Genomic DNA, 271,435 nt, shown 5'->3' on the forward strand with positions numbered 1-271,435 from the left:
CTGAAAACCAGCACCATCTGCAAACAGCTGAACTAATGAGACATAGTTTGTTTCATAAAATGCTCAAAGTGAAAATGTATCCACTAAAGGACTGGCACCATGACTAATGATCTCCCTCTAGTTTCAGTGCAGCCTCAGTGAACTCAGAGCCAAGTTTTAAGCAAGTCAAGCACACAAGTGCAATGCAAAGCGTTGGACTGAACAGTTGAGTATGACTTAAAGCTTCATTTGTCTCAAAATCATCATATTTTACTCACTTATCCCTGAAGGTATTTGGCCGTGCACATAGTGTTGGGGACTATTTCTAATAAAAACTATGGACAGTAAAGTATGTGGGGGCATTGTTTCTGAAATGACATGTTGCACTTTTTTAAATGCTCTTTGTTGAGCAACAGAAATGAAATTCGGTTTGCGTCGATTGTACTCAGATACCGCAAGAGACAAGATTCTGTATGGGTTTTCTTGGGGTTTTGGCAGAACATATCCTTTAAATTAAACTTGCTTCGGAGTAGCAAAACACTGGCGTCTGACTGCCACCACCTGCCTGCTGAGAGGTGGGAAGTATGAGTTCAGAGTTCACGATTCAAAGCGTAGTATCAAAGCTGTTAAATATTACCACATAACAGCAATATATGCTGTACATTGCTCTGCAGTGTATTTCCTTACATAACTGGTTCTTACATAAGTGCCTTGGAAGCAATGACTGGTGTGACAAGGTAATATTATGGTTAGCATTGGATTTAAGCATGCAAAGCACTGACATAACATTTAAAAAGCTAATTTATTAGCTAAAAAGCCAGGTTATTCTCATTAGAAGAATAAACAGCAAGACATTCAAGAATTTTGAATATTACTTGAAGTTTCTTAAAACCCAGAATATTACTTGTTGCTTCCTAAGTGATTACTTAAAAATGTGGTATTTTGCGAGGCCACTGGAATTGCAAGATCAATATATCACTGAGAATCCATCTTGCTTCAAGTTACTTGCTTGTGGCCAAAACACAGTGGTTCAGACCAATCAATGTCCTATTAGAAACCACTGGCAGCTACAGCTGTGCTTAAGTTGTGAGGACAGTGAGAAGCCACTGTTCAGCAATGGTTCCTAAAGGGGTTAGCATAAATGTTGCTATAGCATCAGTTATGTCAGAACTAGTGTATCAACATGTATGTACACATATACCTGTGTATGTATCACAAAATAAACAATCCACTGGCTGAAAATTGTTTAAGTCAAAGCTATTGCAAGATCAACGTATATTACAATGCAGCACACAACCACACAGGCACAACACAAACACACAGACATACAAAACTCATGTACATCTGTTTTGTTTTTTCAGCACTGATCAATGACAAATGACGCACTTAAAGCTTTTGAAAAGTTTTCCCATAAGAGCTCAGTCCTGCCAGAAACACTCAACAACTAACTTGGCTTTATTGATCATACATCTTATGTCTGATTTATATGACAGTCGTGACATCAACACTCAGGAAGTTAGGAGCTGGAAAACAATAGATGCTCTGTTTGAAATCCAGACAACTTTTAAGATCAGCTAACATTTAATACAGTGACTGTCAAGAGCTAGAAAGAAGGTCTATGAATCATTCAGACTATTTTTTATCAGCTAAGGTAAAAAGAAGACAATTATACCTTAAGTTGAAGTTTAATCTTACTTTTGGATCGCTGAGCCTATTCTGAGAATGTATAGGCATTCCTTATATATAGGCATAATTGTAAATGTAAATTGCAGTAATTACTTTCTGGCTTGATAATCTGGGGACTTGAGAAGATGCCATCGCTGCATTCATATGACCCTCAAATGGCCCATTTTTCAAGTTAGGAAGTCAATTTTCAAAACATGAATACTACAAAGAAGATGTGTCGTTAAGAGCTTCGCGTACATTAAGTATGGGATCCCCTTCTCTTTAGTGTCTGGGCGATAAGTTGGCCGAGATTAGTGTCCAAGTGAAGATTCATGTCGTTAACATGTTAAAGCATTTTAAAGCTTTATACTACAAAGAGATTTTGTCCCAGACTTGTTGTTGCATCAGTATATTCCTTATATCCATTAAAATATTGCTTTACTTGATTTGTCATCAGTGTTAACGCCAATAAATAAAAAAAAAAAATTTCTAACTAAAATACAAGAAAGTTACAAGAGATACAAGAGATATGCAGACTTTAGTCATGCGTAATATCACATCATAATCTTTGCAGTCTTCACTGTGCACCAATCACTGTGCTAAAAGGTGGGGAAAAGCACTGGTGACAGGTTCACTCACTGTAAAAATAACTGTACTGATCTATAGTAACTACATCTGTGGCCTTGCCTTGTCTATTTGTCTTGTTTCAGCACCACACGCCCCCACGCCACCCCCACCCCAACTGATACGCTGTGTTAACTTTCACTCTATTAAAATTACAGCACCAGTTCAGAGGACCATAAATATGCAGGGACAGGGTAAAAATGTTTTGGGTTTAATCGGCGACTGCCCACGAGACCTGCAGGACGGACACAAACCTTTGGCACTGCGCCCACAGCTGCTGTGTTCACTGTTGCTGTTGACATGAACTCAATCAAGGCACAAGTCTTTTGTGACTGGTGCACATCCAAATACTTTTTTAAAATCACAATGGTGAATTGGGTCCAATTACAGTATGTGCATGTGATTATGTGCGTGTACATGTGATCAAGCTCACAATATCAAATGTAGCTCTGGCCAGTTAACTAAGGTAACTAGCTGAGCAGATAGCTGCTATCTCAGATTTTAATTGAGTGACATTTGATTTTTTGTGGTTTAGCTAGCTTAGCTTATCTTACTTTTAAATCACATATTTACAAATATTACATTAAATAACAATTTAAATAATATTAAATAATTTATTATATTGGTTTCAATAGTTATGTGAATTGTAGACAAACAACATTGCCTGACATCTGACTGTAACTTGAATAAAGAATTTAATTAGGATTATCTGCTTGCGCACTCACACAGACGAGGTCAGTTTCTTTAATACAGTTGTGACATTTTTCATTTAGCCACAGTGGGGTATTTTGTATAGATGTTCTGTTTGATTTGGTGGCTTCACTCTACTGTTCACCTTGATCATCAAATCAAGCATTAACGGGTGGATTATGCATGCTTCTCAGAGATCAGACAGTATTCACCTGCTGTGTGTGCACACTTACTGCTTCCAGTGTGTCTGTGCAAGAGGAAGTGTGTCTATTATTTGACTGTGTTCACATATTGCTGCCTGTTCTTCCTCATCACACAGAGCCTGCTAACTAGCAGGCTAATTAGTATTTGGCCTTTGGTTTTTATCTAACGACCCCATGGCGTTCTGTGTCCTGATTGGCTCTGACACTGCAGGTCAGCAGCTAATTGGATCAACACAATTACTTACATTCTCATCATGTTGAGGGTTTTTCTTCATGAAAACACACAAACACAGACATGCAGTCAAACACTTCAACACAACTTTACATATACACACATGCATGCTATTGTAATCCCCTACGGTAAATCTCATTCTCATCTATTTTGTTTGATGATAAAGTAGCCTACTGTAAACAGTTTGCAGAAAGTTGTTATTTCTAATGTTGAGCATGTAGAGATTCAAGGGAAGTTAAGATAAAGAATCAGCTAAGTGCCTTGTTGACAGCCAGAGTTTATAGGAAATCTCATTGCAACTTCAGTTTCATAACTGGGAAACCAACATGCCAGATATTTCATCACCTCTCTAATCTGACTGTTCTTAGAACCCCCTACTCATGTCCTGTATCGAGCAGTCTTTCCCCTTGCTTTTTTCTCTCCTCTACATTTTCTTTTTTGTTGTTTGTTTTGTTTTTACTCTTCTTTGTTTCCCTTCGCTGAAACAAATGTATAGATTATGATGAAAATCAAATCCAGTCATTGGGAGAAACATTTAAATGTCACTTCTTTTAACACATTTGGCAGCTAAGAGCCTGATATTTCCCTTAGGGAGTTAGTGTGGACCAAAACAGAGCTTAAAAGGAAGGTAATGCTGGACTATTTGTTGGGGTGCCAGCACTGGAAGTAGCAATGTTAATAGTTTAACTTAATATCTCAGTTGCATGGTAGTAGAGCTGAGTAGTAGCATTCACACAAGCTACATTTTCCCTGGCTTTTCTGAACCTCATGACCAAAGGAGCTTTCTGCTGAAATAAAGGTGCTAAGGATCAGTAAATGATGCCATGGCCATACATGAATGTGCATGTGTGGCCACTGGAAGCATTTCTCTGTGACATCACTCACCAAACTTGAGACTGATCCCTATGACGGCTCTGCCACAGGGCAGTAAAGACATGTGAGCTCCAGTTCACTTAATGTAAATATGATGCAGCTTAAGTTAGCTACGCTTCTCTGTTAAATAGCTTCGGTGTAAACAAATATAAATGAAACTTCATTTAATGTAGAGTACCTGGTTCTTGGTTCACTCCACTTTCTAAGCAATAAGTGCAACATTGACATATTATCAGTGTTGGGCAAGTTACTGGCCCTGTTCCCAAGTGGCCAAAGAAACAATGTGAGTTCTGTTTGTGTTCAGCCAAGTTAAAGTGAAGCCAAGTTGAAGCTCTTTGAATAAAAAAAAAGGAAATATAGATATAAACCATAAACTATTGTGGTAAGTTTAGGAAAAAAGACAGAGAGAAAAGGAGCAGTGAATGAATGAAACAGTGTGTAAGAGTGAGTGTCCGAGTCACATTCATCTGCTGCCCATTTGGCTCAAATTAACATGCAGCCCCCTCTAGCTCCAGCTTTTTTTCTCTAACTCCCTCCTTCCCGACCTCCTCTGTTCTCCCTTTGCCGCCTTGTTTGCTCTGCTTCCAACACCACACACCACTCTGTCAGAATTACCTCCAGTAGCCTTTCTGATCAGGCTCCCTGTGTATGAGAGAGAAAAGTAAGTGTATTGATGCACATGTATCTACTTCTGTTCTGAGGGACGTGTGTGTGTGTGTGTGTGTGTGTGTGTGTGTGTGTGTGTGTGTGTCTGTGTGTGTGTACCTAGCCTCCTGCTGCCTTTTTTCCATAACAGGCCACCACCAAGGCGGGCCCCCCCTGCCTGTTTTGAGACATAAGCACACACACTCACTGGCTGAACAAAGCTCCCACAGTTAGTCAGTCAGTCCACTGAGCTGCACAGGGGTCGGCGTTTGTAAATGGTTACATATTTCCTTTGCTGCATGAGCATAATGAAGACTTATGGGGATTTCAACATGTTAAATCAAAAGATGGCTCAATGGTGATCCATTTTCACATGAAAGAAACAGTGCCATACTTTGTTCCACTGTTCAGTTGTAGAATCTTACATAACATTCTCAAATATAAAGGTGTATCAGGGTAGTACTACTTGTCTTCATTTGACACTAGCATAGTTTTGGGTTAAGTTGAAATGTTTGCTGTTTCAGTGTAATAATGTCACGTGTTTAAGCACGTGATCAGATGTCATGTCATACTCAGCCAAAATGTAAAATACCTTTCTCCATGGGAGTGCGTGGGGATGTGTATTACAAAAAATTCACTGTAAGTGTGACGTTAATTGGTTGTTTTAACTGTGTGACCCTTCATACTGCACACACACGCACACACACACACACATACACATACACATGCACACATACAACATAACCAAGTTATTAATTCAGGTTCTCTCTAGGTTGCTGGTGTTTGCACTTACTCTGATTGGCCTGGGGTCCCCTCGGGATGAACTTTTATTGAGTCATTTTGAGTCCACCACCCAATGATGAATACTTCACATGACCCCTGACTCCTGCTGCACATCACGCCCTTTCTCCCTATCTTATATTTCTTTCCCAATCAACATTTAACATCAACAGAAAAGGTCATGGAATCAGTCTTAACGTGAAAAAAAATGTAATTGGAAATCTGAGGTGGGTGGCTGCTAAATATGTTTGCCATTTCATAGTGGTGCTTTATATGCTACATTCTAATGTCAGCATGCCAACATGTTTACAATGACAGTGCTAACATGTTATTAAACAGGTGTATTTATTTTTTTAGTATTTTTATTATCTTAGTTTAGTTAGGGTTAATGCCAATAGGGTTATTGGCATTAACATGCTAGCATTTGCTATTTAGCACTAAACAAACAGAAGCAAAACAAAAAATTGTCATGTTTGACTGACCTGGCAAGCTTTTACCTATAGCTGGTGCTAGATTAAAAGTTTAGATTTATTCTCTGGACATCATGAATATCTCCACCATTTTCCATTTCGTTCAAACCAATAGCTGTGGAGTAACCTCACTAAAAATTACAAAAATGTCAACCTCATGGTGGCACTATGGGACAAGTCAGGAAACCACAGAAATCAGTCAGACACATCATCTGACAAATATGAATGTTCGTCCAAAAGTTAATGGTAATCCTCCACCAGTCTCTGTATAGGTCAAGGTCAAATATATCACAGAGGGCTTTAAAAACAAACGAGATTTGTCCCAAAGTGCTAAATAAACACATTAATACATAATGCATATATACACACACACAGAGATATTCATTCTTGTCAATGTAGAATGCAAATCATGTGAAGAATCTTTGCAGGGACAGGCAGACTGAAAACAGTCAAGAAATTCTGATTTTCTCCTATGTTCTACTGTTACATGCAATTAACCTCATCTGTTTCATATCATAACAAGTTCAAAAGTGCAGTAAGCAATTTCGGACAAAGATACTTCATTTCGTTTTCATTCCCAGGCCATCAAATACTGACACTTTGAGTTAACCCAAGGCATCAAATACCTTTAATCAACTATCTTTCTCCGGAATTGCCTACTGCACCTTCAACCTTCTGAAGATAAGCTACAAGTGGTGTTAATACTATTATTTTACAATCATGTACACTGCAGGACTTTATTACAACTGTAGTTTTCCTTCAGTTCTAATGGTTTTAAATGTGTCATTATGTTTTATTGTCCAGAGTTACAGAGTGTTTATCTAGTGTGCCTGGTTTGGGGATTTGAGCCTAATAATGTCTTTACTTTTCTCTTGCTTGGGACAGAACAGCTGTGGAGGAAGTTAGGGAGGTCAGCAGTATCCAACTACAAGATGGACCGACACTAAACAAAACCCAGCTCTAGTCAATCTCAGGGCTGATACACAAAGACAGACAGACAGACATACACACACACACACACACACACACACACACACACACACACACACACACACCTAAGGCCAATGTAGAGTTGCCAATTAACATAGCTAATAGCTCATAAGCATGTTTTTGGGATTATGGGAGTAAGTCGGAGTACCTGGAGAAAAGACTTCGAACCTACTTTGGATTCAGTCTTGCTGTGAGGTGACAGTGCTTAACACTGCACCAATGTGCCACATATAACCATAACATATAGCTATATAATATAAGACCAGTCAAAGTTCTGCAATTATTCTGGTGAAAGTCATACAAAAGAAGTGTGATTAGGCTCACATGACTCTACACACAGTAATATTGTAAACTAACTTATTCTCTTCAATTTAATTAACTAGTAATATCTAATATATTACATTTTGAAAATAAACATACCAACACTGAAAATTTTGATCTACAAACAGTTAAACTTTCATTCTACATTCATTTTGCTATCCAGTGACATCATTTGGTTTGGACCAGAAATATGTCTGAGGTACATGTGTTTGGTGATGAGCACAATGCCTAGAAGACATCCACGTGCTGATCATAATAGGTTTTCACCAAACACGGATGTGAGTCACTCTTCATTATGATGCTCAGCCTCCGTTTCAGCATTCAGAAACTGCAAAATCCCCTGCAGACAAGGTTAACTCAATGTTGAGAAATCACTTTGGATCAAAGAAACCACCAAATGGCATAAAGTGCTCCCGCCTGCAAATGGTGAAGGTACAGCAGTGTGGGTCACCTTCTCAAAACTGGTACAGATGTCCAGTGGTTTTTATTTCGGGTTAGAGCGGGGACAGAGGCTAACCAACTGACAGTTAACAAATGGTCTCTCAGCTTTTATAGAGTTCGGGAAAGGAAACCAGAATGCCACTCGACTTCCTCTAGCTGCCATACACACACAGTGAATCACATACTACATGCCACTAAAAAGTGATGAAGAGGGGACTGACTGTGGTTACATTTACAAGAAAACTCAATTCAACAGCAGCCTACAGTTTCAGCATCCCAGGCCGATTTATGAGGGATTATGTTTCAGCTTTGGGTTAGTGAATATCCTGCCAAGTACAAATAATCTTATTTTATCTGCTCCCAACACAGATTTGTGATTTTGTTATCTAAGGAAACAGAAATGTAAGTCAAGGAATAGCCTGTGACAGTAATGTGTTTTAGTCAAGGGTGCTGTCGGAAGTGGTCTCCAAAGATTCAACCAGCCCAGAACTGGACAGGGGACCTGAAACATGTCAAGGATTAATTAGATGAATTATGTCGCAGGCTTTGTTGTGATGTTTTCAGGAGGCCCATGTTTCTAATATCCTCCCCGAGTTTGGCTGTTTACATCATAACAAATGAGCCAATCTAGAAACCACCCAGAGAGTAAACACTTCCACTTCCACCATCCTCTAAATGTGTATTATATGATGATAATAATAATAGAAAATGCTCATTCAGGTCTGCTTGGATAAAAATGCACATTTTTGAATCTCCTGGATTGTGGCTTTGCTCCCAGGATGAATTTGTGAGAAAATTTGTGTGAAACAATGTGTGCTGCTGATGTCCCACACATTGTTTCACACAAATTTTCTCACAGTCTTTGGGAATGTGTATATCTTTTGGCTGGAACTGCACAAGGCAGAGTTATGGCATTTATGACAAAATGTAATGATAAGAAGAATTTGCAAACAGTTACAAGAAATCATTAAAACAAGTGAAAAACAAACAAAACAGTCTCTACTCAATTACACTACTACTCTACACTTATTTACATGTTCTGGTGCTTTTGATTGTGATATCTATGCAATATCAATATTTTATCTGTACAGGACTATTTATTACAGTCAGCAAGTGCACACCTTTAAGCTCAACTCCAGTGCAACAGAGGAGTACAGTACAGACTATCCATCCCTCTAAGCATTATTGTGACCTTCTAAATGACCAGGCAAAATTGAACATGTTACAAAACACTAAGAGGAAACAGCATGAAATCAGGTAGTCCTCCAGATCCCATACTGGACATCAAACGATGTTCTCAGAGTTCAAACAATTTTCCCCTTCAGCGAGCACACATCCATTCAGTCCTGTTCCCGTCCATTCTGCAAGGAAGCTGTTTAACCCGTGTCCGTGACCATGGGTCAGTCATTCAATTAAACCAGTAAATCTGAGTGAATCAAGCTGGAATAAATCCTGCTTCCCAGGTGAGTCCAATTCAAGTTGACCGGCTCAGGCTGCGGTCACAGCAGTGCCCCCATTCGCTCGTTTGCTGGGTTTGGTTCACTTGGCTGTAAACGGACACCATTAGCTGGTAGGGTTGTTAAGCCACTTCAGGCCAATTAACTTGCCTTAACACGCAACACACCCAGCTGGAAGGCGCATGTTTGGCTTTTTGCAAAGAGAAACGGAGAAGAAGACAGAGAGGAGTACAAGATGTGGAAATATTTTTACATATACATCCTTTCATCTTGTATTCAGCACAGTTTATTGTGTGTAGTAATTAAAGGCCACCATGACCACCTTTTGGTGCAAAAGTTACCACAGTTATTGCAATGATGGGAATGAGAAAGACTGAAAAAAGATGCAAGGAGTGAAAGGAAGGATATGGAAATGAGAAGAAACAGAAAAGCAGAAAGGTCACTTGAGGTGACACTGAAAATGTTCAAGCAAGTTAGGGAGGAGTGGGAAAGGAAGAGGAGAGGAAGTGAGGCGGTGAAACGGAACTTGGTGTTGTTTTCATTCTGTATCCCATGGTAGTTTTATTATATTTTCAGTTTTACTGCAGACATTTTCAGCTTAAGCAGAATAAATGTTCACTGCCATTCCTTATTCAATATTTACCGGACAAAAAGATTACTGAAAACAAGATAAATCAGGTTTAGAAAATAAAAAGGCGACAGAGAGGTATATAGGTGGTATTTTCCGATAGACTGGGTGCAATATTCTCTTGCCTGTTGAACAATGATATCAGTGAAACAGGATGTGAAAGTAAAAACTGTAAAACAGAGGCGAGGTCTGTAATCAAGGACCAAAGTGTTACCACAGACAAATAGATAAAGGACTAAAAACTGATGTGGCTTTCAAATCACAACTGAGAGAGGAAGACAGAGAGAATGAATGAAGGAAACATTTAAATGACTCACTGACAAAGAACAGGCAGAAAGAGCCAGACAGCGAAGATGGAGTAATGGCTGTGAAGACGTAACATTCTTTGGGAGATTACAGCCTTACTCAAAAGCCTTGCAATAAAAACTTAATCTAAACTATTTACTACATGTATCTGCATCACTGTTTATAGCCCTGTCTTAATTCTACTGTTGAATGCATCTTAAATATCAGACAAGAAGAAAAGGCTTTCTAAAACTCTATTTACACAGAAATGACAGGGGAACCATGCCCTAAAATAGCCGGCATACTGCTACAGATAACATGCTGTTGGTCTTGTGTACTTTGATTACAGGCCAACAGCCCAAGCGCATTATGTATGTGTAAACCTGTTGGATAAACACTGAAACAAGAGAAAAGATGCATTTAGGCACATATAAATGACCGGGGGGCAGAAAACAAGTATAGGGACAAAGTGGATAGTTGCACAACAGAAAAATAGATTATGATTACAATTATGATTTGATATAACGCAGTGCTTTAATTAGTAACTGTTTTATTAGGCATGCTACAAGGAGAGGACCATGCTGCACTCGGAACCATACTGAGGTAAACCTCTCTTGGTTTTATGCTTTTGAATGCTCGTAAAATGTGTGTAGAAGTAACTTTGTGTTATATAATAATAACCAGAGCTTATCCAACATCTAGACGATAAACTTCAGGTGTTTTATTTAATGCCATCCTGTGTAGATTGAAGTGAGAGGAGTGCAAGAATAGGAGTGCACTGTGGCACTGGACAAGGTTTCATCCATCCATTCATCAATTTTTACATTTTAACATTTTTTGCATGTATGAGTCTGATTCATGGTGAACTGATTAACACTTATTATTAACATATTATTAACTATTAACATTTTGTCTTTCAACGTGGTGTGATGGCTAGTTTGTTATATAGAGGAATGATAATGGGTGTAGGCAAGCCTTTGTCCAACACAATATCCTGAAGATGTGTGGCTATACAGGACTACCATGGCAGTATTCTCTACACTATCACAAATAGAAGTGGTGACAAGTCACATCCATGGCAGAGCCCAACAAAACCCCTGAGGAGGCACTTCACTTCCTAAGAATACAGTCAACTTTTGTGCAAGTAACTAAAGCAGAAGCAATGGACAAAATCTTTAAATGTGCACAGACACACACACACACACACACACACACACACACACACACCACACAAGTGGCTCATAGTTAAAAGATAATGAGTAAATGGGGCAGATCTTTACAATTTGTTGCCCACATCTGAAAGCAAATAGAGCATTTGAAAGTTAAGGTGCCAAGGACAACTCTTTCACCCTGTTTTCTCTCCGAGTTCCTCATCCTTCTTATTTCTCCCTCAGCCTATTTCATTTTATCTTTCTCATCTCAGCGATGTTTTAATCTCTACCCCTTAATTTTTCTTTCTCTCTTTCCCTCTCTTCCTTCTCTTTTCCTCTCTCCACTTAGCTTTTTCTAACTTCACCTTATTTGTTTTGCCTCCATTCACTCTCTCTCTGCTCCCCTTTCTCTCTCCTTCTGTTACTTGAATCCATATGGTCGAATTGTAACCATGTGTGTATTTGATGATTACAGTGGTAGCTCTGTCAGGGTCTGAGTAACTTCACTGTAACACATAGAGGATACACATGTTCACATACATATGCTTGCATGACGCCAGAGAGGATGCAGTTTCAAAAAATCTAGTTTGTGTCATTATGACGAATATGTTCATATCATGATTTTTGCAAAAGACAATACCATAAACCACGGGGTAAATGCTTCACAGAAATGGAAATGTGATGAAATGTCTTGTAAATGGCCCTCTTCCTTTTTTGTGCCTTGGGAAAACATGATAGTGCAAAGCTTTGTGCTTTGTGATGCTGCCTTGCTCAAACAAAGAATGTTGTTTCGTCTTGCAAAACACAAGAACTTTATAAATTTGAAATCAAAGAACTAGTGAGTTAGACAAGGAATAGAAGTGGAGGGAATGGAAGAATATTAGGATCAGTGGTTTCCTTGTTTTAATGATTGTAGGAATTTACAGGCTAAACAGCACATTTTTATTCATCAAGTTAATGGAGGGATATGGGATGTTTCAGAAACTCTATGCAATAGTGCATTTGTATGTTCTTACGTTGCATGAAATCATTTTGCGATCCGAGGAAATCATCTGAGACCTGCTGCTCCTTTGAACAGTCTACAGTCGAGAGGTGAGCCAAAGAGTTTGACATGGATTCAACCTGAGCCAACAAGACGCTTTTCTCTATCGTTTAAAAAGCAGAACTCCACTATAAAACAGCTTAATTCAACACTAATCTTGGTCCTTTTCTATAGACTAAACTAGTCTTCTTCTTCTTAGATTATCTGTATTTACTAAATCTACTGGCTCAGTAATTGACCTCCAGAATCCATGGACTTAATTAAGTCCTTATTTGCTGTGACTGAGAGAGGGTTTGTGCAGCATTATTTTCCACAAATGTCAGTCTGCTGTATTCAACCCTTCATACTGTTTGGTGGCACATCAGCAAGTTTCTTTGCCAGGACATGCTGTGGGAGAACAGCTGTGGCAGGATGGCATTTCTAACCACAAGGCCATTCCACCTTCCTACCTGTAAACTTGTACAGCACATGAGTCATAATCATTTGAATCAGGGTCCTTAATGCTATCCGCTCCAACTGCTTCTTATCTCTTACTTTCCTGTCCCTCTTCTTCCCTTCCGTTTACTCACTCCTCATTACTCCTCCTCTTCATTTGCTCTGTCATGGTTGTATCAACAGCTGTGTCATGGTTGAACCTGAACGTGGGAAGGGAAGTCAGTTTGAGGTTGCACTGGTGATAACAGGATTTATGAACTCCCACTAGATGAGCTGTTTGTGAATGCATCATCACCAAACAGTTTTTTGACTACATTCCAACCGTCTACTGTCTGAATGGGCCAAAACTGGTCAATGGGGAAGTACATGAACAACCTGCAGACACACATAAGCATGTTCACAAATGCACGCTAACTCACCAAAACCCATTTGAACTACAGCATCTTCATTTCATACTGCAGTTCAACAATCGTAAGGAGTGACACAACAAAAAAACACTAGAAATGGCCAAATGTAATAAATATACAACCATACTATTACTAGTGTGTGTGTGTTGTAACCTGAACTTCTCTGACCTTCTTTGTTGTGGTAGCTGGGCTTGCAGCACACGTATGTAACCCTGCAATCCATTGTAATTCAGAAGTCCATGGTTTCAAGTTGTTATTCCTGACTCCCAAAGTAAATGCAACCCAATCAGGGCAGGAATGTCACTGGCAGCCACAGCAGGCCATGACTGACATTGCCCTTCCATCTGACATTGATGCACTTTGGTCAATGTGGCCTTGGTGCCCAACTCTCTGCCTCTGTGCCCCTGCAGCCAAGTATGCCTGGTAATGATTGGGCAACAGTAATGCAATTAACGCAATTCATTTTTGTGAAAATATTCATCTCCTGGAATGAATGAGAGAAAGTGTCAGCGTGTGCCCTCTTGACCGCTTACTAGATTTCCTCATTTCCACTTCTCTTCTTGTGCACTGATACTCTAGCTGACTAGATATCAGTTCCCAGAGAGTTTTTTCCGTCACTGATTTGACATGCTTAATTGGCCGAGAATGGCTGACAAGTGCCAACACCACAAAAACTTGAGTCACAGATGCTAATCTATGGTGCCGACAGTAGCTGACAACCACCCCTTGGCTCAGTGTGTCAGGGCCATTAAAGAGTAACCAATCCCCAGACTCTTGGCTTAATAAGACACAGGAGGAGTAGGCTTGCAGCACATGCTTGAAAATTCAACAAATCAAATGAATCGAAATGGAAACTACTTGTTAGAGCAAGCTTACCTGCACAAACACTACATGAATTAAAAAGAGTTCCAAGTTCAATGGAATGGAATTAGTGCATGTTGGTGCACACACAGGTTCAGATTCTCAGCCACATGATTTGTAGTCATCATTAAAACAACTGTAGTTCATTCAATAAAACACAAGATTCAGAATTAATCGTCTATGAAGTTTTACTGAAGCGTAAATGAGCACAAAGTAAATGAGCACAAATAAAACCAAGACAATTTTGGTCTTAAGGAGAAACTAAACTATACAAGAAAAGAGATTTATCTCCTCCCATTTGAAGGGACAAATTTCTATACAGCCTTAAAATACACATATAGTCAGTTATAATAGTATGAAGTCCTATATGAATCATTCCCTTGCTTACCACATTCTTTTCCAATTTGAGTCAATTGTGTCTGCCCCCATTTGACTCCATTATTTCCTCGCAGACCCATGTTTATCATAAAAACATAATATAACATTTGCTGATGTAGAACCAAAGGATACATCTGTCCACTTGTATCTTGAGTCTCAACACACATAGATAGAGTTCCTGACAAAAAGACCTTCACTGTTTCTTCCATATGATAAAAGGTACTTATCTACCCATTTCCCAGGCTCTGCACAACAAAATGACCTTGATTCCTGCCACGCTGATGTGTTGTTTTCTGACCATATTGCAACAGTGTTTTCTTTAATTAAATTTAACTCATCTGGTTATAGACTTTATGATTGCATTCCATCATTCAACAATAATTTCCCACCTGAATTTTGTTCTCTGAGAACTGTGCCTTATATTCCTTAGTAGCTGACATTATCCTGTACTCCAAGTACACCCGTCTACCACTCAGCTCTGTGCATCATCAGCAGATCAACATAACACACCAAACAACAACAAAAAAACGTTTAATGATTATTAAACTTGATTTCTTGTATACTAATGAATACAAATAAGTTAATTTCTTCCCACGTGACTGTACATGTAAACACATGTGAGTCTCAAAATGGCAGCCTTGTCACAAGTTTTCTCATCTATTATATGAGAATTATATTAATTATTATAATTATCATATATTATATATTCAGCTACACTGTACACTGAAATGTTTGTGAAACATTTGGGTTTGGAAATAGTCAAGGCAGTAACAGGATGTACCCCATATCTGATCAGCACTGCCATTTTTAAAGTTATTGAGTAAATGAAGCTCATAAATTTTTTTGTTCTGAGATGCTGGTGCTATAGAGCGACCTCTGATGGCTGAAAAAGTCACACTTTTCACCTTTAAATGAATGCTTGGAGATGGTTGAAAATTTTGTCTTTTTAGGCTTTTTAATCATTTGAGTCACTTGAAAATAAAAAAATTCTCAGAGACATTCTTAAAGATGCTTTTGTTAGCTACATATAGTCTGCTAACTCAGAAAATTCTTTATATACAGTGTGGTCCAGTGATCCTTGCAAATTCAAAGCTGGACAGAACTGCTGTGATGAGTTTGCCTTGCTATGGTTGACAAGAAGAGTTTAGCTAACAGTCAACTGCAAATCATTAGTGTCTGAATAAATCACATGATGGACAAACAAAAAAATCAGCACATGAACAGAAGGAAAAGTCTCTACTGATGTCATCCTGGGGACAAATAAATGGTGAAAATAGGAGAGGAGAGGAGAGGTCATCCAAGTTTGATATTCCCTGTGTGGGTTCACTTGCACATCTTCCATTATGGGCTGCGCCAGCTTCCTTTGGACCACACAGTTATACTTTAACTATTGGTCAACTATTGTGCAAAGCTTATCTAATTTAATCTGCCTTCTTTAACCATCCTCTCTCGGTCTCTCGCCCCCTCACTTCCAGTATTTATTCTCCAAGTCGTGTCAACTTTCTAGTCCTTTCAGTGATTCTAATTCTGCAAGAATCTAGCATGTTTGTGAGTAAAAGTTACTTTACAGTGCTTGCAAATGATATAAATTACCCTCAGTGACAGCTGCTATAAATGTGCACCAAGATGGTATAAGCCAAGTTATAAATAGAGGCACTAAAAGCTGGTAGCACTTCCATCAAATACGCACCTCAAATAACAAGCATAGAGTCCAGCCAGTCCAGTTCAGTCCTCTTACAGGAGGTTTAGGAATTTGTCAAAGGAGTGATTATACAGCCATTTAGCACCATCTAGTGACCTTTCATTTCAATCACATCACATATACCTTTAGATCTTGATACAGAATTTACTATGTTATAATAAGAGTACAAAACACATTTTTCTGTTGGCCTAAGCATAACTGTGGGACATGAGACCTTCACTTATTTTAAATTAGAAGGTTAGGTCTATGGTCCGTGAGTTCAGTTCATTTTTATACAGACTTCACTATACTTAGTGAAATACTTTTGATCAAGGAAATCTTAATCAATTTGTTATATGTTACAGTAGACTTACATCTTTGTTTAGTTAAAGTTAATAATATTTTGAACAGTCTGTTTGCTTTGCCCATGACATTCTAATCACTTGGTAGCAAATATTAAGTGATACTGAAATGCACCCAATGAATTATACAAAGAGAAAAATTGGACAGACATGTTTTTGATTTTATTTATAAGCTTGTGTTGCTGACTTTTTCTTTTACATCAAATAACCAGACATAGCACAGGTGCTCATCTTTTTTTTTCTTTTTTTTAAACAATAATTTAACCTTAAAAGTTTCATGCCCATCCAAACCCAAAATATCACCCAACATTGTATGCACAGAATACGAAGAGGACTTTAGGGGGACCTTGAGAAATGCTTTGAAGCACCTTATTTTTACACAAAGAAAAGAGAACAGAAATTCATGGCAACATGCCTGAATTTACATACATACATACAGGCACAGTAGAAAATATAAATAAAAATAAATATACCGGTAACATAAATAATTTTGATCCAAGTGAAATCAAAGGGTCACTCCACCAAACACAGAAAGGTCAGTTTGACAGACAATGTCATGCTAGTTGTCTGGATTTGGGGTTGAAATTTTTTTAACAAAAATCCTGTGCTATAAACCACCGTAAGGAGTCAGCACCAAGGACACTACTGATTTGCATCTTGGGAATTGTAGGATGCGGTGTCGTTGTAGTAACAAGAAGTCCTGCCATCCTACAAGCTTTAAACATTCACTAACACTTGGGATGAATTCTTTATTTATTCTCTTTTTTTACATAAATGTTCGTATAGTGAATTTTATTACATTGCTCACATTTCACTGGAGGCCTATGTACTGGCACAGATTAGGGATTAATAAATTACTACTATATACATACTATACAGCAGGGGCATATGCTCTGCCCTCCTCTTATTTGAGATAAGATAAGAACTTTATTGATCCCGCAGTAAACAGTTGTGCCAGGGTTGCAATACAAAGAAGCAAACAAAAGTAGCAAGTAATCACACACAATATAAAACAACAGAGTAACAAAGAAAAATAGCAGCGTACTACAAAAAATATATAAAAAAAATAACAGAGTATATACATGAGATATAGATAATGGCAGGTAAGGTGCAGAATGGAATATTTGTTCCTCTCATCCAATCTCCTCCTCTCCAGCCCTCTCTCCTCCTCCTCCTCCTCTCCTCTGGACGTCTCCCGTCCATTTCCTCTGCTTTCATCAACATTCCTCTCCTAACCATTCAAAAAATTATCAATTCATAACACCTTACAGGAATCATCAGTGATGTATTACACTCATATTAAATTTCTAGCTTTCCACTTCTTCATACACTTGAAAGAAATAGAGAGACAGTACAGTTTTTGACATTGATTGCACCTACCTGCAACAGTTGAGTAACAGTCTATGCTGGAATAGAGCAGATCACATGCAGAACTGCAGCAGTCAGTACCATAATCCTAAAACCAGTAATATTCATGCTAATTTGTTTATTGCATTATTGCATTACATTTGATATGTTGGGCATCATGCAGCACATGATAACCTGTATTTTTCTTATGTCAATATGTGGGCAAGGGCAATTTAAAATTGTTTTAAATATTTGCACAAAGCATAAAACAACATTAAAAACTGAGCTGAATCTGCCTGAATGAATTTGTCTTTTTGTTTGTTTTTAAGTGACACACAAAACAATACTGGTACATTTATTTATTCCTTAAGGCTTGAGAAAGACTGTGTTCAGACCACATGTCTGCAAACCTCCACCCTGTGCTAGTGTCTCTGAGCAATAAAGTAAATTCCTTTAAGGGTCACTGTGCTGTAGTTGAATACTTTCTATCAATAAACGGTGCATTCATTTTGGGAATGCCAGAGGCATCACTGGAGATTAAATGTTGTACATGACTCCTCCTGAGCTACATGAAGGCTATAATGCATGTGTGGGCCAAGGTCAGAATCACTTCTCAAGTGGATCCAGTGGAGGTCACTGTTGTGTGTGAGCTCTCTGCGCTGTCTGTGTCACGTCAGGGCAGCTTCTCACCCATTTAAATTCTGAGTATCAGTTGACCTCAGACTAACCTTTGTGGATCCAGATGTCGCTGTGTTTTCTGTGTGTGAATAAAGCTGAGGATGTATGCTGTGTCCCCACTGCAGACCAGGTTCCACTGTGGACCACTGCAGCAGCAACTCCCCACCTCACATGCATAGCGGGAGATGGGGGGGGGGATTGGAGGGTGGGACCTTTGGGTTAACAAACGCCCCCTCTAATACTATAATATTCAATTAGCTCTGAGGGGAGAAGCAGGCAGGCATCAGCACAGGGACAACTTGACGGCAACAACATGCAGTTCATTCATTTTTACACTAGCAGGCATGCTTCATGGAGCCACTAGCACTATTCCCGGAGTCTGGACAGAGACTTGGTTCACTTTCCTCGGCGTGTTTCTGAACTTCTCACCGCTAAAGCACTATGGACCCGCAATGGACGGACACCGGCGCTCCGGTACGGCATGCAAATACGTACTCTGACGTCGGCGATCATGTGGCTTTTGGCGTAGATCCTCCTTGTGATCGCCAATTTTTTCTTTCCTGTCGCCTGTTGTCTGTTCGGCTATTGGACCGCCGTGAGAGTGCTTAAAACAGATTGGGTTTATTCCTTCGTTCAGCAGTGGCTTTCGGGGTGTACCGCACTACCTGAGCATCGCGCTAAAACGGTGGGCAGGTAAGAAACGGATAAACTCTTCCTCTGTTTTTCAAACGGCTCGCCACGACTCCTTCTCCTTCAAAAGTACCCCAAGTTACAACTGCATGTAGTTGTTTTTTTGACCGCTCTCTCGTATTGCGTGCCTCCCAAACACCCACACGGCTCTGTAACGTTATAAATATTTTAACTTGTCTAGCCGCATGAACTTTGCCTGCCCCTGCCGTTTACACCTGCGTGCTCAGACAATGTGTCCTCCAAGTTGTTAATTGGATGTTTTCACCCCCGTGTTTTAAGTTTCACGCTGATACGTTGTGACTGTGGTGTGAGAAGGCACAGAGGAGAAACATCGTGTCTACTTTTCCTCCTCCCCGTGTCGACATAACCAGCAAAACATGGCCGTCCTTTGCCGACATGTTGTTACGTAGATGGCGAGAGGGGGAACATTTGGGGAGAGTGTTTTTCTGCGCCCCTCTGTCACATCTCGGGTTGGCCGTTGGAAATGGCTGTGAAACTCTGCACCTCCGCCGGTGTACCCGCTCACATTCAGCGGTACTGAGGTTTGAGTGCAACTTTTGGAGTCCGACGTTGTTTATAGACTTTGATTTGCGCGACTCTGTGATGTAGGCGTACCCCTGGTGATGCCTCCTCCCCTCCGAGACCACGGCTCTTACTGCATGCAGGCGCACACACACACACACACACACACACACACACTCACACTGTGCTGTTGCATAGGACTTGTGTTCTGTCGTTGCAGTAAGCCTGTAACTGCTGTAAAAAAATAAAAACGTCAGGCGTGGTTGTCCGTATTCATAATATTAACTTTGGTCTTGAATCCTGTGTCCGGGACTGCTGGCAGTCTGTGAGTCAACACGCACACTGCGTTAACCAGGGGAAACTGTGTCTCCAGTGCAGAGTGAAATCTCTAGGAGGCCAAGTGACTGTTGGATTTATATCTTTTGGTGGCATTCTTTATGTGGTCCTGCTCTGCATAAGATGGCATTATTAGTGAAGTCACTGAGGAGAGGTATGAACATAAACAGATATCAGCATGAGGATCAAACACAGCACACGCTGTAGTTATAAACACAAACAGTCAAATACTCCAGTGCCATTGTTTAGAAGGGAATTCTACTTGCTTTTAAAATGCACACCAGTGTATATAATCTCTAACACAGTTGTGTAACTTCATCCATCATTGTGTCGTACAACAAAACAGCCTCGAGCATATTACTGTGTCATGTAGATTTATTATTGGGAGATCATACCAAATAAATTCTTTTAACTCACTGTAAACTCACTAACTTTCCAAGTAAGTTGGGAGTCGTATGTCTCCATCAGGCCCGAGTTCCTTCTATTCATTGTGCATAATTTGAGCTATTGCTTTTTGGAAATTTTACATAATTGGTACACCTACAGTAGAACTAAACATGAGCAAGAGACAGTTATCCAGCATCCTGACTTAGTATTGGTGCTGATACTCACCTTAATAAGCCTCTGAGCTATGGCTGTGCTGTACTGATCCACATCAGATAATTTATTTGTCAGTGTTATCAACTCAGTTCATGGCTTCACATTAGGTGAATCACGTTGGATGAAAAATAGCCCAGTGAGTTATGTGAAGTGAGGATTGCCAGTATTAAATATTGGAAAAAGATGGCACTGTTTTCCCTTCAAACTGCCATACATTATTGGCCTGCAAGTCTACTCTGTGCTGCACATGGGCATAATGATAGTTTGATCTCAGTCTGTCATAAACAACATACACGGAAGTTTGCTGGTGACAGTATTACTAATAAAACTGATACGCAAGGAAAAGTAACATCTGACAGTGACATTTTAAAGAGTGGAGACAATCGCACACATTAGCATCTGCTGCCCTCCAGCACCAGTTCTGATCAGATATTGCCTCTGACAGCACATGTGATTAAAGCAGTATTTCGTATCTTGCATATCAGTGGTTATGATAAACAGACCCTGACACAGATTTACTATGCTGTAATTTGGTGCACCTGTTCACCAGTGTATAGTCTCAGACTTGTGACAGGTCTGCACACTCACTCCCTACAGGTGGGCCAGCTAATTGAAAAGCATTTTGTGCCTATTTATGTATGCTGATTTTCTAAGTAAAGCTGTCACCCAGTCATAGTCTGTATTCACATTCTCACTGTGTGTCTGATGAAATATCTTGTTCATGAGCCAACGTTCCCTTCATACTGGCGTGACCTGTTATGTTGTATTTCTAAACATTCCTTGATCAACAGCCGAGCCCAATTCGTAAAAGATGTAAGTGAGTTTGATCACAGTGCAGTTAACACCCCCCTCCCCTTCATACCCGTTACCAGCGATTCCTCTGGGTATAAACTTGGCTTTGCTCACTAAGCCACGCACTCTTGCTCCTTCCATGTGAATAAAAATGTGGCTCATGTTTGTTCTTCTCATGGGCTCCACTTGTGATCTGCCAAATCACAGATAATGTTATATAATTTGAAATGACAACCGGCTCATTTTTATTGGTGGCTGAACAATCAAAGGGGTTTGTGTTCATAAAAGTAAACGGTCACATATCAAATGACACACAGATAGCTTAGAGTATTGTTTAGCTGTGCTTTTCAGAAGAACGACGTAGGGAATAAAGCCAGAAATATTCATATGTAAGACGTTAATATAGGCAACTAACCTGCCTGAATAAAATGTAACATGTTTTACCATGTCAGTGTACTAATCACACTTTGTCACGTCTTTAATCATTTACATTCATCACTAAGAAATGCTGAAAATTTTTAACCCCTACTGTTGGTCAGTGTTAGGTATAGAGGGCATTACTGAATTGTTTTTATAGTTTTACAGATGCAAGATTAAGCCTGTGTTTAAATATTTTTTGGGGGAAATTGTTATTCTCGGTATTGCTCAAGGGATTAGAGAAATGCACAGATGTCTCCACCCTGACTCGTTGTCCATAACATCTGTGATTGTGCCATCATCACTACGCTGTGACGACAGCAGGGAGAGTGACAGAAACTAGGCAAAGAGGGATTATTTGTGAAGCCAAAATCATGTGACTTTTTTAAAGTCAGACAGTTTTAATTTTAAATTTTAAAGAAGTGGCATGAAAGAGAAATCTACCCTCGTTGTATCGCCTATTTTTCCGGTCTTGCTCAACCACGCCGCGTTCCTCAATCTATTGTGGCCTCTTAGAGTGTTAGAGTCAAAACATCCAGCTGTGAGGTGATTTGTTCCTAGGAGTGTTTATTCCGTTACCGTAGAGAGATGGTGGCAGATGAAAAAGATTCAGTCTGTCAAATTCATTTAAGTGGAAAACATGACAGCTGAGAAAGTGTAGTGTAGTCAGATATCATTTGTGTAAATGACAGGCAAGATCTGATTGTTGACAGTCGTTGTGCTGCCATATGTTGCATGTGTCAATCATGCTTGTCAGAGCTGTTGAAATGATCTGATTCACGTTCCGATTGCTACCTGGAAGTCACCTGCAGTAGGTTAAGAATTATTTTTAATAAATTAAAGTGGTGGTTTTAATGCTATGGGAGGAGGTCATGTTTGTGTTGCTAAAGTTATAGTGTCAGATGTTTGAGTCAAGATTGCCGTGAGGTGATCAGTGGACAGATTAGTACTTTCTTACAATAAACAGCATTGTGAAAGCAGTAGACCTAGGGAGTGCTAATTACCAATAACTCTACAAAACATGTATTAGATAAGTAGTTTTAGACATATAACTCACTTTGTGTTTACTCTAGAGAAATGAGAATTTCTATGACAGTATAAAATCTCCTATTAATAATGGAGTATTATTCTTTCATCTGGGCTTAACTGTGCCACTGCAGATACGTTTATCAGTATTTTACTTGTCGTCATTTTCAGCATCATTATGTGTTGAGGAAACCAGACCAATTCGCTGCAATCCGCATTTACTAATACCCAATAAAATTGCTGTTGAATTATTCTCACTGTTGTTAGTGTCGACTGTTATGTAGTTTTGCACATGTGGTGACAATGACAAACTATTAGTAAGTCTTGTCTGACGAAGCTGAAGGTGTCGAATCGCATTTTATTGATCTCTCAGCTCTCAGTCAGTTGGATGAAGTTAAAACATACTGACATAAGGATATGAAGACAAGTACGAGCAGTTTGCATTGAACTGAAAGGTTGAGTTTGGCTGGTGTTTATGACATGACATGTAAGAGCGACTGTGGTATGTAAACAAGAATGGCTGATGAGTAATGACAAATTGCTAAGTTATTAAATTGATGTAGTTGACAGCGCTGTCTTGTGTTTAGCTGCTGAGCTAATGTTATGTTAGGTAACATTACAGTTTTACAGCCTGACTGCTGCTCAGGGCTGAATGTCCTAAGGTGATGATTATAAACCAATGTAATTCACAGCTGAGTGATTTAACTTATTGTTTCCTCCTTGCTGCTGTTAACTGGTCAGCACGAACCAACTTCTGTGTAGCCAGAAGATAAGTGCAAGCAGCTAGTGTTGTGTTGTTTATGGACCCACGCACTTCTCTGTGTGCTCTTTGTGAATAGCATCAACAAGTACAGGTTTGCGATGCAGGTTTACCCGGTAAAAGCCAACTGGTTATTTCCTAGTTTGGCTAACTCACAAAAATGCATTTTCATATAGCTTATAAATTTGGGCACTTGCTGTCAGACTGGATCCTGCCCCTGATTTTTTTTTTATGGGGACAGCTGGACACAAGCAAGGTTGTTGGCATGGGATATATTTTATGTTTTAGGAGTCATTGCAATGACATGCTCTTGTATAAACCCTGGATGTTAACAATGGGCTCAAATTTGATTTTTTTTTTTCAGAGTAAACTGTTTATCTGTGAACTAGAAGCTTGTGTCTGTTTTTACTTTTACCACCTGTCAGGGGTTATTGACAAAAGATAACTGAGCTAAGACAGACACTGAAAAATTCAGGATGTTTATGAACTCGCACCTATTTATTATATGGCTGTTATTATTAGAGTTGTGTAGCCTGACCTATGGTGGGTTTCAACAAGTTGCTCTTCCACATTTGTCAAGAACGTCCAGCATTTCCTGACTGCACAACACATTTCCACATCCAATTCTGAGTTATAATGACTGTCCATTCTCTTGGTGAAACACTGGAATGAGTCATCACGGGTTGGAGGACGGAGGTTGTTGTCATCACGGCCTGTTCGTGTTCAGCCTGGCTCAGTGATGACATCACCAACATCAACGCTGTGCTTTGTTCCAGTGTTTTTCGGTTCAGGTCCCCTCCGCTGTGCCTCCGCCTCCACGGCTTCTCAGACATGTTGTTAGGTGACTAAGGCAACCACAGAGATGAGCTCATCACCTGTAGGTGGGGCTGAGAGGGAGATCGTGATGAAAGGAAGGAGAGAATTACGGAGGCAGGCCTGAAGAGTTACATAGGGACAGAAGGAGAGGGACCATGAAATCAACAATGTATGAGTGAGTATGTGTGATGTACAAGAGAGACGGAGCGATACTGAGGAGGAGACTATTGACTGACACTGCATGAGAGTGACGAGAGAGAAAGAGGGAGGTGATGAAAGCTAAAGCCCTGCATGTACCTTAACCTAGAAACACAATTTTCCATGCTGGTGTCATGTCAGCTTTTGGTGAAAAAGGATGCAATGTGACGACTTGGATGGGTTTTCGGAAATCTTCAAACTATGACCTTGGTGAAAAGCAACATTTTCAGGTAAAGCACACAAAAGGTCATGGCAGTCTTAACGTGTGATGATGTTACCACTAAGGCGGTTCCCCTCTCGTACTCTCACAGGTATTCCTGTGGAGATGGTGTCGCTCTTGAAAATTGCAGTATTTAGTCTGAAGAACTAAAGGTACTTCTGCGGCGCTTAACATGCCAAAAATCCAACTGGAACAACAGGTGTCGCAAAGAAAAGTGGTGACACTGAGAGAGCCATAGAGTGACAAGAAAAGAGGACACAGTGGACGGAATGTCCAAGCAATGTGAATGAGAAAATGAGACGCCCTTTGAGTGAGGGTTAAGTGCGTGTGTGCAGATGCTAATGGCGGGGTCCGTTGTACCCTCTCTTTCTACCAGTCAGTCATTTCATAAGCTGAGTATTTAATTAAAGACTCAGATGCTTCATTGGTGCATTGATTATTATTTAAGTCTGTGCACAGCAGTTTGTACAGTGGTGTGTTTCTGTATGTGGTGTACATTGTCCACCCTTTTTAGGGCTCAGTTCTTGTTGCCGTTTTAAAGAACTTGAAAGTACTTCTGAGGACAAATTAAATCCTCTAAACATAACCACTACATGCAGCCATCAGAAAAGTTTCACAACCTTGTGCACAATCTGTGTCTGTATCTCATGTAGGACGTTCATGTCTGTGTGAGCACATGTGTTTAGTAGCTCCCCATCTTCCATCATATTCTGTCCTCCAGATTTCAAGTCTGCAATAAGAAAAGAAAATGGAGTGAAAGGAAAGCGAGAGCAAGCTTGCTAAAAGGCCTTCTGCAGTGCACCACGTCAGCTGCTGGCAGAACACAGACACACCCCTTGTGCCAGCGTTAGACCAATGAGGAGAGGCTGGAGACAGGCCACACCCACTGCAGGGAAGGCAGAGATTGACAGGTTGGAAATCTGGTCACACAGGAGCACTTAATGCTCACTGAGTCTAACAAACACAAAGTTAATAGTGCTAAAGTCTCCAGGCTTTCTCATTTGGACTTTGTAGGACATAAATCCTTCCTCTCATGCATGCCTACATGTGAAGGACATGCTGTATACAATAACATAAATATTTTCACTGAACATTACACCACACTCCATTATAATATGTATAATTTGCAGTGATTAGAATGTGGTTAACATTGGAGCAGAACCTCTCCCATATCCCCTGCCATTGTTGACCTAATTTACAGGCTGCTGGCTGGGTGCAAGATGACCCTTCCCCTACTGCGCTTGTGTCTCACAGTGCATTTACTGTAACCCGTAACTCACATTTTTAGCCCCAACAGGGCTCTAATTTTACATTTTTTAACCCCCGTCCCAAACTGTCCCAAAATACTTTTTTTAAACTCTCCTTGAGTAAATGCTGGCTGTCCTAATTACACAGTGGTTTTAAAAAACTTTTTTCTGCAATAAAACTTAATTAATAATTTAATGATTAAAGTGATATGTGGCATAACTGAGTCTGACAGCAGTGTTTAAGGGTCTACTTTCTATCCCACAGCTGTGCCAAACTTATTCATTTATTTATTTTTGTTCCCGATCAATTTCTGTTTTTTTTTTCCTGTTAGAGACCCGGAGGCCTCATTCTCAAACTGGACTTATGGACAAAATCTTACTTTGACATGGAAATGATCATATATAGTTACTAGACTCCCTAGATTTTCCTGTTCATGTTGCGGTGTTGCTGACTGAGACTCAAATGTGTCCAATCCTGTGGTGAACCTTCCGTAAGCTTTATAAAAAATGTGATTGAAATGATCAATTAAATGTATGAGGAATTTGCAGAACTGCAGTCATCATTTTCGGGCTCACATCATTACTTCTTTTCATATTGAATTTTTCAGTTGATTTATAGGTCACAGGTACTTATGTTACAAATGGGATTCTGAGAACCTGCTTAGGCAAGGTTTTTGCCTTGTGACTTCCCCATAGCTATATAATGCCAGAATAAATGAGAGTTTGGTCGGGAATAACCACAGAACTAAAGAGAAAGTCAAACTTTTTGGAAGATGAGATCATGGCAAAGGCAGAGGCAGGGACTAAATAGTGGGTTGACAAACAAAGCCAAACAAACAGCTTGAGAGTGTGTTGCTGCAGCAGTGAATGAAGCAGGGAAGAGAGAGAGAGTACTGTGGATAATATTGAAAAGAAATGGGCTTACTTAAGAATTCAATATGAAAATATTGAGCTGTATTGAGTCCAAAAATAATGACTGCAGGTCTGCTGATTCCTGACACCATTCCTGTCACATAGTTCATAAAACTCGTGCAAAGTTCACTGCAGGCTTGGACGCCCATGCCTCCCAAACTGCAGTAACCCGACAAAGCCAGCAGGTAAATCACTGACGTCAAGTCTAGTCTTTGCTGAGAAATAATATCGTTTCCTTGTCAAAGTACAGTGATTAATTGTGCATGGTTTTCTGCATAAGTAATACCTAAGATGAATATTGATCATAATTTCGTTTTCTAAATTGAGGTCTCTGTGTGTGCCCCCCCACCACCACCACCACCAAAAAAAACAATATCAGGAGCATTTTTAACTGTGATTTAAGCTCTTAAAAAAGTTGGCACAGTCCAGTGTTTCCAGTGAATAATGAACCATTATCGGTGTCTGTCTGTGCACAAGGCCATTAGGAAGAATAAACGAGAGGAGCATGTAACCGGACAGGAGAGTGCAAATGGGACAGCAAAATCAAGCTAAATAAGAATGTTCAACAGGGATATTTTACCCCTGTATTACTAAGGTTTGCTCTAATGAAACTCTCCCCCGCACCCCATCTGCTTTTCATTCCTGCATACAGCCCTTGGATCAAGTGAATGCTTGCTGATGTGTTGGCTTTCATCATTGAGGTCACTTTGTGTACATTTACATGGGGATTGCAGCAACATATTTGAGACAGCTTTAGATGTTCTGTGACATACCTTTGCAAAGTCTGGGCACACAATAGTTTGGCTCTTGTGTTAGCTTCAAACCATGGAAAACTGCTTGTTTTGAGTCCGTTGCTGGACTCTAGCAGTGACTGTTGTTGTCGTCTGTGCGTTCAGATGATGATGCAGTCCCTAATGTTTCACATGTACACAAGGTTTCTGTTGGTACAGGTACTGGTCTCTGTGTCCTGGAAGATTTCTATGTCCTGAATAAATGTGAGAAATTCTGGTCAAATATTATCAGCATTTATTGAGTCACAGATTTTGGTGAAAGATGATTGTTGAGTCTCACTTCCAGGTTGTCGAATACTGACACTGGCTCAGACAGAGCCTTGAACCCAAACGGAGGACTGACGACATGGCAGTGAGACGCTACAACTGCTTATTCTACCTTGTTTTTTTATTCCTGAAGACATTTCCAAAACCTCAACCTGTATCTCTGACTCATTGACACCATTGTCATTAGAGCTGCTTGGTTTCATAAAATACTTGTTAGGGTTTGCTTGTCTGGCCATGCCAGATATCACCTTATGCCTGTTGTTTACCTGGTTGTTAGGTAGGCTAGCAGGCTAGAGCACTCAGTCGGAGCGGGTACTTTTTCTGAGAGAAACAATAACACCATGGTTGTTTTGTTCATAGCACAGGCTAGCCTATAACAGATAATGCTGAGAAGGAATTATTTTCAGCACTCGTGATGGCTGAAAAGATTTAAATATGTCCAACTGGATTTTCCTGGGTTGAAATTAAAAAAAAAGAAGCAAAAAACTAAATCCGTAATCAAGGAAACCCTGATTCACACTGTCTTACATGAGGTCTGTCGAAGGTTTCCCACCTGAATATATGTCATTCTGATATGCTAGTAACATAAAATATTACCATACCAAGTTTAGCTGGATATTGAACATAGCAGCCTATTGACCTCTGCTGCGTTTCTGCTCCTGGATGCGAGCACACACCCGCACGCGCTCTCTGTTGGTTACGGTGTTACCATAGTAACACAACCATCAGCCAGAGAGGGTGACACTTGGATATTTTTATAGCTTGCCCTTTGTGTGTGTGACAGTGCACCTGTGTGTGTTAAGTGAGGAGACAGGTCTGCCAGTGTGAGACCAGTGTATGTGTTCAGTGTTATGCGAACCAGAAAAAATGGAACACTGGATTTTTGACTGAATGTGTTGTATCCTGCTTGACAGTATTTCCATCTTTTGTAGATTCTTTTTGTAGATTGAATAAGGTCACAGGAGTGACAACCAGTCTAGTATTCTGTAAATTCCATGTGGAAGTTTTGCTGCTTCACACAAAACCATGGGTGTGTGATATTGCAGACAGCCCCTGCAACATTAGTAGATTAAATGAAATACTGCAGAGGAAAATCGATCTGAAAATGTGCAATATAATCAATTTACAGAAGTAAAAATTTGCTGATGTAACCAAATCTTGTAAAAATTGAGAGAGCTTGTAGTAATTTGCTTTGTCAGCAAATGTGTCAGCCAACAAGCAAAAAGAAATTGCAGTCCAGAAGTGCTAAATATTTGTTTTAGGTCATTTAGAAACACCATCACCATTAGTTTGTCCACCTGAGCAGCCTGGCAAGATTTTTTCTCAACTGTAAAATAAAAAGTCCCACTCATCTTGGCCAAACAATTTTTAATAACTAATTTAAGGGAGTGGAAGGAGATTTTGGGAAATACTCCTCTATTGTGAAGAACTTTTGAAGAGAAGATTGATACCTTAAATATATAGGTTACAATAAAGATTGAAAAGGGGGAAGAGGCAGGCCTGCCTCTATCTAAAAGTGACAAAATCTGTCCGTATGTCTATCTATAGATAGATATATAAAATATATTCAATATCAGTAAGTAACGAAACAGCCATTTACCCACATTGAATCTTTATCCCAACCCAGCACAAGTAGTGCTGCTCTGTTGCTATGCAGAACATACCAGGCTCTCAAACACAGTGCAGCACTGCTTTGCTCTGGAGGAGCCGTGTGATGAGATTTAAATTAATTCTGTGACGGTCCGAAATTCTGCCTCTACCACCCCTGCTGGGACATGTTGTATTAATGGTGGTGGTGCTTCTCCTCATCCACACAATTCAGACACACACATTGTCCTCCTCACTGCAGTGGCTGACTTGTGGAACCATCAGTCAGGAGGGAAAACACACTCAAAACAGACTGAGAGAAACACACCCCATGCAGCAATGCCAACAAGACCATGTGTGCACTCCCTCTGTGCAATATGTTTTTGCTCCTTGTGATAGAAAATGTGTTGTGGAGGTTCAAAGTTTTAGCTGTAACAGCAAAGTCATGTCAGCGTTACAGTCGGTGTTTCTGCAGCTTCTGGTTTCTGTGCTCCCTCCTTGTCTTGTTGTGCTTGTTATTTTAGAGCTCTGGTGTAACTGGCTGGTTTGTTCTTCATGCATGGTTTCAAGTGCGGGCGCTGCAGAGGTTGCCATCCATATGCCTTTGTGATTGTGATGACTGCGTGCCTGAAAACTCTGGCACTCGGTCAGCTGTGGCCCCACACTTATTTCTCCAGCCTCCTTCTTTCTTCAGCAGCAACAATGCATCCAGCCACAGCCTGTCAGTTGTAGAACTGGATCTTTGTTCATCCTGTTCATTTCAGACACTGCATGGCATGGCAAGAGTGCACCTGATCGGTCTAGCTGCATTATTTAATTTAATATTTACTGGGCGCAGTTAATTTAATGCTGAAATTAATATGGATTGATCGGAAATTTATTTATTTATTATTTTTTTATTTATCTATTACAAAACCACTTACAAAACTGCTCTTTTTTATCACAAGAGCAAGAGAAGAAGCTTTTTATAAATTTGTTTTAATAAACTTCCGTCAGCTGTGCAATATCAAATTTCCTGAACCTTTTTACTTGGATGATACTCAATATTTACTGAATACATCTGAGTACTTGCTCAATCCTTATTGTTTCCATAATAGTTTTATCAGTTTAAATGTAAGTTAAGTTTAGCCGGGGTCATATGTATTGACAGGTTGACATGGTGTTAATTTGGTTCAGATTGATGGTTTTAGTATCAGAGGGACCAACTGCTTTTCCAAAATTCTAGTCTCTGGGAGCACCGTGTGAGTTTTTTCCCTCTACTACACTTTGAAATTACATTAATGATACACATAAATAGAAGCTGAGTCTAGTGCGCTGGCGTGACTCATCTGCTCAGTGTCGTTCTCTTCTCACTGCTGTTTGGACAGATATCTTTCCTACAGCACCACTGTGTTTCTGCTGCATTAGATCATCTGCCTGTCTTCATACATTAGGCAGGCTTAGTGGTACGCAGGATTTGTATTGATTTTCACTGCATTCTCTCCAGTATGTATGCCAGCGTGTAACCTAAAATGATTACTGCCAAGGATGATAAATGTATTTGCTCCTTGGCAGCAATAAGGTGAGTCCTCAGAAAGATGGCTCCACTAATATAATGCACCAATCACACAGACAGCCAGACAACAGGCAAGTATAGACAGACAGGCTGACAGTCCCTTGACTGCCAGGCTGAGTATTCATACAAGTTTAATGAGCATCCAGACAGTAGGGAGTTTGTGGCTCCAACATAGAGCTCACTCTGCACATAGAGGCTAGCTGGCCGACTAGGTTAGACAAACTAACTAAAAGACAGCAGACTGACTTTTTGACCCAGGCTACAAAACCACACTACAGGAAATAAAGTGAAAGGCAGTGTGTGATCGTCCCTTCCCTCTTCCTCTGTAAATGATGGAGAAGAGAGAGGAAGAGGCTTTTGGTGGTGTATCCTCAGTGTTCAGCAGTCTTTACACAGACTTTGCTTTTTGTTTGAGGCAGTCAGTGCACATGAGTTTAACCTGCCTGCAACATCTCAGACTGCAGAGCCGGTTTGGTTTATGTTGTGTAAGATAATGCTCCTTTTTCTGAGTCAGCCTCTGCTCAAAGTCACGTTGTGAATCCTTTTTTTCATAAATGACTCAATAGGCACTTATTTAATATGCAAACCAGAGTCTGATGTCATCAAATTTTTGAAGAGCCACTGGCATTACAGAGTTATACAGCAATTGTGTTTACAGATTTCTAATATAGATGCTGTATAAATGGAACTGCTCATCCTCTCCCCGTTTGCTTGTGTGGGTTTAACAAGCCAGTGGGAACAGCGCAGTCCAGCTACAGCTTTGTGCCCTCTCTGCTCGTTCTGTTCACAGTCAGATCTTCATCCAGCCTGAACATCCAGAAAGCATTGAGGCTGTGTCAGCAGCGAGGCGGCAGAAGTTCATCAGGTTGCGTAAAGTGGCACTTCAGATGCAGCTGACAGATGCGTCTCCAACTCCTTCTTGCCAGATGTTGGCAGCTTCCCTGTATTTTGGGCAGACTCTGAGGGATAGAGTGATATTGAGTGGAAGACTGAGAATGTGCATATGCAGTGTGTCCATCATTAAGTGTTAGTAAGACGGGAAGATCAGAGCAGGGTGCTTTTCTGCTACATGATAAATATTTTCTGTGTAATGTTCATGACTGACTTTGGTTATTCTGGGAATTAAAGTCTTCTCCTTGAGACTGTACCTTGATCTCCTCCAACAGCTTTCATTGAGCGAAGCTGAAGAAGCCTCACAAATATACCACACCACTCTGTATCCTGCAGGAAAGGGCAAGATACGTGGCCTTTCCGTTTTTCAGAAGATTTCTGCTTTTTCTTTCTGGCTATAAAAACGCCAAACACCGCCCCACATGCAGGCAGGTCATCCCTGTATGTAAAGTCTCCATCGGTGACACCGATGTAGCAGCTACGTGACTACAGCTCTACGTCGGCGGTTGCTATAGCGACACCATGGTAATGAGCCTGCATCCTAATGATGCCTCAGTGGGTTGTTTGAGGAGTTGAGATATCTCGGGACAATGAGTAGACTAGCGAATGACAGCCTTCAAGCCTTGAAGGATGCAGTGCCCTGTGATTAATGCGTAGAGGCGTGATTACAAAGTCCAGTCCTAACCTGCTGAGCTGACAGAAGACCCTCAAGCCTTACTTTTTGCATCCTTACTGTTTCCCCACCCTCTTGCAATGTCATTGTGCAGGCTTAAATTTGACACTGTTCAACAGGATTTGTGTTTGGTTGAGTTAAACCTATTTCTTCTGTCAGTATTTATTTGTATTCATCCCTTATTTGAGTAATGTTGTGTACAGGAGATTTTAATTTACACTTTCCCTCCGTCCTGCCAAGTCCTCTATGCTGACTTGGTTTTATGCGACCTGGTTATGTCCTGATAGAAGAGCACCGCTGCTGCATCGACTCATTTGATTTTTACTCATGTGAATATGACTATGAAGCCTCTGCATGAGGCTTCCAGAATATCAATAGGCTTTTTCAGCCAGATAAGCTTCTCTCTCTCTTTTCTCATTATAATATTACCCTAGGAAAGTTTCCCTACTCACGCTCCCTCAGCATTTTTGCTTTTTCTTGATGGAGGTGTCATTTCACAAAACCCAAATAAAGCTGCTCTTGGCTTTGTAAGATCTGTATCTGAAGCCGCTTTGTCTCTGGTTTCTCACTCTGTTCACACTCCACAGCACGATATGATTTATGATTAGTCAGTATTTCTCAGGTCTTACTGACAGTCACAGACCTGTCAAGTGCATATTTTTGCATACCAGCTGTGTTACCAAACCACTGTTGTCAAACTGATGATAAAAGTTTGTACTCTACATAAATAGACACTACAGGAGTCATTCTGTAAGATTTGTTTAACACAAAAAGCTGGTTGTTCAGTGTGTGTTTTCATTTTCAGTCAAGGTCTTCTTGTCTAAGCCAAATAAAACTAACAAACTGTGATTACTGTATGACAGGTGTGTGTTGGAAGTGGCTAAAGTTCATATGGTCGTATTGCTGCTCCTGTCACTGCCTTGATTGTGCAATGTGCAAAAACAGATTAGAAAAACTGAAATAGCCTGTTTATGTCGAGCAGCCATAAGTAGCAGTGCATTACAGCAATGTGTTTCCTGATCAAGTTAGACCTAATTTATCCAAAATATATGTATAATGTTATCCATCAAAAAACATATACATTTACATGCTCAGATTGGCTCTTACTGTTGGTGGTTTTTCACAAAATATAAATGTAGATTTAAAAAAATCTCCCAAGAGCCATTGAACAATGACTGCAACTAATTTCTTCTTATCTGAAATGATATCGATGATTGACAATTAATAATTTTTTGGCATTTTTGCTTAATTAAATAGTAACCTATGACATTTTTTGACCTGCTCAAAGCAGCTTGTTTGGTTCTCTTTAAAAATATAAGTATAACCCAATGTTGGAGTTGTTGTTTTAACCAGTTTTTCCACATAAAGTAAATTTTTGTGGAGAAACACATTAAGGATCAAAACCTTTATAGTAATTTTGTATACATTGCATAAATAACACTGACTATTTGCTCTATCCTTACTTCCCTAATGAGTGACTATTACAATCCGGATGAGATCTGTGACTTAATTGCACTTCATAAACAGCAGGTAGAACAAATGAAGGACAATGGAACACAACTTTTAACATAAGTATCCCAAAATGAATGTAATGTTTAATATCTAATGTTTATAATATATCAGTTCTCTTTCTTAATATAGTGAGACATCTCACTCATATTAATCAGAGAACCGGGGTTATGCAAATAACCTAAAGTTTTCCTTCTCTGACTTTTTTCTTTTTTTTCCATCCAGGTAGCATCCTGTCATGCAGTTCCAGGAGGTCGGCCAGCACTGGAGCTGACACTGTCAGCGAGCCCAGACTCCACTACAATACAGCAGTCCTATCCCTACCAGACCCTCACCTTCCACTACCCTCCTCTCGCTCCAGCCACTAATCTTACCCCAGGGGAAGATTTGTTCTCTACGCTCAGTGGCTGTTCACTCCCATCTCAGAGACGGTCCTGTTGTCACTACCTCTCCAAATATAAGAGAGAGCCCATGCCTGTATCCTAGTACAGTCCAGTCCACCTGGCTATTCTTCAGTACCTTAGACTCTCTATACACAACACTCTGTGACAATAGTCGTGCATCCTGGGCGTCTCAGCCTTCTTTGTATCACCACTGGCCAAGTACAGGCACCAAGTGAGGGCAACTGTCCACCCAGACAAACTCAGGATCTACCATCATCATGTCCAGTCGGCGAAAGGCCTCCACTCCCTGCATGATCCGACAAGACCAGACCATGGTGGAGCTGGATGATGAGACAGAGGAGTCACATGGCATGGAGGTACACATGTCTGACATGACCACAAGGCTTTTCTTTAAAAGGGTGAATCAAATAAGCGAAGTTTCACATTTCTTTGTGATGGTAACAAAACATTAGAATTGGTTTACAGCTAGTTTTGATAGTATTGTTAGAAATACAGACCCTACATATGTTGTTGTTTTTAGTGTACAGACATTTTCTAAATTGTGATTTAAAATGGCTATGTTGCACTTTGTCATTTTGATTTATCATAATGTATTGTTTTTCTGTATATTTCACTACATGTGTCCTGACTTCAGAAGGACTGAATTCATAAATATGTAAGATGGTGCAAACACAACTAATTTGCTGTTGTGTATTTGATATGTACAGGGTTGATAATGCCATTACCTTTTAATCTGAAAACTACTTTCTTCCTCTGACAGACAACAATGGAGAACCATACTGAGGAGGGACCTACAGAAGCTGATATCTCTGCAGAGATGGAACCCTCTGTAGAATTAGACCCTCCCACAGCTCCAGACAAACCAACTACTGAGCCCCCAGACCTATCCAAGCCTCCTCGTAGGCAACAGGGGGGCTACGAGTGTAAATACTGCCCCTTCTCCACACAGAACCTCAACACTTTCAAAGAGCATGTCGACGCCAACCACCCTAACGTCATCCTCAACCCACTGTACCTGTGTGCCGTCTGTAACTTCAACACAAAGAAGTTTGACACCCTGACTGAACACAATGAGAGGTGTCACCCAGGGGAGAGCAACTTCAAATTCAAACGCATCAAAATGAACAATCAGACAATCTTAGAACAGACAATAGAGGGGTGCAGTAACAATGCAGTCATTTACAACACTTCCAGTACCATTTCTGGCAAAGGGGATGAACTAGGAACTCTGCCACTTAGCAAACACTCCACAGTGAAGATTGGTAAACCAAAAATAATGCCGTCGGATAATAAACGGACTGAATTGGGTAAACTGACCCCAGATCTGGCCAAGAAGTCAATCACAGCACTCAATGTGAATGGGACAGTTATCATTCCTGAGTCAACTCTGCTCAAAGCAGATGGCCTTTCTCACATCATGCCTTCCCTACAGCGGCCTCTAAACTATACCCAGGTAGGACATGCTCTGGAGAAATATGAGGATACTCATTTTCTTTTTTGTATTATTCCTGCATGATTAAAAGAGTAGTTTGACACTTGGGAAAATACAAATGGTCACCTTATTGCCTTGCATAAAGGCTGGAAGCAGGGTAAAACGGCTGGTCTGGCTCTGTGCAAAATGTGTAATATGCCCCTACTAATTAACTAATTAATACTAATTAATTTGTTTAGTTAGCACACATTTCCCAAAATGTTGAACTATTTATGATAAACTAGCTCAGCCTAAAGGCTGGCAGCTGGGAAAAAATCAAGATACATGAGGTGGCTGCAGGTCTTTATTTAACATTTGAGCCGAACTTGTTGTTTTCCCCTTGCTTCCAGCTTTCATACTAAACTAAGCTAACTTTCTCCAGGTTCTATCTACATATATAATCTACAAACAGGAGAGTGGCTCTTCTCTTCTTACTACCAACAAAAAAGAAAATTCCTGAAAGAGTCCTTGTTATTATTTAAAAGTGGAAAATTTTGCAATTCGTCAAGTTACTACTTTAATGTTTTGCTGTTAGTGCTTTATTTTATGTTGATGTAACTTCATAATAATTTCCTAGAAGATACGGTATAATTTAATGGTAATTATAAAGAGAGATGGTTTTCCTCTTGGTGTACTTTTCTAATTCCAGGCAGTTGCTTAATTACCAGTGCAGAATATGTCGGTCATTGTATGTCACTAAACTTGCAAATAATGTAAAATGTGTCTAGAAGGCAAGAATACAATTCAACATATATGCAGAGTAAAGTTACAGATAATTAATCAAATGTGAATTCATATTTACTTGGGTTGAATAGGAGTTCTTTTAAAAAAAAATCAGATTTTCTCCACACTTGGCACCAAATTTCATAGTTCTTTTCTGGATTTTCTCTGGATACTATTAGGAAATTACAGACCTGTAAAATATAGTGCCATTACCATTCAGTTTTCTGCTTTTAGTATTCACCATGTTAACTTATATATTTTACTGTGAACAGAACTATTGCTTGCTCTGTTGTTTCAGGTGCCGAAGATCGCAGTGCCCCTCAACACAACCAAATACAACCCTTCGCTGGACGACAACCTGACCCTCATCTCTTCCTTCAACAAGTTCCCCTATCCGACACAGGCTGAGCTTTCCTGGCTCACAGCAGCCTCAAAACATCCAGAGGAGCAAATCAAAGTCTGGTTCACCACACAGAGACTCAAACAGGGCATTAGCTGGTCTCCCGAGGAGGTAGGATTTATACTAATAACAACATTTAAGGCACCCGTTCATTTCCCTCAAGTGTGGTTTAATGTATTTTAATAGGTCTCTGTCAAAACTCAGTCACTCAAATGAGGCAGCAGCTGGTCTCCCAAAAATGACGTTAAACTGATAATAGAAACTGTATTTCCTGCACACTATGTATGAAATGCTCTTAATAAAAAAGAAAATGAAAGGCTACATTTGGTGTGAAAAAATGATGCCAGATTCTCCATTCTGAAACATGCAGTTATAGCCTTTTTATTATCTGGTGTAATTTAAAACAGTCAAAATATTAAGAAAAAATTATTTTGCTTCTTAAATTGCAGTATATAAAAATCATGTAATTTCATCCAAAACTTAACAACTCGGCTGTTACAGGATTTTGTAATTTTTTAAAAAAACATAAAAGCACAAAATATACTTTTCTTTCCATGACAGGTGGAAGAAGCCAGGAAGAAGATGTTCAATGGTACGATCTCCTCTGTGCCTCAGACCTTCACCGTTGTGGCTCCTCAGCTCAACTCCCAATCATCCACCAACCTGTCTGCAGCCACTGTGGCCTCCAAATCCATGCAGCCTGGAGCCTCTGTCCTGCAGCCCCTCCCCTGTCAGCTCCTGGGACAGACCAGCCTGGTGCTGACTCCTGTGGCTAACGGCTCCACTGTCACTTGTGCACCTCTGGCACTCACTGTTGCTAACCAGGTACTGAAGATTGGGGTAGAGATGTTCACGTGTGTAGACATGGGAACATGAAGAAAAAGCAGCAGAAAAAAATAGAAGAAAAGCATGCATATAGGTACCATGCTTGACTTACCTTCAGAGATATGTGATTTGAGTAGTCAGATGTTCCACCGCGTTTTCCACAGGTGGCGCAGTCACTCAAACGACCCCTGGCCTCCCCTGTGATCGCCACAGAGAGTAAGCGACCCTCCATCATTCAGACCATTTCAGCGCCCATGGCCACATCCAAGCTGGTATCACCCAAAGTGCTGAGTTTCACAGTTGACCCTAGTAAAACAGCTGAACAGCTATCAGTGCTGAGGTCCAGCTACACGCAGTGTCCTTTCCCTGAGGAAGATGAGGTAAGAATAAGTGAGTGCAATGACATTTTTTGTGCCGCATGGATTTTGGGCATTGAGATTTTTGGAGCCACTTTTGCTTTATGCTTTAGTGCTGCTCACCACTGTGACTGATAAGCATGCACACTTACTGTTTCATTTCATGATGCATCTTGTCATGTGATAGATCTACCGGCTGATAGAGACCACTGGGCTGTCCAGAGGAGAGATAAAGAAGTGGTTCAGTGAACAGAGGCTGCTTAATCTCAAAGGTATATGGTGTTTACTCATGCATCTGTATGTTGGTTTGAAACAAGACAGTTTTAGTTCTGGTGGTTGGTTTTAATTTCTAAAACTTTAAAAACAAATGCATACTGAGAACAAATTGTCCTTTTTCACAAACAATAATCTGCTTGTAATGATTTGAAAGCACTGCTTGTGCTGTGTCCTTAAGCAAATTCTGTTACATCTGTGTGTCTGTTGAAGGCGGTCCTGCACCTCCAGTGCTGGTGAAAGCAGAGGTGCAACAAGCACCAAAAGATGGTCCCGTAAAGAAAGTGGTGCCCAGCCAGTTCCCCCTGCTGGAGAGGGTAAAGGGGAAATCATCAGAGCAGCTGCAGGCACTAGAGGAGAGTTTCCAAAGGAGCAGCTCTCCAACAGAGGCAGATTTAGGTAAAGCCTTCTGATTGCCAACTGATTTGGTGTTACCTTGTTCTTATTTTGGTTCATATTGTAAAACAAAAGAGTGGGGAAAGCATCAAAGTCCCCCACTACTCAGACATGTTTTTTGCTTAATCTTACATTAACAGTTGACTTTACAGTACAGAACAAGACATCTTGTATCCAGCAGTCAGACTTCTGAAATGGAAAATATTAACATATTCATAGATTTCTGGATTTTCCAATGGGGGAGAAGGAGGAGATGTAATTTCAAGAAGTACTAAGAATTATTAAATGTGTTGAAAACCATTTTCACATCCTGATTGCTTATTCATACATTCAGTTATTTTATGTAAATGTATTTCCTGGTCCTAAATTGGACAAGACACTCCACCTGCAGATTGGTATGTAGCTAATGAAACACAAAATTGGCCTTCCAGCCACATCTATTTTTAGAGGCTGTTTTTGTTGTGTCGAGTTCTGGAGGAGAAAGTATTGCAAAACTCTTGAAGTACTTATTTAAAATTCTGTGCCCGATGTTGGACAAATTGGGTGAGAATCAGCCGTTCAAATTAGCAGTGGATGCTAAAATTACTTAAAGAAGTCCAGTAGTGTTGTCTTCTATTTATACTAGTTCACAGCATGTGATTTCATTTTCTTTCACCCCAAAGGAGCTGCAGGCCCATCTCTTGTGGGTGCCTGCATGACAGGAATAGCAGAAATGTTTTTAATGAGCCCATTTTTAAGTCCCCTGGAGAGAGACTGAATTCCCAGGTTTCCGAAAAACCTTCCACTTAAACAGGACTCATCTGATTCAGTGAACTCTGTTCTGCTGCAGACCATCTGGCCCAGGAGACCAGGCTGTCCAAGACGGAGGTGGACTGCTGGTTTTCAGAGCGCAGGGGGCTGAGGGACAACATGGAAAAGGCTTTACTCACTATGGCTTCAAAGAGCACAGAAGACAGAGTAGACCGACCGGGAACGCTGCTGAATGGGGCTTCGCATCGGGAGCAGGATGGAAAATCTCTACGCTCCCCCCCTCACCCACCTGTCCTCTCTTCTTCCTCCTCCTCATCCTCCCCTCCTGTGCTAGCAGCCTCCTCTCCTCATCCACCAACCCTCTCCTCCTCTGTGTCACCTCCCATCCTCACTTCATCCTCTTCTTCTTCTCCTCATCCTCCCATCCTGTCAGCCTCCACGAGCCCAGCCCCCATCAACAGCCGCTCCCTCACCCTGCTCAGAGAGGTAAAGAAAAGCCGATGAAGACATGTCAGCACCAATGATGATTACATAAAAACATATTCAAATATGACATGTTGGCACTGTAATGCAAGCAACAATGACATGAAGATAGGTGCTCTTTTAATAGCAGATTAGCTGCAATAGGCATCAAGACATTAATGAGTCGTGACTTAGATTAGTTGATGAGGTCACACATGTGTAATACAATCTGAAGTGAGATGTTGTGCGAAATTGATTCATTTTGAGACGGTGTTGTGCTGGTACCTGAGGAAAAGATGTGTGATTGACACTACACAATACTTTAATCTTAAAAGTGAGATAAGACAGCAGGAGACTACAAGGTCAGATCTGAAAAACCAAAGTGAAAGAGCTGGAGTAGTGTTGTCTGGAAAAGAGTAGTATCCCATAGGATTGCAAAGCCTATAAATGGAACATATATCCACATATAACACATTGTACAGACACATCCTGTCTTTAATCATGGCCTATATATTTCAACTACTGAGGGCTAATTTTGAAATCTGACAAACAGAGTCCACCACCCATATTTTAACCCATATTTTGTCCCCAGGTACACAGGCCTCACACATAAACCCACATAGTGCACAAAGATAAATTTTTAGTCTTTTAAACATAATTCTCAACTGAATTATTAAAAATGACAGCCAGCCACACTCTGATTCTACTGAGAGTTTCGCGGTTTGGAAAGAATTAACACACAGGAACAAAGCATATGAAAGTAGAGGAGGCGACTGTTCACAACTGCTTTAATCACACTTTCCATCTATGTAGACAGGATGAAATGTCAGAACATTTTTTAAACAGGACAAAGTCTAGTCTGTAGCCATGCTAGCAGCTGTACTTAGGCTCAGCTGCGTTTTGAGGCACATACTAACAATAGCAGCATTTAGATCCTTAAGTCTAAGTAGAAATACTGCAATATATATGTATATCCTACTAATCCTTCATTTAAAATGTCAGTTGTATGTAAGTGTTGGCAAACAGCATTTTAACTAACTAAAAGTAAATGTAAATATGATTCAGAAAATTGTAAGCTCATCATATTTTTTGTATTCAAGATCTTAATTTGTAAAGTAACTAGTAGCCAAATAAGAATAAGGTGTAAAGTATATGTATTAAGTATATGTATCTTAATTTTGTATTTAAGTGCAGTAGTTGTCTAAGTAAATGGATTTTGTGAAATTCCATCAGTGAGTGTGTTAGCATGCTAGCATTCACTAATTAGCACAAAACACAAAGCACAGCTGAGGCTGATGATAATATCATTAGTTCTGAAGGTGTCTAGTCATAAACAAAGAACAATAAAGTTGTTAGGATTCATACTCAGGGAGACATACATTCTTGTACCATTTATTCTTCTTATCTGTCCGGTAGTTTAGATATTTCTGCCTGGATCAAAGTGATGAACCAACTAACATTCCTACCTCTTGAACTGTGCTGCTAGTATGGTTGAAAAAAGTTCTCAGTAATTGAGCAATTGTACGCACAAGTTATATTTTACTTTTTGCATTAGTCCATCTTTGACTTGCCTGTTCTTCAACAGTGAGTTAATTATATGTTTGTAAAATACATTTTTGTTTTAGAAAATGTTAATAACAGGTACTAATCTGTCTTGACAGATGTTCTGTCGGACTCAGTGGCCATCTCCTGAAGAGTACAGCCAGCTAGAGGTCCAAACAAGCCTGGGACGCACCGACATTGTCCGCTGGTTCAAGGATCACCGCTCGGCACTGAAGAACGGTGAAACTCTGGACTGGATGGAAGGATTCCAAAACCAAAACCCTGTAGAGCAGCAAAAAACAGGCCAAGAACAGAACGGCCAGAGTAGTGAGAAAAACCAGAGTCTTTCCTTAGAAGTCAAGGCGGTGACAGGTTAGTTTTGGTGGAGAACATGAAGAAGACTTTCGTTTTAAAGTTGCAGTACATCATACCCCCATCTGTTGTTGTGTATGAATCTAATTCTACAACCTCTGATGCAGTTGAGGAGGCTCGTGAGAACACAGCAGCTGTAACAGAGCACTCCAAGCAGTCCAACCAAGACAAAGTCCAGTGGTTGACTGACAAATTAACCCACAGTGTGACAGACCTGAACCGGACCAGACCAGAGCAGACCACCTCTAGCACTACTGACAAAGGGAGGTGGGTGGAGAGAGAGAAAACAGATCTTTTACAGCTCACTGTTAAATTTTTTAAAGGAGTTTTTGTGAAAACAGTCTGTATGGGGCAATTTGTAGGTGCTGAATTACTCCCTTGCTTGCACCTGTTATTTGTTACATGAACCAGATTTTCATACATATGGCTTATAGCTTTTTCAGAACCATTCAATGTGCAAAGAAACACGTTCTTTTTTTTCTTTCTTTTTTTGGTTCTGGTTCTTAGAAGTAGCCTGTGTTTAAACCTTGTGCCTGTTTCTTTGCCAGGTGGGTTAAGGTGACCGTGGAAGTGGGGGAGGAGAGTGAAGAAGCAGTGGAAAGACAGAGGCTGGCAACAGACGCTGATGTTCTGACCTTGGAGCAACATGGGAGGGTCACTGGTTGATGGTAGGTTGAACTGGTGAAATATCCTTCTGAAGAAAAAGTAATTTGTATGAGAAGTGAAACCACGTATTTGACATATTACAGCCTTTCAAAGCTAATGTGGAGAACTTGTTAGCAAACTATTACCTGTTTATACACAGAGCAACACTAGCATTCATTCCAAGTCATGTATTCTGTTGTCCCACGTTCTGATGAATGTAAAAATGAAAAACATATCTTGGTCTTTACAACTTTCACTATTTGCTAGCTCGTTGCTAATTGCTTCTGGGCAGGAACCCCACTGTGGGTTTATCAGTGATTTTCTAGACACAGCTGCTTGTTGTGGCTAATGGAAGTGGACGGAAACAGGAATGTTCCTGGTTGTAAAACCGAAACAATGAGCTTAAAGATGCTAAAATGATACAGAAGGATAATTCCCTGTGGGCTTGTCTCTAAGAGCAGCTCCTTTCATGTTACACACAGTCATGTGACCCTTTGTTATATAAAAATACTTTTTAAGTTTTACAGTCTGTAATGAAGATTTTACTGCATCTTTACCAACCACAAAAAGGTTCATTGTAGATACAGACAGATAGGACATGGCTTGATTGTTTTTTGTTTTTTTTTGGGAGGGGGGGGTTGTCTTGAAAGCATTACTGTGTGAATAAATAGAAAATTAAATGGTGAACTGTTCCTTTAAGATGCTACAGCTGCAGCTCCAACTACCCAGGAAGTTATTAGGGTGTAATTACCTCTGATTGGTCCTTGGTCCAAATATCATCCTGCCATCTTTTTGGCAGGATGATATTTGGACCACACCATCATTAGCATTCAAGATACACACACACACACACACACACACACACAGTGTTACCGTCACGGGAAGGCACAGTAAATGGTTCAAGGGGCGTTAAAATTCTTGCTCTATGATTTTGTACTGCAATTACCATATTTTGGTCAGTTCTAAATTTCTCAGTGGCCACTGCAATCAAACAAGATTCAAGATTCAGATTCAAAGCTTTTATTGTCATATGCACAGTAAGGAAACACGTTTCCCTGTACGGCGAAATTCTTACTTTGCTGTCCACACTGAATGTCATAGAAGTTTAAGGTATATTAAAAGAATAGAATAATTTAACAAAATAGGCAATTTGAGAATAATAATAATTCCAGAATAATTCTTCTCAGTGTCCCATACTGCACGCTTCCACCAAGTTTCGTGAAAATCAGGCTGGTGATTTTTCCTGTCATCCTGCTGACAAACTAACCAACAACCTGATGGAAAACATAGCCTCTTTGACAAAAGTAATAAAATAAAATACATTGTCCTTTGCATTAAAAGTTGTTGAAGCAGAATTGTCCAGTGTGCTAATTTCAGTCCATTTCTGTCTGACGTTGTTTCAGGTTGACTAAATCATTGACTGCTGAGTCACCGATCATCAAGTGACGACTTGAGATGATCAAACGCGGAGCCAGTGGTGTAACTGTCTGCATGTGATGTCATCACAAAGAGCCGTGGACTTTGGAGTCCCACAGTTAAAGCACTGATGTGTGGTTCCAATGCTGACATTAAGAGGAGTGCCAAAGCTGGACTTGATGCATTATTCTTACTATTACTACACTTTTTTTTTTTTTAAGATGCACCCTTGTAAATATTTTTCTGTATGACAAAAAAAGTTTGTACAGTTTTACTGGGAGGGTAAGTTTTGTTACATTTCTAAAAAAAAAGTCTGACTGATGCCCCAAAACCTGGAATGTTTTTGTTTTTGTTGTTTTAAGATCCAAGTGTATAATAGTCTGTTATTTCCTGAAAATCAGTCCTATTTTTTTCATACCTGGAAAAATCATACCTGTTCACTACTCATTATGAGTAGTCTTTGATGGCACTTGCATATATCCCAGTGGTAGTGATAAATGTCTACAGGCTAGGCCACTTTATTTCAAACTATTAGGAAATGGTAACTTTCCCTTTTTCTCCTGCAGCATCACCTTGACTCACCATCATAGAATTACGCTGGTGAAGGTGGAAATCACTCAAAGCTGCTACAGGGGCACTCAGAAGGAGTGACGGTGTTCTGAACACAGTATAGCCTCACTGCTGAGAGGCTGGAGAATGAACGCAAACAGACCAAGAAAGACTGCATTTGGGCAAATGAATGAATGCACTGTACGACCCAACTCCCAGCATCTTTTCTAATCAGCTGGTTCTCGCATCAGTACCCGAGGCATGTTTAAGAGGCTTCAACAGCACAGAATGTTCCTTTCTCGATATAGAAACGATTAATCACATAGAGAAGAGGGTGGAGTGTCTGTGTGATCGCACCATGCTGCCTTTTCAGCTCTCTTATCTGACATTTGCTGTGTGCTGCAGAACTGGGTACAGCGCAGACCGGTGATGATGATGACTTAAGTATTTCATTTGTTTGTTTGAAAAACTTGAAATATTTTTGACTGAACTTGCCAAGAACTTTTTGATGAAAGTGTTTTGCGCATGACAAAATAAGTGAAGCTCCTTTATTTGAGCCATGCCAGATATCCATTTTGCTGAGCTGTGATCGGTGAGCACATCTCTCTGTCTTCTCTTTAGGCTTTGTGTCCTTAGAAAAGTCCTTCTGTTCAGAGCTGGGTTGGGTTTGGTTGATTTTTGTATAGTGAGTTCAGAACACCTGAATTATATCCGAGACTTAACGAGACAAATGATCAAACTTGTGCTGATTTTATGAAAACTGGCAAAAAAAAAAAAAGCATTTGGAATTTCACAACAGCCAAAACTGTCATGGACTGCTTGCATGTGCTTCAACAACTCATTTTCAAAAATATTTTCAAGGGATATCTATGATTTATGGGTCAGATTGCAAGCGCTTGCAGCATTTGTGCAAGCTTAAACAGTTAAGTTGAACCATCATTTTAAGCTGGTTTGAACAGCAGGTGTGTGGCTGAATGTCTGTTGCTGCTGCTGATGTTTTAGTTTCACGTTCAGACAAGTATCTGGGATACTATATATTCGGTTGGCTAGAATGGAAAACCGCTTGCATTTTCATTTTCTACTTTTAAGTCTGCTGTAACTCAATAAATACACAACCAACTGTAACAAGTGTGAAACGTTCGCTGTTAATTGTGTGCATCAGTTTGGACAATGTACAGGGAGATTAATGATTACTTGGTTATGTCATTACAGAATTATTTTAACAAGTCAAACAGACAGAAGCCAAGTGAGGAAAGATCACCTCTTTTAGACTCTAAATTGACTTTTTGGGGTCATTTACACTATATGCAACTCTGTATCTGAGTTGGTTGGACTGGATGGTATTTTCTGCATCTTTGTTTGATCTCAATTTTTAATCAAACAGTCTTGGTCATTGTACACCTTTTAGTCTGTGGACATTTGCAGATTAATTAGCTCTAGAACTGTCAGTGGAACCACATGTAACAAAAACCTTCCTGCCATCAGCTTACTGCCACATCCCTGAAGCTGGCGCTAGTAGACGCCTGAGGTCTAAATAGTTCAAAGCAATTACAATAAATATTAAAATGTGTGGTTAAATACCTGAAGAGGTCCACAGAAAGCTTTGATGTAGCTTTCACTCTGCTGGATTTTATTGCAATGCATGCCAGTTTTTATCCGATTTCACATCTGTTCTGCTTCTCTTTGGCAAGGAAGGATGTTTCTCCTGGCTGCACGTAGGCCAACAGAGGTCACTCGGTTACATACCTTTTACAGCTGTATGGGTCTTACATTTCTCTTGGTCTCCTTTTTGAACTCAACTCCCAGCTGGAGTTGGTAACCCATGGTAACCCCTAACATATGCATTTATAGACAACAGTAATTCCAGCTTTATGTGCACATTGTCAACCAAAACTCAAGCAAAACTAAGAATCAGAATGTGTTTGCATAAGAACCCCATGAACAACCAATAAACTAGAGAATAAAGCTATATAGATATCGTATAGATATATAAACAATATGTCATCTGTGGAATAATTTGTCAGTATATCAATTACTTGAGAAATAATCTGCATCTAATTTGATAAGTGTTGTTCATGTTTCAAGCACAAATACTAAACTTTATTTGGTTCAGATTTTTAGACTGTGAGATGCTGCAGCTTCTCCGTTACATGTTGTAATAAAATGAATATTTTGGACCAAAACAAACAGAGCCACTTTCACCATTTTCTGACATTTAAAGAACAAGTGATAAATCACAAAAAATAACTGGTAGATTAACTGATGATAATAACTGAATATTGTACTCACAGATACATTCACAGTGATTCTCCACCAGCCACAGAGGCACATAAACAACTCGAGAGAATAAAACTGATTTATCCAAGCATTGCATTAAGGAAACACGGACAGTAATTACACACTCAGACTCATTCATCCTTTCAATAAACAACTTATATTTAGAAAAAAGCAAAATCCTGTTTTTACCTCATTTTGATTAAGATCAGATCTTTAAACAGAAGAAGATCAAGTCTGCACATAGAGGCTTAAAAAAACATTTGACACACATGTAAATTCAGACCTGGAAACAGTGCCTTCTAAATAGCTTGCCCATGTTCAGCAGAGGGATGGCTGAGAGCGCACTCCCAGTGCGTTGGTAATTACAATGTAATCTGATATGACATCACAGAGACAGGACGGGAACACAAGGATCAAAATCAACAGTGTGCTGGTGTGCAGCTACAACATCTCTTGTCTTGACAGTCCAATGGCAGTGTGCGGAGAGAATGTGGATGGGAGGGAGTGAAAAGAAGAGGACAAAAAGGTAAAATATAAATGGGAGGGGAGACAAATCATCACATAAAAAGAAAACTCTGTTAGTTCATATTTTCTTCTATCTGCTTCACATGGACACGTTCACCTGTAGTAGTAATATTAGAACTGGCTTTACTTGGTCAATTGAGCCCATAGCCAGAGTCCTGTGCTGCTCTGTCTTTGGTTGAAATGCATGCTTCCTCAGATTTCCTCCTGTTGTATCCTTTAAGTCTAAACAACCATATGCATTAAATGTCAAGACAAGGTTTTCCCTCAAATAGGAAAAAATGTCAGAAAGCAAACATTTTAACCTGAAAATCAACTGTACAGCCATTTGTTACTGGGAGCAGAGGGGAGGGGGTGGGCGTAGCTCTCTCTGCTCACATCTCTGCTCATTCATCCCCCAAACGGTAGCCTTGGCCCCAGTTGTGACGCCCTCCTCCCCTGCCTCCTCCCGCCTGTTCCTGCGCAGCTGGTCTGCTGGGAGGAGTTCCAAACCCTGTCACCCCCCCTCTCCGGTTAGGGAAGTACTTATACCTGGAGGGAGGAGGAGAGAATGATGAAAGTGATTTTTCATTTGTAAGAGGAGAAGATATGTGATTTCCTCACTGAAACATTTAACAGACTTGCTTTAAAGCTGTGTACAACACATAATCGACATACTGCAACCTCAGTAATGAAGCTGGTGAGTAAATTGTTCTAAACAAAAAGAACATAGGATATTTGTGTGTAGATGGCCTGGGGAAAAAAAAAAACTTACAAGATGTCTGGTGTAGACAGGAAGGAGCGACCTCCCAGGTCTATGGGGTATTTGAACATCAGGAAGTAGTAGAGATGACCCACCAGGTTCCCCGTCAGCTCGTCCACCATACTGCGGAGTAATAACAAAGAGAAGAAAATGAATCAAATCTCACAAAACATTCAGTTAAAGCACTTCATCACACCATGTAAGGCTTCCTCTCAAGAAACAGAAACAATTCCTTTTTCATTTAAAGAAACTGCATTTACATTTATAGTGCAGCGTGTTTAAAACATAATTAATAGTCTGTGATTCAACTAATTAAAAACAGTTACTTACGAGCCTCTAACAATGAAGTTGAAGATCAGGATGACCCATGGTAGATAATGTGCCTAGGTCAGGACAGAACACACGAAAAATATCATTAATGACTATTGGAATTATCTTACTTTACATTCATGGAGTAAATATTAGTTATTTGATATTTTCTAACATTACTGTGAAATATGAGATACCATAAATAAAATATTTTATGTCTTGTATACCTGTTATGTAAAAATGTTGGTCAGAAAACACAAGGTACCTTGAATCGCATATCGAACCAGTAGCTCACAATCATGTCTTTGTTGAACTGAGCCCAGACGTAGACCACGGACATGATCAGTGAGATCATCAGCAGCTGATGACAACAATACAAAGAGCAACATATGAATCCAGTGAAACTGCATCAACAAAACACCCATGTAAAAAAAGGTTTTCACAAGGTTTATTTAAGGATTTATTTAAGTTTTGGTCACATCAGGAGCAGGAGCTGATTTTTAGTAAAAATGTTTATTGGCTTTCTGGCAGAGTATTAGCATTAGCTAACGCTTGATAAAAAGATTGATAGCTCACCATGTGAGATATCAATTTTTTCCTCTAACTATTGGCAGGAAAGTAATTAAACGTGTTTCCCAAAATGTCAACCTCTTGCTATAAGTAAAGCAAAGTTTGTGTAATGATCTTGCATCTTGGAACACTAAGATCTCAAGTGATAAATGCAAACAAATGCTATAAGCCTTAAATACAGTATACATTGGTCAGAATTTCATGATGTGTTATGACTGCAGAGAGAGGGAAGATTCTCACCCGCATGTTCATCAGCAGCCCAGTTATCTACAGCTCGAGTCAAGGACAACAACCTTGTGGGCCAATATAATCACAGCTGGAACCAAAACATTAAAGCAGCCATTTCTACCTCTTCCCTTTGAGCAAGGCATCTGACATTGGCACATCACACCTTGTCTAACTTTGCATTTTTTTCACCCATTCCCACATTTTGCCTGTGGTAGCAAATCTAAACACTTTGGACTGAAAAATCAGACAAGCTGACAGTCAAGGCTGAACTCCTGACAAAACAACACAGAGTTGAGATCAGGACCAGGCTGTGCTGCTGGTGCTGCATGTGACCTAGATTAGGTTTCTCTGCTCTGCAGGGGTAGACTGACACTGGGCCACTGGCACAGAGCCACCCTGATATGGCACAGTGCTGCAGAGAAAGAGAGTGAGTGAGGTGCAGAAAAGAAGGATGAAAGAGTAATGCAGAGAGGCAAAAGAAGTAGCAGAGATCTAGAATCAATGGTGGAGAGGAAAACAGGCCAACAGTGACGTAACCATAAATGCTGAAAGATGTGATTCACTGTAGGCAGATTGCAATGCATTATTTAAAACAGAAGGTTTTGGTATTTTGTGATGTGACCAATGATGTCAGTCAAAGGATACAACAATGCAGATCCAGTTGAAGAGGAGCATGAAGATATAGTCTGCTGGTCTGCCATCAAACACCCCTGGAGAACAATACCAGGAAACACAAATTAGCATGACTGTGTGTGTGTGTGTGTGTGGGTGTGTGTGTGTGTGTGTGTGTGTGTGTGTGTGTGTGTGTGTGTGTGTGGAAGAAGTCTCACCTGTCTCTAGCCGAGTGGAGTACTGGTAGAGGATATAGAGGTTGACTAGATACACAAAGCCAGTTGGGAAATAAAAGGTGGCTGTCACTGGTCTCCATAGCTGAAAAGACCAGAGGAGACATTAGTCTATTAGAAATGTAGTAAGACATTGACATAACCGTGTTTATTCACAGATCCTGACATGAAGCCTCATGTGGACTGTAAATGCTAACTTCTGAGCACTGCAACGGTGGCACCAGACAGCTGGGGTTCCTCTGCACACTCTGTTACCTCACAATTAGATTCAGAAAACTCCTGAGTCTACCAGCTCCTCTCTGAAGCCACATGAGACACCACAATAGTTACAGTGACACTGACTGGGCTGACTTTTAAACAGAACCTCTTTTATTTACCATCAGATAGATAGCAGGACACACCAGATGCTGAAAATCAATCTTTAATGGAGGAAACTTCAAGGGTCTATAGAGAATATTTGGGCCCTTGTACTGTATAAGTGGCCTGGCTGATGTGCATGGTTTTCATCAATATCTCAAGGTTATGAGCCTACAGTATGTCACAAGGTTTCTTTTTCTCTGAGATATCAGTAACCTATTGAAACTGTCACGCCAGCTTGCTCTTTGGTAAGTTAAACAGTACACAGTCATTTAACAGTACAGGAAGTGTAGAGACTGCTCAAATAACCAGTGGTGGAACAAGTACGGAGATTCTTTGTTTGAATTAAAATAGCAATGCCACAGCATAAAAATGGCCCAATAAATGTATTAATAAATGCATTTAAAATCCTGCCTTAGCGCAGGAGACAAATGTACACAAAGATATCAAAAATGAAAAGAAATAATTGTGCCTTTAAGCTCAGTGGAATGCGTGACTTAAACTAAACTATAAACCAATAATATATTTTTGGTAATAACAAAATCTTCAAAGCTGCAAAATACATTACAAGTTAGTGAAGTAAAAAGCAATATATTTCCCTCTGAAATAAGAAATGAACTTCAAAGTTGTACTGGAATGAGTGCATACATTCACTTTCTATCAATGCAACTGACTGGGTTGCAGGGTGTAATTTTCCCCGAAGCAGAACTTTGGATGCACGTTCACATCCCACCTCCTTAACTTGCATGACCTCATTGTTAACCCGGCAGTTAATTTTGCCGCGGGAGGAGTGACATATAGCTAAAACTACCCGAGGAGCTCATATAAAAATCCTTTAATGATTAGTCCAAACTATCTCATGGGAGAATGATATACACAATAACAGCACCTGACCACTGCTAGTTAAAATACTATGTTCTGTAACGATGTTATATTTAGTGTTTCGATGTGACTAAATCAAGTAGAATTTTGACAGTATCCGGAAATCGTAGCTTACTGCGTCTCGCCCTCTCATTGGCTGACACACTGCTCAGGCCTGCTGTGTTAGCCTTCCTAGCCAAGTGCTAACTAATCACAGCAAAAACACAGTCATGCCCAGCGTTACCCCAGCACACACAGTTGAACAGAGTCAATAAAAACTTACATGAAATCTGTTGAAGACCAACTCGGGATACAACAAGAAGTTCCTAAAATCAACTAATCCTAGTACTCCAATAAAGGGAAAAGCAACTGAGGCACCAAACCAGAACCGAGTGATCAAAGGGATGCTTCTGAACCAGTCCCCAATGTCTGACATTTTCCCATACGATTACTGCCGAGTTAACTGTTATATCCGCAAAACTAGACCGGCTCCTTAAAAATGAACTACTACCAAAACTGCGATCCTTGCTGTATTTAAATCAGAAGTGTTCCACTGCTAAGTTTACATGACGTGGCTAATCAGAGGGAGCTAGCTTTGCATACGTTTGTGAGATCAGAGCCTGTCACATCCGGCTCAGCTTTTCAAAGTAAAATAGACTACCACAACCATCATCATAAATATTCACAATAATAACGCTATTGGTCCAGGTAACTAAGCAAATATGAGAAAATATGATACATTTAATGTTATTTGATCTCAGAGAAGTGGTCTAAACACTTTTGCTCAGATAATGTGAGATTACTCCCGGTAAAATTAACTTACTTTAAGCTGTAAATAGAAAACAACATCGCTTCTATGGTTATCTTACAGGTGCCCTTCTTGGCCTTTACTTTATCTTATTAGATACTATTACAGATGCGTTAATCATCGCAGTATTGATTGCACCTTCAAAATTTTTGACAATGAATACTGACGTGACTGTAAATTCATGCAACACTAATAAATGCTGATCTACTCCTTAGTTGTGCCTTGTCATTTATTTATTTTGATCACTGGAATAAGCTCTTAGTTTGAAAAAAAAACATCATAGAACCGGATGTATTTTATTATCTCACACAAATATCTCTTTGTTGTAGTACTTTGTGAAATTTGCAAAAGCTAGTACTTGACCATCCAGAGGTCGCCAACAGCAGAAGGAGGCGTGTCAGACGCGACAGTGTAGCTGTCCTACAGCAGCCGCTTGTGGAGAGCTGAGCCAATGCAGCAGAAGGGAAAGCGAGTATAATAAGAACAATACTTTTAAGAGCTAATTCATCAAACATCTTGATATAATGTAATGATGCAAAACAAGAAAAATATAATTTACTTCATCTGTAGTACCATACAGTTCGACAGCAATAATGTTTTATTTAATCTGATGCACAAAACACTCTTCGGGCTTTGTGTCTTGATGGGTTAACTGTCGTAATCTGCACTGTAACGGCTGTTATTAAATCAACTTCACTGAAGTAATGAGATGGGACAATGCAAATCTTTGGGTTACGACCTCGCTGAAATATTAGCTTGTTGAAATATAACTCCCATAATGCACGCCTCTAGTTACTCTTTACGTCAAATCTGAGCGACAAAATAACTGCCCTCAAAACAACAAAAAAAACTCCTGAAAATCAAGTTAAAGAAAAGTGTTAGCGTAGCGTCTCAGACCTGATTGTTTAAATCTGCTTAACACTTAATGGTGCTGGGCTTTGCAGCCTCTCTGACCTTTATTTCAAACTAAATGCACTGATTGTTGCTCTTTCAAATTTCCCGCTGTTCTCTCCGCCTTTAATGTTATTAGCCGAGGCTAGTGCGTTAGCTAGCCATGTTTCTCTAAACTGGGCCTGTGACATGGAGCTAAGTAAGGGGAATACTATTCTGTTGACTAAGTTTAGTCTTAGTTTCTACAGACATCTTTAAAATGGAGGTGACCGACATCGGAAACAAAGAGGAGGGGAAAGTATGGCATCGAAAACCAACCCCAGGCAAGGGGTAAGTTCGGTCTGAAATAGCTAAACGATGCATGATTATTTGTTACGTTCACCTGATGCTGTGAGAAGTGAGAGATTTTCGGGATTATCTTGTAAGATTTCTGCGTGGCATATACTGCTTAACATTAAAATAACAGTACAAGGTGGATAACTGCTCGCAGTTTAGCTATGTCCAGTCACACTTGTTGCATATATTCGTAATACCGACTCTTAACGCCTGAATGACAAACACCCCAGTATAACTTTATACCCTCGTGAATAATGAAGGAAGGATATGTGTTATAATCATCTTGGTCTTCAGATGCTTTTTGGAAACAATGTCCTGGCTAGTATTAACTAAATAAAATGTCAGAATATATACTCGTCAGTACCCTGATATCACGGTTTATTTTTTTTTTACATATAACTATTTGTGTCAAATCAAGTCCTGACTTCTCTGTTTAAAGACCAGGAAAATTCAAGCAGCGGATGTGTAGTTAAATATCAGATTATTATTCAGTATATCTCGTATCTCCTTAAGTAAGTTATCAGACAGTTGTTGATCAGTGAATTGTCTGAGTTGATTCTAAAAGGAAAATTAATTTGTAAAAGTTTTATTGATCTGATCAATTATAAAATATGCTGTCAGATTACAAGAAATATTTGGGGACATGACACAGTAGCACCCTCCCTTATCAATCTTTGCTGCCGAGTAGCAACACTGCAGCCTCCAAGTGCATTTGATCATGTGTATCTTAACCACTAGAGAGCAGCCATGTTTCACTGAAATGTGTTTCTTTTCATTTCAGCATTGCTTGAGTCTGTATTTTTCTCTTTTAAGGTGTGTTATTTGTTTTCCTCAGTGTATTGGTGACGGTGGTTCGCACTACTCAGCAGGCCAAGACAGTGCGTTTCCTCCATGTGACCTTTGACACCACAGGAGACTCCTTCCTCGCAGGAGATCACCATGGCAACATCTATGTCTTTGACATCAGTAGAAACAGGTCTGACTGTGATCACAATCCTCTAAAGAATTCTTTAAAGTGTTTGTTTGTCTGTCACAATAAATTACAGCACATTCACAAATATTATGGTTACTGTCACCTACAAGGAATATGACAGTGTTTCAGTCATAAATGGTCTTCCTTCCTGCTTAGACCAGAGCATGGCCTTGAAGTGAGCAGCCCTTACACTCAAAGTCAAAGTTTTTTGTTGCTTTTTTGTCTGGGTAGATTTCGTCTGGTGCAAAAGACAGGACAAGCCTGCACTGCTCTAGCATTCAGCCTCCGCAGGACCACAGAGTTCCTTGTGGCCCTGGCAGACTACACCATCAAGTGCTTTGACAAAGGTAGGATGGACACATCCGCATATTGTTTTATTCCCTTAATGGTAGTTTTATGGGTGTACTTTGTGTTTACGTTCTCAGGACTTTTTCACAACAAACTTTGTTGTTGGGTCCTTATCTTGGTTTTAGACACAAAGCAGCTGGTCAGTTGGATGCGGGGCCACGAGGGAGCAGTTTCATCCATCTCTGTCCACAGCTCAGGTCGCTACGCCATCAGCACCTCCTCAGATACAGCTCAGCTCTGGGACCTGGACACCTTCCAGAGGAAGAGGAAGCTCAACATCAGGCAGTCTGTTGGCATTCAGAGGGTAAACACGTAGATACACCAAATGAAAAAAAAAAATCAAATAGTACTTTGATCATTTGATGAGTAATGATGAGTAATCTTTCACCTGAGGATTGAATTGTGTTTTGTCAAATTAGAATTCAGATATTTGGTCAGTTATAAGCTGTTAATACTCTTTGTCAAATAAATTTATGGTTCTTTGAAATGGTTCTTTGTTTTTGTTGTTGTCATGACAAACAGTTGTTTGTGTTGCAGGTGTTTTTTCTGCCTCTGAGTAACACCATCCTCAGCTGTTTCAGTGATGACTCCGTCTTTGCTTGGGAGAGTGACACACTGTTCTGCAAATATCAGCTCCCAGTCCCAGACTGTGGACCCAAAATCTCCTATAAGGCCTTCGCTGTCACGCGGTGGGTCTCTCACATCACAGCTACCACTAACGTTATGTAGCTTTTCAGTATAATACTTTACTGACTACATTTCCCACTCTGCTTGGCTTTTTAAACACTTCATAAGCACAATAAAAGTGAAAGTAAATAGGAACCAGAAAGCTCCATCAAACACTGATATGCTTGACTTGTGTTGGCAGTGATGGTAAGAGCCTTGCTGCTGGTGGGCGCTCCAACCTGCTGCACCTGTGGTGTCTGGACAGCAAACAGCTGGTTAGGGTGATTCAGATGCCCACACAGGTCCGAACTGTCCGACAGCTCGAATTTCTGCCCGACAGCTTTGACGGAGGAGCAAGTCAGGTGCATAGTCAACACAGCTTTTTCATTGCTTCTCTATGTGTGTGTGCATGTATATGTTTAACATGTTAATGTTTCTCCACTCTAAGCTTGTGTGTCCTAAATGTTTGTTTGTTTTTTGATGTCGGTAGACGCTAGGTGTACTGAGCCAAGATGGCGTGATGCGCTTCATCAATATTCACACCTGCAAGCTGCTTTTTCACATGGGATCCCACGACAACGCCATCACCTCGGTGGCAGTCAGCCCTAATGGCCGACATGTTGTGGCCATCATGGATAACGGCAGCATCAATGTCTACAGTGTTCAGAGTCTCACGCAGGAATTAAACAAGGTGACAGTTAGTTGTGATAACAGTAAACGATGTACAAGGTGTCAGAGTTACCTGACAAGATATTGTTCTGTATGTATATTCATATTGTGTGTGTGTGTCTCTTGCCTTCTCCCAGCCTCCTCCCTCACAGGTGGCAGTAGTCACTGGCAGTGAAGCTGATCAGGAAATGTCCAACCTTAAGGTCAAAGTCAGAACAGAGGTCATTCAGAGACCAGCCAAAAGCTCGGGTAGGCAGACACAAGTGAAGACACTTCAACCCCCTGCTGTGTCTGCAGCTGAGGATAAAGAGGTGGGAACAGCACACAGCATTGTCCTAAAACATTCAAATTGTTTTCTTTATATAGACTGCTGTCAGGTTTTTATTTATCATAGAGATGTTCAACTGCAAATTCACGAAGTATCTCTCTCCCTCTTCCTCGAGTGTGTAATTTAATAGACTGTTACGGCTTTGTGTCAATAGAATGAACTGCCTGCTGGTCTGAATAAGAAGAGACTGGTGGCCCTGCTCAAGGAGTTTGGAGAATATCCTGCCAAATACAGGTGTAGATTACATTCAGAAGATTCATGCATGTATCTGATGACTGAAAAATGCATGCCAACAATTTAATATTTGCATTTCAAGGATTTACGCAATTATGGTGTGTATCCGTGTTGCAGGATGTTTGTGTGGCGGTCCTTGTTGTGTCTTCCAGAGAACCACGCGGCCTACAGCAGTCTGACTGATAAAGGCCTGCATTCAGCCTATCTCACTCTGCATGATAAATACCCCATCAAAAGTCACAAGCTACAGAGGGGGCTGCAGAGGTACCCTCACACACACACACACAGTTGCAATTCAAGTTTACACAGATTTTCTTAAACACGTCTTAGTAGCAGGATTTTGAAGTTTAAGCTGTTTTTAAAAAAGAAAAAAAAATCTGTTCACATGATTTTGAACCATTTCTTACCTTTCCTATGCTTCACAGAGTTTTGTCAGCCTTAGCTCACTGGGCAGCCATCTTTGGAGAGCTGGAGTACCTTCCTCTTGTAGCCTTTCCTTTTGTCAAGCTCTTCCAGAACAACCCAATGCTCTGCTTCGAGGTGGTGGCCACTGTCATGGGTACTTAATGGTCTACACTGCACACAGCAGTGCTTCATTGCTTCATTAAAGATTTGGAAATGTTACAACTGCACACATTTGAAAGCTTTACATTATTTTGGGCTTCTGCTTTGAGTGTTCTATCTTTAATTTGTACAGTGTTTGTGTAGTGAATGGCGTTCATTGGCAATAATGGCAATACATTCACAAACATAATAACAATCAACAGTGCTTATTAGAGCATGAGGTCAAGGTCTATGACTGCTAAAGGATTTGGAACCGTTTTGGGTCTTTTTATCAGGCAGAAGAATGCTATGAGGTAGAGCCAAGTTTCAGTCTGTTTGTTTGTCCAGTGAATTGGTGTCAGCACTGGTTCGAGTACTTCCCCAACCCTCCTCTGAACATCCTGAGCATGGCAGAGAACGTCCTGGCTCATCACGACAGGGAGCTTCTGCAGCACCTGATGGACTGTGGTATCACCTCACAGGTATTGGGAGCAGTGCACAGCTACACACAACTAAAGAAGTGTGGACAAGTGGTCAGAGATGCTGTCCTGGAACTCCAGACTCAGAGTTTCACAGCCACATGATCACATGTCTCTGCCCAGTTTCTGTTCACGCATGCAATCTCATCTCATCTGTATATCTGTCACAGCTCTACGTGTGGCCCCTGCTGGAGACCTTGTTCTCAGAGGTTTTGACTCGCGATGAGTGGCTCAGACTCTTTGACTCAGTCTTCTCTAACCATCCATCTTTCCTGCTCATGGCCTGTGTGGCCTACATCACCTGCTGTCGTGAGCCTCTGCTGCTCTGCAACCAGAAACGGGACTTTGAGGTGACTACTTTCTCTTCTCCTCTGAAAATAAAGTCAGTAAACTGTTCTGTCTCTTGTCCTCCATAAAATTCTGTGTCACTTCCACTCAGTATTTTTTCCACCACCGTAACAACCTGGATGTGGGAGCCATGATAAAGGAGGCCTACCGACTCATGAGCAGCACACCGGCAGACATCCATCCCAGGACTCTGCTTTGTGACTTTACACCACTGACCAAAGGCCAGTACCCTGTGTTTAACCACTACCCTGAATTCATAGTGGAATACCAGAGCCGGGAGAGGGAGAAGATACGACTGCAGGAGATGGAGTACCTCCGTGAGAGGTGAGATTACAGTTTTTGACAGTGTTAATAAATACACAGAAATGCATATTTAGCTAGCTGAAAAGAAGGTTAGATAATGTTTTTCAAAGCTCAAAGCGTGAGAAAAGATTAAGAGTTGAAATATGTGTGTGTGTTTGTCTGATCAGACAGGAAGTGTCAGCCCTGCGTGAAGATTTTGTGCGTCGCCAGGCTGAAGAGGAGGCCTATTATGCACAACAGGTAGATGTGATTTTTCAAAATTCATTTTAAAATCATAGATTTTGTTGTAATCTAAGCTTGCAGGTATAGTTGATCTGTATATGAAATACAAGGCTGTAGGAGAAATGAAGCGAACTGAGTCGTAGGACTTTGATTTGAACACAGGAGCTCATGCAGAAGGCGGAGGAACAGCGCAGAAACATCCTGGCTCAAGAAGAGGAAAAACTGACGCAGCAGAGGGCAAAGTAAGAATCACAAGACACGCATCAATAGATTGATGCGATTTAGCAGAATTGATTGCTGCTTTGCCTTATGCAGGTTGGCAGCCATGAAGAGAGAGCTAAAGGTGAAGGAGCTACAGCTGCTGGATGCAACTAGAAGACGTTTCCTCAAACACCAGCAGGACCTGAGAGCTACGCAGATCAAAGAACTGGAGCAGGAGATCAGCAGAAAGGTAAACACATCCTGCAGATCAAGATTTAGTGTTTTAAGGTCTTACACATCTTTTGTTATACATTTTGTCTTTTTTTCTTTTTGACACAAACACTACAGTATTTTTCAACACATTTTTATTTTATTTATTGATTAACTGTTTTTGTAGACCAGCAGTAGGGTTTTTCCAAACGTTGCTGCATGCACACAACAATGACTGACTGTTGTATCATTTAGCACAGATCCTGGTCTTGTAACCTCAAGCTCTGCTGCTCACAGTTTTTCATAATGAATGTGTTTGTCTGTGTAATGGACTTTTGGAGGTTTGAGTAGTAATCCAGAAATAACCTTTCTGTTTTGTTGCAGATGGATCTGCGGGAGCGAGAAACAGCTACTGCAGTCCAGGATCTCGAAGTCAGACAGATGGAGCTGGAGGCTCAGAGGAGACGACTTGAACAGGTGACAAACACGTTCCATTGAAAACCTCTTCTGCTTCAGCGTCCTCCATCGATTCCTTTCTCCTACCCTTCCTAGCTCACTCTGTGACTTGTTTCTCATTGAAAAGATCAAAATATCTGAGAACAATCACAGGTCACCCTCTTACAGGAAGTCAAATTACTCACAGTTGTGTGTAATTGAAGACTTCCGGTGTTACAGCCTGCTTTAGACAAAACCATCGAGTGGCTTGAGGTCAGTGAAACAAGAAATTCTGAAGTGATGTAGAAGTCACAGAAGGTTGTTTGTTTGTTTTTTCCGTCACTATTTCCTTCAGCACCTGTTGAAGGAGCAGGAGCGCATGGGACATGAGGTTGAGGAGGAAGTGGAGATGAGGATGAAGAGGGCAGAAAGAGAGGAGGAGAGCTACACACAGCTGCTACACAGCACCAAGACGAACCTGCAGGTCTGACACAATCCAGCATGGAGCCACTTTAATAATATTGATGTGTCTGTGCACTCGTACAGCCATCTGACATTATGAGAAACCATCAAAGCTGCACAGTCATCCAAACACTTATTTTGGCACAGGTACCTGTGATCTTGTCGTCATGTATCTGTTGACTTTCTCTACATGCGCACGCACACACACACACACACACACACACACAGGCTTTGGAGGAGTCCTTAGCTGAGGCGTGCCAGCTGGGCTTGGAGTCAGACTGGCAGAAAGAGGTGGCGGAGCGCCTGCAGCAGGTGGATGCTGAGCAGGAGAGGAAGAGGGAGAGACTGGCAGAGCTTCACAGGAAAGCCCTGGCAGAGGAGGAGAGACTGGCTGACACCACGAGAGACATGGCAGGAAGGAAGGTGAGAAAAACAAGAGTATGTTTGTCCACATATCAGTTTACATAATGTATTGGCTTGTCTGTGTACAATTACTATGATGTAATTTATGGCCTTTTCTGTTACCTTTTAAATTCTGCATCACTTAACTCTTAGGAATTAAAAAAAAAAACATTGATGTTTGTTCACTTTAGTGGGAGGAAGTAATGAACAGCAGGGCTCAGTTAAAGGAGCAGCAGCAGCCCCCGTCTCCAGCAGAGCAGAGACAGACGCCATGTTGGACCAGAGGACTCTCTCATAGAGGCAGTACCACCACTGCTGTTTGTGTTGGAACAAGCACTGCTGGCCCTACAGTCAGACCCAACATGGTGTGTCTGAACACCAGTTCACCTTCAGAGAGCACCTCCACCAACTGTGAGTAGTGTGTTTTTCTAAGACCAGTGCTAAACGGAAAATATTAAGTCAGCTTCGGCTGAGTTTGTATCCGTTAAAATGACTCTCTGGTGTGGAGGTTGCTGCATCCACAGTAAGATAATGATCAGTAGTGGAGACCACAAAATAAATGTAACAAGATAAAAATCTGTTACCACTAGACAACAAGTGCCCAGGATGAGTTATGGCACAGAGACAAGTGTTCTTCCTGCTGAAAAGTAACATTTAAAAAGCCTTTTCATCCAGAACATGTTTAGTATTGCTACAACTGACTATTATTTTCATTATTAATGAGTTTGCTGATTATGTTATGATAAGTTTGGTCAGTAAAACAGCAGCAAAGATATTCAGCTTACTGTAACTTAAGACTGGGAACAGCATCACATCTACATACTGGAGATCCAGGACCATTAAATGTTTGCTAACTTGTTCAAAAATGGACTTAAACAATGAATAAGTTGCTCTTTCAACTTATTAAGTCATTGTTGCTGTAAATAATATGACAATCATTATCTTGAGTTTTTGTATGAATAATCTGCTTGTATGTCCTGCTGTGTTCGTTCTCTGTCAGTCTCCCTGGACCGAGGCCGGGCCCAGCTGGACAGCAGCGAGAGAGAACTGCTGAAGGAAGTCAGAGAGCTGAGACAGAAGCTGGCGGCCAGAGCCAAAGAGGGCAGCTCCGCCTCCTCACAGTCTGTCCACACGCTGTCCTCTGTCTCCCAGTGACCACGTCTCTCTTCAGAGTGTCAGAAAAACATCTTTTTGTCCCAAGTGAGTTTGAACAACAGAAACAATGATTCAGACTGAGCAGTGTACCAGATAGTTACTTACTTTTTATCACTTTCCAAGTGCTCGTATACCAGCTTCCCTCCATCCACAGCTACAAATTATTAACACAGCCAGAGTCAAACAAGTTAATTGTACACCATCAACTGCTATCTGTGTTTTTATGTGTTATCCATAAAAACACCAGTCCTCTGACAGGTTCCCGGTAAGGACAGAAATAGATTACTCTTTGGCTTTGTTCTAGCTTCATGTGACGTGGTTGTTCACCTTGTGTCAGAACTGTGAAGTCCTCCTTTAATGCACAAGGGGGTTCTCTGAATTCAGACCTTCCATTTATTGTCCAGTTGCTTATAGTCATGGTTGTCATTTTTGAAATATTTGTGCTGGTGCATTTGGAATTTTTATGTAAGAGTGTGTTTGTATATTTTGTCTTATTTAAAACCAGTTTTTGGATAAAATGTTTTTAAAAATCCTGGTTCAACCTTGTGTTTTGTTGTGCCATTTTAAGACATACACAAGTTATTTCAGCTCTTCAGACTCTTTTTGGTGTCCATTCAAATAACTTTCCAACACAAATGTCCTTTGCTGTTCCAGATGCCATTTCCCATAACCAGCATGCACACATCAGATTATGTATTACAAATTGGTCAACATGCAGTGTCTGCTTCTGAGGGGCATCCACTAAAGGCTTTATAATTTGGATTGGACTGTAATTTAAACCAGAGGTGTCATGTTTTCGTTGGATATCTTGAGGAGTTTGGGGTCCATGTTTCTGCTTGTGTGGAGACAGTTTGCAAGGTTCCTACTGGTCCTTGAAAGTGTTTAAATTTGATTGAAAAAAAAAAAAAAGAAAATCAAGACCTTGAAAGTAGATGACCATAGGTCATTGAAAGCGATTGATCTCTTTTTTTTTCCAAGACTAGAAATTGATAATCCATTGGAGGTTTTTTGTTTTTTTTTGTTTTGTTTTTTTTCAGTGTAAGTAACTAGACTACATTCTGCTGTCTGCATGTGTTTTTGCTGGACTTGCATTGTTGTCTGACACACCACCTGCCTTGAGAGTGTGACAGTCACGCATATGAATGAGTGATGGTAACAGTAATTAACCTTCATTCATGTCTTTAATTATGTTGTGTGGGGTCTTAAAACTTGAAGGTACAATCCTTGAATTTAATATTTAAGAAGGTGTGAGACTCCTGAATTTGGTTTATGAAAAGAAAAGACATGCTGGACACAACTACAGCCAAGAGGTCTAAGTGTAATCAGTGTAAAAACCTGTGAGTTTCTGCTCCTGTCTGCTCTGTCTGGGTGTGCCTTTAACTGTCTGTCTTCTTCAAGCATCCAGGTGTGGTTTGAGATGAGCTGAAATGACAGCAATCTTCATTCCTGTCACTCATACCTTCCGTTCCCTCCACCCATAGTTTACCTGCACTCAACTGCTCTGAATTACTGCTTATTATTGCTGGTGTCACAGGACATCAGCATAATCAGTCAGTCAGTTATTTATTTATTTTTGCTCATTCTTGGTCTGGTTAATCAACAACTGGGAACACGTACTTGGTGCCAGAAGAAATACAGGAATACAGGAATATGCCCCAAGGTCATATTTCACAAAATATTTAAATATATAATTGCTGCGTTTATATGCTTCACATTGTGTATCAGATCTCACATCTAATTGCATGACTTACTCTCAGCCCTCACCTGTCATCATCACTTATCGGACCATCTTGCCTTAAGCGGGGGGGCGTGTCTTTACGTTTTCTTTTTACTTCTCTCTTTGTGTGCTTCAACCAGAACTTCTTTAACTTGTTCTCATTAATGTCAGGGACTTGCAGGTAACCGTCTCATTCATGCTCTATAGCTAGCTGTGAGTATCACGCACAGCTGTAACGTCAGCCGGCTTGTTGCGTTCAGCTAATTGTCTGATAGGTGACCGAGACTCCATCATCCATGGATACCAGCAGTGTGTCTGTGCTGCAGTACAAGATTCCAAAACCCCAGGGGAAATTGAGGCGACGGGTTCAAGACCTCCGCATCCCTTCCTCGTCTTACTATGACTTCATAGTCAGCAGACCCGCGTTGGACCTGAGCCATAATGAGAGCGCTCGGCTGGCAGCGGACTCCCTACTCAGCCGGGGCTTAGAGGGATACGAGGAGGTGTTGATCGCAGAGGGAGAAGTGGACTTTTTGTCAGAGCTGGACAAGATTTACATCCTGGAAAATATGAGGGATGGCTGCACAGGTTGTAAATGTTTTTATTATTATTTTTATTTATTTATTTATTTATTTTACAGATTTTGTTGCTTTTTACTCAGAATACCACAGAATAGACATCAGATGATTTGATGGATGCTGGTTGTATTAGGTACAGCTTCATGCAGGGTTTTTTGCTTTACGCAGCTGATCCTGGTGCAGCTGATGATGATGACACTGAGTTAGAGAGTTTGTCTCTTGGCTCTCAGTCTGCCACACAGTGTCCTGCAACATCCACAGACAGTGATCCTACCATGGCAGGACTTGACCTGAGCAGCCTGAAAGGTAGGAGTAGGAAACTTTTATGGCAACAAATCATTTTTGAAAAAACTACTCTGATAGTATTAGTAGTAATCTTTCTGGTGTTTTAACTCTTGATGCTTCTGGTGGTAATAAACCTGCAGTCAGTCAAAAGCAAATTCTCTGCAAATCAATATTAAATCTTTTTCTGTTCTCATTTGCTGCATGTTTCTGTCCGTCCCAGATGTGAAGAGGACTGATCAGGTCTTGAATGAGTCCAATTTTGAGGTTTATTTCCAGTCTGACAGCAGGGCAGCCAGCATGAAAGACCTGGTTAGAGAGTTCATCAGAAAGGCTACAATGGTAGGGGTGTGTGTGTGTGTTTGTGTGTTTCTTCTTGTGCTTCCATGTAAAAAGAAACATGACATGCCTGTCTGTCTGCGCAGGCCTTAGCCATAGTGATGGACAGCTTCACTGACGTAGAGCTGCTGTGCGACCTTCTGGAGGCGAGCAGGAAGAGGAACGTGTCCGTTCATCTGCTGCTGGACCATCTCAACCTGAGGCTGTTTGTCAGCATGTGGCAGGAACTCAAACTCAACAGCAAAAACTTCCCTGTGAGTCTTTTTGTCTTTCTGACTGATTTGTCTATTCTGTTTTTTTTTTACCAAAACTTGTCAAAATTACTGTAAAGTGCATGTTTCTGTCTGAAAACTGCATCCATAAGTTCAACTGTCATCCATAAGATGATCAGCCCAGGCTCTCCTTTGCATATAAGCACTTTGCCTTCCCAAAATACACACAAAAACACAAACCAGTTTAAAAACTCACAAATCCACAGCTTCACTTGCTCAGGGAAAGACAAAAAAGAAAAAAAAGAGATGTAGAGAAAATATATGTATTTCAGCTTAAAGGTGCCCTGTGGGGTATTCTTCTAACTAAACAAATATGTTTACATTTAGTGTTACTCATTGTCTGTATCCCTGAGGTCTAGCAAACATCTTGAATAAAAGCTTTGCAAAGTAGTAGAAATTCTGCCTTGTTTACATTCATGTAAACAATGTTTTTACATTCTTGCCGTCGTTTTTTGCTTTCAAAAAACAACCAAAAGGTCTGTCAAAGCTTTATTTTCTTGGGTGGATGTGATTATGAGCTAGAACCCTCCATCCACCCAAGGTCATTAGCTCCATGTAGTCACCCTGCCCCTCCCCTGACTCTGCTCATGCATGCTGAAGGCTGGCTCTCTTTGCTCTTTCACAAGCTTACCTTTGAACTTCAGCATACTGTGCTTGGAAAACCAGGGGACTTTTTAAGAGTCACCTCAATGTGTACTGATTACAAGTTGTTGCCTTTCTTGTTTTGTTTTGTTTTTCACAGTTTGGGATCCAAATGTGTCAAAAAAAAAATCTAATTTTAGTGGTCTTTAGCAATCGTTGTGATTTGATAAACACTTGACTATTAATTGTAGATGCTCCATATTTAACATTTATGTATTTTTTGTACTTTTCTATATCTGGATTATGGATTTATGGATTTGCTGCTGAGTTACCAGCAATTTTTACAGAAATCTGTGGTTTGCTCAGTGAAATTACAATTTAAAACAGGGTTACAAAAATAATTTTCATTTTATTTATGAATGTTTTAAGCACCAAAATCTGTGTGTGTGTGTATAGAAACTGTCAGTACGCAGTGTTGATGGACAGACCTACTGTGCCAAGACAGGCAGAAAGCTGACTGGTCAGATTGCTGAGAGTTTCATTATCACTGACTGGACTGAGGTGCTCACTGGTTCATACAGGTATGTACACACACATGCACACATGACTACACATTTAAAAAGCAAATGTTGTTATACCGGTATGAGTGTGTGTGTGTTCTCTTTTTAATTTTTGGCTCTATCATTCATTGTGCGTGCTTGTGCGTGTTTTTGTTTCTTCAGTTTCTCCTGGCTGTCCTGGCAGGTCCATCGGAGTCTTGCTGTTCTTGTTAAGGGCAGCGCAGTCATTCCTTTCCATCAGGAATTCCACAGGCTATACTCCAGCTCCAAAGCAGTCCCCGGCTTTGTCACTTATATCACTGTGCCTCAAACGCTCTCTCTTTACACCACATTACCTGCCGCTCAAAACAGTGATGTCAGTAAGCTGAAATCAAGCCGGACCAAAACAGTCAGCCACAGGGCTTGCAACCAAGATGCTCAAAACAACCAGACAAAAGCAAAAATACCAGTTGTCCCCAAAACACAGACCCAGGATTTAGTGTTTAGCAAAGGTAATACCCAGCCTCTGCACAGAGCAGACATCGATACACAAAGGCATGAAAAACCTCCACAGCTGTACCCGAAACCACTGCTGAGCGTATCTGTGGGAAAGACAAAGCATACAGTGGGAGCGGACTGCAACCAGCATGGTGCACAAACAAACGTGGAACCTCTGGAGAAGAGTCATAATCAGATCCAGAATCCTTCAAACCCTCTGAGTCAGAGCCTTGAACTTGACATTCAGTCTCAGTTCACCAGTCTTCCCGTCACCACTACAGCTGAAAAGAATGTGAAGGTTCAAGAGCCAAATCCTCTACAAACCGCTTCACCCACACACGGACGGCACAGGACTGTCCGTTATCATTCACTTTTCAAGACTAATTCAAATCTTGAGCACTGTAATGATAGTCTTTTCGTTCAGCAGAGGTATACAGACAAATTAATAAAGCCTTTGGTGACTGCAGCGGGTCAAAACACACAAAGACGACAATGGAACTGCTCACTGAACTTTAAACCAAAGGTGGACTTAATATTTGATCAAGTAATGTCTCCTTCCACAACACAGCAAAAAGAAGCGAAGACAGGCCTTGTGTTCTCTAAAACCCACCCGAGAGGACATGTAGCCGGACTACAAACACAACTGTCCTCTCTGGGAACCATGAGGCAAGATCATCCACAGAGGCACCACCAGGACCCCCTTCAGTCACACCCAACCACAGAGGCTCCGGCTTCAAAGCCAGCACTGAGAGTCATGGGTGCTCATCGTAAACCTCAGCCGCAGTCAGACTCCAAGCTATTCTCACCAGATACAGCAACCAAACTACATCTACAACTCCACACCTCCCAGCAGGCAAAGGCCCCACCAAGACTCAACTGGATTCCTCAGAGTCACACTGCAAGATCCAGACCAGTGGTTCGCCACAGCTCCTTCACGACCGCATACGGGGCAGGACAGCACGGGGACTGGAGGCCGTTTCACAGCAGCATGAACACATCATTAGGAAGGAGCAAGAGCACGAGTGGTAGACACTCAGCAGGCTTCAAAGGAGCAGGTCTTAACCAAAACATAACCAAGGTCTGACTGAAATATAAAAAAGGGGACTAGGGGAGTATGTAATTATAAAATGTGACTTGAAAAGAGAATATTCAGATTCCTTTGTCAAAGGCCCTGCACGCCCACACTGGTGTTACTGAGTGATTAGACCTGCTCTGGTTGGACGGAGCTACGCTGGGAGTTGAGTGATGTCGCCAAACCAGAGTAAATAAGATGTTAATTTGCATACCAGATAAGATAAAACAGACCTGACAAGATGGTGAAGATGTCAGTCAAGTATTGTCTGTACCTGCACTGTAATGATGAGGTTGAATCAGGCTGTAAACTGAGAACACCTGTGCAGGTAAACCATGTGTAAAGGCTTTTATCATCATGTGAAGTAAGAGAATAAAGTCTGTCCTTACCAACTGTTCTTTAATTGTTAATTCTCTTAAAATTGACATTACAACTTAAATGAAACCATCTTTTGTTATTCTGCTAGAACAGTCTTTAAAACCACATGGCTATGCTTCTGTTTCAGCTGAAAATGGTGTTGGAGGCAGCCAGCTCCTGAACTGTAGGGATAAGGTCTACAGTAACGGCAGGCTTTCTAACAGACAGCCTGATTTGTCACAGTGGAAACACAGGTGGAACTGACAACACTGACAGCACAGTCAGCTGCATGCTAGCACGCAGACAGAGCTGTGATTTTCCTGCTATGACAAGTCAACCGTCTGCCAAGCTATCATTTGTCTTCTGCACGTCTGACAATATCTTACAATTATGAACACAATAAGGCTTATGTTACCTTTAAAGCACAGCATACGGACTGTAACTTCCTTTTGGAAAGTCTCATTTTGTTTCCTGTCTACATAAAGAACAGGGTCCTCTTCATAAATTACATGTCACAGTATGAAGCGGATGAAACAATTCACACTGTAGGAATAATTCTGACTACATTCACTGTGCAGTCCTCTCTGTGCTTAAATTAAGTGAAGAGGCAAACTTGAAACATTCTGTTACATTTTAAGAGTGGGTTTTATACTTTTGATAATGAGCAGTTCAGCATTTGACCTGTGGGTGTCCTCTTCTGTTTGAGGAGCTGGATCCAGTCTTCACTTCATCCAGTCTGTTCCTTTTGATCTTTGACAGTGACCATGTTCTTCAGTCCCTTCCCATCTTCCAACTTCTCTGTAAACAAGCATCACTTCAGCGTCAGGACTTTGTGTCCATCTGTGCTTGATGTTGACCGACCATCACTCTCTAGCACTCCAGTCAATAAGATCTTGTTCCACCAGCGCTCCCTGAAGTTCTGCACACACATACTGGCCAGACTCTCCCCATCCTGGTAGTCCTCCCTCATCTTCTCTGGGATCAGGTCCTCTGACATCACCTGGAAGATGCAAGAGAGAAAAAGTGAGGTTAGCTCAGCCACAAACCAAGGCCGCCCTTGGCTGTCTGAAATTCAGGCCTTGACACAGCACATATACATAAGATGTCCTCACCTCAGTGAGAGCCTGCAGGGTTGTTTCTTTGGGACTGAGCCGTTGTAATGCTTCGTCTGCCGTCTGCAGGGCGTTTTCACTGCGCTGCAGCACAAAGGAGGACTGCTGCTGTCGAAGGATTCTCAACAGGAGCCTAACAGAGACATTTACCTTTAAGCTCTTCATAATACATTAACATTCAGCTGTGCTGTTCACAGATCACAGATATACCTCGTCCTGATGAAACAGGTGCAAGCTTTCAGCCAGGTTGTTCCCTCTCCGAGCTCTGCTGCCTCTTCCTGTTGCTCCTCAATCACTCCATCATTCTTCTCCTCAGCTAATTCACCCCTCTGTGAGGAGCACAATCCTAGTGAAGGTAAAGAGAGCAGATCACATCAGACCATGGGGACACATCATTTAATTTTCCTCTACGTGGTTAGTCAACAGGTGTCCTACCTGTGGTTCTGTTGCTCTCCAACAGTTGCAGACACGTCTGTCCCAGGCTGTACCAGTGCCAGGGGTTAAAAGGCAGCACGCTACACAGCTGCTGCAGTGATGATATCTTGAATCCTATGTCTCCAAAGTGCTGGTAGATGGCAACCTGCAATTTAGGTTTTAGTCGAATAATAATGTTATTACATGTCCATGGAATTCAGAAATGGAGAAAATTTGTTTATGTGCGTGTTGTGGTTAATACTGACTTTGAGCAGCAGGAGGCTGGTCAGGTGACACGTGTTGGAGGCTTCTTTGCTCTGGAGAAAGAATATATGTACATTACAGAGTGCTGGCCTAGACTGATTCCTTATTGTCATTTTACTAAGAAAGAATGTCCATGACAGAGAAAATTTGATTGACTATCTTTAGTGATGTCATTGCTTCACTGATGAAAATATTTTCAGGGGTGGTGCTTTCATGTGCTAGTGAGAAACTAATAGACTGTGGAAATGACCTGCACTGGCAGACAATTTGAACCAGAAGGTTTAAATTCTGGCTTAAATTGGTGGACAATTTTCCATCTCTTCCATTCTTCCATCCATTTTCTATGCCACTTATCCGTGAAGGTTGCAGGTGGGCTGGAGCCTATCCGAGCTAGCTATGGGTGAGAGGCGGGGTACACCCTGGACTGGTCACCAGTCATTCGGAGAGCCGACACACAAAGACAGATAATCACACACACACTCACACCTAGAAGCAATGTAGCCAATGCCAATTCACCTAACGTGCATGTTTTTGGGATTGTGGGAGGTACCCGGAGAAAACCCACGCAGGACACGCAAAGTCCACACAGACGGACCCAGACCGGGATTTGGAACCCTCTTGCTGTGAGGCGACAGCACTAAGCACAATTTTGAGATTGTTAGTGTAGTTGTCGATGTTAGTTAACTGCTAATAGAACAGTTTGTGGCAGTCAAATTCACAGTGTTTTATATAGACCAATTCATTCTATGATAATATAAAACCAGCTTGACTTTTATTCAGCACTTTTTTTTTTCAGTGAACAAAATAGCTGGCAATGTTATTCATTTTGAGTTTTTCATGAACTGCACGTGATATATAAAGGAGTTCATAACGACAAACAGCAGGTTGTTCCAGTTCCAGTCACTTGTAGGACACAATGTTCTGCATGGAAAACCTTTCAGGAAACACTCATAGATCAGTTACCAGTAAGGCGACCAAGTCCAGCGCCTTGTCTCTCTGGCCCAGTTTGGTGCAGCATCGGGCCATTCCCTCCAGTACATCTCTTCTGATGGTCAAGTTGTTGTCAGCGATCCACTCCAGACAGCTGTTGTACGCATCCAAGGCTTTCTACTCCCACCACCACATCATGAGAACAGAAACACAACAATGCATTTTGACATTACACAACTCAAAGTGGTCAATGGAAAGAAGTATGGATGACAGTACTTTAGTTTATGAGCCCCATGCAGCTTCTATTAGCACCATTGGGGGGCAGCCGTGGCCTAGAGGTTGGAGAAGCGGCTTGTGATCGGAGGGTCACCGGTTCGATTCCCCCACCGGACGGGCAGGAAAAATTTGGGTGTGGTGGAGTGATTAAGAAATGCCCCCCCCTCCATTAGCTGGCTGATGTGCCCTTGAGCAAGGCACTTAACCCCCACAATATGCTCCGCGGGCGCTTGATGCTGCCCACTGCTCCTGTGTGTGTTTCACTGCATGTAATTTGCCGGGTGTTGCATGTGTGTGTTCAACTAAGGATGGGATAAATGCAGAAGACGAATTCAGTGTGTGTATGTAAAAATATATATACTGTCAATAAAGATAATTTATTTCCAGATAATCAAGTACAGCAGACTACAGCTGTATTTAATATTTCAACAATTCAACCTGCTCTTATTTGATGAAGATTTTCACTTTGATGTAGCTAAATGTGCTTTAAAAAGTCTTTTATCATTCTGTCTGGAAATGGATCATACATTTATGAAGGACAATGAACCAATAGCTTTCATTATTGCCACCAACTTTGCTTGTACTCTGTCAGCATTACTGAAAAATCACAACAATTATTAAAATTTACAAATGACTGACTAAACTGAATGTCTGTTACCTGGTAGTCCCCCCGTCTCACAGCCAAGTCACCTCTAAACTTATAGACTTTCTGCTTGTCCAAAGAATCATCTGTATCGAGAGCAGCACTCTGGCAAAACCACTGCAGAGAGAAACAAGAGGACAGAAGACAAAACACTTGAAACACTTGGTCCGAGTGACTGCTAAAGACATGATTTACATATACAGCTCCTGAAATGTAAGGTCAATCCTGAAGCAATGACACGACATATCTATCAAATGTCCTTTGAAATGACTTAAGACAGACGGTGTTTCTCCACAGGTACAACAACAAGACAAACCGGATTTGTAAGACATTTTATCTTATAGGTAAACGCACCTACTAGCTGATAATAAACACAGCTTTAATCCTGTCTATCAATCTTATATGAGTTAAGAGTGATTTATTACTTTATTTAATTAGTTTATTTTATTTTATCTTCAGCTAAATATTTTCGTCTTCGCGTGTCCCGTGTTGGATTGAACCTGTGATTCGTGTTTTGGTTTTCCTCTTATCTTGCAAAAGTGTGCAAAATATGAGTCAGATCAAGCTTAGCTAGCTAGCTGCGTCTTTTGATTCGTATTGCCGTTATGATTCCTTCAGGCCAGGCTCACTTTATTCAAATACAGCTTATGCAGCTGTACGTGAAGTTAACAGGTGAGGTTTATAGTGAACAGATTCCCACCTCTGGCTCACACAGTTTGGCGCTATAAGACGACAAAGCCGCGGGGACTCGGTTTCTCGCCTCCGAAAACACCGAGTCGTCAAATGTGCTCCCTAAAATCTCCATCCGAAGCCGAAAAATGTAATTAAACCTCCACACTGATAAGACACACGTGTTGGGAAAAAAGAATCCAAGTGCAAGTCTCGTACTGTTTGTTTACCCTCGTGGACACGGTCTTTTACACGTAAAATGTCCGACTAATACAGTACTAAGTGTTAACAGTTCCGGGCACAAAGGTTCCGACCGATGATTAAAATGGATTAAAATGACTAAATGATTAAAAGTGTCGTCTGTAGCACAGATCAATATTACGAGAAAAAAAGTCAAATCTCACCATCTCAGCTTTTATTTAGAGTCGATCCGCATCTGGGGGGCATACAGCAAATACAATTCAGTCAAACTGGCTTTATATCAGCATAAAATGAATTGGTCTTTATAAAGTATTGTGAAAATGACTGTCAGTCGGATATAAAAATGCATCCTTTCAGTTTCTGTAAAATTGACAGACATCCCACATATTTTCTCATGTATTAATGAAGTACATTTTTTCAGAGCAGAACTTGTGCCATAAAAGCTGCTCATTTTAGTGTCATATATTTATATCACCGTATCATGACATTACAAATGAAGAATACACTGAGACGTTACAAAAATGTCACATTGGTAGAGTGCATGCAAGGCTTAAAATATAGGAAAAACACATTATACAGCCCAAACTATTAGTAAATGGTTCAAAACAAGTAATGTCTTTCTGTTGTAAGCCATTTAGTGTTTCAGGTATTCAACTCTCCATCACTTATCCAGGAAGCGCTGCACTGGGCCCATCGCTTATGACACATATTAGAAGAGAATTTATCAAAAGACAGAAATGCCACCACTTAAAAACAACACTGATTCCTCTTACTTTGCACAGATGAAATTAAGCGTCTCGTAGTCTGATATGCTGAAGCAGTGGTGGTCCCCTGTGCTGTTTTATACTTTGGAGTCCAGTGATCAAAATCTAAGTGATGATCATCGAACCAGAACCAGAACTCCAGGACGCAGGTGTGATGAAGGGCCAACCGCACAAAGGGAGTGTTAGTCTTCTCAGCCTCCAGCTCAGCAGCACAGAGCATCTTCCCATGTCTTATTCTCTTTGATCAGCACAAAGTGTGATTCTAGAAGAAAAGTGTGAAATTTATCTAGTGAACTGAAACTAAAGTAATAAGTAACATTTTTGCTTTGTACCGTAATACTATCTGCTCTTGTATAAACACAACTTTTGTCCACATTTTAACTGTAAAGGAGACATTTCAGTGCAATATTATCTCACCTCTGGCTATCCACTATATGAGTGCACTACACTGAATAAGCAACTCACTTTGGGGATGAGAACAATATTTTGTACCTTGTTTTGTCCCACAGAGGTCCACTTCACACAGAACTAAATGTATTCTGATTGGTGAGAACTCAGTGATGTAGCGCCCTGACATATCGCACTGAAACTCAATCCAAATGTCTTGCGTGAAGTTTGTGATGTTTTGACACCTGGAAGAGAGAAAAAAATAAACATACAAAAGGAGGGAGAGAAATCTCTTTTTTTTTTTTGCTTCCTTTAGAGATGTGGAAGCTGTGGATCTTTTACATTTCACCCTGCAAAATCAAGCCACAGGGAATTCTAATACTTGACGCAAATCAAGCCTCAACAGCTCTTTCAGCAGTGAGGTCTTTATTTGTCTTGTCGGTGCCGTGTGATGATTGAGATGTTATCACGGTCTGTGTCTAGATGCATGGTTTGCAGGGAGCTGCATACGAAGACATAAAAAATGCATTATAATCAACTTCAAAATACTGGTCAGAAATTAAACTTACTCACTCCTACCTGTGTCATCAGTAGTGTGTACACTTCCTGTGAAATATGAAAGGCTACTAGATTTTTTTCTTCTTCTTTTTTTCATGTCAGCATCAACACCTAGTGGCCTTTCTGATGTATTTATGGCATTTATTTCAAATCCTCTTTATAAATAAATCAGTTATTTGAGCTCCTTTTGGGAGTGTTGACCAATTATTTTACTATTTTATCCATGATTGATATTTCTGTGGATCTGCCCTGCATGTCATTCTTCCTATCAAACATTTCACAGATCACATGTAAAGTGAGCCACTTACCAGTCAGAGAGAGACGATAAATGGACCAAACAGCATCTTAACTGTGGAGGAGAAATGTGGCAAGTTGACTGGAGGCTACTTAAACGTTCCACACAGGTGACCACAGAGTTATCACGAATCTTGGGATCAGAAGTAATGATTTCAATTTTCTGTCAAACTGCACATGTCTACCTGCACCTAAAAGAAGACTTTGTGAGGACTCCATAACATCTCACCTCGTCACGCTTTTCTCTCTCTCCAAAATGATTTTAATACGATGTCCTCCCCCAGCTGTATTCATAACTTGTTTCATTTCTCTGACCTCAGTCTAGGTTCTATAAGGGTACAAAAGGATTAGAACATGTGCAAAGATTGAATACATACACTTTTTATTTTCGTATTCAAATCTGCTTCTGCTTCACTTCCTGTTATAATTTAACAAATACAACAGTGAGAACATAAGAATACTAACAACTACACATTCTCAACCACTAACACTGAATTACTGATGGTTTACTTGAAACACTGTTACTACTATTAACAATAGTGTGTCAGGAACTGTGTTGTCAGATAACTAAAAAGTAGCTAAAGGTGCTACAGCTAAACCTGAAAAGTAACAAACGGTGACTGACTGCTAGGGTCTAGGTTTTAATGGGACACTATGCACCTCTTTCCACTCCCCATTTGCATTTAGTCCAGACTGTGTCACATCACAGTTATCCAAAGCAAAGCCCACAAAATGTTGCTGGTGAGTGCACATCTTTTGACCAAAATTTATTGGGTTTTGTCCTCAAACAAGTATAAAATATAAATCTTTCCTAAATTAAGCTAGAAATCAAGCCAGGGCCTCAACAACAGCAGGGATTTTAAATTAACATGGCACAAACTGTCTGGCTCAAAGCCGGTAGCTACAAGCTGGACATTGCAGGGGCCACAAAAGGAATTCATAGCTTTTTTAGAGCAAGCCGGCAGAGGCAAACACACATACATACAGTGTTTAATCAGAATTTATGACAGCTACTCTCAAGTTTTAAGACATTTCAGACGCACAGGAAGAGAGTAGAAGAAAGTTTGTGTCAAATGTCAGCCCGTAGACACAGAAAAACACAAATTTGAACTGTTTTGTTGAGCCATGATTGTTGTATGCAGACATGTCCTATTTTCCTGCATCACCTGCAAAAAGGTCCAATCTCAACTATTTCCCACAATCTGTAACCTCTAACTGTCAATCAGATGTAGGGTAGACCACTTTATGAGGGTTTTTTTTTGTTTGCTTGTATTAAAAAAAAAACCAAAAAAACAAAAAACTGAAGGATGAATGTCACAGGTGACATTATAAAAAGGCACAGTAAATATTTGTTCTTTTTTCCATTTATTAGAGCACACAGTTAGATCATTGTGTTCTTCCCACAGTCTGTGTCTACGGAACCAACTCTGACTTAACACAAGAGCTGAGAAGTCACTGTCATCTCAAGTGAAACGTGTCTGGAAATATGCAGGAACAGAGAAATAAAACATCATACTATGTTTAAACAATAACTTGGGGTAAAAACTGTCAACAGATAAAAATTAGAGCAGAAAAAAAGGGAGAAAATTCCACAGAAAAAAGTAAAAAAAAAAAAAACATTTCCATTTATAAGTACAGTATAATACAGTTCTGACAGGTATTCTTTTTCTTCTTTTTTACCATTTCAATCTCTGACTGCTGAAAGAAACATTCAACCAATTACCTGTCTAAAAACAGATAACAAGTGAGGACTAGTGCAGAAGTTTAGTGAAGCTTACAGATATGACATTATATGCACAACAGGACAGCAGGTAAACTACTCAGATCACAATGTTAGCTTTTAGCTCTACTGCACAAGGTTAACTGGGATACATGATGACTGGTGAATATAAAATCACAACTCACAGAGCAGACACAGCACCTCAGCAGCCTGGGAAAACTGTTTCAATACATGGTTAATATTTAAAGAAGAGGGGCATTTTTTGAATGTTACAGGGTTATTAGACAGCAATGCTGTACCAGAGTCAATCTGGTTCTGTGCTTCTTCTCTTTATTGTCCACCTAACATGTGAGTTACTATTCAGCGTTAACATGGGTAAATTCTATTATGTAGTAGATTCAGAAATGTAACGGACAGAAAATCTCTAAATGGGTACTGCACTGATTTAGTATTGTCATTTATAATGCCTATTCATAAAAATGTGGGACTAAAAGGGAGATGAAATACTGTCAAAATCTGTGAAGCGAAGGCTGCGATATCCTGTCTTTTAGGATCTAATATGGGTCAAGCTGCACTCACAGTTTTATTAGTCAAATAAAACAAAAAGCGTCTTAAGACAAAGTTGAGATGACATCACCAGGGTTACTTTTCATGTGTTTAACTGATGCAGTGCCCCTTTAAGTAACTGTGTTACTTAAAATATTTTAAATAAATTCTCTCTTACATTTAACCTTTGATTTCAAAAAAATTGGCACATTATGGCAGAATAACCTCAGAATTCAGAATGATTGTATATTAAAAATAAAATTTGAATATTAAATATCTCCTCTATTGTATTCAAGTAAAAACAAGTCCAATAGCATTTGCAAATGACTGCAAGGTGTTTTTATTTCTGTCTTAAGAGAGCATTCTAACTTTACTGGAATCAGGCTTGTATGTTTGTAAAGCAGCTTAGATATAAAGCTAAAGTGAGTGCATGTCTTTGCTACAGAGTTCTGATTGTATATTTTTTGCAATAAAAGTACTAAAAAGTCACTTGGGCAACACTGGCTGAACTCTAAAACTGATTCTATTTCAAAAACACTATTCTATCGTACATATTGTTTGAGTCTGTCTTATTAACAAACAATCCACTGGTGTCTGGAAAGAGTTGTAATGACAGTTTTCATAGAAAGAAGTATATTAAACCATCCAAAACAGACAGACTATAGTAATGAAAGAGCACACTGTAAAAGACTGGGCTGGATACATGGGCGGCGGGTATAAGCCTAACTTGTGGACTAAAACAAGCTAATTGCGGACAGCCAGTTTGTTGTGAAGTAGCAAGATTCGAATGGTTACAAAAAGGGCACAAAATGGCTCCCGCATAATGACTACAAATTATGGGGGCAACACAGTTCAGAGAAAAGGACCCTAAAATGTAGCTCAAAAAGGCTAGCTAGCCTGTTTAAGCTGACAGTGACAGGATTGAAATGAATTTTTCATTTCTAAAGTCCATGAACTGAAGAAAACAGAAAATGGTTGCAGTCAACTTGGGGACTGAAATGTAAGTAGTATCATAAAAAATCACTCTGAGAATTAATCCCAGATTAGACTTCTACTGCGCCATGTATACCAACCCAAAATATTGTATGTACAAATGAGCTGTTGTTCATCTTGGTTATTGCATGCAGTATTAGACACAAGGTATACCTTAACATTTTGAATTTGTTATTTTTCATGGCCGGGCACTTGTCACATTATGGTTTCATCTCACTTTTAGTTGCCATAAACCAGCAAGCCTAGCTAGTTTACTGCTAGCAGAATACAGTGGCTTCAAAAATACTCATTAAAATAAGTGCCAGCATGTAGTCTGACAAGTGCCTGGTGAAAAAAAATCAATAAAATTCGGAACACCAAGGTGTCCGTTAAAGGACTTTGAACAGAAGTTTCCGATGTCAACTTCAGAGTATCTACGCATCTTTTAGTGTCAGCAGAAAGCAGAGCTCGGTCATGCATCACAAATTAGTTTGAACAAGCCTCCCTTAAGATTCACCCAACAGTATGCGATTTCCAAACACTGGCAAATTCTCTCTCATCATCTTCTGTCGAGATTTGGTGGAATTCTGTTCAAACAAGCATACGAGCCGTGTAGGCACATAGGTTTATTTGCAAAGCTTCATCACAGTCTCTCTCCCTATTTGTGAAGAACCGTAGTCAAGACAGTTTTCAGTCTATTGTCCTGTCAGTTTACTGCAGTAAAGCGTGAGGAAAACAGTCAGAAAGAGGAGCAGTATTTGGTAGACTTCCCACCACAGAGGGAATGCTGTGCTGTTTTTCCAGGCATCAGAACAATCCCTTCCACCAGAAAAAAAAATATTCTCCAAGAATGTTTGTTGTAGTTTTCTGAACAGTTTCAGTCTTTTGAAGATGTCCTTACACCTCTGTCTGTCTGCCTTGTAGATAATTTAATGAGACAGAACCGACAGACCACAGCTAAAATTTACAGAAACATGTCTTGGGAAGTGCACACAAAGAGTATAGGCATTCGTTTCACAAAAGTGGACTGTGGGAGTGGGGTAAAGATTCAAACAGTTGTGGGTATGTGGGAGCAGAGAAACGAGATGGGAGACAATTCCCTCAGTTTAAAGCAACAATAGAAAACATGACAAATATAACAGTGTGCATTTTCAAGACAAGAAAAGATTAAAAATGGGGCTCAAATTGTGCAATTTAGCGAAAGAAAGCAATGGGTGATTGTTCTTCTAGTTTTTTTGAGCCTTATAAACATCCAACATATAAAAAAAAGCGGATAAATTGAATCCTCCTCCAGAAAACGCACTGAGGATAAAAAAGGCAAAACACTGGTTCAGTTTGTAGTCTTACAAAACAGATTTGGTCTCTTAGAGCCATTTAATGGTATAATAAGAGATTAAGGTGCCTAATCAGGATTTAGTCCACAGTGTACACAGAGTGGACAAAGTGCATTTTTAAATGAAAAAAAAAAAAAAAGTTTAGTTTTGGTGCTTCACGTTTTTCCCGTCAGTGCAGACTGGAGTCAAATTATGATTTAAAATGATGATAAACAGTCTTTCTTTATAGATTCAAAAGGATTCACAGGACTTGTTTTTGACGTGAGCAGAGGAGTCCAAATGTAAAGGCAAGATACCCGGATGTCTGTCTCACAGTAGCTATTATTTAGCTCACAAATGGTGCCAATGACTCAAACTGCAGCTCACTGCTCAACAGACAACACATTCGACTTTGGGGCAACAGCCTCATATCATCCCAGCCTACATTTTAAAAAAATAAATAAATAAAAAAGCACAGGATGTGTTCTATCAAAAGGTGAAAAAATTGTTTATAAATGTTAATAGCAGTGCATATTAAACACATTTTAATTTTCGCTTTTTCTATCAGATCTGTAGGTGTCCCGGTAAAAATCTATAATACCAATAATACTCATGAAACAACAAATCATTATAAAGGGAAGACTTGAGTAGACATCCTGTGCTGTCAAAAGCATCATGGCATTCACTCAGCATGAAGGCATTTGGTCTCGTATCGAGACAAAATGCCTGACGGTCAGTGTCATTATCAATCCATGTCAGCGCAAACAAGCTGCTGATTTGTATCTGGTCCTTGCGATGATCTTCACATGACCTAGACAAAAAAAGATACTAAAGAAATCAAACAGTTCCACAAATAGATGTACACTAGTTTGACTGGGGTAACCGCTCAAGAGTGACATCTAGCTGTGAAACATTTTTAAGCACCTTTGTAAACACAATAGACAAGTCTTTTTTTGTTTCTCCTCTGTGTGTGCTGTTAGTTTGGGACCAGGGGTAAAACATTCATTACACTAGAGAAACAAGTTAAGAAATTAGGCCTGTGCTCATAACAACACGCCTTCTCAAGGAAATGCAGCAGAATTGTGTCAATAAGTCTTCCTTCACTTGTTTCATTTTAGCATGCAAGGAGTGCAAATTTAACAAGGGGCATTGTGGACATTAAAACTGTCTCTCCCTCCTCTCTCATTTACAACTGCAGCCATCAGTTGCTTCCAAAGAAGGTTATATGGATGTGTCTGCAGTTTTCATCTTCAGCTCAGCTCGAGGATTGCCCTCATGGAATATCCTTTTGACGAAATATTGTGTAACTGCTAGTTTTTAAGTTTTATCGGGGTTTGGTGTGCCACTTAACAATAGCAGGGTTTGTTAAATCTCCTTCTTTACCACAATTCTTCTTTAAGCTGTTCCACATTACTTACAGTAAATAAGTAGCTAAAGCTAATAGTTCATCTGTCAGTCTCATGAAGACGTGATTCAGAAAAAGGTTGAAAAAACTGTAAATTAATGTTGCAGATGAGTACACATGCAAATCAGTGGCAAAAAAACTTGGTTTAGTGAACTGTCCTCCAGCATTAATCACGCCTGTAAATCTCTTGTAACATTCTGTAACGTTTCACTTCGCTTCACACAATCATTAGTCTTCAGAAACTGACAAGGATTTCCTGACGCTACGTGACGGTTCCCAAACCTCACTGTCATCCGTATCATCTCCATCATCTTCTTCATCTCCTTCATCCTCATCCTCATCCGCCATCCCCGTGCCGCTCTGCTCCTCGGTGGTGGACGCTTCTCCCTGCCTGTCCGCTCCGTCTTCTTCTCCTCCTTCGTCTCGGTCTGTCACAGTCAACTCCTGGAAGGGATCCAACCCCGAGTCCACACGTCGCTGGACCTCAGCAAACCACTCCCTCACCTTTTGATGGAGACAAAGAGACAGATGAATGGTCTACTGAGAGCAGGGATGAAGCTATCAAGGAAGACACAGATATCACATTCTCTGTGAAATTTCTTGGAGCTCAGACTGATTTATCTGATGAAGGACTGAAGCATTTTTTATAAATCGAGTACAAATGATGGACATTGTGTGGGTCTTTTTGGTTCTTTCACACAGTCAAAGCACCTGTCCATAGGACTTTCTGAGGGGCAAATCTGCTACTGGGTTTTAATGATGAATGGCTGTTCTAGGCAAAAAATAAAATAAACAGATCAAACTGATTTACTTCAGTATTTCTAACATCCTGACTAAGGTCCATGTTTCATGGCAATGATACATTTTAGGACTTAAAAGTGTTTTCTATGAACACACTTGTCTTGGTGCTGCAGATAATGCCGAACTTGCTTAATGTGGCATAAAAAGCTCAATGTGGAAGAATCAGTCCAACTTTTCAGCTTGCTGCCGCTTATATTTCATGTTACTGGGTATAAGTCAGTTTAAGAAAGTAAACCTTGAATGATTTAGCTGCTGCGTCGGGCTGGTGTTATTCTTATGCTTTAGTTATGTTTCGTATACATACCTCTGTCGTGTACTGACAATGTAATTCTTATTATTAGTATGAAGCCCTGTAACTATAAAGCCTTTTGAAATAAATTTGTGACTTTGTGCTGAATAGAAAAAAATTGACTTTACAATGTAAGTAACTTTAAAACAAAATACACACCACAAATTAAAAGAGAATATACAGAAAATGAAAAGAAAGTACTACAGCATATTGGCTAAAATCCATGAATATATTTGGGAAAAGATGGAAATGGGGACAATGAGACAATGTGTCGATGTGACTTTAGTTTGATTCTCTTATTTCTTAATTTAAATGTTATGACTTATTGTGCATACCCTAACATTTAACAGAGAGTTGGTTATTTATATAGTTGGTGGTTATGATAAAAAGCATCAGGTTAAAAATGAACAAAAACAACAAAAACTTCAATGAAACATGTAGCTTGAGGTCACACCTGCTTTCTAAGAAAGCCTTCTATGAGTAGGTAGGGAGCACTCTAAGGAAGCAGGGCCCTGACTGACAGGTCAGAAGATCACATCCTAATAAAACAAAACCTTTTATTACCTGTTCATAGCTCATGTTGGTCTTGGTGACAAGCTCATCCAGGTCTTGCTCATTGAGAAAGCGGTGTTTCAGGTAGTACTCCTTCAAAATCTCTCTCCCGCTCTTGTATTTCTTTGTCGGGGGAGATCTGTTGATGTCTGCACTGAAAGAGGCTGACCTTCTTGGCTGTTTTCTGGTTCGGGATCGACCCCAGCCACGATTTCGGGCACGTCTTTTTCGACCAATGCTGCTGCTGCTTCCTATTTTATTGCCTCCTCCACCATTTGGCCCTTCGATGTTGCCACTTTGGTACTGGAAGAACCACTTCAGGTTACTGTTCTTCCACGAGTACCGAGAGTCCCCGAACCAGCTGACAATGTAGGAACGCGGAAGGCCGCTTTCTTCTGCCAGCTGGTCATACTCCTCCGGCGTAGGCCACTGGGTCCGCACAAAGGCACTTTTCAGAATATGGAGCTGCTCCGGAGTCTTTTTACTCTTATCTTTCACATCTCTGTTGCTGCTGCTAGCCAGTTGCTTACTGCGACCACCGGGAGGAGTTTGACTACCTTTTCGGGATGAGGAGGCAGAAGGAGAAGAAGAGCTGGCTCCTGTTCCCCCTTCTCCTGCTTTTGCTCCATCTGTCTCCATCTTTCCTCCCTCTAAAGAATCCGGGGAGGATGTGTTGACAGATGGCATTTTTCGTCTCTCGGTGAACCATGCATCAATCTCCCTCCGCGTCAGTTTAGTCTCTGTCCTCAGGCGGCTCAGTTCTTCATCAGATGGGGTGCTGCTCTTCTCAAAACTTTCCTCCAACACCACCAACTGCTCGGGTGTCTTCTCCTTAAACTTCTGCAGGGTGAAATCTGGAAATGGATTCCATGTTTTGGGTCGAGTCTCTTTCTCTTTCACAGGAGGGGTGCGTGGAGGAAGGGGAGATGTGGGGGTCTCATCGCTTGAGTCAATAACAATGGTGGTACTAGCACTGCTACTGCAGCTGCCACTTCCTCTGCTCCCTCCCTCATGGAAAACAATGACATGGCTGTTCTTGGAGTTGCGCTGATTGTACCTGGTGTCGCTAAACCACTTCTTTATCTCTCCCTTTGTCAGGTTGGTGAGTTTCATAAGCCGAGCAATTTCTGCATCAGTGACAAAATGGTTTTTCAGGTAGCTGGCTTTCAGCTCTGCCAGCTGCTCTTTGGACTTCTTGGGCCGCAAACTGAATGTATCGGCACTGAGAGCCGAGTTCTCCTTAGAAAGGGAAGGGAGAGTTATGTATTAAATAAAGGTTTCTGCAGTGCCATTGGGCACCCAGTGGTACCAAATACCTGCTAGGAAAAAGACAAAAAGATAACCAGAGAGATGTGAGCAATTTCAGGTGCATTGCGTGTAACTAATTGATGGGAAACTCTGTACGGCCTAAGGTTAAAAAAAAAAAAATGAATAAACTTTCTTGTTGTTGAGAGCACAAGAGTAACATTAATATTTATCATTAAGGCATTAACAAGTGTTGTCCCCACCTGTGGAGAAAGAGAGGGAGGCTGAACAAGGGTTGCCCGTTTCAGCTCACTGTTTGTCGGGGTGGGCGGGCAGGAAACTCTGCTGGAGCTCTGGGACTGAGTGGGCAGCCCTGCCACTGTCAGAGTGATTGGACTGGTCACTGGAAGGTTCCCCCCTGGGCCAACCTACACAAAGTCAGAAAATAATGACAGACTGTGAGGATGAAACATAAAGCCACACAGGAATAGTTATTTTGTTTAAACCAACTGCGGTTGTTATTTGTAACACATGAGCGTATGGAAAGGGTCATAAAATTGGTTTTCACTGGTGTGTAATTTCTGTGCTGTATTGGTGTATTTGTGCCACTGTTTTTGGCTACAAGCAAACTACAAGTAAACCCATAATTTATGGCATGGTCTGGGAGACTGTTGTCATTAAAATTATATGATCTCTATCAAGAAAAAAAAGGGAAGCATTTCTTCAGCACATGACCTAAAGAAATGACCTGTTACATCACAGAGAGCCTTTTGTTGTTAAGGTGACAACATTGTTTCTATTGCTTGGTTCTAATGCAAGGCCATTAAAATTAAATTAGAGAGATTTCACAAAATACCAGACATGTCTGCTGAGATTGAGATCTGATATTTTACCTTGTATAAGCTGTTAAAACATTTTGAAAATGTTGTAAAAGATTCTTTGGCAAATATTTACAACACGTTCATAAAAACACCATTAAAAAATTAAAAGGGAAACAAACGCGATATTTATTTTCAGGGCTCCTGGAACGCACTGATTTATTTGTTACTGCCTTTTTAAACTGATTGAATATATCTGAAGCAAGCTGACAGACAAAGTGAGCAGGATAAATTCATGTCTTATCCATGTCAAATTAAAACTGGTTAAATAAAGGCAAAGTGAATCAAGCTGTTTAAAGTCAAATTAATCAAATCATTTCAACCCATGCTGAGTCGTGCCAAATGAGACCAGCTAAACCACAGACTAATCAAACCAAACTGTGTAATCCAAGTTAGATTAGACCAAATTAAAGCATTCAAAGCATAACATTCCGAGCCATACCAGTGTCAAGTTCAAGGTAAGACGGGTTAAAGTTGAGTCTGGTTAGAGACGGCGTATTGTCTTTCCTTACCTACCTGTGTGAACACCAGGCCGGGCTGGCCCACTATCTGGCAGGTTTGAAGAATGGACTGCAGGCCATTAGCAGCAGCTGAGAGTTGGTGAGCAGGTATGACAGTGATGGTCTGAGGCACAGTGTGCACGGTACCATTAAACTGCTTCCTCCTGGCCTCCTCCACTTCCTCTGGAGTCCAGCTCACACCATGTTTCAGGCGCTGTGCTGAGAACCACACCTGGGTGTAGATCAAGTACATTTTACTCTACTGTTTAGAAAATGTGAAAAATAAAAGCAATATTTTGTAGATTTCAAAATTTAATTTTAAATTGAAATTGAGGTTTTTGCTTAATAAAACATACAGGATAAGGAGCTTCTACTCAGACTTTTCTGAGCTAAACTTGTCTTATTAAAGAAAAACTGAAAACACAACATCCTTTGTGAGCGCAGGTAATCTACCCCAAACAACTTTCATCTACCTTGATTTGCTCCTCTGTAAACTGTGTCTGTGCTGCCAGGCTGCTGATCTCAGCCATGGAGGGGTAAGGGAACTTCTTGTATGTGCTTCCTAGCAGGGCGTTGGTGTCCATAGCTGCACTATAGGAGGGGATGCTGCTGAGGGGAATCAGTAGCTGAGGCTGAGCTGCTGCTGCTGCTGCTGCAGTATGCTGGGCCTGAAAAGCAGAAAGCACCTGAAATAAAGAAAGAAGAGAAGAACATAAGAAAGGACTGGACTGATAATGCAAAGGTGAGACTGCAAAGTCTGTTTGGCAAACTGCAAAGTGTTTCTGAACAAGACAATGGATATTTAACAGCTGAGGATCTGCTGTTCTGTAGGTCAAATTGACATCAAACTGTCTAATGAGGGTATTGAACATTACTGCAGGGCATTATCCAAGGCCTACCAGCCGTTTCAGTGTGTCTAAAAACATATATTCATTTTTCACAGATAGGGATAAATGTATTCTTACATCCATGCAGCTCCCATGCGTCACCTAAATCCTTGTATTATCAACACTACCTACCTGTGCCAGGCCAGCAGGCAGAACTGTGGGGTTTAAGGTAGATGATTTCCTCTGTTGTTCTGAGGGCGGGCTGACCAGCAAGCCACCTCCTCCGAGCTTCATAGAGTCATGCAGCAGCATCTCCATAGGTGTCATAGGTCCCAGAGGAGCTTCAATGGGCTCTTGCTCTCCTCCTCCAACATCTCCCTCACCGCCCCCTCCAAAACTCTCCCCCACCTCATCTGCTGATTTCAGAGACACGGCAATCCTCTTGGGTTCAGATTTGGTCTTCATCCTCATGATGGGGGTCTTGCTGAGAGAAATGGCAGCAACCGTGGCAGGGTCTGCTCCTCCCTCCTCAGGTGTATCACACTGTTGTTCCTGTGTTGGCTGGTCACAGCCTGGATCCTCAGGAGGGTTTGTAGCACTGCGCTTCAGTGACGGACTGAGGACTTTGCGGTCTTCTGCAGTAGAGACACTTGGTTCATCTATGATTGTGATAATATTATAACAGATATTTCCAATGTCATTTCCAATAATTCACGTATAAAGTTCCACTGTGATCTTATCATGGAAGAATGGGCCAAGAAGGATCTTACCTGTATCTGGAGGGGTGGGAACAACCACTACTGCCTGATCCAGCTCCTCTGCAGTCAGAACCTCTTCAGTTCCCTCCTTCACATCCCCCTTCTCTTCTGCCTCTTCCTCCTTTGTCCTTTCTGTTTTCTCCTCCACCTCTTCTTGTTCCACCACATCAGAGGGCAGCACCATGCAAGGTGTGGTTGATTTTCGACGGCTTGACATTGTCAAACTCTGTTTATGTCTGCGCAGGGTAAAGAAGATCTGAGACAGAAGTGTTGAGGCTCACATCCCTTAGGTTGCTGCGTTCACATGCTAGAGTCCTTGAATTTTGTATTTCTGGTGAGGGAAATATGACAAATATGAAAATTCCGTATGTGTGATTTGTCACCAAAAAAGTAAAACTGAATACCTTTAGGATTTATGACTCACTTAGAAAACTAAGACATTTTAAACTTTTGTGTTTTATGGCAAGCAACTATTACAAGACTAAACAAAAACTTTAAATAATAGCCGTCAGATTTATTATAAAAGATGTTTTGCTGCTTTTTCCTGTTTTATTGTTACATCCTAATTTTGAGTACAGTTGAACAGCTTTGAACTGTTGGTCAGACACAACAAACTATTTCAAGGCTTGTCCTTGTGCTCTGGTAAACTGTGAAGGCCATTTTTCACTTTTACTTTATTTGCATAGTATGTATAACAGATTTTTTTAAAATCATAACTCGATACATTCCATAAAAAACTACTGTACTGTAGTACTGAACTGTGGCCAAGCCCACATTCAAACGTTCTAGTCCACTTAATTCACAACATGTTGGACTGTATCACATGATAAACCCACATAAAAAACAGTTTATGGGTCTTAAACAACACCAGCAGGGCCCAAATAAAATCACCAATTCAGTCGACACCGGGATGTAATTAATATTTTCTTAACTACACAACTGGCACACATTGTCTAGTTACTGCAAATATTTGATTTCAATTTCCATGTATGTCTTTGTGTCAAAGATGATCCCTTACGGCATTTCATGGTTTAATTTGATACCGCCTCATTTACGACAAGGTCACACTTACTGGCAGAAGTATAGCATATACTGCCTATAAGACACCATTGCAATATACCTGAGGTCAACTGCTCATCACTTACCGCCGGTAAAGTCTGTTAAATAGACTGCATACTGTTAACAATAACTAACTATGTACGGTATGCTGTGCTGCCCTGCCATCAGGATATAATTTGCATTAACTGTTAGCACCTCAATAATAATTTGGAGGCGTGAGCTAGCTAATTCGATATTATTAAAGTAACGTTAAACCAATAAATCAACATAAAAGGATCTCTAACTTAGCTCTGCAGTATATAGCATATATATGAAGTGGGCCAACTAGCTAGTGTTAGCCGGAGCGGTCATTATTATTGATCATGTCTGGCGGTAAACTTACTGGAACTACTGAAATGTGCACGGTGTTGCTACCAGGCTGTCGAGAAGAGGCGAGAAGTAATTTCCTGAGTCTTTGCAGAGCAGCCTTCAGCGTCTCTCCTTCCCCCTGCTAACCATTCAGCCCCAGCCTGGACGGGACTACAGCAGCGTTAACGTTATTTGGGCTTGCGGGTCTCCCAAACCCAGCGGAGGGAGGCAGACAGAGATATAGACGAACCGGTCTAACGGCTACGGCCCCCGTCTGAAGATGCTGGAAACACCGGACATCTCTCTCATCGTCGGAGCAGGTTATATTGTGCCCAGGTTGCGTCTTTGTAAGAGTTGTACAATCAAAAACGCGGCAGTTACATTAATAACGTGGCCGTTTATACCGTGTTAGTTTGCTGACCTAATTCTCTATTTTTTTTTAACGGCTGATTTTTTTAATGATCAAACGGCGTCATCATTCAATGTGATGCGTACTGACGTCATTCCTCGGCGACTCTCGGTGCTCTAACAATTTTGGTAACTTAGCAAAAAATAAACAATATTTTATCATTACCTTATACTGTACATTAGTTGGATTCAATGCCTTGTCACGAAAAGGGGCGTTTATTTAATTGTTGAAAGCAGGCCGTAAACTCATGCGTTTCCCTACCGGCTGTGTGCCAATGTGTCCTTACATGACCTGTCAGGGCAGTATGAAAAGCTACTTGAGGACAACGCTGATATTGCCAAGTTCCCTTTCAGTTTCTCTTAGGTTTCTTTTCAGGCTTCTCTGTTGATTAACCCACAACTACTATATTTTATGATAAACTGCTACCTTGCTATACATTAATACCTTAGCGATAATAAAAGACGAGCTGAGTTTAAAGGTGCATGGTAATTTTGTAATAAAAATATGTTTGTATCACCCTACTTCGGTTTAAAATTACTACCACAAAAGACCAACAAATGCCAAAAGATCACTTGCTATTACTAGGGTGTACAGTTAAAAAAGCCAATGGCTCAAAGACATTAAGATAGAAACAACTTGAGACAAGGAAGCAGTGTATGGCTGGAAAATCACTGTGGGGTCCACACGCACGAAAATTAAACAGGGCAAACCTTGTATAAGCAGCAATTACAGATAGTGATGTTTATTCCACTTTATTATAAAAAAGGATCATCTGCAGAACTTTAAAGGCTGATTTCCTGTAACTTTGTATTGCACTTATGAAATGGGGGATTTTTGGAAACAGATTAAAACAGATAAGATGATCAGATGATTCAGTAGATAGCAGATAGTGTCTGTAAAATGGGTTAGAACTCAAACCTGGCTCCACTCTTCCCCTATAGTGACATGATTGTATTCTTTGTTAGACCCTCTGTTTAGCAAGTAAATGCTAAATGCACATCTTCCTAATTTCAGTCTAGACTTCAATCAACAATTCAGCAATTCTGTTTTTTTTCCAAGCAGAAGGTGCATAAAGAACTACTGGGGAAAATGTGTAGCAGTGAAAACCTGGACTTTAAAGTCATACTTTGATATGATTCATCACAAACTGAAAACTGTAAATCTTACGTACACAAAAAACACACAATGATATTTAGTGGAAAATCATTTAATTAAATATAACAAGGTAATACAAAGAATCAGCTAATGCACAAAGAGGTCCTTGGAGGTTTCTATTAAAATAGAATCAGTGTTTGTATATTTACACAACTAAAATAATGAGAGTAATTAATCATTTAGAAATGGTCATACTTTTTTCTGTAGAAATGTCAACAGAAGTCTTCAATCTCTTGTTCCAACTCCTAACCAGGAAAGGACAATAGATTAGTACAATGAAAGTACTTAGTATTAAAAATAAATTTAGTTAATACTGATTAACGCTAGCAACATTCTATGTTAAGGCAACAAGTAATCATTACCTTTCACTCACTGGACATCATTTCAATATTAAAATAAGAGAAGACTGGAATATCATTAGTCTCCTTTAGTGCAGGTGTTTTCACACATCACAGCAGGAAGAGCACAAGTGTAGCTGATAATGTCAATGATGAGGTGTGTCAGAGCCCTGCTGCTGGGCTCACAGACAAGGCTAACTGACGGCCATCATTTAGGTTATGAGTTACGCCTTGCCTTGATGCATCAGAATATCAGCAGTAAAACAAAAGGCTACATCTGCTTTTAAGTATAGCCCAGTACTAACCTGTATTAGTGCGGTTTTGTTGTAGTCTCGCCTGTGTCTATAGATGCTCTGGCAGAGCAGAGCATAGAGTTTCTCTAGCTTGTAGACCTCATAGCCTTCAGTCTTGGTCACTACTCTCTCCAACAGGTCCTGAAGAAGTGAGGAAGAAAGGGTAATATACCAAGATAGAATCTTAGTTGTCAAACTGCACATGCTCCAGTGGAGACAATGCCCAAGAGTATAAGATGGAAGAGTTTTTAGGGCTTCTATAAGCAGTGGTGAATAGAGTAGCCAAAAACTGTGTATTGTCACTGGAAAAAAACAGATGTTTGACTAGCAAGTAACATAAGAAATTAAACAAAAGAAAAAGAAGGAAAAACCCCTGCCAAACCACTGTGTGTTCCTCCTCCCTTGGATCACACTAGGAGTTGTTTTAAAGCATGGTGTACTTTGAGTAGCTGTTATGTATTAATTATTAGCATTAACACAACAGACACACTTACTGCTCTCTGTCAGCATGGTTTTCTCAAGTCCTACTGACCTCACAATCTGAGCCCATTCCAATGTGTGCTGTTGGTTCATCAGTAAAGTACGGTGGCCGACAAGTACAAACGCACTGCATATACAGGCGCTGCGAATACAGAAATGTGCTGCACATAAGAAAACAAATGCCAAAAAAAACAAAAAACAACCCACATTTCTTATATGAGCGCGTTTCTGTATTTGCAGTGTTTTCCTTTTGCAATCTGTTTTGCTATATGCAGCATGTTTCTGTATTTGCAGTGCATTTGTACTTGTCAGTCACCGTGGTAAATATTAGCTGCTAGTGCTATCTGAAAGTCATACTTCTGTTAATTCAGCCATTATGCTGCTTTTAACAGTCATGTGGAGGTGCTTGAAAGTGCAACAAATCCCCAGTAGACCTGGGACCAGCTGAGCTGACTACCCATGTCTTCCCAGAATGTGTATGAGTGCATGAAAAGCTAAATAAAAGTACCACAATCAATGTATCCAAAGATAATGGAATAAAACTCTAAAAATGTACTCACATAAAATATGCTGCATTAAAACTACACAGAAAAGTATAATTTACTCAAAAAGTTCCTCAAGTAAATGTCATGGAGTAAATGAAACTCATTGATACCATTCCACTGTCTGTGAGTAAAGTCATGATGCAGAAAACATATCTGACCAGTAACTATGAGAAACTAAACTCCTATTTTGCCACACACCTTTAATTTATCTCTGTCCACCACCAGAGGAGGGATTTCTTGGTTCAGGATCTGTAGAGCCTGGTCATTGTTGATCATCTGCTGTTGCATCACAGCATTCTTTAGACCCCGAGTTATGCACCTCGCGCTCCGCTCTAAGACACAACACATGCACAAAGCACTTAGATCATTATAATAAATGACAGCCCGCTGACACATTCACTCACTATGCCATCTCTAGAAACACCACACCGGTTTTCTTGCCCTGGGGATTCATCTGAATTCCTACCGATTTTTTTTCTCCACACTGCAAGTTAGGGTTTGAAATTAACTTTTTAAAATGTCAGCAGCTACCAGCCACTCAGTAGTACATAGTAACTGATACTAATTTCCCACCCTGTTGTAAGTTAAAGAGGCAAACTTGAAGTGTACGACAGTGTTAATATCAAACCTGTGGCCACGTCTCTCTCTCCTCTGATAGCTTCAGAGACATCTTGGGTTGTTGATTCCAGTTCTTCCACCTCCATTGGTTCAACAGGGCTGTTTTGCTTTGCCTCTTCTACAGTAACTACCTTGTTGTTGGTCTCAGTTTCTGTCAGCTGGTTTTCAGTTTTAGCACCCTCCTCTATGCTGGATTGTCCCTGGGTATCCCCCTCCGTCTCAGTGTGGTTGTCCTGATTAGTGTTCACTGAAATGTTTTCACTTCCTACTTTTGTTAACACTTTGTTGTTTTCCTCCGACTGTCCTTGTTGTTCTGGGATAGCTTCATCCACCGATTCTTTGTCGTTCTGTGTCTGGTCGCCACTTTCTGTTTCCGCTGTTTGACACATGATAAGCTGGTCTTTAACAGCTGGATTCATCTCCTGTTTTCCCTCCAGACTGTCCTGCTTCTTCTCAGTGAGCCCAAAACTACCTTCCTGAACTGGTGCAGGCTCTGACTCTACGTCAACCACCATCTGCTCCTCCTTTCCTCCAGCACCCTCATCACACTCTGTTACTCCTCCCTTCTCAACCTCCTCCTCATCATCCCCATCTTCCTCTTCCTCATCGGACCCCATGTGTGCATCATCTCTAGATGTGTGAGGAGAGGAGGAAGACTTCTTCTTTGAATAAAAGCCAGCAGACCAGCGACTCTTTCGCCTTTTCTTCTTTTGGGCTGGAGGAACAAAAAGGGGGTGAGGATTTTCTTTTTGTAATAATTCTTTTAAATACATGTTTGTCATCTACAGTAGTCCTTACCTGTGCTTCTGAGCACCATAACAGCAGGAGCACTTGCATTCAGAGTAGCTGCAGCTGTGGGTCCAGTTGGCTCTCTTTGTGGGGTCATGTCAGCAATCTTGGCCTCAGCAGGAGGTTTGGACTGTTTGGGAAGGACGTGGTAGAAGGAGGGAGCATGCCGGACAGTGGAGCAACCTGAGGTAAAGAAACCATATACTTTTTGTCACTTTACACCATTGTGAAACTGGTTTTGTCCAACTACACATCTCTATGCATTCTGATACCAAGAGCCTGACGCAATTAAGCAATCTCGATTTAAGGCTAGAGAGAAATATGTGGGGATGCATAAATGACAAAATAGGTGAATAGTATTAAATTAAAAGCATAAACTAGAAGTACTGGCTCAGCACCCCAGTTAAGGTGCAGTATCTGCAGTATCTGACTCAACTCATAGGTAGTGAAGACTATATTCAGTTTCCACTGAATAATTTCCAGGGAGAAACATGCCATCTTCACTTAAGAGACTTGCTGCAAATATGGATGCTGCTGCAAAAAAGCTACAGATTCTAAAATGTGTAGGCTTCACACACATCTTCAAGCCAGCAGCACAGAAGATCGATACAATCAGCACAGTTTCAAGGTGGACAGCTAAGATTAGTGTCACCAATTTAGTATCTGACCGAATGTGAAATATGGTCACAATCTGCTCTTCAGTTCCCAAGTTAGACAGAAAACATTAAGATGTCACAGTGAAGTTGACCTTTTGGGTCTAAAATGTCAACATTTTTTCTATTAGACATTTGTGTGAAATTTTGTCCTAATTGGTGAAAAATTCTTGAGAAAAATAAATAAATAAATAAAACAAAATAAAAATTCTGTGAGGTCAAAGTGACCTTTGGCCACCAAACTGTGATCAGTTCAGCATCAAGTCCTAGAGGATGTTTGTGCCAAGTTTAAAGACATGCCATAAACTCTGTATGTATGAACACAGCATTCACCTCTTCTGCTACGTGATGCTTTTATTTCCTCACAGATCTTCTCAAAATCTTCATCCAGTTCATCTCTGATGATAGCATGGACAGTGTCTTTCAATGCACATGCTCTGTGGCGGATCTGACGGTCTGGAGGAAATACACAGTTGAATGAGTAAGAATACAAATTTTATGTGCAAGCTGTTGCATTATTACTGCAAGTGTTAAGGGGACAGTTTATTGCAAATCAAAAACACATTCACCTCCAGGTATGAAGTGCTGTTTATCCATCTAGACTGTTTTGAAGTGAGTTACTGAGTTTTGAGATAGCTGTAGATAAGTTTGCTTTCTCCCTAATATAATGGAACAAGATGGCACTTCAAGGGCCACAAAATACACTGGACAAATTCAACAACGTCTCTTTCCAGAAATCATCCAGCTGATTTCTCCATAACTCGGCAACTCACACCAAAACAATGTAGATGGATAAATAGGACTAGAGGTAAGAAGATTTTTGGGTGAACTGTCCTTTTATGCTATATATGTTCTCCGTTTTTTTCCTGTTCACAAGGTATACCTGAGGGGTCCTTGTCTGGATTGTATTCCAGGGCGTTCTGCCAGATGAGATCTACATCTTGGAGGAACTCTTTTACTGTCCCATACTGATGGAGGTCAACCTTAGAGAGAACTGTTGACAGGTCCATAGGCTTCTTGATCACCTCAGCATAATCTGGTACCTAAAGCACATGGCACAGAGCTGTGAGTGGGGATCAGTGGGAAAAATGAATAAGGTACCATCAAAAAATCTTTTGGAGACAGTTTCAGGTAAGGCATTATTAGGGGATAACAGGAAATGAAACAATAGTATATCATGGAAAAGCTACCTCTTCTAAATCCACAGGCTTTGTAAAAGCTTTGAAGCGTTTATCTTGGGACAGGCGGTTGGTGACATCACGCAGGAAGAGACGGAGCTCTCTGAGTGTATCTTCCTCCTGTTCCTCCAATCGCTGGGTCTCCTCTTCTGTCAGCTGACGTGAGGGAGGGGGAGGGGCAACAGGAAGCACCTCTAAAGCATTGAGCACTGAAGAACATGGAAGGTTGATAGACAAGCTGAGAAGTGAATTTAATTAACTTGGCCCCAATAACAGTGTCCAATGCCCACACTTAGAGTCATTGTCCCACTGTCAAATAAACAAGGTCATGTCCACTTTTTGCAAGTCTGCATTTCTGCAGACTTTGCCAGAGGGAATTACCCAAAGTTCACATAGCATTGTCACACTAAATAAAGGGTTACCAGGGGAGGCTTACAAGTGTTTAAAACAACAATGATAATCCAAATGATGGTGCCTGAATATTCAATTAATTTTCTTATTCTACAAGCAAAGCATTATATTCCAAAAATGTTCTAAATCAATACTCAAGATCTCCCATTTTCTCCTAGAAAAGAATTCTCTATTTAAATCACTAATTTATTAAACAACTAAACATGAAATAAGGTTTTTAAGCATTATGAAACTTTTTTCTCCTTGAAACCAGACTGAATATGTTCATATTTTGTGTGTATGCAGACTCGTGTTTTATTTTTATGTAATTGTCGACATATTTCCATTTTCATATTCTGAATGTACCTGAATGTTTGTATATCATCCTTTTGCTAATAAAAAGATGTTCAAATAAGGCAGTTGGTGTCTTTGCCGTGAAAACCAAACAAACCCACAAGATAATGTGATATGTTGCAAAATGCCATCTCATTCCTGTTTGTACCACTTCAGGCACTGACACTGCAAAATCTCACACTGAGGAACTCAACAGGTAATCAACTGTGTGTGTGAGGGTTCAGGGCTTGAGGTCTTACAGGGGGGACACTGGGACTGTTTTATTATTCGACACCCTAAAATACTGTGATGCATATAAACACCATCTTACTCCAGAGAAAGGGTTAATACAAATCTTGGTAACATCCAGTTTTAGCCTGCAGATGTCAAATCAGACAAGATGGCAAATACCTCACTGCCACCTACTGAACCACAGTTCAACTACAGGATTTCCACTGCCAAACTGTCCAATTTCTACACAAATTAAGACATTCTTGTGTGTGTCATACTACTACGCTGATGTTACCCAAACCACGCATTTAAATTAAATAAAAATGTATATAATTTTGCAGATAAATAAACAGAAATCACAGTATACTTTTCCACCATCTTTACATAAAAAAGTCAACCATTAAACTAGTGGTTTCTTTACTCAAATTTTTAATTTTTATTCCAGCGCTGAAGCAAGCAAGCAAGCTTATATTTTATTACCACACTCCCATATTTCTCACCAGCTTTCTTTTTTGAGGCAGGGGCCTTAGCAGCCTGATTGAGGATCAGATCCTCAAAGAAGTTTCTTCTTTCTCTGCTGGTGGGAACCTGGACATGGAAAACCTCTCCATACTCCACCCGAAACAACTCCTGCACCTGAGAAAAGAAAGGTGAGAGAGGACTTACAGATGGGTATTTTGTCCATATCTCATAGAGATTCCATTTATATTCAAGAAATTTAGAAGCACTGAGATCTCATTTTCACTCCACAACTATTTTGTTAACGCTGCACCCTAACCGATCACCACTCTGAATCTACAGTGCATTGCTCTTCTTTCCAGACCTCCATGCTGAGTTGGTCATATCGCAGGCTACACGTAGCCAGAAGCAATATAGGGGCAAAGGCAGGGATGGAGTTGAGCAGGCTGAGGAAGGTGGCTCTTAGGGCTGGACCCACAGTTTCCCACCACTGTCCAATGTGAGGGATGTACAGGATACTGGGAGAGGTCCGCTTTGCTTCAACAAAGATCTGCAGAACATGAAAACATTCATACACCATCTGGGTATTTGCAAAAACTTGATGAAATCTACAAATGTGTATATAGAACAGTGGCGTTTTCACAGATCATAAGATGGGGATCAATATGACCATGGATGATAGGGGTGCATAACAAATGCATAACTCAAAGCCATGATGAGGACATTAAGCTAATGCTGAAATAATCGGGAAATAAATGCTAATGGTTTGTGTCATTTTAAGTAAAGATACCTAAAACACACCCTACATTTTCTCAAAAGTGAAGATTTGTTTGTTTTTCTCCATTTCATGTCACCATTAATTGAATATTTGGGGGTCACTGCTGGTCTTAATAAATAAGCTTCCAGACATCACTTTGAGTGGGTGAAGGCTGATTTACCCTTTCATACGAGTGTATGTAGTACATATTTATCCCCACTTCCTACAGTGTAAAAAGGTGGGGCCCATGGACTACAGTCTCTGTAGCAGCTATTTTGGCCAGTGAAGTCCACTGAAAAGAACTCACTGAATTTGACAAAGCCGCAAGAGTAGAGAATACCCCATTTCTGTGTGAGACTTGATTTAACAGGTCTTGGGCCTGTTTAAATGTAAATGACCCGAACTGAAGACATCTCATGAAGTGTTATTGTCTCTAAATATGTAAATACATAACAATTTATAGGTGTTTTATTGTGCATAGTGGGGTTTCACTTACCTGAGCACAAGTCTCTTCCGCAGTCGTTGCGCTGGCTCCAAACAGCACAGCCATGTCCAGTGTGTACACAGTGAATTTCTCCAGCGCGTGGAGGACAGCTGGAGCCAGGTGGGAGCTCTGACCCGAGCCTGGCCTGCCCTCCAACAGCAGCCGGGGACGATAGGAGGTCGGGTGGCTCAGCACACTCCTACAAAAGGAGATATGACAGAGACAAGATTTCATTCCACTGACTGAAGTGGGTTCACTCATTTGCCTGAATGAGATCTTGAAAAAAACTTGGGTCACTGGGACACAATTCACAGCACTTTTAAAGCAAAGATAAAAGGAATAGAAGCACAATAACTACTAGACCTAAGACAACATAGTGTAAACTTCATAAATAAGTAAATCACTCCTGCTTTCCCATCTACACAACTACGATTTTGATTTTGAGAAATAATATTTATTAAAAATGTCATTATCTGAAAGAATGAGGAGACAGTGAATCTCTTGCATAACATTCCTTCCAGAATTATGGCTAATCAACCTGTTGAGATTCAGGAGTTCCTTGGCAGCAGGTGTTTTGAGTTGGGAGTGAGAGTTCTGTCCAGTGGAGGGGACTTCTGAGTCATCATCTTCACTGAACATCAGATCATCCTCAGACAGACCACAGGCCACATCTACAAGTAAACAAACATGCACAAGCACACATGACAGCAGCTAATCAGGATGCCTCAAAAAAAAGGTTGACAAATGAGCACTTGATCTAGAAGTGTTCTCTTTTTTCACTGCTTAGGAACAAAGTGGAAATTAATTTGTTAAATTAAATGATGGAATACATGACTATGAACAGAATAGAAGGAGGCCAGAATAAATTACTACAAAACAGAACAAGAAAAAATATTATTATTATTAAAAATGTATTATTATTAAAAAGACTAAACAAGACTGGACCTTGTTCTCTCTTCCTTTTTAAGAATTGTTCAGCATGTGGAAACACTCTGGTAACCGTGTGGAGGATGTCCCGCAGGGCAGCGCTCAGCAGAGGACGAATGGCAGGTATCAGGGCCTTGGCTGGTGACACTACCGCCCTAAGAATGACAATTGGCATCATATTTACTTATATGCAAGAACCAGTCACCGGAAATATAAAAATAATGCTTATAATAAATAAGAGACAGCACTATGTAAACAATGTATGTAATGTAAAGCTGTTTTGGCTATACCTCTGGGAAGCAGGCACCATCTTGGACATGGCAGACATAAAGTCTTTGTTTGTGATAGCTATGGAGCTGACATCAAGCACAAGTTTCTGTGATGAGGAGTAGATTTGTGGGTAGCGGCGGCGCAGTGCACACAGCGCAGCCTCTGAACACACTGCCTTGATGTCCGCTCCGCAATAACCTACCAAGCAAATGGAGACAGACTGTTAAAACACTAAAACAGTCTGTGTACAATCTGTCGTTGTTTGTGCCAGTGTTTCATGTGTAAATCTCTGGATGGAGTTAAAGGTTCATTTTGGTTCTGATGGACAGTATAATGTCCACTAAATGTTGTACTTAATGAATAAAAATGACTTTACTCTTTGATGTTTAAAACAAGTTACATAGTACTGAAAGATTAAAAAGATTTTTAAATATGTGTATTTTTCAAGTTGTAGGGGACCACAGTTTTTGCACTACTGTGCATGAACATACCAACACATTTATCTGCCAATTCTTCCAGAAAAATGTCAGAAGGTGGTGGAGTCCACTGTCTGGTGTGGATCTTCAGGATATCCTTTCTCGCCTGTCATACAAAATTAGACCACAGCATTTTAAAATGCAGATCCGGTATTCTACCATTTCAGCATAATTTGAAAGAGCTCAGATTTTACTTTAATCCACGCGTCAATTTTCACTTTTATTATCAAAGAAGTGCATCCAGTGTCCCACCTCTCTATCTGGCAGACCAAAGAGGAACTCTCGGTCAAAGCGTCCTGGTCTTCTCAGAGCTGGGTCGATTGAGTCCAGTCTGTTTGTAGCTCCTATAACAACAACTTCCCCTCTAGCATCTAATCCATCCATAAGAGCCAACAGGGTTGATACAATGGAACTACAGAGACAGAGAAAGACTTACTGTATGTCAGGTTTCCAAACTGATTAACTGGTTAACAAGATAATGAATAATGAGATGTGTTTGTATAGCTGCAGTTATATCAGAGATGTTTTAAATTCTTTTGTGCACAACATTAAAGTTTACTTGTGATAACAGCATCCCAGCACTCTGGGATTTTAAATTTTAATGTATGCTCTCATCTGTTCTCACATGAAGCATGAGCTAGAATTATGACAGTCAATGCTAAGATTTCATTTTGTGCCCCTTTTTATTTATTTGTAAGAAACCTGTAACATCTGGCAACCTACCACAAAACCAGACAGTAATCTTCACTGTTCCACTCTGTACATGTTATCCTCTGCTCACCTGTGGATCTGGTCCTGGCGGCTGGACCTGACTGGAGCCAAACCATCAATTTCATCGAAGAAGACGATGGACGGACGCATCTGGTATGCCTAGAATCAATTCAATAAGAATTCACATTGCATCACCTTTAGACCTCATGCTTACTAATGAATAGGTTTAATCTGTTTTAACTACATGAACCAATCACACTTGCAACAGGAAAGGGAAAAAAAACTGACCAATCTCCCACAAACTATGTTGTAAGTTGACGAGGAGTTTACCTGATCAAAGAGCAGTCGTAGCTGTCTCTCAGATTCTCCTACCCACTTACTGAGGCAGTCAGCTCCTTTCCTCATGAAGAAAGACACCTTTCTCTCCCCCTGACTGCACTCATTGGCCAACGCTCTGGCTACGAGGGTTTTCCCCGTGCCTGGAGGGCCATAAAATAGACATCCCCTAAAGACAAGAGAACAAGACACCTGGATTTTATTAAGGTTTGACTGATGTTACAATACAAACTAATCCCAAGACAGTGGACTGGACAAAAAGAAAGTTGACAGATTATGAGCCACAGAACAGAAAATGGATGCTAAACTATATAATCTTATTTTGTCTTCTCATTCCATATTTTTACCTGGGAGGCTGTATCTTGAACCTCTCAAACACTTCTGGGTAGAGAAGAGGGAAGACCACCATCTCCTTCAGCGCTGAGATGTGTTTACTCAAACCTCCAATGCTTTCAAAGCGCACCTGGATGACAAATAGTGTTATTCCCAGAATGTTAGCCCATAACACTACTAAAGCCCTATTAAATATTAGGACTTTAAAAGACTCATCTCTCGATGCAGCTTACCGTCCTATCAATTTGCATGGGGTCCACATCAGCGAGGCTGGCTCCAATCTTCATTCTGTCCTTGTGGATTCCAAGCAGGTCTTCTTTCCTGAAGTTCATAGGCAGACATCTGCAGGGAGAAAAACACTTTTCAGATTGTGAGCATTTGGCAAATGTTTGTGGCAAGAAGGACTTGGCCACATGATGATTTCATCCAGTCCACATGGGATCTCAAGCAGACTTTATTGATACAGTATATCCACCCATAATTCACTGCAATACGAATCTTTGGTTTGGGAAGTAAGATAGACAATGTTGTGCAGACGGTACTAATTACAGTAAGACAATAAGTGTCCCTGCAGACTCATTGTTTGACACACCAGTCAAAACGTGTGATATTTCCAAAGAATGTCTCTGCCTATTCTGGTAGCATGCAGAGACCTGTGGAAATACAGATGTTAAGCAACTATGCATATTTTGAACAACAAACTGACAGCCTTCAGAACTGACTATAGGTGAGTACAATAAGTATGGTATAATAGTTACTGTGTAATCCTGTCACCCACCTCTGTGCTCCAGCCACGTGCTGTGTTGTCTACCTGCACTGTAGGACAGCTGCTGCTGACATTCTCACCTGTTGACTGACCTGCTCCTGTTCTTACTTCTCCGTCTCTGGAATTGCTCATCGTCTGAAGATGAGGAAGTGGAGTCACTACTGTGGATGGCGTGTCTCCTTCTGCAAAAGCAAAAGAGATGCAGCCACATTATCACAAACCCTATCTGTCACTGTGATTATCAGCTTATCTACGACCAGGAATCCCAACCACACTTAAGTTCATTTTCTGTCATGCCGTCACTGACAACAGAACCAGTCCAAGTCCATGTCTTAACACAGCCTTAAACAAATGGAAACAAACATACACACACATGGTGTGTGTATGTTTGTTAACCCTAACCCTAACCCTGGCTCCACAGTAATGATGCAAGAATTTAAAATGACAACTGTATTGGAATTTGCATTATGTGCAAACAACACAGTTGTGACTCATCCAACCACTTTAAATTATACATTCACCATACATGGCACCTGAAAAACACTCCACCTCAACACATAAGACTTGACTTACAGAATTTGCCTTAAACACACAACATAAGTGATCAAGCATACAATATTTTTCTACTTGATACAAATTCAACAATATTGAACCAATTAGACACCCACGTGTGCCTCAATTACCACCAAGCAAAAAAAAAAAAAAACAAAACAGAAGCACCCAAAAAAAAAACCAAAACACACACTAACAATAAATACAAGGACAAGCAGTGAGGGTCTTACCTCTCAGAACTACTCCTGAGGGTGGGATGAAGAGAATCAGAAAGAAAAAGATACGTACAAATGGAACATTAAGGGTGTGATCCTGTTCTGGACACTGCATTAGTCAGGCCACTTTTACTGACTGCTACAGAAAGTTGTGACAATGTTTCATAAAGGTAAAAATCAGTCCAGAAAATGTCAGTGATGGCTGGTGGCTGTGCTGTTGTACTAACCTGCTGGTTCTCCTGTTGTAGGGGCTCCTGGGGGCTGTGGAGCTGAATCTGTACCTGCGTCTGGTAGGAGACGAGTGGTCCTTAAAATACATGCTGCGCTTCCTGGGCTCTCTGGGTTCTAACAAAAACAGTGATAGAAAACAAAAAAAAACTCTCCCAGGTTTAATAAAATACTAAAGAGGGCTTAAGAAGTATAGTATTGAAAAGGAGCTTAGAACAAGAATCCTACAGCTTTCACAAAACATTTAAATCAGAGAAAACAGAGTTTTTAATGTCATCCAATTTTTTTCTCTTATGCCAAAGAATTTTAATAAATCACCCAGTTTCTTCATGAATGTATTTTATATATATATATATATATATATATATATATATATATATGTATAAGTGCTACCTGCCAAATATAGGTACAAAGAAACTGGAAACACAAACCTAAAAAGGCCATGGTGCAAATTTGCATTCAGAACTAATTTTTAAGCATTTCACAGCTTAAACATGCATCAAATATGCTGCCATTTAACAGAATGATCAAGCTGAATAGAAGTAGTACCATCCAGCGGGGCCTGATAGCGAACCACAGTCTTCCGTTGCCTAAAATCATAGCGCCTTTGATTTTCTTCTTCCTCATCCTCGCCATCTTCATCGTCGTCATCATCATCTTCTTCTTCCTCCTCCTCCTCATCTTCTTCTTCTCCATCTCCCTCCTCCTCTTCATCATCCTTATCCCCTCCTGTTAAATTAAGGGAGAAAATACTTTTTTGCAACTGGAAAAAAAGAACTGTGTCGCTCAGGGCAGATCTGTTATTCCTTAAAACAAAATTTGAACAATTTTGCTCTTGATGAAGTTTTACAGAGAGAGCAAGCAGAACTGAAGAAAGAAAAAGATGCACACTTCTGTATGTAGACATCTTTAGGACACCCTGCGGTATGGACCAGTATAACTAAAATGGTATCCTGCATGTATATACTTAAAATGGTTATTAAATCTAAAATCTAATCCATCTCACCTTGGTTCTCCTCCTCTGTGTCTTTACTGTCCACATTCGTCCTCAAAGACCTTCTCATTCTCGCCCTGGTGTACACACCAAGCTGCGCAGAGAAAACATGTCAACTTTTGCTTAGTTCACTATTTTGAAGCTTGTTACACATTATGAAACAGCAAAACTGCCCACTGTCAACACAAGCACCAAGATTACACAACGCAGTTAAGAGCTTGAAATGTAAAATGAAGTTTCCTGTGTGGATCAGTACCTCTTCTTTAGTGTCTCTGTCTCTCAGTCTGCGTCTCATCTTCTGCATGTCATCCATCTTTTGGAGAACAGCTTCGGCAGTGCTGAGGGACAATGAGAGAAAGAACTTATATTTTATTAAAGGTCATCTCTAATCTAAGTCCACTTTGTATGTCAAGTGAGCTAAGAATCAAAAGAAGCGAATCTTGCTGAACTCACTTTGTGATGAGGCGGTCATAGAGCACTGACTGGTTATGAGAATTAAGTCTGTATCTGGTGATTCGAGAACTTCGTCGCACTGAGCGATCCTCCTCTTCCTCCTCTTCTTCATCCACATCTCTGCTCTGTAAATTAAAGCGGCTCCTTTTGGGAGTGGACGACCCCTCCACTTCATCTGGAACATCTGAACAGCCAACAAAAACAGCTTTTGTTACCTTACTAGCAGTAAAACCTCTTCAAAAATCTAAGTGCTTCTGCGCAATATGTTTATAATTGAAGAGCTTCTGAAATGACACTGAAGCAAACTGTACCTGTTTGCTGCTTTCTACTGGAAGCTTTTCCATCTCTCTGCAGCCTGGAAGATTTCCTGAGGAGGTAATGCCCACATAAAATCAAAAATTAGTTCTTTGTCTCATTTTTACCATCACTCTTTGAGTGTTAAAAATGTGCATATTCATGTACACAAATTTCACAGAAATTAAAAAATTAAAAGGAAAGAAACTGTGGTTTCAAGCAACATGTATCCCTCAGAGATAACCTGGTTAACAAAGCATACACAAGTGAGTGGGCCTGAATTACCTGGTGCAGCATCCTCCAGCCTTATCTTCATTCACAGGGGTCATGGAATTTGGTTCGATGTCAGAAAACGAGACCTCTAGTTTAACTCTCTGTCTACGGGTCCTCAGAGAGTGATGGAGAGCACTTCCCTTGTCCTGCTTGATATCCGCGTGTCCCTGATAGAATCACAATTTAAGTTACAGCATCTGTTGAAGGATTAAGTGCCTGCTTGACTGACAAGAAATTCAAATTAATCAAGGTATGGCGTGAAGAATATTTATTGCCTGTAAAATTAAAAATAGAGATTAAAATTCTCCTCCTCACATACAAAGCCCTAAATGGTCAGGCGACAGCTCATAGCTCATAGTTATGGCTGGCCTCTAGCTATGCTGCTATAGGCTTAGACTACTGGGGGATCTCTCACGACACACTGAGCTTCTCTCTCCTCCTCTAACTCTTCTTCCATATATATTCATGTCCCATCAATGCACATCACTGACTTCACTTCTTCCCTGGAGTCTTTGTGCTTTCTTGTCTCGCACACCATGGATCGTGTCTGAACCTCCTGCTGTGGTCCTGCTTGACACCAACTACTGTTATTACCACCAACTCATATTTCTATTTCATTACTACTAATACTACCACCATCATTATTATTATTGTTAATATTGTTTTTTTTTCTTCATCATTCCAATGTTCTGCTATTATTGCTGGCACTATGCATCTGTCTGTGAGCAACCCTCTCACCCTCACAACCCAACCAGTCAATGTAGATGGATTCCCACATCAAGCAAAGGTCTGCTCCGAGGCTACCGATTTCTAAAAGATAGTTTTTCCTCACCACTGTGACCAAGTGCTTGATCATGGGGGCTTTGTTGGGTCTCTCTGTACCAAAAACTAAATTAAAGAGTTTGGTTTAGACCTACTCTAACTGGAAAGTGTCATGGGATAACTTTTGTTGTGATTTGGTGCTATACAAATAAACTGAACTGAATTACTGATTAACCTCTAAGTCTGTGCAAAACTCAAGTGTACAAAATCCACACATAAAAATCAGTAACACTCTGACTGTCTTCCTTGCATTGTTTACTGAATTTAAAGGAGTGGGGTACAAACTATGTAAGCACATCACTCTTCACAGGTGACATTATAAGCACTTATTTCTGTTCATTTACACTGAGTAATTTCTGTTATGAAGTAACAAACAGGTCAGGGATCAAATTTAACGTGTTAATTAAAGAGTGAATTGATGACTGTCAAACTCCCCCTCTCTCTCCTTCTACAATAGCACGTACCAAAACACATCACCTAGGGAGGAAATTATCTTGTGGCGTCTGGGACAATTAACTAACGTATTTCACAACTTGGTATTATATTATTTGCGTTTTATGGCCACGGCACAAACCACTGAATAATACATTAACATAATATGAATTAATAACAAAATGAGAATTTAACGTTACAGATTGTCCTTACTCATGAATCAACTAATGTACAATCGACGTGCGATTTTCTGTAAAACGTTAGGAAGACTACGGGGGCTCATTCAGATAATCTGTCATTACACAGTGTCAAGCTGACAAGGTGGCTAGTTAGCCTAGCATGCTAGCAAAACTAGCAGAGCAAAGTTCCGTTTGTAAATAATGTATGTGCCTAATAAAGGGTGGTCCAGGCTGCTCTCTAGGTGTGCATACTCACATTTGCTGTGCTGTTTTCGGGACTGCTAAAGCTGTCATCCAGGACCCGGGAGGACCGGGTCGACCGGGTGGACTTTCTCTGCGACGCGGGAAGCAGCGACAGAAACTCGGAGCTTGTATCCAACTCCATAGACCTCCTCTTCGGAGTTGTTGCCACCGGCTCAGCTCCGACGCCGCCGCTGCTGCGTAGTATCACCATTTTGACACCAAACTGAACCTAAATGAGCACGACTGACGATATCCAGTCACTATCCTGTCTTAAAATGACCAGCGTCTACGGTACGGCCAGCATAGCACAGATAACAACCAACATCAACCAGCTGACAACACAAGCTCCTCACTAAACCCTTGATTTCTGGCGCCATAAACGTCATCAGATGGTAGTAGCTAATGAGCTACCGCCACGAAAAATAGATCTCTTACGAAAATGATGAGTAATGTCAAACTATAAAAGTAAAATTATTTTCGTCACACTAGCAATGCAGCACATTTTATTAATCGATGGTGCTGTCTTTGCTAAATCAGTCATAGTATGTGTTTACACACAACCCAGGCGGAGGGATATGTATACAATTTGAAAAGGGGTACTGACCGATGTTACAGCGCGCTCTTCTCCAAACATGCGAGCAAGCGCGCGCTCATTAGGAAAGCAAACCATGTAGTCTTTTATAGTTTTACTTTACACATTTAATAAATCATTTAATTAATAATTAATTTTATAAATTGCCTTAAACAGCCCTCTCTAACCCCCTCTAAACAATGGCATAGTAATTCAAAACGCGGAGTCAACATCAACTCATCATCTTTTATTTGAATAAATGACAGATACCAGAAGAAAAAATACAAACTCTCGAATTGTTAGTGCCTGAAAAAAGGAGTACACTGTAAAACTGCCCTACAGGCAACTTGATCCTGATAGTAAAATCTCAAGGCTTTCTATTGCATTCTCCTTTCCACTAGTCCTTGTATGTTTGAGGGATACAAATTTAGTGCTACAAGGTCTCTAATAACCTTGTTACATCTGATTTTTTTTCTGCAATCACAGACCATTTTTCACAATGGGTGCAGGCAGAACACTGAATAAACAACCACGCTTGGCAGTGTGGCCTTTGCAACAGTAATGATGTAGATGTAGAAAAATGAAGAATTCAATGGAAGTTGAGATTTCACTCATCAGAGTCCACATTCCTTTTTATATGCACAGTAGGCAACCGTCACATTTCACAGCACCAGGATATGTGTTTGACAACAAAGCCAATTAGTGATGTAATAACTTGAGGTCATCATTTCAAAGCCAGTGATGGAGTTTGGACAATACAGTTGTGAGTGGGAGCCACATTAGCACACACAGAAAGAGAAAATAGGTCCTGGTGCAGTTCCAAAGAGGCAGTCTGATTCTGCCAGCTTATATTCATAATCTTGAATGTAATGAAGTTGTGGCCGTCATCCTTTCGTGTTTCATGTTCTTATGTTTGACCAAAACACAATGAACTGTGGCTTACAAAAACGTGTTATGAGACTGTTGGCTACTGTGCTGTTATGCCTTTGTCTTGAAATGGAGCCTGAAAGCCCAGTCATCATTGGAGGGTGTGTTCACACAATGGCTGCCAGGTAGTCTTTCACCTCCGCTGGGGTGAGTCTTTTGAAGCCGGCTTCATTGCAGATTCCCACCTCAATGTTCTCCTCTGTCATCTGACCCTCAAAGCTCTCCTGAAACACAAAGATGGAAGGAGCGTGAATGACTGATCAAAAAAAAGGACCACAGTACTGCTGAAGACAAAGTCCATACCTTCAGTGTCAAGATGGCTGTGTGGATGGCATCTTCCAATTCCAGATCATTATTATACCTGGAGAACAAAACAAAACATACTTTCAACTGAAGTTGTTTAATAATAATTTATTTTCTTTGTTTTTCATGCTTATCAGAAATGCAAGGCTATCATTTGTTACAATTCCGACTCAAAATGCACACCAATAATGAAACAACATTCACAAATTTGAATAAATCATATCTCTAAAACAGACCACAACAAATACGTTGATCGTTTAGATACCGCAGTGTGTGTCCTGCTATGGGAGGCTGGCCACCAAAAGTCAAATACAATTGTGTTAGTACCAAGCTCAACCCGAAGATAAAAAAAATCTACCTTCTATAAATTTCATACCCAAATATTATTTTATTCCATGTGTCATAGAAAAATGCCTTTAACTGTAAAAACTTACCTTTTTTCAAGGAATGTTTTTCCATTAACATAGTTCTTGCCCATGGCTGTGGCTTTCCATGCAAAATATGCACCCTGACATTCAGAAATAGAAAAATGAAAAGCCAGCAAAAAGTTCAGCTTCTGATCAAATTACAAAAAAAAAAAAAAAAAAATCATTATCAAGTCACTGCATACTGACAGCGACTGGAATAAATGTTGAGCACATTCCAGAGCGGATGACAATACTTTGAGAAAGGACATAAAAGGGTAACAGTGCCTAACCAAATAATGTACAATTAATTTGTTACTAGGCCATCTAGGATTCTTTAAATAATGAAACAATATTAATAAAATAATTATTAAACTTTAAATCTGAAAGAGCAGATAACTTCAAGTACATAGTGTTTTGCAGCAAATACAAAAGTTAGTAAAATAACATACAGAGGGGTCTGACTGGAACAGGTAGGGGTGGTCTTCATCCCATCCAGCTATCAGCAATGAAACGCCGAACGGACGCACTCCACTGTAGAAAAAAAAAAAAGAAGACAGATTAAATTTAGAAATTATTAGTGAATATATCTTACCTTTGAAATATAAGTGTAATGTGTCTAGGAGCAGCATGTGTATTAGTGCATCATTGTGTGTACCCACCCAGATTGTGTGTATTCTTGCATAACAGAAGCCACTCTCTGGACTAGCTGGCCTGTGGGGATTGGCTCTTGGTAAACCAGGTAGTACTGTTGTGCCAGTTTCCGGGCTCGTCGCACCAAAACCCTGTAAGAATGACACAATTTATTCATTTATCCGTGAACAAGATGTTCGGCAGTCAGTTAAGCGTGTGCGCACACACACACACAGTCTTTTGCACACAAGATATGGAAGTAGCAGGCGTGTAAGAAATTATTGATACCCACAAATATCACAAGTTTATGTTTTGTGATTTCAATTATCAAAAATGCTCAAAATGTATTTTTAATTTATAGTTACAGGCCAAGTCAGTAGTTCATTCTGTGTTGTGTTGTGTTTAAACTCCAGACTTTGGAAAAAGACAATTCCTGTTTTAAAGTTATAAAAGAAACAATCTGCAGGCATTCTGTTCACTGTTCACAAAGAATCCCCACCTGTAGTCAGGTCCCATGCCGCTGTAGACCATGCCTATGTGTTTAGTGATAGGCTCCACTTTGTGGACACTCTGCTCATCATACAGGATGGACTTTTGTTTCTTCTCAGTTGCCAGGACAACTCCATTGGAAGCTGAAAACCAAAGAGAACATCACCATTAACGTCTTCACAAATCCAGACTGCTGATCTTTTTTTTTTTTTTTTTTACATAGAAAATATTTCTGAATTCATTTACACTTTAGGAATAAGTGTAATTTAACCTTATACTTGATGCATGTTCTGAAAATCAGACATCAAATTAATGTGTTTTCATATGTTCATTAAAAAGCTTCTTAATTAAAAGCATTTAATTCGTTATCATTTTTAAATAAGAACCTTTTTAATAAAGATATGAAAAGCTTACTTAAAATCATTTAATTTATTATTATTATTTTCTTTCTAGTCTTAAAAGGCCCGTGGCTCACTTTTGATCCAAACCAAACAGTTTCATATGCTCCACATTTCCAGGACTCCATACCTTTGATGCCCACTGAGGGGGCTCCGGCTGCTACAGCTGCCAGAGCATATTCAATCTGGACCAGTTTACCCGAAGGGCTGCGGGAAGGAAAACATGGTGCTGCTTTAATATGCTGTACAAAGGAAAATAAATTAAACGACATGTAAATACAATAACTGCTGTGCTTTGAAAATGGGATAAGACGAAACCGAAAGCAAAGGCTAAAACAACTGACTCATCTGAGCTAATTTAGCTAACCTAGTATGTGGAATATCAGCATGAAAACTGACCAGTTTCGATCTATTCTGTCATAAGATCAAAAATGAAACAATTTGGCGCCTTAATTTTATCGACAACAGAAGGAACACCCTGTCTCATCTATTTAATTTAAAACCTGTTACTCGACATGCTGTTAACGTTAGCCGATTCATTAAAACCCGGCAATGACAGTGCACCAACTACACTACGGCCCCTAAAACCTAATATTCCCATCAAAATGCAAAACCGTGCGTAAAGTCTATCGAATCTTAATTCAACAACAACCTCTACAGGCTCCAAGTTCAGATGCCCATTACGAATTTCGTGACAATTTTGACAAAGTTTACCTAAATGTGGTGAGAGAAAAACTGTATCCTCGTTCCGCCATCTTGTTCTTCTTCTTCTGCTCTGTGTTGACTGGAGACTTCCAAATCTACGTAAAAGGTGCGTATACTGCCACCACCAGTGACAAAACTCAAAACCAGGTCCTGTCATTAGACCCATAAACCAAGCAATATTTTAAAAGCAAAAGGTCTCCCTGGAGCTTTTCTGTGTCTTTAGAAGTTGAAACTACGCATAATCTGTTTAAATTCCGATTGTTTAAAATAGTTTAAGACCGGAGAATGATATAACATTTTGAATGATCAATTATTTGCACCAATGCTAGACAGTTACAGTAATCTGGTGATACTTATATACGTCACCTGTCAACTTCATCAGTTTAAATGATAAACCTCAAAAATAATTCAAAACTGACCAAGCAAGATCTATAGCATATAGCTATAATCTATAGCATATAGCTATTTAAGTGTAACCAGTACGAGACAACAAGGCAAAAACTGTATTTAGTTCTTACTATCATGACAAAGTCTGAGAGCTAACAGAGGACAGATTTGGTTTGAAGAATTAACTTGGAAGGCGTAAAAACTTTTTGTTAAATTAATTAACACTCAATAGTGCAGATAGGACTCGTGGCCACTAGATGGTAGTAAGTCGTCTAAAGTCGTCGTGTCCGATGGAGATTGAGCAGAAGAAGTACAGTGTGATGTCGCGGTTTGATGACGCACAGAATCTCGGTGACCGTGAGTGACATGTTGAAAGGAAGGAAAGCGTGGTGACAAAAATGATGAATTTAGCCGCTTTAGTGCATAGTCTCAGATATTCTTTGCTACACATTGAAAGAAGACTTCTGCAGGCAGCGGGACTGGACAGACAGCTGGGTGAGTTTACTGACTGTAGCTCAGGACCACAACTAACGTCGCTGCTAATCATGGCAACAAGCTCTGTTCCCGTCACACATATATTCTCTCTCTGTTGTTATTTCAGTTTGAGTTAATCCAACGTTTGAACTGACTGCCTTTGCCAGCCACCTGTCTTTGGTTGCCATCGTCCCTCGGCTGTCTCTATATTAGCATCTTTTATCTGTTGATGTTGTACTGACTGACTGGGGAAGCATTGATAAGACAGAGACAATGGTTTTCCTGTGTGCAGCTCCAGCACTGGCAGTGAATGGCCCCAGCCTCCTTCCTCAGCTCGACAAGGAGGATGAGCTGGAAGAGCAGCAGAGCCCACAGCAGCCCCCTGGCCTCCTAGGCAGCATCTTGTGGATGGCAGCACCCAAGAAGAGACGTACTATAGAGGTCAACCGCACCAGGAGGAGGGCTGACAACAAGCTGCTAAAAGTGAAGGTACAATAATTAGTGCCAGCCCTGGATCCTTTCGCACCAATACCCAACCATGCCTATGTTTTGGTCTAACTTAGAGTAGTCACACTAGCTACTTTAGTTGGGTGATATATTGGCCCAGAAATAACTGAAATAAAGTATATTATTGTCATTCTAAGTCTTCATGAATAAGTACACCCTTTCAAAGACCAATGAACTTTTAATTATTAAAAATATTCAGACATTGGAATTGGAATGTGAAGAAAGAAAAAAATTAATGTTTTTTATTTCTTTAGTGTACAAGACTGATTGACATATTTTAAAATAGTATGTGACCCTGGTAACCTTCAGTAATAAAGGAACATCTTGCACCAGAACCAGGAAGAATAAATGACAATACTTTCACTAGAGGCAGGCCAGTTAACAAACTGATCACACATATAACAGCGTTGGTTTATTGGCCAAAAAATAGCAAGAAATTGCCAAAGATATGCCAGAAGTTATTTAGAAATAGTGGTTTCATAACACTGTTCGACCCTCAGTCTCCACTCTCTGTCTCCTTCTCTCAGAACAACATTGAGCCGTGTCTGGAGTGTGGCCACTTGAAGCAGAAACATAGCTTGTGTGGCTTCTGTTATGCTAAGGTGTGCAAGGAGACAGCTCTGATTCGGCAACAGATAGAAGAAATGGAAGGCGGCCCACTGAGGGCCCCGACTGTGGAGACTGTTGTCCTGTATGAGGGTGAGACGCCAAGCCAGCAGGACAAAGACAGGCGGATTGTGGAGCGGGCCAGGAAGAGGCCTGCCTGGTTCAGCTAATGATGCTGAGATATTAATGAAATATACCCTCAGACCAGCACAGATCTGGTTGGATACAGACTGATGCTTTAGTTGATATAGTAAACATTTTGTCCAGTCTGTCATTCTGTAAGTGAAAGAGGTTCGTGAATCAGTTTTGTTTCTACAAACAAATCCCATGAAAGTATTGTTTGGTCAGCACTGATACCAGGAGTCTTGCTAAATACTGGCACTTCAGACATCCATTTTCCCGTATCTCTGTGAGCATGCTGTACTATAACAACAAGGTGTGGTTGGAAAAAGTTCAAAGATTTTGGCGTTTTTGGCATCGAACATCTTGGTTTAGTTTTAGTCATTGTTCGAACTTTTTTTTTTTTTCAGAACAAGTTTGACACATTTTCAACTGAAAGAATTCAATATGTGGTACTTGAATATTTGAATAAATAAAACTCTGCTCCAGTGCTATTAGCATGATACAGGAGGATTACGAGTGTTAGCCTGCACCTTTTATTAAGACTACAAGTTTTGTCACCCTCTGATTAATCCTGAGTGGTTTAATTCCAACCGTAAAATGGATGAAATTTGGATGGAAGATGGACACAATCTATTTATTGGCGAGTGGTTTCATCTCAGAACGTCAAAGATGGAGAAGCAACATGGAATCAGATTTCTTAAGGTTTCACTTCTTTTAATCTAAAAACTGTAATTGATAGATAACAAGTGATGACTGTTTGTAAATGAATACTAGAATCACTGTAATATCCCTGCTCATATTAAATAACACATTAATTGCCTACTCTTATGTTGCTGGAACAGACTCCTTGCATACCTTCCATTGCCTCAGTCACGCCATCGTACGCCCTCTGATTCAATTTCACCCCCACAGTTTGATGAAGGTGGGTGTTGCCAGTGTCCCCATGACAGCACAAGTAACCAGAGTTTAAAGTGATATTCCATCAAGGAGCTTCAAATACTCACAAAGCACTGAAGTAGCAAACAATTCACTGATGGAGGTCCAACTGTTGTCTGCAGACAGTAATGATACACAACAGAAATGTAATGTAGAAAACAGTTTCTGCCATCACATGAGTTTTTTCAGTTTCAGAGGTCTGGAAAGCTTTCTATTGCACAATGCCACAGCTCAAATCCTGCTATGTTTATCTGTGCCAGTAAACATTAAGTGTAAATCCAGCAAGGTCTTTTAATTGCGTCTCAATCTTTTTTCGCAGCCATCCATCGTAAATGAAATAAAATGATACCAGAAGAACATCTGCTGTCTCACTTTCCGTCACTCTGTCTCATTATAGCCCACATTCACAGGGAGGTAAACCATTTGCAGAACAGATGCACAGTGTCAGTGGTGACAGAACTAAAAAAGCTTTTTGCAGTTGTGGACATTATTTTGGCGATAGAGCTGATGATGGATTAATGAACTGGATTATGAATGTCAGTCAGTGATCTGATTGCTCTCAGCTGTTTCTTCCTGTGACGTGGTGTGAGAGACATCTGAAGAGTAGGGGAAAATCGTCTGAAGGGAAGGGAAATCTTAATGCTTAGCATACCAAGACATTTTGGACAATGCTATGCTTTCAACTTTGTAATAACAGTTTGGGGAAGACTCTTTCTATTCCAGCATGACCGTGCCCCAGTGCACAAAGTAAGCTCCACAAAGACATGGCTGGATGAGTTTGGTGTGGAAGAACTTGATGGACCCGCACAGAGTCCTGATCTCAACTCCATCAAACACCTTTGGGATGAACTGGAACAGACATTGTGAGCCAGGCCTTTCGGTCCAACATCAGTGTCTGACCTCACAAATGTTCTACTACATGGGCATACTGGGCACACATTACCACAGAAACACTCCAAATTCTTCTGGAAAATCTTCATAAGTTAATATTGTTTGTTTAATTTTTAACATGATTTCTCTTATCTACAGGTAAATAATGCAAGACAAGTACTGTACATTCAAAAAATGACATGAGCAGGGATTTACATTCAAAATTCATCTGGATTTATGTGGTCGACTTGTGTCATGGAAAGAGCTAAAGTTCATTTTCAAATGAAAACCAACCTTCAGGATGCCTGAAGTGAGGACATTCACTACAAAGTGATGCAGAGGACTAAAAATAGAAACAAGACTGGACATTTAAGACGTTGCCTGACACACACACTCATCTCAGACTACTTGGTGCACATCAAGACACACACATTGATGACAATATGATTATCTGATAGCTTGTTGTTATCTATTTCCTCTGAGCTTCACACAAGTCAAGTCAGACACGAGTGAAAGGGAACGTGTGTCTTCTTGGCACATGGTGGCTTTTTAAACTGAAGTAACTGACCTTGTGGAGACCATCACAGCATGCACTGTGTGAGCAGAGGAGGTTGCTACCTGGTGAACTCCTACTGTGATCTTCAGGAGGACAACCGGTGGAAGAAGGAGAGCTATCAGGCATGTTGGCTGGACCTCGTCCTTGAAACAAGACCGCAATACAAGTAGGTTGTTCTTAACTGAAATGTGAACTTTGTATAAGTATTTGTAGATTGTGTAGCACTCAGTATGGTGTTGTGACAAAGTTAGAGCGTGTAGTCTCATTATGTTTTACTGTAAGCACATGACATGCTCTACTTTGACTGAGAAATACAGCGATGCAGCAAACAACTGCTGCTGCACTGCCTTGCTTGGGTTGAAGCTTTCAGGCAAACTGAACTTAATGACCTCATCCTGATTAGTGATGTCACTGCAGGTATGCTGCCTGTGACGGCTAAATGAAAAACCTTTCAAATGTAATGTGTTCAAAGTTTCAACTAACGAGGAGCAGCAGTGCAGCAGTTTTCTTCTTGAGTCTTTCAGTGTGGATGTACCTTTAAATCTATAAGCAGATGGTCACAGCACCACTTTAGTGTGTCACAGACAATATGATAATATTGTGTAAATAATCCAGCGCAGATGTTGGGCCTTGTAGTTCTTTTGAGGGTTCATTTGGTTGCCTTTTCATTCACTCATTAAGTGTAATTGTTAGTTATGGTTACAGACTCTCTCTCTCCTCTTTCCTACACTTGTATTTTGGATATTATTAATTTTCCAAAAAAGACAGAGACACACAGTAAACAAAGTTAAACATGGATTTGACCAATGGAAAATTTTGTTGTTGTTCAAATTGTCTCTAGATAGCGCCATACTGCCATTATTGTGAACTCTTTTGGCCATGATTAGCGTGTAGTGAAAAGCTGACAGCCCTAATCTGGCGAGTGTGTAATGTGTTCCAGGCTGACACTGTCAGAGGTAGACAGCCTTCGCAGAGAGAGTTACAAGGAGCAACAGGTGGTCCACTTCATGGTCCAGAGGAGTCCCAGCCAGACACTGAGGCTGGGCAGAGACAGCAAAGCCATGACAAAGCACCAGCTACCCTTCTTCAACACCAGCAGGGATCGACATCGCATCAGCACCTTTGGGTGTACAGAACAACAGCCAGTTGTACTGAGGAAAGGAAATAATGAAGCGGATAAACAGGAAGTGACTACCATAAGCCAGGACGTCAGGAAGCCAGCCAGAGTGAATTTCAGAGCCTCGAGTCTGATGTCGTCACCGAGGGAAATCTCTCATCGGCTGCAGAGGAGGGAGTGAAGCGAGGACGTGGAGGGTATTGCAGTAGTAGATTTGTGTGATGATATACAGTTTTATAGATATGACCACATTCTGACACAGAATCTTTACAACGATTATAGGATATTCAGCCTTCCAGGAAGAGATTACACTTTTGTCAGGGGTCTCCATGCCTAATAAAGTTTCATGAAACAGCGTCTGGAACCTCATTTTGTCTCCTGTTTTCCTGCCGGAGAAAACACATCCACTTACTTTGCACTGTGTTAGGATCGGTAATTTTGTAATGAGTCCTTTGTTTCTGTCTATTCCTGTTGCATATTGTTTTTTAACATCTGCATTTTGAGCTTTCACTTGAAATAAATGATCATTCTACAGCATACAAATCAAGGGCCCGTCAGTAAGATGATGTTATATTTTGGTAAATCTAGCAGTACTTTTGAGATTCTCAGGAGAATACAAGAACAGCCTGGACAGGAATTTCTTTCATCAAAGATTTATTCAGAGGATTTCACAGAATGGTTTCGGTCAGCACATTTGAATTTACCGTATTATATCCAGCACATATTCGCCAAGTTATGGTGAAAACAGAAAACGCTACAGCTTTTGTTAACCCTTTCATTACAGGGGTGTGGTATGATGAAAAAAGTTGGCGTTTGACTGCTGTTGTTGCAATACTGTGGTAAGGTGCTGTAGTACTGAGGACTACTTTGAGCTCTGTTCCCTCATTTGGATTCAAAAGAACCTCAGCATCCTGTTTCTATTATAAGATAAGAACTTTACTGATCCCACAGGAAAGTGTTTTTAACAATTGTTGATTATTGTTAAAAGGGTCCCACAAACCTGCACTGAAGAGTAGAAACACAAAACCAGTGGTCAGAAGCTGATACGCTGTTTTATTGGCTTTAGGCTATGTACCATAAATAGCAACACAGACCAGAGTGCACAGAGAGATGTCAGAGATGGAAGGAAAACCCCATAATGTTATGGACAGAATGCGTTGGTGTGTGTTGGTATAAACAAACCAAGTCACACGGATAATACAATAAATATCTCGTGCAGAGAGTTTGTCCTCATATTAGTGTATGAAAAACACATTCCACATAAAGACTTCACTGACTCTTTCATCAAAACATTGTTGGAGAAAATACTCTTGACAATGTGTTCATGATTCCCAGCTTTTCTGTTCACCATGGCAGTTTCTCTTGTTATTGTGACATTTTCCCTAAAGATGCGTATGTCGTATTACATCAAATTAGGAACAGTTATTAGAAGGCATAAATTCAATAAATGCACCTGGCAGTAATTCATGACACTCAGAGAATGAGAATTGTTACAAATATTCTGACAGAATTTTCCAATTTTTCCAAGTTCATATCCATATCCAACAGGACTGTATGACTTCAGTGCAATTTCATCTTTATGTGTTTTCACGCAATTAATTTAAAACTAATGTGTGTTAACTGGGGCGTCTGAATTTATAGTAATCTTGTATTTTGGCATGCTGCAGAACAGACAAAGGGATGACAGAGATTAAGGGAGGAACTTTGAGAGGTTGACCATTATCTTGTTGAGACTGCCTCCTGTGTGTTTCCATAACATCACTATAAAATAAAGAGAACTACAAGGAGCAAAAAACACATGCATTTTCTATTCCTGATCCAAACACTTTCAACATTCTTCAGAGTCAAATGAAAAACACCAGCTTGAGTTTGTCTTTTGTCACTTTGTGTAAGACTGGATTTTCTCTCCTAATATGGCTTCTTCAGCTCTCTTGTGTTTCTGGACAGTGACCTGCAGCTGCCAGTACCTGAGGTACACCCACATGAGGCTTCCATTCTTCCTCTTGTCCATGTTTAGTAGGTCTGCACAGTACTTATCTCTCTTGAAAATATCCTTCAGATCAGACTCTAGATCCAGTTCTGCCCCAATTGGTTCTCTGACGACCTTAAGAAGCATGTTCTTCTCCATCTCTAGCCGCTGGTCTCGAGGTTGGAGGGGGGAACAATAGACGTTCTGGCGTTCCACGAGCTGACCCTCTAGCTCCTTCAGAGTGGTAGTAGCTCGATTATACCAGTTGTTCTCTCGTTCCAGGGCTTGGTGCAGCACAGCCCCTGCAGCGCCAGACTTTACCAGCCTTTGCTTCTCTCCCTCCAATGCCTCACGCTCCTTGTAAGGGAGATGACAGTTAGGTTAAGCAGTAGAAGAGAACCATGCACAAAAGCAGAAATGGAGAGTCCAACTGGGACTGCCAGATTTTACCTGCTGTAACTGTTTCCGTTCCTCCATCAGCTGCTGGCTCTGGGAGACCAGAGCCTGCCTGTAGCCTCTGACCCTCTGTCTCTCCTTCTCCAGCGCCAGCTCTAGTGTAGCTACTGCCCTGTGCTGCTCTGTCAGTGTCTCCCGGTACCGTGCCTCCATCTCACTTTTTATTGTGGACACATCTTTTTCATATTGGGCTTTGACCTTCTGGATTTCCCTCTGAGACTCCTTGGTCCAGATCCAACCTGAAAGCATAGTGGGAAATAAGACAGTGACTGGGAAGATGTTTAATTTTATATACAGACAAAAGTATTGGGACATGTGACATTACATCAACAGGGAGTTTAATAACATTGCATTCTAAACACACAGACAGCTTTGCAGCTATTACAGCTTCCACTCTACCGGGAGGCTTTCCACAAGATTTTGGAGTGTTTCTGCCCATTCACGCAGTAGAACATTTGTGAGGTCAGACACTGATGTTGGACCAAAACCCCTGACTCACAATCTCTGTTCCAGTTCATCCCAAAGGTGTTTGATGGGGTTGAGGTCAGGCCTCTGTGTGGGCCAGTCATGTTCATCCACAACAAACTCATTAAACCGTGTCTTTATGGAGATTACTTAGTGCACTGGGGCACAGTCATGCTGGAATAGAAAAGGACTTTCCCCAAACTGTTACCACAAAGTTGGAAGCATAGCATTGTCCAAAATGTCTTGGTATGCTGAAGCATTAAGATTTCCCTTCACTGGACATAAGGGACCAAGCCCAACACCTGAAACACATCCCCATCCCAATACTTTTGTCTACATAGTGCATGTACCTGCTTGTCTCCCAAGTTTGACGGGTCTGAAAAGTTAACATGATATTGGCAGGACCTTGAAACAAAAATTAGCACAACTTAAAAAAAAACTGTCTGTATTCACAAACACATGTCTTGTGTAACTTACGAAATGCAGCCAGTCCCAGCATGGGGACCAGCAGGGCGTAGTTCCATTGGTTCCCATCACCGGCCCCCGCCCCCCTTCCTCTAGGGTCTGGTTGGATGTTCCATCTGGGGGGGTCATTCAAGTTGTTCATGGAGGTTGCTGTCACATACATGTAAACAGAACAGGCAAAAGCTGCAGTCACCACTGAGTCCTTGACATAACGAAACGGTAAATGTTCAAATGTAGCGACACAAACTCAAAGTTGCTCCTGATGTTGCAGTGTCATTGTCAGGCACTTCTCCCACTGACACTGCAGAAAGGACTACTGGGTGACAATAACGAACATGTTACAGTCAATGTTAGCAGCTGCAGTTTTAATATAAAATGGCCTAGTTGCAAACATAATCACATTATCGTAAATTTAAGTGCAAAGCCTTTTACACCGACACGCAGTGTCCAGGTGTCTTTGTTTTGTAGCTCACGAGAGGAAAGTGGCTCTAGCGCTGTTTTCACTAACAAGCTGCCAATCTTAAGTGTGGCATTTAGAGATGGTATCGCAAATGAGCAGTGAATGTGAAAGTCCATTAGCAAATAGCTTAGTTAGCATTAACCAAAACACTGTAACGGGGTGCAACAGCAATGTGTATAACATGACCTGTAAGTTTGACAGCTCAGCTAACCACAAACAGGTCTAGCTAGGAGCTAACATGTTAGCTAACATTCCAGTCAGTTGGTTCACGCTCGCTAGAGCATCTCATACAAACATAACAATTGACATAATATCTTCGTAAGTCCCACTACAAGTCAGTATATGTCTCTTTATAACATGGTGCTGTGTCTCACCTTGAATGAAAAGTCTAGGTCACTTATACATTTGTTCCTGCACTCCGAGTTATACAATTATCACGCTTTAGCAGTTCATCTATGCACACCGAAGGTGAATTGTGGAACTGAAATGAAATAAAACTCTCTTTATGTCTCAAAATTAAGGTCTGTGTATATTTATTCGTAATTATTAAATCTGTCAAAGCAGTTTTTACTGATAAGAAAATGTCAGCAAATGTGTTTATGATATAACCATTAGGTGTATTATAAGGGAGACCCCCATTTTTGGAAAGTAGTTTGGTCCGGTGCAACAGAATATCTGAACCGCCACCTCGCCTCTGAGTCGGTCCCTCAACTGGCATCATGGCGAGTGTTCGTGCTGCGTCTCGTCTCCTCTCCAAGAGGATACTAACTGAAACAAAATCAGTAAGTAGTAACAATTGATTATTAAATCTTTTACACGTTTGTGTGTGCGCTGTTTTTGTGTGCCTTTTGTTTATTTTATTTTTTTTTTCACCCTGACAGAAAGAATTTTGCTGCTTTCATAACCAGCAGATTCTGACTTGCGTAATCTGCGTTGTGTAGATTAGGGAGTTTCAATGTGACACCACAAAGAAGAGCTGTTTTGCGAGTTCAACTAAAATGTTTAATCTAGCCGTAAAATCTCTGCTTTTTTCACATTATGCATAGGATGTAATATTTTCATTAAACTGTCATCATAACTGAGGTATTTTATAGCGTTTCCAAAAGATCCTTCGGTTGCCCTTGTGGCAAACTGCCGCTGTATATTAGCTAGCAAAATGTTAAGAGAACCAATGAAAATAAAGTTAGCTAAAACTAAAGTAATCTTATAATGACACCATATGTCATCAGATGCGTTGTAAAATTTGCTCTTTACTAAATTATTACGGAGCGTAATGGTTTATTTGGGATTGCTATGGAGGAGCCATTGGAAAGACACAAAGCTGCCTTCAGCATGTGAGTAAACGTAGCATGTTTGTTAGCAGAGTTTGTTCTCTGTTGGTAAGCAGCAACCTGTTTGGTTAATGTTGTTTATTTGAACAACGCTGCTACTTTTGCTCGATATTCGCCACCGATTTTTAAATTGTTTTGTTTTTGCCAGGTTCCGGCTGCTGCAGTCCAGGGTTCCCGGAACTTTCACTTCTCCATCTATGGCAAGAAGAAAAATGCAAAAGTATCAGATGATGTGAGTTCCATTTGTCCATGTGCGTTGATCAGCATTTAACAGGGCTGTTACCAGGATATAGTGTTCTAGATGGTTAGAAATGTGAATCTGTAGGTACTTATTTTGTTCACTGCAGCATCTGATGTCAATATCAAAGTTACTTTTTTGATGATTCAGAATAGTTAGCATTAAGCCCATCTTCAGCTATGCATGTTAGCTGCAGTCCCTGATTTTAGTAAGAAATTCAGTTTCCACTAGGTGCAACATAATGTTGACAGCGACATCTCTCCTTTGTTGTTTCCAGATCTCTACTCAGTACCCGGTCGTGGATCATGAGTTTGATGCTGTGGTGGTAGGAGCTGGAGGAGCAGGACTCAGGGCAGCTTTTGGTCTGTCAGAGGCTGGCTTTAACACTGCCTGTGTCACCAAGCTCTTTCCCACCAGGTCTCACACTGTTGCTGCACAGGTATAACAACACATTTTATATGTCTGTTGAGGGTATCCATTGTTTGCATGTTTTTTTTTCCCAGGCACAAATTCTTCTGTGTTTATTAGACTGAGAGTTAACAAACTCATAATGATTTGTTATGAATATCCAAAGCTTCATGTAAAGATACGTGACAGTAGTAATGTGTCTTTTTAATTTTACTGAACTGCTAAATATGAACCTGTTTCACAGGGTGGGATCAATGCAGCTCTGGGTAACATGGAGGAGGATGATTGGAGGTGGCATTTCTATGATACAGTAAAGGGATCTGATTGGCTGGGAGACCAGGATGCTATCCACTACATGACAGAGCAGGCGCCTGCAGCTGTAGTGGAGGTAAGATCTCCTGTTCATCAGTGATTATGTAAGCTGACCATTACTGGCCTTTTGGCACCAAAAGAGGAAAGCCAGAGAATGTTATTTGACAGGAATATGTGACATACAGTTCATGAAAAACAGCTGCTCCATTTATTTCATTTAGAACCCAAAACACTGTTACAATTATAAATAACTCAACTAAATCTTAATGATTATTTTGTCAATTCATCCATTCCATCCATTAACATGATGTAATGTCATCCTGTTATTTAACTTTATTCGGTGTATGAAAAAATAAAATCTTAATTGCATGAACTTATAAGATGTGGTAATATTTTGGTTGAAATGTCTCACATACATGTTTATGTGACATTTTTGAGTCACAACAGCAAATCTCGACCTCATGTTGCTTGTTCCTCTTTCCCAGCTAGAGAACTTTGGCATGCCATTCAGCCGCACTGAAGATGGGAAGATCTACCAGAGGGCCTTTGGAGGTCAGAGTCTCAAGTATGGAAAAGGAGGCCAGGCCCACCGCTGCTGTTGTGTAGCAGACAGAACAGGACACTCGCTGCTGCATACCCTTTATGGAAGGGTAAGCCCACACACCTGTTCTCCCCCTTTTCTGCAATTTAATTCATATATAAACTTATCAATTTTTCTGTGAAGTACATTTTGACCTTATTTCATGTGTCTGTCTGCCCTCCTGTCTTCTGTTTAGTCACTACGTTATGACACCAGTTACTTTGTTGAGTACTTTGCCCTGGACCTGCTGATGGAAAATGGAGAGTGCAAAGGAGTGATTGCTCTCTGCATGGAGGACGGCTCTATTCACCGCTTCAGAGCCCAGAATACTGTCATTGCTACTGGGTGGGCTATTCACTGACTGTTTGCAAGGACAGAAGAAGTGAATTGTTAACCAGTTCAATGTAGTAAACAACTATATGGTTTATGAATGAGTTGTATCTTTCCTTTCAGGGGTTATGGAAGAACTTATTTCAGCTGCACATCTGCCCACACTAGTACTGGAGATGGAAATGCAATGGTGACCAGAGCTGGGCTGCCCTGCCAGGATTTGGAGTTTGTACAGTTCCATCCCACTGGTGAGGAAAAAGTTCCATATTAACTCATTAAACCCAAGTCAGTAAATGGTTATGAAACAGCAAAGCAACAGAATAAAGGCAGAATCTTATTTTGAAAGTCAGCCCCACAGTGGCTACATGCATACTGAAAAGACATGGATAGATTTCTGATATTAGTTGTACAGTACAATGAAAATTATTCTATCAGTGACAGTCCAGAGTCCATTATTTTATTGTCTGGCAGTGTATTTGATAAGGTACTGTGTAAGTAGTGTGGAGTGTTTGTCCCTGTGTCAAGCTGGTTGACTGTTTACATTGAGCTCCAGTAATAGATTTTATAGACTTTAAAGACAAGTAGTCATCTTTATTTTTGTTCCTGCTGGATATTCGACACCAGACTCTTCAGTTATGTGTGAAGTAGCCCGGTGATGGGGCCTGTGGCAGGTCACTGAAAGCTGAGCTGTATCGTAGTCTGGAGTGTACAACCAGAATTATTGTAGACTTTTTCAATAGCTGCTTAGATAGACTGTTTTGTGTTAACTCACAGCACTGACCAACAATAGCATAACTAATATAAACATGTTATTTTTATTGTAGGATGTAATAGATTGATGCTTATCTAGCTAGTACACTGAACAAACATGAGCACTAGAAATGATTTGAGGGTAAAAGAAACCTTTCTGCTGCTGAAGAGAAGTTCGTTGGTAAAATTTCATTGTGAATGCCACAGTAAACACACTTAGCACTGTTCAGTCAGTAAAGCACATTATTATAGTTGACTGATGTAGCATTGTGTTATAATGAAACTGTCAGGATTTTGTGTTCACAATGTTGACTTTATGCTTTATTGAGAAAAGATGAGTATATGGTTAAAATCTTCTACGTAAGCTAAGAATCCTATGAAGTGTTTTCCTTTCAAAGATAACTACCATTTAACTGTTCTTATACTTATCTTATTTATTCATAAACCTTTGGATCCAGTAGCAAAACCGCAATGCAGAGTAAAAATGTGTTCCACATTAGAACAGAGTCAGTATTCTGTGACTGAACACTCTGGATTAGACTCGATACAACATAGATGTTGCTGTCAGTGTTTACAACTGAACTCTCACACTCTGCCAATGCAAGTCCCTTTTTTAACATGTGCATCGTTACAGGCATCTACGGAGCTGGTTGTCTGATCACAGAAGGTTGCCGTGGTGAGGGAGGGATCCTGATCAACAGTGAGGGAGAACGCTTCATGGAGCGTTACGCACCCAACGCCAAAGACCTGGCCTCCAGAGATGTGGTGTCTCGCTCCATGACCATAGAGATCAGAGAGGGCAGGTATGAGCAAAATGCTTGTGCATGCAAAAACAATTGCTTCAATCGTCACTTTGTTTTCAGGCTTTTGTTCTTGAAACAATTTGAGTATGCTGCTGCTTAACTTAATTTCTGTTTTTATTTTTCCAGGGGTGTTGGTCCAGAGAAGGATCATGTGTACCTGCAGCTTCATCACCTGCCTCCCCAGCAACTGGCCACAAGGCTGCCTGGTATCTCAGAGACGGCCATGATCTTTGCTGGTGTGGACGTCACTAAAGAGCCCATCCCTGTCCTGCCTACCGTTCATTACAATATGGGTGGAATACCCACAAACTACAAGGGACAGGTTGGTGCACAGCTGTCTGTATCCATACAGCCCCGTTCCCCCCAGTCTCTTTTGGTTGCTTCACTGTGACCGTCCCCCACCCTACAAAGTGGCATACCTTTTTTTAATATTTTCCCTTCAGGTCATCACTCATGCCAATGGAGTCGACAAGGTGGTTCCTGGACTGTATGCCTGCGGAGAGGCGGCATGCGCCAGTGTCCACGGTGCTAACCGACTGGGCGCTAACTCTCTGTTGGACCTGGTGGTGTTTGGCAGAGCTTGCGCCCTCACCATCGCTCAGGAGCACAAACCTGGTGAGGATGCCTGTTGATGAGTTTTATAACCATGTAGAATTATGCTTTCTTTTTCTTTGGTCATATTTGATACTAGAACATTAGTAGAATGCTCATCTCACAGAAAAAATGTGTTGGCATGTCATTCTTCTTCTGTTGTGATATCAAATAACTCCTGTGCTTTGTCAACATTATTATTCTGCACTAACAGGATAATACCAGCATTCCAGTACACACTGCCTGCTTGTATCACTGCTCACTCTGGTGTTTTGTTTTCTCTCCAGGAGAGAAGCTGTCCCCTCTGCAGCCCAGTGCAGGAGAGGAGTCTGTGGCCAACCTGGACAAGCTGCGGTTTGCCAACGGAACTATGAGAACCTCTGAGATCAGGCTCAATATGCAGAAGGTAGAAACACACACAGAATTAGACCTGTAACGTTGTGAAAGGGGGAAAAATATAAATGTGTTTGAAAAAAGTGTAGGTAGAGGTAATCAAACATCCCAAAATCATACATTTAGTTAATGTTCATTGCTATGCAGTAGTAAGTCACCATGATATTGTGTGTGTTGACTCCTGCTCTGTGTTAATCTGTCTTTCCTTCACTAAGACCCACGGAAGCATCTACAGACAAACAAAAACCATTTTGTCTCTTCCTGACTTTGCTTACAGACCATGCAGGCGCATGCTGCTGTGTTCCGTACCGGCTCTGTTCTTAAGGAGGGATGCGACAAGATGGATGCTGTTTATCAGACCATGGAAGACATCAAGACCTTTGACAGAGGTACTTCACCAGTGCCTGTTTCTGTCTGCTTACAGTTCCTCCCTCCTTATTGTAGAGAATGGTGCCATAGTATTACAATAGAAGTGGTTCAATAAGTCTCCTGTCCTCCAGGTATTGTGTGGAACACAGACCTGGTTGAAACATTGGAGCTGCAGAATCTGATGCTGAATGCTGTCCAGACGATCCAATCCGCTGAGCAGAGAAAGGAGAGCAGGGGAGCCCATGCCAGAGAGGACTTCAAGGTTGGGTTTACTGTTACCATGCTTAACCTGTCAGTGTACAACAGCATCTGTCCTTAGACTCTCGATTTGAGACCTCAGGAAGAGCCACAGAGGAGGGATCCCTCTCATAGGGGAGACAGACGTGCAACAGATATCATGTGTGCAGAACAGATCAGCAAAATCACAGAATACACAGATTACAATGACAGCATTTCTGATACAAGAAGATGAAATGTATGTGAAGGAAGAACGTGGATACAGAAGGACCACTGAGGAGTCTGAGGTGTCACCAAGAAGGACCAGTGCCGTACGACCCTCTCTCCACCATGGTGACCTGGGAGAGGACAGGAAGTTAGAGAACCTTTGTCAGAAGTTTTCCATTTGTTGTGTTCTTGTCGGCAGGACAAGCATGAGTTATAAGTACTTATGATAGGAGCCCTGTGTTCTGGGAGCATAATGCCCAAGGTTAGAATGTAAGGTTTAATGAAGTTGAGAGGTCTGAAGGGGTGAACTACTTGTGTGTCCTTGTAGTGCTTTTCCTTTGCTTCTCTTTTCTGTCTTCCAATCTCTTTGTTAATGCCAGTGTTCTTCTCTACTCACTGTTGTTTTGTATTTCTTTTTGTGTGTCTGTGGATAATTGCCTAAATAAGCACGTATAACTTCTCGCTCTGTATTGCAGCCAGTCCTTCCTCTGACATTTCGTTTCCTGATTTATATTCCAGGACCGTGTGGATGAGTACGACTACTCCAAGCCTCTGCAGGGTCAGGAGAAGAAGCCCTTCGATCAGCACTGGAGGAAACACACTATGTCCTACTGTGACCCCAAGACTGGAAAGGTACAATGCCTTTCAGTGTGTATTGTGGTGGTTACAGCAGGATATTAGGCCATTCTTGTATTACCGTTAAAAAGCCAGTAGTCAGTAATATGATTTATCTTTGTTTTTGTCTCATCACAGGTGACTCTGGAGTACCGCCCCGTTATTGACAGTTCTCTGGATGAGCAGGACTGCGCCCACGTCCCCCCTGCCATCCGCTCCTACTAAGATCTTCACGCCCCCCCCCCCCTTCCCTCTCTGCTCGCATCCAAATCACTCATTTATTTACTATTTATGGCTATACTTTTAATGTAAAAGAGCTGACACATGTAACTATTTAGATCAGTTAAATACAAAACTGAACTTCATTCCTTCATGTCACCGTCCTGTTCCTCTGCTTTATGTGTCTTTTGCCTTCATTCAGTCTGTTTGCAGCAGATTTCGGCATTGTTCTTGTGAACGCTCACTCTGTGTGAGCTGGTCTTCTTTGTATATATATCATAAGGCACTCAAGACAAGTTGATGATTCCAGCCTCCAGCTGAAGGAAAAAACCAGAACAGTTAAGATGTGTGGCACCACTGAAGCTTGGCCTTTTGTGATAACACCACACTCATTTTCTTGTCTTGCATTGCATTAAATGCTTCTTTAATTATAACTTCTGTCTTTTGGATTTTTGAAGTGAAGAGATTGTGGGAATGAAGTAAGTTGCAATGCATGTGTCCATCCAGCCACAGAGGAAGGTTTTAAGTATGTAAATAGTGAATAAATGTACAATAAGATATACATTATGTACTTGTTGAAGTAGAAGGTAGATTCTCACTCACTATGGCCTTCAGTCTCTGACAGTATTTACCTCTGACGATGCTTAACATGGTGTGGTACAAATTAAAGTGCATCTTCATCTAGCTCCTGTGCAGTAAATAATCAGCTGATGGATGTATTTCAGCTTAGGCTATCAGTAGTTAACCAAATTAAGCGGCTTGATGTGCGATTTGTGTGTTTCGGTTTAGCCACATTGTGGCTTTATTATATATTTTGCTGTTGCTGTTGCACATCAGAGTATATAATCAAATCAAATCACCACTGAGGACACATTTCATTAAGAGTCAGTGAAGTACACAGAGCTGTTTGAGTTTGGGGCTTTTTAACTTGCTGATTAGTGTTCTTCCAGAAGTTCTGAATTATTCTGAGCACCAGCGTCAGTGACGGCTCCAACTGCTTCGGGAGCAGCTGTAGCGGTTCCCATTGAAACAACCAAGCTGTGTGTCATGGAGAATTGATGGGAAGTCCTCTTACGACTTCTCACCTTCCCTGCCACTGCCCAAATGGGGTTGAAGGATGTACTCAGTGTGATCACTTGAAGCATTGAACTTCATGTGTCATGTTTCTTGTACTGAATTATTGAAAGGGTGACTTAATTTATTTTGCCTGTTTTAAAGAAAGTGGGTTCATTTTCTTCTGGTTTTGCCATTTGTACTTCTTTTCATATGTTTAATAAAGTGTAGACTATGCAGAGAAGCAAAAGCTCTTGGTTTGTCTTGGTTTGGTGGACAGGAGGTGGACACCCACATACTGTAATGCCATGCAGTTAGAGACCCACACTAAATCATGTAAGTAACTGGAAGGGTATCTGAGGATGATGTTGCATTGTTAGACTGACCAGTTAGGTTTAGTCTCCTGATTTAGTTACCACACATGAAGCAGGTTGTAATTAGGCAATGCAGGCAAGTTAACACAAGTAGTTTGTGTTTTAAATGCTTTACATGGTATCAGTGGAAGAGGAAAACCCATGATGAGCTGCTCAGCTGTCAAACATAAAATTGCCTTTGATATGAAATAATCTGATATTTTTTTATTCACAAATCTTTCAGTATTGTGTACAGTAGGTGAATCTTAGCTTCATTCATATTTTGCAGTGGGAAATGTAATTCTGTAATGCTGTAACAGCCAGCAGGGGTGGCTCTTTCCCTCCAGCACTGTAGTAACCCCTGGGACGTTTGAGTCAGCTTGGTGTTTGCTCTTCTAAATTAGGCTGAGAGAGCTGAGATAAGATAAGATAAGAAGACCTCCCAAGAAAGGGGAAAGTGCAGCATTGCAACAGCAGAGAACAAGAACAGCACTGGATTATCTGAAATATTTGAGATAATAAGAATAAAAGAAAAATATATGTATAAGAAATATAAAAACACACATAAATATAAAATAGCATTTACCTACCTAAACTCAACTACAAAGCTCTGCGTAATTCAATTTTTATATACAGTGAATTGTAGTGTGCAGTGATGACTGACAGTAGGTTACTAAAGGTATTGCACATGGTAACTGCAGATGGATGACAGAGCTAACAGTGTTTGTTGTAGAGCCTGACAGCAACAGGAAGGAAAGACCTGCGGAATCTCTCCTTCACACAGCGAGGATGAATCAGTCTGTCACTGAAGCTGCTCTTCAGAGCGGACAAGGTGTCCTGCAGGGGGTGAGACTTGTGGTCCAGCATAGATGTTAGTTTAGCCAGGACCTTTTTGTCCCCCGCCTCCCACACTGAGTCCAGAGGGCAGCTCAGGACTGAGCTGGACTTCGTGATGATCTTGTCCAGCTTCTTCCTGTCCCTCTCTGTGATGCTGCTGCTCCAGCAGACCACACCATACATGATGGTGGACATCACCACAGAGTCATAGAAGGAATGACTCTTCCTCGTCAGTAGCAGTAATGTGACTGCCAGGACTTCTGTTACCTGGTGATAGTTTTTTTTTTCTTACTGCTGCATTTAAACTTTGCCATATAAACAAAATCTGCAGCAGGCAGGAAGCTGTGATGCATTTAGGGTGAAACATTTCCTTGAAACAATTGTGGTTAAAATTAAGCCTGATTTATGGTGTGACTTTGATTTAAAGTGTATCAATTACACATCATTAATATAAATTATTCAACCATTTAGAGGCACAGCATGTAAGACAGCCATTATGGCACTGCATCACCTTTAGTATAGCGTCTATTAACACTTGTGTGGGTAACACAGAAAAGGTTAATGTCCTGATTGGTATTACAGCATTTTCTATATCAACATGTATTAACATGGTTAGCATATAGGATACATACAGAACAATTACCCAGATCAGTTAGACTTATACGCCTAATGCCTTTAAGTCAAATCAAAATGCAGTAAATTATAATATTCATTTGATATTAAATGTCACACACTGTTAGAATTCTGAATTATACATGAAAGATTTTAATATTATTGTTGCAGATGATAATGTCCTCTGCGCTGGCTGGGCTGAGGCACTCTTTACCATCATGGCTCAAGGTTCTAAGTGTTCTCATGTGGTCTTCAGACAGTACTTGGTACCTGGAAGCAAGTAATAGTTAACAACAATAATAATAATCTTGCACCTTTTGCTATGGTATGGTGCTGGGTCTTGCTGATTGGTTGGCGTCCGGTGTCTCAGCTGCTTCAGGAACACAGAGGAGTCCTGCTCTGGGAAACACAGTCATGAACCATTTTTGGCAGTTGTATTATTGAATTCTGTATAAATATATTAGACACTGGACTCATATCCATGAAATGAGTTAACCTGAAAAATTACCTAAGAGAAAATGTATACAGTGTCTTCCATAAAACATGAAACTCTATGCTCTATGCCTCAGAACTTAAAGTCCTGCATATGTGAAGTTAACTTTAGCTTATCCAAACTTGATGTCACTGTAGCTAGTTCTGTAGTCTCAGTGAGACTCAGCCGACTGAAAGAAAGGTGATCACCACTCCCAAAGTGGTCCTGCTGTCCTCCATCCTTCTCATCTGGTCTGTATCTTCTGTGTCGCCATGGAAATCCTGTATAGAAAGCAACAGTCTTCCCCTTTTCCTTTGTTCCAGGTCTTAACAAGACTGATTTGTAGGTCTGTTCTGAGGAATATCTGAAAATGAAGTTCATTTAATGTGATAAACTTAGAAACTAAAATGACTAAATATTTCCTCCGGATACAATAAGTCAAGCTTCAACCATCACAGCAAACAAAATCAGCCCCACACCTGAAGAATATACCCTGGTTTGATCACACCTGTGCATCCTGACGTCCTGATGATAGGAGCTAACATTTCCATCGTCTCCATAGTGCACAAGCTAAAACATATTTTTTGCAGTTCAGAAAATTTGGCCTGGTCACCATTTTTTTTCATCTACTTTGGACACACAATTTTGAGAATGTGATGCCTTCAAATAAAAAAATACTTATTTCCAAATCCCTACACTAATTCTTCTTAACTATTCTGCACATATTTCCTGCGATACTTAAGACAGTTTATCCATCCATCCATTTTCTATACCGCTTATCCGTCAGGGTCGCGGGGGGGCTGGAGCCTATCCCAGCTGACTACGGGTGAGAGGCGGGGTTCACCCTGGACTGGTCGCCAGTCAATCGCAGGGTCAACACACAAAGACAGACAACCACACACTCTCACACTCACACCTAGGGGCAATGTAGAGTAGCCAATTAACCTAATGTGCATGTTTTTGGTATTGTGGGAGGAAGCCGGAGTACCCGGAGAAAACCCACGCAGGCACAGGGAGAACATGCAAACTCCACATAGAAGGGCCCAGACCGGGATTCGAACCTGGAACCCTCTTGCTATGAGGCGACAGTGCTAACCACTGCACCACCGTGCCGCCCTAAGACAGTTTATCTACCAAATAATTATTTTACACTGAGAAATTGTTGAGTAAAAGTCTGTGTCATTTAAACTACTAAACTGTTATTCCAACAGGCCCAATCAGCTGTCCACCTTTCAATTCAAAAAGTTCCACTGATTCCTGTACTGACAGAGCTTTGAAGAGTTAAAAAGGAATGGATCAATGAATCTCTCATGAAGAGGACAATAAAATAAATGTAAAAGTTATCTTACCTGCATGATGATTGTCCATCCGAGGGCCAACTCCTAGCAGCAGGCGTCCGTCGTTGAAAAGTGATCTGCTGAGGGCCATTTTTTGGCTCTTCAGGTTTCCACAATAATGAGGTACTCCAGAAGATTATTTTTCAAATGCTTTTCCAGTAGATGCTCTCCAACAGGGTCCTCTTTCCACAGTTTGGATTTGTCCCAAAGTCCAGCGAAAATACATGCTGCTGGGTCATCGTTCAGTTTCCATGACGTTTGTCATATTAGTTCCATATATTTTCATGCTTTTATTTATTGCATTTTTTATTTGCAACAGCACTCATGCCAATACAAAAGTGAAAACACAGATGAGAGAGAGAAAGAGTTCAAAAAGACCAACAGATGATACCAATTGTTCAACTCCTGTGTGCACATGTTGGTGTTGGGGTGCAGCTGTGAGCCTCCCTGTGCTGATTGTCAGAAATGACGCCGTGTCCTCCAGCGAGTGACGTGCACATGATAATGAAACACACACAAGTTGGTCACTGGTGGGAATTTTGGTGCACACATGCCTATTTTGTGTTTTTGCTAGTGCAGAGCTATCATTTTCTCAGTTAGTGGATTTTGTGGTGAGCTCAGTGGATCCCAATTAACTCCAAAACCATCAACATAATGGTTTTAAAAGCTCATTTATGCTCATTTTTTCCCCAAACACTGACCAGACTATAGGTTCTAGCAGAACCGTATTCTACCCGTCTCGCTAACGCTCCTAGTTAGGTCACACAGAAACGCCAGAGGACCTTAAACGTGTGCGGGGCTGGGCTGAAACAGCGGCCGCCCGCAGGAGGACGGACCAACAGTTGCTGTGTTTACTGACGATACACGTGATACACATCCCGCTCAGTGTCGAGAAAGCAAGTCAGCTTTATTTCAGCTTTTTTCACCGTCCAACTCAAACACACGTATTTAAAAAGACAAAGACTTGACACCCTAAGCCCAGATAACAGTGTTGAGTGTTTTTTTCCAGACTATTTCAGACATACACACACAGTCTTTTAGAAGTCCATTAAGAGTTTGCATATTTTATTGTGTCCGGCGCCTGTTTACTACCAGTAGGGGGCAGCTGAAGCTCATTGTTGAACCAGAGGCTGTGCAGCAGGTTTATATTTTTTATGCACTAGGCGTGTACGCGCTCTCTGGCAGTTAGTCATGTTATAACCGATGTGTTAAAGTTTAACATGACTGTCTGCGGTAGTTATTTTATAACTACCCTGATGTAAGAAGGGCAGTTATAGTATGGCTGCTCTGTTGCAATCAGTGGCTACCTTACTGGAAATTCTGCAGAGGAAATCAATATTCGCCAAACAAACGCTGTAACCTGATCTTGTTTCATATTCTCATCAGCTGAAAAAGTCAACCACACAAAGTTCAGAGCTCAAAGGAATGGAAGTAGCTGACACCCTTCCCATATGGGCACAAATGAAAGAACTGTTAGATGGAATAACAATACGGGTTTACTCTGACGCCACTCCCTGTGTTGAATTAACTGTTATCTACAACACCACTGAGTAAGGCACCATCTCGATTAAAAGCTGGACAAATGCATTAATAACAGCAGCTAACACTGTGGTTTACCACAGCAAATAGTAACAGATAAGGACATTTGCTGAGAGATTTCACGTGGACACACGGGGTCAGCTGAGTGGTTGAAAATTACACAGTTTCATGCAGTGCAGATTTTTATATAATTACTTTTTAAAACTTTAACAACATTTCTGTTTTTCCTGTTTGAACTGCATAAACAGGATTCAAGACAGCAACAGGCAGTCCAGGCACATAGGAATTATTTAAATTTCAGAGGGTATAAGCAAGAGCACAAACTTCTCTGTGTATGCCATTACTACAGTGAGGTTCTTGAAGATTTTCTCTTGTCTCAAAACGTGACTAGTGTGGCAACCACAGGAGTGAAGATGGCATGGAAAGATACAAGTCTGAGAAAATGTCAGTGACCTCAGTGCAACCGCAACACTTTCCTCTCATTTGTAAAGCACTTCACACCAGCGGAACCAGGGCCTCAATTATGCTCAGTCAGCCTGTGCTGCATCATTTAGGGTTACAATACAAATATTGACTGTTATTGATGGCTTCCAGGGCAGATGATCCAAGACTGTGGAGAATTTCAAAGAAATCATAAACAACAGCATTTTTACTACAGCACTGAGCCAGGGAAAGAAGAAGAATCATGTTCATTCAAGGCCTCAGCTAAATTGCAATGTTTGTCTCCATTGCTATAAAAATACATACAGAGTGCAACAAAAACACATGGACAGCTATACAAGCAAAACACCGATTACAATGAATACACCATTAAGTTACATGAAATTAAACGGAAAGGCACCTGATCACCCATGAACACATGCTTTACCAAACTTAAATACACAAAATAAACAAACAAAAAAAAAGTTCTTTGAGCCCTGTGCATGAGAAGTCCAACAAGTTCTCATTACGCTAAAAAAAAATTAAAAAATGACAAATAAATAAACAAATAAATCTAGAGCTTATAATATTTACTACATTTGAGCAGCCAACAAGCAAGATACTAATTTCTGGTCTCATAATGGTTAGGGTGGTGGACTGGGCTGAGTCATTTTAGCTTTCCTAAAAATACCTGCAGGTCTTCTGGTTTTCCTCAGCCTGTGGGGAGGTGAGAGGTGGGACTGCAGATATACTATAAATATATGGTATAAATTAAACAGGATGAGGTGCATTGTTAAAAAGATGGCAGTCAACCTCAAACGTTTTCACACATAAACACAGTATTTGAGTTGTATACAGATGCACTATTACATGTACATTACAGCTTGAGACACCAATGCTTGAAAGTATATAAGGAAAGATCTGTGACCAACCTTTGGTGGCTCTCACATATTTGACAGATGCAGATAAAGTTGGAACTTTATCTGTTTCGTACTGTAGGTTCACTTTCAGATTTGCAGTTTATGTGTTGTGGAAACCCCTGTTATGCTCTGAAATTTGTCAGATAAAAAACAAACAAACCTCTGAACAGATAAGACAGCATGAGATGCTTAGATTTTATTCATAAAGAAATCTGGTAAACAGTAAGGCCACTGACACGTAACACGCTACTGTTTTCAAAATACGTGAGCTGGAGTCATGGACTGAGTAATAGCTGTGCTGAGCAGCAACAAGCAGGAGAAAAACAATAATCTATGCTATGCTTTACTTCCAATTGCTCCCATAACACAGTGGAGGCAAGAAGACTCCACCAGTATGTGTGTCAGTGATCGTCTTACATGTCAGGCTTTGTAAAGGGAATTCCTTGAGGTGGAATGCCCACAATGGAGGCCTTGACAAAAAGCCTGGTTTGATGTTACAAAATAAGAGTACGAGTAATAAAGAAGATGTTGTGAGGTAGAAGATTTAAGAGAGGAGGGATGAAAAAGCAAAGATGGAGTAGGTAAGAATGGCATAAGAGCTTTACATCTGTAAAGAGGTTATAAAGTAGAGATGGAGCAAAAAAGGAAGAAGAATGAAAAAGTATAAAGAAATAACAGTGAGTTCATGGATATGTGGGGAGAGCAGAGAGGAGGCTGATGTAGAAGAAAGAGGAGAGAAGTGTGACGAAATGGGAGAGCAAGTAAAAGCAGCAAGTGAAGGTAGGGCTGAGAGAGCAGGAAATTGAGACAAAACATTTACCATAACAGCCTTGGAAGGCTTACAGTAACTCCAAATGAATCCCAAATGTTTGACAGTGCTGATAAATCCCCACGCCTGTTCTCTCCGCCAAAGCCAAAGGGTGCATTTTAAATGTGATTTAACATGAAATAAAAAGATCCTTCCAGCTTTAGGATGTCATGTTGACTGGACAATAAAAATAAATAAAGATCAAGGTAAATAATTGACAGAGTTTCTCCATGGTTCATACTGAAAGCAATTTAATACCTGCTTTTGCAGTCATACTGGCCAAAGTGTGAAAAGTATGATGGAAAACCAATACGGATGATGTGACTCACAATTACTTTTTAATACATCACTTTTTTCATTACTTTGCATCGGCATAACAGTATAATTAAAACTGGTGCTGACCGAAAAAATATTTAACACATTTGCTCAGTAAATTTAAGTAATTTTTTAAAAATGCATTATATATACAAAAATATTGGTACATACCTGTCCTGTTTAACATGAATTCGGGTGTGGGATGAGGCTGTTTTTCCGGTGTTGGGCTGGGTCCCTTACTTCCACTGAAGGGAAATCTTAATGCGTCAGCATACAGACATTTTGGACAATGTTGTGCTTCCTACTCTGTGGCAGCAGTTTGGGGAAGACCCTTTTCTATTCCAGCATGACTGTGCCCCAGTGCACAAAGTAAGCTCCATAAAGACACGGTTGGATGAGTTTGTTGTGGAAGAACTTGACTGGCCCCCACAGAGCCCTGACCTCAACCCCATCGAACACCTTTGGGATGAACTGGAACAGAGATTGTGAGCCAGGCCTTTTGGTCCAGCATCAGTGTCTGACCTCACAAACGCTCTACTGCATGAATGGGCAGAGATTCCCACAGAAAGCCTCCCAGAAGAGTGGAAGCTGTAATAGCTGCAAAGCTGTCTGTGTATTTGGAATGTGATGTCATTAAAGTCGGGTGTCCCCATACTTTTATCCATACGGTGTATCTTCTACGGCTTTTGCTTAAGTAAACTACAATGCTTGTTAAGACTTTTCAAGACCTATGGATATTATTCACTCACTTATTCACTCATCATTAGGCAAATGCTTACTTTCTATTTGATGCAATAGAAATTCCAAAATCATGCAGCCATACTAATACAACTACAGATTTTGTGGTTTTCCTCAGAACCTGTCTTATCTCAACTTGTTTCCTGTCTTATTTCCAATTTGGCTTTCTGTGAATCCAACTCAAGACAATGGTTCAACCAGACACAACAAGGCACAAGGTGAGATGAGGAGGGGTGAGAGAGGTGGGACTGCAGATATACTATAAACATATAGTATAACCGGGGAGATGTGAGTATGTCAACCTAAAGCTCTTTTACTGATAAACATTTCAGTTGTAAAACAAAAGCATTGTTACATATGAACCACCATTATTATATAAGATAGCACAAGTGTTTTTTTTTCCATCAATATACTTAAACTTTATTTATAAAGAAATTTGGTATACAGTCAAACTTTTTCAGACTTAGATGAGGACAGAACATCAAGACATTGCATGAGATAGAATCAAACAAATAATCAGACAAATAGCACACGACAGCTTTGGAAATGTGTTAGCCACATAAGATAAGATAAGATAAGAACATAAGATACATAAGATGAACTTTATTGATCCCGCAGTGGGGAAATTCACCACTTTCTTTCTGCTAATTTTGGGTGAAGCTGTTAAGGCTTGTCCAGCTGGAACAAAGATGGGGACTTTTTTTGCAATTCAAAAAAATCACTGGAAAAAGAGGACTAGATCCCCTTTCAGCCTAAACACGCACATCAAATGCATTTTGATGATAAACAGGTGCTCTGTTTGTTTTTTAATTTATTTTACTTGTGCAGTGTGAGCTAAATAAAAACAAATCTGACTCTCTCTTCTTAGTATTTTTTGACACATCCTTGGTTAAATTTTTAGATATAATACTCTGTAACATACTTTTAAGAAGGTTAGAGAGTGTTAGTGCCTATTTACAACCAACGATTCTGTTAGTAAAGCAGTAATATTTTGCCCATAGTATAATCAGACAAATCTCTCTGAATTGCAGAACGTATCAAAATTTAACTCAAAATGAACTGACACACCACAAGCTGTACTGACAGTCATTAGCTATCTGAACACAGAATTTAAACACTTCAAATCTGCATGAGTGGTGGAGCAACACTATACTGAGGCTGAACTCCTGAAGCATAAGAATTCATATCAAAAAACAAAAACTGCTGATTTGTTTTAACACAGAAAGCAAAGTACAAACACAAAATATGTTGCTGAAATATGACTTCGTAGAATGTTGTTTGCTTCATTACAATGAAGACAATTTGGAATTAACTGGAGATAACAATATGAAAGGGACTTTTAGCCAATCATGCAGCTTAGGGATTACAAATCTTAGTGACCAGTATTGTTCCAGATGTACTTTGATTACCTGACGAGAATCAGCATGGGGACTAGAAATTTGGAAAAGCTGTTGAAACAGATTTAGTGGCTCACCAGAGAAGCCACAACCACTACATAGATGATGCTGAGGATGATGACGCCGATGCCGAGTCCAAGGGCCACGTGGTTCAGTGTCCTGGCTGTCCTGCTGCTCCGCTCCGCCGCCATCCGGTCCCCGATGTGGTTTGCCTCACGGGTCTGGGGGTGAGAAAAAAATATTTAAAATTAAAAATGAATAAGGTTAAAAATAAAATATGCCAAAAATTTAATCAAAGTTTTGTTTTTAAAAATATAAGGCTAGAGAGCTGAATTCAATCTGTGATAACCAGATACAGCAACACTTAGTTTGACAACATTAGCTAACAATATACAGCCAAAGCTATTGTCATGTCAGACCAAGTAAGACATAAGGTCTGTTTTCCACATGAATTCACTTCTGTCAGAAATTACACAGTAACACTTTAGACCTGCCCTGTTTTCTTTCTCCCCACCAGCTGTGCGAAACAGACACAAGCTCTGAACACAACAATGACATATCATCACACCTTTACATTAGTTTGGATTTATGCTTCAAGCCACTTGGCAAATTTACACTTGATACACTTTTAACTCAGTATTTGATCTCTTTCAGCTCCTGAAAAATTATTTGTCTCTTCAGTTGTTAAATGCTGTACTGTGTTCATGCACATGAAGTGGAAGGCACTGAAATGCTCCATAGAACCAAGGAGCATTGATTATAGTAGTTTTTGTTAGACTGATGTTTCATTGACCTGACAGTAAAAAGGGGACACAAGCAGCTTATCATTTACAGGAAGGCTTTAGCCAGCAAAGATATGGTGCAGCATTGTTAGCACATGAAAGGGAAATACCAAATCTAATGTGATAAGAAGAAGAATCCCTTCCTGCTGCAGTGAAACAGCACGACTATGTCCACAATCATACACTTGCACATGTATTCATATTATTAATGATCCGTAGTAATACCGATAAGCTTAACGACGCATCTTTTTGTCTCAACCAAAGCCTTCCTTTTACACAGTCTGTGTTTGTCATTTTGGAGACTGTAAAAAAATTCTCCAGGTGAATTTGAAAAAGTCTGACGTCGTACAATGAATGAGGAACATGGAGCTTGTGGTCCGCGAAACCAAGGTGACTGTCAAACAATGTCTGTTTGCATCCAGCCCCCTGACAGTCAACCCATGTCTGTCATAACCACAGTCCTGCTGTTTCCCAGCCACTGAATAAGAAGTGGAAGTAGTCACTACTGGCTGTAAGTTCCTCTGAGTAAACTGTAGCCTGACCTGTCAGATTTGCAAAACAAAGAAAAACAAAAATTCCACTATTCAAATATGATTTTGTATGTAGAAGATGGAGAAAGACTGAATGCTGAATGCTGCTGATGTTTATTTGAGTACACATGTCATGGCAATAAAATGCATTTCCATAAAATGACATGAGAAGATCGTTTTCTTAAAAGGAAATGATAACGGTGGTTTCTCTGGCGGCCATTTCAACCAAAACATGTGATGCTCTTGTAGCTGATGCAGCAAAAGGTCATGTTAAAGGAACAAGCTGAGTATATAGCAGCCCTGTGCAAGAAACCAGCAAAACACATACACTCCCACTCTCCCTCCCACGCCCCATCACATCACTGTGTGTATGTGATTGTGTCTCAGTGTGTATACGAGTGAAAGTGTATGTGTTTTGCTGGTGTCGTGAGAAGGCCCAGTCTGCTGTAGTACATCTGGTCATGATTATCAGCAGCTGTCTGAGTTGCTCTCAGTCACGGCTCTGTGCCCTGTTCCAGAAAGTGTGGCTCTATCCTCACGGCCATGCACGATTTATACAGGATAATGTCCCAGTCAGATGTGGCTTGTGTTTTTTTTTTAATTATATAGTTGTATGGTTGTTCTTTTTTGTTGTGTAGACGTTATCTGAATCAAAAGATAAAACTGTATTTATTTGGCTTCAACAATGTTGAGTGAGTTAGAAGCATCACATAAGAAAGCTTTACTCGTGATTCATTTTGCACTTTTGTTTTCCCCACCATGGCTTTGAGTGGGACAGCCCATCCACAAAAGCAGTGGTATTTTGTTTCTTTCAGAGGCGGCACCACTTCCTGCGGGTGTTGTACACAGGCCCATAAAGACTTTTTCCCATAGACTTTTGCTGTAAAAGAAGCAGCTGTAAAATGGTGGGTTGAATTTTTTGGAGTGTACAACCTCTGCAAATGGCATTTGACTATCATGAATCGATCTATTCGGTCAGATGACCTTTGTAGTCTACAGTCTACAGGAGTTACACGATTAAATCATTTCATCCTCATTCAAATTAGCAGAAGGGTAAACTGGAAGTCAGCCGGTGGCACACACACGCAGCATGCATTCATCCAGGTACAATTTTACAATGGGAAGACCGTTTTTTAATCATCATGTGTCACAGAGCAACTTGGACGAGGCCCATCTCTGACGTTGTTTTCTCATCTTATCCTAATGCATCCATACTCTCCTCCTCTCTCAGCAGAAGAGAGACGGTCGAAATGAAGATAATGTTGTTGGTACCAGCTACAAACAGGCTCGGCAATAACGCTGAGCTGTGCGCACGAGTCCCTGGTGCATTGAGTCTGTCGTCCAATCAGAGGCTGTGTTCCTGAATATGTGGCTGCTCTGATCATAAATCGGCTCTCGCTGCAAGATGCAGCATACACACTCACTGCAGTTCTGCTAGTTGGGCCACAAAGAGTGGGGTTTCATGTAGTTATTATATACACATTAAAAATATGAAGAAATGAAAAAGAAGACACAACTATCATACTATAAACATTAATGATCACTGTGAAAAAAAAAACAGCCTTTTATATGCTGCATTGTTTGTCAGCAACATGTAAGATGGTAACGTATTGAGGCAATGTGGCCAATCATAATATTGTTTTAATAAACACTTAACATCTGGCATTTTTGCTCTTGGTGTTCTTCATCAATTTTTTTGGAAGAAAGAAATGACAAGAGAAACAGGTGAAGCATCTTTACAAACTGACATATTTTAACACTTTAAGATTGTATCCGCACCTCACCCGCTGCCATTCTGCACCTTATCTGCCGTTATCTATCTATATCTCAAGTATATACTCTGTTATTTTTTATAGTACTCTGTTATTTCTTTTTATATATTACTCTGTTATTTTTATATTTTGTGTGGAAAAATTACTTGCGACTTTTGTATGCTTCTTTGTATTGCAACCCTGGCACAACAATTTCCTGTTATTATCTCATCTTATCTTATCTTATTTTCTTCTTAGATAAGCGCTGTGCAATGGACCTATTTTAAGTGAAGTGATTCATGCGCATTTCAGAATGTGATTGATAAAAACTCTTCAGCCAGTCTACAGTGTTATGCAAGTAAAGAAACTTTTTAACATTAAACATGAAAACAGTGTGTATGTAAGTGTGTGTAATTCAGTGTGCTGCTAGGCAGAGGAGAAAGTTTTACAAGGCAAGATACAATCCATTTTTGGTTGACCAATTATGACTCAAGTTAAATGGAACAATTACTTCAACATCTGTACTGGACCTTTTCACTTTCACATTAAAGTAAACCTGGAAAAGCCTGTCCTAAGCCAAAGAGAACAAAGATGGCTTTGAAATGAAGAATGTACATGACTTTGTAAAAAGCTGCTCTGAGTGGATCACTGGGAAATAAAATACGAGAGGACTTGTGAATTATGATTCCTCTAACTGTTTGTTAAAGTCCAAATGTTCTATAATATTGTAATTAATTGGATTGGTATACAGTTAAAGCGCTGTCACATCATGTTACTGATGCTGTTTGAGATTTAGATGTAGCCAGTTTTCTGAGTCCAAGAAAACAAAATATTAAGCAACTTATAAAAGTATAATTGAAAAACAATTATCTTTTACATATACCGTGGGCAGTTATATTTTCAACACTTTGATTCAAATCCAAAACGTAAATAATCTTACAAGTCTGTCTGTAGAAGTGAATACTCTCAAACCCAGTGAGCTCCGACCTCAAGGGAAAAATGACGTCAGAATGGAAGACACTGAACAGAACTAAGTACCCAGCCTCATCTCACCAGCCACGCAGGATTAATGACTCTTCAGACACAGTCTGCATCAACATAGATGGAGCGTTCCTCCTCCTTCTGCTGGCACCCTCTCAGAAGACATAAATAATGCCACATTCCTTTCTGAGTGTGTCTCTGTGTTTTATTCCTTTTCATTGCCACGAAATGATCAGAACTATCGAGTAAAATGTATGTGTGTGTGTATATATATATATATATATATATGTAATGATCAGAAGATCACTGCCTGCTTGGTCAAGCTCGTTCTGTCAGGGCGTTGATGTCGAGCTTTAACATGATTGTTTGTTTTGTTTTATACTTGAATTATTTCCCTAATTGTGTTTTTGACTCTTTTTGGTGACATCTATTCATTCATTAATTTGTTAATCTGCTACTCTCTCTCCATCCTTCTCAAAGTCACTAATAGGCTGACTGTGGTGCATCCAATACACCAATAACCGATAAATGATTCGGGATTACTACTTTCTGACGGCGCGTTTCTATTTCAACTGGGACAGCATTTCTAGGCTTTATGGCACTAACAGCCCAGGAAAGTCACAGACCAGTTGCATTCTTTGTAAATTATCTCACATGATGCTGTGCAGCCAATCAAACGAGCAATCTGAAAAGCGACTCAAATCAATGAGTGAGATAAAATAAACTAACATTCGGAGAAATAAGTGAGTCAGAAAAAAGCATGTGACATCCTCTAAAAATTAGACAGAACATCACAGACTCTAAGATGTTCATTATTCATTTCAAATTGGCACTGTGGTGATTATCAAAAGCAGCAATGTCAACTACTACTAGACAAAGCACCAATCATGTTTTGAGCCAACAAAACCGCTCATATTTGAGCTGACAGCACAGACAACAAAACATTCTACATGGCACTGAAACAAATCAAACATGATCATGTTCATGCATAAAAATACACTGATGGACATAACTAGTGAGGTAACATGGGAATTCACAAAGTCAGGACACACACTCTAAGTTTCACATTCCTCTTTTGTTAGAAGAACTTGATTTTCACAAGATCATATTGCATAACTTCTAGTATGAACAAGATGGGAAAATCAGAGTGAGCAAATCTCAGTTTTTACTGGCACTTAACTATATTGCAACTTGTGCAATATAGTTAAATGCCACGCCACATGTGAATTGCTTGTGCAATATAGTCTGTTGTGAGTGAACTTGGGACACCGCCTGCAACTATGATTGTGTCACATATTGCAGAAGGGTTAAAACATATGTCTAACAAGTGACAGACACAAGGTGATCTGTGATGTGGTACTTACAATATAGTGTATTTTTTTGCAGCAGAAAAAAAAACAAAATAAGATGTTATCAATGTATATATTCCTTTGCATGCGGAGAAAATTGCCCTTTGTTCCAAACAACCCACCTGAGCACCACCTTCCTCCAGCAAAGGCTGATTCCAGGAAGTGAAAGTGAACTGACAGCTTTCAGCAAACCCAGGTTGCAGTTCCACCGTGTGACCTCTCAAAAACACTCTGATTAACTGGAATTACCGGCACGCAATTGTATGTTTCTGCCAATCGGATAAGTTGCAGTACTCATTTCTATCCCTCATAACAGCCAACACTAAGAACAAATGCCTTATACTGTGTTGGTCCCCCTTGTGCTGTCTAGGACCAGGATGCTTGCAGTGGATCCTGTAAAAGTAACATCCACATGAATATCAGGACCAAAGGTTTGCCAGCAGAACATTGTAACTAGATGATGTTCAATGTTTAATGTTACCCAGTTCAACTGTCAGTGGTTTTAATTTTGTGGCTGATTGGTGTATGTTGTGCAGACTTAATACCTTTGATAAAAAAAGGTGTTAAGTGTAATTTTTATTGAAATGGAAGCTATTACTATATTGACATGTATGATTTCAGTGAATAATTTCCAGTAAAAAACATGCCGCCTGAACTCAGAGACTGTTTTTGGAGTACAGGGGACTGACACACAGTGCAACAACCCCTTGATGCTCTATATTGGCAAAACCAGTCAGCTTGTGTTGGACTCCTGCTGGATGTCTATTAGTGTCAGCTCATTACCCTTGCCAAGGAGCTGTTTTCAGTTTGGTTTGTTTATGTGTTTGTCAGCAGAATCACAGAAAAACCACTGCCCTATTTTCATGAAACTTGGAGGAAGGCTGTAGCATGGACCCAGGAAGAACCCATTTAATTTTGGAGCGGATCCAAATTATCATCATTATTATGATTTTACAATTTTGTTAATACTGCGAGATGCATTAGATGCTTTTTAGCACACTGGCTCAGAACTCCTGCTGCGGTCCAAATGGCTGCCTGTCTCTCTTCATGTCTATCTGCGTTATTTGTCTTGCAGTATAGTCTGTGTGGTGTGCACTGCCTCTGTGAATGGGCTGATCTGGTTTCATTGTGTCAGCCTGTGGTTTCCTCTATATGAGATCAGTGCAAGCCATGATGGGGATCCGAGAGCAGGAAGGTTGATATTTGTGAGAAAATCACAGAGAGCAGGACTGAATAGAGCTGATGAAAGAGAGAATGGAACAGATGTCAAAAGCCTGCAGGGCCTTTCTCACATGCAATGAGACAAAATCATGATGGCTGAACAGACAAGGTTGTTAATTCACAGTAACATTTCTATTATGTTTCTGCATATTTGCCTCAGTCTTCCCTCACACTTTTAGCATTGCTATGATAATGTGGTGGTAGATGTTGTGACACTGCAACCAAACATTCCCTGCCCATAACCTTCACATCTACAATTGTACTTCCCTCATACTAGACCAATGGGGAAATGCATTGTACTCTGTGACAATGCTCTCTGCACCTCTGGTTGACATGTGTACCTGTTTTGGTACTGAGCGCAGTTACATACAGATGCTGAGACACAGGATGTGTTTTACAGGTATGTTTTAGGTAGCCATTATGTGACTGCTGTTACGTAGGCTAAACTGTCACAGTCTTGAGGCTACATCCTATTTCGGGGATGCCTGCCTCCTCAAAGTGAGCTCTGTGTAGTTTTCAAAGGCACACTAGGTACGTGTTTAAAATTCCCCATCTGGGATCTATCTAGCTTTCCTGGGGGAGGCCTCTGAGGGGAACAAGTCTGATGCCTGGTAACCCCCTCCCCCAACGGGAAAGAGGACACTACTTGTCATTGTCAGTATAAGAGAAACACTGGATATTTAAACATTAGCCATGTCAGACCCGGCGTCACATTGACTCATAGGTAAGATTAGTGGCTTAATCAATTCACCTTAAGCTTTGACCAATCAGCATTTTTGTCAGACAGCTGCTTTTAGTAAAACAAAAACTGATAAAGCAACAGTGTGGTATGTCTGTAAACCATTGGATCAACCTAATCTCAGAACACATCATCACAGAAGAACTTTCAGCTCAAAAGAAAAACAGTATATCAGCCTTCAAAGACATCTGCAATCCTTTCATCACCTTTCTCCAAACTCAACATCTAATACCTATCCTCACTATTTCTGATACATAACCCCCCCCCCCCTCTCTTTCTCTCTCTTTCTCCCTCCTTGCACACACAAGCACTCACATACACATGCACACACAAACAACAACCAGCCCTCTCAGTAGACCTCCCTACTTAAGCAGTAATACTTCAGAATTGTACTTGTTGTTCTGCCTGTCTGTACGTCGGTCTGTGTTTGTCTGTCTACTGTCTGTTATCTGTTTGTCTCTTTGTCTGTCCACCTGCCTGTCTCTCTGCGTCCCTCTGTTGATCTCCCTGTCTGTATGTCTGTTTGTCTGTCTGCCGTCTGTCTGTCTGTCTATCTATTCACCCGCCCACCCGTCTGGCCCTGTCCATCTGTATAATTGGTCTCATTCTGTCCAATTTTGTCTAATTTGTCCAATCAGTTTTTGTTCACGATATTATCTGTTTACTTTACAACACTGAATGGATGTGGGTCAGCCTGGAGTAATCACTGTTTGCAAATAATTTAAAATAAAAATAAAGTTGTCCTCCAACAAGGGGGGATGGCGGCAGGCCAACAAAAACAAAAAACAAACAAACAAAAAACCCAAAACTGTGTGGTATGTCAGCTGTTGAACACAGTAGAGCATTTAGATGCTAAAAAGGAGTTTCCAAGGAGCTGGCAGACTTGGATTAATCGAGTCACAAATGTGAGTCCAAAACTAAGTTCATGTCACTAGATAAATGCTTATATTGATCTCTGTGTGTACACAGGCCACTGTTTCCTAACACGTTTGCCATAAAATCTTTACAAAGCGAGAATGTCATTGTTCTAAGGCAGTTTTAATAATTATGAATGCAAATAGAAGGTAAATTTTCACAATGGTAATTAAATGGTAGTCATAACATAACTGATGATTTTCAGTTGATGAAGAGCTGTGGGTTTTTTTAAAAGTCTCAAACGTCCAACCCAAAATCAAATTCAACAATGCTATCCTATTAGATTGCTTAGTCCTAATGCACAAGGAATAGAAAGCCCTGCTGTACAAATATTTACATTAACTCTGGTCTTTCAGTGGTATTCAGTGGTATGGTTTTCAGTATTTCATTGTGCATACAACCGTAACACAGAATACACACACTTATATTTGGAATACAAATTGGAGAAACTGTAAATACTACAGTGTCAGGGTCATCGTGACAGCAAGGAACAGGTGTTTGCCCTCATGCTGTTCTCTGCAGCTCTGTGGTTTACAGCAACGCTTAGCTGCTTCCAGTGGGTAAACTGGCAACATAACAGCATGAATGCTCCAGAAAAGACACGCGTTTCTAAATGTTATCACTTCTGAACTAATGTTGATAGTCTGCTGGAAGCTTTAGATTTACATCCGATTTCTCATGCATGTGCAACTATGAAATCACATCAGAAATGAGGAAGTAAGAAAACCTATGATGGAAAAGCTAAAAACAGAGAACCTTTTGTTGCTGAAGGAGTTAACAAAGAGGAAATGATCTCATATTTCAAAAATGTTGAAATGAACCACTGAAATTGAAACAATCATCTTCTTCTTCAACGTGCCTTCTTCAATGATTGCGCAGAGCTAGAATTTTAGTCTCTATTACACATTTGTTGAATGTATTGTTACTAGAACAGTGCAAGGACTGCGTAGTTCTAAAGGGAAATAATGTTCTTGACAGTAGTTGAATTCTCTTTGTTAGTTTGCAAGTGGGTTATTTAATCTGCACAGTGTGACAAGAAATTTCACTAAACTTGCTGATAAATTTCACTATCACTGCAGCAGTGCAGTTCTGCATAGGAAGTACACATAGTGTCTTCAAACTGTAAGGATGTTCATCCAGTGTCAATAAGAGATAAGCTGTGTAAAAGCTTGTGTTTTGGGAAACAAAGGACTGTTTGATGATGCTGGGTGAGGAGTGGCTTAGCGCTGGAGTCACAGGGGGCTCTAGCACTGCTTGCCTGAACAGCTTTCAGCATTGCAACTGTCCATGTCTCATCCTTGGTTTAACAGAAAATAATCCTCATTTCAAAGAAATTATCAAAAAAAAAGTATTGCTTTTTCTCAGCAGTAAAGTCCTTAAGGAAAAAAATGTGAGCTTGAATTTGATTTAAAGTCCGTTTTCCAAAGAGGACTGTTAGAGCGGTCACTTTTGCCCTCTTGTCTGGCGTGGTTGAAAATGCCAGAGAGAAAGTGTTAAGTGAGACAGATTCCAACAGCCAGCTCTGTGTCTCCTTAACAACCCCGCCCCCCGTCTGTTATTTCCACTCTTGTTTTCTGTCTCTGCCTTCTTTCTTGTTTGGCCTTCTGGTCATAAACTCGTAAGTACACACCCCAAACAAAACGGGACTGTGCCTTCTTCTCACCCAATTGTAAAGTCTTGGCCATTTTATTGTACTTCACTATTTTTCCTGTACTGTTTTTCTGCTTTTCACTAGGCTTTCAGTTCATTTGGCTCCCTCATTACAAATAAAGACGATGAACAGAATGACACTAATGCGTGTAGATCCAGATTCAGAATATTGAGTTGCTGTTTCTGAAGGGAAATTCTAACATTCAGGATGCAGCAGGTTGCCTTATGCGTTCTTGGACTGACCCTTCACATTCCTTGGCTGGACCTGTATATGTGTTTGAGTGGGCTCATTCAGATCAGTATAAACGCCAGTGGGCAATTTGCCTCTTTGCTGAATGTGTTATTAAGACATAGGGAGGGGCGGAGAGGGAGGAAGGAAACATCCAGAAGAGATGGGAAGGGCAAGAGAGAAAGAACAATTCAAGTCTGTCTTCCAGTAACATGACAGGAAGTTGAATGAATGAATAGAAATGCTTGTATTATCACAAAAACACCTTGCCAAAATACACTTTAAACCAAAACAAAAATAGCAGGAAGAAACCAGGCTTTTTAGCATGTGTGTGCTTGTGTCTTTATACACCTTTTGTTGCCTGTATACTGAGGACAATTATTCACATCACAACAAAGACGCCTTCTCCAAACACCATTAACGCTGTTGTACAACTGTTGTTGCTAAATACATAAGCCCTGCCTTGAAATACCGCTATTACATCAAAATGAAAGGTTCAGCAACTGCAAAAATGGCAGCTCACAGCTGCAGCCAAATATTTGAACATTGCGCCAAAATGGCTGAAGGAGATGAATTTCCCTTTCCTTCTACCTGATACAGTAATAACCTGAGCTCAGTCAGCACGGTAAAACTGGGCAACATGCCTGTAGATTCTTAGTCTGGGTGCCACCTCAAAGCTATTGCAATTTTAAGAATAAAGTGTGTTCTTCTTTAGACAACAGCAAACATCCACACAATCTACAGCATTAGAGCAGGAGAGGAAGAAGCATGTCTGCCTAGTTAGCAGGCAGAATCAAAAGGACTCTTAAGGAATTAGGTGCTACTGTTTAGAAACATTAGCAAGTTTGGGAATGCACGACATTTAGCAATAAGTGACGTCATACTGGGGTTTTCCAGCAGGCTGAATGTACACCGACACTAGAGTTCAGTTTTAACACTTTCAGGGTTATCATGCTATATCTTGCCATGCGGGTTTTCCAGTTACGATCCGGTGAGTGATAAAAGATTTGCCCTGCTGCAAAGGATTAAACATGAGATAATTTAGTGAAAATCGTGTACTGACATGCAACTTCAACTGTAGTGGATATGTTGTTCATGGACTACTGACTATTCAAATTGTCAGGGACATGGCTGGCTGATATCAGATAATCATGAAATGCCAAAACAGACACATAATTCAGTAAACAAATGTATCCGTTAAGTTGCAGATTAGGCCTTTACAGACAGACACACAGAGCACACTGCCCTGTGTGCAGACGATGAGAGAGACAAGGTGGACAGTGTGTTAGTGTCCCATACAGGTTAGAAAGTATGCTAGGAACACTCTGACAAAGTCATTTTAACAAAATCTTCTGACAAACACCTTAAACCTAACAGTAACACATAAGGACAGCTGGTCACTTAAATGTACTGAGGGAAGTTTGTTGACATGCTCTTGCACAACTGTCTATGTGCTGAAGTCCCTGTTTTCTAAACAGGTGACTCACTGTTCCCATTTGCAGCCCCAAAGCTGTCTCAAGCAGTTGCAATGTCAGGAAAAGGAAGTCATTTACTTCCATATGGACTTTTGACCATATGTATTAACCACAGACTGTTCAGCAGTGAGCAGGAGAGGACAGTGTGCTTTTAAATTCTGTAGGAACAATAGACACTGCGTCAGAGGGCAGAGACAGAAGATCCTTTTACAGAGCATTTTAAAGATGTGAATGTTGCACTGTTATTCTGCCTCACTGTTCCGCATAAAAGGTACAAAAATGAATTTGGGGGGAGGGTGTTGGGATCCACTGTTATTCCACCTTTAAGCTAGCACAAATACTACATACTAAATGTGGACAAAGTCCAAAGATAGAGTTTTACAGCTGCTGCTACGGAAAGGTATGCAGTCAGTAGTCTGCAGTCTCCAGCACACATGCACACAGCCTAAACACTGTGTAGTATGCTGACATACATTTTAAATGTCACCTACTTTTTGCATTTGTTTCAAAAAACAACCAACATTAAGTGACTTGCTAAGGTGAATATGTGTATGAGTATACTTCTGAACGCTCCTTAATATTTAAAAATCCTCCCCCACACTGTACAGAAACAAGGCAAACCACATCATGGCAAACCTAATTTGCCATAGACATAGACACAGAGCCTTTAGAACTTAAAAAAAAATAAAAAATCACTCTCCATTTGCAAGGAAGAAATGCGTAGGAAGTCAGACATGAGTTTTTCCACTCCGAGAGAAAAACACCGACCACATGGAAACAATCAACCAACTTTTCCTCCTGAAGAACCGCGTACTTTCCTGACACTACACCTCTCTAATGAGACAAAGTGCAAAAACAAGCTCATCACATTTTGCAGTGACCTCACAGAGTAAAAATACACGACTGCCTATAAACTAAAGTATAATTTCTCAAGCCACGTGATTTATCATTTTTACAAAAGGTTTTACAACAGCTTTCCAGGTTACTGATACGTGGCTCATATAGTGCTGGAGTTTGATAACATGGACCGTCAATTTTTGTATATATATAATTCATCTTGCCCCACTGTAATGACTGTAGGGGCAGGTGAAAACTGACACTGTGATGTCTGGCATATGAAATTACACTTCAGACCAGCGAGAATGCACTGTGATACTACTTCCCAAAACTACAGTAGGGGTTGGGCTGATGTAACGATTTTCAAACTGGCTCATTGCTAAGCCAAATACCAGACTGGGCTGGTACAAACAAACTCCACTAGGTTTTCCTTTATAGAGCAAAAACGAGAGACCATGTATGAAAGCATAATGGCACTGCAATCAGTACAGCTGAGTGATGCGGACAGACCGTGTAGTAATAAGGGGATGAGCACCATCACCACTGTGTCAACATCTACTTCTTGGAATAAGGAGGAGACCGGATCCTGTGGGTGTCCAGGAAGGAATACAAGGACCTGTAAAATCCATGTGTAACTCCGTCTACTCAGGACCACTCAGCTACTACAACATTCAGGGCCATGACAACATGTCCTGTTTTTTTTTTTTTTTTCTTTTTTACAAAATCTTATATGTTATCTCATAGACCTCCACTCTGTCTGGCAACTCATTTCCTTCCCCAAACTTGGAAAACTGCTGTTACCTCTATTTACAAGTGCTGAAGTGCACTTGTGCCAAAGCGACAAAGTACATATTTATCTTTCATGAGAACCTTTAGTAAATGTCTACAACATAAGATTTTCCACTCTTTCCCCCATCATCTGGCCTGCACCTATAATGTATACTGTCATTACAGGCTTAACCACTACAGTAAACATTTAAATTAAACAGTGACATAAATTGCATGAAAAGTCATGTCTTCATAGTCAAATGTTTTGCACATCCATTTCTCCTGTTAACAACACCGTTTAAGATGTTTCAGAAGAAAGACAGTTTCAAATGGCTTTTATACGCAGTATTTGTCAGGACAACGCTTCAACTTAAAGATTAAATTGTGCTCAGTTTTGACTGTTTTTGAAATGTTTTCTTGTGGTTAGACTAGCTGACTAATCTAGGTTTAAAATATTGCTTAAATGTCAAGAAAATTAATCATTAGGGAAGTATTACTGGCATCCTGTATAGGAATTATTACAAATATTCTATCCTAGCAATAATTCATTAGGTTTAAGTTTTCATTTGAAAAGTAATCCACAATCCATTGGACTACTGACCTTTGGTCACTGCTTATTTTTATTTGTAAACATTATTTATGTTTTTCTTCCTTATATTTTAATTTAAAAAATATCAGACAACAAAGAAATTTGTGGTGTGGACTGTTTTTGTTATTATTTCTAAGTGGGACTTTTTAACATTAAAATTAGTGTATTTTGAAATATGCATCACTCAGAGGTCAGATGGACTCTATACTGACACATTTTCAGAATGACATGGCTTGGATCTAGTTTGGGCAGTGTTGCTGTGGGTATCCATGGCTGTGCACCAACCCATAAAAACCACAAACACTTGCGGATCAAACTCACTGAGATGGAGAAGATGAGGGCAGCAATTCCAAGTGGCAGGCAGCAGCACAGCATGGTGAAGATGGAGTAGCCCAAGTAGTCATTGACAGGGTCAGGCAGAGGACCTTGAGTCACATACACTGTGGGCTGGACGGTGACGGTGGCTGGCTGTGCCGGGTACGTCTGCTGTGCACCTGGATACTGCATTGGGCCTCCATAGCCCTGCAGGCCACACACATCAAACACAATTCAAACTCATTTTCAGGTGAAACAGGTCTGAGGTGAAAAAAAAATGTGTTTGGCAAGGAAGTGAAGAACAGTACAAGGAGAGCTTTCAGGAGAAACGAAACTAAAAAGGTGGCACAGATCCTGACAGTTTACAACAGGGCAAAGATAAGAGATTTAGGGCAGAATTAGACAAAGTGAACTACCTGGTACAGGGTGGCATTAACGTTTAACCACAAAGGCACAAAGTAACTTGAACTGATTTTTAGTGCTGCCTCTTGCCATCATTCACACACTAATAGGGCCATTAGATCACAGAGAAAAAACTGCTGATTTATTTATTAACAGAAGAAAAAAGACTTTACATTCAACTTTGATATTTAAATAAATACAGTCATATATGTATTACAGCACAAACCGTTCTAGTCATTTACTGAGCTTTTTTGGTGTCACGAAATTCATATATCTTACTGAAAATTAAATAACGAATATGAGTTCATTTAAGGTAGCGTCAAGATACCGTGAAACAACAGCCTAAGACAAAATTAAAAAAAAATAAAAAAACCTTCTGAGAGTAAAACATAAAGTTTAAATCAGTAAACATGATGAAAATATTTACCACAAGGCAACATAAAGTTCTTCTAAGGACTGTTTTGGCACTTACACTTACATTAAGAATTACATACAGAATGTGATGCGGTCCAAACTGCTTTGCAAAATCTGAATTGTTTATGCTGTTAACAATAAATAAATAAATATTATGTAACTTATACACACAAACACATACATACATATATATATATATATATATATATATGTATGTAAACTACGAAGCGTCTCCTTATCTTAAAATTGTTATATCTGTAGTTGTGAGGCCCGGTGATGGGACGCTTACCTGAGCCTGTGGAGGGTATCCAGGGCCGGGCTGAGGATAGCCCGGGTTGGGGTTGTCGTAATAGGGCGGCGGGGGCGACTGGCCCATGGAGGACTTCTCCTCAGACCATCCTGGCGGAGGTGCAGTCGCTGACTTGCTGGGGTCCATAATGCAAAGTTTGGTTTCCAAGTTTTCAAAATACAGGTCTCACGTATTTTTTTCTCAAGTGCGTGAAGGCAGACGTCCACTGTCACTAAGTTTTCTTTAACGCACTCCTGCTCCTTCAACGAGATTTGTCCAAGTAAGAACGTTTTATCAAATTTTCTCATTAGCGTCAAGTGACGCAGAACAAATAAGGAACTTGTGGTTATGACTTTCAAATTAAAAGCACGGTTGTTCACGAACTGAATTTTCTGACTGCCCTGACAGAGCAAACAGTGATGAATAGTGAACAGTAGGCCTGTGTCGTAATATAAGATCAAAGAAGAAGAAAAATCCCTTCTATTAACATTAGTTTAACATGGCAAAAAAAGTATTAAAGAAATAAATTACAAACAATCTCATAAATAGATTTTAAGTGCAGCAGAATTGCTAAGTATTAAAGCACCTTTGTATTAGAATAGAATAGAATAGATGACTGAATATACAAAACATTTCTGAAGACGAATGTCAGTAGGTTTTCTCAAGACTGCGTTTAGTCATGAGGCTTTTGTCCAAGGGTGGGAGGAGGGAGGGGTGCTCAGATCGTTTTGTTAAGCAAAATTAACAATATTACACTGTAGACATAATGTGTTACAAGTAAAAGTTTTGCATTCAAAACTTTACTTCAATAAAACTAAAAGTGAATACAAAAAAAGATTGTCATCAAGAGACCATCAAAAATCGGGTGCACTCGTGGCCAAAGATGGCCAGTATTGGATTAGTTTGTAATTATAGATGCCTCAGTGTGTCGGTGGATGGGGATGAAGCAAATTTTTGTTTGTTATACTACTAGACTGTAGCGTACTTCTGTTTTTTCTTCCTTTGTGTCTTGTTTGGTTTTTCATTTCTTGTCTGTTTGTTTTCCCAGCTTTTTGATTGTTTCCTCCTCCCTAATTTCACCTGTTTCACCTGTTTGACCCGTGTCTTGTTGCCTCACCTATTTATTGTGCCCCCTCTGTGTCTCTCTTAGTTTTCTGCAATACCTGTGATTTTTTGCTATTCAGTGTTCCTGAGTTTTCTGTGTTTCTGTATTTCTCTAAGTTCCCTGCATCCTGTTTGCTACCTTTCTTGCAATCTCTGTGCGCCCTGTGTTTGCGTTGTCATTTGGATTATTCTTTGTTTGGACTCTTTTCACTTGCATTCCCAGCTGCCTTTTGTTTGCTTCTGTTCCTTTTTTAAAGAGGGTTTATCAGTTAAAGTTTCTTTTGTCCATCTTCTTCCTTGTGTCAGCGTCTGCACTGAAGGTTCACCATTTTGTGACTCTGCAACATGGATAACTCATGAATTTAGCCAAGTAGATCAACAAAGTCTTATATTTATCAGCAATAACACATCATCGTGTATTTGTTTTATTATTTTATGTTATAAATCTAAATCTGCAAGGTGAATAGCCAAACAATTAAAATGATCAAATACATTGAGTAAAAAATACAATATTTCCCTGAGAAATACTCAAGTGAAGTCTGAGGACCTCAAAAATACTTGATCAACTATCTTATGTTCAAGGGGATCTTTGTGACACACCAGTGGCTGGGGAACATTTAAATCTAATAAATATTAAAACATATCCAGGGGGAAAAAAATTGCACGCATTTACTGCATGAAAATGATGAAAGGTACTGCAGATACTGATATATAGAATTTGAAATATAACAGAACCAAGCACTGAAAAAATAAATAAACGCTCCAAAGTAGCTTCAACGCATTTCCATGCTCAGTCTTATTATTCCTATTTTTTTGACTTTTATTTTAATGCAAATTAGTACAATTTCCGGTCTTACTCTGGCTTCCAATGACTGACTAGACGCTGCTGCAGACCTCATTATCGTGAGCTAAATGAAGAAGGCGGGGCTAAAAGACGCGAGGTTGGCCAGAATTCAGGCCAAAGTTAACTGGAAAATGTTACTCTGTAGTCGTACGATCATGTCGTCCACAATCACACCCCCCCAAGTATGGCCAAAATCCTTATAGACAAGCAATCAGTCAGGTTATGCTGCTCTTTCTTCACGTCATGCAGTGCATTGGTGCCACTCTCTCCTCTCAGTGTATATCCACCTTCAGGCCTATCAATTTTCTGTGGAATGCGTAATATGGCACATGGGCTAGCTAGATAATAAATAGATACATATAGCATTGACCACTAGATGGAGGCACAGGCACAAATTACAGTCAGGCTTTCGTACGCCCACACAAGTTGTTTCGTGTTCTTGTCTTGACTTTTCTGTTTTTATAGGTGAAATGACAAAAACTTCAGGGGGAAAAGGGCCTTTAAAGCTCCACTATACCCTCACACAGGTGCCTTCACGTATTGTGCACAGTTACACCGGAACACTGCCAAAAGATAAGTCAAAGTTTGCATGCACTCTTTCCCTAAGACAGTGGTTGAATACATTTGTATTATGCCATGTTCATTAAGTTCTTTTCAGGTGTTCAGTCTAACACAGACTGGTGATCACAGCATTTCCTTCATAAGCCTGAGCAGAGGTCTGATCAGCTAACTGAAAACTCCTGTGTAGGTGTTAACATCTAGATCAGTTATTCTGAATTTGTTTTGTTTTACATGCATCTAAATTCCAAACAGAGGGATAAATTTCAAAAGCCCATGAGCCTGTGAATATTCTCATTCATCCAGGTCATGGTTATCTCAAGGAAATTCAATCGAATGCAACTGGACTTAGTTATTTGTCTTTGAAGACGTTTCACCTCTCATCCAAGAGGCTTCATCAGTTCATGCTCGCTTGACTAGGCTGGGACTAGTCCAACTAGCTGGTGTGGAGACCCAGGTATTTAACCTCTGTGGAGGCATTCACATTGTAAATTGGTTTGTAAATTGGTCAATTTACAATGCTGCCCTTTCATCTCTTCCCAGGAGATTCCACAACTTAGCCTCTAAGGAAAACTGCCATTCACAAAGGACCCCATGTGACTCTAACGACTGTCGTTACAACACAACAGAGCAGTAACGAAGTCGAAACCAACTTTACCATCCCCAACGACTGTCTCTCAACGACTGTCGTTTGTCACAATGGGACACTAAACGAGCCTATGACACCACTGGTCATGTGAATGCCTCCACAGAGGTTAAATACCTGGGTCTCCACACCAGCTAGTTGGACTAGTCCCAGCCTAGTCAAGCGAGCATGAACTGATGAAGCCTCTTGGATGAGAGGTGAAACGTCTTCAAAGACAAATAACTAAGTCCAGTTGCATTCGATTGAATTTCCTTGAGATTCAAAAGCCCATGCTTTGCAATGGCAAGGTATAGTTAGCACCACTAATATGAAAGACGCCAGTTTTACAGTATAGCTCTAAAATCAGAAACACTTGAACTACTACATTTAAAAGTCAGTATTTCTACTAGTTCTCATAGACTATTTTCATATATCGTATTTTCATTATGAGAAATGCAGGTGCTGCACACTCAGCTGTGCGTGCGATAACGGCAAATATAACAAATAATAAAAAATGTCTTATATGTAAGTATTAGTATAAGTTTAAGAGCAGATTTTCATGTTTCATGCTCTCTTTTTGTTAAAATCTAATTTAAACTTTAGTGGATCTTGGCCCCCCACCCCAATTCTGTACACACATTTGTACACACACACACACACAGAAATAACATTCCACTCACAGTCTGTTTCAATAATTGTTTTATAGAAACATGACAGAGTTTTTATATATCTCTGAACAGTGCAATCCACTACTTTCCTCCATAAAGCTAAACATGGGAATTAACAGATTATCATGAATTATCAACACTGCTCAAAACACTCACGACTACGTGGATTTCATATACTTGACATGAAAGCATGGACAATGGGTTAGGTTGGTCACAGTAAGCGACTAACATCTAAATGAATGTTTACAGTACACATACAGAAGTACTGCGAGACACTGACATGACCTATAGTATGTGGACACTTACAGGGAGTTTTTGGTAATAGGCTTGTGTTACCATTGTATGAAGTCACTTTCATGTCAATCAACCAAAACTATCAACGATAAATGATGAAGCATTCATACAAGGAACTCTCAAAAAGGTTGGATATGTCAGTTTCTTCATGTCGAAGCTTTTTCAGCCTCAAAATACAAAAAAAAAAAAAAGAAAACTAAAAAAATTAACTCATCTGACTGAAATGAAAGTGACAAAAACTGGGTGTAAAAGTGTGTGTAGGTCTGAGTGTTTGTGTGAAGGTGCAGGCTGCAGATCAGTAGCTCAGTTATCAGGCAGAAAGCATCACAACCCACAGCAGGAACACACAGGCTACTCTCTTTCGCTGTCTAACAATAAAACAAAAGCCCCTTGGTGGAAATCCTGCTGCTGCTCCTCTCCGTTATCTGTTGGTTGCAGGTTCAGGAAGTCAGTGTGTGTGTGTGTGTGTGTGTGTGTGTGTTCTGCTTGGCATCTAGCAGTCACAGGAACGACCTGCAAACAAAAGACAGATGGAAAGGTTGAGTTTACAAGAGCTTAGTAGAGTTTACTTATTCACTTTCTGCTTGAAAACGGGATCAGAGACATCATGCACATTACATTTAGATTTCATTTTTATTTTTCCAAACATAAAGAACAATTCATCTACTTGGCCACATTTAAGTCCTCTGTGTCAATCTGTATTGACTATAGTACCAGAACAGAGTAGAGGTGAAGAACTAATACACTGAGGATCATTCTCACATAATGAGCAGGAGGAAGACAGAGTGTGTGTGCCTGTGCAAGTGGAAATTGCCAGTGCAGAATATCCCTGTGGGGCCCCTTCTGAGCTGCTTACGTACTCCACACACACACCCACACACCCACACACAGTGTTTTTCCATATGTGCCACCTGTGTATTTTGTGTACATCAAAGGTGTTCAAATCATACTAGCTCAGTTTTCCAGTGCCAGCTGACATCATCAGTGTCATCGGCGCTCGAGCTGTGAAAAAGTCATAAAACACTTCTGTTCTCCTCACGAGAGAAAAATCTAAATTCTTTATCTACACATTCACACTGTTTAATTGACTGTAGTTGTACCACGTTTGATTTGTGCGTAACACCTTTTATGACTGCACCATTGCATAAAACAGGAGCTGCCCTTCATCTCGCTCTTTCTCCGCCTGCCAGAGACCCAGAGTTCCACCACCTGTTGACCAGTGAGGTCCGTGGCATCTGAGTCCAACACTATGGGAGCTTTCCATACTGTGTCAGAGTGCATGTATGTGAGACATGAGGCTGTTAACAGTGAAACAGATGGACTGAGTAAATATAACTTTAGACCTTGGCAGGATGTTAGCTGGGTGACGAAATCTTGAATATATGAAGCTCTGTATCTTGCTACACACGTACATATAGTGTGTGTGTGTGTGTGTGTGTGTGTGTGTGTGTGTGTGCGGTGGGGGGTGGGGGGGGGGGGTGCTCATGGGGGTTTTGCTGGGTCCCTCTAAAAAATCTAATTAAAGAGTTTGGTCTAGACCTGTTCTAATTGGAAAGAGTCATGAGACAACTGTTGTTGTGATTTGACGCTATATAAATAAATTGAATTTAAGTGAATTTATATTAAAACCCCAACTACATTCTCAGCTTTCTATATGGGTTAATAGATATTTTAGTAGAACTGAGTTACAGCAACCTATAAGGAAACGAGTAAATCTTTCACATACAGTCTTCTAGACAAACTCTGAATGAACTAACATTACCTTGATCAGAGAGCATCTGCTGAGCATTGCTTCCTGTCCTCCTTCTGCAAAGACAACAAGAGAAAGTAAGAGAATGCACACTTCTTTTACAACGCAAAATTAAAAAGTGTTTGTGGTTTGGTTTCATGTGAAAGTACACAAATGTTTTCACATTTAAGTGCATGAAAGCTCACCTCTTGTTCTGGTTAAACTTGCACCTGCAGTGGCCACCTGAAACAAGAGAAAAGAAGCGCTGACTTTCTTTCTGTCTCTGTGTATTTGAGCATCGTCTGACGAGAACCAAATTTCTCCAACGACAGCATCTATAGTCTCTTTAACTTCTCCTTTACTGTATTTCTGATCACACTAACACACTGCTTGCAAAACAACTTGGCTCGAGTTTTCCGTATGTGTTCACCTTTAGAAAGCAGCGTCGCTGCCAGGTGCCTACGTTATATGTTATATGTCACATTACACACTGATGTTGGTTCAAAGCAACGTCAGTGTAAAAACAGGTTTTCTTTATAGCATTATTGCAGAATCTCTGTGTAAAAGGGGCTTATGACGAAGTGTGGATAACTCTGTATGTAAGTGTGAGCAGGATGGTGATCTTACTGAGTAGTATGGTGATGCCAATGAGACAGAGGACAGCAGCGAGAATCAGGCCTCCAACACGCAGTCTGTGGTAGTCTGCAGAAAGGCCATGTTAACAGTTTGAAAAGAAATGTGTCAAAGTTAACAAAAAAACATGAAAACTACAAGAGAAACAAGTGCCGATTATTATACAAAAAGTGATTTAGAGCAAACTGTGATAAAATGACAAAAAAAAAGAACATTAAAATAAGTTATAAAAAGATGCATTACCAAATGTAAATGGGTCATCTTCTGCTGTAAGAACAGATGTGAAGAGGGTCAGTTGAACAGCAGATAAATGAGGACTTACAGATGTCAAACAGTGACATCATAAAGTCAACAGTACAAAGTGAGATGAGTAAATACCGTGGCCTAGTTTGATGCTCTCGCTCATGACTGACATCAAATCAATACCTCTCATACATGACACACATTTCTAACCAAAACTGAAAAAAATATCTGACTCTTCTGGTTCTAAAAATATTTACTGCAGCGTACTTACGGCTCTGTTCATCTGCAAACACCAGCGACACAACTGCAGGAGTTCAGAAGGAGAGACACACACTTAACAACAATGAAACACAGCTTGACCCACTCAGTGTGTTTGTTAGGCATGATGACATTGGAAAAGATAAGACACAATTCATTACTAAAATAACTTAAATTGGTTACATTAATATTATGGTAGTTTCTTTTTTTTATTTCTTGGTGCCTTTGAGGACGTACAGGTAAAATGCCATGTCTCCTATGTAGAATTTTTGACAAATGAAACTGTCAGTGCCAACAAATAAATAACAAGTAATAATAACAATAACAATAACAACAAATGAAACACATCTTTGAAATCTCTTCAGTCCCGGCTGTGGTTATTGAAAAACCAGAAAGATCAGTTTAAAAATGTTACATAAGATGGATTATTTTCTTCTTGTCCTGATCCTCTCGTCTTTCCTCCTCACAGAACTGTGGATGTTGTTACCTTCACCTTTTCAGCACTGTGATTACAGAGCACTTCATCTGCCACCTTAGGAACTTTCTTTTTAACTTTCTTACAGTTTATTTCTACAGTTGATCACGATCAGAGGTCCACCTAGATTGACACCTAGAGTGAAGGGACAGATGATCTGTCTGGCCTCTCATCCAGTGCCTCACTGCGATATGTTATTTTAGTGTCACAAACATGACATACTTGAGCCATGTGCTGATGGAAGACAGCTTCAGCCAGGATGTCCTCTGTAAAGAGGAAGTGGAGCTCACAGGTCCTTACTGACACTGATGTGACATTAATTATGTTTAGCGGCGCTCTAGTTGACTAAAACTGATTGATACATCCAAAAATGAAATGACTTTTCTTTTTGACTTTTGAAGTATGAAGTTACTATTTTAACGGCATTCTCTGGAATTTATTTTTAGAAAAACTGAGACCAAATGAAAAGACCTTATAGAGTTTTACTCACGTGCCATCAACACCAAAGCGCAGACCTTCGACATCTTCGAGCTTGAGGCTGTTTACCTGTGGAAGTAAATACATGTGAAAAGGTGAAGTACCAGCTGTGGTACTGTGACTGGCTATTTGAACATGGCTCTGGTTACACTGCCATAGGGTAAATAATATGATCTGCAGTCCCAATGGCATAAATAATCAGATTTTAAATGGGTGCATGTTAGAGAGCTGATTACTGTACTGAGTGGACAGAGACCTGATGCAACAGTTGGCCTTTATGTGTTTCTGAGGGGCACTGAGAGGACATAAAGACACAGAAACTAACTCCTCACTCATACAGGACATGCAACCGCACACACAAAGAAATCTGATCGCATTTAGACAGGCATAAAGTGGTCTCTGTTGCTCTCCTTAACACTCAGACACACACAGAAACATGATCTAACGTTGATGATGGGTACAAAGTGCTCTAACGGAGCACTGACAGGAGAACTAGATCTCTCTGGGTAATGCATCATACTGTTGCCATTTCAAAGCTTCTATCTTCGTTTTCTCGTTTCCTTGTTACGTTTCAATTCCTAACATGTAGGTTAGGAATTGAAACATGTATGTAATATGTGATGTACAGTATGTATGCATCCGTGCACATGTAGTCACCTGCTACTGCCACTGAAAAAGTTCAGATTTTCTTTTTTGTCTTTAAAATGAGATTTCACCTGTTAATGAAAAAATCCATGTACTGACCCTTTCAAAGCCATTCCTGTCTGTACCGTCATTTTCATCTTAATCCCGGTGTACTTTACGGTATAGATGGTTAGCTTTTCATCAAACAGAGGAGATATTTTTATTCTCCCAATTCCTGCTACTTATTAAAACCTGACAAAAGCTCTCCTGTCTTAAAAACTTCCAGTCAGAGTTCTCTCCTGACACTGAGTCATGATTTACAATAAGCTCACATGTATCAGCTGTAGGTTTCCTCACAGCAGCAACTGCATCCCACACACAGTCTAAGTTGCTCTGTGTCCACACTGTTAGCTGCCACGCTAAGGTAACGTGTGCACTCTGAGGAGACACACCTTAAAAAACACAGCAGTGATTTTCCACTTAGTGTACTTTCACGCTGAGGGTTCCACAGCGAGGCGCAAACACACGTGTGAATTTTCCAAACTGGCAGTGAGTGGATGACATCAAGTTCACACTGCGCTGACTGACTGTATCTAAGAGGTGATCCTATGGGAGTGTCAGTCAAATTAATTTGCCTATTGAACTAGTCTGAATTCTTGTACAGCAGTATGATATTTTTGATATTTGATATTTTTCTGTTTGATATTTTTGCATCTGATCATTATTATTATTGAAAGTTTATTACTTACGTAAACTTTAAAGATGTTAGAGTGCAGATTCAGCTCCTAACATTAAGTGGTTTCGTTTGTAAAGTGTTCATAAGGAGACACAAACAACAGTGACCTTTGAGTTTCAGAGATCCCAAAGAAGGAGGATGAAAGTAAAACAATGTGTCTCTCTCCTCTGCTGTTGGTATTTGAAGGTTGGCAGAAAGGGAAAAAGAGAAGAGCAGGATGAGTGCTTCTCTCCTGGTGCTTCTCCACAGCAACCCGAGGCGAGGCACAGGGAATGCAAAGGATGGGAAACGGGCCAACGACCACTAGAGAAAGGTTTACCTTGGGAGAACGATACACTGAGAGGAGAGTGAGGAGGGAGAGATGGAGGGCACAGACAGAAAGAGGAGAGAGAAGGACAGGGACAGAGAGTAGGCCACAGAGAGTATTACAAAGTGAAAAGTGAGAAGAGTAAAGGAGCGTATGAAATGGTGGGGCACAGAAAGCAGGAGAGTATAAAAGAGGAGGCTCCTCCCTGTTCCTGTTTGAAGATCATTTTCTAAAGCAAATGTTAGTGTAAGGTGGAGGCAGGAGCTGAGTGCTGGAGGTGTGTCAGACAAAGTCACAGCGGAGGAACAAATCCTCATTCTGTAGAGGCAGCACAGCCAGCACGTTTGGTATTTTTGCTTTAAATATTAGTAGATTATCAAAAATAGCTTCAGATTAATTTTCTGTTGTTCAATTGATCAACTAATTGTTTCAACTAATTTAATTACTATTTCACTCTATGCACGACTTTTGAAAAACAAACAAAAATCAGATAGAATTGCAGCGAATCAGCAGCTGATCTCGTGTTGTTTGTCACGATAAATAGATTTGATTTTCATGAGATGATTTACAACCATCTGTAAGAGAAGAATAATTCACAGTACTGTCTTGGTTATAGGTCTGGGTCCAAATGGGACAGCGTCTAAAGATGGAGAGGGATGGCAGGCTATCAAGGCTCACACATTTTGGTCATTTTGCAAACAAAGCGGGTGGCTGTTTACTGGTCATGACTGACTCACTGATGGTGATGGGGTCAGGCAGGTGTATGGGTGACAACAACCACCTGAACACTACTGCGCAGACTCTGGCGTCGAATGACATCAGCAGTGCAAAATGGCAGCACTCGTGTCCGGGATATTTTAGCTTAACTTTTGTACAGCTGGAAGAAGTGGAAACACATTGAACATTTTCACATACGTCAATGGCTGACACTGAAGAAAGCTAAAAATATATCCAAAGAATTTCTGAAGACTCAACTCACGTAAAGTGGAGTTTATTTTGCCCTGAGTACAAATTCCCCGCAGAGTCCCGTCTCCAGCTCCGCCTGGTCCAGCGATAAAGAGCTTTCTGTGCTGGCTCGATCACACCACCCTGCCTGTCCCCGACTGTCCCTCGTGTTTTTGTTTTCAGCTCTTGCTCCATCTCTATTTCTTCCAGCCTTTAGGACTGTCTCTTACTGTGTCTCTGCACCCTCTGCTTCTTTCATTCTGTCTTCTCTGTATGATACTCCTTCACACTTAGATGACAATCTTTAAGAATAGCCTGTTTGTTTAAAGCCACTGTTTCACACTGCTCTTCACTTTTGTTGAGCTGCTGTTTCCTTGCCAGTCCTGTCCAGCCTCTTCAAAACTCTCCTATACTTCTTCCCTTTTCTGACACACTTCTACACGTCCTTGCTCCTTCACCCATCCCCTGTCCTCTCCTTTTGTTAAGTCTTTTCCACTTATTTATCCCTTCAAATACAAACTCCTTGGAGCACAGGCCTTCCAGGCTCAATGCCACACTCACACACTCATCTTCTCTTTCCCATTCCACTCCTCTTCCTCGTCTTCTATTATACAGCAGTAACGTTACGCAATAGGCTACAGGGCTGTCAAAGGAGTTGTAACTCTTAAATACAGATACGTATCAGTCAGCCAGGGACCCACCCACCACTTTTTAAGTTTAAATATCCTAACTTTGCCATGAAAAGTTTTTAAAAAGACTATTTATGATCTAGCAAGAGGTTCAAATAAAAAAGGAAATCTGTAAATTATGTGGCATAACAGTAATGGGACAAATTTAAATAGTGTTTTTTTACTGCTGTGAGCACAACAAAAGCAAATCAGTTTAGCTCCATGGTCCTGGGCTGAGGCAGAAGTATATAAAAAAGCCACCAAGTCATATGCATAAACACACACAAACATGCACAGTCAAGTGTTTTGAATACAATTTGTCTTTTAAAAATACTGAAAAAGAAGCAAAGTATTTCACTACAACTGCTCAATGTTTCCCATCCATTCATAACTGCGTATCCTGTTCAGGGTCACGTGGTCATATAAGATAAATTGCACATTTGGATGAAAAACATACCCTACTCATCAATCAAACTACGCAGTGTGTTGGTATGATTGGACACTTTATGTCATCTTAGTGCTACTTTTTTACTTCACCCAAAAACCAGAGTTTCAATTTGTGCTTCCTGTTTTGCATGCACGTGACTGTGAGTGTTTCGAAATGTACTGTGCACAGCATGTATGTGTCATTTAGTTCCTGTTTCTATTTTTCCAGCCACCCCTTTGAATGCTGGACCCTGGTGTGTGTGTGTGTACGTGTATGTGTGCACGTGTTCCTATACTTCACTACAAAGACAGCTGCCTATTCTCAGTGACATTTTTAATTCCTAAATTAGCAGCACTGGATTCCAGCGTGCAGCACATCCTTCATGAGACACACACACAAACACAAAGGAGAGTGTTAGCTTAACTTGTTCCTCCCTTCACTTTACCAGTGCACCAAGGAATCTATCACTTTATGACCACTACTGTACATGGTGTTTCTATAGAAATGTGACTGGTAGAGCACATGACCTCAGATTGATTCTTGAAATACTAAAAAGTAGACTCCTATGTCTCTGCGACTGGTAAATAGCTGAGCGATAACAGCTAACTGCTTCTGACCACAGATGAGTTTCGACAGATGTTACAGAAGTGCAGACTCCATTACTGTTTAACATGGAAAAATAACCAAGATAATAAGGAGGAGGGTGGGGAATCAGTGGAGTCAGTTCACTCATGAAGAAAGGGAAAGAGAGGGAATAAGACAGGACACAAAGAGACAGACGGAGAGTAAGAGGGCGTGGAGCATACTAGAGCCATGACTCACACATGGTAACCACAAGACCAGCAGTGAGCGGCTAGCAACAGACAGCACGCTGCTCGCTCTGCACTCATAATTTAGAAGGATGGAGCACTTTTCCCTCATTTCTTCTCACCTTCCATACATAAATCTACTTTATACATATTTACTATATGATATACTGTGCAAAGCATTTTAATAGCAGTGTGCCTCTGAGATGCTCACAGCTTTGTATTAAATTGTTCTAACATTGCTATGAGCTGTAAATAAACAAATCCGCACTGGCTGACAGAACAGAAATGATTAGCTGTGTGTCTGCTGAGCTGTGGATAAAAGCTTTGCGGTTACACAGGGAAACGCACTGAAGGTCACAGTCACATCCCCAGTATAAAATCAATGTCCTCTCGTTGAGGTTTCTAAATTTGTGTTTGCAAGCCACCAAAGTGATTTGAAGAAAGATGAGGAGTAAGTTTGTCTCGCCTTTCTCTCCTCAACCTCTGTCTACTGTTTTCCTCCCTCGCTCTTGTTTTTTCTTTTTTAAGAATCGTGGTCATGTGAGGAGACATGAGGACGGCGAGCTAAGTCTGTTTCACCCGAGAGAGGAAAGACAACTCTGTCTGTGTCCACCTCAGTTCACCCTCTCTCTCTCTCTCACTCTCACCCTTTAACCTCTGTAATCTCTCTGTGTGTTCATATGAGTAGCACTCAGGAGCATTTCAATCTGTCAAAGGCAACATACAGTAGATGTTCTGCAGTCTGACAAGCTGGTGAGGTGGATGTGTGACTCTACTGCCAGTCTGACACTGCCAGTCAATTATACTACGCAGACAGTTTTCCTACTGAGACAACATCTGGGCCCTGACCTTATAAGGCTGTTTTGTCATTTAAAAATGTTGTCTATTTTTGTCACCAAGTACAGATCATGCTGCAGGGAAATACATCCATATTTGTTAGCCTTTTCAAACCATTTCCACAGTAAATCAGAAGAATAAAGCAACCAACAATATATTTGGGAATATTGGTTGAGTATAAACAAATGTATGACCTGTTGTTTGTATACCTGTCAGTATACAAACCATGCAAAGAAAAAAAGCCTTTTTGCTTAATGTGCCAGATATAATCAATCCACATCATGTATTAGCAGTCAGAATTTTATTATGATGAGGACTTCTGCTGGTGTGATTTAGTTTTTTGGAGCCCCCATTTTCCTCAAGATGTCCTGTTCAGTCCACTTACTGATGTGTCGTCCCCCCCCCCCCCCCACACACACACACATACACACACATACACACACACATACACATACACACACACATACACAGAGGACACATCAGCTTGTTGCAAGAGGCCAAATTTTGTTGTGACATTAGCACTTGCTCCATAATTCTGCAGAGTAAAGTCTAAAACCTGATGTTAACCTTTGGCTTCTGGTTCAGCTACAGAAGCACACATGATAAGGTAAAAACAAACAAAACAACACAGCTGTTTATGCGTATCCATTGTTTTAGCACTTTTCCAATCACCGTAATGTGCTCCATAAACATTGCAAAATGTTTTCATGTCGAAAGAATTAGTCAATGACGAATCAATCCAAAAATGGTGGATGACAATTTGATAATCAATTAATTGTTACCACAAACAAGTTTTTTTTGTAACCAGCCGAAATGGTTAACTTGGTAAGTCCAACAAATCATCAATAGTTTGCGGTCCTTTCTTCGGTTCAGTTGTACATTTCACACAGCAGAATTTGACATCTCCTATCTGTCCTTGTCCCAATCTGTCCTTGAGCCACATAGTAGCAAACTGATATCACCACTGCTCTTATCAACTGGTCTTTACACACACACACACACACACACACACACACCAGCTTACAGTATGTGTTCAGTGAAGCATTGCAATATTGAAAAAATCCCTAAGGGGGATGTCTTCACTGCTGCTGTGTGCTTCAGGAATAACAGGTCTCCAGCTTCTAATTTCTTTGAATAACTTGTCCTGTGACTCTTTAATTATCCACTCTGCTATCCAGTGATGTTTTATTAATGGAAGAAGCTAAGGTCAAATGTAAACACAGACACATGTAGTCCTCTTTGAGCCTACAGTGCATTTTTCCAAAAACCAACTGACTGGAACACGCGCTGAGGTGCTGAAAGCGCGTGAAGGAAAACTATCACAGCCGGTACGCAAGTTGGCCCGTGGGCGCGTGCCCTACCATTTTCTGGTACTGGTGGGCTCGAGGACAAATGTCAGCCGGATGACATTATGAACTCATGACATATTGTATGTGGTACTTTCACATATTAAAGAATGTTGGACTTTTTTCTAATAAAATAACATTATAGGACTAAAACATTAGATTTTTACCGGAGCATTTTTGAGTTTTTAAGTGAATTAGCCAGTTAATAAAAAACATTAAGTTTTACATCGCAAGCAAACCTGGTAAAAATGTCATTGTTTAACAGCAGTTAGCTACACTGTGCTTCAGTTGCCTAAAAATGTGTTCACATGGAAAAACTTGGACTCCATAAACAAATTTAACCAAATAAAAGGCCGCTTAAGGAGACAATCTTCTGTGAAATATAAGTTTCTTTTGTTCAACACTTACCTCTGACACGTTGTATTTAGCAGCGACAAAAACGAGGAAATTTCTCACAAGCTGGCGAATCTCACTCACAACTGAAGAGTTTTTCCTACTCAATGCGCCAACACCCAACCGTCTTCACTGAGACACTCAACAAGTTGGCTTGGTTTTGGAAAAGGGGGCTGAGTTTAAGAGGATTCAGTGAATCCTGATCCCGGGTCGGTTTCTGCGGTCCCGGCTGGCGGCTGAAGAGCGGACGGTTAGAGAGGAGCGGGGCGTGGAAGCTGATCCAGAGTCAGGACATGGAGTCAAGAGGAGGAGGAGAGCATAAATGTTCGCTTGACGGGAACGACGATATCGAAATTTGTGAAGTTGAGGCTTCTTCGGTGGGTGGATTTAAGTTATGGGCTATTAGAGGTACAAAACAACGAAACGGCAGCATTGAAAAGGCAGAGTAATAATGTAACATAATGTACAACAACAATTATAAATGTAGTAAGATAACGGAAACTCTAGAAGTTCAATAACTGCACTTTCTAATAAAAGTTAAGGACATTAAAAGTCATATAGCTGTGAATAAAGCACTGAAATATTAAAATTTGATTTAGCATAATGACATTTATTTTGATTTTGAATGCGTACACCAAAACACAACAGCTGTTTTCTAATCTTTACAATATTGAGATGGTTGACCACATTGATAGAATAATCTAATAACGCACCACTCCAGCAACTATACACAGCACTATAGTAATGACCAAAGTAAGCAACATATAAGAGACAGACTACACAGTATATTGTGAAGGTTAAACGTTACAGGGAGAAACATCTTTGTTAATATAAATGAATATAAAGGACATCTTGACAGACTCAGATACATTTTGAAAATAAGAAAACTTGAAGGGGGCTTATTTTATTTCATGTTAATCATGAAATGTGAATGTATGAGGCTGTTTTCACAGCTTCACTTTTTTTTTTTTTTTTTTGAATGAATGGAATCTTTTTCCACCTGGTCTGTGCAGGTATAATCACCTGAGCTGGTGTGTTTCCATCAACCCCCCCTCCATGCACCCAGTCTCTCCACCCATTTGCATGCCTGCTCTTCTACTGGTCGAAACTGGTTTGTCAGGCATATTAGATTTCACTGCTGTTATCTTCTGCTTTTCTGCGAGGTACGAGAGGAGAGGCAGTTGGTGAGGAAAAACGGAGAGACAATAAAAGAAGACAATAAGAAGTGTGGTGTGTGTGTGTGGGGGGGGGGGGGTGCAAGTTGCATGTTAAAATTCAGGCATAAATACACACACACACATTACACAAGAGAAATAAGAGAAAAACATACTTGTTCTTCCTGGAGCACCTGTTATCTGCAAAAGCAAAGCAGGATGTGTTACTGAGGTTACACACATTTCAGTACACTAACGTCTTCTATTTGAAACTCAATTCTCTCCACAGGTTTAGCACGCTGACTCATTTATCTGTGTGCTTTCAGCACTTACAAAGTATAACGCCAATTCCTCCAGCCACCAACAAGGAGGCACAGATCAGGCCTCCAATCCGTAGCCTGTCATAGTCTGTCAGACAGAAGTGATAGAAGTTAAGAGGATCCTGGTGCACCTGACCGAGAAAAAAATTCAGCTCCAAAGCCAACATCAGTATTTTTGAAAGAATATTTTGCACAGCAGATTTTTTTTTTATGTAATGTCTTTTAATAATTCCATTTGTGGTCATTGCTTTTGTCATCAAGCATATGGATGTTGCAATAACTGAATACATGATACTCTGATAATCTTTTTATAGTCTGTACAAATGGGGGAGATAATAAAGCGTGTGTAGTAGACTATAAGAATTAGGAGATAAGAACGTCTGTACTTACTGTAAACAAATGGATCTGCAGACCAAACACAAGAAGAGGAGGAGGAGAGTGGAAAAGAGAAATTAGTGTCAAATTTCAAACATTTACACATCATGATAGTGGACTCACTTCAACTTGCTCATTCTGATAAAATGGATGATGAAATGAGTTGGAAATGAGCAGAGTTTTTGTGTTTCAGTCTAAACTTTAATGGCCTTCATTTCACACTGCAAACTTATTCAGCAATGCAGAAAAACAATTATTGTTTAAGGAAGTGGGTTCATCAGGCCCATTGTTAGGGAGGCAAGAGGACATAGTGTGCTTGATTTCCCCCTTCTCAACAAACCAGTCTCAGAACACGATTGGGTGAGAGTGGAGTTTTGGTCTTACTTGCTTCAGTTCCCATGAAAAGGCTGAAGAGCACTGCAAGAAAGTCAGACAAATAAAAGGTTATTTGGTCATGTGAGAGTTGCCTTTCATGCATACAGTCAGTGCTCTGCTATGGTAAGGTCTCACCATGCATGAATAAAAATAGATTTTTTTCTTTAAAAACAAGTTCAGTGTTCATAGGGTCAAGAAGTGAACTCAGAAATTCTCTTGGAAACAAAACATCTGGTATATTTTGTCAACTGCTGCCAGTTTGAGGGTGAGTATGATCTGGAAAGTTTTGTAGGCACTGTAATCTGCTTTAAAGCAAACTTGTCTCCTGATTAAACTCTGTTTTTGCAAGACACCAACTGTATGAAATGATGTATTTTGCACATGTGCAAACTGTCTGTTTTTTTCTTTACCTGCGAGAACAGCCACAACAGTGATATGTCCCATCTTCAGCAGATCTAAGAGTCAGATAGAACGAGAGGTGCATGAAGACAGAGGAGACAGAACAGGGTTGCATGAGAGAATGAAGTGAGGGTCTAGAATTTTCCCCACATTTTCTTCTTGTTTCTCACACACATGCACATGAGCAACAAAGCACACACTTGTCCCTCTCCCCAGGAAGAACGTCCTTGGTGTGTGAGAGGTCAGTGTCTCGTCAGCAGGGATGCATTCTGGGTGTTTGGAGAGTAAACAGCGGATCATTTTTTGTCTTGGGACAGAACCCAGCAGGTTTCCTGACAACTTTCCTCCAGTCTCCACTCAGACTTCCCAAACTTGCCAAACACTATCATGTTCTTTCTAGCACCTAACGATATTTTCCCAATCCGTGATTTTCTTTCCCTGATTGTCAACTTCATATGAGCATCTGAATTTTTTGCCGATTTTATGAAGTTCATGTCTTTTGAGGAAATATACAGCTTTTCAGATGTTACTGAGTTTTTTAATACGCATTTCAAAATAGAAATGCATGTCCAGTATTATTGTTAAGTTGTCGAATGCATGGTCATCACAGATCAGCCAGCAGTCGGTTCTTTAAACCTTTTTAAAAGCATTTAGCTCACTATAATATTCAGATCACTTACTGTAATGGCCTTCTTGTGCTAGTGACTAGTGCCATGAGTAAAAATATGTTTTGTTGGATATTTAAAATGCACACACAAGTGTATTTGAAAACTAGGCATGCACATGGACTTTTCATCGACCTCACTGTAACCTCTAACTGGCCTTGGACACCACAGGACCACCATGATGGTTAGAGTCACTGCATTTTATGAATTCACTCCTTTTGTTCTCTTTTGCTCTGGATCCCATTGACTCAGTTTAGTTTTCCATTAACAGGTCATTTTTTAACACTACCGCCTGCATGTAACGTCTTGCAGAGATACACAGTTTGCACCAGTTTTTCAAGAAAGGGACATCAAGTGAAAACAAAGATAACACATAAACTCATCTTCATCATGCAGTTTTTGTTCACTTATCTTCAATCTTGACCACTATCCTCCGTCAAAAAGTGTCATTGCAGCTATCAGATAGCATGACATTAGTCAAGGTCAAACTGAGAACATGTCTTATCTTTAAAGTCTCATGTCTTAAAATGTGTCTTGCTTGTCAGTTGGCACAGCAGACAACAGACTTTTTCTGCTCGGGTTCAAAGTGATTTTGTAAAAGGATGAGGCTTTCCCCGCTCTGATGTGGACGTTACAGCTCAGTGTCCTTCACATCAGGACGATGCTCTGTCAACATGCACTGCTTTTCACTCCTTTGTTAAAGAATCACTGCAGTGCTGGGCTTCTTAAATGTTCTTAAACTTCAATCCAATTTTGCATCACACATCATCATACAGGATTATACATGGATTATAAAATATAGACAGAAGCCCCTATATACATGAAACAACATAAAATTCACTATTAGGCACATTTGCAATACAGTTTGTTTATATTTCTCTTCAAATCTCCAATTTTAAATCTCATCTTGCAGAAAATTGGTCAAATTTCCCTCCACCCGACCACACATATCCATTCGGTGTTTGATACTGCAAAACATTCTTCTCTCATATTAAAGCCTCCAGCATAAGTAGTACACATGAATAACAGCCCTGACAAGTAACATGTTCACAGAAAGGTGACCTTGACTCCCGATTTCCATGCTGTCTTGCTCCACCATACAGTACCTGTGCTTACCTGTGCTGACGGTTCAGGAGCAGAGGAGTGTGTGCGAATGTTCCAAGACACTGCCTGGTCAAAAGTGTGTATTTTCTATTTTACTTGAAAAAGTAACACTTGCTCCTCCTCTTTGTTTGGGATATAAACATCAGTGTGTGCACGTCTCCACTGTTAATGTGTGATGGTTAGCGGTGACGTGTTTACGTATGTACAGGAGAGCAGTGACTGTGTTATTTCATAAACATCAACCTGTGCGTCTGGGCGTGGCGGTTTGAAAATTATTTGTAATTTTTAATTTCATATATTTAATACACTGCACACTTACTGTACTCTCATTTTTATACTAACACAGATATTCAAATGTTCATATAAATACTAATAAGTAGTACATTAGCATATTAAGTAAAAGTCTGCTTTACACTGCTTATGATCATGTGACTCACCAGTGATAATCACTGAAGCGTTCACACTGTAAACTTTAAGTAAAATATCAAAGTAGCAAAATCAGAGGAAATATCAGTCATGGAAAATATGAAGAAAAAAGACAACTATTAGATGAATCAGATCATCTCAACCTTACAGATACAGCAAAACAAACTTCAGTGAAGTGAACAGCTGGTGGTGTTATTCAATATGACTTCCATGAGACAAGCTGAAACATTTATTTACAGGGTGAATAATAGGAAAGGTGAACTTATATATAACCCCTGTTTAATTTTATTCCGTTCAATTTTCATTTTTTTTATTTATATAACAAATACAATCAAAATTGTCTCTAGATGCTTTACAGCAACCCAGAGCCTGAACCCCTGAGCAAGCAGACAGCAGCAAGTAAAAACTCCCTTTTTCACAGGAAGAAACCTTGAGCAGGACCCGGCTCACAAGGAAGAACTATCCTAAGCTAAGACAGGGGAGATATGATCCCTTTTGCTGATTCCTGTCAAAACTCTAGCTGCTGTGTTCTGGATCAGCTGCAGGCTACCAATAGAGTAATTTGGACATCCTGATAATAATGAGCTGCAGTAGTACAGTAACAAGTAACAAAATGTATTATTATTTCATATGTTTGTATTATTTACATTGTTTTTTCAGAATTATTGTGATTGAAATTTGCTTTACATTTGTATAAATAGATTTTATTAATATGAACCCCCTTGTAAAGGAAATCTATGAAATATTTTGGATGTAAAGGGGATGTGGGAAATAAATAATCTGTGTCAAGAGGGGAGGACTCACTCTCTCTCTCTCTCTCTCTCTCTCTCTCTCTCTGTGTGTGTGTGTGTGTGTGTGCATGCGTGTTTTGTGTTCTTCATTGTTGTAGCTCTACTCTCTGTGGCTCTGCCAGGTATCCCAGGTGTCTCCCAGTGCTCCCCTGTCAGTGCAACAGATTGTATTATGTTGATCTTATGGTTAACTGTTATTTTCCTATTCTACTAAACTACAGCAAGGGGGAAGGATTTTTCTTGACTGTCAGGACTGATTCACACTCACAACCATGCATGAAAGGAGTCTTTTTAAATGGGAAGTTGCTGCTTGTTTGTTCTCAGTACGGTTTTTCCCACATATATACATGTCTGCACAAATATGTGAGTAGATGCATGTGCCACAGTGATGTGCATGTGCAGCTGTTACTATTTATACCTCTTCCTGTCACACATTGAAAAAGCTGTGGCATGCATCAGCCTCTTGACGAATGATAATACTGTGAGCACACACACATACACAAGATATACTGCAGATCAAGGTTTGTATGTGTATGTGTGTGTGTGTTTGTGTGTGTGTGTAAGTGATAATACAACAATTTGACAACTGAGAGAGGGGCATCTAGCGATGACAAGGCTGAGAGAGAGTGAGAAAAGAAAGTTTATGGACTTACTCACTCCCACTTAATTATTCACTAACTTCTCTCAGTTTTATGGCATTAGTCTTCACACAAAATCCAATTATTATGATGAATATCTAAATGCCTATCTAAATGACCTTTGATTGATTTTGAATGTGTCTATGGATACACTGCTCTTTGTGTTGTTCGTGTTCTCTTTGTGCCCACTGAGGCCACGTAGGCCGACATTACAGAGAGGAAAGCAGGAAAGCAGGTATGCAAGAATGTGAACAGGTGAGCGTCACACAGTGCCCCCCCCCCCCAAAGTGTAATATAACGATGAAAATTACAATATTATTTTCCTCCCCACTACAGAGCACTATCTGTTCAACATGTAAAATTGAGATTAAAGCCTGTTTAAAATGTAACAATTATATTAGCTTTGTAATGAAAACAGCTCACATTTTTTTTACAGCAGGATGACAGATCACTGCCAAAAGCTAGTTTAGACTTGTAGAGGAAAAGTCTCAGGAAACAAAGATCTGACTAAACAGGTTTTGAAAGAAGAGAGTCTATATGGTTCTACCTCAAATAGGTCAATGCTTCACAACATAAAAGGAGACCTCCGATGTTCCTCTAGTTTTGTCTCATTAGTTGCCCATGAATGTGGGAACCATTAGAGGTTAGTTGTAGGTCAGTTAAAAGGACTCTAAAAGCTGTGAAGTCCATTATGGGCTCGACTCCTAATTTGACTCGAGGTGATCAGCTTGTTACTATTTAACTTGAAATGTAGTAGTTTAACCTGGAATTCTTCAGGTATTTATAGGTGTAACAAGGTAAAATGCTTCATTATCAGTTTAAGGTCATCTTGAGAACACACACAGAACAATGTAGGTTATCAGTGGATACACACACACACACACACACACACACACATACGCACACATGGCAGCTCATGTGTCTCTGTTATGGTGGTATTCAGTGTGTTTGTCCATAAACAGCAAAACTAAAGGTCTAAGAACAGGTTAGCTTACAGAGCAGGGAGAGAGATCCAGTCGCTCACAAAAAATATATGGAACCAAAAAAAAATTATTTAAAAACTCAACATAGATCTTTTCCCCTGACGATAGCTAAAGAGATGATCATTGAGACAACAGCAAACATCACTTGCCATAAATACAACACATTTATTTGATTCTTTGCCATGCAAACATGTAGCCAATTGCAGTGTGTGCTGATCATTGTTAGACTAGTGGAGAATATGTGAAGAGAACAGGCTCCAGAATATGAATCCTATCATGGAGCGAACCGAGGTGTAGCTGAACAGCTGAGTCAACACGTTGCTCCATACTGCCTCTGTTGTATCAACTAAAGGACGAGGCAGAATCCTCTCCTGCTGACCACCCTGTGTGTGTGTGTGTGTGTGTGTGTGTGTGTGTGTGTGCGTGTCTTGTTGGCTGTCCATGCGGCTCTCTCAGGTGTCACAACACCCAGTTAGGAGAATGAAGACCACACTCAAAAGCAGTCAAAAACCAGCTTGTATTAGAGCTCAGTTAATCGAATTTTAATGTAGATATTGTGCATTTGCATTTAGAGGAAAGGCTGCCAAGTGATACGATAAGCACGCACAAAAACAGGCACTTTTTTCAGAGAACAATGAAAAGTTCTGAACATGTTGTCATGGTTGCTGACTCATACAGTTACCGAAGTCTATCTGTAAGTGGTGTTGGAAATTTAGCTAGAATGTAAGCGTTTGTATTGTTCCTTGGAAACAGTTTCCTGTCTTCTGTGCTGCTGGCAGCGTATATTTGATCATGTTCTGTGTACTTACATATGTCTTTCAATGCTGTATAGATGTTGTTAAGTTGACAAAGATTAGTCTGTTTGCAAGGGTGTGTTGGGGGGCCACTGTAAGACAAAGAAATTTCTTCTGACACATAGAAACACTTATATTTGGTAGCCACTCCTGCTGTTTTGTTACTTTGGGGCATATACCACCAATAAAATAACAGAACGTAGAAGGACAGCAGCACCAAAAGACTGTGGAGGTCTTTCTATTGACAGACAAAAAGTATAAGGAGTTCACCACCAGGGGGAAGCAAAATGCCTCACCAAAGCTGTGTTCATTTCACACAATGTTGCATATTGCAGAAATTGCAGCAAGCCCACTTAATAACTAACCAAATTAACAAACCAAGTTGTTTTCATGAAAGCCTGTAGAGTAACAGCACCGCATCAACATCATCAGGCAGCAGCACCATGTGGGTGATAATGCAAAGGACATGCTGGCTCTAAAAATGACAGGATACAGAAGTAAACTTTCAAGTGCTGAATTAAAAAGCAGTTTACCAGACCATATCTAACATGACAACTGGCAGACAACAACCTTTCAGAACCAGCTGGATGCTGGGTTTGAGTGTGAGGAAAGGACAGCTGGTGCAGTGTGACAGTGTTTCTAACATGGCAGTGTCTTAAAAGAATCTGCTAAGAGCACTGCATCTCAAAATGTAGTGCATGGGTGAATGAGTGCAGAAAAAAGACAGTAAAGGCTCATTTAGGGAGCCGCTTTTGTTAAATTTCCATGTACCTGAGGTCAACATAAACATGAAAAAGATTGAAGCTGGCGACATGATGATGTAATGATGAAGGTGCATTTTGCATTTTTTCCTCTCTTGTGACATGCAGTCATCTGGGATTGGAGTGATTCAAAGGCACACCCACATAACTTTCATTTGTTCATGGGCCTCACAGCGACATCAAGTGGATTTTGCTTGAAAGACTCATAGGCAGGAAGAAAATTAGATCCAACATAAAACAAGAGTCTGCAAGGGAAGTGTAATCATTGTAATCATACAATCAAAAGCCAACTGAATACATAAACAGCAAACATCAACAACGGCATGAAAACAAATGTCTTTGGTAACTATAGAGCTACTGTACTTTGGCTTTATGCAAAGACAATGACTGCGTAAAGACATCAAAAGCATCTGGACAATTTATTTCAATACTTCGCATGACAACATTATGTCAGCAAACCCACTTCACTGCCTAAATCCTCAAATAATGGATGGACATTTTCCTTTTTACTGTTTTAAATGAATAATTTGACAAAAACATGTTCTGATAGAAACATAAATTAGGAGTATTTTGTAGTTTGTTGGTTTATTGTATGCTGTAAAACAAATGTGCCAACACAGAAGTCAACACTTTAGTCAACTCTATTCCTCATTTTACTGCTGTGAGTCTGCAGGCGATCTTTTTGTGGCCTGTTACTCAGCACTTTCATAACACCATAACAGTGACTACTTACGCCTCCAGAAACACTTACATTGTTAATTGTTTACTACATGTGGACAAGAAATTAATTTAACATTTCTGAACCAACCCTTACCTTAACCTAACCCTAACCTCAATGTAACATTAAAGCAAGTCCTCATTCTAATATTTAATGATTTACATTGTGGGGACTTGCATTTTGTCAGTAAGACGAGAATAAGCTGGGTCCTCACAGTGTGACTGTGTAAACAGGAATACACCTCCACCCACACACACACACACACACACACACACACACACACACTGGATTGTTTTAGCCACATTAGAGAAGACAATAGCAGATTTTGTATATCATATATATACCTTAAAGGCAGCACACACTGGCATATGACCCTGCACAAAGTGACCTGACTTAATGATTTGTGTGTTTGCATAGTTTCAAATGCTCAACACCATATAATACACTGTAGGCTATGACTAATGTGTCTATGGTCCAATTACTGAGCCAAATAAGGAAGTGAGGATAGCAAGGGTGAGACCGGATTCTGACTCAAATATTTCAGACGTCGTCATCATCTCCAGCATTCAGTCCAGTTTCACTTCACTCAGACTGGTCAAAGGATTAAAGAGTTCATTTCTGTTTCCGTTCTGAGTCAGATGGAGAAGAGTGGAGCACAGTATTGGATATGTTCTGAGAAGCAACATCAGCAACACCTAGCTTTCTGTCTCCTTTTAGTCCTTTGTGACTATTGTGGTCATATCATCCTCTGTGTCTTCTCCCCCTGAGAGGACAAAAACACACATTACTTGTTAATTTTTTATATAAATGTATTAGATTTTACGCTACTGAGCTGAGCTCTGGTGTACTTACTGAAGCATTTCTGGAGTGTCTCAGATCTCTGCAGCATGGCATATGATAAAGCAGCCACCAACAGCACGCCAAAGAAACCCCCGATGACACAGCCAATGAGAATGGAAAAGCTGTTGCCGTTATCTAAGAGTAATCATAACAGTGAGGAAAGCAAAATAAAAAAAAAAAAGGAAATAAAGAGACTGAAGAGGTGAAAGGTAAAAAAGAAACAAAAGCTTTTGCTCTTACAGTCTATCTCTGTGAGTAATGTTTGTAGTTTTAATTAGATTCAAGATGAACTCAGCAATGACCCAAGGTAATCCACAGACCTTGTGTTTTCTTTGTACTGAACTACACTGTGTCACTGCACAGACAGAAAAGTGCATCTACCCATGGATGGGGGGCTTGTGCTCATGACAGGGGTGGATGTAACGCTGACATGTTAGTTAGCTCACTTAGCTTAGTTAGCTAGCCCCTCATCCATGAGGAGATGAACACTTCCTTCAGCCTGGTGACAAGAAAATAGTTCCGATGTGAAACTGCTCACATTGCGGATTATCTTGAGTAACAGGGTCATGGAAAAAGACCTTGCAGTTGAATTTTACCAAAGATAGATGGAAAATATGTATATTTGATTTGGGGATGAAATGTCCCTTTAGCAATGTGAAAAAAAACTCTTGTCTTTACCATAAACATGTAGGACGGCAGCAGGTGCATCAGGATTCTTTGACTGCTGACATACGACTCTTGTGCTGTTGTCGGAGAAGGAAGTTCCCCTGAGGGTCAACACAGCCAGTGACTCTCCTTTCTTCATTTCGCAACTTCCATAAAGAGCCTGTGGAGAGAGAGACAAGGAAAGGAAATGAAGAACAATTCAGATAAAAGGTGAGGGAAGAGAGAACAAGAGATTAAAAAAGAATTTAAATGTGATGTGAGCAAGGATATGGTTGCCACCCTTTGAACCAGTCTGCACAGGTTAAGCAGGTAGAGATAATGAGTGAATGGATAGACAACATGCCACCGAAGGAAATGGCATTCAGTTGTTCACAATCTCCTCACATTTAAATATGTCTTTATGCTTTAACTACTTCTAAACATGTGTGTATTTCAGGTACAGGAGGTAGATTCAAAATGACACATGTACGACTGGAGGAGGGGGGGGGCACCTCACCTGGGGGATGTCTTCCATGTGGCTGTAAGGGCAGGTGAGGCTGTAGTTGCCGTGACTCCCGTAGAAAGTGAATGTGAGGTTTGGTGAAGCTTCAGGTACTCCACAGCGAAACACTGCAGGTTCTCCCACAGCCACTGTTACATCAGCTGGTCGCGTGAGGTAACTGAGATGTGCAGGGTTCATTGTTGAGCTAGAGGTGGTGGTGGTGGTGGCGTTGTTTTGAGCTGGAACAGTTAGTGTGTGGGAGAGGTAATGAGGAGAGAGCAATAAGTAGAAATAATTGGACAAAATCACTAATAATTACAGTGAATTAATTTGTAGTACATTTGTTCACAAGAAGTTTGGAGTGATCAGAAACTTAGGAGATCAGTTAATGAACCAAGCACACGCTCCATAAAATGTACGGTGGCCAAACAGACTGCACATCATGGGGTCTGATCTTGCACAGCACACTGTGCTCAGCATCACTCAGATAATGGTTGAGTTGCTGTTATGTACACAAGCAAATGTCCATTCATCCTTGTGGTGTATTGTTAATCATAAAGTGAATGCCAAATGGACCTTACATGTGACCCTAAGCAAAGTTCCTCCACTGTCTTCATGTGAATGTTCTAATGACTGGAAGCTTTTCTGGAGGATCTTTTGGACATCTGGACTGCAAACACTGACTGAGGTCAGAGTGAGGCCTTCTGCTGTCTGCTGAGGTGATCACTCGGACAATGGGATCCTCATACTATAGTTAGTTCATTACCTGCAGTGATTTCTTTATTCACCTGTTGATGACCTTTAAGCATACTTACATAAATAAAATATTTTGAAGTCAAAGATGTGGTTAGTTACCTGAGGAAGGTGTGGTGATTTGGAGCAGAGCCAGCAGCAGCCAGCACTTCTGAGAAACCTTCCTCCTCTTCTCCATTTTTTCCTCCTCTCAGTCTGCCTTAGTCCATAGGATAATCTGCAAATCTTTGAACAATGTAACTTTACGTTTCATAGAGCAATACAAAAAACAACACATGCCATACTTCAAGATTTCTTGGGTTTTAAAAAGCAGAAGTTATTTACAACACTGAACAGTATTTTAGATACAGATACAAACAAAGAAAGAACTAACATATCTTTCACAAGACATATCTATCTTTAGAAATATTTGAAACCAAATGCACACCACACCATCAGTATGAAATAAAAGCAGTATATAAGCCATAAAATTGATTTCATTAAATTAATAAAAAAGATTTAATGTTTATGAAGTAATTCTGAAAGTCCTCCTGCACTTCTCAAAACCTCTACTGAATCAAGTATTATTACCTATGAATGAATATTGGTCACAAACAAAATCTTGAGTTTTCACATATCAAACTTGAATTTAGCAACAAAAGAGTCTGACAGTATCTTTTTATTTCGTGCTAATAATTGTGACATTTACCAATGTGACATTACAGTGACACAGCCAACATGCTTCTGAGAAACACACAGTCGCCGTTTCACACTATTTTGTTTCTCAGGGATTAAAACAGAAAAACATTAAATTTAGAGAAAAAAGTATGTAGATTACTATCACTAACCGCAAATGAACAGGAAACTCCACAACAGCTTTGCACACAGCTTCCTTATTTGAAGAATACGATGGTACTCCTTTAAAAATGAATCCTGTTTATTGTCAGATGCCCTGACACCTTCTCTGTTAGTCTGACATGCATTTACTGGCAGTGTCTTAATAAACAGTGAAGAGACTGTGTCCACTCTGTTCACCTCTCTGTCTCACTCCATCCTCCCACTTGAGCCAGATGGGAGGTTTAAAACAAAGCACCAGAAAGAATGTGGACATTTTACCTTCTTGGTTTACAAGTTGGATTTCTGCGAATGAGAAACAAACAGGTTGAGCAGGTCAATAATAGCTACAGGAAGAAATGTCAGCTGACCATGCAAGACTGCTGTACCATTTACTTTCTCTCTCTCTCTCCCAGCAACCACAAGTTCCTTATTAACAAATGTTTTATCTGGCGTTTTTATACTGCTTTTTATACAACTTCCTATATATGCATTTTCAAAACTCTAATGTTAACATGGTTTGCATAGACAGGGCCTTGGCTACAGTCAAATTAATTGGGTGGAGCTTCTGGTCTGTCTCATCATGTGGAGGCAGTTTACTGGTTGTCACATGAGTTCTGCATCAGCATCTCCTGTTCAAAGCTCTCTTGGATTTCCAGAAGTGTGTAGCTCTTGTTTTCCTAAACCTCCACCTCCCGATTCATGCTGCTTGCCTTCACGGCTGCTGATGGTCAAATCAAATTCCAAAATCTCAAATTTATCTGATATGAAGAAGATGATCGCAGTGCTGGTTTTTCTGATACTGATGCAAGGTAAGGAGAAATTAGCCCAGTTTTCAATAAATAAATGAATATGTTTTTATTATTTTTTTTAGGATACACAGCTTATTACAGCAATAGACTGTGATTTAGATTGCACTTTGATAGATACCCTGCTGTTTGTACATCAGGCAAAGGTCACATTCATTCATTTGTTGAATTGTTGTAGAAAAGCCTAAATTAGATACTTTTAGCAACGGAGTTTCACATCAACAAATTTAACAAAACATAAATGATATCATGATCTCTTTGCAGAAACTGTGAGCGCTGCTTGGTCAGTGACCTTTGAAAACCCAAATGCTTGTGCTTTAAATGGATCATCGGTGGAGTTCAGGTGCTCATACAACTACTCAGATGGAGAAACTGTTAATAAGACTGCATGGTACAAAGGGGAATTAAAAGATGGTCGCTGGACACGTGTTCCTCTCTCAGACCTCCCATCATATCAAAATCGTTCTGAATATCTCGGTGACCTGCAGCACAACTGCAGCCTGGCAATTCATGACGTGCAGGAAAATGACACTGGATATTACTACTTCAGGTTTGATACAGAAACATATGGATGGCGTAGTAAAAAATCTGTGTACCTGTCTGTCACAGGTAAAATTATTCTTCATTGATTGTTACTCTATAAGTTTAATATTATCAGCTACTTTTGATATCACGATTTAAGCTCCTTTAATTGATTGATGTCCAGATCTGAGTGCCAGGGTGCACCCTGACAGTGTGAGAGTAGGAGACAACGTTACTCTTGAATGTGGAACTTGCTACGATCAACCCAGTGCAGTTTGGTTCAAAGATGGACGTCCAGTAGCCAAACCAGAGTTCCAGGCTCAGATTGAGGATACTGGGAGTTATGTGTGTGCTGTCGAAGGAGTGCTATCGGACCCTGTGGTTCTGGATGTTCAGTGTATGTATGTTCATTATGTGCCATTGTTGGCCAATATTTGTTTGAAAATTTACAGTTTTTTACATAATACAACACATACATGCATCCATGAAGGTACAACAAAGCAAGATGTGAATTTAGGGAGCAAGGGAGTAACTCACAGCAGGCACCTATTCTGATATTGCAGGGTACAGTATGACTGTTACTGAGAATAAAAGCTATTAGTTTTTGCTATATACTACATAGCTCCTCTGGAAAATTGCAGATGATAAGAAAAGGCTAACTACATAGTAACTACAGGGTAAATTTGTGCTTTTACAAACATACTGAAATCCAGTGTCGTAAGTATTGTCAGGAACATATTCAGACTATATGTTATTGAAGATCGATTGTAATGTAGGCCTACTTATGTAGTTAAACACTGAACTCACAAGGGACCTTAGCAGCCTGAGGTGGTTCAGGTTTTTTTTAGACAGATACTGCTGTTAGACAGTTATAGGGTACAGGAAGTGGAAAAGCCCTTTTTATGCTTTGGCTATAAATGGTCAGAAACAACCAATAATATTTTATCTTTTATCAGTCTATAATGTATACAACACCACAGTGGTTGTTTTTAATGCAGATCCCCCAGTGAATGTGTCTGTTGAGGTGCTTCCTGGCCACCTGACTGTCAGCGGTGTGAATCTGACCTGCAGCTGTGATGCTAATCCTGCAGCAGACAACTACACCTGGTACAGGGGCACTGTTTCCAGTTTGACCTCTGTGGCCCAGGTGGGCTCAGGACATATGCTGCATATACCCTCTGTGGAGGTGTCCCACGCTGGACTTTACTTCTGTCAGGTCAGCAACCGACTGGGGCAAAACAACTCAACTGCAGTGCGACTGACAATGGATGAAGCAGAGAGTGAGTAGCCACGAGAGATAAGAGGACAAATCACCAATGAGCAGTAATGACCTGTTGTAATGATATGTGACCGTTAACTCATCCAATGGTTCAAAAACTGCTAACCATAGCCAGACTAGAAGGACTGGGGGATAAAAATTCAAATTTCATTCATTGCAAAAACCTGGAATTACATCCAAACATAACCCATTAATAGCACTGTCGCCTCATAGCAAGAGGGTTCCAGGTTCGAATCTCGGTCTGGGCCCTTCTATGTGGAGTTTGCATGTTCTCTCTGTGCCTGCGTGGGTTTTCTCCGGGTTCTCTGGCTTCCTCCCACAATACCAAAAACATGCACACTAGGCTAATTGGCTACTCTACATTGTCCCTAGGTGTGAGTGTGTGGTTGTCTGTCTTTGTGTGTTGGCCCTGCGACTGACTGGTGACCAGTCCAGGGTGAACCCCGCCTCTCGCCCGTAGTCAGCTGGGATAGGCTCCGGCTCCCCCGCGACCCTGATGGATAAGCGGTATAGAAAACGGATGGATGGATAACCCATTAATTTAATCAAACTATAACTGCATTTTAAAGCGTAACTGTGGAATATTAAAATGTATTTGCTGATAGAGGAAAAATGTATTACGATTATGCAAGTATAATGTCTCACAGTTTTTCCTTCCTCTAATTCTTCTCTTTTTCTTTCTCATTCTTCTCACAGTTGACCATTTGATCCTCCTTGTTGGTATTGGAATAAAAGTGTTTGTTGTGCTGTTGCTTACCCTGGTTATTATCTTGGTTTGGTAAGTTATACAACATGGGACATGGTTAATTTTATGATTGGTGTCAAAAATGCAAATGTTCAATGTACAAACTTTCTTATTTCATTGTCAAAGGAGTAAGAGACCTGGTTTTGCTGTGCATAAAGAGGTAAGAAGGACCTTGCTCTGTATAAATGAATGCCTGTGTCTCCCACAGCGTCTTATGTTGCCCTGTTATGTTTCAGGAGAACAGCAATGATTACGAAAACATCCCTACTGCCTGACATGGTTACGCAAGAATGTTCAAAGAAGCCGGGGATGCATGACATTTCATACTTCTGTGGTCTTTATGTTGTTTATCAGTTCAACCAAAGAACTTTGGGAGGAACTAATCTGCTCTACCAAAAATGCAGCATGAATTTCTTTCTCCTGCAAACACTCAGTCCTTTGTGTAATGCTGGAGACAGAGTTGTAAGATTACCAAGAAAACATTTCTAATGTTCATTTTATTAGATTAAATACCCACAACCTTATGTATTAGTACATAAACCATTTTTGTCTGTTTTGCATGTAGCCTGTTGTAATTTATTGAGTAGTAGTTCTACTTGGTGAATATACTTTATATATTCATTATGACATTTTCTATTCTTGTTTTGTGCCAATAATGTTTGTGCCCATTTGGAACAGCTCTGTGTTTTACTGCTGCAGAGTATTTTATGTGGTCTGAATGGTTCACTCCTGGTACAGCAGACTGAATCAGTGTGGTCAAACCGGGATATGCCGCCCTCTTGAGTTCAAAATACACATGTACTGTATATTATGCTATAGTACTCTTGTAAATACTTTGTTACATTCAGTCTATCAACTTAAGTAATATTTACATCACTGGCCTCAGCCTCAACACAATCTTTGTAATGTTACTTCTGAGATTGATGATTTAAAAAACAATATGTGTTTTTAACTGAAACAGTGTATATATTTTATCATTTTGCTTTCATGCCATGAAAGTGATCTGCCTCACTCATATAGACATGGGCAATAAGTTACTGCTCAGTGATTGCTTAAGATTAAAATTATTGTTTTTGTAAGGTACATTGTCATACTATCTTGATTATCAACATTACTTTCTGTTCTGCAATGAAACTTAATTAGCATTTAAAAATAATGCTTAAAAATTTAAAAATACCTAAGAAGACCTATCTACCACCTTAACCTGCTATTCCCACTTTAATATGACAAATCAGACAAAAGCTAAATTCCAAAAATAGAATAATGATATGAAGAGTTTACATCCAAGCATTTTGTAAATGGATGTGCTGTTGTTGGAGTCACTGTCCTTCTGGTTTTCATCCTCCTCCACTTCTCCACAGGCTCTGCTCAGTATCTGTTAGAGCCTTATCACACTGAAGAGTTTACTCAAGACCACACAGATGTGATCCAGTCATAACAGCTTTTAATTGGATCATTATAACTGCTTGTCTCATCAACAAACATTTCTGCTTAAGCGATTTCCTATTTCTACACACTGCTTATACAATACTTGTTGTACTCTGTGGTGTGTTGTTAAACTCCAGTAAAGGTATTAATACTAATAGCATCTGTCATCTATGGTCTTCATATGTAATGGACCATGGCATCCATATTCACAGCTCTTACTGCAACAATTCAACTGAGTAGATCACAGAGTAGAAGGTTAAATCCTGAAAGCAGCATTTAGCATCTGCACTGAAACAAACGTAGCAAACGATCAGAAAGCCACAAGCCAACACAGTAAATTTGTCCCAACAGTTCGACTTCAGCTTCAGATCTGTCCATTTTAAAATTAGGCAGCTAGTCTGAAAACCAAAGTCAGCTCTGTCCATCCTTGCTCAGCTCAGTGCATTGAAATGGAGGCATTAATGGAAGTGTTTTTTGTTCTGTGTACATGATTTCAGCCATGGGCTCCAACACTAAAAAAAAACTGTTACAGCATATTAATTTAAATGTTCACCTATTTTAGTTACTTGAAAATGATAACAAAAAAGGTCTCTTGTGGTTTTTGATAGTTGGAGCGTGTTTGCGTGTTTGTGCAGAATAATTTCTGGTCTTGCTAGATCCTTAAGATTCTCTAGCTGTTGTCTCGGTGAGGACATATGACCGGTGTCTTGATGACTTCCGTCTCCTGAAAGGACAGACAAATAACCCATCAAAAACATTCAAATTTGCATCAAGCTTTTTTTTCATTTTGTTTTCATTTGATCTTTTATTTTTGATAAATTATTTGTCCACATAGACTATATGGACAAAAGTTCAGACACACCTCTTTATGAGGCTGTGTTTCAGGGGTTAGTCTTGTCCCCTTACATCCAGTGAAGGGAAATCTTAATGCTTCAGCATACCAAGACATTTTGGACAATGCTATGCTTTCAACTTTGTCAGCCCTGACCTCAACCCCATTGAACACCTTTGGGATGAACTGGAACTAAAATTGCAAGCCAGACCTTTAGTCAAACGTCAGGGCTTGATGACCCAAATGTGCTACTGCATGAATGGGCAGAGATTCCAACAAAAATCCTTTCCTAGACGAGTGGAAACTGTTCTAGCTCCAGAAGAGGGTCATTTGATTGCTCACTTCGAGCCTAGATTAATCAATGGTTTTAAGATTGTTAATACTACAACACTAATGGTATTGCAAGAAAGTAAAAAAACTCACCTTGTTATGATAAAAGCCACAATGGCTATAATGGCTAGTAGAACAATGACGGTTCCTCCAATAAGCAACTTTCTGCCTCCTGAAGACTCAAATGGTGTAATCGCTGTAGTGGATAGAAAAGGGCTTAGTGCTCAAAGAGTCTCAGGCAGTATTTTTAATACATTGTGCATGTGAATGGATAGACCTTGGACCAACAACATCCAGATGCTAAGTATGTACAGTGTAAAGCTGCTTCATGGGTCATCCATTTCCATCATGAACATAATACCTAGTTGTTGTTTTTTTGGAAATTTTGAAATTACTTTCTATCTTTGGTACTATTAGCAATTTTTTTTGGGGGGGGGGGGCTTTTTGCCTTTTATTGAAATACTATAGCTGAAAACATGACAGGAAAGGGGGGCAGAGAGAGAGGGGATGACATGCAGCAAATAAGGCACAGGCAGGAGCTGAACCTGTGGCTGCTGCAGAGGACAGACAATCTCAGTACATGGGTCGTATGCTCTACCAACTGAGCTACAGGGGCGGCCCATACTATTAGCAAATTTAATAAAATATTTGGGGCTATTTTCTGCAGGGGCATGACTGCTGCTGAAAAGGACAAAACTAAAATTCTGTGAGCGACAGGCTCTTTATCCACCTACCTCTGGAACTTCTGAGAGTTACACTGTTAGTCTGTGATCCATGTCTGTTTCGTGCTACACAGCAGTGCTGCCCATATTCCTCAGTGGTGATGTTGGCACTACTGAATGTTGAGCCACTTCCTGTGAGCGTAGCCAGGGATTGTCTTGCTGGATGTAAGCTTTTGTCTGCTGTAGGGAGACATGCTTCACCTCGGTACCAGGTGTATGTGTGGACAGGTGGATTAGCATCACTGCTGCAGGTCAGAGTCACAGGAAGTCTGTTCTGTACCTCTCCAGCAGGAGAGAATGAGATGGTTGTGTTTCTAGGTGAGTCTAGACAAGAAGGAGATGAAAAGTCAGATAGACCTGGTTTCAGGTCATGTGAGAAGCACAGACTGCTTACTTATCTAAGCCAATTATCAAACTTTGAGGGGAAGTTTCTTCATCCAGTGAAGAATGTCTCAAGAAATGTTCTGTCATCATCACCTTACTGAACTTATGGTTGCGTGAAGTGCAGAATGACTGATTTTTTTCTTTCTCTATTTCATTACTTCCTTCTTTACCTTCTGCTTTTTTTGCTGCACGTATGAAAGTACAAACTGAGATAAATTAAATGAGTGACTTTGTGGAAGACTCTTTATTCTAGCCTGAGGAATTTAGATTTGCACACAACTTATTACTTTATATGGCATACTCAGAAGAATCTAAATCAGAGTTAAGCATCACTTACACTCTACATCAACAGACAGCATTGTAGAGCTCTTCACTTTGTCTCCAGTCTGTATCTGACAGAAGTAGCTGCTGGAGTCATTAGATGTGACCTGAGTGATGGTCCACACCTGTCCACTGTGTCTTGGGCTGGTGCTTGTATTCTTGTACCATCTGAAATGGTCCTGTGGGCCGGACATGGGGCTGCAGCAGGCCAGATGTAAGGTCGCGCCCTCGGTGATGCCCCTGGAGGGACTTGCTGAAACTGTGACAGCGCTGGACGAGTCTGGACAAAAATTAATGTGGTTAGATTACTTACCATAGACATTCAGATAAAATTCGCAACTTTACGGGTAGGTCTGTTCTTCTTAGCAAAGCAAAATCACTCACTGACTCTTAAACTTTTTTTTTTCAAATTTCACTTGTGGACAGCTGTCAGGAAGAACACAGTGTGACAACAATTTGTACCCAGTCTGAGTTGAAAATCTTTCAGCTAAATATAAATATTCAACTACTCTGCAATAAGTAATTTCTACTCATCTGTATCCTCCCATTAAAGAATATGGACGTGACACAGCATGGCAACACAGAGAAAAACAAACAGACTTCACACAGCATTTCTCAACAATTCCTTAAGACAACACCAACCATCCTACCTGCCCACACAAAAATCTTGTCAACTAGCTCTCAACCTTAAATTGCACTAAATCCGCCTTTTTAAATCTTTTTAAACCTTGTCAGCAAATTCAAGCTGGACTTTGTCCCTACCATGTTTGCCTGTGAATGATTTTACTTTGAACATTAATGTAATATTTGGTTAAAAAATGACTTTGACATTATCGGAGTGGTTATTGTTTCAGACTGAGTTATACTGTTTTTATAATGAATAAGTGTTCAGTTTCAGTTCTACTTCTTATAAATGGCTCAAAACGTCAAACAGAGAGTTCCATGAAGGAAGTGATTGACACTTAACAAAATGGCATGAAATCAAAGTGCAAATATTGATGGTTTCTGGAACAATTATGTCTATTTTTTTTTTTATTATGTCAAATACCACTCATTACTAATATTGGAACTGGGCAGCAACAGACAGACAGACAGGCAGTAAGACAGTGCCCAGCGAGTGAGACACCAAAGTAGTCACGACATAGAGGAAGGACAAACCATAAGAAGAACTTATGGTTTGTCAACTGTGATTTGGTTCACATTTATTTGAGGCTGTCAGAATCATCTTAAATATTCTGAGATGATTGGACACTATGGGTGAATATGGATAAATAAAAATGACTTCTACTCCGTATCTAAGATAATAACTTTCAACCAACAACACACATTCTGCCACATTTAATTCTAGTTTTGTTTTGTCGCATAACTGTTATGACGTGTTGCAGTTTTTTGTTTCAATTTTCTTAAATATTTTGCAACAAATACAAATTATGAATTATTCATTGGTAATTGTGTGGATAGTGGTAACTAGGATGATGCTTAGTATAACGAGGACGGTGCTGAGCATGTTGAGGATGATCAGTTGTAATATTAGTTATGAAGGAAACATCCCCACCTGCCACCAGCAGCTGTACGCCACTCTGCTCTGGCATCTTCTGTGTAGTGTGGTTGGTGATGAGGTAGAACACGTATGTTCCACTGTCTGACTGTCTCACATCCGAAATCCTCAGAGAACAGTTTTTAGTTCCTGACTGTCCCAGGTACTCCACCCTGTTCTGGTAGGATGGATCTGGGAAGATACCGTCACTATGGAAGACATATCTGAGATGGACAGACAGACTTAGTTACTTAGTTCACCTAAAGCCTGTGCTATGAGCTTTTTGCTAAAACAAATCACAGGTCTGGTCTTGTGTGTGAGTGAGTGAGTGAGTTTAAGTGATACCTTGGTGTGATACAGCGACTGTCTTCAAGACACCACATTGCGGCCAAAACTTGTACTTTTGCACCCTAAAATAAGCAGAGCTGAGGGATAAGGTACTGTAGAAGAGCAAATGATATGTTAACCTGACTCTAAATGATCAAAATACTCCCAAAACTTTAATTGCAAAATTAAAATAGTTAGTTAATTTCTAAAGCCCTTATGGCTGCATGTTTCTATTCATTCAGATTTCAGCCCTGGCAGGCTTCTGCTTAAAACCACAGTGCAAGTTATGTTGCAACTATCAACAATACCTTCTTTACTGAATTACCTGTGCAGAGGGCCCTCCCTCCTCTTTGTTTTTATTACAATTTTGTGGGTAGTCATAGGAACAAGGGAAAACCACTGAGGAACCAATCACAGCACAGATAGGACTGGAAGGGAGCTGTACTGACCAATCACCGGCAAGAATACCTGAAGAGCATAAAGCATGACAATATATAACCACCACAGGCTACATTCAAATTTCCCTTAAAATTAGTTGATTTTACAGTTTTAAAACTTTAATACTATACACACACACACACACACACATATATATATAAATCTACTAGTTGCAGTTGTTTTGTGGCAAATGGAATATAAAACAACACTTTGTGAAGATGTACATATGCCACTGAAATAATCATGATTTTTAGGATATCAGACTATGACTGAAACTCTATATTCAGTCAGAATTGAAACTGCAAACGGAGGTGAGCCAGGTGAGCCAGGTGAGCTTCACAGACTTAATGTGGATGCCATCCTGGACGCTGCTGGTACTTTCATAATGGATCTTACCTTTCAGAAAGAGTGTGATCAGCAGCCAGCCGCTCTGTGCAGCTCGTCCACCCATCTTCAGCTCTTCCTGCTGTGGCTGTTGATTGTCTTATTGTCTGTCACCTCCTTTGGCTTCACCTCCTCACCCCTCAGTAATCCTCGTCTACCGCTTTGCCCTCTTCTACTCTTCAGTCAGTGATGTGCGTGTTTCCCGTCTTCCACAGCAAACATTTATAGATTGTCATACTTCCCCTTTACTTCACTTTACATCAAGGAACTGGGGTGGTGACTCTGCTTTCGTGTCAGCAAAGGCTACTGTACATGAAAATGAGTGCACAGTATATGCGTGGATGGTGGTGATGGTGTGTGTGTGTGTGGGGGGCACTGTGTGTTTGCTGACTCAGTTGCACCAGCAGGAATATGAGGGAGCATCACACACGCTGTGAGCGATATAACAGAACTATAACTGACATCCTAAAATCAGTTCAAGTCGCCGTTAAACTTGTGCATCGTTGTGGCGCTTGTAGAACAGGGTGTTCACCTGGCAGCAGGTGTGCAGGGTCAGGCGGCCTCTCAGAGCGCTCTCGTGCCCCGTTTGTCCACTCAGAGACGTGTTGCTGACGTCACTGGTGCCCCCCTCGTCTGCTCGGCTGACCGCGCACAGGACGACCACGCAAACCGACAAACCTCGGATAAACTTTCACTAACTTTGGCTCAGTTGGTCCAGTCCTCCAAATGTTTTTCTCTGTTCTGTTAGAAGCGGGCGCCGGTGGTTTCGGTTGAGAGAAACGTTCGCTGAAAACTTTGTTACCGTTTTTTTCTTCTTTCTTTGGGGTCAGTAACCTGTGAAGAGAGCAAAAAAAAAAAAAAAAAAAGAAGGATTTACTGAAAGCTGGGATTTATCTGTGCTGTCGTTTAAACAGTCTTGTCGCCTGTCTTCGAGGGAGAAATTTTGTGCTATTTCTTTCTTTACCAAGCGGACGAAAAATCATATTTGTCGCTTGAGGAGAAGGCCAGAGCTCCACCTGCGGTAAGAAAAGACAGGTGAGTCACTTTCTGAAAGGGGACTTGAAGTTTATTTCAAGCCTGCAGTTTTATGCAAAATCTTAGCTTGTAGTCTAATTTTAGTGTCATAAAATTACAGGCTGTAGGCGTCCTAAGTAGTAATTAATAGTTAATTGAAATGAAACGTTTATAAGTACTGTAAAGTAGACCATTTGTAGGCTACAAATGTTTAATATTTCATCTGTACTTTGTAGGGCTTTTGAACATTGTTATTCATACAGGAGATACAACTTAAGCCTCATGTAACCCTTTATAAGGTGAAAATACTGATGAACTGCCTGTAATAATGCGTTTGTACTCCCAGTGGTCCCACATGACTTCATGTTCTCCTGTTGGCACGACAGTTAAAACTGTGGTGATGGTTTGCAGCAGCAGGTTAGTTAGTGTGCAGAATAATTTCTCATTTTCCATCTCAGAAGTAATTTGTTACACAATAAGAACTTCTTAGTGGACCTGGCTATCTGGAGGGTTGGGCCCTTTACTGGGTAGGAGCTGAGCGTAGATGTAGGCCCGCGTGTGTGTGTGTGTGTGTGTGTGTGTGTGTGTGTGTGTGTGTGTGTGTGAGAGAGAGAGAGAGAAAGAGAACTGTTCTGAAACAAACATGTGATGTAACTTACCCGTACTTTAGAGTGTATCAGAAATCTAAGCAACATTATTGGTGTGTGAGTGTGAGCAAGTGTAGAGTTCTGAAGTAGGATCCATTTTATGTAATACATTTTTTTTAAACTTTTTTAAATGTCTGTAAAAACTTATTCACTACAATATAGCTTTTGTCTGATCCTTAATATTATGTCACCAGGCACTGCCAAGGGCTTAGATCGCCTTCCTTGAGGAGTCAAGGAGGAAAGGAAGGAAGGAGACAGATCGTTGTCTATTGTTGGCCTCTGCTTCCTAGCGTGTACATATGTATGCTGAAAAAGTCGTGACAGAGGGGAAGATGGGTGAGTGCACATCTTACATATGCTGTTGTTCTCGCCTTCCTTCTCACCACCCATCTGTCCTCCATGCACACACACACACACACGCACACACACATCCACACGTACACAGACATTAAAATGCTGTGCTGGTCATATTGCAGGTCATGCTGCCTGTTTTCTGTATTTGGGACCAGACATTAGTCCACTTGGCAGTTAAACATTAACTGGTTTGGTCAGAGTTGGCTGGCTCTCTCTAATATGTTCGCTAGATTTATTTTTGAGGTTTAGCTTTCGTCTTGGAACACAAATATGTGGATTGGTTGTGATTTGTACTCATCAAGTGACTAAGTCCTAACTTAGATAGAAATGCGATAGTGATGTTAGCAGCTAGAGCCAGAACGAACTGCCCTCTACATCAAAGTACACTTTTGCAGTGTGTAATTGCAGTATGTTATATTTACGACGAGAACAACAAGCTCTCCTGACGGTGATAAAAAACAACTCACTGTACCCTCGTCACAGTCAGTATGAAGCTCTCCTACCTCATTCCAGCAAACAGCAGCATTAATGAAGCAGGAATTTAAGAGGAAGTCAGAAAATCCACATCTGTCCTCCTGTCACTTGGCACTAGCTGCAAGCCACTGTCGTGTGCTTCATGGCTCCTAATGAGTTTACTGATAATCATATAATGCTGTTATACACACATGAAGATAAGATTACTTCCTGTGTTTTACTGCGGCTAGAAGAGTGAACAGCGTGTCAGTGTGAACTGCGAAACCCTGTGTTTGCGATGCGTATTGATATGTTTTCCTGTGGTGTCTTGAAAGCCTGCGTTTACCTTTAGAGCAGTATACTTTTTACAGCAATTCAGCGGTCTTAAAACTTTGTTAAAACAATAAATTCACCCTTCATATGTTGTTAACCCATGACCCCTGCTAGACAGCACTGTAAGTACATACCTTGCATTGCAGGGACACATCAGTAGTAGTACCATTAAATCTTTAGTTGAGAACTGACACCATCTCCGCATCTCCTGCTGCTCTCATCAACAGGTCTTCTTGCTCTTCATGTCCTTGTTGTGCTCTAGCTTTGTATCTGTGTCTGAACATGGTTGGCTAGACATTTGTAGTTTCTTTTGCCAGACTGAAGGGAGTTCACCCCGAGGCAATGAATCAGGCTGTGTCTAATTACAGGAGAAACACAGTTTAGCCAAGGAGTGGCACATATGGTGTGGCTTATTTCGTGCATCACTGTGCTTAGATTAGGTGGTACATCATCTATTTTCAGAAACAAGCTGTGTTTACCTTAAACGTGACATGTTTGTACACCATACATGTGTGGACAAGTAGTGAAACACAAATATGTACGTTCACCCGCCAGCACTTCCATCACTCAGGGCAAGGTGTCTTAAAAATCAGACTAATATTTACCATACAGCGTGATTGTGTTTATTTTTGCTTTTCCGCCATGACAACCACTACAGTTTGAGTCATAGCTTCTGTTGTGTCTTCATCTCTGTGTGTGTGTGTGTGTGAGGTCTCCTTTGGCTTATGCACTGTTATCTTTCCACTTTTGCCACACCCCAATCTGCTCAGGAAGGTGATATCCTGCACTGCTCATAACCCTTTAAACCCTTTAAACTCCTTTTCCTATTTAAATTGGAGTGAATGCGTGTTGAATGAAGCTCAGTTTTGTTTTTGATGGAGCAGATTGCAGAATCTATTTCCCAAAGTCTCAAAGTGCATCTAAGAGGACAAAGGATAACACAATAGATGCTGACTGTGCAAACACCTAGTAAGCTAGTACATGGACCTTGAGTTGGGATTATGCTGTCAAACTACTGTTTTCAAGGTCAAAATCAAACCTTCTAAGCCAAAACAGATGGGAAGCTTACATGTCAGATCCATCATGATGACAACAGAGGAAACTATCAGCCGCTGAAGACTGTGTGAGAAAATCTAAAATCGAATTTAAAGCTTAAGTTAAAAAAGTTTTTCTTTCTTTCTTTCAACCCAAATGGGTTGAAGCTGTCAGTTATCATATCGTGTACGCTTGTGTAACACCATATACTGTGAAACTGTGATATTTTCCGAGGAGGTTATCATGCATTGAAAATCTCATATTGTTGCAACCTTAATGCGTTTTTTTCATGTTTTTCTTTCAACTCTGGTTTTCTGAAGGGCGTAGACAGCCGTGTCTCATCTGGCACACAGCTGCTTCTTCTTACACAACAGTGAAGCATTACAGTGTGTGGGTGTTTTGTGTGCAAATTTAAGGGGATCCCTCCTAACAGGCCACAGAATGAGTAATGACACTGAAGCGTTTCCATCATGCTGCTTCTGGATGGTCATGTGACACACAGTTTGTACGGATGGGTCATAAACAGTAAGCGATGATTCATTCTTACCTCTCGTGCCAGCTTTACCAGAGTGGCAACAGACTCTGCAGTCACACTGTGGGCCAGCCTGAAATATTGTGTGCATCACCAAATATACAACAACAGTGACGGATTATACCACTTGAAAGCTGAAAGAGAGCATATTCCACATATGAACTGAACTCACAGCTTTAACCACTGCATTGTATTCTGCTCGTGAGCACACACAACCACAGTGATTTCAGAAGAACACTGCCTCATAACACACACACATGCAGACACAGGAGAGACGTGGTTTCAGGTGGAAGTGGACACAATACAGTGCTTGTTCTGTTCTGCAATTTGATTTTAAAGAGCGCTGGGTGGGGGGGGGGGGGGGGGGGGATTAGGAAAGAAAGCAGAAGAAGAAAGAGGTTTGGGGACAAGGGAGCCTGGAGGTGTGGAGGGTGGTGGCAGCAGCAGTGTAGATGTGTTTTTGCTCGAGTTGAGGTGTGTGGAGGAAATGTTGGGGTATTTCCTGGAAAACACAGTCTGAAAGAGTGAATGTGAGCCTTCTGCTTCAATTTTCTTTGTCTCTGTCTGACCTTTTTACATCTGTTTTACAACCGGAGGAACAATAACACCATTATCACGCCGCCTGGATGTTTGGAGGGAAAGCCTGAGGAAGGGAGGGGGGACAGAGGACAGGTATGGAAGAGGAGGAGCAGACGGGAGGATTACAGAGGGTAACCACAGGAAGGTAGAAGTATAGCAGGAGGGAGAAAATGTGAGGAGATAGCTGAAAACAAGGTTAAGGTCGCTGGATTAGCAGGTCTGGTCTGCACAGCTATCACATTTCTTGATAACAGTTTAGAATTTAGGCAACTGTGGGACCACGTAGTGCAGCTGGTTCTGTACAACAGAAGAACAAAACAAAGTACAGAGAAAGAATGGAGAAAGGTCTACTGACTGATGAGGGTGCTACTCTGACATATTGTCCAGCAGTACAAAGCATCTTCCTTATGATCATTTACATTTGATACTAAAGTTACAGAACATGAAAACATTTTGATGGAATTTAAGTGTGATTACTAAAAAGCTAGAATTGAGAGAGAGTTGGGACAGTGTTGGAGACAGTGGCAGGAAGGAAACGAGGCATGTAAAATATTTTCTCTGATACTTACAGTATCTCCAGTTGTTTCCTGGAACACCGATGGAAAGTATTACTATTACCATCCAGACTGTCCTGTGCATTGTAATGAACATATAATCCTTTTAATAACAGCTTGCTTTTCCTGCTTTTTTATAACAAGTAACTACAGACACAGCACTTAGGGGTTTGTTTGTTCTTTCACCATGGACACATTATTATTCAGCTGTTCTTACTACTGATGCGAAGACAGACTTTTTTTTACAGCCACAAACATTATGACATGAAACGTTAAAAAGCTAAGGATGTCTGCATTAACACGTTTATGGTCATTGCTTAAATTCAGTGAGGACAGCACTGATGATATCAGTAACACATTCTTTCCTGTCATGAAAAGTATGCTGTTAAAAATGTCTGTAAAAATAAATTGTCTAACACTGATGCAGGGAGAAAAGTCTACATGTTAAAGGCTCTACACAGGCGTAAACAGTACAATCAATGATGGCCCTGGTATTGTGCGTGTTGGCTCAATGTCATACTGTAATGGCTTACAGAACAGATTGGGTTTGAAATATTCACCAATGTAATAGGATGGATTGGGATTAGGATTGGATTTTTTTCACTAATTTATGTGGTTGGTGACCACATTACGCTTTCAGTAGCGTCATAGAAAAATGAAAGGTTAGTATGATGTAACCTTGCGTATGGTCTGATTTAATGTCTCTGGGTCAAGAGGTGGAACCCAAGGTTTTGTCTACACAGCTGATTTAACTTCGATAATGGTGATGAGGATGATTCAAGGATTCAAGGATTCAAAGAACTTTATTGTCATACCAGCTCACATTCACATGTTTATGGTACGAAATTAGGACTCAGGTCCCGGGAGCAGTAAGTAGACTATAAAAATATAAAAATATAAAAGTACGAGGTAAAAGTTGGATAAAATAGAAATATAAGCTAAACAGAAAATAGAATATAAAAAGAATATAAAACTAGACATTTAAATAAGCTAAACATTTAAATAAAGAAGCCGGTTTTAGCATATAGCAGCCTAAATGTGCATGTGAAAGTGAAGATTTAGCTCTGAACTAGTGCTAAAACGGCCTCCGAGTAGCTAAAATAGTGCTTAGTCCCGGGAGCTCTACTGCTCTCCATCTGTCAGATGATGATGGTGACGATGATGATGGCCATGGGTTTGTGTATTGTGGTTGACGATGGGAAGTGAAATAAGTTTTGCTGTGTTGAATGATTACCGAAACCCACAGATTGAATGAATGAACTGAATGATGAATTTTTGTATGTTTGGTAATATTTGCACTTTTTCTAGTCTAAGCTACTCTCCTCTCCTCCACAGCAGTTAAATACAGTAATAAAATAAAATCAAATCCCTCGATAGGTCACATGTAAACAGAGAGGAAGAAAGAAAAAAGAGAGACCTTTTTACAAGAAACTTTTGAAAGCAGGGACAACAGCAGGACCACGACAGGGAGTCAGCCTGCACAGTACCAAGACGCTGGAACTGGCACTCCTGATTGGATCTATTAACACTTACACCTCTTTGTTTTTCCTTCTGTTATACGCTATAGGATATGTGCATTAACTCTCAAGTATAAGTGGACAAATTCCGCTTAGAGCAGAACAGAGAGCAGAGCAGGCAGACATAGCATGGCACAATATCCCAGATTAAGAGTTTGTTCTTGCTTTGTGGAGAAATGCTAGACTTTAGACTATTGATCTAATCAGTGTCATTTGTACTTTTCAGCCTTTGCCAGGAAATGTGCTGTATGCCCCTTCATATTGGGACAGTGAGCTGAAACTGGTCATTTTGTTCATGTTTATTGTAGGGTGGCTGAAGAGTTCAAAAAATAGCACAAACTAAATACTAGCAGCATGAACTTTTGCTGTGCATTATTTTGTAAAGTGTCAGCTTTTATGTGCTGTGTGACATTCAAAATGAGAGCATATTTACAAAAAATAATGTTGTTTATCAGTTTAAACATTTGTTTTACACAGCGTCCCAATTTTTAAAAATAGGCTTTTCTGAATTTGTGTGTGTCTGTATGTATAGATACTGTCAGATATGTGTGTGTGCACTCATATATGTGCGCGTGTGTCTGCAGGGAGCAGGGGAATCTCTCTGACCTGTGTGTTGACCCCTTGCCGTGTGATTGCCGTGTGTGTGATGCTGATGACCTTGGGAGCTATTGGAGCAGCCGTCTGGGCCGTAGGTCAGACCACACACTCTTACACACACAGACACACTTTTTTAATCAACTATATGATAACCATAATTTATTGTTTTTGATTTCGAAGTCTTTATATTTGATAGTTCTCATTGTCAAAAATCTGATGATAAACATTCTTTCATTATTTGCTCTCATTCACTGATTTAACAAATATATGATGCTGTTTCGTTACTCTTCTGTAGTTACGTTTTGCACAATGGAGGAAGACACAGGGCTGTATGAAGGTAAGCAAAACAAGACTGGCTTTATGGACTCCTAAAATGTAGTCTTGTATCAGATTTTTGGGACAAGTATAATAAACCAGTCATCAGTGAGGATACTCTTGGTCGTTGGTTGTTGCAGGCTCATCTCAAAGCAAAAGAAAGTTCCATTTGTGTCTCCATATCATTTCCTACAGTTCAGGTTAATTCTGCTGACCAGCATCTCAGAGTCTTTGACTCCACCCAGAAGAGGTGGCGTCAGGTGTGTTCCTCCCCAGCCAATGAGCTGCTAGCTAGCATCAGCTGTGAAGAAGTGGGCTTTGTCAGGTGTGATATTTTTACAGTTATATCTCAGTGTTTTGGCGTAGAATACTGTGAAACAGAACTAAAGCCGTGTGTGTTTGTTTCAGTGTGGTGAATTACTCAGTCACATCAGTGCCAGAGGCCAGTGGAGATGGTGGGGAGTTTTTCTGTGTCAGACAGGAAGAACTCAGCTATGGCAAAAAAATCAAAGACTCATTGTTCCCATGGTAAGGAGCACCTGTCTGTTTGATGCTGCACCTGTCTCACAGCAGTCTTACCTCCTACCACACTGTTCTCTGTTGCCCCTCCTGACTTTTCTTTCACTTTTCTTTCACCCTTTTGCTCGGTTAACATAGAAGAAGCTGAACAGTAACTTTGTTTTCTTTTTCTCTGTCAGGCTGTTACTAACTGTCTGTCTTTTTTGCAGTGACTGTGAGAGCAGGGAGGTTCTCACCTTGCTGTGCCAAGGTAAGATGTGATCTCATTCTGTCTGACACACTGCCACTCTCTAATACTTTAGACCCCCCTCTTATCATTTTCCACGTGCTCATGCCCTCATCCTGCTTGTTGTTGGTGCTTCTTACTCTGCCTGCTGTTTTGTAGCTTGTTGCAGCTTTTCTGGTATTGTTTTCTCTTTCTTTTGACCTGCACTTAGCTTTTTATTGTTTTTATTTTTACTCTGTCGCTCAACCATTCTCATTCTCATCTTATATGTCTTTGCTCTGTCTCTCCTGTGTGTATATGTTTGATTATTTAACCTGCAGTTTGCCCAGACAGTAATAATTTATTCTCTCTCCCTCTCTCCTCTCACCCATCTGCAGACTGTGGCAGGCGTAGTTTTGCAGCAGACCGAATAGTTGGTGGTGTTGATGCCAGACAGGGCAGTTGGCCTTGGCAGGTCAGCCTGCAGTACGATGGAGTTCATCAGTGTGGAGGATCCATCATCTCAAACCGCTGGATTGTCTCAGCAGCTCACTGCTTCCCAGAGTAAGTATTAAATGTGTCTGTGATCACAATCATGTATGAATCCAGGTGCTCTAATCATCAAATTGTCCTCATCTAAAGTTGTAAGTTCAGTCTGTGATTATGGTGGTATATTTGTGAAAAATGTTCAAAAACTGATAACATGGCAGGCGGTATCGCTTTGTCAATCGCTGGCGTGTGCTGCTGGGCTCCATCTATAATAAACCAGTCAACGCCAACGTGGCGGAGGTGAAGACCATCGTTTACCACAGCAGCTACCTGCCCTTTGTAGATGCTAACATTGATGACAACAGCAGGGACATCGCTGTTCTGGCCCTCACTCAGCCCCTTGTTTTCAATGGTAGGACACTCAATGGCATACACACATATTCATCTACACACACTCATCTACACTCACGCCTGGGGTGTTTGATTACATGATGACAGTGATTAGAGATGAGGAATAATAAAGAGCCAGAGAGACACAGAAAGTCAGTCATTATGATAATTTGCCTGCTTTAGTATTCCTGTTTCCCAGACTTTAGCCAAAGGGACAAAAGTTATTTTATTCAACATAATTATATCAGTACTGAACAGGATGTAACCACTTGAATCTGATGCTCTTTTTCTGTCCTGGGATCCCATCTTTCCTTTAGTAAAATATCCATACTTTGATAATGAGAAAGTGTCAGCTGTCTTTGACTGTGCTGTTACTGTGGTGTGGTTGGGCATGCAGACGGATGAGGAGGAACACAAATGTGATTTGTGTTGCCAAATAAATAAAACTAAATCAACATACTTAATGGGTTGTAGGCACATGGTTTGAGGAAATTTGAGTGCATTATTGAAATCATCTGTACTAACCCATAAGAGAAAGCAAAATAATGAGTACCTGTGCAGTGGCAAAGGGGAACAAGGAACAACTTGTGTTTCTGAAATACCTTATTTACAGCAGCGTTCACCTGTTGCGTCTGGCTGGCAGTGAGAGCTGGGTTTCACTAGGTCCTGTCTGACATCTAGTGTTTGGCATTCATAATTACAGCTACAGCATGAAGACCAGTGGAGTAAAAATAACACATGTAAAGGACAGTTTGGTTAAAGAGATCTCTGTACGGTGTCCTGTTTTATTTTTTCATGTCATAGATGATGCGTTACATGTTTTATCCATGTAGTCCATACATATTTCAATGATACCCCTGATATAACGTATTATGATTGGGAGTGAGAACAGGAAGGAAGTTAAGCTAAAAATTAGACTAAACCTAAAAGTACAGTCCATGAATACTGAACAAAGGTCTCCAGGCATCAACATGCAGAAAAGGCTGAAACTCTTTACTGTTACTTGTCATTCTGAAAGAGTATTTAAATTTCACTGTGTCTTCGCTCCCTGTCCTGACACATGTTGTGATGGTTTTCTGTAAAGTATTATTATGCACATGTGTTTGCTTATATCATGATGCATGTGTTTGTGCATAGAGTACATCCAGCCTATTTGCCTGCCAACATATGGTCAAAGGCTGATAGATGGGCAGATGGGAACAGTCACAGGCTGGGGAAATGTAGGATACTATGGTGAGTTTGCGTTTCATTCCTTAACTTTTTTGGTTGAAATCGCTTTCCTGTAGTTTTTTTTGTTTTTTTTTTTTGGTTGTTTGTTTCTGATAACTAATCACAAATACACAGAAAGGCAAGAGCAGTGTACAGATACAACTGATACATCTTGATACATGAAGCTTATCTTTACATAAACCCCTGCACTGTATTGTTGTTTTGAACTGTTTTGATATTTTCTGCTTGCAGGTCACCTAGCAGATGTTCTCCAGGAGGCCAACGTCCCTATCATCAGTGACGCTGTTTGTAATGCTCCTGATTACTACGACAATCAGATCACCACCAGTATGTTCTGTGCTGGCTATGAGAAAGGAGGCACTGATGCCTGCCAGGTCAGGGTGTGCCTCTGTTGATATCTTCTTGTGCATTAAAGCTGGTGTGCGTATGTGTTCTGTGATATGTCCTGGTGTTTGTGTCTACTCTGTTTAATCTGAATGCCTGTAATCTTAATGATTATGTGTGGTCAGTGCAAATACACTGCATAGACAAAAGTATCCAGTTTTCAGGGTTTGGGCTCAGCCCCTTATGCCCAGTGAATTGAAATCTTAATGCTTCAGCACACCAAAACATTTTGGGCAATGCTATGCTTCCAACTTTGTGGCAGCAGTTTGGGGAAGGCCCTTTTCTATTCCAGCATGACTGTGCCCCAGTGCACCAAGTAATCTCCATAAAGACATGGTTGGATGAGTTTGGTGTGGAAGAACTTGCGTGGCCCACATAGACCTCAAAACCTATTGAATACCTTTGGGATGAACTGGAACGGAGATTGTGAGTCAGGCCTTTTGGTCCAACATCAGTGTCTGACCTCACAAATGCTCCACTGCATGAATGGGCAAAATTTCCCACAGAAACACTCCAAAATCTTGTGGAAAGCCTTCCCAGAAGAGTGAAAGCTGTTATAGCTGCAAAGCTGTATAGTCTATATATGTCTATATGGTCTAGTTGGTTGAATTTCTGTTTATGCTTGTCTTAACTGGGTGGTTAAAATGTGTGTGTTAACTGCTAGAATCCTCTGTGGTTTCAGGGAGACAGCGGTGGCCCTTTTGTGGCAGACGACTGCCTGTCTAAGACCAGTCGGTATCGTCTGCTGGGGGTGGTGAGCTGGGGAACGGGCTGTGCCATGGCCAAGAAACCTGGTGTCTACACTAGAGTGTCCCGATTTCTGCCCTGGATATCCTCAGCCATGCGGGTGAGAGACTGGACACATTTACTTTAAACTGACTCCAGAGAGAGGAGTAAATCACCGCCTCCGCTTTTACTTGGCTGCTTGCTGTGACCTGTCTGCTGTTTGCACCGTTTGAATGTTTCAGACGGGTGCTTTGACAGAAACTGACATGCACGTGTGCAGAGGGAATGAAAAAATAAAATAAAGATGTATCTTAAAGATGATGATATACAGATGTTTTTACAAATTATTACAATTACAAATTAAGGAAACAAAATGTCTTCGTAAAGTGTTGAGCCATCAAATGTGCAAACAAATACGCTCAGAGTTGTTTGAGTGAGTTTAATGTCATGTTCAAGATTGGTGTAGATGTTTTAGTCAGCTACATTTTTACAGATGTGTTTAACAGTTTCTTTTCCCATCCATCTCCTCCAGAACTATCACAACTCAGCGGGGGTCCACAAAATGGCCCGGACATGAGATCCATGCTCACATGTTTCAGCTGTTTGTCCTATTAGATGAGAAAGACCTCACAGATGTGAGCAGGGACTGTTTGACAGGGGAACAAAAGGCTGTGATTTCCCCCTGATGTCACGGTTCGAGATTCTCCTTCTTACCTAAAACTTGTTAGTGAGGATTTAACCACTTCCTGAACCTTCTCACATTGTTGAATGTCGACCAATACCAGGGTTTTAAACTCTGAACAAAGAGTTACTGAAGTTCAATAACTTACTGTTATTATGAAGTTAAATATTGATAAACAGGAAAAACTGATATAATATTTGAATCACTATATTGGATTTTTGGATCCGGCTTTGTAAAATATAAAAAGATTATATTTCTGAGATGATGTTATTTTTCTTCTCTTGTATTTTTTTTGTTTTTAGCTACATACTACTGTCACCAGAAATTATGTTAGAAATAACCATTATAACTTATGAGCCAAACAAAAATAAATTCATTTTAAATTGAAAGGCTCAGGTTCATCTTAGGCATTTTTCAAGGATTCATAAAAGAAGTGCGGGAGTTCTTTAGTGCCAGACGTCTGTAGTCAGTGTGCAGGGCAACAAGCCATGTCAGTAGTTTGATCTGAAACGTCAGTAATCTGTTATTCTATTAACATTAAAACATTCTCCGGTGAGCTTTATTTTGTAAAATTACAGCACGCATCAAACTCTTCTCATTAAATGCTTACTTTAGTGAAACCTGTCATGTCTTTTTATATGCAATAGCCTGAGTTTTGGACAAAAAAAATTATTCATACGTATTCTGTCTTTATTCTCACGTGAGCTGATGAAGAGGATGGTCATATTGAAATCAGTATTTTGTTTTTGTCTTGTAAATATCAGTCAGTGTCTTGTTGTAGATGTTTATTTGAGGCACGTCACAAATGAGCCACAAATCTTAAAGCCAGGAGTGCAATAACAACCGTGATCATCTTCTCAGAAAATATCTTTCAGTGCAGCACATGATTCTCAAATTTCAAATACTAATGACTTCTCATCACATTTACTGGAATGAATGTGTAGCATTAAATACTAAAATTTCCCTTCTTGCTTGTACAGTAACATTTTCCATAAACCACAAAAATATATTTTAACAAATCTGTTTCAGATCACAGTGGCATCAGGATACGAAGCGTTTCCCAGACTGCAGGACAATGTACTCACACAATGAAAAATAGTGTTTTTTCATTACATTTATGCATAAAAATGATTTTTTTTAAGGGCAATGGAGATCATCTTGATTAAAACTCTCAATACTTTAATGGACTGTAAAAAGGAAGAAGATAGATATCCCTGAATGTGTATCCCACACCCGGCCTAATACAGGACGGGATGTGAACACAACACTGATTGTTAGCTTTGGACTAAACTTGTCCGACTTCCCACCAGTTCACTTTCTGAAAGAGAATTAATGTATGTACATTTATAGCACTTTTGGTGTGTAGTCGAGAAATAAATATTGTAAAATGTGAATTGTTGCACTGAGTATTGTATTGAAATAAAGCATTAATTAAAAACAACTTGCCCTCAGCCTTTGTATTATAATATCACATGTATTTGTCCACATCTTAAGTGTTAACTGGACAGACTGCAGTCATGAAAGGTTACACTGTAGTGTACAGCATCCCGAACACAACAGAGAGAAATAAGGACAGAAATATTCTCTCAATATACTGACTGGAGTACAGTCCACTGAAATATTTTGTCGTGACTTGCTTGTTTCAGTGTCTGAGTTACAGAAGCCACTGATTCTCAAATGTGTAGCTAAAATAGCACCATCCACTGGTCTTGCATTTGTAATTGCAACGCATGAAACAGTTAATAAATAGCTAAATAAGTAGTTTGAAAAGATTTTTGTGAAACTAACTTGTTGCAGTCATTTTATTTTCATCATAAATGATAATATTTCACTAGCAGTAGTACATTAGAAAAACAAAAACAAGAGAAAAAGAGAACATGTATACAATTCAAATGACTATTGTGCAAAGGACTGAACAGAAAGAAAACTATGTGCAACTTGATTTTTTCATAACACGTCTTTATTTCCACCATTTCTGTTAGCAATGCTTGTTAAACACCGTCAAGGCTTCAACAGAACAGGATTTATTGTGAGTCACTTTTGCTGAAATACAAGAAGTTTGAAGAGCGTAAGTTTGGTTGATTCAACTGAAACAATTTGTACTCGGCTTCTGTGAAAGAAAGTCAAAATCTCATTTTATTTCTGGTCTCAAATCATCCAAAAACCATTTACTGACTCCCTCTTATCTCAACACTGTTGTAATTTGTTCATGCTATCAAATGTTTGTGAGTGCAACATACATTTAAGCTATGGTTTGTTCTGTGTAATTGCTTGTTTTATTTTCTTTAGTGTAGCAACCCACAACATTTAACTAGCAATGAAAACAGTTCTGAATATTGTTGAGTACTGTGTGAAAATTCATATCAAATATTGTATATTGTTTATAGATGTTTTTCCACTAATATTGCTTTTGTAATGGAGACAATGGTGCTTGAATACAAATAATAATAACTTTTTAGTGGTCAGAGGATACAAATGATGCTGTAACAAAATCATACTGTGTCATCTACACCTAGGCCCTACTTGGTTGGGAATTTCAGTGTCAACTATCAACTAAAATGCAGCAGCAGATATCGATAAAAGCATTTCCTTTTTATCAGGCAGCACACTGTGGGAAGAAGCTTAGAAAAAAAAGGGAAAACACTTGCATCACAGTCAGGACCAGGACAACATGTCCCTATGTCCACAGTATTCCAAAACATGTCCTTATGCGGGGAAGAATCCATAACAACCTGTCTGACCCAGAACAGTGTAAGGCATCGTCAGAGCTCACAGGGAGTCGTTTCCTGTCCTCTCTGGGTGGATGGTGGTGAAGTGATTGGTTTACATGAGGAAGGCTGATGTGTTCAACTGAAAAATAGCAAAAGCAGAAACATGAATACAATTTGGAGCGAGCAGAAAACAACCAGAGATCTCAAGTAGCTTGTTAAGCTCAGCTAGTTTAAATCTCTTCATAAAACTGACTTAAATCTTATGGCTTTTTCTTAACTGATGGTAGTTGTTATAATAGATTTATTCAATTGCTCTTGTTTATATCTGGTTCTGGATTGAATTTACATTTACTGTATGTTTTAATTGTAAAGTACCCTGTAACTTTGCATTTGGAAGGTACACTGTATATAAAGTTAAAAAACTGTACCTCTTAGGTTTGTAGTTGTCATACCTGAGTTTTCTGTCTTTGTCTTCCTGGTCAGTGGCGAGGTTGGTGCAATAGAGTGTAAACAACTTTAGAGGAATCCTTTGGCTTCTTATCACCACCCAGTGGCAGATTGTGGACCTGCACCTGTTCTGCACTGAACCAACATCAACAACAAACAGAAAGCGTATGAGTTCATTTGGACATCTGACTCTGATCAAATCAGAATCACTGAAATGTTTAAAACTGCCAAAACTGGGATGAGAAATTTATTGTCTTCTCATAAACAGAAGAAGATGTTGGATATCACAAAAGACTGACAAGGACAAAGTAGAGACAAGGATAGTGAAGTGCAGGGAAAGTGATGATGGGAAGATGAAGAATAAAGCAAGGAGGACAATGTAGTTGTAAAATAAAATCTGTAGCATACAAGACATTAGACAGTAGTTGCTGCGGTCAACAGCCCTGTAGGGAGATGGTGTGGATGGGATACAGAAAGTGACAGTATGTAAGCAGAAAAACAGACAGAGAAAAGGAAAAGAGAAAGTGACAAAAGTTGGAGGGAGGAGGTGTGTACTTGGACAGCTTGGAGTAGTGGACAGTGATGTAGTTGGAGGCGGCACTGCGACTTTCAACTTCTGTGACTGGTGGAGCATCCTTGAGAGGAACAATGGCAGGGTGGGAGCTGTCACTCAACTCCTCTGGCTCCTCCTGCACACACGAGCGCACGCGCACATACACACACACACACATATTAATAGATAATTAGAGGATAATCGATCATTTATAATACATTGCCCTCTTTAAAGATTTTCAAATTGTGAAATTGTGTACTGAATTGCGTACCAGTATGTCAGACATCTTGCCCTTTCTCACTGGAAAGGTCTGTTGTGCTGACTCATAGAACATGGTGTCAGCTGTCACTGACGGGCGCTGGGGTCACACACATATGCAGACACACACACACAGACACACACACACACACACACACACACAGAGACACAAAAGAATAAAACTGAAGGTCATTTTTGATGACAAAATTGGCACATCATTGAAACTACAAGACAAACAAAAACTGAAGATGTTGAGTCATTTAAAGACAACTTAAAAGAACAGAGAAATAAACACTGTACCTTGTTTGCTACCTCTCCTGACTCCATGTCTACTCTGTGCATGTTCTTGCTATGAAGAGAAATGGACAATATGATTAAAAAAGCAAAAAGATAAAAAGCATATAAATAAACCATAAGACTTCAACATCCTGCAAAAAAAGTATTGGATAAGCTGATGTTGAACTCTGAAACAGGACAGGATTATTGTGTGTTCCTCATAAAAGCAATACATAAACATTTCATTTATTATGTGGAACAGTGGGGAAATACTCAGTGTAGCAGTGAGTAAATAACACTGTGTCACCTGATCATAATGGCCACTGTGAGAGTGATGAGTCCAGCTGATACGCCCACTGCTGATGCCAAGGCAATGACCTTAAGACGACCTGTCAGTGGGAGGATGATAAAGATTGTCTGCATGACTAGAAACAAGAAGAAGGGATCTGGAGCAAGGGTTAACATGAGATGAATAAAAATAGAAATGCAGCAAACCAAAAAAGAACAACAGACAAAAATAGAATGAGAGAAAGTGAGGAATGGGGAAAGAGCCGTGCATCATCTTGCAGGCGTCTAGACTTAAGACTTGTGTTTCCAGTTCTGACTTCCAAATCTAACTCCACTTCTTCAGCTGTCTAGACTCAAATAGTAGTTTTCCACAACACCTCATCACCCCTTCCTCTCCCCCTCATAGCGAGAGGGCTTTACATGACTCACCATGACTCATAGAAAAACAGTCAGAAACCATGAGACCATACACAAAGAAGCCTGAAGTTCAGACCTCATGCTGCGATAGTGACAGGGGAGGTTTCATCACTCAGCAGTTCAATCACACAGAAACCTATCCAAACATCCCTCGTGATATAATCTCAGAGACGCTCTTTTTTTGGATCACTGTAGGGGATAATCAGAAACATAGATGTAAAAATATGGCAGGGGTGTTTCACTAAGCTTATCAGTGACACCTCATCTCTTCCATTACACTTTTAAATGTGACTAAAGGTCACATTTAAAGAGAAAAGAGAAAAGCCATGGTACAACCCACCACAGTAAACACACGGGAGTGTCAGGGACCAGCTGTCAGCAGAGATGAACCACTGAAGGCCTTCAGATTGAGTGTGAATATAACTCTGACACCCTCACAACTCAGGAAAATCACCACATAAAAATTCCATTGCAATATTCTTCGTCTCAGACATACTTTCCAGTTTTCTTTCTTCTTAATGGCAGCTGATATCACTTTATTGAATGTATGCTACATTTTATGGTCTACGTAATGTAACTATTTTAGTGGAAAAAAAACCTCTCTCCCACTCTTCAGTTGGTGTTTACATCAGTCTTTAGGTTTGCTGGGGGCTCTGTGAGGCTGTAGGATATGTGTGAGTTATATACTAACAGGTATACCATAAGCTAACAATGACAGTGCTAACATGCTCATGTTTAGCAATTCTAATGTTTACTGTGGTAGTTCAGCATAGTATTTGCTATTTTGATCTGATGATGATACTAAATAAAAAGTCAAGTTATTACCAAAGTTATTACAAATAGATATTTGTGTACCACACGTCATAGCATGCATCAGGTAGCTTTTGGTTTCACTCACAACCATAAATGTCAACCTCACGATGGTGCTAGGGGAAAAGTCAAATGATCATCAAAGTCAGTGGGATTCATAGTGTGTACTAACAAACAGAAAAAAATTTTCTCGTAAACAGACAAGTAGTGTGAACGGAGTGTCTGTGCATGAATCATTATGTACCTCTGACTCGTACGGTGAGGACAGGAGAGCTGTGGGCTCCTATTCGGTTCCTGGCCTCACAGTAGTACTGACCGCTCTCTCCAGGGCCAACTTCTGTGAAGGTGAAGACAGGACCGGATTTGGTGCCCCATGCTGCACAGAAAGGCAGAAGATCTGCTTACTCTTCCAGAGAGTGTTGGAAGATATAAACCAACAGACAGTCCAGAGGTACACAGAGCATGACACCTTACTGATCACAAACATTTACCATAGGTTACACAGTTAGGTACTGATGATTTTGTAATGTTAACCTTGAGCGGAACCACATTTTTACGATGCTAACATTGTAAAGATCCCCCGTCCAGAGTTAAGCGGTGCCACGTGAAGTTGTCCACTGCTGGGTTGGCCTGACTGCTGCAGGTCAAGGTCAAAGGTCGGCCAGCATCCACCACACTGGAGGGACGAGCCAGAACTGAAGTGTTTTTAGGAGGATCTGGAAAGAGAGCATGAGAAAGATAGGAGGAGAGAAGAAGGTTTTGTTATGTAATTGGTGTTCTGCAGTTTTAATATCACAATAAAACAGGGGTATGAAGAAGGTTAGGGTTGGAGAGACCATGAGCCACCGGCTGTCTGAGGAATCTGAGGAAAACCCATGGCCAGATCTCATACTGATTACAATATACAGCACGTATTCAATTAAGGTTGGTTTGAGTTTTGTTTTGTTTTTTTTTTGAAAGACAAGTCTTTCCAGAATAGACACAGGGCAAAGTGAAGAGCAAGCTGAGACCTTAGTCTCAGTGTCAGCTGAGATTGAGAACGACAAATACAGCAAGGAGAGAAACTTTAATGGTATTGATTTGAAGTGCAGAGGAGAGGAGAGGAGAGATACTGGAGTATCTGACATATCCTTTCCAGCACTGTGACTGAATAACATGTCCTCAAATAAAGATCAGTATTTATAACAAACAGACAAACGTCACACAACACACACGAACAACACACCCACTACTTACAAAGGACAGTGAGTGTAAAAACAGGGGAGGTTTGGGATCCTAACCGGCTCCACGCTGAACAGTAGTACTGACCAGCGTGGTGAGCGCGCACTATGGGGAACGTCAGGTTCTGGAAGGTTCCTTTGGCCAGCACCTGGTCACCTACGATACGATACCAAGCATACCTACACGAGAGAGGATAGTGAAAATGATAATTAAGATAAAAATGATGGTCTTTATCTTTAATAATTGAATTTTATAACACTGGTGAATATCACAATTTAAATGTTGTTTTTTTTCCCCTGCATTGCCCAGTTATTACTTACAGCAGTTAAATTACAGTTAGGAATGTTAATGTCTGACTAAAAATAAAATATTAAGAATTTAGCTTTTAAAAAAATGCAAGAGTGATAATAATGACAAAAACAGCAGAAATGTGAAGAATCAAAAAGAAGAGCATCTTAAACTTAAAGGTCAGAACCAACATCATGTATTACTTAGTAGACTCCATTGATGATAAATTCAGAGATGTATTACCTGTTGGCAGGAGGGTAGGCATGGCTGATGCAGCTCAGGTTTACATATGAGCCTTCTCTGATGTCACCTTTAGCACTCACCACCACACATGTGTTTTTTGGAGCATCTGAAAAGGCATAGAGAGAGGAAAACAGGAGCATCACTGCTCTTACATTTATTTTTTTTATTTGAGGTTCAGGCCATGACACCACTGACCCCTTTAGAAGCTTCTCATAGAATGCATTAGGGAGGTCGCACTGGGGCCTGTGTGGCTAATGAAGCCAGCTTATCCAGCAAATCCTCATGCTGATGAGTCACGTCATTTTGATGCATGTTCCAACAGTAAAGGAATGAAAGATCAGCACTTTGTATCACTTTCTACTGAATCCAAATGGTGGAGTATTTTCAGTATGACAGAGTTGTTGCCTAATAGGTTCAACCCAGACTAGACAGACAGACAGGCAGATTTACACGACAGGACCTGAGATAGAAACACAGATAGACTCATTGTGGGTTCACAAAGGTTTTTCTTTTTTAAAGTTCTCATCTAAGATTCTGAACTGTGCACATGTTAGATGTTGGACAAAGACACTGTGCATATAATAACAAACAACATAAAATCCAGCAAACGTACAAGTGACATTGAGTAGAAGTGGTTTGGAGCGGTCTGTTCCCAATGAGTTACGAGCTACACAGACGTACTCTCCTCTGTCTGTGTATTTGAGGTGAGACAGGCGGAGCTGAGGCCTGAAACTATCTGGTATGCTGCCAATGTCCAAGTCTGGAGAGCAAACAAAGACACACATGCAGATTAGCACACATATAAATTCGCATTATATCATGGAACTTTTCCAAGGCTCCTCCAATTCCAGAGGAAATATCTAAAACGTCATCTTCACTTCACTTCAGTTCAGCTACAGAACAAAATTTACATTACAGTATGTGTAGCTTTCATCAACCGGTTAGCTCATATCTGCTTCACAGTCAGCGCTGTCCTGTACCTTTGAACCATGCAAAGCTCTCTACAGGTGGAGCTCCGTCACTAGTGCAGGTCAGGGTGACCGACCCGCCCTCTGACACCTCCCCTGCAGGGAAGACAGTGATGGACGTAGAGTGAGGACCATCTGGAGGGGAAGACAGTGACAACAGGTTGGGGAGGGGAAAAAAGGATATATGAGGCACAAAATATGAAGACAAATAGAACACAGAATAGGTGTAGTGGAGATAAAATAGTGCAAAATATAAATACGCTTGACACTTAACAACTTGATGTAGCCTCTGAAGCATATTTTTGTGAAAATTTTGTGTTTTGGTAGCCTTAGGTGGTTGTATGTACTCACGTCCCAGAGCCAAGGAGAGGGACGGTGACTGGACATTCTGTGGCGGGATTGGTCGACAGGTGTACGCTCCAGCATGCTGCTGGTCAAAGCGGTTGATGATCATCCACTTCTCATAGGAGCCAAGGTTTAGTCCGTTCCTGAGTACAGATAATCATATCACATCTACTGTGTAACAGACAACATATGTTACTAATACGCCTGCATGTACTTTGAACAAACCTGTACAATGCAAGGCTCCTTCCTGGTGCAGCACATCCACTGGCCCGGCAGCCTACAAACACAGTCTCTCCAAAGCCAAACATGTTGGCAGGCCTTGCTGGATGGGCCTGGACCTGGAGGTCTGAAACACACAGACATTCACCCATTCACAAAAACACTGCCTGCAACACTGCAGGACTGCTCTGACTCATTTTTGTCATAGCAAAGACATACAGCGGTTGTAGTTTGTATGGACCTACCTGTTACATCAAGGGTGATGGTGTTAGGTGAGGTCCATCTCCCCAGTGGCTGGTTTGTCTCAAACCTGAAGTGATAATCTCCTGCATCACTCAGCTTTACAACCCGAATCTGAACTGAACAGCTGGAGTAGCTGCCCCCGATGTAGCTGGAACCCATGACTCATTTGTCAGACATTTATGCATGATTTCACATTTACAGTACGTCAACTTTTAAAAAATCACCGTGTGTCTGTCCTACCGTGTACGTCCACGGTATGACAGGCTGATCTGGTTTGGGTCAGTGTGGTGAGCAAACTCCCTGCGACCTTCTGCAGACACACGGAACCACATGACCCGCTTCACAGTGTGACCTGTGAAGTTAAAGAAAACCACAGCAAAAACATCCAAACACATTCAAAATTATAGTAACTAATGCAAAGAACACTGCATGATGATAAGGATGCAATCAGAAATATTGTGTATATATTTTAATATTATTTATATAATACTATTTATTTTATATTATTTATATATATATAAAGTTCACTTTAATTGCTTTGAATGGACTTGGGCAACAACCAGAGCATTTTATGGCTTTAATAATCATTATAGATAGTTTGCACAATTTTTTATGTACAAAAAAATGAAATTACAAAATCGAAAATAGAAGGTTTAAGCACTGATTTGATACCTGACGGGTAGTCATAACGGCAGGGCAGAGTGACAGTAGTTCCTGCCCACACACAGATCTCCCTCCTAGAAAATGACACACTCCACCTGCTCTGGGTACCTGCAGGATAATTAAAAAAAAAAAAAGTGCAAACAGCAACACATATGCAACAAGTACATTTACACATGCAGAGTCAAAGCAAACAAACATAAAAACAGCTGCATTGTTTATGGTTTATGTTATGGTTTTTGTTGGGTTCAGACATCCATGGATATGACAGCCATCAGTACTGGCTGTCACAGTTCGCTTGCTGTATAAAACAGCTAACTAAAGGTTTAGGGAATACAACAGAAACGACAGAAACGTGTAACAAGGGTACATTTCAACCATTCACAAGTCAGGCCTTTTCTTAAGTGTGGCTCCTCAGAGAAAAACTTGTCAAACCACAGCTCTAATCAGCTCACAGAGTGACACATAAAACTGAAGCAGTGAGAAAGAGCCTTATGTGCAGCCGTGGTGTCGTCCTGAGCTGCTAACTGCCTGCCTGGCTGACTACTTTGCACAAAAGGCAATCAATACTTATAAATAACTTGAGTGTAAAGGCAAGGACACCTGGCTGCAGGACCTTATGTGCATATGGGATCCAATAAGTCTGCCATTCATTTGTTGACTGTCGTTTTACAGTATGTGTGACATATTATGCATCTGGAATACAATGTAAATATCTAACAATTAAGGAGCATGCACTTCATCTCTTCCCAATATATAATCAACATAACAATATACTTATTAACACCTTCCGCTTAAAGCTTTAAATCTAATGATGATTTAAAGCTATAATTGCTGATGTATTTTTGTGTTTTTCTCTTACCTGGTAAAGCTGTAAGGATGGTGCCCAGAACTAACGCACCTGCCAACATCTCTGCTGACACGAGTTCTGTAATGTCACCGGAGAAGGAGAAAGTCCAGGGAGACAGAGAGGTGAAAAAACAATTATCAAGATAAACAGCACCCAGATAAATAAATGTGAAACACTCACCCCTTAAAGTACCTTCATTCACCAGTCAGTCAGACAGACAGAACAGGGTTTGAGGGATGCGTGCGACCCGAACAGTGATGGAGGAGATTTTTTTGTAGAGAGTTGCATGGTGATCAGAGTCGGGTGGTAGGAGATGGGAGGAGGAGTGGAAGGGGCAGAAGGGGGAGGATGAGGAAGTGGTACATGAGGCTTTTTAAAGTAACTTCTATACTTCCTTAGAGTTAGGTAAAACTTTTACTGTTTCTATTTTCACTTTTTCCACTTCTCCTTCTGAAACTGTTTTTAAGGTCATTGTTGTGATGAGTCTTGTTTCCTACTCAGTGTTGCTGTGAAAATGTGACATCCTTATGTTTCTGCCACTTTCACAATGGTCTCATCTAACTGAATGTCATTAACCTGTAGAGCTGCAGAAACTGGTAATAATTCATCTTTGGTTCATCACTATGAGCAGCACCTTTCACATTAACCAATTCATTGTTCATAAAAAATATATTTTAATGCATTAATATATACTAATTAATAATATTATATTAATATTCATTCTGGTCACTAGACCTACACAGTATTCAGAGATCAAATCTGTTGCCGTGTAAAAGCGAATCAGTCTTCAGTCCTGTCACAGTGCAAAATTTGACTGTCATGATTGACTGATTGCTAAAAAGACAGACATGTATGTTTCATTTGTAAAATGAATTCAGGCCTGTTGGCGTACATTAACATACATAAGTCAAGCAGACAAAGATTCAGCAGTCCAGATGTCCTCTCATCCACTGCTCTAATTGAGAATTGTTGGCACAGAAAACTACCCACAACCAGACTTGGGGAGGTTCGAGACCTCTCAGTCAACTGTGTCCACTTACCCTGATGAGTCTAAATGACTTTAACATCCTACCCTGCCACAAGTTGGCCAATAGATGTCAGTTTAGCGTCACAACTCGGCCAATTGGCTACTTACCCCAGCTTTGACCCTGGAGTAATGATGATGTACAGTTTAACATTTCAGTCAATCTCTATTCAAAGGCATCCAAGTCAGAAAATGAAGGGAGACTTGATCTACAACTGGAAGAAAATGCTGTCATTTTACCTATTAGCTGTCAAATATGATGGGGGGGGGGGGGGGGGGGGCAGCAACAGAAGGTATCAGTGCTGTTGTCATGAAACATGGATATCGGATTTATATATTTATATAATGGATCTGCAAGCCTCTGTTTTGTTGATTTTGACATTAAAACAGCAGGCTTAATGGAACCTCCAGCCCTCTTGGGACTGGAGTTGTTCTGTCTTGATGCAGACAGATTTACAATGGATTTATTTCAAAGCCTGGTGCATCTCATCCAGATGCTTGAGCTTACTTTCTGCACCTGTATGAGAAGAGGAGGACTGTGACAAAACATCAGTATTTGACACTTCAATGCCAATGTCCAAGTCTGGAGAGCAAACAAAGACACACATGCAGATTAGCACACATATAAATTCGCATTATATCATGGAATTTTTTCAAGGCTTTTATATTCTCGCATTATATCATGGAACTTTTTGACACTGGCCTGGTTAATGGGTAATACTGAACATGTTCATGGGATGAATCTTAAAATAAATCTAATTTTATAAAGATATGTTTTTGGGCTTTTTTTTTAAATTTATGTATTTATTTGTTTTTTGCTCTCATTAGATCGGACAGTATAGAGGTAGAGAGAAACTGAACTGAAACTGTGTACGTTGAAGTGAACCATTAGACTATTGGGACACCCTCTAAAAAACATAATTTCGTTCAAGATGTCCGCATTATGTTAAGTTGGGAATCTGAACTTGACTTTAAACAACGACCCTAATAAGAAGCAGAAACTCTCTGGTTGGGAAAGTTACCTTCAAAATATAATCAAAATCCTCAGGATGTGAGGTTAAATGAACAATATATTCCAGTTCACAGATTGCTAGGTTGGATTATGGGTTGGACCCAAAATGGGTCGCAGGCGCTCCTCTAGCTGGTCGCCACATGACAAGAATGCTTGTATGATTTAATGATCCTGGATCCCTGGAAAAAAAAAATCATTTTGGTCTCCGGCTGAAAAGTTTTAAGAACCTTCCCCCTCCAAATACTGTCTGTATTATGTTGAGTAAGAAGAGTGGTGGGCTTTGAGCTTAACCTGTAACCACAGAATGACTTCAAAAGGATCACGGCACACTAATAGGTCAAAGCCTGATGTAATCTTAATCAAAAGCAGAGCAGACTAAACGAATGAAGAGAAACAGATGGATGGATGGAGCTAGATTAAGTGTGACTGACCACAAACAGACAGAGAGAGAGGGTGACAGAGGCAGGAATGAGAAAGTTTTTTTGGGGAAGGAGGGAGGGTTGGGGAGCTGGGGAGACGGGACAAAAACACGATGAGGTAGGGTTGCTAAGCAGAAAAGCAAGAAAAGTAGATGAGGCAAGAGAAGCAGAAAAAGCTGAGAGCCAAAGGAGGAACGTATAATAAAAAGAGAGGATTAGTTTAAAGAAAATAAGTGTTAGGTTTGTCAGAGAAGGGAGAAAGAGGAAGAGAAATGGAAAAAAATGTAAGAGGGGGCAATAGACAAATGTATGACAGCGTATCCAACCCTTACGGTAGGGAAGGTATCCATCCACTGACCGCAGCCTCCAGGCCAGATGAAGTGTGACCGTCTGGTGGTCGGACTGGACCTGAAGATTTTCCGCTGTTGCAAAACACTTCCTGCCTGCTGTTTTCATGTAATGTGACCGCTCACAGTTTGCTCCCCTGCCATACTTTAAGTTGTACAATATGTTATTTCTATGTTCCTCCTTATGCCCACAGATTAGACTCTTGGCTTCCAGGCCCTCCAGCCTTGGACGAACTCCACATAAGCAAATAATGATTCGACTGTCCAACATGTGTTAGTCTTCAGTTTGAGTGGTGCTCTCCACAGGGGAAGTCTGAGCAAAAATGACGATGATCAGAGCCACAATCATATCTGACAAGGTGATGTGTTGTTCCTGTGCTGTCTTTTAGGAGCTCTACTTGATGAGCTGAATTTTTGCCAAGAGAATCATTGAACCAACAGGGAGTTAAATAAAAGAAACTGCGTGTGAGAGAGAAAGAAGGAGTTTCTCCTTTGTTAAACTGATACATCTTATCAGTAAAACACAGTATTTAGCCACTTACACACTTGACTTTTATAAATAAGCCAAACCAAACACTTGATGAATTTTTAAAACTCCTAAATCTTTGAAACCTGTTGGAGCTCTATTAAATCTGCCCTGGTTTTGCTCATTCCTGTCCCATTCACAAACTCTACTGCAGGGTCGGATTTCTGCTCCTTGTGTGCCAGAGACCTGTCTGTGGCTGCTGTGGTATTCCACGCTGAATGAGTCATGTCTGGTGGTTATTATGGGCAGGCGTTTAACTCCCCCCGTCTCTCACCCCGTCTAGTGGCAGCAGACAATATTACATCTGTTTTTGAGCCTCGTCCAACTGAGCTTATGAAGATGAGGTTCTCAGTTAACCAGGCTAGATGAGTTAAGGACACATTTTCGGTTAGTGGTTGAAGAATACATTAGTGTTTTGCTCTTTATGTGTTTTTTTTAATGTTTTAATAAGGCCAAAACGAAACTCTGGAAATCAAGAGAATTCAGGTTCAAATGTGCAATTTAAAACATAAAGTTACCATATATAGTGGCACCATACCAATAACAACTGAGCTTTCTGGTGATCAGAGACCAGCAGGTGTATGTCTCAGAGATAAAACAATAGATATATGTATCAGTAATAGACACTATTACTATTACACAATGGCAATAATTGTTCTAGTTATCATATTGCTAGATAATGGAGCATGTTTTGCGTCACGCACAAATAGAAAATGATTTAACAGACAAATGTGTGCTCTCTCTCTCTCTCTCTGGTTCATAAACAGCCTGTCACATTACTTAATATACGACTGATACGTAAACAGCCAATCATTTAACAGGTATGCTGTTTGGTCATACCATAGACACAAGAAAACAGCGAGGCCAAAGACAATTTAATCAGAGCAGACAAGGAGGAAACTGTCAATGAAAAAGGATGTGTTGGTGTAACACGGAATCAAAGAATGGAGATAAGCCTGCCTCTGTGAAAATGCCTTATTGCTATGGCACAGTGGGACAAATAGCCATCCACTAAGCAGTAAAAACATAAATATATCAGGTACAAAAGAACAGCCAAGACAAATAGACAGAAGTTTAAAAGTTTTTATATGCCTTATTACAATGACAAAAATAGCTTTGTTAAAACATAAAAACGAAATGTTGAAAGTACAATCAAATTTCAAATTCAAAATGAAGTGGGTAAGTTTTCTTCTGGCATTTATTAAAAATTGAGATCAAGGGACTGTGTTTCCCAGTCCCTCGATCTCACTTACTGGTTATATCCGCCCACTCACATGCCCCTGCAGTTTACCACCAGTCCAACCCATACAGGCCTTACCTCCTTTGTATCTCTTCTTGCATTGCTCTTGAGCCCTGTTCCTCATGTCTGCTCTCCTGCTTTGTAGTTTTGATAGGTTTTTGAGTTTTATTTTTAATCATTGCGTGTTCTGTTGCCACTGTCAGACTGCCTTCCTGTGTATGACCTCGAACTGCTTCAGTAAAGAATGTGCTGTCTTGAAATGTGCCCTAACTTCTGTGTATCACTGCGTCTCAGTTACTGCTACAAACATTTCAATCTTGATAAATTTTTCAGGTCTATCGCCCAGCCCTGGTCAGGATCCCAGAAATTGTGGCAGCTTATAAGTCACTCTGACAGTTACTTTTGGGGGTGGAGTTCAGAGGTGTAAGAGGTGTGTTATTCATTGTGTTGATTCAAATGTTGAAGATCGGTCTTTCTTTTATTGAACTAACAACATGGCAGCTTCATGTGAGATGTCTGGATAAAGACCAGACTACAAGCCGAGAAAAGATGCTTTGAATTTAGCACACAATTCTGTGTTACTAGAGTCAATTAGTAAAACTCAACTCACTCATTCGACCAACCTGTTGCATACCAATGATGTGTTTCCATCCCTTTAAAGGAATAGTTGGATGTTTTGTGAAATACTTACATTTACATGGCAAGAGGTAAGGAGATTGATCCCACTCTTAGTTCTGTTACCATTTGCAGCTCGTTAGCCTAATTTAACATAAAGACTGAAATGGCAAAACTTAGCACTGCCCACTGCAAAGAGCTGCCTACTCACATGTGAAGTTCAATAAATAAGACATCATATCTTATTATTTCATACAGTAACTTCCTGGAATCTTGAAGTCACCAGGAGGTTGCCAGGCAACGAGCACCAGCAAAGAAATTGTCTGGCACATAAACCCCCATAAAACCACAACGTGTCGTCTTACACTTGGGTTTCTGTAAAGATTAAACAAAGGGGACATAATGTGCCAAGGAGTGAGCTTTTGGACACAACCAGGTTAGCTGTTTCACTGTTTTCAGTCTTTAATCTCAGCTAAGCTAGCAGGCAGCTGGTAGCAGCTTCATTTACTGTTCAGTTTACAAATCAACTCTCTGTGACTTTCCCAAAATGCAGAAGTATTACTTTAACATTTAATTATGATGACAGCTTTCCTTTAGGTTGTTTAGGTTTTGTTTACTCAAGTATTTTGACTGCCTTATCACAAGCAGATATAACAATGAAAGCACGGTGAACTTTTAAAAAAAGGATTTAATTTTACTTCTGATGCTTTTTCATCAAATATCAGCAGATAATTAATTTGCATACCAGGTGACTTAGTGGAAAGGATTTTGACACACACAGACGGCACAACAGTTTGTCAGTGAGCAGCTCACAGACAGAGGATGACAGTAGTTGTGCTGACAAGAAGAGCACACCTTGTTCACTTGTTCGGTCCAGATTTTCCCAGCTGGGAGTCTTGATCTCAGCCTTCAGTGGCACAAACTGTCTACCGAGAGCCAGATCTCTCTCTCTGTATTTCTTGTGTTTTCAACTATGAGTAAAAGCCATTTCCTGGCTACGACTGACAGAGAACATGTGTGTCTCCTGTACGTATGAGAGAGTGAGCCAGTGTGTGGGAGTCTGTGTGTTTTGTGTGCCTGTGATGATTTTACCATGTGCAAAGTCCCTGTATGGGACTAAATGAAGTCGGATATGAAGGAAGCTGTCAGGTCTGGGCTACTGTCGGAAACCCTCCTTCTATTACCTCCTCCTCCTTTTCCTCTTCATCCTACTTTTTACATCTGAAGATTGTCAAAGACATCCAGGTTATATATATTGTAGTAATGTTAGCATGTTATATATCATTTTAAACTTACAATGTATCATTTGGCAACAACAAGCAATCTTGTCATATCACTGCAAATACAAACTTTTTCCTTTTTTTTTAATTTCTGCTAAGACGATACTTTAGATGGCTTGAGACGTAACAGACTTTAGAGCATAGGAACTTAAGAGACAGCAAAACTCAATGATTCCTGTGAGTAACAGTAATAAATATAATTAATACATAGAAATTACAGACATATACAGTTTTCCATTTGAAGCTGAAAGCTAAGTAAAAGATAAAGGAAATGATTTGCAATGCCGTGATTTTTCAGAGGTGGACAAAAAACAAACCAGTTTTGGACAAATTTACTGTTGTTGAACAGAAAAAAAAGAAAAAGAAAAGCTGTTAAAAGAATCCGTTTTCATTAGTACTCACTTGATTTGTAGGTCAGGTAGGTTATAGGTTTTAATGTTATTTATGTGGTTGAAAAACATCATTTTTGTTTAATTATTAAATGGCTTTTTAGTGACTTACATTCTTCAAATTACTCACTCAACACTTCATAACTTTTTTGTCACGTTTTTTTTCCTCTGGGAAATGCTGCTTACTTTAGTCTTTAGAAATTATCACAACCACAGAATTATGAATCTACAGGATAAACAGCTCAAGTCTCCCAGTGATAATCACTGTGTTGTTGGAAACAAAAGCAGTGTTTGAACGGTGCAAAGGCTATACTGAACTTTTGATCACAACTGTAAAAAGTGTAAAGCCTGCAAGAAACCAACCCTTTGTGACATTTAGTTCCTCTTTTTAGATAAGTTGTTGAGTTTTTGGTAATATTTGAGGCCATAAATTTTTGCACAAAAAAGGGGGGAAGGTAACCATACTGACTAAAAGCAATGCTTTCTTTTAATTTGGTAAATTCAAACGATCTAAAGATGTACAACAGATTTTGGGCCGGTACAGAGGGGGAGCAATCAGATTTGGAGGTTGTACAGTCTAACTCTGGCAGCCTTCTGGTTACGCCCCTGGCTTCACGTCGTCCACATGGAACAAGTCCAGTCCAGGACTTTCCTGCAATCCCAAACCCGATCCTAACCTTAACCCAAACCCTATAATTAGTTTTTTTGGAAAGAAAAATGGTCCATACAAGTCATTTTCTGGTAATTGACTGCAAGTAGAGTTTAAATGGTCACAAGCACACACATAGACGCACGAGCAGCCTGCATGCATGCGCTCACACATAAACGCACTTACGCATATACACAGTGGTCGTGCAGCTGTGGAGTGTGTGATAATGAGACAATCCTTGGAGGGGCTCATCTGGACTGCGTTATATCATCTCCCTGGAAACCGTCCACAGCTCTAAAATTGGAGTGTTTGCTCCTAGTCAGCTGCAGCATGATGTCATCCAATATAATTCCTACAATCAAGGAAAAAAAAGGTATTTGATGACATGTGAATGTGCAAAGAACTGTGGTTTCCTTAAATACGGAGATTTTTGTGGTTCAGAGCTCTGTCTACAGCTAATGTTTGTCTACACAGAGGCTTGCCATAAACAGAGAAACTTGTTGCCTCGGCCTTTGCACCTGTCTCTGATTTTCTCATGTGGCTAAACTGCCTAAAAAGAGAGAAAAAGGTTTATTTAATATGCAGAACATTTATTGCCTGTTTCTGCTGCTTCATCAACTTTGTGAGACACATATAGCAACAGAAATGTACAAAATACTTCAGGTACATGAAAAACCGTACCTCATACTAGCATTTAACAGTGTCTTCCAGGTGTTTCACTTTTCTAATGAGTTTCACTGAACTACTGACTTCATAGTCCCCCCTGCTGTGGCTTGTATTACTAACTCCACATCTGGATGGGCCACTTTTACAGTACATTTACAGTTTTACAGTAGAACCATATGCAGACAAAACACTTCTAATTGCACACATCAGACCTTAATTTTAATATACCTGACTATTATTGGTCATATTTTTGTCTGATTGCCAAACTGCTGGTTTGTGGGATTGAAAGTCAGAATGATGAGATTCTTCTATCATTTTTTTCTGGCTGAGAGAATGTGAATCTATGTGAATGTGAGCATGACCGTGTCACTCTCGCCTTAAAAGAGCCTTAGATTGGCTGGGGTCTGGTCTGTTTCCAGAGCAATAGCTTTATTAAAGACTGCATCTGTGTGTGTGTGAGTGTGTGTGTGTGGTTTACTAGCCTGGTGCGGTGGTTCTCAGGGGACGGCCCTCTCCAGCTGCTGCTTTACAAGACTGTAACATCAAACACGTATACACACTTACACACACACACACACACACACTTAACACAAAGGTTTGACTTCACACATCTTTCACTTCAACCCTCAGTCTCTTTTAACAAGTTCATCAAAGAACTCCTCTCCTCACTTCTTCCATTCATATCTCTTATCTTAACACTCTCCGGTGGTGTCCCTCCTTTCTTTTGAAATACAATGAATTAAATCACAGTTCTGCAGTAAAATATAATGTATTTGAAGTGTATTGTTATGTGGGTGGATAAGCAAAACAAAAAGTATCAGCTCAACAGGTGTAACTCTGTATGTGACCCTAATGTCTGACCTACTGGAGTACAAGCAAAAAGTGTCTCTTCAACCCCAGTGCTGTCCAATAATTCAAGTGCTACTTTTAAAGAAGGATTGTTTTTCACTTTTCAAGGTCTGGTCTGTGAAAGCGCTGCACCACAGTAGTACAGTCATAAAATTCAGTGTGAAGTATGAAATGTTTGGACTTGACCCGACAATAAAACTGCTTTTACACTTTAATATTTATTTGCATTACACCTCCGCTTTAGCTTTCTCAAAGTAAAGATTTCACACATTTAAGTCTAAACCTAACTGGAAATTTGTCTGTGTTGGCTAAGGGATTAGATTGTTACTTAAGTAGTGAGTACTTGGTCAGCAAATAATGGCACTGTTGCGTATTTGTACATGCAGTGAAATTATAAAACCTATGCTACAAGTAGCCTTGAAACCTTGTACATGTACTCATCGCTGACGGCCTCACAACCTCAGCTGACAATAGGAGAGAAAGAAGTGAAAGTGAAAGAAATAGTCCCACATTGGAGACACAATCCCTTCACTTTTTATACAAACCAAACAAAACAAGATTTAACACGTGAATTGGTGAGCTATAGAGGTCCTGGTGGGCCAATTTTGTTATCTTTGGGCAAAGCTTGGCTAAATTTATCCAGTTTTATGTTAAACTAAACTAACTTAGCTGGTGTATATTTGCATACAACCATGAGAGATGTATCTATTTCACATCGGCTTCTCTGCAAGAAAGTAAATAAGCCCATTTCTTCAGTTTGACAATAACACATTCTTTTGGTGACCCAGTTTGTGTTTCCAGCAAGCGTCTTCTCACGCAAAAACCTTGCCCATAAGTAAGACATATGTTTTTTAGTCTGTTTCTATCTCCTGTTTTAGTTATTGTCACATTATTCTCTTTACTTTGTACGTGCTTGACATTAATAATGTTTTTCTATATATTCTATCTCCGTTCCCCTTTCAGTATCTTTCTTTCTCAATGCCAATTGTAGGACGTACTTCTAGTTTTCAGACTTGGTGGTACCACCTCTTTTTTTGTCACACTCTCTGCTCCCCTTTTTTGTACCCACACCCCCACCCACACCCCCACCCCCTGCCTTCTCTCTTTGTGATGTGAGCTCCTTGGCATCTGAGGCAGCCAGTTATTACACCATGGAACGTAGCAGAGCCAACCAGAGCCTTAAGGGTTTGGAAAACCATAGTGTGAACCATTTTATTTATTGTTACCTTTCAGCTGATGTCCATTTATCATTGCTGACCTTAAGTTATAGCATAAGTTATTGGTTCCTCAAGGAGGCCCAATTGTTGATTGAAAGTTTAGACTCTTAACAGTGAACTGAAATTGAAGTAACTTTTGTCTTTGGTGTTTGTTTCACTGAAACTGCCCAACTGCTGCATTCAAGTGTGGTTCTGGAAATGATTGTAGCCAGGATACGACACAGCAGTACAGCCTGGCTGGGCTCATATAACGAGTTGGGGAAAAAAACCTAGACTAGAAAAAAAAAAAATGAGCGGTAGGCAGAGAGGGTGGCAAATGGAGGGAAGAAGAAAAAGTGGGTGAAAAAGTGATTGGGAGAGTTTAAGAGAAAGTTAAAAATACAGAAAGAGGGAGGTCACCTGGTGGGTGAGTCAGGTGGTCAAACTTGTTTCTGCCACCTCATTAGTGGCGATGACATCACAGCTGATTTCTCTTTTAGTCCTCTCCTACCGCTCCACTACTCCTCTGTTACAGGAGAGGCAGAGCTGCTACCGGCCGCAGTCTTTTACGGCAGACTCTAGGGAGCTGCTTTTATGTCGTCAATAACTCAGAGTGAGTTAAAAGGAGGCTACATGGATCCGCTCTGATTGGAGAAGCCTTTTTTGAGCCCAGCAATCACAGTTCAGATTTTTTAATATCAGTTACTCCATATTATGAATGGATGGAAGCTCAGCTGCAGCTGTTTGTAGTGAGCTGATTTAACTGTAACAAAGCCTTTAACAGTTTCCCTTGACAATATGTCTCATGTTAATGTCTATAGACAGATTTAATTTTTTTTTTTTATATTGCAACTAGGTAAATACCTCACAGGTGACCCACAGTCCTTCCAAACTGGCAGTGAACTCCTTATACCTTTGCTAAAAGGTCCCTGCATTCATTTTCTCTGTCCAATATTCATTCAACAAGAAATGGAGCCTAATAGTTATGAGAAGAGAGATTTAAGCACAGCCCAAGGTCTGATTGGCTGCAGAAAACCGAATGGTGTAATATCTACTGACATGAACCAGACATTTTACCTACACTGGAATAAAACGCTGAGGGTAACAACAAGTGACGATTAGCTTGGCTATGTAATACACTTGGAACAAAATTAACATAATGTACTGTGAGCTACAACGGGATACAGCAATAAAGTGAATGGGTTAAGGTGTTATGTTTTGCTGCCAAGCCTACGTGCATAGACAAAAGGCTCCACCAGCTCACTTACACCTTCAAAAAATTTAACCACTTTTTGAGCTTTTATGGCCACGGAGATTTGACATGGAAGCTGCAAGAGCTGTGATGGGTTAGTTTTGGCTGTTTATTCAGTGCCTTTTTCTTCTTATTATTATTATTTTGTACACTTAGAATTTCTACACCATGGTTGTGTTCCTTGTTCCATGTCTGTCCACATTTATTTAATATAATATGAAGTGACTGACAGAGAGCTTCATGGTACAATGATTATCACTTCAAGTTCAAAATTTGAAAAACCAGTGAGCTTGTTGTGGACTACAGTGCTTCAAAGCATGGATGAAAATGTGGAGGCTTCACACACATCATCAACTTGGCAGCACAGAAGATCAATACAGTCAGCACAGTTTCAAGGTTTCAAGCTTAGTGTCACCAATTTAGCATCTGACCAAATGTGGAATATGGTACCTTTTTAATATAAAACGTCGTTATTTTATTCTATTAAACATTCGTGTGAAATTTGATTGTAATTAGTGCATGAACACATGGCTACAAACATGTGAACTCACAGTGATCTTTGACCATAAAAATCCAGTCAGTTGGACATACTGACAAACAAAAACACAATTTCAGAGATAAAAATGATCAGCTGCTGCTGCTAGATTTGTATCAGCTGTGAGAATAACAAACTAATTAAGTGACTTTTTTTCTGACTCTATTTGTACTGAAGGTGAGATGGTGTTGAGCAATGCACATCACCCTCAGTTGCCACAGTGGAGCAGATCAGTAGCTGTTTGTGAAAATACTCGGTGTATGTGTGAATAAATGTGATTTATCTGAAAGCAGAGAGCATCTGTGACCAAAAAAACCCCCTCAAGGTTAAACAGCAAACTCTACAAGCTACAGCAGAAAAGACACAAATTAAAAATGAACACCAGATAATGGATTGGAAACAGACTTCCAACTCTCAAAGTTTCTTTTATTGCCCCAGTGTGTTCACAAATACTGCAAAATTCAAACAAACTAGAAGAGACACCCTCGTGCAGCAGGGCTCAGAAGTATGACGACAGCCTTCAGACGCACTCAGACAAACGAGATAAAAGTCACACAGTCTTTAATTTCCCAGCATTTGTTTCATTGTTTTACAGCATTCTGAGGGATGTCGAATCAAACAATAGCTTTTTACTATGTGTTTGAACCCAGTGCACCGCGAGCGTGTTTGTGAGAAACTCTATCATAAAACGGGATATGAATGGAAAAAACTGCCTGAAAAAAAGAGCGAGCACGGTTTCAACTGATGTCTTCCAGTTGTGTGACCTCTCTTTCCTTCTCCGTCTTTTTTCTGTCTCCCTGCCTCTCTCAGTTTAATAAGGCCAGCTGTAGAGTCTGGCTCTCTTGGGAAACACAGTAGAGTGTGGCTGGAGCTGAGGCTGAATGAGGCTGAAATTGGGGCTGGTGGTGGTGGTGGTGGGGGTGCAAGTTGGGGGCCGAGCACTTCCGACCATTTTCCCCATGCAATACACCATGCAGTCTGGAGTGTTGGCAGGCAGCCGCCAGCTCTCTCCCCTTCATCTTATTTCCCTTCTCTCTTTCATTTCCTTCCCTTCCATCCTACTTTTCTTCCTCTGTCTCACGACCACTGCATCCGTCTCCTTTTCGCTCCTGATTTCCACCATTACACCTCCTTCCTTTTCCTATTCTTCTTCCCATTGTCCTTGGTGTCCCTGTATGTGCTAGAAGTCACTTTTGGTAATGACCCTCTCCAGACGTCTGCCCAGTGGCACCATAACAAGTCTAGAAACTCTCCTCTCCCTTCCTTCTATCACTTTCAGTGCAGGCTAAAAACGACCATCCAAGGACTCCGAAAAATAGTTCGGTTCCTTGTAGTCTCTCTCACCATCTAGACGCCTGCTCTGTGGTACTATATCGGGTCCAGACCTGCTTCCGAGTTTTGACAGGTCCCTGACCCATGCCAGAGCAGCTCAGCTGGGTTGGGACTGTGTGTGTGTGTGTGTGTGTGTGCAAGTGTATATATGTATCTTTGTGTTAGTGTTGGGCCAGGATAAGTTGGTGGGTGTTTTTCATCAGACTAATGAATAATACGTCTGAGCTGAGAGAAGAGTATCAAGCGAGAGGAGAAGAGGAGGAGAAAACGGGAGGGGAGGAGAGCGGAGGGGTAATGACTATCAGATGGTGTTCTACTACTGTGCTGCTGCTGCCGTTGCTGCTGCTGGTGTGTCCTTAAAGGAGAACACTCATTTTAAAAACTCAAGTTTGATTTTTATTCTCTAAAACTCTCCCAAAGTAGAGTAGAGACATGAGAGTTTAACTCATAATTGCAGAAGAAAAGCAAGTGATAGCATAGCTTCCAGGCCCACAGACTGGATGTCTACACCCCAATGGTTTGATTTGCTCTCAGTAATAGTGTGAGGAAAGTTATTTTAAAGTTGCTTTACTTGTTGTTTCTACAAGATTCCAAAAATGAAAATGTGAAAACAATGTGACAATGCTAAATAGGTCACTCATTGCCATGAACCTGCAGAGAACTATTATCTGAACCTGCACCCTGGCTTTACAGAGCTTTATATGACCCAGTCCCAGCCGGTGAGAAAAGCTCTAAAAACCTGCTGTACAAAGTGACAGTTATTTACTTCAATAGATGTGTTGGACTTATTCACCAGATAGGCAGAACCAAATGAAGTCCAAATTAATACCTCTGTTGCTTGGTGTTCTGCTTGGTGTGAAAATAAAAATTGCTTGCTAGCAAGTTTGCCGTATCATCTTACAGGCCATATGCCATTGTTGGTACACCCACATAGGAGTTTTCATTCAAAATCCCTAATCATACCTTCTCTGATGATTCTGTAGGTGTACACAGACTGTGCTTGATTGTCAGGGTGTGACAGTACGTGTTTTCTTTGTGAGCAGTTTTTCCTCACTGTTGTTGCCAAGTACTTGCTTATGGTAGAATGTTGGATTTCTCTGTATTAAAGACTAAAATAATGAGATGAGAGAAGAGAATGGTATAGAACTGCTTTGTTTGAAAGTGTCATGAGATCACTTGTGATTTGGTGCTATACAAATAAATGGAACTGAACTGAGTTGATTTGAATTGAATTGAATTGAATTGAATTGAATTAAATTGAACTGAACTGAACTGAACTGAACTGAACTGAACTGAACTGAATTAAACTGAATTGAATTCCTCGGGACAGGATGCCAGGTACGTGACTTCCTTGTTTTTGTCCGACATGTGAACCAAAAAATAACTGTCAAATGAGTCTGTTTTGCCTCCTACTTGACCAAGAGGAACAGAATTTCTACACTGGTATGGTATGTACTGTCAAAATTTCACTTTGCAGATTTCTACATAAAATCTAAATTTAAGTCCAAGCTTCATAATAATTTCTCAGATAATCTGTAACTGACGACCAGTGCTGTCTGTCTGAGGCACGTTCAATATGATTATGCAAAATCCAGAGTCTCTACTGTGGACTTAGGTCAAGACTTTATGTAGTTTTATGTAAATGCCACCATTACTACACTATAATATTGCTATTTCCTCTTCATATAACATTCCTCTTGTAAATGCAGCCACGTGTGATTATGAAAAGACTTAAAGTTTACATTATACCCAGTCAAATGTTTTCCAGCCTACAGGCAACAATTCGGAGAGAAACGGATACTGTGTTAGAGCAGCCACACTCTCTTGGGAGATGCAAATCAGATGAAGATCATGCTAATGCATGTAATGATGGGCCACACTGAGTGGAGCTGGTTTGGAAATATAGTGGAGTACGAGGAGGTCACAACCTGTACTCAGTTTAAACACAGCCTGACAGTCACTAATCGAGACCAGAACATATATCATAATATATATCATATTTTTACACCGTGTTTAGATGTGAACAAAATGTAGGACAAAAACAAAACAATTTGGCTTTGATTTGGTCTTTTAACTCTCGACACATAACAGCTCACAGCTTGAGTATCTGACTATTATATTTAGAAGCAGGCCCAAGAGCAAATCTGATCCAAACCTCATTGTTTACCACATGTTGTCATAATTTTCTCTCTTGCAATGAGCTGTTGGATCGTATTTCAGTGTTGGCTCTTGAAAGACTAAGTTTGTTTTCGTTGGGTGATTTTGTTCCTTTTGGTCTAGTTTCATTAATGCTTTTGTGATTTCCAAAACTAACATAACTATAACAGTAATAATATCTGCTGTTGAAACTGGGTCACTAACTGAGGTGAAGCCCAGGTGTGAGAATCCAATCTACAGTAAAGGTCCCTGCAGCAGGCGTGGGGCGCTGGTTACACAAAGACTTTGATGAGTGACATGATGTCATGTAGATCCAACTCAGAGTCTCAGATGTTCACAGTTAACAGCCAGGAAACCTTTTTCAAACACTGTTGATATGCAGTGACCGGATGTGTCCAAGAAGCACTGGAGGAAAGTGGAAAAAGCACAAACCATAAAATCAGACACCATTTTTCCATTCAGTTTCATTCCTGGTTCATGCAAGTTTATTTATTACAGTATTTAGACAGTGGTTTGATACCCATCCAAAGGCAAAATCTTCAGTCATACAACAGGGGCACCACAAACAACAACAAAAGAAGAAGAAGCAGAGAACAAAAGATGGACACAAAGATGGACAATTTCTCAATCCAGTTTTTCTAAGGTTTTTTTAAATTATTATTTAAATATTAATTTATTTAAATTTGACTTTGTTGAATATCACTACTGATTGTTTGTGCAGGTACTATCACCTGACCATTTGTTTTCTTTGTGGTTCACCACCACACTTAGTACAGTAAACGCTGCCTCCACTCGCCAAGAGTAAACAAACACAGAAAAGTATGATCTTGAACTTGTATTCAAAGCACTTCCTACTGTAATCCACCACTGCCACGAGCACTGGCCTCAGTTCATACAGTCTATACCACAGCATAAACACCATGACTGTGATTGATGGGTAGAGATAGATACATAAAGGAGGGAAAGAGAGAAATATGCCTTTAACAGACAGACAGACAGACAGAGGAGAATGAAGAGAGAGAGAGAGAGAGAGAGAGAGAGAGAGAGAGAGTGATGAATGCTGACTATAACATTGTGTAACTCTGACAGATTATTCATTGTGCTATTGGTTTTCAGCAGCAGTAGCTTGCAGTTGCCAATCAACACAAAAGAGGCATACCAGTAATGGCAGTTGGGTTTCAATAACGTAATACTGAGGATTATAGACTTCATATTTGAGTTTTACCATAGGTTGTCAACCTTTAACCATTGCGCGGTTGAAGCAGGAAACAAAGTTTAAAGGTTAGTCAGTTCCTTGGAAATGAGAGTTAAGTTGCAGGATCATGGCTAATAAAATCCCAAAGATTTTAAGTAGGAAAAGCAGATTAGGGTTTGGAGAAGGCTGTATAAAGGTTTTAGTTAAGTCCGAGGAGGAATTTGATTTGACAAACTCAAACATGAACACCTTTATGCCTTAATATATGTGGTTTATTTGTGTGTTTTTGTTGTTTATTTGTCTGTAGCTAGTTGGGTAGCTAGCATTTTCATTCTGCTGTCTCTTTTGTTAGTTTTATCCCACTCTTGTCTTTCCCTCCTCTGCACTTGCTCCCTTTGCTGTCTCCCCTCATTTTTTCTTCTCTTTCAGAGCAAGACAGATATTTAAAGGAAGTGTCAGTGAATAAAGTAGCAGCTCTCCTACTACACACCACTGAGCCTCCCCTTCATCACCAACTCTCCACCCAAAAATCTGAATCCCTTGAGAGCAAACTGCTCACAGGCCCACAGCATCACAACTTGCACAGATAAAAGCTTCAGCCATGGTTGACTAAACCCAGATCCCGACTTCAACCACTAGCCCAGGCCTGAACGGTCCAGCGCGGCGGCTGCCAGCCTCCCAGCCTGCTGTCCAGGGACAAACACAGCACAGATGGGGAGGCCAAGGGAAGAAAAGAGGAGACAGAGAAAAAGGCAGACTCTTACTTCACCACTCAAGCTTCTCAGCTTCTTGCTGTCAAGAGTGCGGTTGAACAAAGCATCCACTTCTGCAAACCCAAGTCTTACCTCTTGCTGGTAGCCTGCTATGGAAGCATAATGATGAAAAAATGTTTGAGAGACCACAAAGCAAATTCGAGCTCTACTCAGTCTGGAGTGTCCTAGAATCTTAAGAACAGAATTAGATTTGTGCATGAGGACAGAGTCGTGAGTGTGACAAATGATTTTAGCCTGCAAGACAAATTGTGTCAAATGAGATTTTCTCACTCATAATGAACAAAGCTACTCTTGCACAATTTTTTCTGTCTGTCCGCTGAGCGAAAACTCAGTCTGAGAGCAGAGCATCACCAGTTCAATTTGACCAGGAAATGGGGGGTCATCCTGTTACACTCTTCTTTCTGATTTCAAAATAAAAGCTGGGACAGTGGTAACCACAAGATGGGGACAAAGAGCAGCACTTGCTTATTATTTCAAAAATCTAAATGCGTCAAAACTGAATGACTAAAATTACTTTCAGTTTGTTGGCCAATGCTCTAGTTTTAAGCCAGTATGGTATTGATATTTTGACAATCAAATTAATTTAAAAGTAGTAATAGTTAGTGGGGGTGGCACGGAGGTGCAGTGGTTAGCACTGTCGCCTCATAGCAAGAGGGTTCCAGGTTCGAATCCCGGTCTGGGCCCTTCTATGTGGAGTTTGCATGTTCTCTCTGTACCTGCGTGGGTTTTCTCTGGGTTCTCTGGCTTCCTCCCACAATCACAAAAACATGCACATTAGGTTAACTGGCTACTCTACATTGCCCCTAGGTGTGCGTGTGTGGTTGTCTGTCTTTGTGTGTTGGCCCCGTGGGTGTTCCCCGCCTCTCTCCCGTAGTCAGCTGGGATAGGCTCCAGCTCCCCCGCGACCTTGACATATAAGCGGTATAGAAAATGGATGCATAATAGTTACTGGTACATTATCGTGGCCATGTTAGCTTCATGTTAACTTCTGTTTCTAGTGTGATTTTCTCAACCACATGTAGGTTTTCTTATTTTTCTTACTTTTTATTTTCTCTATTTCAGGTTTTATTAATAATTTACATTGAGCAAAAATTTTGAAAAAGACCTCGATGACCTTGATGTCCAGATATGGGCGTGTCCCGCTGCCCCTTGTTGGTCAGAAACAAGCAACTCAGAAGCTGAAAGAACTGTAAAAAAATATATACACAGGGAGCAGTCTCAGAAATGATGGGGATAATAATGATAGGGATTGCACACTTAAATCTGATTTTGCTCTTATGACAATGTGTCTTGTCTTGTTTTTGTTAGGTGAAGATTTGGCCCCCAGCAAAGTAAAATAACTCTTTGGTCATGAATTTGCAGCAATAATATAAAAAATGCTAAACACACATGGAAATTTTGTCTCAGACATTTGACATTTGATTACATTGTCTAAGATAGTGACCTTTTTTGCTCTGTCAGGGTACAGTATTTTATCCCTGTTTCATTTCCATTTGAAGTCACTGTCCAAGAAATTGAACATGTGGGTTTCAGAGGCCTTCATGGTCACTAAAGTAACCAAACTCACTGAGCAAATGAGGGCGATGCAGGTTCTGATTTAGGGTGGATTTTCCCTGAACCACATCAGCATGCAGCCAAAACAAACTCCCGCTGATGGTTTGCCTCTTGCCTCTGGTCTCTCTGGCCTGCTTCTAGACTGCAGCCGAGGGACCCTCAGTGCTCAGAGGGAGGAGCAGAGGAGTTCACCAGCCCTCCCACCTGCTATAAGACCAGAAGCAGACGGAAACACTCAGACAGCAGGCACACGTGGAGCAAGGAAGCAGAGAGAGAGAAGGACGTTAAGAGAGACTGAGAGAGAGAGAGACCAACAGAAAGCAAGAGCGAATCAAACTGCTGCCACAGACTTGGAGTAGTTTGTGCTATCGGGGCTGAAACAGACAAAAATAGTAACAAAGGACCAAGACAGAGGTCTAAAGAAGAAAAGGAGGACAAATCAAAAGACATTTGACTTCAACATGTCATTTTAAATTTGACTTTCATTCAAAGGATTAACTGAGAGAAGAACTGACTTTTGGGATGTGAAGTGTTTATGGATTGAAAGAGAAATAACCTGCAGCCACCTGTGACACAGCAGCTCTGAGGTCAAGTTGCTCTTGACTGGGATCAGCTTGTTGATCTTTTAAACCAAGCCTAACTCAGCATCATAAGGGCTACATCTGACTCACTCTGCTTAACAAATTTTCAAACGAAGAGGTTTGGGGTACAGTAGCAATTTACGGGTCGGATACCTTCAGTCAGCAGCATCCACAGTCAAAATTTGCTGAACAACTTCTGATAACCAACTTCTAAACATTAGCAGTTGAACCTCAGCAAGGATTGACCAGTAACTGTGAGAGCCTTGTCGCAGAGAAGATGACTTTTGCTATGCTGCGCACAGCGCCTCCCACAGGCCGCTTCTTGTATGGTGACATTGCCCTGCTCTCTGAAGATGATGATGAGAATGGGAGCGAGGGGTCAGGCTCTGAGGAGCGTACCACCAACTCCTCCAACTCTGCTGCCTTCCGCCTGTCCTCGTCATCGCCATCTGCCTTTCACATCAAGGTGAACAGGAAGAGGAAGCTGTGCGGGGGAGTAGGGGGTGGTGGGGTAGATGTAGAGGCCATGGCGGGGAGGCTTGGCCCCCCGAGGTCTTCTCCCGCTCCGGAGGGTCGCCAGAGGACTGCAGCCAATGCACGGGAGAGAGATCGTACCAATTCTGTCAACACAGCATTCACAGCACTGCGTACACTCATCCCCACCGAGCCTGCAGACAGGTACAGAGCAACATGAGTCACAGTGGCTCATGACATTTTGTCCGATGCACAAATAGATTCCTTAAAATACAGTTTTTCCATCTGGGAGCAAAAATAAGTAGAGCCTGATGTAGCCCTGGAACCTTTAATCACAGTTATTTCTGGAACAATCCTGTAATCTAAATGAAGCAACACTGCGTTTGATCATGAGTGGATATTTCCTTTAATAGATGTGTCAGAGAGTTAGGGTCAGCTCACATAGGGACAAAATGTGTAACTCTATCACGACTATACATTCTATGTATTTTGCTTATATTTTTATATAATTTCTTGTTCTTTGTTCTCTTCAAAGTATTGTACATTTTTTTAAATGATATGCTTTGATTAAAACAATCAATCTCATTCTGATTGGATATTAGGAAGCTGTCAAAGATCGAGACACTACGTTTGGCCAGCAGCTACATCAGCCACCTCGGTAACGTCTTGCTCCTGGGCGAGGGGCTTCATGACGGACAGCCGTGCCACGCTCCATCACCACCGTTCTTCCACGTTAACTCCTCCCCCCCCAGAGGATCTGACCAATCAGCTCAGCCGAAGCACATCTGTACTTTCTGCCTCAGCAACCAGAGGAAAATGGTGAGCAGCCAAAAATTATAACTCAACAAGCGAGAAAAAAAAATCAACCGAAGCAAAAGTGTGTGTATGTTAAAATCGCTGACAAAACAGTGCTATCAGCTATTTTAAAATGCTACTAAAAAATATCTGCAACTTTTGATTATCTTTGTGTGACCTGAACAACTATAATAAATACTTGAATAATAATTATAATAAATGTCTTTACTTGGTTTTCAGATGCTATAAACTTGAGATATTTTATACAAACTTTAAAAATAAAAAAACATTTAGCCGAAAAGAACTGATCATATTGTAGAGGGAAGCTTCTTATGGGAAACTGTGCTGTGTATTAGGGTCAATTTGGTGTTTAAAGCTGACCTGCGATCAGTGACTGTGCCTATAAACCTGATTGGCCCTGAGGGACATTAAACACAGAACCTCTTTAAAGTCCTCTTTTGGGGTGAAGGACTGTGTATTATTGTTCTGTTGGGGGCTACGTTTATTCGAGCAGGTGTCTCGAAAGCTTTCTGAAACTCGCTGGACATTATAGCAAAGAAGCATGATTGTGTTTGTGTCAGAGATACTTAGAGAAGGCTGAGTAAAGAAAACAACAAACAACACCACAAAACCGACATAAAAAGCGTCTAAACCGAAACGGGGTGTTTTTTTCTTTCTGCTTTTAAAAATATGAATTTGAATTTTACAAGCCTATCTATGCAGCGAGTAAGATTTATGAGCGGGAACCCATGAAATCCATCCAAAACCCTGTGTATAATTTAAAGAATGTATTGACGTCAGCCTGAATAAGAGAAGGTTTAAATCGTAACTGCTGAAGAACTGACCTGAGATACAGAGATTGGTAACTGGCAATGAATTTATGCCACCAAAACTAGATGGTAGAAGACAACAAATGATAATTTCATACAATGAAGTCACATGTAGCGAGCACTTTCAGGATATAATGTCCTTTTCAAAACAAACAATTAAAAAAAAAATTTAAGTAATTTTTTCAGTAATTTCCACTCCTGAGTTTTGGAGTCATTGTGGTACTATTTCCACACTTCTTCTACTGCTGCACCCATCAAGCTACACCTTAACAGAGATACATTAAAGGGAAAATTCAGCTCACATTTGATTGATTCAGCACAGGAAATAGACATAATCAAGAACACTCCTGGCCCAGTCTGATGAGAAGTAGCAGGGAATTCCTATCAGCTGGCTGAAATCAAATTTATATGACTCCAGATCTGACTTCAACAAACACCACCAAGCTGTGCAGAAGATGACAGAGAGCTGACGTCCACTCAGCTTTCTCCTTCTAAACTAGCCGCTGCCCATTTAGCAGGATTTATGGATAAGGAGCTGACATCTGGCAGACTCCCCCGTTACCCCAGCAGTGTGTGAAAGCTAATACCCTCCTCAGTGTCTAAACCCAGAGACCCTTTAGCTGGGGGATAACCTTAGTCTCAGCAGTGTGTGTCTCCCCCCTCCCTCGTGCCTCGCCTCTGAACCATCGTGAGTGAAAACCTAGACGTCCTCAGCGTCTGAAACCCAGACACCCTCGGCTGGGAGATAGCTAGCCTGGAGTCGGTCTCGTTCCCCTTCGTCTGTCTCCTTTTCTTGTTGCTTCAGCCTGTCCTTCATGAGTTCTTCACTTGTAACCTCTTCCTCCTTTACCCTTGCACACTTCACTTTAACTTTTTCCTCCTCAACCCTGTCCCCGAGCGTCTCTGATTTCCCCGCTTCTCTCTCAGCTCTCTGCATATCGATCGGCCCGGTGGAGGTCAGAGCTGTCAGTAGGAGCTGTGTAATACTATCTGCTGCTGTCAGCTCACTGCTGCAGACACATGACTGACCTGTAAATACATGCTGGGCAGAAAACAATTTAGAGACCGTCTCATGTCAAACACTTCAAACCCTTCAATGCAGACACTTTGATTAAGTCTTACTTTACAAGAGTCACATTATGCTATTTCCCATTAGCTCAATAACAGTTCACACAATTCTGTTGTGCATCATGTATGTAGATAAGATTAGGTTAACACAAGTGAAAGTTATTGTTGCTTAATTATTTCTCAATTGATTTTTGTAAGTAAGACTACACCAGTCAGTTTTAAGTTACATTCTGTATCACATTATATAAACCTCCCTTTACCACTTAAAGTGAATTAAAATTTCCTTTAAAATGTTACCTTAAAACATTTAATTTTCAAAAATTCCCAAAATAGCTTGGCAAAGCTAATTTTGTTGTTGCTCAAACAGGAGTTTATGGTGAATCATTGAGGACTGTTTTCACTGGTGGATTGATACATTTTTGGTGCTCTTTTAAGCATTAACAACGGGATGATGGTGTATGTGGCCGTGTTTATTGTGATGAAGGGACATATCACTCAGTCCAACACGGTGGCCTACTCATGTGTTTTTAAGAGTTTTTCAGCAACAGTGAAACAGAACTAAGTTGAAGGCAAAACAGTACTTGTCAGTGGGACCATTGGTTTGTTGATTTTGGTCTTTTCATGGGATTTGTTGACATTGGAATCTTTAAGGAGAAGTATATAAATGGTTAACTCTGATTGGCAGAACCTGAGAGGATTTCATTTTCCCTGGAAAAGTGGCTATACAGTGCATTTAAGTGGGCTAAAGGGCAGAGTCGGTGTTGGTGATTACAGAGGGGAAACGATTGTGAAGGTAAAATGAGACTTCGTGTCCTGAGTGCTCTCTTTGTGTGTTTTTATGGTCATTGAGGTTCATCACAGCTGTCAGGTCTGCTTAGACCAGCTGCTTCAATTACACTTCTTTTCAATGTGGGAGAGAGCGAAAGTGAGAAAAGTATACACTCATTTCCCCTTATTATGTGTGCATACAGTATAACAGTTTCAAAACAAACAGTCTTATTAGCAATGACTACTGCACAAAGAGGGCTAAACCATTACATGTTCACTGGAATACTGATGTGGTTTTATTATCTGTGACTTTATGCACATAATACAAAACAATTTTAAATGAATCATTAAACAGGATACATAATCATCCTTTGTACCTTCTTGCGATCAGTCTTTTATTCTTAATTGTTCAGTTTATCTAAAAAAAAAGAAAATCAAAAAAGTGTTTAGAGGCTGTTGAACAAAATATCTTCATGGTGAGCCTGAAGTATGAGAAATTGTTGTTTTTCTTTTTTTCCTGTGAGACCTATTGAATTGCTTTGTTGCACAGATTCAGTTTGGCGATCATAGTGCAGATCTATTTCACTGCATTGCTGCTCAATATTCTTTTCCCCCTCAGCTTGCCAGCTATAGATCCACTCACTGTGGGCTATTTCTACTCAGTTTGTTTTGATCAGAAGCCAGGTGTCCGCATACTTCCTGACAAATTTTGACTTTTCAAAAAAACAGTACTGGAATGGAACAGAAACATAATAGATAAACTGGAGCCCAGCTGATGCCTTTGATACATGCAGTGTTAAAACAAAGCAAAACATGACGCTCCTGATGGCTACATCTGTAAATGAGATGTACAGGGCTGAAGATGGAGGATTGAGATGAGCAAAGGGCTGCTTAAATCCCTGTGCTGTCTGGTTGATTGATGCAGATATTCTGTGTTAAGCCTCTTTGTTTCTGTTGATCAGTGCAACTGTCAGGTGCGTGGACTTTACCTACAGCAGGAAACCTGCATGATTACTGCATACTTTTTTAAGCACTGTGGTGTTATTATCTCTGGTGTAGCTCTGACAGAAGTCACTCTTAATGACCTTAAAATGTGTCCTACAAAATGAGCATCTGCGTCTGCACTTGTCTATTTGTGCAATAGGTGAAGGCAGCACATGAGCATCAGTATAATGTTACTGAACCATGATGAGATGATGTTTACCCCTCAATTCTCTGGTACAAAACAAAACAGAACAGCTTTTTTAAATGTGCTAATCTGTATACTTGGTTGTCTTTAAGCTGTAGCGCTTTAATCTTTTTTATAGCTTCCTCCTCAACTTCGGCTTATTTCTTTTGGCCTAAAACAGGGAGAGGGTCAATTCAATTCAATGGCGAAGGTAAACAGAAACAGTGATTCCTCTGCCAGTAACAGCAATCATGCTGAACTTTTTCCTTTTAAGCAGGAGATGACAAGTCCAAATATTTTCCAAGATTTAAATTTTCAAGAAGCTCATTTGACAAATTAAAAGGGAATTTATATGTTCAGAAACAAAATAAAAATCTGGGAAAAATAAAACTACTATGATACTTATAGTGTGGTCGCTGTAAACAGACCATTACTCCTTTGAGATGGTTAACTTTAGTTGAGTTTACAAGCATTTAAAGGCACAGCCACCCATTTAATTTCTACTTGAAGGAATCTTATTTATTTGGAATTTCTCAAAATTAAAAAGAAATGTGTAAATTTAGTGAAACAGCAAACCTAACAAATGATGTATACAGCTTCTAATATCACGAACAGTTCTAATTTACATCTGGGCTGCAGTAAAACTTTTATATGTGATGATTTTTGTGGGTGGCTGAAAAGCAGGGCGTATGGAAAGACAGTGGCATTAAAACTGCACCATGCAATTGGAAACGGACTTATCTGTACTTGTGTGTTTGTGTGTGTGTGTGTGTGTGTGTGTGTGTGTGTGTGTGTGTGTGTAAAAGAGGAAATGTGAAAGTGTTTATGTGAGTGAGTGTGTGTGAGTGAGAGTCTGTATATCTACGTGTGCTTGTTACTTTGAGATGGATATAAGTGACACAGAGTGACATTGCGTCCATGTGGATTTAAAGTACAGTAGAATACATATACACACACACACTCACTTTCTAACACACACGATGCACACATACACACATTGGCTGGCTCTCCGTGTCTGGAAGTCATTGGCAGCACAGAGCGGAGCAACAAATGAGCTAATTGTTCTGTAAATGATTTATCCTCTGCTGAGGCCTGTACAGCCAGTGTTTAATTCAGTTGCTGCTATTAGAAACACATTGACGTTGGACTTTGATGGTGATGTTAAAGAAGCCTGGAAACCACTCTCAGTGATACGCCCTCGCTGCTTACACACACACACACACACACACACTCTCACACCCACACGTATGACACATATAGAAGTACGTGCGGGAGAGACCGTAGGATTACTGATACACAAGCGTACAGTGCACCACACTCTTTATCAAAAGCATTTCATTTTCTCTCTTTTCCATTTTTTCAAGTCTCTTCAGCCAGACAGAAGTTCATTGCCTCTTTCTAGACAGCACCCCCTTCAAAAAAAACCTTCATATATGATTACTCACTTAAGGAGCCCTGGATCACGACTGTGCTTTCAACACATTCTAAACTAATGGTTTGCAGGAAGTTGTGGAAACAGAGATGGAGAAGGAGTGAAAGAGAGGCAGAGAAATAGCCAACGACTCAGCAGGATAATCAACTTAGCTATTTATTCTCCAGTTTGGACAGTTAGTTTTCGACTGTGTCGAAACTACACTTTGCCTCTTTATAGACATCAAATGAAGCGTGCACCTTAAGAGGGCTTAAATGCATGGACAGGACATGTGCAGGAGCACACTAATGACTGTGGTTTTTACAGTCATTTGGTTATTAGTCTGTTTTTGCTGGAAAAAAGCATTACGTCACTTGCATGAAGTAGAAGTTTCAAGGTCATAGATGAAAACTAAATTACTCTCATTTACTGATAATGCTGGTGTTGACTTGAAGTTAATGTTTTGTGCCACATGAGCTTTTGATTCTCGGTTCAAACTATGCTAATGAGGTGCTTCGAAGGCAGCTCATATACTGCAGGCAGTTTTAAAACATATTCTTGCCCACGTTTACCGTGCTTTTGTATATGTGTGTGAGCCTGGCTCTGTGTATGACGTGTGCTTTCATGCATGGACCTGTCTGTATATTTTCAGCACAGATGGAAGCAGTTAAACCCTAATTTAACGCCAACAGAAGAAGTCGGGTCAGATAACTAACAAAATCTATTAGCAAAACTATCATTCTGTTGTCATTTGGCCTTTAGGGAAAAGGTTGCTCACGGAGCAAATTAAAACAAAACTACAGGAAACCAATCCAGGAAAAGAACCTGAAATCTAAAAGAAATCTGAAATGCAGAGAAACGCTGAAATTGATGGTTTAAGTTGTGGACTTTCTTAAAACAGTCTCTACTGAAGCTAATCGCACAGTGGCTGTTGCTGTTGTAGTTCTGTTGATGTGCACCCTGCACATCTTAGTGCTGATGATAAAGTGGTGGTTGGTGTGTAACATAGCAGAATGAAGTCATCCAAATGAAGTCAGGCTTGTTCTGTTGTCCATTACAACTAATTATTAAAATGTGTGAATAATTAAATGCATGTGGGGAGTGAATTACATTTGATTAGGCAATCAAAGATAAATCAAGTGTTTTTCAGTAGCCATCAGGATACTTATTAGCAAACCACAGTGAACATGAAGTACATGTCTGATGTATCCAAACCACATAATGGCAGACTGTGGCTTATTTGGTGTGTTAGTTAGCTTAATTTAAAAGTTTGATGTGCTATTTATTGCTCTATTTTAATGTTTGTCTATAATCTTCTAATCAATGATCATTTATGGGGGTAATTGCAGTTTCTGTCCGACTCTTTAGGGAACTGACACATATTCACATATTTTCACTGGATAAACAAAAGGGATATTACCAGTGTTCATTTCATGGTTGAATACCAATCTCCTTATATGATTGTTGGGCCAGTAACCAAGTGGAATTATTTTTTCCAACCAGTCATTCCTCTCTGCCTGCAGCCAGAAACTAAATTAGATGTTTGTATTTGACAGAACAGCTTAACACAGGAAAAAAGAGAGAGCGAGCGCATGGAAAATCCACATTTATAGGTAAAGGAACAGCCCGTATTGAGTTTCGGAAAAACAATATTAAAGTTTGAATATGTAGAGTTGATAAGATGCCATGAAATGACTGTTTACTATGTTCACATTGAAGTTAAAATAGGCTCCATTCACCTTGATAAAACAATAATATTGTTCCAGAGTGGTAATATCATCATATCGTATCTAAAGTAAACATCATCAGGTAATCATATTAGTGTTGGACAAATCACCCCCCTGGGAAGTCAGAGGTATGTCTGTGTGTGTGTGTGTGTGGGTGTGGAGATCCGACCATGCCCTATTAGTCTTCAGGAGATTGTTTTGACTACCAGGCTGGCCTTAAAGCCCCCCTCCTCCTGTTTTGACTGAACCAGTTACACTCCAGCTGAACTGCCTTCATCAGCTACAGCTGTGCTTCCTAAACCACAGCTGAGGCGTGGGCTGATTCTTGGTGATTTCATAGTAATTTGATGTAATTTGGTAAATCACCCACTTGTCATGTACCCACTCTATCTAACCTGCCTCAAGTATTATTTTTCCCCCAGCTGATAAATACCTGCAATTTTCCATGGCACCTTCCAACAAACATCAGAAGCTGCACTTGTCTCTGTTTTATAGCTTGTGTTAGGAGAAATCACAAAAACAGCAAGGCCAGAAAGAACCAAAAGTTTTCCACACTGTGTGTGAAACCTATTTGCTCTGTTCATAGAGACATCTCCATGTTGATTGTTTGTGATGGCGAAATTAATAAAATATTTAACACAATTCTTGTATTGTGTCATTTAGGCTTCTGGACACTACTAATGGTGGTTTAAAGCTCTTAACTAGTGACCTGTGATTGTTTATTACTTCTTGTATTGGATTGTGGGATAATTTCAGTACATTATATGTAGTTCTGTCCTCTAGAAATAACATTTTGTGCTACTTATTTTACTTTATTTATACCTCTTATTACTTTCAAAGTGAAGGGGATGTCACTGTTCTGGGCACATTGTAATTGGAGGGGAGGTGGTCAGGGTGGAGGTGTCGAAGTGCAGGACCTGGACACCAGAGACAAGGGCTTACATCCTGAATCCTGCAAGTGAGTAAAATTTAGGCAACAAAGCACCTTTGTCAGAATTAAGAAAGAAGTATTCACTAAAGACGATCATCTTTCTCTAACTTTAATCATGTGATATGAGAAGCCAAACACAATTACAAAACAGTTACCATGAGCAGCTGTTGCTTTGTAAGAGTGGATATTGCAGGGAAACAAATAAAACTCTCTGTCACAGAACAATTTGCAGATATGTTTTGCATGAACGTTTTGCAAATTGCTCAATGTGTAATGTAAAGTGAGAGCCACGCAATTTCTCCTGTGGGTAACAAATGTATTTTCTGGGAGACAGGGTTGTAGCAGGGGTTTCTGAAATGTGTCTGAGTGTCTGTTAGTGAACGGTATTCGGACACACTACCGTAGAAAAATGTTGACTATATTGACAAAACTACCAATAAGTTTTGTGACTACAGTAAATCCTGATCTATTGAGTCAGCTACCGTGGTAATTCTACTTAGATTTCTTGCTGTGTAATTGCTGACCAGCTGATGCCAAAAAGAGCAGATAAATCTGCAGCAGCTCCTAGGAAATAAAAATAACAAAGCAAAACACACGCACAAACAAGGCTAGCTAAAAGGTGTCTCCTTGCCAACAATATACTGGTAATGGTTCATGTCTAGATAATAGCAATCTAACAATGATCCTCTGCTCTCAGTCCAGCTAGAGGAAGTATTGACAATAACTCCTGTATCTCCTCACACTCACGTCAATCAGTGGGAGGACCGATTCCTGTCCAAATCCTATGATCTCACGTTCTTATTACTGCCTGATACCCTTCCAAACACCTACCCACCTTTGTTGATGTCAGTCAAATAAATTTTTCCAAACACCTACACTTTGCACATTCTGGGAGGAAATGTGTAACAGGTGTTCGGCTGATGGGGTGGGGGACAGGGGGTTATTTGAGACAATAAGGAGACGAGAAGGGAAAAGAAATGTCAGGAGAGGACAAGAGTGCAGAGAAGTGAGAATTTTCACCTAACACCTTTGTGTACTTTTACTGCCATACTACCACATAAAATTATTTTTTTTGCAAGTGAAGACAGTTGCAAAGTTTGCCCATGTACCACAAAATAGGTTACAACAGCCTAACATAATTTGTCAGCAAAGCGTTGATCAAACATTAGTGAGACAAGGCAATCACACGTGTTGCACATCATTCAGTGGTTTGTTTGATAAAGTCCTTAGACTGCAGTTTGGAAAGTGGTGGATGGCCTGAGAAGTGTTCAGAGCAGAGGTTAGGTGAGGAGGGAAAGTATGATGTTATTTTCCTGGCCAGATAGAGAAAGTCCCCTCACCAGCCAGGAAATCAAGGCTTCTCTGCACTGATACCACAGATAAATGAGAAGTACATCATCATGCAATGCTGTCATACATCAGCACATGATGTCAGTCCTCAAGCTATAATAAAGTTAGCTACCACTACCACAATTAACCTTCATACAGTGTGCATGCTACTGTGCAGAATGTGTTTACTGTATGCAGTCAAGGTTAATTTTCTTTTTCAACCCGGGTGAAGTAAAAAATAGCACAAAACCACTTTACTGTGCCAGTGATTGAAGTAAAACAGTATCAGTTTCCACAATGTGCACCACATTTTCCTGGAGTCACATTTCATGACACTATAATGAAGGTTTGACATCAAAGACTGCAGTCTTACTCACCTGTTAAGCTTATTGAAAGTTTGTACTGCGTGTTTTAATTCATGAACCAAATATGGAGATGATTATCATCATCTTATTTTCTTTTACCCAATCAAGATTCTAATCAATGAGAAGAAATATTTTTTAACAAATCTGGGAAATTCGTTTAAGCACTTTCTTGCTGAGTGTTGAAAAAGATTGATAGCAGTCTGATGTCTGCATGGTGAAGAGGAAGCTACAGCCAGCAGCGAGCTAATTTAGGTTAGCATTAAACAGGAGGAAACAGTTGATCTGTCTCCATCGAAAGTAATCTGTACTCTAAATGATTTCAGTGGTGAATCCTTGTTGATGTTAGATTTTGCTTCTGTCTCTTGCAGAACAAAGACAGAGACAGGAAGACGGCCATCAGAAGTTAACAATGAGGACACAAACCACATGGATACAATGCTCGTCAGTTTGAGGGGGATTACAGTGATTTTACACTTACAGCAACTTGAAGACTCATCAGACTTGTCAAAGACTTTTGAAGGACTTCTTTAGCACTTCCAGGACTTTACAAGGAGCTTTACCAAGCATTTTTGCTTTTTTTAAAAAAAACTTTTTATATAATTTTACAAGAACATTTTTTTTTTTTTTTACTTTTTAAGATGTTTTCAAATTGTTTGAAACACATCTGAAAAGCTGAACGGTACTTTTAAAGGACTTTCACGTGATTATCAAGACCATGAAGAACCTTTCAACAACACATATGAGAGACTTTCTTTTTTTTACTGTATTGTTCAAAGACTCAGTGATGAACTCAGTCTGATGAACTTATGGCACATGATCGAAAAACACACAGAACCTATGAAAGACAAATTTGTATTCATCAAAAGCTGTGTGTTGTTAATGTGTAAACTGAAATATAAATGTATATTTATGTGACATAACATTATATAATGAAACTATGTTATTTAACCGGCATTGACATTCATGATAAATAATAAGAGGCAGAAAGATGCAAAACATTGGCTATTGACACAGTTTATGACTTCAGAGAAAATGTGCTGGACATTTTGTGTTATTGGTTATTTCAAATAATAATTTCTAAAAAATGTCTTAATGCTGAAAAATAGCTCAAGATGACCAATAAATTGTTTGTATATGTGGGAGTTCATTAAACTGTCGCTGGTATTTTGAGCCTATTGTACTCTCAAATCCTGCCCAGTTCCAACTAATAAACATTATAAAAGTTTCCACTGTGAAACTATCCTAAAGAGATATTTCAGTATCAAATCGTGGTTTTTATCATGCTTTTGCTCATTCAAGCTGATAAGGGAGGGATGATTTGGGACGTTTCAAATAAATTTCTTCTCAAAAGAAGCACAACAGCAATCATAAGTGAAAGTTCCACAGTGGCTACACCTGCAGCTCACATCAGTCTAAATCTAAGTTTTTCTTCAGTCTTTCTTTCTCTCTCTCGCTCTCTCCCTCTCTTTCCCCCTCTCTCTCTCTCTTTCTCTCTTTTTTTTCTCTCTTTCACTTTCTTTCATGTCTTCTGGGGCACCAAGATCAGAGCAGACAGAGACAGAGAGAGTTTGAAGATGAGGCTGGCAAGAATGGATTTGAGGAGCAGAGGAGAGAGAGCAAGAAAAAAAGGAGAGCAGAATTGAATCTGCAGGTACGGCTTCTTGGACATCTGCCTGTGTCCCCGCACTGTCCTCTTCTTTACCTTTCCACATGCTCTTTCTCTCTTCTCCTCCTCTCCTCCTCTGCTCTTCCTCCTTTTTCCCCAGAGTGCCACTGGCCAGAGTCTGGTTAGTGATGGCTTTCCAGCGTGTTTTAGCTACACACTGCGTACCCCCTCCTTACTCTATCTATCTATCTATCTATCTATCTATCTATCTATCTATCTATCTATCTATCTATCTATCTATCTATCTATCTATCTATCCATACTTTTTCATTACCCTTTCCATTCATTCCATCTCTCACTCCCTCTGTTCCATTCTTTCAGCTTCTCTTCACTCTTTTTCTCTGAATCTGTCCTCCTCTTCTCTCCTCCTTTATGGAAAATGATCAAGGCATTAGCAATGTGGAATGTTGCCCCTTCCTTTCTTAAAAATGTCACACATTTCATTATAGTTTGCTTTCCTCTCCCTTTAACCACCATACACTGACATCCTACATAAGCTGTGATATTAAAATCTGTGAGGCTAGTGTGCCATTTTCTGCAGTTCATGCTGTAGTTGATGTTTTCCCCTCTGGTTCTGCAGCAAAACTGGTATGTCTCTGTGACTTTTCTCTTAGTTATTCTAGGTTTTATTACAGAAACGGCTTTGGAGAATTATACTCTATTATATACCCAGTCTACTGTGTCCTGGTTCAGCATTTCAAAACTGCACGACAGCGGTATTTCTGAAGCCATTTTCCACCAGTAAGTGAAATGTAAATGAACCATTCTTTTAATGGAGGCTAACCACTGTGCTGCACCAGTTCGGTGTTTCCAAATTATTTTTTAACAATGCTAACAAGCTCTTTCTGCTACCGAGGTGCCAATTATGGAGCTTTTTCCTACAATGTGACAAGTGCCTGGTGAAGAAAAACAAGTAACAAGAATTTAAACGTCACTTGATTGCACTGCCAAAGCACAGCATTTTAATGGAAACTGCCCTGAAAATCAAAGCTGATTTAAGGTGTGTGCAATCTCACAAACACCCAAAACTATAAACAGTACTGAACACTAGCAGTCCGTGTTAGAGTTAATGTGTTTCACTTTTCCTCAGAGTGATGTCATGTAAAGGACAATCACTCCAATGAAGTAATTTACAAAGATGATGAAGGTGTAGATCTTAATTTTGGACTAAAGAAAGACTGAAAACATAGTGTCACAGTTAATGGTGTGCATTAAGATGTCTGGCAAACATAAATAATGAACAAATTATAGTTGCAAAATCATTTCTGGAGAACCACTCATATCAAAGACAAAATGAGACTTCTGGCCTGTTATGATTGCAATGCCCTTTAAATTAAAGAGCATGGGCAGGTTTTTTCTCCCCAAACTTAACAGGGAAACAAAAGACTAAATCTCAGGGCCCAGTTTCACTGTAAGTGGTCCCTGCTGCTAGCTGGTTCCTGAGACAAAGTTTTAAAAGGAAAATACGTCTTTTTTAAAAAGATCTTAGCTCTATTATGCGCTGATGAAACGTAGATAATCTTACTGCTGAGGATTTTTTAAAAGGAAGTAAAAGCTTTGAAAAAAGCGCTGTGTGTGTGTGTGTGTGTGTGTGTGTCTCTGTCATAATGACTTCTGGTCCAGTTAGTCTGAGAGTCTGATCTCTCTAGCAGGCTGTCTGTCTGAGCAGCAAAGGGGGAAAAAGGAACTGGTTCCTCCCACACAGAACAGATCAAGTTCCCCCAACGCCTACACACACAATTTAGCACACACACAGATGACCATTTACACACTCATATGCCAATGAACTTTCATATGCACAAATAGATGGACATATCCATGCGTGTGCAGTCACATGCTCGCATATGCGCACACACTCGTGCTAAGCCGAAGGATCTGTGATATAGCTTAGCTGTCTAATGATCTCTGTGTTTTACATCGGTGAAAACAGATCAGCTGAGAGGGCAGACTGCTGTGGTGAATTTAAGTGGGCGGTTTTGGACCAAGGTGAACAGGAGGTTGAATGATCCACTGGCTCTTATTATCAATATAATGGTGTCTGACGAAGATGCCCCCATGGAAAATTGGCATGTGAACACCGATCGTTGAAGTAATAAAAAACAGCTTTTGTGCATTTGCAGAGGAGGTACCAGTGCTGAAGGGGCTGGCAGATGTAGCCTGAAGATGATTTGGACAAATGAAACATGTTAGGAATGTAACTGAAAACTGGCAGGACGTAGGACAACACACCTGATCTGTTCCTTATCTTGTTTTATGTTCTCTGGTAAGCTCAACAATAAACAACCAATAGATTTTTCTGTTTTAAAAGTGAAACATCGTAGAGTTGGTGCGCAGTGACTGAGATGATTTTTTAACTGCAACTTTGATGCAAAGCTGTCGTGATGTCATTTGTTTCCTGTCTTCTCTCCACCTGTCACTCTGCATGAGCTTCCTCACAAAGAGAATGCAAAATGATAATACAGGACCTGGCAGGCATAGGAAATAAATTATTAATTTTCTTGATTTAAAAATAAAGTAAATCAAGTATAGTATACACAAACTTGTTTCTTTAAAATTTTTCACGCAGTCCCTCAAGCTAATGGCATTATGTTGATGAAGCAGAAGAAATCGAAATTGCAAGATTGTTATGCCTAGCTTGTTCAAGAGCATAATAAAGAATGGAGGTCCTCACAGCATCCATGGACAGCAAGCATTTAATTTATTAAAGTTAACACAACATAATCAAAAAATAGTGTATTAGGCCATCTTGGATTGACTCTCAACAGGTGGGAACAATGATCCACCACAATCACCTGAGGTGGGAGGAGCAGAACAGGAACCTGCAGGAAAAAACAGAAGCCATTATATGTCCCTATCACAAAGATGTTGTTGTGATTAGTGGTCAGCTTTAGAACCTGCTACCTAAATACCATGCAAAATAAACAGTTGTGAGGTTGAGTATTTTGCCTGCAGGCACTGACATATAAACTGCTGGCAGATTGAACCACCGATCTTCCGATTTGTGAGTGCTGAGTGAAATATCTGACTCTTCACCTTCTAAATGCTTCACTCTTCACCAAGCTTGTGGCTAACTGTGTCTGCTCGTTGTTTGGTGCTGGGTAGGTATTGTACTGTGGACTTATCAGAATTTTTTGCTGATAACAGTTGTGTACTGTGGCTCAAAATTACATTATGAAAGCAGAAAGAGTGAACCAGCATGTAAGCCATACGATCCAAACAATAAGCTGAATGACGCAAAAAGAAAAAAAAAAGGAAGGAAGGAGCCATTGTTAATATAAAAATAATCATTTTTGCTGCTTTTAAACATTGGCTATTTGAGGAATAATCAAAATGTTTACCCCTGGTGACTGCTTGGCTTCACAGGATATTTACTTTGGCCCCATCCTCCAATACAACTGATGAGCAGGAAACTGAATGTGAGCCTTTTAATTCTCAAGTCAAATTTGTTTTCAGAAACCACCACAGTTTTTGCAAATAGGTCTAGACTGGCTGTTGGACTTACTCTCAAAAGCATAAACGAGTCACTTCTACATTTTTCAACTGTCATAACATGAGAATCAGTGGAGGAGACAGGAGCACTTCCTGTTTTTTTTCCAACTCATCCATGTTTTTGCGCTCAGATGGTACCCAGCTGAATAAGGCCTATTAATTAAAGATGGATAGGTAGCAGTGCTTTTCCTGAAGCATGACCTCCTGTTGACATTGGAGCAGGAGTTTCCTCTGGTGTCCTCTCCTGCTCTGTAGGCCGGTTGGCCAACATCCTGCCTGCACTCGAACTGTCTCAATAAAACATAAAGAACAAAGATATAAAAACGTGGAGGAAAGAGTGAAATGCACCTTTAGGAACATTAGTCTTTCTAACTCAACTGGGAACTGAACTACGCAAAACACACACACACGCACGCACACACACACACACACACGGCAGGAGGCTTACTGCTCCAAGTGGGAGCTGTGCTGCTGAGGGCCGGATGAAAGGAAACACTAAAACTACAACGAGGGAAGACAGGTGGCCAGTTTGGCAGCTCCACATACTCACATGTACACACTCTGACACACACACACACACACACACACACGTGTACACAAACTGCTTCCTCCTCAAACCCCCTGTTGTGCACACCTGTGAAAGTGCCAAAACCTGGACTCTACCTCGTTCAGCTTTCTTCCTACCTCCTCTCTCTTTCAGTCTGTCCCTTCTGTCCCCCACAATGAATCTTTCTCCCCCTTTTCTCTCTTTAGGACAGCTCCTCTGAGTAAACATTTCCCCTGTAAGCTAGCAGCCTGGCTGGACTTTAATTGGTTGTTAAAAAGACATTTCCTGCTGATTAGGATACCACCATGGAAGCCTCAATGATTGTATATGACTGCGTGTGGATGTGTTTGAGACAAGTACATACAGTAGATTATAGAGTCCAAATGTGATCAGTCCAGAGCCAGTGATAGCTTCCGCATTGTGCTCCTCTATTGTTATTCCTCTGGTTTTCCCCCCTTTTGTGAGTAGAATTCTCACTGGTAGCTCACAGTGACTGTCTAGACTCAGAATTAATGTCTGTCTGGAAAATATACCCTTATGAGCAAAGTGAAATGACCAAGAGACCAAAACTACAAAAAGGACAGCTGCTTTCTTTTTTATGGATTATATCAGAAATTAATAATTAATCCTTTTAGGGCAGTAACTAATGGGTATTTTCAATCATCAATCTGCTGATTATTTTCTTAACTGATTTAGTCTATAAAATGTTTGAAAACTGAGAAAAATTCAAAGCCAAAGTGATGTATTAGATGGGAATATATGTTTTTAGCTTTTTTGTATTGTTACTTTCTGGCTATAAGTTTGATATAAGGACAACTATTACTCAAATGCTCTTTTTGAATGCACAGTCTGATTTTTACAAACACAGCCAAGGTGAAAGTCAGAGAAACAATTGAATGTGATACAGAGATAAAGAGATTTACATTTGACAGCTCTGTGATGTCAGGGATGGAAAACAGAGCAGACCAAGTCCAGGCACAGTGACCGCCAGCTGACAATCGAAGGAGACACATGAAATATTATGATCTCGAATATCTGGTGAATGCCAGTTATGTTGAGTTCTTCCTCCATTTCTGCATTAAGATGTCAACAATGAGAAACACTGGGTGACCTACACAGACCTTTCTACCTGATGGATGGAAATTGAGACAGATGGAGGTTCAGACACACCCTGAGGTGCATGTATGAAGGTCTGCGTGCACACACACACCTACACTTGCTGCAAGCGTTGCATCCTTTTACAGACTCTTGAATTGGCAGACACTTTAGATTTTAACCTCCACTAAACAGGCATGTGTGCTGCCCTTCAACCACCCTTGACACAGTTGTTAACAAGAAACAGTGAAATAACTTAAGTAGGAAAACAGTGGAAGTAAATGACTGAACTAGCCTTGGAGAGGAAAGATGGGTGTGATGAGGAGGAGGAGCAGGTAAAGACTGTCGCAATCATCTCAGTTATAGATAGACTAGAGAGAAAGAACTAGATGGTAAAAAAGAGAGAATATGAAGAAAAGCCAAGCCTTCAGTCAGTAGCAGCTTGCCAGAGCGTTGCTTTGCTTCGCCAGGTCCCTGCGCTCTCTGCTCTGTCCTCTCCAATAAGACCCCTGGTTTAATGCTGGAAAATTCCCTCCAAGCTGTCAATCACCCGCTTTAATAAAAACAAAGTATAACATTGCGGTCTCACTCGCTCTCCGTTCCCCCTCGAGAATTAGAATGCGAGGTTTTGTCTGCGGAACTGTGAAAATCTCCTCTGCTTTTATTAGCAAAGCTCTGGTTCGACCGAAACTCTGGAAAAATCTGGCCACTCTCCGCTCTGCGTCTCCCATCTGGACTACATTAAAGCCAACCACCTGGATTCAAACCAAACCTGAAATGAAACTGTATTACAGAAAATAACCCCAGGATCTGCCTACACACACATATACGTAGATACATATCTTCCTTCACTCTCATACACATTTGCATGCGTTTGCCCCAGACACGGTTCATGCATCTTCCTCCTTCTCTCGCTTTCAGTTTCGTGCTTAATCAGATTTCCTTAAGGAAAACTAGTCTTAACCGGCATGACGGGATCTGATTTGACTGACTGGCTGCTTGACTGTTTTTCTTTTCTCTCTCCAGTGTTTGGTTAACTGACTAGCTATTGGGCTAGTTGGGTGCTGACAAGCTGGCTAACATCGTTGACAGAATGAGGGATTGACTGGGTGAATGATGAGCGACAGTTACTGACTGACTGAGTGGCAGCTGGCATCATACAGTATGTCTGAGATTAATGAACTCTTTCTTTTACCTGTTGAACCAAGAAAAAGTCCTTCAAACTGAGGGTTGCAACCCTGAGTGGACTGCAAGTCCATCTGCAGCCAGGTCGTCTGTACATCTGTCTACGGTATAAGCAGTACTGCTTATCACGGGAATTTGAAGTCTAACTTTTCAGCCATTAATCATATGTTACCTACATCAGTGGTTTTCAAACAGGGGTCCAGCAGTGGGTTATATGGGGGTCCCCAGCAAAGGAGAACCAACATATTACATCTTTTGTCACATTTATTTTACTGAAGATGGAGCCACAGGGTTGACAGCTTTGATGAATGATTGATTATGAAGACATATTTCAAATCAAAACATTTAAACAAACAAAAAAAAAAAATTAGAGGAATTACTAAAGAGAAAATCCTCTCAGACTCTGGGTCTGTGGTCAATTGTGGATTCATGAAAAAGTTTGGGAGCCCCCAGCCTACATAATTTTCTTGTCTTAAAACCTATAATCTTTCGCATTTTTCTTATTGTCAACAAAATGCATAAAAAACAATAACAATAATGAGTTGTTAGACCTGACAATAAATATCGCCAGTGCCGCCAAATCCTGACACAGTTTATTTCTTTCTGCTCCACTGTTGGCCTAAAAAGCATGACAGTGAACCACACTGTTGCACTGGACGACTTGTTCCTTCATATTGTTACAGATACAGATTGTAGTTCATTCTGGGTCGGTCCACCATTCCCCATCCTGCCTCTGTGTATAATCATTAGAGCATCAAATGTTTATTAATCCCCAACAACAACAAAAACATAGTCCTCTCAGTTAAAAGATGAAAATATATATTTGAAAGCAGTGTTTAAGAGCGTGTATTTCCAGGGTTAGGGTTAGGAGAGCCCTATACAAGGTAGGGCAGTTGAGAGGTTTTGAAAGGCAAACTTGGACATTACATCCAACTCTCATGTTAATTTGAACCAAACTTATGAAATTTTGCGAAAAAGAAGACAGCATTTGGTCAAAAGCTGACAATAGGATGCGTTGACTGCAACAGAGTAGAAGAAGTAGAAGTCATGACCTGGAAACAAAACCAGAAGTTTGCCAACCTCCAACAAACCAGCCTCTTGGCCATCTATAAGGGAAACTGAGAATTAATCTGGGAATAGGAAATGACAGGAATATCTTTGAAGATGCCAACAGCGGAACAACTTCTTCTTTCCCCTGTCTTGAAGCACAATCATTTAATAAGTCATGCTTGTTTCTAAATTTGTTTTTCATTTTTTCCAAAATTAGAAGCCTAATTTGGCATGATTAACATATACATTATGTGCACAGCCAAAAACGGGTTTAGGTTGTGTCTTTGCAACTTCTCAAGACTTATAAGGTGGTAAATTCATTCATTATCATTAATAATTGATAAACATATACAATACTGCATAGTATAAGTTATACAGCATATTTTGGGAAATTCTGTAGAGAACAAATTTATCCAACAGTACGTAGAAAACCCCAGACCTTGTAGAGGACCTCAGGAACCACCTATAAACAGAAATGGTCTGTTTGTGACATCATAACAGTGGATTCCCTTTTCATACTATTGACCTCTTAACAAAACATGCAAAACACGTAAAATACCTGCAATTGTGTGATTGTAATCTACCATTCACCTTTCAGATATTACAATAAGAATGAAAAGATGAGAGGCTGAGATGACAGGTGCACAGTGTACAAAGTTCCACCTCACCTTGTTACAAAGTTACTGCAGAATACAGTAAAGAAGTAGAACAGAAGAGGATTTGGCAGCTTAATATTTTAGAGGACCCCCCCCCCACACACACTCATACAAACTGGTTGTATTCCAAAACCACTCTTGGCCTCCTTAAATCACCACGGTAAAGTGTTAGTAGAGGCAGAACGAAATGAAATGAAAATAAACATGGCAGAGCAACGTTTACAGCCCAGAACCCGGTATCACTCCCCTCGGTGAAAAACACACCATAAATTACTGCAGATCATTTTGTGGAATTTTGGAAAAAATTGTTCTGTGCTCCAACAAAAAATTGGGCAGTTGATTTATATCAGCATTAATTGTGCGTGCATGTGAGTGAGTCTTGGTGATTTGTGTGTGTGTGTGCTTGCTTAGGGTCCTTGTGGCATCCAATTGTTTATGTGCAGGATTTGTCTTCAGTGTGTGTGTTTGTGTGTGTGAGGTTTTAGAGTAACAATGCTGTGGTTTTTGACCGTGTGATACTGTACATTTCTTGCACTGTAGGCAGCTGGACAGCCTTCACTGCTCATAACGACAATATGTTCCATATGAATCCCACTCCTCACTACTGCCTGTGTTTGGCTACAAATGCAGTCCAGGTTACACTGATTTGTAAGGTATATATCCTTTGACTGGTACAGGTCTGGAGAGAATAAAAAAGGGACAAGACAAAATCAGCAATGTCAAGGCAATTCACTGTTTATTGAAGTGTCACTGAAGAAAATGAAGAAAACATTTTTCTGGGAGACAATAAATGTTACTACAGCAACTGAGCTCTTTGCACAAATGGAGGCTTCTGTTTGGTGCACTTAAAAAAAGTCATATACTGTACAATTTAGGAACTTTGATGACTATCTTTCTTGATATACAGAAAAATAGTCATCAAAGTTCCTAAAATGATTCAAGTTTGCAATCCTTAACCAACCAGTCCTTGTGATTTTTACCCTTTAGGTACACATCTGAATGAACTGAAGTCTGTTGCTGGGCAGGTGGCTTTGAATGTAGCTGCATGCAGCTCAAAATGAGGTTGATGAGAATGGATTTGAGGTGTAAAAAATCACAACACTGAACTAAGGCACTGATCTAAAAGATGCGAATGGGCACAGAGATGAGGGAAAACTGCAGTTTATCACTACCAGCCATCCCTACAACAGCCATTTGTTAACAAACATTTGTTAATATATCAAATATTGATCAGTGCAGCAGAAGGCTTGCAACATGCTGTTATGGACAGTGTGATGCAGAGTAAAGCAGTAGCATGAACACTTCACACAGAATACTCTTCTATCTGAATATGATGATAAAATTGGTAGGGCCCTTTGGTAGCAATTACAGCTGTGAGCCTGTTGAATAATCTCAGCTCAGCACATCTGGACACAGCAATTTTTGCCCAATCTTTTCTTACTTAACTAAATTGCTCCAGCTCCATCTGAGTGAATGGGAAAAATAAGCAAAATAAAATTGTCAAGGCCTTGTCTCCATTCTGAGTTCAGCTGAGGTTTGGACCCTGCATTGGATTTGGCTGTGTATTTGGGGGTCACCGCCCCATTGGAAGATTGATTCTCTGCAACAGGTCTTACAATTTTGCAGTCATTTTGTTTCCAGTCTTTGGTTGTTCCCTGTTCTCACAAGAAAATTCTGCCACCAGCATGCTTTTCTTTGATGGAAGTAAAACTTTTTGATTTGAAGCTCAGTCATCCTCTCATTAGACTATGTGACCCACTAACATGCTGACCAAGATGGTGACCACGGAAAACCTCATACCTGGTAAACATGAGCACATTACCAATCTGAAAATGTTAGCATGCTGACACTAGAGTTTAGCTTAGTATGTCTATAAACTCTTAGTCTTACTTTGCATTTTTCAAACATGCTTGGTCTCTAAAAAACCAGAGCAGATGAAAAAATAGTTGCTGAAAGATCTGTGCCATATTGTATAACTTAAAAACATGAGGTCCGAGTCCCAGTTCCTCACAGAGTTTATTTGTGCAGAAAGCCTGTGGCCTGGGTAGAAAATCAAAATCTCAATTCTTACAGAACTGAATTACTGTGGGCATCTCAGCCTAATGTTTTTGGGTTTTTTTGATAATAATACGAGCAGGACTGTACTCTGGCAGTGGCTCAAATGGAAAAAGGGGCATCAGTCACAGGCATGTGGTTGGAAATTTAACATACAGGACACCACATTCTGAGTGACAAAAGAATTTTGAGTCTTTCTCACCCTGCTGTATTGGTTATTTTACAAGACGGATAACTTGGAATGTAGGTATGGTCTAGTTGTCATTGTCTCTGTGTATTGTTGTCTATTCAGAGCTTGGAGACTTAAAAGGTTGGCCCTGTGAAGAGGCAGCCTGGCTTCCATACTTTTGCTCTTCATCCAATCCAGATTCCTGTGTGCTTTCATATGAAATAAATTTGCCCTGGAGATCAACTGAAGGGATCTGTTTAGGCGGCATACTGTGCAAGTGGGTAAGAAACGTTCAGGTTAGTTAGGGTGTCTGATTTCAGATCTGGCACTCTGAATGTATCAGTATATATATATATTGTACACTAAATGCCCTGAGCATCTTTAATAAAGCAAATATAGTATATGACAAGGTAGGCGATAGATTGTGAAAATACCAAGAGGATTTGTAATTTCCAAGCAAATAAGCATATGTGTTTTTCTTTCCTTATACTAGAATTTGTACCTCTTTTTAAGAAAATGCAACATTTATTTTCAATTTTGAAGCTACTGTCCAAAAGGCAGGAGTTCAAAGAAACATGCCCTGGCGAAGCGCTTTAAATTGCTGTTTGTCTACATACATCACAAGCACAAAGAGTAAAGAGTTGATAAACTGATCCATATGATACACACGGACAAGGAAAGACATTTGTACTCCAGATAAATTGTAATTTGAAGCCAAGGGGTCAGATTGATGCTGCAGTAATCCACAAAAGCAGAGAAGATACAAAATCCAAAATGTCATTACACAAGTCAAGGACACAAGACATCGGGGATTTGATAAATCCAAGACTATTAGCAGTTTGTAATCCTGCACCGAGAAAGTCAGCAACTGCCAAACACCATGTGTTCTTGTCCAATTTATGTAAGGGAGACGTGACAGACATATATTATTTGTGAGAGGGAAGTTATACCAAACCAGCAGCAGCGAGCTGGCAGCACTGGATACGCCCTGTTGAATTTGGGTGCTACGGATTTGTAGCCACTTCCACGAGCAGTATACCCAGGCAGTTACCGCAGGGTTTTGTGGTCAGGGTGGAGGTCAGAGCGTGCTGAGCTCCTCTATAGAGGAGCAACACTGTCTGAAAAAAGAAAAAGAAAGGACAACCCTAAAGTCTCATAACATAGCTAACAAAACACGAGCTTGCAGAAGTTGTTAGATTCTCTAAGCATGGAGTGTGATTATTAGTGTCAAACCAACAGGAAAAACATTACATACTGGAGATGTAGCCTAACCTGTAATTCAGCCTGACATTGTGTTAATGTAAAATGGTTATTTTTTTTAAATGTGAAAAAAATAATAATCTTTTATATTCACATTTTTCTGTTGCTGTTTTTCATGCATATAGTGAGGTGAGTTAGCTGAATATGTAGGAGGATGACTTCCCAGTTAATCCTGATGATTCAACAACTGGCAGCAATAGCTGTCAATAGGCAGAAGATCAGACCTGTGAGATTCACATCATGTGATCCATGTCCACACCTCTGCTATTACCTTAACTACAAAAGAAGGCTGAAATAATACATATACTTAGGATGAAAACATACTAAACGATTTTCTAGTGAGACTGGGTTCTCACTAGAAAATCAGACTACTTATTTTAACATTTTAGCAACTTTTATTGTACTTAAAAAAATGATTTTTAAACTATAACATGAACATTGTTCATTGTATCATTGAAGGTCCCCTTGGAGGATATGCACCTTTTGAGAGCTGCTGTTCCTAATAGTATGTAGGACAATCTGGTATATAGTCTGGTAATGTTGATCCTATATATTTCAGCACTGCATCAATATCAACCTCCCACAGCATGAATGAGTTTGGCCAAAAGCTTGCAGCATCCTGTTTGCATTTACTTGACACATGATTTCATTCATTTTACAAGGCTGTATTACGTTTTTATTTTTTTCATCAGGCCATGAAACATTATCATGTCATCACTGCACAAACACATACACACACACACACAGACGCATACAAAATAAAGCTTAAATGGAAACGATTAGAGCCTTCAGAACTCTATTTCCCAGAAGGCCTCAGAAGAACAACAGACTCCTGCACTGACTCAAAGACAGGCAGAGTGATGGAAGGGAAGACAGATGGACAGAAAGCAAAGCCAGATCCACACCAACAAAATGAATGGAAGAGGCTTCCACTTTAAAGGCTGATGAGGATGGCTATTTATTTCTATTTCATTTTCCGAACAGCTTTTTCTTAAGTATTTGGGTTTGACGTAATAGAAATGGGTGCCACAGTTGCAAATTTGATGTTGTTATTACAAGATTGTCATTATGTTTGGAAATGTGAGAATACAGTGAAAACTGAAGAGAAAGAACAGCTTCTCATTGACCCAAACAGTCAAACAGTACAAACATACTGTGGCAGATGTGGAGTGACTGGATTTCGGGTCACAATAAGTTTGGGAATGTGCTTCTGCCACTTGTCTTTTTATGGACCATAAAGCAACCTTCTCCTCAATGAGCCTCCTTGTGAGAGAGGAAAGATGTTCTGAGAAAACGAGACAAGGCGGGCCAACAGAAATAAAGATGGAGGAGATGGAGCACTAGGTAAAAGCTTTCAAATGAAGGACGGGATAAGATCTCTGCTCCACTGTGAGCAATTAATCAGGTGAGAAGCCCCTTTCTTTTTGCAAGAAGAACAAATGATAATATTTTGACGAGAATAAATTTGATGCTGTACATTACAGACTGCTCTGTTTCTTCCCCATGACAAACATGATAAATTAAATTTTGTTATATCTCTAGATAAATCTACACTTCATCTGGCCTCAGAAAATCGACATCAAGAGAGTGAAGTAAATTCTTAACTACCAGCTGCTGTAAAACTCTTTGCTTTATTTAGGCTTAATAATGCACTAATAATGCAATATTGCATGTTGCTTGTAAAATAGAATTTCAAAGGCAATTACATGGTGCAAATATTTTTTGAGAAAGATCCACATGCCCTGCTACTTAATGGCGATGGTGATGATGATTCCAGGTAGTCATTGCTCAGTTGTTCAGCAGCACATTCACAGCCCATTCTCCATAAAACCTCACGTTTTTACATCAGGTTTGTGTACGGATTAAGAAAACATGACAGTTAATTAGTGAGTTTTAGAAGTGTGGATGGGAGTGTTTTTGAACTTTTGACAGAGCCAGGGTTGCTGTTTTCACCTGTTTCCAACCTTTATAGTAGCAAAGCTAATAAGTGAGCTCCACAGATTTGGGGACGCTATCAATCCACTTATCTTAAAGCCAGCAGGCTCTCTTATTTAGCCAGGTTCTCATAGTTAAATAAAAACTATCAACCCATTTGTAGCACAAGATTCAGTAATCTCACTGAGGTTTCACAGTAGGACTGCAAACAGTTAAAGACAACAACAAGCTGAAAATGGAAAAGGTAGTGAAGGAAAGTTTTTAGTGGGACTGTTGGGAACAAATTGGCTGTGTGAGGGGAGTTTCTGCTAAGTGTTTGTGAGTTAAATATACTGTTTAGTGGCAAGTGCAGCTGACTGGTCATTATGGAAACAAAGTGAGCCATGCATGACCCGCTTTTTATCAGCACAAATTTCAGTTGAGGCAGCACTTTTTCTACAACAAAAACAGCACACATGTAAAGTATACCATTAGGTCAGTCATTATTTCAGAGAAACTGCTGTATATATCTTGCTTTTGCTCTGGAGCAAACTTTGTCATTGTAACACAACCTGTATACTCAGTCAGGAAAAAACATCAGCTTTTTTATTAAAGCCAGTCCTGAGTTCGAAGCACAGTTGTGTAGCTTTGAGGATGTTGATATTGATTTTCCAGGACTGAAGTTGTCATTCTTTTCATGCACTTCTGTCATGTCATGTAGGGAAATGGTGCAAAGGGATCTTCTGGGCTGGAGCAATGGGACGAGTGTCGTACCTACACCAGGCTGATCTGTGCTGTTTTTCTTAGTTCTTGTCAAGTCAAATCAAAAGGTCTCTCTTGGCTGTGTAAAACATGAGGTAATTGGTTACCACCTTTAGTGGTAAATAGACATATAGTATTGTGTCATATATTGACATGCAAAATGCTTATGCCAGGTGCAATTGAATTTCCTTTACTGCTGCATCTGTTTAAGATAAAAATTGTTGCCATATTCTCAAAAACTCTTTGCTTTGACGGATTGAATGTGATGATTGTTTCCGCTAGTACTTTTCTCTTAAAGGTTCATAACTATAGCAAGGAGGTAATGTAACTTCTACTTCCTGCTTCCCCCAATGCCAGGTTTCATGCCTCTATTCACTTCAACCTTTGTTTAATCTAAGGCCATACTGTTGTTTTTTTTCAGTTATCACCAATTACGTCAATCCACAAATCTCCCCGCAACTGTGATGTCTAATGGCTTAAACTAACTGCAAAAAACTATCCGTTTCTCCCTTTGAGGTTGGTTTCAATCTTGAAATATGAAGTTGGAGCATATTTAGTGATGGAAACCACCAGAAGTGCTAAAAATACCTCTGCCAGTCTGGTAGCCACGAGGCTCCATCACAGACTCATTACCACACGACCTGAGGTTGGGAGAAGAGGAGAGAGGAGGGGATGTGGTCAGGAGAGGGAGGCATACAGAGTGTGTGTGTGTGTGCGTGTGTGTGTGTGTGTGTGTGTGTGTGTGTGTGTGTGTGTGTGTGTGTGTGTTGAAAGGGTTAGCAGCAGAGGGAAAGGAGAGAGAAAGTAAGGGATGTGGTAAAAATAGGAAAAGAGAAGTGGAGAGTGGAAGAAAGGAAGAGGGAGAGAGGGATCTGAGGTGTGTGTGTGTGTGTGTGTGTGCGTGTGTGTGTGTCTGCACAGAGTCAAGGATGGTTGTGGTCAGATATATTAGTATTATATGATATTTCCTATGGTCTCCTGGCATTTCTGAATGACGGCACATATTGAAGCGTACTGGGCTATTACTGAAATCTTGCATCACTTCATTTCTGAAGAATTTGCAGTTTGTTTGTCTGGATAAATTTCTCTTTTTATGATCCCTTCCTCTTCATCTCTCCTTTCCTCTCTTGTCTTCTCCCTTTCTCTGCGTCCTCCATACTTCAGCCACCTTCCTTTTCTCCTCTCTTTCTCTGATTTATTCCCCTGTTTCTCTCCATCCGTCTGTCCGTCTGTCTGGTGTTCTCTGTTCCAGCTGCTGAGTCCCTCTGAGGCCATCAATCCTTCTCCTCAACCAATATCTGGCCCTTGTTCAGCACACACATACTCACACATGCAAGTGCATACATACGCTAGATATCAACACACATGTACAAATGCAAAGCCATATGCACACATGCAGATACATTTAACACTGCACACACACACACACACACACATACGCAGGTCACTTATATTCATGTCCTGGAGACTTACCCTAACCCTAACCCTAACACACACATGCACACACCCAAGGAAGCCAGAGGGGCAACCTGATCCTTCAGTCAACCTTGGAGTGAATCACACAGATGGAACTTCCAGGTTTAGTTCAAAATCTGAAATCAAGCCTAACAAGGTGATCTGTGGCTCAGTGGGCTGAGGCAGCATGAGGCACCAGCAGCAGGTTATTTCACTGTCCTCCCCGACAGTCTAACACTGTTAATGATAGGCTGCAGATGTCAGTTTGCATGTTTCACATTCAGATTTCATTCATTTCATTTGAAACATCGCAGTACTGGGTATTTGACAAGATGAGTAAAATGTAGAATAATATAAATAGAATTTTAATATATGACTAAATGTCATTGTTTAATTTGGGGGGAAATTGAATACATTTCATACATATTCACACATTTTAAATTCATCTTGAAATGACAGAAGTGCTGAGTATATCCTAAGGTCTCCCAAGTGTAGGGGCCCACTAATTATTGTCCCTCAACCACAAAATGGCAGAGGTACCTAACCGTATTTTGTCGGTCATGAGCAATTTTAATCATGTTCATGGAACAAATTCACATTTTAAACATTTGTTATTGTTTGTGGTTTAGTGGTAGAAATCTACACCGGTGGTCAAGGTCTGATTCCAACAACCTTGTCAACCACCATCATTCAAAAGTAGATTGATTTGGTGTGTTTGATGGAGGAGGGGTGGTGTGTGTGTCTAAATTCGATGGAGAGGAGGCCCCAGGACCATAACGAATATTATACGCCAATGTATTTGCCCATGAAAATCGGCTTCTTTGTTGAACATAGATCAGTAGCAGCATCTGTGAGATATAGAGGAGGGCCGAAGGCACAACTCTTCTCCATCTGCAGTGATTCACAAAGCAGGATGCAATTTACTGTGAATTTTCACTTGTTTGTTGGTTGCTTCAGAAAGCTACAAGAGCCATGTCTCCAGCTCGTGCTCTCTCTTACATACGCTCACTCTCTAGTCCCTTTGCTTAATTTATTTAAAAATGTGAATTATTGTATTTGGACATTTAAACAGTTAATTAAGGGATATGTCTAGGTACACATTATCACGTCTTGGTCCATATATATATGTCATAGAGTGTAGAGCAGCCCAATGCAAACACATGACATAAGCAGTCAGGAGACAGAGAACGAGAGACAGATACAGAAACCAGTGTTTGGGGAGACTGAGAGATGACATGTGAGACAAGCAGGCAGAGAGACAGAGAGGCAGTAACAATAAATAGCAGAATTAGGTGAAAGAGAAGAAGAGGAGATGGAACATAGGGAATGAAAGAGTAAGAAGTAGTGAGAAAGAGATTCAAAAAACACAATTGGAAAACAAATTAAGTATATGAATATGTTTCTTGGGTGGCCAGCTGCTGGACAATGTGTTGAATACACTAAACAGTCCCTGAATTACTAACTGGCAGACTTGATAGTGACGAGAGCGAGTGAAAGAAACAAAGAAGAGAGGTCACACACAGGGCCGGTGCTGATGCATGAAGGCGAGAGGAGAAAAGACAGGAGGATAAGATGAGTCAAGGTGTTAACACTGTAGGTGTTATGGTAGATCCCAGCCTTGAAAGAAGAGAAGAGCCAAAAAGGCAAAAGAACAGTGGAGGTAAATAAGGGAGGCAGAGAGAAATGACCCAAAAAGTGTCGAGGAAAGAAAAAGAAGACGAAAGGAGCTGGTTTCTGGAGAAGAGCTCGACTCAGCAGCTGTTTAAACAGTAGAGTTGTTATGGTGCATGTGCTTCATTATTAATAGCATATAGTCTAGTTAGCACATTAAGAAATGTAAAATAATGGGACTAATATCTGTCTATTTGAAAAAATAAAACTCTGTGGATTATCCAAGCTGAAGATTAAGTTTCATTCCCTTCTTCATACAGTAAAAATTAAGTGTTGTTTTCAATCTGTAAGTCATTGAAACAACACTGAGAGGGACAGTAGTTTCAAGATTAGAGACACAAATCCAATTTTATTTCAAATGGAAAACTGCCTGATGGCGGTAATGCTGTCAAGAACATTCAAAGCTTGTTTGAGCAGGCTTCAGTGCAGAAAAAAAATTGTGTTCGTGTTCAAGAATGCAGTCTTGGTAATATTATCATCATGCAGTATGGAGCTCCTATATTTGGTCTGTAGCATGTCATTTGTTTTTACAATTTTTTATATCTTTAAAGCTGTTTAAAGCTAAAAATAATAGTTGGAACGTAAACAAGAATCCTTCAGAAGAAGCTGTTTTGAAGTGCTCTTTCTATCCTTAAAGAACTTTTCTTCCTGCAGTGGTTTCTTTTGTGGAAAGATACAGGAATACATTTTCCTTGTCTTCATACGCAGTGTGCAGTGTGCAGTGTGCATGCAATATTTTAAGAGCAGAAGAAAAATCATAAGGATCGAAACATGATGCCTGAAGTAATTTTGTTGAAATAGCTTCTTATAAGGAAGTCAGATTTTACCTACATGACTTGAACATTGCGCCACCTTAAAGGTCTAATATGTATCATTTTGCATATAACCTAAACTATAAATAGATATTTTTAAATGAAAATTGTATTCCTCATGCTCTTTATGTATAAATTAAGGTATAAGATAGTTTACAAACGTGTTTTTAAGAAAACCAGTTATAAAAATATCAATAAAGAATTATTGGTAACCTCTTATTTAGATTAGTTACATTTAGTTATTGTGTGGCATTAGTTCTGGTGTGAAAAGACACATCTGATTTGAGTAGTGACATAGTAATGAGTCTGTCACTGTCAAATGGTTATTACAGCTGTTCAGAAAGAATAAGGGAAGAATTTCCTTTTGTTTATGTCTTGTTAGTAATGTACTAGTTTTGGTCAGTGCTATTATGGCAAAAATCTGCTGAATTGTTTTTTTCTTCAGTGGATCTTTAAGATACTTCCAGTCTAAAATTAGCTGTTAGGCAGAAGCAGACTCATTATTTATTCTGGTGAGAGTTTGCTCACCTTTGTCTTTCTCTCTCTCTCTCTCTCTGTTTTTCTCTGACTCCCTCCCTGCCCCTCTCTGCCCCTCTCTCTCCACATCGCTCTCTGTTCCTCCAAGAAGGTTTGCTCATCTCTCCAGAGACCCACCTGATGCTTTTGACAGAAGGTGAGCAAAAGAGACACGTTGTACTCTCAAGAATGTCATCTTAACCTTGCCATACCAGGTCTTACACACACACACACACAAACTCATCGTATTTCCCTCTCTCTCTCTCACTCACTCACTCACACACACACACACACACTCACTCACTCACTCACACACACACTCACTCACTCACTCACACACACACACACACACACACACACACACACACACCACATTCCACTGACTTATTTCATTCTTTAAATTTTAACCCTGACATTCATCTGAATGACTAAATGGTTGAATTTTTGCTCTTGTACTGAATTCAAATATAATAAGAATAATAATGATAATATTAAATTTTATGTGCAACACCTCCCCTAACACTACAGATGTTTAGCAGGAACTGAAATGCACGTATGACTCACACAGGGACATTTTAGCTACTGTAACTATTATAACTATGTAGTTACTACTATAACCGTTATATATTCTTGACAATCTTTAATCTTTTAATACCTCCAGTCAAATATGGGAGATGATGATCCTGACCCTACATAACTCTGTCAAATTTGTCTGAATATCAGTTAACATTGAGAAAATGAACTTTAAGATGTCACTAGCTGTAAAGATGGGAAGAAACAAAGAATAATAAATATAATGAAGCAGAACAACATGATAGAGAGATTAATATGGACAGAAAGGCACAGATTGAACAGAAAGAACTGGAGACATAAATCACCCGCTGCTATCAAACTATTTAAATTTCAATGTGTTCTTTTTGCTTTCAAACATTTAATTCAACATTAATGTCCTATAACAGTAATAATAAAATGCTTATAATGTTTAACTACAAGGATGTCAGATCACCAATGGACAGTTTTTTGTTTGTTTGGATCAAAATTGTTTCAGCAGAACAAGAGATATTGTTCTCTCTCAATGGTGACTCAAGTGACTTTGCTTGAGGCAGTTCATCACATTTCACACAGCTCTCTCTCTCTGGAGCCTCAAAAGGCTTCGTGCAATAATTTTTACATATACAGAGACCCATCAACAGCCTTTACAAATCTTTGGAGTTGTCCTTTAATTTCAGCTAACAGCTAGCTCAGGTCATTTCAGCTTAAATCAGAATTCTCATCTCTTGGTACAACATTCTGACATAACAGACTGAAAATAAACCAAAACAAGTAAAATCAAATGTTGGCAGCAAACAAAGACGATATTTCAGCTCCATCATATTTTGCAATAAATTTGTATGAATGGTAGGTTAGACTTTTTTGGCATTTATATTGAAGTTTTGACAGCAAAAAGTGGATTTGCAGCTGGGATTTCTTATACTGTGCACCTGTATCTAACCAGCTTCTGTCATGCAGCTCAATGTCTCTGCAGGATGAAAATTCATTGCCCACTGTATATGACTGATAAATTGCCCATTCATGTGTTTTTTATCAGACTGTCGGAATGTCAGATACATCACTGTGGCAGCTTACTGGAATTTGAGAGCAGTTTATTGCACAACACCTTGTTTGCCTTCACAGGAAAACCCAGCCAAAATATGAAGAGGTTAAACACTGGCACAGTCCCACACACCACTGAGGCTGATTGTAGAGTTATTACAGTCAGTCTATCTCTCAGATAGACTGTGCTGTAAGAAGGACCTCATAGTTCATCACTGCCGAGCCAACAGTGTTTGTAGGAAGCTGCCAAATCCAGGTTGAGGATTTCAGATCAGATTAACAGACATCCTACTGCAGCCTCCAAGGGAAACAAACTGTGCTGTGATGAGGTGACACTTCCAGTCCCTCAGCGCCAGGCCAAAGAAAACATGGCAGAGAGGGGGAGACTGGGGAGGAAGTAGAAGAGATATATACAGTCAAGAGACAGGTAGGTAGGGAGGTGGATGGACGTATTGATGGATCTGTGTCTCAGTTTACTGTGTCATTATAACAATGACTGAGCACCACTGGAAAGCACTGCACAAACGTTGTGCAAAATGTACAAATTACTTTTCAGGGATGCTTTACATTACAAAAAATAAAAATCTACACAGAGTACACACATAACATATACATGATACAAAATTAAACCAAAGCAGTTGTTTTTTAAAGGTGACGGAACATTAGCAGCTTGATTGCTGCAGTTGATTACTGTACTAATTTTTCACTCGATATGACAAAACAATTGAAAATGTGACTGACTTGACAAGTCACTTTTATATATGACATACTGTATATATATTTCACATAAATAGGTAAGCACAAAATTCATTTAATTAAAATAATTACAGTAAGAACACGAGCAACTAAAATATATTTTCTTCCCATACCTCTCCTTAAGATCAAGATATCTTTTTACAGAAAGGTTTGTGTAGAGTATGGACAAGCATGGACAAACACAGAAAAGGCCACTGAAGATTCAGATTCAAAGCTTTTGTTGTCATATGCACAGTAAAGAAACAGGTTTTCCTGTACAATGAAATTATTACTTTGCTGTCCACACTAAATGGTATAGAAGTTTAAGGTATATTATTAAAAATAGAATAATTTAACAAAATAGGGAATTTGAGAAGAGCATGCAAAAGTAAACATAAAATATAAACTTTGAATAAGTAAGGTAAAGTAAATATACATAAATGTGCATATGTGCTACATCAGCTGTTGTGCAAAATTCAGCAGAGAATGAAATAATGAATAATTGTGCAAAAACCGTCAGGAGGTAAACAGCATGGTACATGTGCAATTATAGAATATTGAGGTGCAGAACAGAAGACAATATTGCAGTTACTGTGTTACTGCATGTAAATAATCAGTATGTACAAGGGAACAGTCCACTGATATAGACTCCTGTTAGCTGTTGAGGAGTCTGATAGCGAAGGGGAAGAAAGAAGACACAATATACATTAGTTCCACTCAAGAGAATTAGAGGTGTTTTCAAACACTTCAGAGTAGTGTTATAAAATCTTTATAATGAATTTAAAAAAAAATTCAAAGTATTTTCTTAAAGTCGGTGAGGTTTTCCAAGCCTGGCCTGAACATTTGGTACATGTAAAGTTACAGTAAAATATCCTACAATGTGACATAATAATTTTATTGAAGCCAACGTGATTTGTATTTCAGATCCCGCTCTTCTCCATTCAAGCTAATGCAGCCTTCATTTTGACAACAATTCAAAAGTTTTAGTCTCTGTCCCTTTCTGAAAACTGTGGTAGGATTAAAGTGATTTTAGTCTTTTTGTTTAGTTCTAGTTAAGGTCAAGCTTCAAATTCAGTTGAATTTTGTCTCTGTTTGAGTCATAAAATAGTTTCATGATACTGTAATAGAGTTTGCTGAAGGACATTTCTCCTGTCCTGGTCATCAGGCGCGGATTCTGTTTATTACTTGACAAAACAGACCTTTTACATATTACTTTTTTACATAAACTGCATCATTAAGGCAGACGGGCATTATCTGGGAAACATCATGTGAATTCACTCTACATGGAGCTGTAATGAATTGATATTTGCCTTGGCAGACACAAACTTGTGTTTTTCCACTCATCCTGAATACACAATTGAAACCTACTGGGAATGTTACAATCTTGGTTTGAATATAAGAGAAATGTGTCCACAGGTCGTCTCTCTTCTTTCTTTCCACCTGCCAGACGTGAAGATGAGGAACTCATCATTTGAGAGGCCATTTGCCAGCAGCAGCTAATGGTTTCGTTCGGCTTTTTAAGCTAGCCAGATTTATTAGTAGGCTCTAAAAAGGTTAGCTCGTTCACATTAGTGATACTGGAAACTGGCTCTGGACACGCTTTGAGATGACTGCTCTGATCTAACTGAAGTTGTCCACCCAAACAGAGCCAACTATTTCACCTTGTCTTCACTTGTCTTGGCATAATCAACAGAGAGATCACTCATAATTGTTGTCAATAGTTTTTTCATTTATATTGTCATCACAGTTAATAAATGGGCATCAACAAATACTCCAAATCGTCCAAGTTTTCAATGACAAAATTAACATTAATGACAGCACCTTGCAGGTCTATGGTGCCCTCAACTGGACAACACTGAAATGCATTGCAACCCTTTACTGTGAATTTATTTTAATTCATGTCACAATGAAAAACAATTCCTCCAGTCATTAAAGACAAAAGGTTAAATAATTTTCATTTAATATGACAGTAAATGCGGGGAAAAAGCAAACGTGAATTACAATGTGCATTGTACTTCATTTTATTTGTGTTTTATTTTATATTTGTTTTCATTGAGATATTTAAAGTCTTCCAGTCTGCCAGCACAAGGATTCAAGTCATGGCCATTACCTTCAAGAGTTTGGCTACTGTTGCCTTCCACCATTTTTGAGCTGAGCAAGAAAGTTTGTAAAACTCTGGAAATATTGCAGCCCCAGACACACACCATGTATAAGTGGTGTCAAGGGTTTAAATCTGACTATGGATGGCTTTGCTGTATTTCATCCCTTGCCTGTCACAACTTTTCTTTTATTTTCCACTGTATACTTTTTTTAAAAGGCAGATATGCCATAAAAAATAATTGTTGTAATGAATGTTTTAACTTTGGCTAAAACTTGGCCCTCCAGGCTCTCTAGCCAGACTTTGTGGTTTGCTGATGCTAAGCAGCTCTTGGCATGAGTGTAACTCTGCGATTAGTGCCCCTTTAAACACTTATAATTCACAGCCTATGAAAATATTATCAGAGAGGGCCAGCTCTCTGCCTGAGGGGGTCAGGAGGTTGTTTTAATGGTACCATGGGCTCAGTGTGTTGAACTGTTCGAGCTCACAGCATTAGGATTGTCTTAAATCACTTTCAGTGGGTTGAAAATGTGAGGGAAAAACTACACGAGATACAGCCTAATCATGTGTATGGAGTAATGTAAACGTGAAAATTAGGCATAATGCTCTAGCTATTAAAACCTTGACATGACTAGAACATGTGGAAATTATTTTAAGTTAGAATTATAGTGACAAATGGTTTGTTTTTCCAGTGTTGTGTATGAGGGAGAGCCTTAAATCTCATATGTTCACATCTGCACACACACACCCACACACCTCTACTCAGACCTAAATTTCCGGTTAAGTAGTGGTAGGAGGTGTATATGAAAGATTTGTCATTTGGCTAGAGGCTCATATCAGTTGACAGTTTACATAAGGAAGTTTCAATATCAATAAAAACTTTGTTCTGCTGCACAGGTGTTTTCTCTTTCCAAGACATAATCTACGGTGCGAAGGAAAGAAATAATGAAAAATAACCAGAATGGTTGACTTTATGAATGGCAAACTAAAGCTACAGAATACACGAAAATATCAGGGTTTCTTCATAACAAATGAACAAATAAACTATATACCCTGCAAATATGAGTGGTAGAAATGTTCCAGATATGGCCAAAACACTGCAGTTCAGTTGTCCACACTGCACTCTTTTTCATGACTTATTTTTTTCTCATTTCAACATTGCATAACGTAATGTATCGTCTGATCAGTCTTGTCTTATTTAACCTAACATTTGCTCTCAGATAGTACAAACATGCATTGCTGCAGACATTATATTCAGCAGTGAACAGGCACCAACACTGACCCTCAGCTGAGCTCCCTCTTAAAGCTGTATTATTTTAAGGCAAGTTCGCCCCCTGTAGTGCAAAGAAGAGATTGCATTGGTAATGTCTTAAATGCCCTCAAGTGAAATGACCTTCCTGTTTCATCCTACAGCACCATGTCACAGTGCTGTTGGCATGCAGTGAAGAAACCTCTTGAATTTCCTGTAAATGTGATTTACTTTAGCCAACATTTAACATTAGGAAAATAGTTCCAAAGTCTGGTTTGACAGAAAATGGTTCTTTGAAGGCAGTGGGAAAAAAAAAAGATTGTTCTAACCTAATAGCACCTTGGGCAGCCATGGCATATATGTGTACCAGAGCCTCCAGACGTTTTGTCCAAACTCACATTTACGATGCTCGCCTACTGCTCTAATTAGAAAGTGTCCTGAGACAACTTTTGTGGTGATTTGGCACTATATAAATAAATTGAATTGAAAATTGAATTGTTCCTGTTCTATTGCATTGTCCCATGTCATTGCACCATCTACAGCTTTCACCTTCCTCACTAGTTGGCTACAGAGCTGTTGAGTATTACAACAGGGTCTCATCATAGTGGAGAGACCCAGTGCTAAATCAGACCAAACGTAATGATAGGTTCAGCATGTACTGCCCCAAATGCTTTTGCAGCAACTTGCTGTCTTTGCCAAACTAAAAGCTTTCCACAAAATCATCACTGATACAATAAAGTGTTTCCACTGCAGTGAGCACCACAGACATAAGAGTTCCACTTTGAAAATAAACAGAGGTCTACCAGAAATTCATCATGTATGCTGCATGTAATTCATTGTCCAAACGATGCTGACAGTCAGCAGAAATAGTAGTGTCAAAGTAAAGACAAGACACAAGGTACCGCCTTTAAAATAGCCCCGAAAAACATCTCACAACTTCTTTGATTGATTCTTTGATTTTACCTTTTTATGAGA

At 40.2% G+C, this 271,435-nt stretch overlaps 20 protein-coding genes, 1 long non-coding RNA gene and 1 other non-coding gene across 36 annotated transcripts; 9 read left to right on the forward strand and 13 right to left on the reverse strand.

Moving 5' to 3' along the window:
• Nucleotides 1–18,883: 18,883 nt before the first annotated feature.
• LOC124064369 (zinc fingers and homeoboxes protein 2-like) lies at nucleotides 18,884–46,143 on the forward strand. Of its 4 annotated transcripts, none has more exons than XR_006844254.1 (14): nucleotides 19,114–19,318; nucleotides 34,660–35,194; nucleotides 35,599–36,291; nucleotides 37,331–37,543; nucleotides 37,994–38,257; nucleotides 38,422–38,637; nucleotides 38,801–38,885; nucleotides 39,100–39,285; nucleotides 40,112–40,518; nucleotides 42,156–42,408; nucleotides 42,516–42,675; nucleotides 42,957–43,076; nucleotides 44,457–44,751; nucleotides 45,036–46,143. XR_006844254.1 is itself a non-coding variant. In XM_046398772.1 (14 exons), the coding sequence occupies exons 3-13, from the start codon at nucleotides 35,096–35,098 to the stop codon at nucleotides 43,072–43,074; spliced, it is 2,694 nt and encodes an 897-aa protein (XP_046254728.1). In that variant the 5' UTR covers nucleotides 19,114–19,318; nucleotides 25,724–25,913; nucleotides 34,660–35,095; the 3' UTR covers nucleotides 43,075–43,076; nucleotides 44,457–46,143. The 4 variants fall into 4 exon arrangements, 3 of the variants coding, with proteins under 3 accessions (XP_046254729.1, XP_046254728.1, XP_046254727.1); XM_046398772.1 differs by adding an exon at nucleotides 25,724–25,913 and having other exon boundaries at nucleotides 44,457–46,143; XM_046398773.1 differs by lacking the exon at nucleotides 19,114–19,318 and adding an exon at nucleotides 18,884–19,099 and having other exon boundaries at nucleotides 44,457–46,143.
• Nucleotides 46,144–47,356: 1,213 nt separating this feature from the next.
• derl1 (derlin 1) lies at nucleotides 47,357–52,357 on the reverse strand. The gene is made up of 8 exons (XM_046398774.1): nucleotides 52,013–52,357; nucleotides 50,497–50,596; nucleotides 50,312–50,376; nucleotides 49,679–49,705; nucleotides 49,134–49,229; nucleotides 48,890–48,942; nucleotides 48,572–48,682; nucleotides 47,357–48,348 (listed from the first exon to the last, which is right to left on the reverse strand). The coding sequence occupies exons 1-8, from the start codon at nucleotides 52,163–52,165 to the stop codon at nucleotides 48,204–48,206; spliced, it is 750 nt and encodes a 249-aa protein (XP_046254730.1). The 5' UTR covers nucleotides 52,166–52,357; the 3' UTR covers nucleotides 47,357–48,203.
• A 529-nt stretch (nucleotides 52,358–52,886) lies between these two features.
• On the forward strand, nucleotides 52,887–62,277 carry tbc1d31 (TBC1 domain family, member 31). 2 transcript variants are annotated; one of them, XM_046400359.1, is made up of 23 exons: nucleotides 52,887–53,009; nucleotides 53,668–53,758; nucleotides 54,600–54,740; nucleotides 54,969–55,084; nucleotides 55,211–55,389; nucleotides 55,623–55,774; nucleotides 55,954–56,113; nucleotides 56,242–56,442; nucleotides 56,558–56,731; nucleotides 56,903–56,982; nucleotides 57,100–57,246; nucleotides 57,408–57,541; nucleotides 57,874–58,007; nucleotides 58,175–58,354; nucleotides 58,444–58,676; nucleotides 58,823–58,895; nucleotides 59,040–59,119; nucleotides 59,193–59,328; nucleotides 59,673–59,765; nucleotides 60,079–60,207; nucleotides 60,414–60,608; nucleotides 60,779–60,998; nucleotides 61,588–62,277. In XM_046400359.1, exons 2-23 carry the CDS (start codon nucleotides 53,688–53,690, stop codon nucleotides 61,740–61,742), a joined length of 3,183 nt encoding a protein of 1,060 aa, XP_046256315.1. In that variant the 5' UTR covers nucleotides 52,887–53,009; nucleotides 53,668–53,687; the 3' UTR covers nucleotides 61,743–62,277. The 2 variants fall into 2 exon arrangements, with proteins under 2 accessions (XP_046256315.1, XP_046256314.1); XM_046400358.1 differs by lacking the exon at nucleotides 52,887–53,009 and having other exon boundaries at nucleotides 53,225–53,758.
• A 1,105-nt stretch (nucleotides 62,278–63,382) lies between these two features.
• Nucleotides 63,383–68,018, forward strand: LOC124065077 (protein FAM83A-like). Its single transcript, XM_046400143.1, has 6 exons — nucleotides 63,383–64,047; nucleotides 64,206–64,343; nucleotides 64,543–64,661; nucleotides 64,745–64,912; nucleotides 65,969–66,093; nucleotides 66,235–68,018. The coding sequence occupies exons 1-6, from the start codon at nucleotides 63,756–63,758 to the stop codon at nucleotides 67,631–67,633; spliced, it is 2,241 nt and encodes a 746-aa protein (XP_046256099.1). The 5' UTR covers nucleotides 63,383–63,755; the 3' UTR covers nucleotides 67,634–68,018.
• On the reverse strand, nucleotides 68,002–72,549 carry zgc:101716 (uncharacterized protein LOC492784 homolog). Its single transcript, XM_046400144.1, has 8 exons — nucleotides 72,318–72,549; nucleotides 71,633–71,734; nucleotides 70,732–70,875; nucleotides 69,771–69,821; nucleotides 69,526–69,670; nucleotides 69,301–69,436; nucleotides 69,091–69,223; nucleotides 68,002–68,978 (listed from the first exon to the last, which is right to left on the reverse strand). Exons 1-8 carry the CDS (start codon nucleotides 72,420–72,422, stop codon nucleotides 68,790–68,792), a joined length of 1,005 nt encoding a protein of 334 aa, XP_046256100.1. The 5' UTR covers nucleotides 72,423–72,549; the 3' UTR covers nucleotides 68,002–68,789.
• Nucleotides 72,550–73,324: 775 nt separating this feature from the next.
• On the reverse strand, nucleotides 73,325–89,255 carry LOC124065080 (zinc fingers and homeoboxes protein 1-like). Of its 4 annotated transcripts, XR_006844366.1 has the most exons (12): nucleotides 87,738–89,252; nucleotides 86,309–86,627; nucleotides 85,731–86,197; nucleotides 85,185–85,397; nucleotides 84,728–84,943; nucleotides 83,597–83,761; nucleotides 82,101–83,327; nucleotides 80,729–80,950; nucleotides 74,720–74,818; nucleotides 74,505–74,545; nucleotides 73,744–73,883; nucleotides 73,325–73,513 (listed from the first exon to the last, which is right to left on the reverse strand). XR_006844366.1 is itself a non-coding variant. In XM_046400150.1 (9 exons), exons 2-9 carry the CDS (start codon nucleotides 86,511–86,513, stop codon nucleotides 79,844–79,846), a joined length of 2,724 nt encoding a protein of 907 aa, XP_046256106.1. In that variant the 5' UTR covers nucleotides 86,514–86,627; nucleotides 87,738–89,252; the 3' UTR covers nucleotides 75,243–79,843. The 4 variants fall into 4 exon arrangements, 3 of the variants coding, with proteins under 3 accessions (XP_046256106.1, XP_046256105.1, XP_046256104.1); XM_046400150.1 differs by lacking the exons at nucleotides 73,325–73,513; nucleotides 73,744–73,883; nucleotides 74,505–74,545; nucleotides 74,720–74,818 and adding an exon at nucleotides 75,243–79,852; XM_046400149.1 differs by lacking the exons at nucleotides 73,325–73,513; nucleotides 73,744–73,883; nucleotides 74,505–74,545; nucleotides 74,720–74,818 and having other exon boundaries at nucleotides 75,243–80,950; nucleotides 85,731–86,173; nucleotides 87,738–89,255.
• Nucleotides 89,256–89,304: 49 nt separating this feature from the next.
• LOC124065079 (ATPase family AAA domain-containing protein 2-like) lies at nucleotides 89,305–105,811 on the reverse strand. Of its 2 annotated transcripts, XM_046400145.1 has the most exons (30): nucleotides 105,333–105,811; nucleotides 103,656–103,810; nucleotides 103,388–103,443; nucleotides 103,077–103,260; nucleotides 102,880–102,961; nucleotides 102,636–102,717; nucleotides 102,179–102,358; nucleotides 101,629–101,746; nucleotides 101,417–101,431; nucleotides 100,715–100,816; nucleotides 100,102–100,210; nucleotides 99,883–99,998; nucleotides 99,530–99,704; nucleotides 99,270–99,358; nucleotides 98,741–98,900; nucleotides 98,504–98,594; nucleotides 98,033–98,210; nucleotides 97,761–97,897; nucleotides 97,354–97,486; nucleotides 96,828–97,014; nucleotides 95,939–96,124; nucleotides 95,616–95,751; nucleotides 94,174–94,370; nucleotides 93,867–94,026; nucleotides 93,317–93,439; nucleotides 92,340–92,513; nucleotides 91,552–92,256; nucleotides 91,122–91,255; nucleotides 89,911–90,039; nucleotides 89,305–89,512 (listed from the first exon to the last, which is right to left on the reverse strand). In XM_046400145.1, the coding sequence occupies exons 1-30, from the start codon at nucleotides 105,528–105,530 to the stop codon at nucleotides 89,480–89,482; spliced, it is 4,524 nt and encodes a 1,507-aa protein (XP_046256101.1). In that variant the 5' UTR covers nucleotides 105,531–105,811; the 3' UTR covers nucleotides 89,305–89,479. The 2 variants fall into 2 exon arrangements, with proteins under 2 accessions (XP_046256101.1, XP_046256103.1); XM_046400147.1 differs by lacking the exon at nucleotides 101,417–101,431.
• On the reverse strand, nucleotides 96,523–96,657 carry LOC124065497. The gene has a single exon (XR_006844429.1). It is a non-coding gene; the product is annotated as a small nucleolar RNA SNORA5 (small nucleolar RNA).
• A 311-nt stretch (nucleotides 105,812–106,122) lies between the features above and the next one.
• On the reverse strand, nucleotides 106,123–109,910 carry psma2a (proteasome 20S subunit alpha 2a). The gene is made up of 8 exons (XM_046400151.1): nucleotides 109,759–109,910; nucleotides 109,175–109,251; nucleotides 108,657–108,789; nucleotides 108,187–108,309; nucleotides 107,977–108,058; nucleotides 107,555–107,628; nucleotides 107,121–107,178; nucleotides 106,123–107,041 (listed from the first exon to the last, which is right to left on the reverse strand). Exons 1-8 carry the CDS (start codon nucleotides 109,797–109,799, stop codon nucleotides 106,925–106,927), a joined length of 705 nt encoding a protein of 234 aa, XP_046256107.1. The 5' UTR covers nucleotides 109,800–109,910; the 3' UTR covers nucleotides 106,123–106,924.
• A 540-nt stretch (nucleotides 109,911–110,450) lies between these two features.
• On the forward strand, nucleotides 110,451–113,141 carry mrpl32 (mitochondrial ribosomal protein L32). Its single transcript, XM_046400152.1, has 3 exons — nucleotides 110,451–110,631; nucleotides 110,903–111,099; nucleotides 111,645–113,141. Exons 1-3 carry the CDS (start codon nucleotides 110,535–110,537, stop codon nucleotides 111,891–111,893), a joined length of 543 nt encoding a protein of 180 aa, XP_046256108.1. The 5' UTR covers nucleotides 110,451–110,534; the 3' UTR covers nucleotides 111,894–113,141.
• A 522-nt stretch (nucleotides 113,142–113,663) lies between these two features.
• zmp:0000000930 (telethonin) lies at nucleotides 113,664–116,216 on the forward strand. The gene is made up of 2 exons (XM_046399607.1): nucleotides 113,664–114,374; nucleotides 115,149–116,216. Exons 1-2 carry the CDS (start codon nucleotides 114,241–114,243, stop codon nucleotides 115,504–115,506), a joined length of 492 nt encoding a protein of 163 aa, XP_046255563.1. The 5' UTR covers nucleotides 113,664–114,240; the 3' UTR covers nucleotides 115,507–116,216.
• Nucleotides 116,217–116,358: 142 nt separating this feature from the next.
• On the reverse strand, nucleotides 116,359–119,655 carry ccdc127a (coiled-coil domain containing 127a). The gene is made up of 4 exons (XM_046399606.1): nucleotides 119,515–119,655; nucleotides 118,693–118,830; nucleotides 117,745–117,989; nucleotides 116,359–117,651 (listed from the first exon to the last, which is right to left on the reverse strand). Exons 2-4 carry the CDS (start codon nucleotides 118,820–118,822, stop codon nucleotides 117,205–117,207), a joined length of 822 nt encoding a protein of 273 aa, XP_046255562.1. The 5' UTR covers nucleotides 118,823–118,830; nucleotides 119,515–119,655; the 3' UTR covers nucleotides 116,359–117,204.
• A 117-nt stretch (nucleotides 119,656–119,772) lies between these two features.
• On the forward strand, nucleotides 119,773–126,957 carry sdha (succinate dehydrogenase complex, subunit A, flavoprotein (Fp)). The gene is made up of 15 exons (XM_046399605.1): nucleotides 119,773–119,922; nucleotides 120,620–120,703; nucleotides 120,987–121,148; nucleotides 121,362–121,505; nucleotides 121,915–122,079; nucleotides 122,206–122,354; nucleotides 122,463–122,587; nucleotides 123,724–123,892; nucleotides 124,019–124,214; nucleotides 124,336–124,507; nucleotides 124,771–124,889; nucleotides 125,154–125,265; nucleotides 125,377–125,507; nucleotides 126,209–126,322; nucleotides 126,443–126,957. The coding sequence occupies exons 1-15, from the start codon at nucleotides 119,860–119,862 to the stop codon at nucleotides 126,527–126,529; spliced, it is 1,992 nt and encodes a 663-aa protein (XP_046255561.1). The 5' UTR covers nucleotides 119,773–119,859; the 3' UTR covers nucleotides 126,530–126,957.
• Nucleotides 126,958–129,502: 2,545 nt separating this feature from the next.
• LOC124064815 lies at nucleotides 129,503–130,255 on the reverse strand. Its single transcript, XR_006844326.1, has 2 exons — nucleotides 130,060–130,255; nucleotides 129,503–129,777 (listed from the first exon to the last, which is right to left on the reverse strand). It is a non-coding gene; the product is annotated as an uncharacterized LOC124064815 (long non-coding RNA).
• A 6,077-nt stretch (nucleotides 130,256–136,332) lies between these two features.
• On the reverse strand, nucleotides 136,333–152,865 carry si:dkey-33i11.9 (synapse differentiation-inducing gene protein 1-like). The gene is made up of 3 exons (XM_046399758.1): nucleotides 152,561–152,865; nucleotides 151,462–151,662; nucleotides 136,333–137,545 (listed from the first exon to the last, which is right to left on the reverse strand). Exons 1-3 carry the CDS (start codon nucleotides 152,705–152,707, stop codon nucleotides 137,390–137,392), a joined length of 504 nt encoding a protein of 167 aa, XP_046255714.1. The 5' UTR covers nucleotides 152,708–152,865; the 3' UTR covers nucleotides 136,333–137,389.
• Nucleotides 152,866–156,373: 3,508 nt separating this feature from the next.
• On the reverse strand, nucleotides 156,374–167,823 carry LOC124064829 (phospholemman-like). 2 transcript variants are annotated; one of them, XM_046399633.1, is made up of 8 exons: nucleotides 167,576–167,823; nucleotides 160,482–160,537; nucleotides 159,530–159,562; nucleotides 159,259–159,279; nucleotides 159,010–159,084; nucleotides 158,589–158,625; nucleotides 158,416–158,459; nucleotides 156,374–157,166 (listed from the first exon to the last, which is right to left on the reverse strand). In XM_046399633.1, exons 2-8 carry the CDS (start codon nucleotides 160,513–160,515, stop codon nucleotides 157,147–157,149), a joined length of 264 nt encoding a protein of 87 aa, XP_046255589.1. In that variant the 5' UTR covers nucleotides 160,516–160,537; nucleotides 167,576–167,823; the 3' UTR covers nucleotides 156,374–157,146. The 2 variants fall into 2 exon arrangements, with proteins under 2 accessions (XP_046255589.1, XP_046255588.1); XM_046399632.1 differs by having other exon boundaries at nucleotides 159,259–159,282; nucleotides 167,576–167,811.
• Nucleotides 167,824–176,597: 8,774 nt separating this feature from the next.
• Nucleotides 176,598–180,865, reverse strand: LOC124065331. Of its 2 annotated transcripts, none has more exons than XM_046400606.1 (6): nucleotides 180,631–180,865; nucleotides 179,906–180,020; nucleotides 179,066–179,289; nucleotides 178,582–178,729; nucleotides 177,916–178,038; nucleotides 176,598–177,826 (listed from the first exon to the last, which is right to left on the reverse strand). In XM_046400606.1, the coding sequence occupies exons 2-6, from the start codon at nucleotides 179,979–179,981 to the stop codon at nucleotides 177,777–177,779; spliced, it is 621 nt and encodes a 206-aa protein (XP_046256562.1). In that variant the 5' UTR covers nucleotides 179,982–180,020; nucleotides 180,631–180,865; the 3' UTR covers nucleotides 176,598–177,776. The 2 variants fall into 2 exon arrangements, with proteins under 2 accessions (XP_046256562.1, XP_046256564.1); XM_046400608.1 differs by having other exon boundaries at nucleotides 179,906–180,028.
• Nucleotides 180,866–181,076: 211 nt separating this feature from the next.
• LOC124064866 (B-cell receptor CD22-like) lies at nucleotides 181,077–185,051 on the forward strand. Of its 2 annotated transcripts, XM_046399699.1 has the most exons (7): nucleotides 181,077–181,428; nucleotides 181,690–182,034; nucleotides 182,132–182,344; nucleotides 182,946–183,227; nucleotides 183,923–184,004; nucleotides 184,098–184,131; nucleotides 184,208–185,051. In XM_046399699.1, the coding sequence occupies exons 1-7, from the start codon at nucleotides 181,200–181,202 to the stop codon at nucleotides 184,244–184,246; spliced, it is 1,224 nt and encodes a 407-aa protein (XP_046255655.1). In that variant the 5' UTR covers nucleotides 181,077–181,199; the 3' UTR covers nucleotides 184,247–185,051. The 2 variants fall into 2 exon arrangements, with proteins under 2 accessions (XP_046255655.1, XP_046255653.1); XM_046399697.1 differs by having other exon boundaries at nucleotides 184,098–185,051.
• Nucleotides 185,052–185,398: 347 nt separating this feature from the next.
• On the reverse strand, nucleotides 185,399–191,060 carry LOC124064867 (B-cell receptor CD22-like). The gene is made up of 8 exons (XM_046399700.1): nucleotides 190,687–191,060; nucleotides 190,178–190,320; nucleotides 189,871–189,935; nucleotides 189,544–189,749; nucleotides 188,005–188,268; nucleotides 187,296–187,607; nucleotides 186,655–186,757; nucleotides 185,399–186,123 (listed from the first exon to the last, which is right to left on the reverse strand). The coding sequence occupies exons 1-8, from the start codon at nucleotides 190,739–190,741 to the stop codon at nucleotides 186,060–186,062; spliced, it is 1,212 nt and encodes a 403-aa protein (XP_046255656.1). The 5' UTR covers nucleotides 190,742–191,060; the 3' UTR covers nucleotides 185,399–186,059.
• Nucleotides 191,061–191,362: 302 nt separating this feature from the next.
• On the forward strand, nucleotides 191,363–203,849 carry hpn (hepsin). 3 transcript variants are annotated; one of them, XM_046399695.1, is made up of 14 exons: nucleotides 191,363–191,499; nucleotides 191,589–191,709; nucleotides 192,530–192,671; nucleotides 198,277–198,384; nucleotides 198,585–198,626; nucleotides 198,800–198,929; nucleotides 199,013–199,132; nucleotides 199,333–199,373; nucleotides 199,727–199,892; nucleotides 200,039–200,229; nucleotides 201,345–201,440; nucleotides 201,669–201,811; nucleotides 202,504–202,668; nucleotides 203,080–203,849. In XM_046399695.1, exons 3-14 carry the CDS (start codon nucleotides 192,635–192,637, stop codon nucleotides 203,122–203,124), a joined length of 1,284 nt encoding a protein of 427 aa, XP_046255651.1. In that variant the 5' UTR covers nucleotides 191,363–191,499; nucleotides 191,589–191,709; nucleotides 192,530–192,634; the 3' UTR covers nucleotides 203,125–203,849. The 3 variants fall into 3 exon arrangements, with proteins under 3 accessions (XP_046255651.1, XP_046255650.1, XP_046255652.1); XM_046399694.1 differs by having other exon boundaries at nucleotides 191,493–191,709; XM_046399696.1 differs by lacking the exon at nucleotides 191,363–191,499 and having other exon boundaries at nucleotides 191,519–191,695.
• A 1,344-nt stretch (nucleotides 203,850–205,193) lies between these two features.
• On the reverse strand, nucleotides 205,194–214,667 carry si:dkey-33i11.1 (B-cell receptor CD22). Of its 2 annotated transcripts, XM_046399781.1 has the most exons (19): nucleotides 214,207–214,667; nucleotides 214,039–214,104; nucleotides 213,189–213,287; nucleotides 212,757–212,868; nucleotides 212,519–212,664; nucleotides 212,280–212,400; nucleotides 212,061–212,197; nucleotides 211,722–211,844; nucleotides 211,355–211,501; nucleotides 210,742–210,847; nucleotides 210,226–210,389; nucleotides 209,556–209,705; nucleotides 209,234–209,365; nucleotides 207,782–207,863; nucleotides 207,499–207,547; nucleotides 207,212–207,298; nucleotides 206,943–207,076; nucleotides 206,393–206,522; nucleotides 205,194–206,079 (listed from the first exon to the last, which is right to left on the reverse strand). In XM_046399781.1, the coding sequence occupies exons 2-18, from the start codon at nucleotides 214,085–214,087 to the stop codon at nucleotides 206,420–206,422; spliced, it is 1,941 nt and encodes a 646-aa protein (XP_046255737.1). In that variant the 5' UTR covers nucleotides 214,088–214,104; nucleotides 214,207–214,667; the 3' UTR covers nucleotides 205,194–206,079; nucleotides 206,393–206,419. The 2 variants fall into 2 exon arrangements, with proteins under 2 accessions (XP_046255737.1, XP_046255738.1); XM_046399782.1 differs by lacking the exon at nucleotides 214,207–214,667 and having other exon boundaries at nucleotides 214,039–214,168.
• An 18,446-nt stretch (nucleotides 214,668–233,113) lies between these two features.
• On the forward strand, nucleotides 233,114–245,734 carry LOC124065325 (basic helix-loop-helix transcription factor scleraxis-like). Its single transcript, XM_046400599.1, has 3 exons — nucleotides 233,114–234,295; nucleotides 234,694–234,910; nucleotides 244,852–245,734. Exons 1-3 carry the CDS (start codon nucleotides 233,895–233,897, stop codon nucleotides 244,888–244,890), a joined length of 657 nt encoding a protein of 218 aa, XP_046256555.1. The 5' UTR covers nucleotides 233,114–233,894; the 3' UTR covers nucleotides 244,891–245,734.
• Nucleotides 245,735–271,435: the final 25,701 nt, after the last annotated feature.

Source organism: Scatophagus argus, chromosome 9 (genome assembly GCF_020382885.2).
Source record: "Scatophagus argus isolate fScaArg1 chromosome 9, fScaArg1.pri, whole genome shotgun sequence".
NCBI classification, from domain to species: domain Eukaryota; kingdom Metazoa; phylum Chordata; class Actinopteri; family Scatophagidae; genus Scatophagus; species Scatophagus argus.

Coding starts and splice junctions, on each gene's coding strand:
- LOC124064369 (XM_046398773.1), top strand. CDS start 35,096: ATGTCCAGTCGGCGAAAGGCCTCCACTCCCTGCATGATCCGACAAGAC. Junction 35,195..35,598: donor AGGAGTCACATGGCATGGAG/GTACACATGTCT, acceptor TTCCTCTGACAG/ACAACAATGGAGAACCATAC. Junction 38,258..38,421: donor CACTCACTGTTGCTAACCAG/GTACTGAAGATT, acceptor CGTTTTCCACAG/GTGGCGCAGTCACTCAAACG.
- derl1 (XM_046398774.1), bottom strand. CDS start 52,165: ATGTCAGACATTGGGGACTGGTTCAGAAGCATCCCTTTGATCACTCGG. Junction 49,706..50,311: donor TCAACTGGATCTGCATTGTT/GTATCCTTTGAC, acceptor CTCGAGCTGTAG/ATAACTGGGCTGCTGATGAA. Junction 49,230..49,678: donor GGCTGCTGATGAACATGCGG/GTGAGAATCTTC, acceptor TGTTGTCATCAG/CTGCTGATGATCTCACTGAT.
- tbc1d31 (XM_046400359.1), top strand. CDS start 53,688: ATGGAGGTGACCGACATCGGAAACAAAGAGGAGGGGAAAGTATGGCAT. Junction 57,542..57,873: donor GGTGGTGGCCACTGTCATGG/GTACTTAATGGT, acceptor TTGTTTGTCCAG/TGAATTGGTGTCAGCACTGG. Junction 59,120..59,192: donor CTGACGCAGCAGAGGGCAAA/GTAAGAATCACA, acceptor TGCCTTATGCAG/GTTGGCAGCCATGAAGAGAG.
- LOC124065077 (XM_046400143.1), top strand. CDS start 63,756: ATGGATACCAGCAGTGTGTCTGTGCTGCAGTACAAGATTCCAAAACCC. Junction 64,913..65,968: donor TCAACAGCAAAAACTTCCCT/GTGAGTCTTTTT, acceptor GTGTGTGTATAG/AAACTGTCAGTACGCAGTGT. Junction 66,094..66,234: donor GTGCTCACTGGTTCATACAG/GTATGTACACAC, acceptor TTGTTTCTTCAG/TTTCTCCTGGCTGTCCTGGC.
- zgc:101716 (XM_046400144.1), bottom strand. CDS start 72,422: ATGGAGATTTTAGGGAGCACATTTGACGACTCGGTGTTTTCGGAGGCG. Junction 71,735..72,317: donor CCAAACTGTGTGAGCCAGAG/GTGGGAATCTGT, acceptor TTCTCTCTGCAG/TGGTTTTGCCAGAGTGCTGC. Junction 69,437..69,525: donor GGAGAGCAACAGAACCACAG/GTAGGACACCTG, acceptor TACCTTCACTAG/GATTGTGCTCCTCACAGAGG.
- LOC124065080 (XM_046400148.1), bottom strand. CDS start 86,513: ATGTCAAGCCGTCGAAAATCAACCACACCTTGCATGGTGCTGCCCTCT. Junction 86,198..86,308: donor TCCCACCCCTCCAGATACAG/GTAAGATCCTTC, acceptor TCACAATCATAG/ATGAACCAAGTGTCTCTACT. Junction 84,944..85,184: donor TTACAGAGGAGCAAATCAAG/GTAGATGAAAGT, acceptor ATCTACACCCAG/GTGTGGTTCTCAGCACAGCG.
- LOC124065079 (XM_046400145.1), bottom strand. CDS start 105,530: ATGGTGATACTACGCAGCAGCGGCGGCGTCGGAGCTGAGCCGGTGGCA. Junction 94,027..94,173: donor AGCCTGTGGATTTAGAAGAG/GTAGCTTTTCCA, acceptor CATGTGCTTTAG/GTACCAGATTATGCTGAGGT. Junction 89,513..89,910: donor ACAAAACCGCACTAATACAG/GTTAGTACTGGG, acceptor TTTCCTGGTTAG/GAGTTGGAACAAGAGATTGA.
- psma2a (XM_046400151.1), bottom strand. CDS start 109,799: ATGGCGGAACGAGGATACAGTTTTTCTCTCACCACATTTAG. Junction 108,790..109,174: donor CCCCTCAGTGGGCATCAAAG/GTATGGAGTCCT, acceptor TTTGGTTTTCAG/CTTCCAATGGAGTTGTCCTG. Junction 108,310..108,656: donor GGCATGGGACCTGACTACAG/GTGGGGATTCTT, acceptor TCATTCTTACAG/GGTTTTGGTGCGACGAGCCC.
- mrpl32 (XM_046400152.1), top strand. CDS start 110,535: ATGATGAATTTAGCCGCTTTAGTGCATAGTCTCAGATATTCTTTGCTA. Junction 110,632..110,902: donor GGGACTGGACAGACAGCTGG/GTGAGTTTACTG, acceptor TCCTGTGTGCAG/CTCCAGCACTGGCAGTGAAT. Junction 111,100..111,644: donor ACAAGCTGCTAAAAGTGAAG/GTACAATAATTA, acceptor TCCTTCTCTCAG/AACAACATTGAGCCGTGTCT.
- zmp:0000000930 (XM_046399607.1), top strand. CDS start 114,241: ATGCACTGTGTGAGCAGAGGAGGTTGCTACCTGGTGAACTCCTACTGT. Junction 114,375..115,148: donor GAAACAAGACCGCAATACAA/GTAGGTTGTTCT, acceptor AATGTGTTCCAG/GCTGACACTGTCAGAGGTAG.
- ccdc127a (XM_046399606.1), bottom strand. CDS start 118,822: ATGAACAACTTGAATGACCCCCCCAGATGGAACATCCAACCAGACCCT. Junction 117,990..118,692: donor GCTGGGACTGGCTGCATTTC/GTAAGTTACACA, acceptor CTATGCTTTCAG/GTTGGATCTGGACCAAGGAG. Junction 117,652..117,744: donor AACGGAAACAGTTACAGCAG/GTAAAATCTGGC, acceptor CTCCCTTACAAG/GAGCGTGAGGCATTGGAGGG.
- sdha (XM_046399605.1), top strand. CDS start 119,860: ATGGCGAGTGTTCGTGCTGCGTCTCGTCTCCTCTCCAAGAGGATACTA. Junction 119,923..120,619: donor TACTAACTGAAACAAAATCA/GTAAGTAGTAAC, acceptor TGTTTTTGCCAG/GTTCCGGCTGCTGCAGTCCA. Junction 121,506..121,914: donor CGCCTGCAGCTGTAGTGGAG/GTAAGATCTCCT, acceptor CCTCTTTCCCAG/CTAGAGAACTTTGGCATGCC.
- si:dkey-33i11.9 (XM_046399758.1), bottom strand. CDS start 152,707: ATGGACCCCAGCAAGTCAGCGACTGCACCTCCGCCAGGATGGTCTGAG. Junction 151,663..152,560: donor GATACCCTCCACAGGCTCAG/GTAAGCGTCCCA, acceptor TGTGGCCTGCAG/GGCTATGGAGGCCCAATGCA. Junction 137,546..151,461: donor CCCTCATCTTCTCCATCTCA/GTGAGTTTGATC, acceptor TCTCACCCCCAG/ACCCGTGAGGCAAACCACAT.
- LOC124064829 (XM_046399632.1), bottom strand. CDS start 160,515: ATGTCGAAGGTCTGCGCTTTGGTGTTGATGGCAC. Junction 159,563..160,481: donor CGCTTTGGTGTTGATGGCAC/GTGAGTAAAACT, acceptor GAACTCCTGCAG/TTGTGTCGCTGGTGTTTGCA. Junction 158,460..158,588: donor AAGTTTAACCAGAACAAGAG/GTGAGCTTTCAT, acceptor TTGTCTTTGCAG/AAGGAGGACAGGAAGCAATG.
- LOC124065331 (XM_046400606.1), bottom strand. CDS start 179,981: ATGGAGAAGAGGAGGAAGGTTTCTCAGAAGTGCTGGCTGCTGCTGGCT. Junction 178,039..178,581: donor TGCCGTCCTACATGTTTATG/GTAAAGACAAGA, acceptor GATTACTCTTAG/ATAACGGCAACAGCTTTTCC. Junction 177,827..177,915: donor GACACTCCAGAAATGCTTCA/GTAAGTACACCA, acceptor TTGTCCTCTCAG/GGGGAGAAGACACAGAGGAT.
- LOC124064866 (XM_046399697.1), top strand. CDS start 181,200: ATGTGGAGGCAGTTTACTGGTTGTCACATGAGTTCTGCATCAGCATCT. Junction 182,035..182,131: donor TGTGTACCTGTCTGTCACAG/GTAAAATTATTC, acceptor ATTGATGTCCAG/ATCTGAGTGCCAGGGTGCAC. Junction 182,345..182,945: donor TGTGGTTCTGGATGTTCAGT/GTATGTATGTTC, acceptor TTTTTAATGCAG/ATCCCCCAGTGAATGTGTCT.
- LOC124064867 (XM_046399700.1), bottom strand. CDS start 190,741: ATGGGTGGACGAGCTGCACAGAGCGGCTGGCTGCTGATCACACTCTTT. Junction 187,608..188,004: donor GCTGTCTGTTGATGTAGAGT/GTAAGTGATGCT, acceptor CTTCTTGTCTAG/ACTCACCTAGAAACACAACC. Junction 186,758..187,295: donor AACTCTCAGAAGTTCCAGAG/GTAGGTGGATAA, acceptor TATCCACTACAG/CGATTACACCATTTGAGTCT.
- hpn (XM_046399695.1), top strand. CDS start 192,635: ATGTATGCTGAAAAAGTCGTGACAGAGGGGAAGATGG. Junction 192,672..198,276: donor CGTGACAGAGGGGAAGATGG/GTGAGTGCACAT, acceptor GTGTGTCTGCAG/GGAGCAGGGGAATCTCTCTG. Junction 198,385..198,584: donor AGCAGCCGTCTGGGCCGTAG/GTCAGACCACAC, acceptor ACTCTTCTGTAG/TTACGTTTTGCACAATGGAG.
- si:dkey-33i11.1 (XM_046399781.1), bottom strand. CDS start 214,087: ATGTTGGCAGGTGCGTTAGTTCTGGGCACCATCCTTACAGCTTTACCA. Junction 212,869..213,188: donor CCGTTATGACTACCCGTCAG/GTATCAAATCAG, acceptor TTAACTTCACAG/GTCACACTGTGAAGCGGGTC. Junction 207,077..207,211: donor GCAAGATGTCTGACATACTG/GTACGCAATTCA, acceptor TCGTGTGTGCAG/GAGGAGCCAGAGGAGTTGAG.
- LOC124065325 (XM_046400599.1), top strand. CDS start 233,895: ATGACTTTTGCTATGCTGCGCACAGCGCCTCCCACAGGCCGCTTCTTG. Junction 234,296..234,693: donor CCCACCGAGCCTGCAGACAG/GTACAGAGCAAC, acceptor ATTGGATATTAG/GAAGCTGTCAAAGATCGAGA. Junction 234,911..244,851: donor TCAGCAACCAGAGGAAAATG/GTGAGCAGCCAA, acceptor TGTCTCTTGCAG/AACAAAGACAGAGACAGGAA.